Source organism: Balaenoptera borealis (genome assembly GCF_965194805.1).
Source record: "Balaenoptera borealis genome assembly, chromosome: 9".
In the NCBI taxonomy this organism is placed as follows: domain Eukaryota; kingdom Metazoa; phylum Chordata; class Mammalia; order Artiodactyla; family Balaenopteridae; genus Balaenoptera; species Balaenoptera borealis.
Window position 1 is genome coordinate 58,301,913 of NC_138873.1, and position 246,100 is coordinate 58,548,012.

The 246,100-nt window shown below is 40.0% G+C and overlaps 1 protein-coding gene and 3 long non-coding RNA genes across 10 annotated transcripts in view; 2 read left to right on the forward strand and 2 right to left on the reverse strand.

The window, feature by feature from the left end:
- The window catches only part of SIM1 (SIM bHLH transcription factor 1), a 95,462-nt gene extending 3,725 nt beyond the window's left edge, over nucleotides 1-91,737 (forward strand). Inside the window, exons 1-13 of one of the 7 annotated variants that reach the window (XM_082405228.1) lie at nucleotides 15,104-15,162; nucleotides 15,587-15,737; nucleotides 18,831-19,450; nucleotides 28,775-28,857; nucleotides 32,273-32,362; nucleotides 32,884-32,992; nucleotides 33,127-33,212; nucleotides 33,934-34,133; nucleotides 34,350-34,456; nucleotides 35,082-35,229; nucleotides 59,070-59,238; nucleotides 81,130-81,532; nucleotides 83,600-85,276. In XM_082405228.1, the coding sequence (XP_082261354.1) occupies nucleotides 19,276-19,450; nucleotides 28,775-28,857; nucleotides 32,273-32,362; nucleotides 32,884-32,992; nucleotides 33,127-33,212; nucleotides 33,934-34,133; nucleotides 34,350-34,456; nucleotides 35,082-35,229; nucleotides 59,070-59,238; nucleotides 81,130-81,532; nucleotides 83,600-84,330 (2,301 nt within the window). In that variant the 5' untranslated portion in view covers nucleotides 15,104-15,162; nucleotides 15,587-15,737; nucleotides 18,831-19,275 and the 3' untranslated portion in view covers nucleotides 84,331-85,276. The other 6 variants (XM_082405229.1, XM_082405226.1, XM_082405227.1 and 3 more) reach the window with 6 other exon arrangements.
- LOC309634824 lies at nucleotides 6,738-14,700 on the reverse strand. Its single transcript, XR_014248446.1, has 2 exons — nucleotides 11,338-14,700; nucleotides 6,738-10,453 (listed from the first exon to the last, which is right to left on the reverse strand). It is a non-coding gene; the product is annotated as an uncharacterized lncRNA (long non-coding RNA).
- On the reverse strand, nucleotides 25,264-26,595 carry LOC309634840. The gene is made up of 2 exons (XR_014248464.1): nucleotides 26,187-26,595; nucleotides 25,264-25,536 (listed from the first exon to the last, which is right to left on the reverse strand). It is a non-coding gene; the product is annotated as an uncharacterized lncRNA (long non-coding RNA).
- Nucleotides 91,738-117,255: 25,518 nt separating the features above from the next.
- Nucleotides 117,256-242,848, forward strand: LOC309634825. Its single transcript, XR_014248447.1, has 2 exons — nucleotides 117,256-118,702; nucleotides 232,330-242,848. It is a non-coding gene; the product is annotated as an uncharacterized lncRNA (long non-coding RNA).
- Nucleotides 242,849-246,100: the final 3,252 nt, after the last annotated feature.

Below are 246,100 nucleotides of genomic sequence, written 5' to 3' on the forward strand. Positions count from 1 at the left end.
AATCGATCAGGGCAGTCTTTACAACGCGTTTCCCAGTCCTGAAATGCGGTGGGTGAGAGCCAGGGAAAAGACAAGGGAGAAAGTCCACGACGGCAGGGCCTTCCCCATGGCTCCTGCTCTGCCTGAGCATTTTCCAGGGCAAGTTCTGCTCCTGCCACGAAGAAAGAGGGGAAGATGAAGGCAAAGTAAAGCCAGAGGAAAGGGAACACAGGGCAAAGTATGCTTCAGCTAAGAAAGTCTCATTTAAACCCAATCTCAAATTTGTGATGGGAAAGTCGACCACCATAGGATGGCATCTTTGGCAAGGCGCAGACAGTTCTAGGCACTGACAGAGATGCCTAATTCTCCAGCCTGCCTTGATCAAGCCACTTCACAAGTGTTCTGTGAACGTTTCCTATCCCCTAGGCCTTATGGCAACTCAATGGTGAACCCACCACGGATCCTGCCCAGATGAAAATGTACGTTATCAATTACCCTTAACAACCCCTAAAAGAGATCAGAAGACAAAACTCAGAACCATAGGTCTGTTTTTGCTGAATAAAATATTCCAAAGTCTCATTTTGGAAACAATTCCTTGGCCAATTCAACAGCATGAACAGCGGATGGGGGCCTTTATTTACCAACATGCCACTTATTGTGTACACCGCAGATCCAGAATTATGCGAAGGACAAAGAGCTGTAGAGGCAGCTGGGGTAAGAAAGCCAGCCTTGCCCTCCTCCTGGGAGGGCTGTGACGTCTTGACAAGGGTGCATCTAGCTCCACCAGCTTCCTCCTATGGTTCCCCTTTCCCTCCCACAAGCCACTCACTTCAAAGCCACTTCTTCCCCCACCTGCCACAGACACGGGCTCTGCCACAGCCTAGAGTTCATGGCCCTTCACTCTCATCCATACCGACACCAGCCAGCCCCTCAACTCAGAGCATCAGCAGGGTACACAGACTCTCGGCTGGGCACTGGGGAACCAAGGCTGAACCCAGGTGGTTTGTCCCTGCCCTCAAAGTCAACACCGTCAGTCCTAAATTGGGGTGTCTGTGAAGTGCTATGGGAACCTAGAGGGTCTGCATTGGATTTTGCCAAGAGAGAAACAAAGGCTTCTGTAGTCCCGATTAAATCCAGCATCAACTGCAACCAGACCTGAGGCAGGGCTCAAGCAGGCAAAGCAGGATTAGGGCTTCTATGGTGCTATGGTTGCTCATCAGATGCTCAGTTCCCCGGATTTATCTTTCGATTCCCCAGACAGGCATCTAAAAGCGGCATTTGGCTTTCAAAGCACGCAATGAACACGCGTGTCATCTCCACAGTGTATCCAGGAGCAGAGGTAGGCACTCTGCACAGCAAAAGAAAGGGTGTTTCCAACTGCATTCCTTCCCACCCTTGCGTCACTGCCCCTTCTATCCCAGGCCCTCATCTACCCCTTCTCTCCAGATGAATCCCATCCATCTATCCACCTTGAGGGCCACTGCCAGACTGTTCTTCCCCAAAGGCCGTGTGCACCTTGTCCTGGCAGATTCTAATAGAAACAGACAGGCACACTGACAAGGTGGAAGTGAGAAAAGTTTAATGAAGGGATTGTGCAGAGTGGTACAGGGTTTTGGGTGCCACCAAAGGATGATGGAGCACCTAGAAACTAGCAAGAGTAAGAAGCCCTTACCGCCTCCGGGTCTAAGAGGGCGAGGAGAGAGAGAGCTGCAGCTGTACAGGAGGGGCTGTCCACCAGGGCTGGAGCCTAGAGTAGTATGACCACCGCCAAGGTTATGGCAGGAAGAGGACAGAACAGTAAACAGTCCAGCCTTTCCGTCTCCCATTCTCCAATGGCTTCCCACTGGTGGAATTCAATCAGAAGCTGAAGGGAGCCCAGCTTCCCCTTGGGATCCTCTGAAGAGGTTCGGTGTTGGGGAGCAGAGAGCAGGGTCAAAAGGGCAGAGAATGGATCTGTCGGGGGAGGGGCAAATAGAAAATAACCAGCACACAGCTACTATGAGATTGTTCAGAAACCTTCAATCTAATGGACATTTATTGACTCCCAAGGATACTCATTGCCATGATATTACTTCTGATTCACACCAGACCCCTGAACCCTGTGGGCTTCAAGCCATGAGCTGCAATGGGACAGACAAGCCTCTGAAGTAAGCAGCTGCTGGGTGGGTGTGTCAGCACACAATGTGGATGCAAATCTGGAAAGCATCTGGAGGTCTCAAAGCCAAGAAGAAACACTGATAGCCATGGGAATGGGGTGATGGCTGACACCTTCGGGTAAAAAACACTTGGGGAGCTTGCTGGGCAAAGATGAGACAAGGACCGAGGCAGGGCCTTCCAAGACCCCTGCACTGAGCAGTTCCTCCTGACTTGAAGAGAATTTCGTATTGCCTAGCACAGCACACAAGGCCTTCCTCCCCTGGGCTCCACACACTTCAACATTCATTCTCGCTGATTCCAGAGACAAACCCTCATCTCTGGTCCAACCTGCCTCCACTTTTCTACCCCTTCCTCCTTTCCCATGCTCTGTGCCTTGTCTCGTTCACACCCTGCTCCTCCTTCACAAACGCTTTGGCCTGGCCGATGGCTCCCTTTCTTGACCCTCGGTAGTTCCCACATCTCCACCACACAGCACATGCTGTCTTATAGGGCCTGGGTCTTTTGTCTCCACCCCATATGGAGAATTAGGCGCTCCATGTGTGTTGGATGTAGATGGATCCAAAAACAGTTGATTCAATCACTTGCTTATTTTGGAGGTAGCCAAACATCTTTGCAGCCAAAGGCCAACTTTCTTGTTTGTGTCACATTAGCCCAACAGTGTAGACTAATTTGTTATTCCTAAAACAGCACTCCAAAAATAGTAGTGGTAGTATCACTGGACTATATGGGTAGACTTCCAAAGGGACTATGCAAAAAGGACAGTACTTATTTGGAAATATATTACAGTGGCTAAAGGCATGGTAGGCTCAGGAATCAGAAATCCATGTTCAAATTTTGCCCCTAGCACTCAATTCCTTGCAATCTGGGGAAAGTTACTTAATCCTTCTGTTTTCTTATTTGTAATAGTGGTACTTATTTCATAGGTTTGTCAGGCAGATCAAATAAGAGAGTGCTTGGCCCAGGTCCTGACAGGTAGTAAGGCCTTAACAAATGTTAGAGATCACTGTTATAATTACTTTTAGCCCCTAGAGTGTAGTTCATTAAAGCTAGAAGGAGCCACACAGAAATTCTAGTCCAATCACTTCATTCACAGATGTGGAAATGGATGCTCCCAGCTCAGGCCATGATGAGGCAGAGCTCAGCTATCATAAAACAAGGCCCGTGTTCTTTCCTTACTGACCAGCATTATTCAAGGGAATGCATGATGGTTCAGACCTGTACGGGTCCACGCTTTCACTCATATTACAAGCAGTGGGGTAGAGTGATCTGGATCTGCTTTTTGTTTTTAATTTTCCCTGAAGATTGCTGGTGATCCTTATAGGAACACTGAAAGCAAACGTGGAGAGTATAGCTGGAGTAGAAGTCATGGGGGTGTTTTGTACACGACACTTTTTTTTTTTTTAAACATCTTTATTGGAGTATAATTGCTTTACAATGGTGTGTTAGTTTCTGCTTTATAACAAAGTGAATCAGTTATACATATACATATGTTCCCATATCTCTTCCCTCTTGCGTCTCCCTCCCTCCCACCCTCCCTATCCCACCCCTCTAGGTGGTCACAAAGCACCGAGCTGATCTCCCTGTGCTATGCGGTTGCTTCCCACTAGCTATCTATTTTACATTTGGGAGTGTATATATGTCCATGCCACTCTCTCACCCTGTCACATCTCACCCCTCCCCCTCCCCATATCCTCAAGTCCATTCTCTAGTAGTTCTGTGTCTTTATTCCCGTCTTGCCACTAGGTTCTTCATGACCTTTATTTTCCCTTAGATTCCATATATATGTGTTAGCATACTGTATTTGTTTTTCTCTTTCTGACACTTTTTTGTTTTTGTTTTAGACTAGTATCTCGGTCACAGGCAAACACTTGTTATGAAAATATCCACCTATAGGTGGCAAACTCACACTGCTGGCATTCTGTCCTTGGGTGCCCTTGCAAACAAATGCCACTGGGGATGGAGATGAAAGTGAAATTTAAAGAAAGAAAACAAGAAACCTAAATGCATCCAGAAATAACATTCTCACACAGATGTACAATGAAAAAACACCCACATAATTTCACAAAATACTTAGTCTGATTCGTCGGCAAAAACACCTCGTGGAATTGCACCAAATGCATTTATTTGAAATATATTTCCAGAGGCCCTACAACATAGCACTCCCTGGCTTGCAGTGAAAAAGACATATTTCACTGCCTTCCGAGCCCTGACAGTCCAGTGGGTGGCCTTCCACACACAAAGCACTTCCAGCAACAGCTCTCACTTGGTCACAGCCGTTGTTCCCGATTTCCCAGACGAGGAAACAGAAGCTCAGAGACACCGAGGGCAGTAGCAGCGGAGACTAGAGCCCAGCCCTTTGGACTGCAAGTCCTGTCTCTGTCTGCCACTGTCTGCTGCCTCCAACACAAGGCAGAAAGGGACGAAATGATCCAGGATTGGGAATAGGACTAATTCTGTTGGGGTTTATCACTCACAAAGGAGCCCCAGCTGGTTCTTCCAGAGTTTTTCTGAATAGAGTGTCCTCAGCTGCCCCAGCTAACCCAGACTCGCTCCCTAACCATGGGGGGTAGGGCTGTTTCCCAGAGTACAGGTCTGGACCTCCTGGGACCTCTAAGGAAGGTAATGAAGAATCTAATTTATCAACAAGAAAAAAATCCTTCCACACTACTTAAAAAAAATCTTTGGATATAATTCAGGTTTTTTTTAATGTCTTTAATTAGAACAATATTAAATGACTGTTTAAACACAGAGAGTAAACTCCCTCCTTGCTCCTTTCATGAGTTTCCTACGTATTATCCCAGACCTATGGCTGTGTATTTACAGAGATGGGGGTACGTAAGTGTGCAGATAGAGTTTTCTTTACCCACTTCATGCATCATTCTGCCACTTGCTTTTTTCATTTAACGGTGTATCTTGGAGAGCTTCCTGTAGATATATGTCACTCGGTTTAATGTGGCATGGTGATTTATAGTTTGGATGTACCATAGTACATAAAACATTCCCCTACTGGTGGGTATTTAGGTTGTTTCTGCTTTTCACTATTACAAACAGTTCTGTAGTGAAATCCTTTTACACATAACTGTACACATGGGCAAGTAGCCCTGAAGGATAAATCCTAAAAAGGAAAAATTGTTGGAACAAAGCACATATACATTTTAATAAATACTGTTAAATTGCCCCCGAAGAAGGCTGAACTCACATTTCTGTTGACTCTTTCCATCTTTTTTTTTTCTTTCTCTCTTACTGACTTTCTATTCTCATCCAATTCTCTGGGTCACTTTTATCCCATGTTCTAACTTTAACCTCCAAGTCTGCCTTCTCCCTCCTTCTCCCACATCCAGTTCATCAGAAAGCCCTGTTGTATATACCTTCAAATATGTCCAAAGTCCAAGCCCTTCTCACCATCTCCACTGCTAGCACCTGGTGGAAGCCACTGTCATCTCTGTCCTGGATCCGGTGTGGCCTCCTACACATCTCCCTGCTTCTGCTCTTGGCCTCCTTCAAACTGTCATCAACACAGCAGCCAGAGTGACCCTGCTAACACCAAGTCAGATGGTGTGGCTCCCGCCTTCACTCAGTGACGTCCTCACGATGGCCTCCGCGGCCCCCGTGATCTGCCCCTCTTGCTGCTTATCCCCTATTCTCCCCTCTGCACCCCATTCTGCTCCAGACACCGACCTCCTGCTATTCCACGAGCATGCCCCCCACTTTGGGTCTTCGCTCCAGCAGTCCCCTCCCTCCAGACATCGCTGGACTTACTCCTTCACCCCCCTTCAAGTCAGCTCAGGTTGCGCCCTGACACTCTTACTTGATCCTGCAAACTCTCCCTCTGGATCCCTGTCCTCTTTGCTCCTTTTTCTTTTCCCTCAGCACTTAAAACCTCTTATCTGCGATGTGACTTTTTATCATGTTCATTGTCTATCTCCCCTCATCTGAATGGAACTGCCCCATAGGTGGGAATCTTTGCTATTTTGTTCACTGAAAAATCCCGAGTACACAGAGCAGTAGCTGCTACACAAGAGATGCTTAATAAATATCTGTGGAATTGGAATTGCCATTCATCCCCCTGTTGCAATTATGAAACAGCTTCACAGAGGTGTGGTTTTGACACTGAGGCATTCCCTAATGGATGATGTTGTGCTGTGGATTTAAAAATAAGTTTCAAAAAGAAAAGGTGGAAACATTGGACATCATCAAAATCTAAAACTTTTGCTATGTGAAAGACCCTAGAAAGGGGAGGAAAAGACAATTTGGGGAGAAAATATTTGCAAATCACATATCCAACAAAGGGTTTATATACATAGAATACATACAGAAACTCTCAAAACTAACAGTAAGACAGCATAGAATCCAAGTAGAAAATGCACAAAGGACATCAACAGACATTTCATCAGAAGGGGGATAAAGATAGCAAACAAGCACATGATAAAATGCTCAACATCATTAACCATTAGGGAGATGCAAATTAACAGCATAATGATATCAGACCTATCACAATGACTAAAATAAAAAATAATGATAGCACCAAATGATGGCAAGGAGATGGAGAAACTGGATCACTCATACATTGTTGGTGGGAATGTAAAATGGTACACTCTCTCTGGAAATTAGTTTGGCAGTTTATTTTAAAACTTAAAAATGGACTTCCCACACAACCCGGAAGTTGTACTCTTGGGCATCTATCCCAGAGAAATGAAAACACATGTTTACATAAAAATTTGTATCCAAATGTTCATAGTGGCTTTGTACATAACATTCAAAAACTGGAAACCACTGGAATGCCCTTCAGTGGGTGAATGGTTAAACAATCTATGGTAGCTTCATAGCATGGAATATTATTCAGCAATAAAAAGGAATGAACTATCGGTGCATGTGACCACTTGGATCAACCTCAAGGGAGTTATGCTGAGCAAAAGCGCCAATCTCAAAATTTACATATTATAGGGTTCCATTTTTATAACATTCTTGAAATAACAAAATTATAGAGATAGAAAACAGATTATTGGTTGCCAGGGTTTAAGAATGGGAGCAGGGGAAAGGGACAGGTGTGGCTGTAAAGGGCAGTGTGAGGGAACCTTGCAGCGATGTTATAGCTCTGTGTCTTGATGTTATACTAAGCTACACATGTGACAAAACTGCATATGACTACAGACACACACACACACACACACACACACACACACACACACACACGCAAGTGCATACATAACTGGAGAAACTTGAATAAGCTGTGTTAACATTGGGGCAGGCTGGGTGAGAGTGAGAGAGGTGCGCTGAACTTCCCTGTACATTTCTTTGAAACTTCCTATAAGTCTATAATTAGTTCAAAATGAACAGTTAAGAAAAATTTCAAGAAGAAATCCAGGCCAGCTAGTAAGCTCCTCTTCTTTCAGCCCAGAGATGCTTCTGCTTCCTTGACTTCGTGGGGATATTTGTCCCTTGGGTTACTCTCTTTATCTTTAATACACATCACCCCTTTTTACTTGATCGTGTTCTAAAAGTTTCAATCACTTTTCGAAAGAAAATCTGGAAATACTTACTCCGGTGAACATTATTCCTGTGGGGTTCTGGGGAAGTTACTCAGATTTCTGTTCTTCAGCCTTCCCTTTGGAAACTTGGAGAGATGTCACCTGTCCCCTTCCTCACAGGAATGCTGAGGATTACAAATTCACAGAAGTTCCAGTGAAGTCCTGAAATCATGGAGTGAATGAGAATCCCCTCCACCGAGCGCCCTTCACATTCTCCTCACTGCACAGGTGCTTCCTTTGCACTGTCTCCTTGGTCAGGTGTCAGCTCATTCTAGAAAGATGTGAAGGTTCCGTATGAGCTATGGCACTGCTGACCATTGGATAACTGGTGGTGAATAACACTATTAAACATTCTGGGCCTGTGGTGATTTATACCCTTCCTCAAATTTCAAATTACTCAAAACGAGTGTGATTTTTCAAAAGTTACCTTAAAATGCGTAAACGTATTGTTGAGTAAATAGAGTTTTTAAAATAAACACATTCAGTTACTTTAAAGCATTTTCCCCCTGAATTTGGCCAATAGATTTTCAAAATTTTTCGTGCATGTCGATGTCAACACTTTTGACAAACTCTCCCCACAATGCTTCCCACCTGCACAAGTTCCCCTCTTTCTCTTCATCACAGTAACCTTTCTTTTTCCCTCCCCTACTTTGCCTGGAACATGCCCTCACTAAACAAATTTGCTGTGTCACTTCTATTCTTATACTCCCCTGGAGTAAACCATTATTTGCTGGTTGCTCTGACCAGCACTGGCAACTGGGGTTAACCACTGAAACCCCTGCATGATGATTTGCAAGGGTCGTAATAAACATTCCTTGACATGTGTCACACAGCCTAGAATCACCAAGGAGGGTAGTGTTAGCCCAAGCGAGAGCTACTCCACATAGCGCCTTTGTGCAACTTAGAAAAAGGTATCCTCCCTGGGTAGGACATAGGACTGAGTCCTGGCTGAGTTTCAATCTTGACCTGCCCAGGTGGGGCACAAGCTTTGCGACTGGACTCAGAAGCTCTAGACCAAGCTCAGGTACACAAGCTCAGCTCCTTCTGACCTTTGCAATGACTCCATCATTGACTTGCAGTGTTTCTAAGAGCAATCACCTGACCCATTTGTGACACAATTTTTTTCCTGGGTCACAGTAAAAATTATAAAACACTTAGGCACAAGGTATTACAAACCCATCCTGTTACAAGTTTCTTTTTTTTGTCACTGTGACAGTGGTGCCAGTACTCATTGGGAGATCAGCGGGTCACTCAGCTCTAGGACAAGCTCAGACCATTTTGGTTTCCTTCAACGAGGAGGGGGAAACTCTGGCTATTTTTGTCCTTGTTTAGTTTTCCTTTTTCAGTGCAGTGGTCTGTGACGCACAGTCCAACATTCATGACTTGCTGTCGGGGGCCTGAGGCACACATTCTCTCAAGCTGAATGAGAACATTTGACCCTCTCCGTCAATTTGCAGTAGAACACACCTCCCAGATTCTCCACACTATGGGATACCAGCTCTGGACATTTCTCATTCAGTGTTCATCTCTGTCAGCTAGTCTGAAAATTGGAACCAGAAACACTTGACAAATCACTGGCCACGTTATGGTTACAGGTGGTGACATGTTGCCGCTGCTTATTCATGAAACTGGAGGTTAAGACCCCATTTCTGAGATGTAGAGTAGGGAAAACCCCACATAAAACACCAGCGTTGGACACAATATCACATAGGCAGTTTCCAACTGAAATGCCGGTTATTAGAAGTCGTGTGGAGTCAGGAGTTGCCATGGAATCCATTTGTTTCTAAACCAGCTCCTCCTGCTGGAATAGTTTTTCATTATCATGTCTTGCTTACGGGGGGAGGGGGGAAGAGGGGCAGAGAGAGACAGACAGACACACAGACAGATGGATGGGGGGGTGTAATTTGATATAAAACTATGTTATAATTCTTATATACCCAAGCCCTAAAATTAATCAGAAATTTACAAACTGAAGGAGGATTAATATCAGCTTTAACACACATTCATATTGCTGTCTGGTTTGGAGGAAAACAGTCACATTGCCATCACGTGACTTCTGATTATTCAGGGAGAATATACAGTGGCTTATCATATGACATTTATCTTCACAAACAAGTTATCTGATCTCTGGGAGTGAAAATAAACATCCAAGCAGATCTAAACTACGGTAGGCTGCACACTTGCAGCACACTGGTTTTTCCTGTTTCTCCTATGTATCATTTTTATTTAGATTCTTAACCAGATCATTACAAGTTTTTCCTCTGAATCTACTGCCAGGATCCGTCTATCCCCTTGTTCCTCCAAGTTATTTGCTTAAACCTTGAGGTGTGATTGGCTGGCATGCTTGAGTTGTTTTTGTGGTAAAGTCTCCATGTGTTTGTAGGTAAAATACAAAAACAGTTGGTTCAAATATCAACTTGGGACCACTGAATTTCAAAACATACAGAATCCATAAATTAACCACTATTTTAACATATGTACAACACAATTGAAGGTAACTAGTCAGGAGATCAGTTGGATGAAGACACATTAACATTATATTTGCATATTTATCTTCTGTGTTTTGTACTAAAGAATATTTCATATGGGGGTGGGGGGAAGTGTCGGTAGATGACTCCGGAACCTTGAATCTGTATTTCTGACTGTCTCCACTTCCCAGAGTTCTGGTGAGCTCTCTCCCAGGGGTTCAAGAAACCCTCACCTCCATTAAAAGCCAGGTCCCAGCTTTTCCTTCAGCCCAGGGCCCTTAACCCTGTCCAGAGCCAAGAGGGCCCCATCCTCACATGTTTCTGGAAAGACAATTCAAGAGGAGAGAAACTTGAAAAGCCCTTAGGCATATGAAAATATATTCAACCTCTATAATTAAAGAAAAAGAAATTAAAAGTAGACTGATTTTTTCCCACCTATCAGATTGGCCAAAAAAAAAAGTTATAATGCCCTTCATTGCAAGGCTGTGGAGAAACAGCCCCTCTCGTGCACTGCTGGTGGGAGTGTCAATGGGCACAACTGCTGTGGAGGGCAAGGTGGCAATATCTATTAGGAGGACAAATGCACATACCCTTGATCTAGCAAGGGAAGTCTAGGGGAGTCTGTCCGGTGGTTACATGGGTACACAGGTAACCGACATGTATACAGTGTTCATTGCTGCACTGCTTGTAATAGCAATGATGGGGAACAACCTAAATGCCCTCAGTGGGTGACAGGTTAAATAAATTATACTGATATCGTCTTAAAATAGAACGCTTACAGATGTTTAGGAAAGAAAGGATGAGGAAGTTGTCATGGAAAAAAATCAAGGTGCAAGACAGTGTGTAAAAGTATCAATCCTAACATCTGCTTGAATACACATAAAACAACTCTAGAAATATTATAAGAAATTAAATATTGTTGCATAGTAGTGGACACCGATTGGCAACCAAACGATGCATTTGCTTGGTTTGCAAAGCATTTTAAAATTGGATTTCACTTAATAATCTGATATCCAGGTGAGGAAAAAACGTGAAGCAGGCCAGGTGTTAAGATAAGAAAGGGTGCTGGTAACCTAATCTGTTTGGATTTTCCACCCAGCTTTAGGGTCATACCTCAGACACAACTAAAGCAGGGTGGTGGGACTCTGCAGTGTGAGCACGGAGGAGTTGACCCGTTTTACACCAGGAGTGGGGCTGTGACTCACGGATTAATATCCTGGTCCCAAACCTCTCTCCAGGTTTCCAGGCTTAGGAGCCGCAGCCAGGAGAAGGCACACCTAGTATCCCCATCCTCCCAGGTGTGCCAGGAGCAGCATTTGTCACAACAGGTACAGGGCCTAGGGCCCATGATAGTTTCAGGAGCCCACAGAATGTTTTTATTTTAATCTATTTTACAAAAAAGAAGAAAAAAAATAAATATAAGATTAATGAATATATGATGATGAATTCAGCCAGAATTACACTAGTCTTTGCAGCAACCCAATTGTAAAATATAATCTTTAGTATTTTTTATGGAGGAAGGGGCCCATAAAAACATGACAAAAGCATCCAAAGACTGACAAAGTCATACTGTCCCAACGTGGCCCTGTACAAGAGGGAGCACGTGCCACTGAAGAGGAGGCTATGGGGCCCAGCCAGGGCCTCTTCCTCCAGGGGCAGTTCCCCTGCACCAACACCACACGCATCTTGGGTCCTTCATGCTCAAGGACTCTGGCAAAATTAGGGAATGATTTCAAGGCCAAAAGGAGAACCAATAGCTTATCTGCTATTTTTCCAACGTGTCCTACCCGAGGTGGATTGGCCCAAGCCCTCTGGACTTCTTCTCCAGCGAGAACCGTGGAACTCTGGAACCTTCTGGGGGTGCTCTGAGCACTTCCCTGCCCTTTGGAGGCCAACCCCCCCCCCCAAAGGCTGGCCTGGCTGAGTTCCCCCGCCTCCTCTCCCTCATTGTGAGGCCACCATCCTCTTTCTTAAGGAGGTAGGAAGGACCCATCTTCACAGCCATGAGTCTCACCCCTGGACCTCAACTAGACAGTCATATTATTTTATGCCATATGCCCAAGCTCCTACAGTAGGACTCTCACTTTAAATCTTTTCCCTCCTGACTGTCTTCTCCAAAGGCAAGCTGAGAGAAGGCAGGCTGAAGCAACGGTTCTCAAAGTGTGGTTCCCTCACTGGCAGCATCAGTATCTTCTGGGAACTTGGCAGAAAGGCATATTATTGGGTCCCATTCCAGATCTGCTGAATCATAAACTCTGGGAGTAAGAACCAGCAATCTATGTTTTCACAGGCCTCTCCAGGCAATTCCCATTCAGGCTCAACTTCCAAAACCACCAGCTAGGAGCAAGGATGCCCAGACTTTCAAGGGCAGATTCCCAAGTCCTAGGACGCAGAGGTGATGAGGCTAGCTAGAGAGGGACTCCGGTGTGCCCCAGACGCCAGAGGCACTTGGTCCCCGTCCCAGAACACAGAGGTACAATACTTCGCCGGGATCCTGCGGTGACGCCGGAGGGCAGGAACGGGCGTCAGCTCTTCCAAATTTCAGTCTGGCGGCGCCCCAGCCGAGTTAGGACGCAGAGTCGGGGGAGGGGGAGGGCGGGGAGGGAGGTCCGGGCGGCCTTCACCGCGCAGTGGGAGGCGGCGCCCGCACCCCTCTCTCAGAGCTTGTCCTCACCCCTGCTTCTGCGGCTCGCGGAGCTGCCTGGCGCTCGGACCACCCCCGCCCCTCCCATACCTTACGAATGCCAACTCCAGAGTTCAACAGGGATTTCCGATTCCTAAATCAGAATGGAGCCCGAGGTCCATATTTTAAAGCTGCGCTTCGCTGAAAACTGCACCCTAAGGGACCCCGGCGCTCAGCCAGGTCTGGAAGCCCCGTCATCTGTTTACGGATTAGAAGCATTCCCGAGAATGCCTTACCCACTCCGCCTAGAGAATGCAGGGCTAGGGGGTCCTTTTCAGGCACTCGCGGCACAGTCCCGGGGCACACTGATCCCAGGAGCTAGACTCAAAGTTGGGGCTCAGGGAAGGGGAAACTCTCCAGAAACCTAATCCAAAGGCTCTCAAAGCAGGCCAGTGAAGCACAAGCCCTCTGGATCCACCCAGTTCTGACGCCCCTCACCCGTTTCGAGGCCGCGGACGCCTCTCCGCCCCCTTCCGGCCACCTCGCCTCCTCACCCCCGCCCCCCGTGCGTCCCGGCCACCCACTCGCGCGCCCGGGCCTGGCGTGCGCTCCAGCAGCGCACCGAGAGCATGATTTGGCCTGAAGATCGGAAACCGATTTCGGAATCAAAGTGTCTTTCAACCCCAAGTCGCAAACCAACGTTCATCTTCAGTTTTTTGCACACCCCGATTTGTGCTCCTGGGCCCTGCTTTGCTGAATTATACACACACACACCATCCACAGCTCTATTTCTAGAAAGGAAAAGTGTAAAATGTGCCGGCGGTCTGAGCCGCAGGCACCCACCCGCTCCTGTCCTCAGAATGCGCAGGGTCAGAGTTTTTCAGCTACTGTTAATGTTTGAATCATTCAGTTCTTTAAAAGTGTGCACAGTTTAAGAAGCACTGTTGTTTTTCAGCGACCAATTCAAGGTTATATTAGACTACAATTTCAAAATCTGGGTGGAAAATATTATCCAGAATATTTAGAGAAACTATATAAAATCTTTACTTGCCTTTCTTTGCCACTCTCATTTTTCAAGTTGGTACATTTTCCTTTCCTTCCTTCCTTCTTCCTTCTCTCTCTCTCTTTCTTCCTTTCTGCCTCCCTCCCTTTCTTTTTTCAGTGTGTAACCACTGAAGCTAATTTTTTGGACATGTTAATGGTCAATTCAGACAGGCACCTGAGAAGTAGTACCTCAGAAGAGAGCTGTTTTGTTTTGTCATAAAATAATGTATACTTTCCCAAACCTCCTAATCAAACAAGTAATATTTACAGTAATTTAAAAAATATTAAATACGCCCCTAGCCTTTGTTTTCTAGCAGACTCGCCCGGGTTAAAGTTATAAGGGACCCTTGTTTCTGCCTCAACATCACAACGTCTAAATGTGGTAATAAAATGGGGCTAGAACAGGATTCACTTACATGGAAGAAGAAAAATGTTAGTATTTCCCTAGACATTAATGTTTCCCTAGGTAAATTCTCCTTTCCACTGGCAGAGAGTGAACATCTGGATATAACACACAGAGATATTTAAGTGACCACCTTCAGATTTTGCATCTTGAATATAAATACATCCGTCATCCTGACATTGGCCATTGAATAAAATCTGTGCCTGTGTGCTTTGTACAATTGTGTATATGTGATATGCAAGAGTGTAAAAGTGCATGTGTGCGTCCCTAGCAGTCTGTTTTTGTTTTTGTTTTTTTAAGTGTTACGGGTCGGGGGCGACGTGGGAGACAGATCACTCTAGTTTTAAAGCAGCAGGGCTCAGGGAGGAGTTACCAGAGGCAGGATAGAGGTCTGTGCCCGAAGCAGGGGTCGGGGCCTCTGTGCTGAAACCGGCTCGCTGATTTGCACCGGAATTCCGCTGGGCGTTCACTCGTTCTTTTACAACCCAACTCAGCTTCTCTAGACTGCGACGTTGGGAGCGGACGGGCGGCCCTCAGAGGACCCTCCTTTTCGTTCTGGGCGCTCACAGCGCGCGGGACTCCGCACGCACAGGCGTGTAGGTTCTCGGCTCCGCCACGGTGGGCACGCCTTGCCCCCCCCGCGAGCTTGAGCCCTGGACCTCTGCACGTCTTGGCGCCCAGGCCCGCGGAGGGCGGGATCCATGCGGGCAGCACCCAGGGTCGTCTCGGAGGAGGAAGAGACTCCCAAGTGCGCGATGTCGCGGCCTCTCTGGGCTGTTTACTCTCCTGGGGAAGGGGGTGTGTGGCGGAGGAAGGAAGATGTTTGTTTATAGATCGGCTCCGGTTTCTTCCCGCGTTAGGACCGCGTAGACAGTGCCCGATCGCCAGAGGGCTGCAGTTTGAGGCACCCGCGCAAGGAGGCGACGGCCTAGCTTCTCCTAGGGTTCCTGTTTGGTGTTGGTGGGTCGCGTGTGCCCGTCTTTTTCCTTTCTGGGGCTTTTCCCCTTACATTGGCAAAGAGGTGGGAAGGATTAGCCTAATAAAGCCTCAAGAAACTGGTTTAAAATTTCTCCTGCTAGAGGCAAAAGGCGATTCTTGGAGCACGTGGGAGGCTCCCGAGGTCCCGGGTCCAGCCCCTGCAGGCGTGGTGCGCGCGGGGCCGCGGGCGGGGTCGCCGGGAGGGTGCGAGGCCGGGGCCGGCACCGGGCGGGGGAGTGCCGGAGCCGCGTTCCCGCTCCAGCCGGGGTTCAAAGATTAGAAAAACAGGTGTTACGTCGCCATGCTAATTCACTCTCTCGGTAAACGCGGCTCAGACAGTTGTGTGCGGAGGACTTAGTGAGGGGGCCGTCACCACTTGGCCGTGCATTCACTTTGTTTATTAAAGGACACATTCTCAGTTCATCGACTACTGAGCTTCACTGGGACACTGGAGCAGCCCTCCTGGCCCCCAACCCCAGGACGTCGTCTTTGGTGTGAAGACTTCCATACTCATCTTGCTGCTGAAGGCAAAATACTACATTTCTTCGGCGCAAAAGGTACCCTGTAATGGGAGGCGTGCACTGCCTGATCCCCCAGAGTCCCTGCGACGGCCAAGGGTTTCAGCCCGCAGCAAAGTGCCAACACACCTGCACGTTGTTTGAAGTAGAGATAGGGTTTACAGTAACCGCCGACTTAAGTGACATCCTTTCTAGAACAGTCGGAATAGAAAACTGCTTCTTACCCATGAAGTGTCATTGCTTCGCCTGGCCGCTCCATATTACCCCTAAGTTCTGTCCAGGTTGGGGGCGGGGAAAGTGGGGAGAAAGAAGGATCTCAAGGAAGGTTCTTTCAACCTTTCCAAACAACCGACCCCACTCTTTTCTTGTAGGGGTCAACTTTATCTTATCTGGTCTTTCTGCAATCTTGTGTATAAGGGAGCCACAGTACATCTCCCTCTCTATTCCTACTCATCTCTTGTTAAGGGTGAGTTACTTGGTGGTGGAACCGCCCAGAGCCAGGTCTCTAAGTGGCTACGGCCTCTGGGGAAATGACTCCTCCTTCTAGATTAGAGCCCATTTGCTGGATTCCAGTTTTGGAACACCTATCACATCTCTATATTTAGTTCTTTTTCAAAAAAGTTTTTTTTTCTGTCCAGAATGTTCACCACCTCCTCCTGCCAGGTGTTTTCCAGATGTGTAAATACCCCGAGGACGCTCCCATTGTCGTTCTTCGAGCGTACTGCCATCGGGCGGCAAGGAGGTGGCAGATGTGTGTATTTTTGAACAAACACTCTTAAAGTTGTTCCGAATATCAGCAAGATGGCACACACCCCTCTTCAGAGTATATGTTTTCTTGGAGGCAGTCAGCGCCACCAAACGAGAAGACGAGTGCAACGTGACTGGTGTTCTCACTCTTTTACCGCTGATGAAACAACTGCCTCCGAGTCGACCTCCAAGAGCAGAATCGTAGTCACCAGCAGCACCAAAACCGAGCAGGGAATCGCATCTGTAGGGAGTGATTCGCAAGCAGCAATAATTGTCTTCCGGGACGAGTGAACTTCTTCCCGTCGCTATCTGTTTTCTATCCTCAGATGACAGGGAAGGCGATTCAAATGAGAGGTTCTCTTAAATATAACTTGTCAGCAATAGTACTTACAAGCGTTTGTTTAAACGGCTCCTGTAAGGGATCGTAAATGCTGTAGATTAATTCGTGCAGACTGTATCCCTTCTGTAAGGAATATTCATGTTGGACTTTTGTTTCCTGAAACAAAACCCAACAAAAACTCTTCGCTCACGTTTAAGATAACGGATTATTGTGAGATACTTTATATCAACGACTCTAACTCTATTTTGGCCTGAAATGTAACCTCTTTTCCCCTAGTGTCCCCTGTCTGCTCCCCATAGAAAACTCCATGACTGAGCTTTCTACCGTGAACAAATCAGCCCCTAGATTCGACCCATTTCGAAAAAGACGCTCCTCTTTGGGATTAATTTAAAGACGGGTGTATTTATCCTCTCTGGCGATGAATTCGGTGTCGCCGTGGTTTCAGAGAAATGCGAAAAAGAAAATATAACCCACCGGCCCCGTGCACGCTGTGTGGGCCCCGCGACTTGCCCGCGGGAAGGGAGCGGCCTCCCGGTCGGCCTTTGGGCGAACATCGCCCGCAGCCTGGGCTACTCCTGCCTCGCCTGCCGGGCGACCCAGCCCCCGGGCCCGACCTTTGCGGCCAGGGGCCGCTGCCCACCGCTTTGGGGCGCCCCTAGCGCTGCGGGGCCGGCGCTCGGGGCTGAGTGCACAGACACTCAACCCCCGGGGTCGCGGGGAGCGCGGGTCCTGCACGTCGCCCTCAAGGCCCGGGAGGCCGAAAGCAGGAGCTGCTAGCCGGGCAGCGCAGACACCGGTGCCCCCGGCTCGTGAGGAGCGCTGCGGCCGCGCGGGTAGCAAGGCAGCGAGCCGGGAGCCGGGGTGCGCGCCGGGGGGAGGCGCGGGGCGTGCACGCGTCATTCAGCTCGGTCGGCCAATGAGCGCCGCGGCCCGGGACGCGCCGGGCCAATCGGAAGCGAGGAGGTTTGTGAGTGGCATTAGGGGAGGGCGGGAGAGAGGGAACCCGGGAGTGAAGTTGAAGCTAAACCCCGTAAGCCATTAAGAAGTTAGGGGGGCGTTTTCGGCTTCCAGTCAGGAATAATACTGGCTTCGTAGCAACTACCGAGGAGGAGGATTCTAAAACCACCTCACCCGTCCCAAAGCCCGCATCCCCCTCCTTCTGCCACGCACCCCTCCCCCAATTCATGACCAAGAAAAGAAGAGAGAGCCAGGGCACGCTCTGCTCCTCTCTGCGGGTGGGAAGCAGAGAGGCCCGCGGAGAGGCTTAGTTGGACGGTAGGCATGAGTACAATTAAGAGGTGGGCGCCTCCGCACGCTTTGCTGCCAGCGGGGACTGAAGGTAGGTGAAGCGGAACACGCCCTGCGCCCGCCCATCGGCGCCCGCAGCTCTACGGCGGAGGGGGAGAGGCCGGGCGCCTCCCGCCCCCCGGTGCCTGCGAGGGGCTGTCGCGAATGTGCCACCTGTTAACCTGGCGCAGCCGTGCCCGGCGTGTTGCCGCCCCTGCTGGGCAGGGAGAGCGCTGGGTCGCCTCCTCGGCAGTCCTGAGGGACTTGATGTGTAAGTGCTACATTTTGAGGAATCCCCGAGACTTGAGACCCAAGTTAGAGAGCCAAGTTGCGGACCTGCCAAAGTGGGGGGACGGAAAGGTGCCCGAGCGCTGTGGAGGAATTCTGATTTGCGGAAACCTGCCTTCCTGGGACTTGCGCCTGGCCTGGGCGGGGGCGCGGGGACCGGCGGCTGAGGGGCTCCTAAGGGTCTTGCAAAATCTGCCTTTCGTTGTTTGGGCAACTTCCCAGGGGGCTGGAGAATGTGTCTGACGGGGGTGAGAGAATGGGAGCGTTATTTGCAGGGGACTCAGTCTCGCTGCTGATTTCTCCAAATCTTAACCAACCAACCAACCAACCAACCAACCAAAACACTGAGCCCGGCGAGGAAAGCTGAGGCGCGCTGAGGCCCTTCCCGGCCATTTTTCAGAATTGGGGCGAGCGCGCGAGTGATTGTGGAGCCGCAGACCTCTTACGCTCTGATGCTGTTGTCTTCACAGTGGCCTGAAAGAGTTGCCCGGCATTCCTGTTCTTCCCAAAGCGGCTCGGAGCCACCCCAAGGGCCGCGGGACTGAAAGCAAACGTCGGGGATTATTATGTCGATTTCCCGAGAACCGGGGTTCGCAGCGCGGAACCGAAGGAAAGGCTAGCTCCTCGGAGGGCCCGCCGGCACTTGATACCCAGCGACGCCTAGGATTGCCCAGATCGCCTGCGGTGGATCAGCAACTTTCCTCTACTCGCATCCCATATTTTTAAAGAAAAAATTTTCTGTTCGCCGCGTTGGTCTTTTACTGCCATCAAAACACTGAAGCAAAGACTTCAGGCTCGTCATTCAAAGTATGCTTTATATTTTTGCCAAATATGATCTCTAATTGAAAGTTTATTTTTGGTTTTGGATGAATCTGTGGAACTTATGTTATAAGAAGAAAGGGGGAACGAGACACGATGAAAGAGAAGTCCAAAAATGCTGCCCGGACTAGGAGGGAGAAGGAAAACAGTGAATTTTATGAACTGGCTAAATTACTGCCTTTGCCCTCGGCTATCACCTCGCAGCTGGACAAAGCATCCATAATCAGGCTCACCACCAGCTATCTCAAGATGAGAGTAGTGTTCCCAGAAGGTAAGTGACTTTGCCCAGATGGAATTTCAAAGGCAGAAGGGGCACGGGATCTGCCAGTGAATGAGCCTACGCCACTGGGCAGAGAAGTACATTCATACTTACACACACACTCTCTGCAAAGGGAAGTTTAGCATGGCTGCTTAACTAAGGACCTCTCTGCATTTAGAATTTCTGTTGCCTTTCCGTGGCTCTTTCTACTTCCCCATTAATACTTTCTCTTCAGTCCATCAGATATGTTTGATTGGGAAGCACCTCAACAGTGCTTTTGTCAACACTTAGATACTGAGCTCAGTTGAAAGTACTACTAATCCAAACATGACTTTCTTTTTTTATTCCTCTTGTTAGAATTGTATCTAGCAGAGAGCAGGAACATCTCTAACTTCCTGTAATTTTGTTATGTCTAGATAGACCCATGTACATGGAGCTAGCTAAGGCAGATAATAACTTCTCTATGTCAGTAATCCTGCAGATGAGGAGCAGACATATTCATGAACAAATATGTCCTGAATTTACCCAGTCTCTTGACTGCTTCTAGCAAATTTATTCTGAGTTGTTGAGATGTTCACAGATTCTGAAACTAACTCTGGGACTTGGTGATTTGCAACTCTGGGCTTGATATTTTCTCTAAGATATAAGATTGAATTAAGATCGCTAGTCCGCTTAGAAAGTATCTTCTAGGTGGTAGGTTGGCAAATGGATCCCTGGGAAAATTGTCTCATAAGGCCTAGAAGTTAGAATAGCTGAGCTTTTGACATGGTTTAAAATGTGTATTTAGATGATCAAGATTCATTGTGTGAGGACAGAGTAGCCTTGATAGAACACTGTCCTGTATAAAACCATTTATACTCCCTAGTGGAAGTATATTTCTCTTCTATTTCCCCATCCTTTCCTTTACCCACATTCAAATAACACATTAACAGATTTTTAAAAATATTTTAGATATGTCTTTGCTGGGAGAGGAGGATTTGGAAATGTAGAGAATACTAAACAAACAAAAATTCAAGAGAAGGAACCCTGTGTACTTACAAACCGGAAACTCTTATGTGACAAAGAGAGGTTTATGTTATTGTTGATTTTGGATGTTTGGAGTTTGTTGTTTTCTTTGAAGGAAATGGGGGGGGGGAATCATCATTATTGGGCTTTGAGTTTCACTTTGCTTCATCTTGACTAAAAGTTATTATCTGAATCAAAATCTTGCAAAACATGCCCCCAAATTAGTCAGGGGCACTAAAGGAAAACTTTCAAATTATAGCTTGGTTTTACCCCAAAACTATAAATAGTAGTATGGTCATTTTGTCTTAAAGCAGTTCCTTGAACAATCTCATCTGAGCCTTGAAACCACAGGAAGAGAGGAATCAAAACTTAACATACCTGAAAAGTTTTAAAAAAGAGAAAGAAAAAAAGGAGGGGGAACATATATTAAAAACCGTATTTCCCATTCAAACTGTGCTGAGAATTGCTGGTGGGAAAATTACTATTATGCTACATTGCCTTCTGTTTAAAAAAGAGATCTCGTTGTCTTTATACTGTCAGCGCCTACTTTATAAAAATAAAGCTATTGCGAACTCCGCTGGCCGCTCTGTTCCTAACAGGATTATTAGCAGTGATTTGTCAGCCCCTGCGGTCTCAGTGGGCTCCCTTTCTGCGTGATTTCTAACGGGTCTCGTCAATTATCGGTGCCGATGTCGCTCGCTGTTTGATCAGAAGAAGCATATGGTGCTGCTTGTGAGGCTGCGAGTAATCGCGGAGGAAGAGAATAGAGGGTCGGCTTGCCCGGCGGGCGCAGAGAGGGACAGAGCGCCCGGGGAGTCGCCAGGCCAGGGGCTCGTTTGTGTCGTGCAGACCCCGGGCAGGCGCGGCCAGAGGGAATAGGGCTGCTTCTTGTTGTTTTGGTTTTGTTTTAAAGAGAGCAAGATTTCTTGTTTAATTAAGTGCTAACCCCACAAATTATAAATTGCGTGATAAATAAATAGGAAAAGTAAACTCTCTTAGCCAACTTCTCGTTATTTTTAAAAAAAGCGCCGGTGAAGACTCCGGCTGGAGTCCCCTTGGTGGCCAGGCCGGTCCCCTGTGGCTACTTTAAAGGCGACTGTGCTTTCTGCAGCCCCACTCACCTTCTTTCGGAGCTCTGGGCCCGGGGCCCCTCCTTCCTCTCCCTTCTTCTGTGGATGCGTGTGGGTTTATGGGGAGGAGGGGATGGACGATGTGTGAACTCTGGGCACATCATTTATTTCCCCAGCTACTGTTGAGCTCATAACTCACCCGTAGACTCCACCGGGTGAGTTAGACAGGGTCATCCGGACAGCTGGTTCCTAGGGATGAGGTTTTAATTTTGAGGACAGATTAGCTTCAAAAGTCCAAAACCCCAGACACAGCCCTTTAAAATATTAAAGGACAGCAACAAACAGTAAAACCAACAGCTTGCAAAAGGAGTGAAATAATCACAAGCCCGCAGAACCAAGCACAACCTGCAGAGGGTGTGAAATCTGGGTTCAGCTGTTGACTGCCAGCAGAAGGGGGGACAAGAGTGGGTCCATGGCAGTGGGGGAAACTGAGCACTTTATATGGGGGTAAACTTTTTTAGTGCTGAGAAATGGGAAAGAAGTTGTTTGAAATGAAGTTCATTTTCATATCTGTCTTAATACCATCTTAGCACATAGTAGGTCTTCAGTAAAATTTTAAGGGTGGGATGAAAGTAGCTATTTCATCATGGTAAGCCTGCTATCACATGTAACATGGACTATGCAAGGTATATAATCTAAAATACTTCTAAATCTGGTGACATCTTAGTTATAGGCATAAAAATGACTGTAAAACTCCACTGTTTTTGCTCATATTACATTTTATTTTTAAAACCCTGTAATTCTAAAAGACTTAAAACAGAAATCTTTCCATATTTATATGTGAAAAAATTTAAAAATCCTTAATTCTCTCCCCCCTCATTTGCTGAATACAGTTTTCCCCCCTCCCCAAGATAGCAGATTCCTTGTCTGGGAGCAAACTTCAGCTTTTATTTATCTGAGTAGATAAAATTGAGCTGTTGAGGGAAAAATGAGAGAGAGAGAGAGAGAGGGAACAGATGAATGGGCTATGGGTGCTCGGAATAATTAAGAATAAAGCATTAGATTGGAGATTTCATAGTAAAAACAAAAACAAAAACTCTGGTACAATTACTGTCATTAGAAATCATTAGAACTGCATATCTCCCAAGTGGTAACATATTCTATTCTAAAACAGCCTTGCAAGGAAAACATTGGCACATCTAGATATGTATGTCTTTGGTGTTATCAAAACCAAAAAGGCAGGATAAAAAAAGAGATGATGTGACTTTATTTGTGTGCAAAAAAGGATAAATTCAACTAAAAATATATATTTGTTGTTTAGATATAATATAGTTTTGACTGGGGGCATAGTGGCTTGCAGAATAACCTTTGAAACGATCAGATGTTTTCAAATCTATGGCCATTCAGAATCTTGGTAACATCACTACTATTTCATTGTCAAGGTGTCTTGGGAAGATTAAAATAATGACAGAGTTGAAATTAGTAGCTGTGTAGGAAAGAGAGTTTCTACAAAGGCTGGAAGGACAAGGATGGTTAAACAAACCTCCACAGACACTTTCTGTAATAGTCACCTCAAGACTGAAATCCTTAATCGCCTTATATTTTTTTGAGGCCAAGAACTGAAAGAGAAAAAGAGGTCCCATTTCCCACGTGGATGGGTGATTTAAAGCTGTTTTTCTTGCTGCTTGGGGAAATGATTGAGCATTAGGTTTCCATGTTTATTTTCTTACAGAAGTTTTTCTCATTTAAACGCCTTCAAGCACAGTTTACGCTCCACGCTGGTTTTCTCTCTTTAATTCCAGTTTTGATGTTGACTTAAAATGTAGAGTGCAGAACTAAACTCCGTGCAGAGTATTTGCAAGGCAGATTTATGGGCTAGAAATTATAGATCAGATCAATGAAAAAAGTACTTTTTTTTGAAAAGGGACTGATCACTAATAAAACCAATAACAACAACAACAGCAACGAAACTACAAAAACAGGGTATGATAAGATATGGCAGGGTACAATCACCCGTCTGAAGCTAAAATCAGGTTAAATTTCCAGAGGACAAATCCGATTTCTAGGGGAGTTATTTTTCAATCCTCGGGAAATCTTGGCAGCTTCCAGCTTTTGCAGATACAAACGTGGACACAGAATTCGAACCTATGGATTCTCGCCTCATTTCTCTATCTGTCGGCTCAGGTATTTCTCAAGAGAATGAGGTTCAGACCCAACTAAAACCTTATGATTTTAGCTGTTCACCCAGTGCCAGTCTCTGATCCACGAATTTTAAATTTTTCGTGCGGACGGGGAATCCTCAATTATTTCGCGGTGGGCCTGCGAATCAGAAAACACTAAAACAGTGTCTGAGAATTGAGGAGCAAAGCTTCTTCCCAGGGTAGCGCCCTCGGGCAGGCGGCTCCTGCGCGGAGTCCCTCGGCCTCGGTGGCTCGGACCAGCCCAGGGACAGCGACCTCGTCGAAGCCCCCGCCGCGCCTCCCGCAGGGCCCGCCGCGGCCGGCCGGCCAGGTCGGCGCCGTGCGGCCCATTCTCTCCCCGCGGTGGTGGCCCGCGACCCGCCCGCCTTCCCCCGCGTGGCCGCAGCCGAGGGTGAGCCTGCTCGCGGCCTCCTCACGGTGTCTCGTCATTCCCCGCGCGCGCCCAGGTCTCTGCCCTCCCCGGGCTCGAGGGCTTCTGCGCCCGTGCGCCCGCCGTCCCTCGTGCTGCGCGGGCCACTGCCCCGAGGCCCGGTCGTCGTCTAAAACTTAAGCCAAGATCCCGCCCGAGGGGCCGCCGTGCGTCTGTCGAGTCCCGACCGCCGAGTGGAACAAAAGCGGGATAGGCCCACGCCGCGGGGCAGACCCGTCCGCCTCGCCCGCGCCGGCCTTCGGACGCCCCGCCAGGCTACCCTCGAAGGCCCGGAGTCTTGAGTAGACACCGCCGGACGCTCTCAGCCGCCTCGCAGCACTACCGTCAACCCCTCAGGCGTGTTCGTCCCACGGGTTAGTTGGGACCTGGCCGAACCTTGCCTGTCCCTCGTTCCTGCATTTCGTGTTCTCTCGGGGCTAGGCCCCGCCCGGGAAGCCCTAGCTTCGGGGCCGGAGCACGACGAGGGCGCAGAGAGAGAGAGTCAGCGCTGCGACCGTCGGTCTCCACCCCAAATTCATACTAACTTCAGCGGATCCCGCGCCGCCCCCCCGGCGCGGCTGGGGGTCTCAGAGGCAGGCAGGGGAGGGCAGGGTACACACGCGTGGTGGGGGCCAGGCCGCTGCACGGAATAAAGCCCCGCCCCGCGCGGCCACCGACGCCCTCGGAAGGTCGGCCACACCCGCCAGGTGGCCCAGAAGGCCGCGCCGGGCGTCCGAGGTAGGGGTGGGTGCGCCTCGGTGCGCGAAGCGGCCTCCTGCCCAGGGACCGCTCCAGGCGCTCGGCCTCGGCTAAGCGCGCCCGACCTTCCCCAAGGAGCCCAGCCGCCGAGGCTCCCGGACCCCTACCACGAAGGCCGCTTGCTTGTGGGCTGGGAGGTTTGGACAGTGCGCTCTCAGTGAGGACGCGCAGGCCCTGTGGAAAAACCAGGTGGCTGAGACAAGTTCCCCCCGCCCCCGGGACCAGAAGTTAGGAGCGCGGTCTCGGAGGGCTTTGCGCGTCTCAGTCACCAAGTTGTGGCCAGGTCATGGGACAGCTCCCCCAGCAACCCCATACTGGCTAAAGGGCACATCGCGATCCATCCAAGAGAAGGTTCCCAGGAACGACAGCAAGGAGGAAGCCTTTCTATTCACGTATAGTGTTTATTTATTAAAGGAAAAACAAAAAACAAAACAGTAGAACAAGCCCTCCTCCTCCTCCTCTTGCTGTCTGGGTGAAGGAGGCGATGATGCCAGGTCTGTAATCTACATTTTGTCAAGGGTATGAAATTCATTCCGAAGGAAAAGCTCGATCAATTTATTTTTGCTGCTTGCAATAACACAGCTGGATGATGCTTTGAGCTCACGCTAGACTGGGGCTCATCATTCATTCGCCAAGAACGGGCCTAAATTGTGCCTGTGGGATTAGGTCAATTTTAGTGGATCTACTTCGCCTCATTTGGTTACTAATTGGTTTCTTGTTTTATAAATCGAAATCTCATTTTCAGGAAATTACAAAACCCGTGCAGTCAGTCCATTGAGGTAATCCTTGGGTCAGGGGGTATTTAAATGGAAATGGCTCAACCGAGCACTGAGGGTAAAGCAACAGTGAAACTTCGCCCGGGGTTTCACGTGAAATGTGAGCTAGCCCTTTAGATCCATGATAGATACATCCGTTCTGATACTACTTATGTAAATATGATAAACCAGACTTTAAGGGAAGAGGGGGGCGGGGAGAAGCAAAATTTATCTGCTAAGGTTAATGTGGCATATCTTGGAAATCTTCCAAAATAGATTATGTTTTCTTTTGTCTTTGGCCACTTTAGCTGGGGAAAATCCTTTCGTCTAAAACCCGATTTAGTTATCGCCTCCCTCCCAGAGCTCCTTTTCTCCTTTGCAAAACCCCGTTCTCTCAGCCTCACGGAATTACAAGAGAATCTTTAGATCTTGTTCCCACTGTAATCCTGCCGCAAAGGGAGTTGGTTTCCTCCTCATTTTAAACAGACAATCAAAGGATTTGCGAGTTTTCTGCGGTAGGTCAAGTGCAGAAATGAAATCTCAGCTTACCCCCCTCGCCAACTGAAATGGGGTGCGGGAGCGCGTCACTGCAGGCAGAAGGTGAGGGGGTCCAGGGAGAGGGGTCTCTGGCCCATTCCGGGCTTTTCGGGAGGTGAAACCCATGAGCAGGGCTTCAAAGGTGTCCTGGGCAGGCTGACGGGAGAGCTCAGGCCTGATATTAGGTCAGGAAAGCTCGGCAAGTAGACGAGGGCAGCCAGTCCCTTATAAAACATTAACCCAGGCATAACCAACCGTGTGACGGAGCTTTCAACCGGGAACAGAAGAGAAGGCGATGCTCGGTGAAAGCAAAAAGTTCCTTAAAAGGTGGGGGGGGGGGTGTGTGTGTGTGTGAGGGCGGGGTACAGGAAAGGGCGACGGAGGCCCCTGTCACCCTGCGCCCGGCCCGGCTGCTTATTAACCTGCCGGTAAGTCTTATTTTTCCCTTGTAGGCGCGTACTAATGAGGCCGCAGCCCGAGACCGCAACCAGCCAAGGCTGGCGCCGGGAGTTCGGAACCAGTACTTAACCCCGAGCCCAGCTCGGGGGATTTTCAGATGATTCGGGTCGGGAGGCGGCTCCGCGGCGTCCCCAGCCGCTTTGGGGGGACCTTCATAATTTTAGAATAAAGACCTGTGTTGGCTGCAGGCGCAGGCTTCGCACTCTTCCGGGAGCGGAGGAAGACGGGATTCCATACGCAAGGCGGCCGCGACCAGCTCCCTGCACGCCCGAGCGTCCAGCCCCTCGCCCCAGCGAAGCGTTGGGCTTTCAGGCCTCGGCTGGGCCCGCGGTGTCCAAGGGTCAGCGCCATGCTGGTCCCGGGCTCTCCCGGCAAGATCCTTTCCCCTTTCCCCGTGCGGCCTCCCCGGCTAACCCCTCCCCCCCACTTCTTCTGGGTGTGTAGGTGTGATCCGGGATGAAAACATGAACAGGTCGTGCCAGAAACCAAGGAGGATAGCTTGACTGAGACGGGAGGAGCGAAGGGAAGGTGACAAGGCGAAGGGGTGTGTACAGGCGGCTGTGGCGGAGGACCTCCCGCACGGTCCAGGAGGGCCACAGGGATCAGGGCAGTGGAGTCACTCTGGGGAGGAAAACTGGGGCGGGCTAAAGAATCAGGAGGGGTTGCCGAGACGCGAGGGAGGGAGAGGAGTCCGGGCGAGGGGGGGCGGGGAACCTCAGTGTTTGCAGAGCGGTGGGGAGATCGTTAGATTTATTTAAATGTGCAAACACCCAGAAAGACCCGATTCGAGCTTAAGGGGCGCTCACGGTTACTCGTTACCAGGGTTTTGATCGCTAGCTTCGGAAGCAGCTCCTGGCCAACACATTTCAGGAGTCCAACTCCGTGTTTTATTCTGAAAGATCCGCCTCCACCCCCATATTACAATGCGAGTGTTTGTCATTGGGTACTTCATAGTGATTTGTCCCGTAATGCAGTAAATCATCCCCCCCCCATTTTTTGTCATGTTTAACCTTGTTTAATCGTGTAAGCACAAAAAAATTTAACTACCTAGTTACACTAATTTCAGCAGCAACATTGTTGAAAGATATTTCCCATAAGTAGTGTAACCTCGGTCTTGGCAAGTTTCTTCTGCCTTATTTTTCATTTTCTTCCTGAAAACAGGTACTATAGCAGACTCCATATTAATTTTTAAAAAATCAGCCACGGGCATACAGGGAGTTTTATTTTTTAGGCATCACCGGAGAAATGATTTGTGGCAAAGCCTGGAAAGATCTTAACGTGGTAGCATCAAGGAGAGGAAGGGGCAGTCTTTGTTAATAGATGATACCTGGGAAGTAGAGAAGAGGAATGATTCTCTACGTCCAAAAGGGAACGAAAATATTGTAAGACGGTGTTAGCACCTGAAAATAAGTGACTTTCACAGAGATTTTTCTTGGAGTGGGGAGGGAGCTGAGGTTAGGACGTGGAAAGGAAAGGCAGAGGCAGGACTGCGGAGTGTAGCTGGTACTGGAAGCCATCCGCAAGCAAACGGATTTTTCCGAAGGGGATTAAAGTCAGAGGCCAGGGAAGGAAAATGGCTGGAGAGCCCCGCAGCCAATCAGAAAGCCCACCAGGACGAGCTGGACTTGGTTCCGCAGTCTCAGGTCGTTCCCGGCGGGCAGCGGTATGGTATTCGCTGGATGTGTGGACACCCTCGGCCTCTTGATAAGGGTGATGAAACTTGGGGTGGGAAATACTGTCCCTAGCCCTTCTAAGCACACCAGTGAACCTACGCCAAAGTTATCGCTCTGGTGCGGTGTCCGGGCCCCTTCTGGGCACAGACTGTCCCCAAACTCGGCCACTTGTGGTCCTCCCCGGGGCGGGGTGGGTAGGGGCGCTCAGCCAGGACCCTGCCCTTCCTGAGAAGCCCGGGCTGGTCGAGCAGAGGGAAAGGGAGCCTCACTTCTGTTAAACCCGTTAGAAGCTGAGCGGGCAGAGCCGTCATTTACCCTCTCGCGTCCCTGCGGTCTAGGTGGGGAGGGAGCCCGGGTGGTATCAGGTCGTGCGTGCAAGCCTGCCTGGGTGACAAAACCGCGAAGCTAGTCTCACACCGCCAGCCTGGTCGGAGTGCGTCTTTTAAGGGTGTCTCTGTGTCTCCACAGGGCTCGGCGAAGCGTGGGGCCACTCGAGCAGGACCAGTCCCCTGGACAACGTAGGCCGCGAACTGGGCTCCCACTTGCTCCAGGTACTGACTTGGGCCTCCCGGCGGCGCACGTGCTTCGAGGGCCCGGGTGCCGGTCCCCGAGCCAGGATTCTTGTTTTTCGGAAAATGGGATCCCGTCCGGAGGTGGCCGTTTCGCAGCCCCTACGACTCCTTGTAGAGTTAAAATGTTTAGCTCTTAACCTCGCTGGGTGTGGAAGGCGCCTCTCGAGGTGACGATCGGCGCGTTGGGTTTGGAAGGGAGCCCGGTAAGGCCCGAATCAGGACGGCTGAACGGAGGGAGGGGGCGCCATCTGACGCCATTCAGCGGAGGGAACCGGAGGCCAAGCTGCCGAGGCCGGGCTGCAAAACCGTCCCAAATGAAGAATTTAACCAGGAAATAACGGGAATCTGGTAGAAATGCCCGTCAGGGCTTTAAGTCCACACGTCCCGGATCCAGCTGCGTACGCAACTCGTTTCACCTCCTCCCTGTAGCCCCCGGGATCCCTCCTGTCTCTCCACCCGCCCTCACCCCAGGCCTGCCCTGGCCGTGTGCGGACCCTCGCGCGTACACACATACACCTCCCTGAGTAATGAGTTTATCCAGTGTGGAGGCGCCCATTACCGCGCTGTTTGCAGTGTACACCGTTTTAAATTGCCCGTTGCCCGCGTAAGTCGCCTAGCAAATATTTAAAATAGTAAAACTCCCGGGGGCATTTTTAGGCTTGACACTTTTATCCCACCCTGCACCCCCTTATTCTTATTATTCAAGTCCACCACGGGCTCCTCCCGTGGGAGCCTCCAACCCGAGCAGCATCGGATTGGGGGCTCTGTGCCGGTTCGCCCTCCTGGACCAGACATGAGCAGCATCTCATGGCAGGAGTGCCGTGGCCTTTCCTGTCCCATCACTACCCTGTGCCTCCTTCATTCCCAGAGGCCAAAAGAGATTTCAGTTTCGTAGAGCAAAGAGAGGCCCTGTGTGAGCATTTCCTCCCAGGCCTGGCCTCCACGCCTCCGAATTTAACTAAAAAGATTCTGTCTCTCCCCTTTCTCAGGAGAGAGAAAGTTGTCTTTCATCAGTTATCTCTCAACAACTGACCCCCCACCCAAAGCTCTCCATATTCCCAGCTAACTTTCCTCATCAACATAAACAAGAGAGCAAAACCCAAACAGTCCCTCACCCCTTCTAGTTCTTGCCCAGTCTTTTTCCTAGTGTTCATCCCAAACTCCTTGTAGGACTTAATGATCCTCCCAATTTCCATTGCTTACTCTGCCCCCCCCACTCCCACACCGCTTGCACTCTGGCATCTCTCACAGCTGGTGTGCTCTGCACAGGCTTCACTATATTTTGATATCCAGCATAAGATGCTCAACTCTTATCACACCTGACCTTGTTCATTCCACAAACATAGGAGGCCCAACTGTATGCCAGACAGAAAGCCCTGTCCTCATGGAGCGGACATTCTAAGGAGAGCAGCCTTGCAAACCCACACAGGTGCACAGCATGGTATGACAGGTGGTGTAGGTGCCATGTAGAGAAAGAAGAAGGTGAAGGAGGCGAGCTGTGTTTGAGTGGTGCCATTTTAAATGGGGACGGTTGCAGAGGGCCTCACTGGGAAGGTGACATTTGGGCAAAGACTGGATGGAGGTGACACTGCTTACTTGACATTCTGCCTCTCCCTGGGTCTCTAAAGTAGCACAGTTTCCTGGATTCTTCTCCCTCTCTGCCTGCTCTTCTAGGTTTTCCCACTACTGACTGGTTGTAAATGCTGGCATTCCCCCCAAGGTTCCAGCTCTGTTTCTCCTCTCACAGCTTCAGGGCTTCCTGGGGTATCTCAACCAACACCACCACTTCAACTCCTTTCCTCACATTTGCATGACCCCACTGGTTTCTTGTCTAGACACCCCTCCTGAGAGCCAGACCTTTATTTCCTACTGCCGTCTGGACACATCCAAATGGAAATCTGCATATACCTGAAGTTTAGCATACCTAAGACAAGAATTCATTATCTCCTTCTTCCAGAATTCCACTCATACAAAAACCCACCAGGCCTCCCTAAATTTTCAATGATCTTGAAGTCAGTCTCAGCTTCTCTTTCTGCCACCACAAATTCCACAATAGCCAGAACCACCTTTGACTTAGACTCTTCCCCCACCTCATCTTCCTTGTGACCACCCAATTTCAGCTTTGACCGTCTCTGATCTCCTCATTTCCACTCTGTCCTCCTATAGATCACTGTTCACATTCTGCCAGGAGAAAAAAAAAAAACAAAAATAAAGAAAACACATCTAAGCATTCTACTTCCCTGCTTAGAAACCTCTGTTGGAATCTGATGCCTGCAGGAGCATCTCCCAATTCCACAGACTGACATCTCAAACTCTGCAAAAATCCAGCACCAGTGTAGTTCCTCAGCCTCATCTCTGGTACACCAAACTCATCAAACCTGAATACACCAGATCCAACCTCCACCCACAGTCCCTGCTTTCCCTACGCCATTCCTTCTGCCTAGGGTACCCTTCTTCCCTTCTCATGTTCAAGCTTCCTTTTCAAGGCTCTGCTCAAACAGCTCTCCTAAAGCCACTCTGGTTCTCCCCCAGGCCTCTGGCCACTCAGTCTCCAGGCCCTCACAGCACTGTCTATTCAGCTGTATGTTCATTATATCTGTCTTTAGGCCAGTTGTCCCTTTTGGACTTCCAGATCCTTGAGAGCAGGATCTGACTCATCCTTATGCTTCACTGCCTGGACTGAAGCCTCATTCACAGAGATAAAGGAACAGTGAAAATCGAAGACTTTTCTTCATGGAGAGCCTGCCAGTTTGATGCATCAATGTAAACACACACATACACACTGTAGCACCACTCTATGGGCTTGCTGCCAGGAAAGCCTCCCATCTCCTAAATCCCCCTCTCCTGGACTCTTTCCAGAGCCACTGGCCAGCTGCCTTCTATCTACAAACTTTTCAAACTGCCAGCCCTTCCACATCTCCCAGTGCCTACTATTTCCCAAACCCTGGTAGCACTCTTTCCATTATAGAATGTCCCACTATGAAACTCTCCCAGACTGACACAGGAAACTTCTGGTTTGCTCGGTGACCATCACCCCTAGAACCTAACCCACCTCTTATCACAGGCTGTGATGTTTTTCCCCCCAGAATGTTTGTGTATGTTCCAGATATGTCTGCTTTGTCCATTTTGGTGAATCCTCAGTCTTGGAGGGCAGTAGCCTTGTCCAACACTTCCTAGAGTCTCTCCTAGGGTGTCGCATGTCCCATGCTTACAAATTTGGAATGAACAAAAGAGAGACTCTTGTGGCTGGTTTTCTTTGCCCTATTTCCTGCCAGGCCCTGTCTACTCCATCACTCTGCACTTCTGGCAGAACATCTCTAACTTCTGTACCGCCACCCCCAATTTCTCTCGATGGCCCAGAGGGCTCTCCATTCAATGGTTTCTGTCTCCCCAGACCTTGGATGGCTTCATCTTTGTGGTGGCCCCAGATGGGAAGATCATGTACATCTCGGAGACAGCCTCAGTCCACCTGGGTCTTTCTCAGGTAGGTGAGTGGTCCACACCTCCAGCCTTCAATGTTTACAGCCAGGGCTGGAGGCTGGGGGTAGGGTCGGGGTGGGGCTTTCCCAAAGCTTTTATACGTGTTTCTGGGACTGGAAACATCTCAGCTGGCAGGAGGTCTGGATCTCCCTCTTCCTCTACTTATCCTTTAGCATCCGCCCCAAGCCCAAACAATGGCTACCTTTTTGAGCTGCTACCATAAGCCAAAGACCATGGGAGGTGGTTACATACTCATGTCGTGATGTCTTCACCAGAACATTGCCAGGAAGCTACTACTATTACTACTTCAATTACTATTATTATTCTTTCCTCTCATAGATAAGGAAACTGAGGCTTAGATGGGTTGCAATAAGTAGCAGGCAGCAGAACTGGAATTAGAACTCAGGACCGACTCTAGAGCTGTGGCTCCTGTCCTCATAGCCCTGCGGACCCCCGGCTCAATCTTCCAGCCCCTCCGTGGGGCATCCCACCTCCTCGGAGACGGTGATACCCCCCTCTTTACAGGTAGAGCTGACCGGGAACAGCATTTACGAATACATCCACCCTGCAGACCACGACGAGATGACGGCGGTGCTCACGGCTCACCAGCCCTACCACTCTCACTTCGTCCAGGGTAAGGCGGACGCGCGCCGGCGGCACTCCGGCCCATCGCAGTCCCTGGTAGCTCTTCCTCCGTTAGCCGTGGCAGGGACATGGCGCCGCGCCGCCGGCCTCACGCCCTGCGCCTCCCTCCGCTCCTCTCTCCAGAGTACGAGATCGAGCGCTCCTTCTTCCTGAGGATGAAGTGCGTCTTGGCCAAGAGGAACGCGGGCCTCACCTGCGGCGGCTACAAGGTGCGTGGCTGAGAGGGGAGATCCACGCCCCGTGACGGCCGCGGCCACCGAGCCTGGTGCAGGTGAACGGGGCAGGACCACAGGCGCGTGCGGCGGCCTGGGAGGGAGGTTCCGGCCGCCGGGACCACAGTGCCCCGCACGTGTCACAGCGCCGGGCGCACCGCCAGGGCCATTAAACTTCGCGAACACCTGGGGACTACGTTTTAAGATTGCGTACGTCTCACTGGGTCCGGGTACTGCCTGGCCGCTGGGGGTCTTAACCTGGGGCACGCAATGGGCCTCAGGGATGTGTAAAGCGTCTGAAACGGTCGGTAACTCCGGTAGATTCTTAGAGTTTACTCACAGCGTCAGATGTTGCCCCCTCCCCTGCCAGAGGTTAAGAACCAGCGCTTTAGCTGGCATCCAAGTTTTTCTTGTTTAACAGCACGAAACATGATCAGAATGCAGGTTCCAGGGCCCCACTTCGCGATCCGGATGCATTAGGGTTGGCCGGGCTCAGGCCTCTGCATTTTCCTCAGCTCCCAAGTGAGCTCACTGGGGCAGTACAGTCGTACAACTTGAGACACGTTGGAGCCCCAATAACTTTGGACACTTCAATGCGCGGGCCTGGCCCACAGGCGTTTGTGGCCGAGGAGAGTCTCCAAATGTTTCAGTCCCTTCGCCCCCTTTTTGGATGTTTCCTGGCTGTGGCTGAGTCTCCCGCCCTCACCGTCCGCCTCAGGTCATTCACTGCAGCGGATACCTGAAGATCCGCCAGTACAGCCTGGACATGTCCCCCTTCGACGGCTGCTACCAGAACGTGGGCCTGGTGGCCGTGGGCCACTCGCTGCCTCCCAGCGCCGTCACGGAGATCAAGCTGCACAGCAACATGTTCATGTTCCGCGCCAGCCTGGACATGAAGCTCATCTTCCTGGACTCCAGGTGGGCGGTCAGGGCGGGAAGGGGTCACCCCTAGCGGAAGGGCGGCCCCCGCTCAGTCACTGAGAGCTCCTCGTCTACCTTATGAGCCCATTTTGCAGATGAGGCGAACTGACGGGGCCCTGCGAAGTGAGGGTGGGCACCCAGCGCTGAGGCGGCTGTCGAGGGTGGGGGCGGCCCAGCAGCCCGCGCTCATCCCGCTGGGGTTGCTCTCCGCAGAGTGGCGGAGCTGACGGGGTACGAGCCTCAGGACCTGATTGAGAAGACCCTGTACCACCACGTGCACGGCTGCGACACCTTCCACCTGCGCTGCGCCCACCACCTGCGTAAGGCGCCACGCTGCCCGGCCCGGGGCGGAGGACGGTGGGGGGAGGGGAGGGGGGGTGGTAGGAGAGGCCCTACGGGCGCCTGTCCCAGCACCGGCCCCACCTCATTTCCCTCCTCATCCGCGGGCCCTCACACAGGCCGAGGGAGAGCCTCTGAGTTTCTGGGTGAAGTTCTCCCAGGATGGGTCTTGTTCTCCTATTGATAGCCGCTCCCCTCCCCCACCAAGATGGAAACGGAAACCGAGGCTCGGCCACTTGGCTCACGCGCGTTGACTTGCTTCAGCTTTGGATACAGCTTTGCTTTGAGTTTAATCTCCGAGAAAGGGAACGTGAGCATCGGAGTCGAGCGGCCCAGACCCTCCCTTCCGTAGGTAGAACGTCGAGTGCCGGGAATCCCCCAACTTTAAGTGTTGCCCTCTTTGCTAACCGTGAGGGACCGGAGCACTCGCTGCAAAGGAACAGGACAGTCGGTTCATTTGGGAACGTTCTGGTTGTCTCTCCCTCCTGCCCTGGGAGCAGTTATTAGGGCTCACGGGGGACCCGCCCTCCCACCGCCAGGGATTACATTTGGACCGGTTCAGGAGCGGGTCCGTTCCCCATCAGCTGCCTTGTGTCTCTCCATCAGTGCTGGTAAAGGGGCAGGTGACCACCAAATACTACCGGTTCCTGGCGAAGCACGGCGGCTGGGTGTGGGTGCAGAGCTATGCGACCATCGTGCACAACAGCCGCTCGTCCAGGCCGCACTGTATCGTCAGCGTCAACTATGTCCTCACGTGAGTGCAAGTCTGGGACCCCTTTGCCCACTGCAGGCGACCCTGGTTTCCACGAGGGTGCAGGTGGTGGGCACGGCCGGGTTAGGCGAGACTGGGGTCCGCGGGGGACGCCGGTGTTGACCCTGAGCGCTGGCTGAGGGGCAGCTCCAGCACTTTCGCCGTTATGAAGAGACTCTCTTACGTTCTAGAGAAAGATTTAGGACTTTTCCCATCCACAGTCCATATTTGCTTTCTACTCTCTCTCTTTTAACCTTTTAATCTAACTCTGCATTAAATAAAACAATGCGGCAGGAAAGAGAGAGAGAGAGGAGGGTCCCACGTACGGAGCCGTTTATAGTTAATAAACAGGACATCTGTTTCACTTTTTCAAAGCTGGGTTTGAAGTTCTTAATTTTAACCAGAGTCTCCAATCAAAGTTAAGAGTTCTGAGAGAGTGATTCCTTCCCTGAACCACAAAGGGGGTTTAAGTGACCAGGAGGGTCTAACTTTAACCTCCAGAAAGCAAAGGGACCCGACCTGAGCTAAGACTGCAAGTCTTGGCGGGCGCCCAGGCCCGGCTTGTCCTGCAGTATCCTCGCTGCGTGAGGAGCCGGCCTCGCGGGGCCACCTGCGGGCGCGGCTGGTTGGGCGGCCTCGGTGGCTGCATTGGAGCCTTACTCTTTCCAGAAACAATAATCATTTCCGGTTAGCGGTGTGGCCCTGCAGGCTGATCACGTGTCCTGGTGTGCCCCTCTTGAAGAAAGCACGTTCTGCATAATGTTTGTGAAAATAGAATTGCTTGGGGTTGAAGCCTTTATGAAGAACCCTTTTGTGTGCAGAGTTACCTTTTTTTTTTTTTTTTTCCTTTTTTCTTTTTGGTAGAGGTTGAAATTCTTGTGATTTTAGGTTACCTCAGCAGTTATTTACTTTGGAAGCGCTGACACACCAGGGCACTTAGTAGAAATGCTATTTTGACATTAGGAAGTTGGTTAAAGGGTGTTATTTGGAATCAGACTGTACTATTGGCCATGAGGAGTAGATTCATTTCACGTTCTTTTAAATTAACAAATTAAAAATGTAGTAGTTGGAAATATTATGCTTGGCAATAAGATTATTTACTCTGTGCCCTGTTTAATAAGAAAATTTAATTCAGTAGGCTTGGAAAATGAATTTGGTTTAAATGAGGATTCAGTATTCAAGAATAATAGCTGGTTATTAAGAAGAACCTTTTTATTTCTTTCCTTTTAGTAAATGGTATTAAAACAAATACTGTTAGGTTCTTGTAATAGCAAGAGAGCTGTGGATTTTAACAGAGAGCAGAAAACATACCAGTATTTGGGGTACCATGAAACAAAACCATCTATTTTATGAATGCAGTTTTTCATATTGTTTAAATAAACGTAAGAGAAAATGGCAAAACATAATTCATAAAATAAGCCACTTTGTGGAGTAGAAGTATTAAAGAGTGAAAAATTATGTCTGCTCACCATGGAAAGGAAACGGACATTCTTTAAGAAGGTGCTTTGTATGTCTGAGACACCACGAGTGTTATACATACACTCTGTTCTGTGGTTATAATCCTTTTTTATCAAACAGCGGGTATATAGTCACACAACCCCATATAAATGATCAGAATGCAAGTTAGACCTCCCAATGGGTAAACTTAATTTATGTTTAGAGTCATTTTGAAATATTCTGTTCTGTTTTCCAGGGGATAAGTGTACTTTCTTTCTTCTGTTGACTCTGTCATTCTTCACTCTACACACTTCTTCAGAGCTGCAGGATTAGGCTCCCAACTCTACATCAGATTAAAAAGATGTAATGAGGATAAATGATTTACAGAGGGAAAAATAACATCGCACACATTTTTCTGAATGTTTTATACCTCTGAATGAAAGTAGAAATAAACACACAGAAGCACACAAGATGAAAAGCTGAAATTGATTACCCTTTTATGAGGCTCAGCTCCAATTCTTTGTATAAAAATTCTTAGGACAATTTTTATAGCTGCAAATGTGGAAACTGCCTTAGATGGAATGTCATCAAGTGGCTCTGTGTGTGTTGACAAGATTTTCATAATGAACAGGTTGCAGTTTGTTTGATGTGTATATCACACATCTGGCTGGAAGTTACTAATTTACATTGTCTTAGCAAATTAAATAGATGGCTATTGATTCTCTATGGTAGCAGTGAACTACCACATACATTTGTTTTCAGGGCTAGTTCTCTATGAAGCCTGAGAATGATAAGTGAATTCTTTCCAAATACACCACCTCAAACAATATACTTAAAACCACAAGCCCCCCAAATAACTTGACAGGCCAGATGTTTTCCAAATTTAGACAGTTTAATAGCATACTTTGTGAAGAGGTTTTCATATCATGAAAGTAGAGAGAATTTTAAGTAGTCATTGGTCGAATGAAGGTGTGGCATTTTGGTGGAAGCTACATTCATCAGAAACTCATTTTTTTTTTAATTGGGCAAATCTGGGAATTTATTTGAAGTATTTTTTTAAAAATTCATTTTGAAATAATTTTATACTTTTGGAAAAGATGTAAGAAAGTATAAAGCACCCCTGTATAGCCTTCACCCAGATTTTTACCAGTGGTTAGCATTCTGCCACTATGCTTTGTCATTCCCAATCTCTCCCTTCCTTCCCTTCCCCCTCCAAATATATACACGTGTACATATACGTGCACAAATATTTCTATCTTTTTATGAACTATTTGAGAGTAAGTACAGCCATCATGCTCTTTTACCCCTAAAAGCTGAAGTGTGTGCTTCCTAAGAACAAGGACATTCACTCATATAACCACAGTAGAATTATGAAAAGCAAGAACTTTAACACAAATACAATACTATTATCCAATATACAGACCTTATTCAAATTTCTCCAGTTGTCTCAATAATGTCCTTTGTAGAAAAACTTCTATTATTTTGTTAAGGTCCAGGATCCAATCCAGGATCACACATTGCATTCAGCTTTCTGTTTCTCGAAGTCTCTTTTAGCTAGAACATTTCCTCATGCCATTTTTGTTTTTCATGAAAGTGACCATTTTAAAGGGCACAGGCCCACTATTCTATACACAGTCCCAGAAACTCATTTGTCTAATTTCCTGGTGGCAAATTTATTGTTGAAGTTAAAATATGCCTAGAAAAATTAGTCATTATTATCTAACAAAAGCAGTGATGAATAGAAATGTTCAGTAACCTTGTTTTAATAAGCGGCTGCGACAGTGACTGTAGGAATTTTAGAGGCAGGTGGTGTTTTTACTGGCTTTTGTCTGACCAGTGTACAAAATGTTGGTGTTCTGGAAATCTGGAGAAGAAAGGGAGAAGACATTATGATTAAATTTAAATTTTTTTCTTAGTTTTTCTCTGGGTCCTTGAGGTTCCCTGAAGCTTGTATAGCTCTTCATTAAAACTCGCCCCACCCCCAAAAAAACCCCAAAACAGGAAAAAAAAAAGCTGACCAGCTCGTGACTTTCTATAAGACACACATACCCTGTTAGCTTAAAAAAAAAATCTTTCTTATAAACTTTGAGTGCCCACAGGGTTTGAAATAAGTGTTAAGTATGACAGGCCCTGCTCCCTGATTATTTTCAAGAGGAGAGGTAAATGCAGCTAGTGTCTAGTAACAGTGAATGTGGGGAAAGTCCAGACAGAAAGTATGGAGAGTGAAAAAGAGCATACTGTGTGAAACCAACGTAATTTTCTTGAATTTGTATTTCCTCGAGTTTGTTTAATTAGTAGTGTTAGTTATTCATAACCAGTTCAGATGGAAAACATTAGTACTTAATGTGAAGAAAATAGAAAATGTGGAACACCCAATAAACTGTGAAAAGTAATTTCTAGAAAAATGAACAGTCTTGATTCTCTTTATGTTTTAAAAATTAAACTTTTTAAATCTACTTTTAAGGATCAACCAGTAAGGTGTAACCATCTCATTTTAAAATATTTTAAAATGTAAATTTTGCAAACATACAAAAAAGTTGAAAGAATAGTACAATGAATATCCACATACACATCATCTATAATACAAGCCATATTTGCTTTCTGTCTCTCTCTTCCTATATGTATGTCTATTTGTATATACATTTATTTCTCCACTGAATCATCTTAAAGTAAGCTACAGACATCATGATGCATCATCCTTAAATAACATTCTCCTACATAGCCACTGTACATTTATTATGGCACATTTGAAGTGTTCAAATTACTGTGTGTAGAAGGTTGCAAAAATATACATGAGATCTAGTTTACCAATGCCATTAAAGACAATCCGCCACTGAAATTCATCAAGTACTCACTGATGTGTGACCTCATTTAGGATGACTGATAGACAATATTTTGTGAGGCAACTTCTGTAGGATATAGTAGTAAATGTTAGTGTATTTTAAACTAGACTTCTAATGAGACTTGTAAGCTAATACAATTCTGATATTTTGCTTGGAAAGTAAGAGAGAAGATTTTCAGAGTAATTTGGTAATTTTGGAATCAGATACATTTCATATCTTCAACCATTTTTTTGTTGTTATTGTTGTTGGTAAAGAAGCCTTCTCTGTTTATTTCCTAAGTTTAGAATAGAACAGTGTTTCAGTGGAAAATCTCACGTGCTGTTTTAGAGTGATTCACTGAACATATAGAAGAAAGTAATTTTCTGTCTTACACTTTCTATCTCAGTGTTACAGAAAGCAGAACAAATAGAGACAATTTACATTAGTGGTCTATATAACACTTGCTATCTACTGAATAATCCTTTGAATTTGTAGAAAAGTTAGGGCAAATGCCAAAGGAGACATACTTTCTTCATAGAAAAGAAAAAAAAAAGACGGTGTCTACACTGTAATTATTGCAGGTCCCATAATTTTTGTTCTTCTTTGCATAAAACCACCGTAGTTCTCACAATTAAAAAGGGTTTTTAAGTGTTAACATATTCTGTGACTATAAACCCTTACGTATCCTTACCATAAAGCAGCAGACACTAAAATATGCTCATATTAGTTTGCCTTTCAAGTGTGTTAATAGTACTGAGCTAATTTGAGCACTTAAATTTAAAAATTTTTTTAATTAATTTAAAGGCCCAGTGATATTATTGCTATTACTAGTAGGAAATTTTAGAAAATGCTTTTTAAAAACTTGACCAATAATTTGAGTAGTTATAAAAATGGACTTTATTTTTCTGGCTTTTGTAGCAAAACCACCCTTTTCTATTACAAGTAGTGTCGAATGAAGCACCTTTTGACTTAGCAATCTACACCAAAATACGAAATAATTTATTCTCGTGCCTCAGATCGATGGAGCACTCATTGCATAGGTTTAATGTTTTTGATCATGAAAAATAATAATCATGTACCAATGTATACCCATAAATTAGGTTTGATCCCTAATTGTGTTGAATTATTATTAGGATAATATTGAACATCAAAGCCCCTTTTGTCCTTTTCAAATGATCTTTTATGTAACTGAATGGTCATAGAAGCAAATTGAAAACACATTTGTATAGATAGTAATTTATAACAACCAAAGCTATTAATAGTAATTAATAATAATTTTATAACTACCAAAACAAACTACCTTTTATTAAAGGAAAGGGCTCGGACATTTAGTCTGTTTTACAGTACCTAATACCAGTACTCACTTAAATAACCTTATCTTTCATACACTTTTCACTAATTGTAATTGTTTTAATCAAAATGATCTGTATTTAGTTTTGAATTTCTCATTTATACTCAACATTTTCCCCCCATGCTGAATACATATTTCTTTTAAAGCGCTGCCACATTCATTACTTAATTTGCTCTTTTGACATCTCTGTACAGTGGTTGGGGCCGGGATCAGACTCCCCATTTTCTAGTTGAGGAAGCTGAGGTCAGACCTGCTGAGTAAGTAGTGAGCCAGGGTTAAAGCCTGGAATGTCACCTGTATCCCCCAGTTCTCTGTACGGTGATGGTGGGGGAGAAAATGTCTGGGAGAGAGGAATGGCTTTAAATGAGTAAGGGCTGTAGTGTCAGGCCACCCAACTTCTGGATAGGCTTTCATCTGGTCTCATGATGGAACATGAAAGTTCTGCCTCTGTGTTGCTGCTTCACAAGTATGTACAGGTATTGACAATTGAGGGGGTTAAATTAGCAGTGCTACCTTCTCAACGACATTCAGTTAAGAATGTATCTTTTTTTTTTCCTTTAAGGGCATTTTCACTGTGTAAGAAAAAATGTGGCCTGCAAACATTTTAGTTTTTTATTGAATTGCTTGCCTTTAGATTACACAGATACAATATTGCTATTACTAATTATTTCTTTTCTGCAATCAGATTTAACATTTTATGTTCTTTTTTTTTTTTTTTAATTAATTTATTTATTTATTTTTGGGTGTGTTGGGTCTTCGTTTCTGTGCAAGGGCTTTCTCCAGTTCTGGCGAGCGGGGGCCACTCTTCATCGCGGTGCGCGGGCCTCTCACTATCATGGCCTCTCTTGTTGCGGAGCACAGGCTCCAGACGCGCAGGCTCAGTAGTCGTGGCTCACGGGCCTAGCCGCTCCGCGGCATGTGGGATCCTCCCAGACCAGGGCTCAAACCCGTGTCCCCTGCATTGGCAGGCAGATTCTCAACCACTGCACCACCAGGGAAGCCCCATATTTTATGTTCTTGTTAAACAAAAGTCAGTGAATTGGCAAACCAAGTCATCCTTTTTTTATCACATGAGACACCAAATTACCTCCTGTGGTGGCAGGCTATTTCCAAGAGAGAGAGACAGAGAGAGAGAGTGTTTCCGGGCGTCAGCCCTGGCCCTTTTCTGTTTTTGAAGGATAATGGCAGAAAAGGTCGTCCCCTGGGGACTCTGTTCAGGGGCTGGGGATGGAGAGCTTCCCAGCATGCTCTGGGCAGGTGCGTCATCCTCTGGCCCTTTGGCAGTGCCACTGCCTGGCCGCTTCCCCTTCCGCAGGCCCCTCTGGCTTCCACTCCTTCCTTTGCTGTTACCCTGACCTGGATGGCACTGACTCACAGGACCTCCCCTTTACTTCCTGGGTGGAGGACGCTTGGTGCTTACTAAATGACCAGCCTGACCACTCTTCTCTGGCTGTTGGGAGGAGAAGGGTTCTGATCTTTGAGTCACATCGTGGAAAAACATGGATCATTACATTTGAAGGCAGGGATTCATCCATGTTATTATGAATGGATGGACAAATTCAAATAAGGCTTGACTGGAACTCCAGAGAAACATGTTTTTGTCTTTTGACTTCGTGTAGTCATGAGGCAAACGCTGTTATGTTTGGTACAAGATGTGAGTGTGAGGAGGTGGGTGGATTATGCATACCTTTTTTTTTTTTAATTGAAGGATAGTTGATTTACTTTTTTTGGATTATGCATATCTTGATAATTTAGTAAAAGGCTGCTACTTCCTTCCCCTTATCCAGTGCTTTCCTCTCTGTTTTCCGTTCTCATTGGCTTGTGACATCTTTCCAGATGAGCAGGCGGTGATAGAAAACTCATTTGGGTTGAAGTGCTGGTGTCTGTGTTTAAGCCATCATGCCAAAAGGATAGGTTGGAGTTTAGATGGAACCTGGAAATACCCGAGTGCCTATGAGTGGAGGGATTTAACATTCTGCCTTGTCTGAAGGAGTAACTTCCCATCTCCTTTCCCCCTGCTGCAGGCATCCCAAGGTCCAGAGAGCTGGCAGTGGGCAGAGGTGGTCCATGGTGAGGGCAGGGCTAAGGGCCGTGAGAGAGGAACTAGCTTTTGTTGGGCACTGACAACGTTTGGGGTCTGGCTGAGTCTGGGCCATCTGTTTACCATCTGTGACTTTTACTCTGGGAAGTTATATTGCACTAGGATCGTGATTTTGTTTTTTTAAAAGCACAGTATCATTCGAAGCAACCTGCAAGGGAAAGGCGTGGGCTTTGGTGTCAGATGGATCCAGGTTCGAATATGCGTTGCTGCATAATAGCTGTGAGACTTTGAGCACAGCTCTACTCCTTTGACCCTCTGTTTTCCCATCTGTGAAATGGAGACATTTGCACACACTTTTTAAGGACCGAGGGGGATTAAATGAGATAATGTACGTATAGCACAGTACCTGGCAGAAAGCAGATGCTCAAAATATCTTAACTGTTGTTATTAGCTCTTGCCAATTATGTGAGGTCAACTGAAATACTTTGGAAGGAGATGAATAATTTCCTCTTTAACTTGGATTTCAAAATCCTCGAATCCACAAATTTAAGTGTTTATTTTCTTTCCCCTCCCCAGTCCTTCCATTCACACCCCTCCAAGCATTGTGCTCTTTGTGTGTGGTGGCTTCTATAGTTTGATTAAGCTCACCCTGTTTTTCACTGGTGTCACTGTATGCTCTAGAGGGAGCTGAGATTTCTGCTTGGATGGAGGTAAGCCAGCCTTTACCAAGTGCCTTATTTGTGCCAGGCAAGGTAGAAGGTGCCTTACATGGTGAAATGGTGTTTACAAGGAAAAAGAGGGTTCTAAGAAACTAAGCTTTTATCAAATTTCTGAGGTTAATTTAGTTGGAACCAGTGTTTTGTCAATTTTACCAAGTCAGCAATTATAATTTAAAGTGAATAAAACCTGCGACAGTGGCATTTTTGATGATCAGTGGAGGCTTTTGTATGTTCCCTATCTCTCTACATGGACTGGGTATGGCTATCTCACCAGTGTTTTACAGAGGATGGCAGATTGCAATGATTTATTGCGTATATACATGAAGCAGAAGTCTTGGCTTCTCTTGAGTAGTTTACAACTTAGTTGACAAAATAAAAGAGTTTCATTTAAATATTTAAGAACTCAGATTAGTCTAGTTTGAAATGATATGGTACACTTGCACTATTTGCTAAGGGCACAGAATTCAAAGGAGCTTGAAATGAAGGTGGAGGTGTCAGGGAAGGAGTAGAATTTTAAGGGTTGGACAGAAGTGGGATCTTTTGAGATGAAACAATGACTTCCACACATTTGTCCCATTGTTCTTTTTCCATAACGATTTCTGTAACAGTTAGTCACTCTTCAAATTCGATTCAGCTGTGCTTGTCTCACTGCTCTTGTCTAAGCTGGGTTTCTTTCTGTCTCTACCTTTTTACCTGAACTTTTTTTGTTGGAACTGAGCGTGTTCCATCAGGATTGGAAACTGTTTTCCCCAAAGCTCTTACCTTTCCCAAATGAGTACTAGTATATCTTCAACATGTTCATCTGACTTTAATAATAAATATATATACTTCTAGCATCCAGGCATAGGACATAGTTTTTAAAGTTTTAAGGGATGTCAGTATTCTGAATTGAACTTAAAATCTTATTGAAATGAATACACAGTGGCACCACAGTGGTATAATGGTTGTATTTTAAAAATTATTTGTAGGAAGTAAATGTGAGATATACATTAGGACAACAAACAGAAGCAGAATGGAGGAGAGGGAGGTGTAAAGAAGCTACGTGGCCAGCTCCAGATTTGCAGAACCGGAAGGCCTCCCCAGTGCTGCGTTTGACATTGTAATCCTACTATTAGAATATGATGCAGCCTAACCCCTAGGCTTCTTACTGAGATGTTTCAAACTCTGATAACCACAGGGATGTTTTACAAGATATTTGAAAAATGTGTTATGAAATGAGCTATCACTACATTTTATTATGCAATATAGCATATTAGTTAAGGGTTTGGGCTCTGGGTCTGTTGCCTATTTAAATCCCAGCGCTGCCACTAACTCTGTGATTGTGGGCAAATTGCCTAACTTCACTGTCTTTTTTATAATCTGTAAAATGTGGGTAATAATTATATCTACCTCATAGAGTCGTTGTGAACATTAAATGGATAATGTGTAAGGTTCTTGGCACTGTGCCTGATTACAAAGTAACATGGGATAAGTGTGAATTATTAGGGCGATTATTTCAGTGAAATTAAATAGAATAATTTTTGGCCTGCCAGTAAATGCAGAATAAATGTCTGTGAGTCTTTGGGCTGAAGGAGGGAAAGCACAAGTCTTCAGAAGGCCAAGGGTTGCCCAAGAATGAGAAGTCACCAAACATTCTGATGTATCTGGAAAGGACTGTGAGACCATCCTTCAGTTGGTTAGTGCTAATAGGTCCTTAAGCATTTATAAATGATTTATTGAGCACCTATTATGTGTCAGGCACAGTGCTAGGTTCTGAGGACATCAAAATGAACAAGACAATATCTGCAGGAAAAAGAAATAAGCGCAAGTCCAAGCTATAGCCTACCTTGATTTCTCCATAGGTTTGCTGATGACTGAGATTCCTTCCTGGAGGGAAGTGCTTCCATCCACAATTAGAAGGAAGAGGGCCCAAAGTACCTTGGGACTGTTAGGGCGCCCCTGGAGAGAGGTGTGTGTGTGTGTGTATGTGTATGGAGGTCATGATTGGCAGCAAGGTAACTGATTGCAGGCTAAGAAGTCCAATTTTAATTCTCACAAGGACATTACCCAGGGCAGGTCCTGTGTATCTCATTACCTGAGCCAGAGAAAGAGAGCAGTTGTGCCCAGGTTGACTTTTGTCCTTTTGGAATGATGTTGAGTAGATATTTGTTCTGCTTTGAATGTGATTTTTGAATATTTTGTGGGGCTGACTTCTAATAGGATTATGCATCTCAGCAAATTTTAAATTGAAGAATCTCTCTAGAGTCAAAATAGTCTTTGCCGATTGATTACATTTTTAGGAAGTGTTGCTAATTATTTTAGGTTAATATAATTAAACTTTTCTTTTATAAAAGGAAATTCCCAGGCATTGCTGCTGCCTTGCCCTGGAGAGACTGGAAGATGATTATCAGCTCCAAGCTGAAGGAGGGGTGGGAAGGTGCTCTTGTTTGTTGCCAAGCTTAGAAAGGTTGGGGAATAAGAAGGACTCGCATTTGAGGGGCGGTTATTTTGTGCCAGAGGCTCAGAGAGACCAAGTGACTTAGCCAATATAACACAGCTCAAGAGTGAGCATACCAACCCAGGGTCCAGACTCCAGAGCCCATGCAATTTCCTCTTTGATATGCCGTTTTTAAGCTGGTAACATTGTACTAGGGTGAACCATATGAAATTGCCATTTCTGTATATTGAAATAGTCCAAAATTGGCAATTTTATATGATTCCACCTATTGCTCAGGAGGTAATAGGATGTTTCGCAGAGATTTTGCCAAGGTCTATGGATAGTTCACTCTCTTGTTCAATATGGGGTCTCCACTGCTTGCCAGAACCAGCCAGCTGCCATACAGTATGCTGACTTCCAGGCCCCAGCCCATCTCCCCTCCACCAGTTTAAGCACCAACAGTCATGGCATGTTCACAAAACAGCAGTCCAGAAGCATCACCTGTAGACCATTATTTTATTTAGAACATCTAATATTTTACCAGGATTCAAATGCAAGCTGCTGTCTTTACTAGAAGGATATCTTTCCTTTGATTGATTGCTAAATAGATAGAGCTTGTGAAAGGATCTCTTTTTTTTTTTCCCTGGGATTTCTTGTTCAAACAGAATTTGTTGTATCCACATCAGTAAAGCCGTGCTAATGTGGGCTGCTGGCCAGATCGTGGAAATAGCCTCATTATGTTGAACTGGATGTCATAATGGTACCCATTAAAGTGGGATTCTCTCTGTGTTTGTACTTTTAAATCCAAGTCCCCTGCCACTTTTTACATCTCTCTGAGAATAGCAACATTCTCTAGTAATGCAATCTGAGAATGTGCTGGCTCTCTCCTCCTCCTACTGAAAACCACGATAAAAATAGAATCCTGGTTTCAGAGCATTTTTAGGGGTTTGTGGCTTGCTTCTGCTCCTCGGTCATTCATTTCACTCTCTGCGCTTGTGATGACTGTAATGTGTTCTGGTGGCTGAAGGTAAGGACCCACGAGATTTACTTCTTTCAACACTCCCATTAATTGATATCGGTGTCCAAATATATGACAGGAAAAGAGCAGCATATTTTTTCCTCCAGAACTAACCAAATGCAACACAAGAGTTTTCATTTTAATTTTTAAAAAGCCGTTAAGAGACTAGTAACGTCACAGCATTTCTGTTAGCTGTTGAAATCTTGCTACAGTCCTGGCAAAGTGAAGTATTTGTTGTGCTGGATTTGGGTAATGGACCCCTGCAGGGTTACAGCTCAGAGATGCTGGAAGGATGAAGCCCACAAAAGGGAGGGCAGAGTGGGTGTCAATCTCATTCCTGCAATTAAAGCAGTTAAAGAAATAGCAAAGTGCAGGGTGGTATTTATTGTGAGGGTTAATTGAAAACCAGGGGAAAATATTTAGAGATGCTACATGGCATTTCACATTGTAATCTCTTTTCTATTTGTGTCTCATCTTGTTGACTCAGTAGGACCTTCATTATAAACAAATTTCTATCCTTAGAATCAGCTTAATTTCTGTGACTGTAATTAAGAGGATGGTAAGAAATGCTGTAGAGCATAGTCCTCTCTACTGAAAACTAGGCATGTTTCTTGCATTCACTCTGCAAGTATTTCCCCAGTGTCTACCACATGCCAAGCTCTGTGGTAGGACTCTGGTATGACCAAGTCAGACAAGGTTCCTACCCTCATGGAGCATAAACTTTAGTGGGAAGAAATAGATAGTACTTATAAACAAGTAAATATGTTTTATAATGTCAGGAAATGAGGGGGAAAAAAATTAAGGGACAAAGAGATGGAAGTGGTCAGGTAAGTCCTCTCTGAGGACTCTTAAATGAAGGGAGGGAGGCAGCCATACCAAGACCCGCAGGGAGAACATTTCCAGCAGTGGGAAGCAAGTGCAAAGGTCCTGAGGTGGCAATCAGCTTGACAAGTTGACAAATGGTGGAGGACACTATGGCTGGAGCAGAGAGAGAGAGAGGGGAAGAGCAGAAAAAGAGGATGCTACAATAGGCAGAGTCAGATCATATTGGGTCTCAAAGGCTTTGGGAAGCCAGTGGAGAGTTTTGAGCCAAAGGCATGGCATGAAGTAATTTCAGCTTTGAAAGGATCATCTGGCTGATGTGGAGAATAGGCCTTGGGGTGGGTGATGGGAAGAGGCAGGGAGACCAGTTAGGAAATGATTGTAATTGCCTAGATGAGGGAAGATGATGGCTTGAAAGAGGGAGGTTGTGGTGAAGGATCAGATTCAGGATATTTTGAAGGTAGACCAATGGGGTTTGCAGATGGACTGGACATGAGTTGTGAATAAAATAGGAGTCAAGAGCAGCATGTAGGTTTTTAGTCTGAGCAACTTGAGTGAATCATGGGAAGAAGCAGATTTGTAGGAAAGGGCAGCCATCAAGGGTTGTGTGTGGACATGTTTAGTTTGAGATGCCTGTCGTTCATCAGAGTGGAAACACCAGGTAGGCAGTTGGATCTGGGTGTCTTGGAGTGGAGAGGTCTGAGCTGAAGATGAGGGTCATCAGCATATGGAATTTAAAGCCAGTGGAGGGGCTGAGATCACTAGGCAGTGGGTGTTACTAGAGAAGCAGCCTGAAGACCAAGCCCTACAGCTCTGAGTGGTTTAGAGTCTGCAGGAATAGGAAGTGCCCAAGAGGAGGCTGAAAGGAAGCAAACAGTCAGGGATGGGAGTAGTTTGGTGAAATATATGCAGTCAGGGCAGGCCCTGGGGAAAGTGTGAATTTTGTCTTTGGAATGTTCCCTCCCTTTTCAGTGGTTTTCCATCTTCTCTGTGGTGCCCTTTCTTTCAACTGATTCTTTTAGTTTCTCTCATCCCTGATAACAACTGCTCTAGTTCTCAAAGTGTGGTCCCCTGACTGGCAGCATCAGCACCATCCAGGAGCTTGTTAAAAATGCAAATTGTGGGCTCTACCCTAGACCTACAAATGAGAAACTCTGAAGAGTGGAGCCCAGCAAGCTGTGTTTTAATACATTTTTCATGTGCTTCTGATGCATGCTGAAATTTGAGAATCACTGCTCTAGAGAAAGAAGCTGATAAACTGAATCAATGAAAGATAATAGATGAGGCTTACCCTATTATCCTTTTCTGAGCCATCTGTCTAAAGCCAAAGAAATAAATGTCTAACAACAGATATTGAGCATCAACCTCTAGACCATTCTTGAGACATCTTCATGGGAGCCAAGGAAACATCTCCAGCCCTAAAGATAATAAAAGCAGGCAGCTGCCTATCCTGTCTTTAGTAGTGGGCTCTATTTATAACTATATATTCTGTATAGTATTATACAAGCTCTCTGACTCCAAATATGGCGACAATGAAAAATTTGGCATTTCAGTGGGCAATTCAAAATCTCTAGCAACAATTCAGAACTTATTTTGTTAAAACACAACTTATTTACCAGGCAATTTAAAATATCTGAATACCAAGGCACATAATAATAATAATGATAATGATAATAAAACATTTGTTGAATTGTGAATTCTTATTCATAAAATACATCTCAAATTTATTTTAGCTGTTTAAATAATAGAGTTTAATGTATATTTAGTTAAGCATTACAGTAGTAAGGACTTAAGGAGATTAGAAATAAATGAATCCAATTAAAGAACACGCCTGTGAGATTTGATATGTCCTAGGTATGAATGAACTGTTTGCACAGCAACTGTAAAGAGACCGTTAAATGATTAACTATCTAGAAGAGGTTTAATCAAGAATAAATGCTATAGGACATATTTTAAAATATTTAAGTTAAACAGATGAAGACTTTGTGCATTTGAAAACATCACATCATGCCATCATTTTTTGCTGCATCTTTTCCCAGGGAGTTCGAAGACTGAGGTTCAACTTTTCTGTGATCTGCAGACATGCCAGGGCCTTGTGTTGTGTAGAAAAGGGCAGAGCTTCCAACAGTGCCATGAGGTTTGACCTGTGGGGCCTCCTCACACACTGGGGGAACTGGGGGACCCTGAGATCTTGAGGATAGGATTCAAATTTCCCAGTGTTGGGGAAAGATTATTTCTTCGCGATTACGGGTATCTTTTCTGTTCCTGGAGTTTGTGTGGGGTGAAAACAGGAAGTGTGCTCTTTCACCCTCTCTGCCAGAGGATTTTAGGGTTTAGGAATCAGCTTTGTAAGGGTCAGAAGAACTAGGTGAGAAAGCTATTCCTGTGAGAATAGAACCTCAGCCAAATATAAGGTGTTAGGTGATGGATTCCCCCATTACCTATCTATCTTAGCTATTGGAAGAATTCTAAAGAGAACATATATTTGAAAAACATCAGCTTAATAATTGACAGCGAAGGTGAGAGGGAAGGACAGAGAGGGTGGGGAGGTGAGACAGAATGCAAAGAGATGGAAAAGAGGGGACCAGAATAATATGTGTGCATTTTATTTTCTATTTGTGAAAATTTTTAAATGTAAGAAAAACTTGGTTGATATTAATATCATTTTTTTTTTTATATTTGGCTTTTTTTTCCCTCCAGAAGTGGGCTAAAATTAGGGATTCTCCTGGGAAAGGAGACCGACCATTTTTAATTTACGCCTTTGATGAAAGAGGCAGCACATTTTGCATTTAATTTATTCGAATCTAACTTTTAAAGTCCACCTCAAGAAAATAAGAAACAGCACAGCTATAAGATCAATAGGATTTGGAACTTAGACCAGGAAGATTCACAAACATACCTAAAACTTTAGTAGCTAGATATAGAATGAATTCTGAACGTAAAAAATTAAGTTCCTCAGAACAAGAAATGTGGCCCCAAAGTAGGGTTTATGCCATTTAAACAATGACAAATATGTCATCTATAACTCATATGAAACTAAATTGTTTTAAGAAACTCCATGACAAGACTTTCTTTTTCTCAGTCATAAGTAATATTTTAAGTTATAGTCTCCAAAGAAGGAAACATAAAGTCCTATAGTACACTTGAAAGCCTTCAGAGACAGATAATTCTGTAAGGTAGGAAGGGTGGAAAATAGATCAGAAAGTGAGTGAAATATATAGGCACCAAGAGAGCATAAGGTCATTTGGACATTTAAAAATTATTAAAGGTGTGCATGAGAAGTTGAACCTATGGGAAAATAAGTTTAGTAGTGCTTTCTCTCTTTTGTAATTTAACATTCACAAAGAAGAAACCCTGGATATGTAAGGAAAAGAAATTGGGGAACCATTTCACCGTGAGGTAGGGGTGCCTGAAATTTGCCTCAATTAGTGTTTCTTTTTCAATAAATTTTTTTCTGATTATAAAAGTCATTCATGTTTATTATAGAAAAAACTAAGATAATGTGGAATGGTATAAAGAGAACGTAAAGAACATCGTTAATCTATTTTCCAGATCTCCTCTGTTAACATTTTAGTTTTTTGCCTCCCACTATGGTACATGCATATACATGCCTATACAGTACATGTTGATTTAAAAAGAGAAAAATTTTCACATTATCAATAGTATTTTTCACATTATTAGAGTAAAAAAAAATGAATGACTGCATAATATTTTATCACATTGGTAGGCCATAATTAAGTAATGCTTCTATTGTTGGTTCTTCCTATTTGTTTATTTATAATTAAATACAAGAAATTATGCTGATAAACACCCTTGTATATAGACTTTTGATACTCATCTCTGATTATTTTCATAAGATATATTTCTAGAGGTGGAATTACTGGATTTAAGGTATGAACACTCCTAAGACTCTTGATAAACATTGCTAGTTCACTGTCTTACCAGTAGTATATAGAAATACCCATTTATTTCACCTTGCCTTCGTTGAGATTTATTGTCATTTTAAAAATCTTTGCCAATTTGAAAGGCAAGAATGACATCTGGTAGCTACCTTAATTCACACAGGTTAGTAGTAGTGAGGCAAAACCTTTAAAAAATTATTTCTCAGCAATTTGTGCACTGCTTACATCCTTTTCATATTTTTCTATTGCAGAGATATTGTATTCATTAGTGATTTTTAGAAGTGTTTCTCTGGATGTTTAAAGCACTATTCCTACTCACCCCTTCATTATAACTGTAATGCTTCCAAAGACATGGTTGAGGATGAAATTAATTTAGTATTCTAGTTTGCCTAAATATCACATATGCCATGCCTGAATTATAACTTGATAAAAAATAAGTGCATTTAATTAATATACATACCACTAAAACGGTAGCATATGATTTGTTTCTTTGACTTAAGATCTCACAGAATTTCAGAATGATCATTATTAATTATAATATGGGAATTTAAGAATCCCTCACATAAACTTGCTTACTTAGCAGATATTTCTTTCTTATTTATGTAGAAAAGTTTGCCAGTTTTTTGAATTTTTGGTCATTCGGATTGGAGAAGAATAACAGTTTATTGCCATGAGAATTATTTTGTTAATCACTTGCAAGTGAGCGTCTGTTCTCTGTAAGATATTTGTGCTAGACAGTAAACAGAGACTATTAGAAGAGAAGGAATTTAAGATATGCCATTCACTGTGAGACAGATTTACAAGTGCCAAATGAGCGGTGGGACAGTGGTAGAGGAGCTCAGAGGAGGGAGCAGGGAGAGATCACTGTGGCCAATGGAGAGAAGGAAACAAAGTCAGATGCAGTATGGTGACAGGTCTGGATTTAACTATATTTCAACTTGTGTCGTGGGTTTGTATGAAGGTGTTACACTATCCCTGTTGTGAGGATGGTTGGTCTTGCCATATCTTACATTATAGTTTTTGACTTACTTTTTGGTGGTTGTTGTTTGTTTACAGCCCTGTCTTTCCTTCTTGAAATCACAAAGTGATAGCAAACCTCATTCACCCTCATGTAATACTTACTCTCACATACGAGAAGGGTAAGTCATCCCTTACCCTTGTGAGGCCATCCACTCCCTAGCATGTTGGATGAAACCTACAGAATGGAGGAGAAAGAGGTTTCTAGGCAATGTTTATGGAAGACCCAAGACTTTTGGGGAACTACTAAAATCACCAAATCAAATGGAGAAAACCACAAGGAGCAAACACAGATCCACTTATTAGTATGAGACTATTACATTTCCGAGGGTGCCTTAGCCTAATTTCCCAGCAGATTGTCTAAGTCTGTGAGCCCCTCACAGTATGGAATCATCCTTATCAGCTGTCTCTGCTGGGCTCCGTGGGAGCCTGAAAATGAAACAGAAAGTAGGTCTCTCTGCTGCAGAGGCTTACCCAGTGGCCAGGCAGTAACTCTGCCAGGATATAAAGAAGGTCATGCACTTCGTGTAACAGTGACTCTAGAATCCAATTAAAAAGTTTCGCATAAGGCACAGTCATTCCTACTTAATCCGATCACGGTTTAATGCAATCCTTTTCTTATTTCAGTCAGCGCCTTTGGAGCCAAATCAATTGTATGTCTTTGTTTCCACGTTTTCCTCGGTAATTTGATCACCTTCAACCGTTAAAAAAAAAAAAAAAAAAAAAAGCTCAATTGGGAAATCTGGCAACATCTTTTACGAATTGCCACATAACATAAAGTCAACAAACTCCAGAACCGCCAGCTCCAAAACTGACATGACAGAAACAAAAATTCAGTGGAAACAAAAGCAGAAAAGGGTAAGGCAGAGTTGAAGAGGGAAATTCTTGCAAAGAACCTTGACTCAGCATGAGCTGATCAAATTCTGTTGATTACTTCTCTGTATACTCATTCCCACTCACTTGAAGGTCGTACATATGTTGGTGCTGCTGTTGGCATCATGGATGCCAGTCTCCCAGTCGAGATGATAGACATAATATTGATGCATTTCTCTGAAGCTGACAGTACCTTTCAGCAGCGAAGACACCTTTCATTTGCTTTGCAAGGGCATCACAGTGAGCTTCCCATATGGCAATTTGGCATTTACCTTGTGAGTGGTCGTGGAATATTGCTTAAGGAAAGGCTGAGAAGGCCAATGATGCAAAAATAGCCCCTTTTATTCTATTGGAATTTGAGTAATTCCAAATATGTACATGACTATTATAAAGTTTAGCGTAGACTCAGATGGTTAATTCTGCAAATTGAATGATTTCTGACTGTCCATAATGGAATAAGAGGATTACTTTGGTCTGTGTAAATACGGGTGAGATTGACAAGCTGCAAGTCCTAGTGATTGCAAATTACCCATTTCACATTGCTTTCAGAGCCTAGGTACCTGAGGATGTCTATGGCGCTGGTACAAGTCGTTAAAAAGAGAACAAAAAAAAAGTAAATTGAAAAATACGCCAAGTGGCATATGTCACAGTTCCTCTTTCAATATGCCAATCATATCTGGGAGAACAGCATGAGCTGCCCTTGAGAGGGTTACCTATGGGGTCCTTAACATGGTCTATGAGGCACTTCTCAAGAAAGCTTGAGCAGGGCTGAGTCCTTCCTTTATTAAAGTCAGCTAAGTCAAGCTCCTCACCATACTCATTTCAGAGTCTAAGTTCTGTGCACCCACGTATTTTATTTTGTCCCACTCCACAGGGGAGCACTGAACGGCTTTACTAGGCATACACCTAACTCTGAGGATGTGTGTGTATACCAGAATACACCTCACTAGGGGAAGGGGGCGAGGTAGAGCCAGACTCTTCTTTGTGTCTGAGTTTGGAGGAGGGAAATGGAACTCAGTAATGTGATTCCCATCAGCATCTAGACCTTTAATCTATACAAATGAAATACTCTATTTAATAGAATTCTAAAAGTAAAACAAATGCTTTGTTCTCAGTGAATCTGCCATGCAGAGTTGCTCTTGGCAGTACATCAACCGTACTTGAAATGTCTTTAAGTGGGTATTTTTTTATTGTGCTTTTCATCCTAACACATCTTTTGAGCTGTTAGAGTCTCGAACAGAGAAACAGGAAGGCCGAGCTCCTCTCTGAATGCCAGGTCTGTCTTGCTCTATGGTCTTCATTTGCTGACTTAGCAATAAAGAACTTAATGAACTTAATAAATATGTTGGCCACACTACAATAGAGTTTAGAAGCTAAAAAGGAACAGAGCAAACAAAAATGAGTTTGGGATAGAAAGGAAAGAAATACAGCATAGGGAAGTGTTTGTAATGAAATGTATTACAGTTGCTACCAAAGTGGAACTATCGCTTTGGGGAAATCAGGTGCCAAAAAGTGCCATCGAGGGTGGAAGTGAAGAAATAATACTATTTATTGAGCATTTACTATGTTCTAGGTACTGTGCTATAAGCTTTCCACATAATATTTCATCTGAACCTCAGCACATCCCTGTGAATTTCAAAGAGGAAATTAAAGTCTACACAGGTTGTTACACAGTAAGAGGCTCAAACTGTGATCTATCTGACTTCATGATCTTCTGCTTAATTTTGGAGGATTTGTTTTTGTATTTTTTGGTGCACCAGAACATTACTATTTTAACTGGTGTATCCAAAGTATAACTCTTTTTTGTATTTATTAGCTTTTTCATGTGTATATGTAGAATTTAAAAGCATTTACTGGCTTTCAAATTTTATTTAAGCCTCTTTAATTTGGAGTATTTTCTTCATTGGAAACTATGCAAAAATTTTGGAGAGACTTTTTCAGTAGTTGAGATGCATACTCTGGGGTCTGATAGTGTGCAAGAGAAAAGTGAATCCTTGTTTACTCTCTGCTTGTAGCCATGAAGTCTCTGTGCTGAAATGTTGCATTAAGAATGAGTTGACAAAAATGATTTGGCCAGTTTTCAGGGGTGCATGATTTTTGCTGTCAGTCGTAGGGACTGAATGGATACTCTGCTGCCCAGCAGACAGAAGTACATTTGACACAGAAGATGGTCAAGGATGGGGGCTCTACCTCCTGTCAGAGCCTAGCTTGCTCACTGGCACATGCATGTGACCTCAGGGTCAGGTGGGTCTGGGGACTCACAGCCCACAGGGGTCTTTTTCCACAAAGAAAGGCTGTTGGGTTCCAAGTTATTAGTAGTCATTGAAGAAAACAGTCCTATTTTAGTTGCATCCTTACCTTCTTCCTCTTCCATCTGTGTGAACTATTGTGCAAAATGCCATTGGAATAGACAGAGTAGGTCTTGACTCTAATCTTCTAGGAACTTAGAATCCACTGGGAAAGATAGGACATAATCTCTTGAAAAATAAGATTAGAGGAGGAAAGAGATAAGCTTCTGGTTCCTTCCCCACTTCCCTCAGGAACTGGCCCTGGTGCCTTGGTCATGAGGGTAGTGACTTATTCCTTCTGTTCATTGCTGTGTCCCCACGACCACCACAAAGATGCTTAGTAAACACATACTGAAGGAATGGATGGGCTTAGCAGCTGGGAAGGGCTTCCTAGAGGTGAGTGGGATCTAAGATAGTTCTTTATAAGAGGGGTTTTATAAGTATGTTTTGGAGCAGAGAGAAAATCAGGAAAGTATAAGGTCAGTTTGGGGAGAACTATTTTGGATGAAGTGAGGGGCTAATGAAGGAAAATTCTGAGATATTGTCAGAAAAATAGGTGGGCACCACATTTTGGCGGGCATTGAGGTTCTGACCAGGGAATGCTCAGAGCCTGTGCCATGTGTTGTCCTTGGGAGTCGATTAGAGCTTAGAGTGTATAGCAAACCAGTGATGTGATCAGACTCCCCAAGCCCAGGAGACAAATCCCATGCCCACCTTCTAAATTTTTTTTTTTTTTTGGCCGCATGGCATGTGGTATCTTAGTTCCCCGACCACGGATCAAACCCATGCCCCCTGCCATAGAGCGTGGAGTCTTAACCACTGGGCCGCCAGGGAAGTCCCTACTTTCTAAATTTTTGTTACTCACATAGGAGAATTTTTTTTTTTTTTTTTACTTTCACTGAGTAGATGGACTGTTTGATAAGAAGCCATTGCAATTTGATGACATCTATCACTACACTCCAGTTAGTTGCAGTGATATTATTGGACCTGTTTTAGCTGGTTTCTATTCCTGGTCACTTGAGGAGGAACTCCTTGCCTGAATTATACTTTTGCTTTTGCCGGATCTCTCTGTAGAAGAATAGGTAGGGAAAAGGAAAAGAAGGTTAATGAATATTCGCTGAACCATGGACACCTGCCAGTCACTTTTACATATATAATTTTATCAATTTGTTACACTGAATATAGCTATCTTAATCTGAAGAGCATTGAAAATGCACGGAAAATGTTTGAAAAGGTGAACCCATTAGAGAAAGGAAAAGTAAGATAAGAAAAAAATAAAGGAAGCCGTGGAGTTTGTTGCACAAAATGCCTGACCTGAGGACTTGTATACTTGCTAGAGGTGGTGACACATCAGACTTGGGCTCAGGGCTTTTTGACTTCATTGCAAAGAGGGAAACATGATGAATGATATGATTCACAGTGCTTGTGAGATAAAAAGAAATCAATTACTCAGGAGCAGCTCAGCTAGTTCTGGAACCTGAGAGAAAATGCTCCCACGAGTCCTCATAAAGAAGACTCTGAAACATTTTAGTCTGGCTGCCAGTGGGAAGGGGTGAGGAGTGAGCTGAGACTCCCCGCTACCTGGGAGCAGGCTGAGGTGGTAGCTGGGGGCAGGGCCAAGCTGTCATCTGTAGTCCCTCAATTCCTCAGCAATACCTTTGTAACGAACTTTGTGAGATACACTCTTTATCCCGGTCATATCACAGTCTGCAGTTATTATGTTTATTTGTTTATTATTTCTTCTCCCCAATAGATTGTAATCTGCACAAGGGCAGGGACTCTAAATGCCTTATCTATCCTTGCATCTCCATATAGCACAAAGTCTGGTATATATTAGGAGCCTAATAAATATTTACTGAATGAAGGAGTAGGAAGAACTGGTGGGAAAGTGTACCCTAAGGTAATTGAATTAGTTAGCCTGTTGAAAGGGATTTTTTTTTTTTTTTTTTTTTTAAATTTATGGCTGTGTTGGGTCTTCGTTTCTGTGCGAGGGCTTTCTCTAGTTGTGGCAAGCGGGGGCCACTCTTCATCGCGGTGCGCGGGCCTCTCACTATCGCAGCCCCTCTTGTTGCGGAGCACAGGCTCCAGACGCGCAGGCTCAGTAATTGTGGCTCACGGGCCTAGTTGCTCCGCGGCATGTGGGATCTTCCCAGACCTGGGCTCGAACCCGTGTCCCGTGCATTGGCAGGCAGATTCTCAACCATTGTGCCACCAGGGAAGCCCTGAAAGGGATTTTTTAAAAAAATATAATTTAATTAATTAATTTGTTTATTTATTTTTGGCTGCTTTGGGTCTTCATTGCTGCACGCAGGCTTTCTCTAGTTGCAGCGAGCGGGGGCTACTCTTCATTGTGGTGCACAGGCTTCTTATTGTGGTGGCTTTTCTTGTTGCGGAGCACGGGCTCTAGGCGAGCGCAGGCTTCAGTAGTTGTGGCACGTGGGCTCGGTAGTTGTGGGTTGCGGGCTCTAGAGCACAGGCTCAGTAGTTGTGGCGCACAGGCTTAGTTGCTCTGTGGCATATGGGATCTTCCTGGACCAGGGCTCGAACCCATGTCCTCTGCATTGGCAGGCGGATTCTTAACCACTGCGCCACCAGGGAAGTCCCAAAAGGGATTTTTAACTAATAGACTAGATACACTAGTTTGCTAGCCATACGAATATCTGGAATGTTTACCCAGAATGACTGATCTAGGAGCAGCTGATAGAAGACATTCTTCTTGCCAGTGATTAGATAGCATCAGATGGTCAGTTGTCTATGGCGCTCACCCCACACAGAAAATTTTTAGAGTAGATTTTATAATCCATATCTTACCAGTGAGGACACAAAAGCTCAGAGAATTTGAATTATAAATTTATTTTCTACTTATATAAAAATAATGAAAAATGTATTTTTTAATCAAGACATCTTCATGAGCATATCATATAATTTAGCTGTGGTACCTGGGGCAGCTACATTCACAGGCATCAGTTAAATGTTAGGCACTTCTAAAATAATCAAGGTGTTTGTGGAAACCAGTTACATGGCTAACTTTTTCTTGCTTCCTTTTTGAATATGAATGGCTGTCATTTCTGATAAGAGAACATGTGTATCCATTTCCTGTGGCGGCCGATTAAGGGCTGTGTCTTCCCACCCTGCAGAGACACGGAATACAAAGGGCTGCAGCTCTCCCTGGATCAGATCTCAGCCTCCAAACCAGCCTTCTCCTATGCAGGCAGCTCCACTCCTGCCATGACTGACAGCAGAAAGGGGGCCAAGTCCAGGCTTTCCAGCTCAAAGTCTAAGTCCAGGACTTCCCCATACCCTCAGGTAGGTGCACGGCCATTTGGCAACTTCCTGTTTTTGTGACTTGGTTTGGTCTCACAGTAGAGGAAGTATTAAAGCTGTTTGGAATTAATTATCTGGCTTTAGTACATTTAAAACTTCTATAAATCTGGAAAGCTTTCTAAAAATATCTTCTTCCTTTAAAATAACTGTGCTAGTAAAAATTTGAAGTGATCTTGTGGTTTACTGCTTTTATATGAAGGTTGTGAGAGGCTTAGTGGCAGTCAGAACCATAACTTTATTTCAAGGAGATTGGTCCTAAATTTTTTCCTCTACACTGATTAACCAGAAAGAAGTAGCCAGCATAGAAGAATATGGAAAACAAGAGCCTGATGTAGAAAAATTGAATCTTAGGACAGGAACTGAAGTCAAAGGATAAGTTAAGAGGTGGAGGCAAAAGATCAAGGATACATTTCACCATGAGATTTGAGCACAGATGGACTATTTATGGGGAGGAATGAAACAAAGAGCGTCTTCCAGATGGCAGGAGTGGTAGAAAAAGCAACCCTCTTCTCATCTTTGCAAGGTGGTGAGCTGATGAGACCCAGAGGAGGTATTCCAGAGACACTGCAAGGTACAAAGATGAGTCCTGATGCTCAGAAGGAAAAAAAGAATGTCTTTCTTCATTAGCCACTGAGATATAGAAACTTGTCTGTGTCAAGGTGTAGGGACAACTCTCTCCTGGCCTGAAGGAAGTGGGACAGAACTGAGGATTTCCCACTCTCCATACCCCATGACCACCTCCACCTTTAAGGGTGCCACATCCAAATTCCTGCAGTTCATTAGAGTAACTCAGGAGATGATTCCTGGGCTAGTATTAAACCAAACTGAATTCGGAGGCATTTCATCAAGGTGGTCTTTATCATTTATGTTTCTAAATATATTTTTTAAAGTAAAAATGGCAAACCAGTGGGTCCAGAAACTATTATTTTCTTACTTATTAGAGCTATACTATTCTGTTGACTTCTACAAGTGGGTACTGCTTGAGGAAATGTCATTCATTGAACTAATGGTCACTAAAAAGCTACTATTTGCTAGATTATTTTAGCAGCTTGCTGTGCAAAGGTGAGAAGATCATGGGCCCCAAGGGACTGATGTCTGGTGCCACAGAGACCAAATTTCTTTACCCTGACAAAAGGGAGGGGAGTAGATGTGTGATGCCTGGACATTTTTCAGTGTACACCTTCTGTTATGAGGACTGAGCACGTTACTTATAAAGTGCATTTTAGTTCAAGTCACTGTGGAGGAGGAGTTGCTTCTTTTTATTGAGTATCTGAGCAGCTTTTCTTATTACTATCTTGTACCTTGGGAAAAGAGTTTTACTGTGTCTTTTTATTACTTGGAAGGATGAATTACTCCTTTGGGTAATTCTATCCTTATATGGATAAGAGTGCTGGACACTTAGATGAAAGGAGAATTTAAATTAGGAAATACTAAGATAAGAAGGAGTTTATCCATTGTTATATAGAAATTAAGCCACAAAAACAAAATCTCCCCACTGGACTTCCAAAACCTCATTGCCTATGTTTTCTTTCATGCTCAGCTCTTAAGTCTAAAATTTCTTTAGTTTACTCTAATTGTAGACTACCTACACATTTAAAAAAAAATGTTTTAACTGCCATTAGACTGCTCCTTGGGTTTATGTGGGGAGGAGTTAATTTGAAAGTTGTACATGTTTCATAGTTTTAAAAAAAAGCAATACAGAAGAGTGGAAAGTAGAAAATCACCCACTGTTTCCTCCTTTTCCCTCTCCAAAATGGTGGTTTCTTCTAGAAATATTCTATGATGTATCTATAAAAATCAGTCACATGCACACACATATATCAACATAGGGTTTCTCTTGACTTTTTTGTGTTCATTTTTGTGATTAATACTTATATAAATGTAATCCTTAGAATTTTGGCCCTATGTCTCATTTGAAATCTCAGTCATGAATTAAGTTCACTTAACATTTATGTGCCTAGTAAAGGTTATTCTTTAATTATGTTTGCTTTAGATAATCATGGTGCTAGGTCAATCATTGACTGAGTTTCTAGTACATGGGCTACTAATATGTAGAAATCAGAAATGGAACACAGTCTTTGCTTTCAAGGAGCCACTTGTGTAGACAGAAAAAGGAACAGTCTTTGCAGTGAATTGTCATGGGGTGAGCAGAGGGTCCTCTGGGGACACAGTGGAAAAGCCTGACATCCAGGGCAAACTCATCTGTTTCTGCTGGAAGAAAACAACTCAGTACCATCTTGGATTCTAAATCCTCAGAAATTTTAAAGAAAAAAAATAATTTACCTTCTCAAAAGTCTTATTTGGTCCAAATTGCCCTTATATTATTAAGGAGTACTTATTCTTCAGTTTTCTTGCATCATTGCTCTTATGTGTCTTAGACTCAGTAAATGCTAGCTGAGTGCCTACATCAGAAAGATGCTACACTGGCCATTGTGATGAATGAGGGTAGAGGGTAGGTGTTGGGTAGAAGGTGATAGAATATAAAGAAGTGGTATAAGAAATGCCCTTAAGTGTTGCAGTACAGTTGGAATGATAAGTTATATACTAGGATAAGGAGTGTATAGAAGATGATGTATACAAAAGGCTTTAGGAGTGGTGTCAGCCTGGATGACCGGGGAGGGTGTTGACCTGGGTTTGAGGGTAGAATTCAGGTATATGCACATAAGGGAAAGGAGAGGACACTTCAGAAAGACCAAGATTCTGAAGAGATGCAGGAACACACTGTTAGTGTGACTGGGCCTGCGGGTGAAGTGGGGTAGGGTAGGTCCCTGTGGATAAGGCCAAGGGGTTATATGTTTGGAAGCATTCATTGATTAGTGCCAATATCTACTAGGCTAAGGAGTTTAGATTTTGCTGTGTGGAAAACCAGTAAAGGTTTTGAACAGGAAATGAGAGCATTAAGGTGGCGGAAGCAAGGCAGACTACTCGGGATACTCATTTTAGTAGTCTTGATGTGAGTCTAGGAAGGTCTGAGCTGAAGTTCTCAGCTGAAGTAAAAAGCATTGTAAAGGAAGGATGAATAAAATTATTTTTATCCTTGGTTGCTTGTTCTTCTCATCGTAGATGTATTTTGATCATTATAGATTTATTTTGAAATTATATTTTAAAGCTTATATTTTTTAGTTAATGACACACTTACACTGAATTTCCCTTTATATTTTAACAGACCCATAATAAATACATTTCTATTCACTGAATGGTCAAGCTTTGCATGGTATTTAATTTTAAATGCTTTTGCCTCTTCTCAAAAATAAAAGAGAAAATCTTTTATTTTTTGTTATTTCCATGTTTACATGTTTTTACCATGCAAATTCTCCTCAGATTTTTCAAGAGGCCATTTCCAGAGCAAAATTGAGCTTGTAGGGTAACATCTTGTGCCTTTTATTAGTTATGAAATGGTGATTTAATGATTCTATCAATATTACTTATTAGGCTCTTTGCTCTATTATGTATTAGGCATATCTAGAAATTTCTAACAGACGTTCAAAGCATGGCAAACAGCAACATTGCTTTTTGGAATTATCTAGGTACCCTTATTTGAAGACGTGAGACATGCACAGATTGTAATGCACTGCCACCACCAAGTTTGTCTGCAGTAGTAGATGAACTTTCAGGTCCCCTCCTGGTATGAGATGCCCTTGGGAATAACTTGACTATATTATAGTCACTTAATGAAAGACTGAATCACCTTTGTACCTCTATGTATTACTCGGGACAAGAGAGGTCAAAATAGAATTGTTTTGAATGGTTTTGGAAAAATTGTTGTAAGAAATATTATAGATAACTTCCAAAGATTCTGCAGCTAGCTACTGTGCTGCTGTAGAGCTATCTTACCACTATGACAGTTGTATTTTATTGTTATTGGGTTTATATTCATGAAAATAGCAACTTATTTTTTCACAGTTCTGTTGAATTAGAAATATTGAGCTTATAGAATTTATTTTTCAGATCTTATCTCTAGCAATTGTTAGCAGCAATTGCTAGAGTCTCTTTCACCTGTTTTTATGGAACTAGTCATGGCTACTCTAATACAGTTGGAAGTTATTTTGCCATAGTTTAGCCATGTCAATCATGAATAAATTGCCTCCTGATTCCAGTTTCCTTTTAAACTTCTCCTCTTGGCATGTTTATAGTTGTTACGTTTATTAGAGACAGTGCGTGCCCTCCGGTTTTATTGCATCATTCTGCCCTCCTCTTGCTTTTTCCCTAGTCAGTAATAAGCAATACACTATATAATTCTGTAATAACAGTGCATGCATAAAACTGTGTATGCTTCTGCAATCTGAAAATATTTAATCTCTTGTTACAGATACACTGTAACACTTGCAGGTTTAACTTCACATCTGTTACCTTAAATAATCCCACAGAACCCTCTTAATTTTCACTGCCAGCAATCTGGTTTCCTTTTGGTGAAGGTAGAAACTCTCTCCCTGCAAAGGGTCTTTCTGACCTCAAAAAAATACATCAGTGACTGCTATGCTGACTTTTTAGGCTACAGAGAAAAGAAGGACCAAGAATTTCTTAAGTGTAGTTTTCCCTTACACATAGTAATTTTATCTCTACCAGGATAGATGTCCCTTCATTTCATGTTTTATATGTTACATGAAAACATGTAATCCTTAACCATTAACAACGACAAAAACTTTAATGCATCATGCAAAAAAAAAAAAAAAAAAAAGAGGTTATCTTCTCTGAACTTCTTACACTACAGGCTTGTTTATATTTTCTGGCCATGTCTAAACTTCAGATATCTTCTCTTCTATAGAAATATCAGGAGATTATTAAAGTGGACCGTTATGGTCTTTTTAGATTGTCTTCATAAATAAACCTCTAAGTATTATTTTAGAAGGCACTTCACTCAGCAAGGTGAGACCTCTGTGTTACAGATTTGTACTTTGATTTTTACCAACTCTTGCATTTAGTTAAATATTTATTATGTGCACTAAAATGCTAAAGGTGGGCCCTTAAGGAACCATGTCCATGGTCTCACTGGGGAGGCAAGACCAACATTTTAGACAGGAATTGTAAGATGTGGTTGGTCATGGGACCTCCAGGCCCCTGCGTCTGCCTTTTCATTCCCTTGGCACATGGTTGGGGGAGGGGCAGACTCCCCATTAATCAGCTGCCTTATACCCCCAAATTTACCTTCCACTACCCTGCTTCTCTCTCTTCACTCAGCCACATGGGTTTCAGGAGGAACCTGGGGCCTTGTTTGAAATAGGCCAGTGAAGTCTGCTAAAAAGCACACACAAATTTGCTGAGGGGATGTGCAAGGTAAAGGAATGGTCTGATTAAGGGAGTCTGCAGAGAAAGGTGACATTTTAGGAGGTGTGATGGATAGAAAGGGTGATGAGATGGAAGGAAATAACAATGGGACCGGGCAAAAGTGATTGTTTCTAGGACAGCCTACCTGCCATTACAGGGAACTTCTTTGTCCTTCACCTTGCTTGGGAGCACAATAGTGCTCCAATATTGGTAAAGGTAAGGTAACTATTTATGGTAGATAACTAGGTATATAGGATTTGAAATAGGACCAAAAGATGATATACTTTCTTGCTAAATAGTTTACTCAAGGAGGCAGATATCGCAAACAACAGTTTCATTGGTGTTTACTGAAACATACAATATATAATGATACGTGTTGTGTAAAATGCATTCCCAATAGTGAGAATCCAATGATGACAAATCTCACACAAATTTAAATGAACAGATGCCTGTATTTAGTCATATTAGATTTATATGTTAGGCAGCAGGACTTCATTGAATAAGAAAAGACCAATGAGAAGAAAAAAATGAAAAAAAGTGGAATGAATGAGACTTTGCAAAAATTAGAAGATGAAAGGAAGAAAATTTGGAGGCAGTAAATGGAGACTTTAAGATCCTTGAGGACAGGAGATGTTGCCCTTGATAACAAGATTGCCTTGGGCACCCAAAAGCCCTTAGGACATATTGAGTGAGTGGGTAAATGAACTGACAGATGAGCCCACCAAGGTGAAGTTGATAAGATAGGTGGATAAAGAAACAGAGGAGAGATGAGATGACCTGGGTATACAGCCCTTTCCACAGAGGCTTACAGATTCAGTGGGGGAGATAAAAATGTAAACGGATAATTTAAACACAGCATAGTATGTATGTGATAAAGGTGTGTGATGGCAGTGGCGTAGCTATGGTGGTGTGTGTTGGGGGCTCACCAGTCCTTCCAGCAGTGAACTGGAGGAGGGAGTTGGGGGGCTGACAGTGAGAGAACCAATAGCCTCTAAGCTTAGAGACCTTCATGCCATGGGGAGTTTCCAGCAGGTTCAAATTTATTCCTATTTGCAAGGTTTGCAGTGAGCTGCAGGTTGAGAGTTAATAAAGCCCTGAATCCCTTGGGTGCCCCCTCAAGGACCAGACTCATGCTCCAGCTCTAGCTGTGCTTTCCCCCCCTCACCCATTTACCCTTCTTCTCCCATTGCCTGTGTCCCAGGAGCTCCCTCACTCTGGAGGAGTGCAGCACATCTTAATTTTCTCTCCACTTTGGGAAATTTTCCTCTCCAGTCTTCCCTGCTTCTCAGATTGACCATAAAAGACCACACTGATCAGTGTTTGGAGACTTGCCACAGTCCTAGCTGTCACTCAAGGTCACCTATAGTTGGATCCTAAATTACCTGCACCCTCTGATCTGGCCAGACTTCTCTGCTCACTAGTTGCTGAACACCTTTTCCTTTCCTGCTTCCATGCTTGTGCTTATGCATTTATTTCTGCCTGCATGGCCTCTATTTTTTCAAAATTCTGACTATCTTCTAAGGCCTGGATTGAATGCTGCCTCTTTCATGAAATATAACTGAGTTATATTTCTCCTTTGTGCCTCCATTTATAACAATCTATCTTCTACTGCGTTCTAGATATGTCAGATCTCCTCTCTTGGACTATAATATCTTTGAAAGTAGTTAACCATGTCCACTTCATACCCACCCCCAACCTTGCCCCAGCATCTAGTACGGTGTCCTCCACATATTCACTCGCTAAATGTTAATGAAATGAATGAATGGATAAGTAAATACATTAAAAAATTATGCAGATACTTAGCTGGTTGCCTATAGAGACATAAAAACCCCAAGTAGGGAAAATATTCTGCTACTATGGAATTTATAACCTATGTAAAGAGGCAAAAGATACACATGAAAAACAACCTAAGAATGGTTTCACAAATGCAAAATCTTGCAGTACAAATCAAACACCTACCAGCTGAGGGGGAATTACATGTGGTAGAATCTAGAGGCTCTTTCAAGAGTAAAACTTTGAATGAGCACTCTTTGGCTCACATTCTAGGGAAGAGAACCATCCACATCCTGTCCTGAAGTGGGCTTTCTAGTCTCCATGTCTCCACTGTGATCTCCATTGCAACAATGGAGAGAGGTGACAACTGATATTACCTCTGTGTGTGTATGTGTGTGTTTTGGTTACAAAATAATTGCCCTGAGGTGAGTGTCTATACAGGAAATGCCATTTGGCTCTGTCTTCCATCTCAAGAACCTGTCTTTGTTTATGGGCTCAGCCCTAGTTCCAGGGCCCACTTCCATGATCAGTAGACACTTTCTAGATCACTCTCTTATTCTTTTAATAATGTATGTGCATTTTCAGTGCTACACCTTTATATCTAGGAGGGATAGATTTCTTCCATAAGAAAGGGAAAAGTCTTAAATTTTTGGTTTCTTTGTTTAGTTGGTTTGGTTTTTGACCTTTGAACACAAAAGACCTTGTGGGGGTCATGTTCCTTCATGGTGTGTCTTGACCCTTAGCTCCTCCTCTACCCAATCCCCACTGTCTTTGTCCCGTCCCAGGCTCTTCCGAACAGGACATCACATTTAGACTACTTCATCCCTCCTTATTGTCCTTTCAGTCTCTGAGCATTCCTGCCAGAGTAAGCTTCCTGAAATATCATTTCCATCGTGTACCCCCCACCTCCCACCCCAAGCCCTACTTAAAAACCTACAGAGGCTCAGTGTTGGTTATAGTATGGAGTCTGATCTCCACAATCGGCCCAGGCTACGTCTTTGCCTCTTCCAGCCACCTCTAGCCCCACCACATCAATTCTCCATTCTAGCTGTGTACTCGCCCTAAGGACACCTTTCCTGTTGAGCTTCTTAAATCCTACCCACCCACCAAAGCACAGCTGCAGCCCACCTCTCATCCCCCCAGATCCCTGGCTATAAGGCGTAATTCATGTTAAACACATCTCCGTTTCATAATGTAGGATGGTTTGGATCTAGGGGAGAGTTAGTGTCCAAAACGACATTGAGCAATGGGCGAAGCAGCTGTGCTAAATCAAATGGAACGCCTCTGCTTCTGGCTTAATGGCAATGAAGGCTGGAATTTGTGATTCTGCTCCGCAGCTGAACAGAGGAGAAGGGGGGAATGGCTGAATCCACCATCAAAATGTGCCTGGGGAAATTTACTTTAACAAAACCTATAAAATCAAATTTTATTAAAACTGAATAGTGAAATTAAAGAGAGCAATGCCTTATTTGACAGTGCTTGGTGGGATCTAACCCACTCATAATGGGAACTTTGTAGAGTTAAGGAAGTTGGATTTGGATATCTTTGTCTAAGAAATTGAGATTTCTTTAATTCTTCCATCTTTCACAGATTTTTAGGAAACTTCTTTAAGCATATTGTAGTGCACTGAATTGCAGTGTTTTCCTGGAAGGTCAAGGTCTGGATGTATATTATTTAATAGATAGTTTATGCTCTTTTAGTTTTCCTTATTATCTTACTGTGCTTGGCTTAGAAGATGAGAAGGTAGATCCATCCTTCCATTTACAGACACCAGTTTGAAATTGATTAACTCGGTAGAGGGCCTTTGAGCTTCAATTTCTTTTTACAAAATTACAAATCTGATAGATCTCCTCTTTCAGTACGCAGAAGGCCGGTGATACGCATGCCAATCTGTTGGCCCAGTTCTAGGACACTGCCAAGAGCAGCTTGGGCAGCCGTCCTTTGTCCAAACTCAGAATAAACCAATGGAAGGCCAAATAAAGCAGCAGTAAGGGGTTGGAGCAGGTGGCACCACCTGCATCCATCTAATTCAAGCCCATCTAATCTGCCACTTATATGTGAAAAATCAGAGAGTGAGTCAGAGTATCAGTGAAAAGATGGATGTGGTTCTGGCTTATGCTCAAAGCCCATCATGGAAGATTACCATTAAAACTAGTGCTACTGGTCCTGGAAACCCAGGATTTATCCAATGGGCTAGAGCCATTTCTGTATTACCTATGCAAGTTGGGATATTCTTGATCATTTACAGCTGTGTGTGCCAGGACAAAAAGGGCCTAATTAAATGTTTATTACCTGTTTAAAATCTTCAGGGCAATGAAGATGCCTGCCAGCCTTTAGGACTTTACCTTCGGATTTATAAGAGGATGTGGATTGTGGATTTCATGGTTGGGAACAGCTCTCTCCATATGGAACCCTATAGGAGAGTCCTTATAGAGTTACACTGGAGGAAAACTGGCCTCTGGTTCCGAGTGCTGATTCCCTTCCAGCTGCATGTCACCCTGACAGCCAATGAGATGTCGACTATGCTTACTTTTCTGTGAGAAAAATGAGTGAACCAAATCCCAGGAACATTTTTGTAACTGTGGGGGGGTGGATTAAGAGAAGCCCTAAGACATTTCAAACCACACTTGAGGCATATTAAAAAACTTCTCATGTTTCTACTTCATGAAATATATCAGGAACTTACAGGTATGAAAGATTTCTCACCAGAATATTCTTTGAGCTAAAAATAACTAAAATGTGGATTAAAGGTAAAAACAACATCACAATAAATCACAGATTATACTATAAGTGGAGCAAATCATAACAATAATGAGTGAAAATCTTGTGAACCATTCTTAAAAATTGATTTTGAGAAGATGACAATTTATACCATTTTCTAAAATGAGGGAAGAAATGGCCAAAATATTTAAAATTTTTAATAATTGAATTTTGAATCAGTATTTGCTTTCTAATTATTTATAGTGTAAATGGAAGTATTTATTGCTCCGTTCCTCTAGTGAAGCCATCCTTGACTCTGGAATGTGACTCAAGATTGATATTTTTTTCTTTTAAAATGCATTCTCTAATTTTTCTTGAAGGTTTCCTTCCTTACAATTTCTAGGTAGTAAAATTTTTCAAGTTAGAAATGGAATCTATTATCTGACTGCTGTTGAGTTACAGTATCACAGGCAAATGTTTTCAGTCAGCCTCCCAGATTAGCAAAATAATTTGCATAACTGTCATTTTAAAATGCATTTGATTTTGACCTTAGTTTTTCTCTTACCCTTATGTTTATTGTCGAGAAGACCCCCGGCAATTTCCAGTGTGTGTAAGCCAAAGCTGTTCTTTACAGTAAACACGACTCCTGTTCAAGGGAAGCATCCCCAGCAGTGGGGGTTATTTTAATGGACATGCTGTATTACTTTAATCTAACCCTTTTACCATCTGTTCTTCCCGTAACAGTGAATGGAAAAAAAAAAAAAAAAAAGGACATATTTTATGTTTCAGGGTTACATTAGTAAAAAGTAAGATAAAAGTGATTTAAAAGCATGCATATGTTCTTAGTACAATGCAGTCTGCATCTGTGATGTTTTTTCTCATGGTTCAGATACAAATCAAGAGGGAAGCTGCTCATGCCTGATAGAGTGAAAGTTTTTCATGGAAAACAGGACTTTACCACAAGAGGGTCTCTCTCTATATTTTACAGCTAAAAATGATAAAAATAAAAAACTCAGTGAGCTGCCAGAATAAAAATAGATAACTGTAGCATCTATTGTTGGAACATCTGGCATTTTTCCTCAGTTGGCTTGCTGCTGCCACATCCAGATGAATGCAGAGCACCTGTCTGTAACATGCTCTTGAGGCAGGAACGAATCTCATGACTGTTTTCAAAAGGGGAATATCGGTGCTGTAATTGTGGTGGAAGAACGCTTCAGTGCTATGAGGACGTAACCGAGGCTGTGTGGTGTTGGCCTACTGGAGTGTAGAGGTTGGAGAGAACCCACTTCGTAAGAACATGCTTGGGGACCTGGGATCCATTCCTGCATAGAGGGTAGGACACTGCTGTCTTTGTTATCTAGGTACCTAAGTCTAGATGAGTCCAGGATTCTGGAAGGAGTAAGGGTTCTGGAATTGCATCTCTCCTCTTAAACTTCCTAATCATGTGAACTTGGGCAGTTCTGTTTTTTGGTGTGTTTTTTTTGAGCTTCATTTGCTGCATCAGTAAAGGGATTAATGATACTTTTAAAATGTTGTGAGCATTTAATAAGATAATGTCTGTGGGATCTCAGTATAGTGACCAGAGCATAGCAAGTATTTGATAAGGGTGGCTATTGTTATTGTCATGGGCATTAGTTAGCATAGGCAAATCATATGGTAAATTACCTCTTAGTCATAGTTCATTTTCCCTTCCCAAGCAGCTACAGCGTTAAAAGAGAGTAATAACTCCCTTCTTTGAACTCCTAAACGGTACTGTCTTTTCCTTCGTTCAGGCCCTTGCCATTTTTTAACTTGTATTAACGTTATGTTCTGTGGGTTATTTATACCCCTCCTAATATGAACACCTTGAAGGTGGGGCTGTATTTCTCACATCATTTGGCACACTGCCTTGCAAATACTAGGTACTCAGTAAATATTAGAATGAATCATAGAATGAATTATTATAAATAGTTCCCATTGAATGCATATAAAACCCCAGCTGATGGCTCAGACCTTTAACCGGATGAGGTATCAGTCTCTTCTAGAAAGAATGATTCTTTCATGAGCCCTGAATCTCAGAGAGGAGCTGGGGGATGCGGCTGGCATCTGACATCCATTTCTGGCAGGCATCCAAGCTCTTTGCCGGTCAGCGTTAGCCCACCTTTGGTGGGTGGCATTTGGTTTCATAGTTATTAGAACCAGGGCATCCTTCATCTAACTCTTTTTTTTTTTTTTTCGGCCGTGCGTCACGTGGGATCTTAGTTCCCTGACCAGGGATGGAAGCCGCGGCCCCCGCAGTGGAAGTGCGGAGTCTTAACCACTGGACTGCTAGGGAAGTCCCCTGACTCATTTTTAAATTTACCAACATGAAAGCCTGTTTTGAAAATTAAATTTTAAATAAGAAATAAGGGTAAATTAAGGTGCAGAGTATTCATAATAGTAACAACTTTTCTAAGAAAGAGAAACAGAGGTTTCCGCAAAATTAACCAGAAATTAGTTTCAGTGAACTTTCTTTGTTGATGTAACCTAATTAAAATAGGGAATCAAATCATTCAGTTTTTTAGCTTTAAACAGAGGAGGAAGTGTTGTTACCTTTTCAAAAGAAGAAGAGCAGATATTCTATAGCTCCTAAAATGTGATTTTGTTTTACCTGAAAGTAGTCTAGATATCAACAATTGCTAGGAGAACCAACCACAGGTTCCAGCTAGCTGATCGATCATGAGTGTCACTCTCTCTCCACCCTTAAAACAGATCTGTGGGCTTTTAGTCAAAGTTTAAGTGATAAGAATCGTTGGTACCAAAGAGCAGTTCAACTTTGAAAATCAGAGCATTTGGAAGAAAAGGCCCTAATGTTTAAGTGATTGGCCAGTGGCCTGATTTCTTTTTGCAGCTGGGATGTTGATTTCCTTTTTAAAATTTTTATATTTAAGTATAGTTGATTCACAATATTGTGTTGGTTTCAGATGTACAACAATTGTGATTCAGTTATATGTGTATATAATATATTTCAGATTATTTCCATTATAGTTTATTATAAGATTCTGAATATAGTTCCCTGTGCTATACAGTAAATCCTTGTTGCTTATCTATTTTATGTATAGTAGTTTGTATCTGTTAATCCCATACTCCTAATTTATCCCCCCCCCACCGCCTTTTCCCTTTGGTAACCATAAATTTGTTTTTTATGTCTGTGAGTTTGTTTCTGTTTTGTATATAGATTCATTTGCATTATTTTTTAGATTCCACATATAGGTGATATCATATAATATTTGTCTTTGTCTGAGTTACTTCACTTAGTATGATATTTTCTCGGTCCATCCATGTTGCTGTAAATGTCAATATTTCATTCTTTCTTATGACTGAGTAATATTCCATTGTAAATATACACCACATTTTCTTAAACAGATCATCTGTTGATGGGCATTTGGGTTGTTTCCATGTCTTGGCCTATTGTAAATAATGCTGCCATGAACATTGGGGTGCAAGTATCTTTTCAAATTAGAGTTTCTATTTTTCCCAGATGTATACTCAGGAATGGCATTGCTGGATCATATGGTAGTTCTATTTTTCATTTTTTAAGGGACCTCCACACTGTTTTCCATAGTAGCTGCACCAATTTACATTCCCACCAACAGTGTACAAGGGTTCCCTTTTCTTCAGAAGAGATGTGGATTTCTTTATCCTTTAACATATATGTTTTATCTCTGGCGTGCCTGTAGGATGGGACTGAAAATATGGCCTCTAGATCAGCGGCCCCCAACCTCTTTGGCACCAGGGACCGGTTTCGTGGAAGACAGTTTTTCTGCGGATGGAGGGTGCCTGGGGCGGGGGATGGTTCAGATGGTAATGCTAGCGGTGGGGAGCAGAGGTGAAGCTTCACTCGCTCGCCCGCTGCTCACCTCCTGCTGTGCGGCCGGTTCCTAACAGGCCTTGGACTGGTACCGGTCCGCGGCCTGGGGGTTGGGGAGCCCTGCTCTAGATAATACAGTCTAGGGAAAAAAATCATTTTTACAAGATGGTGATATAACTATTCCTGTCTACCAAAGTGAAAGTCGTTAATCAAGCACCTTAACATGATACACACATATCTGTAACATTTGCATTTTTAAGAGTACTTTTTTAAAAAAATTAATTAATTTATTTATTTATGTCTGTGTTGGGTCTTCATTTCTGTGCAAGGGCTTTCTCTAGTTGTGGCAAGCGGAGGCCACTCTTCATCGCGGTGCGCAGGCCTCTCACTATCGCGGCCTCTCTTGTTGCGGAGCACAGGCTCCAGATACGCAGGCTCAGTAGTTGTGGCTCACGGGCCCAGTCGCTCCGCGGCATGTGGGATCTTCCCAGACCAGGGCTTGAACCCGTGTCCCCTGCATTGACAGGCAGATTCTCAACCACTGCACCACCAGGGAAGCCCTAAGAGTACTTTGATACATATTATTTATTTGATCTTCCCTGTAATCATATAATGCAGGTAGTCTGTTCCTATTCTGCAGATGGAAAAATCAAAGCCCACAGGAGGTGATCTTTTGTACAAGTCATGTTGGATGTAATAGATCAGGGTCCTCCCATATTTGAGTTCAGTGCTGTTTCTACTGGAATCCCTAGTTGATAACTTAAAATTACATTTTTTATGCACAAAATATTAATCATCAGTAATGAAAACAAAGATATGTAATTAAATTATAGCTTTATCAGAGCATGTCTCTATTTCTTCAGAAAAAAATGTTTTTACAAAAATAGCCTTTTCCCTAATCATTTCTATAAAAATAAGATATGTTTGCTATGTAGGATTTTTTATTTTAAAACATGTACTTTGAGGGAATTCCCTGGCATTCCAGTGGTTGGGACTTGGTGCTTTCACTGCCAGGGCCCGGGTTCCATCCCTGGTTGGGGAACTAAGATCCTGCAAGCCATGTGGCACGGCCAAGAAAAAAAAAAAGATTTTATACATAAAGAAAAGTTGCAAGAACAATAAAGTATTTTTGCCTACTAAACCTAGGTTCATCAGGGCTTAACATTTTGCCGTATTTGCTTTATCATATTCTCTGTGTCTTTTCCCATCTGCCCTCATTATTTATTTCTTCTGAACCATCTTATAATAGGTTCCATGTATGATGCCTCTTTAACGACACCTTACTACTTCCATGTATATTGCCTGGTGTAATGGTTTCTTAGAAGCGGGAAACTGCCGTTTTTGTTAGCTGTTGCCAAATTCCCCTCCATAGCGGCTGTATCAGTTTTCATTTCCACCACCGATGCATGGGAGGGAGTACCTCGTTCTCCACACTCTGCCAAACAACATGTTGTCGAGCTTTTGAACGTGTGCTAATCTGATGGTTAAGAAATAGTATCTCAGTGTTTTAATTTGCATTTATCTTATTCAAAAGTTAAACATCTTTTCATATGTTTAAGGCTATTTTAATATTTTTTGTGAATAGTCTGTTTATGTCTTTTGACCATTTTTCCTTGTGCTTTCTTTTAGTTTCTTTTGCTATTTTTCTAGCTTTTGAATGAGAATTGAATTTAGTTTTATTCTTTCATTTTTATTGATTTAGGTATCTAAAGCTATATATCCCATAAATCCAGATATATAGTATTTTCATTATCCTTTTCCTGGAAATTCTGTAGTTTATGGTTTATTTGCCTATTTTCCCCAGAAGTTAATAGTTTTGTTTTTTTCAGGTGGAAGGGTTTTTTGGGTTTTTTTGTTTATTTAATTGTTCTTAATTTCTATTTGTTATTCATTGTGGTCAGAGAGTGTTGTTTATAATATTTCTACTTGGTGAAATTTACTGAAATTTTCTTTGTAACCTAATATTTGATCAATTTTGATGATTAGTCATGTATGCTGAGGTTTATTCTTTATTATTATTCTTTATTATATTTATATATCAAGTTTGATATATAGCCATAACATTTATGATTTTGTTTTTTAAGTCTTCTGTAGCTTTTTTTGTTTTCTGTTTTTTGTTTTTTTAACCTGCTTTATTTGTCTTATACTGAGACTGGTGTCTTAGTCTCTTATTATTAGGATATTTCTCCTTGTATCTCCTATAGTTTCAGCTTTATGTAGGTGGTATCACCATGCTATTTGATGCATAGACAGAAAGACAGAAAAAAAGAAGAAAGTTTTTAAGCAAGAGAATGACATGATTAGATGAGAGCTTCAGAAAGATCTCTGAGGTGGTTAGGTTCTGGGAACCCCCAACACCAAGCCAGGTTGGAGGTTCGTGGGGCTCGTTTGTTTTTCCTCTGTCAGGAAGACATCAGCATCAGAAGGACAGAAAGCAGCTTGGTGGTTTCTAGGTGCTGGAGAAAATGGGGAGTTATTGTTTAACGAGTAGAGACTCAGTTTTGCAAGATAGTTTTGGAGATGGGTGGTGGTGATGGTTGCACAGGAATGTGGATATACTTAATGCCACAAAAATGGGTAAGATTGAAAGTTTTATGTTATGTGTATTTTACCACAATTAAAAATAATTTTGGGCTTCCCTGGTGGTGCAATGGTTAAGAACCCGCCTGCCAATGCAGGGGACACAGGTTCGAGCCCTTGTCCGGGAAGATCCCACGTGCCGTGGAGCAACTAAGCCTGTGCGCCACAACTACTGAGCCTGTGCTCTAGAGCCCACAAGCCACAACTACTGAGCCAGTGTGCCACAACTACTGAAACCCGTGCACCTAGAGTCACGCTCCACAGCAAGAGAAGCCACTGTAATAAGAAGCCCGCGCACCACAACGAAGAGTAGCCCCCGCTCGCCACAACTAGAGAAAGCCCACGCTCAGCACAAGACCCAATGCAACCAAAAATAAATAATAAATAAATAAATAATAATAATAATAATAATTTTAAAAAGAAAGGGAACAGTTAAAGAGGACCTGGAAGTGGGAATACATGTTGTTATAGACATTCATGTATAGGTTTTTGTTTTTTTTAAATAAATTTATTTATTTATTTATTTTTGGCTGTGTTGTGTCTTCGTTGCTGCACGTGGGTTTTCTCTAGTTGTAGCGAGCAGGGGCTACTCTTCATTGCCGTGCGTGAGCTCCTCACTGCGGTGGCTTCTCTTGTTGCAGAGCACAGGCTCTAGGTGCACAGGCTTCAGTAGTTGTGGCTCGCGGGCTCTAGAGCGCAGGCTCAGTAGTTGTGGCACACGGGCTTCATTGCTCCACGGCATGTGGGATGTTCCCAGACCAAGGCTCAAACCCGTGTCCCCTGCACTGGCAGGCAGATTCTTAACCACTGCGCCACCAGGGAAGTCCCTATAGGTTTTTATATGAGTATAATTTTCATTTCTCTGGAAAAAGTTTCCAGGATTGCATACAGTAGTTGCACATTTAGGTTTTTTAGAAAGTGCTAAGCTGTTTTCCAGAGGGGCTATGCCATTTTACGTTCCTACCAGCAACGCATGAGTGAGCCAGTTTTCCTTCATCATTGTCAGTACTTGGTATTGTCACTATTTTTTATTTTAGCCAGTTTAATAGGTATGTGGTGATATTTCATTGTGGTTTGAATTTTCCATTTCCCTAATTGCTAATGATGTTGAGCATCTTTTCATGTGGCTATTTGTCATCTCTTTACCTATTGGGTGAAATGTGTCTTCATGTCTTGTGCACATTTTAGTTTTTTATTGTTGAGTTTGGGAAGTTCTTTATACATTCTAGATGCTAGTCTTCTTTTATGGAAATGACACTTGTCTGAGGCTGCCACTTTGGATTTTGCTTGGTTTTGAGTCCCTTTCCTGTGGCCAGTACTATGAGCCAGTAAATATTGACTTGTCTTCATATTTTGGCATTCACTTGTGCTTTTTCTTTCTGAGGATGACTGTCTTCATTTTGCCTATGTCCTAATCTCTCTCTCTCTTTTTCACATAGTCTCTTAAACATCTCGGTACCCTACTCTCTGTACCCACAGGCTCATAGAAGCTGCTGTTGGACTTTCTTTTTTCTTTTTTTTTTTTTTTTTAAATTTTTTTTTTTTTTTTTTTTTTTTTTAAAGAGCTCCTGACTTATTTATTTATTTATTTATTTTGCAGTGTTAGGTCTTCTTTTCTATGCGAGGGCCTTCTCCAGTTGTGGCAAGTGGGGGCCACTCTTCATCATGGTGCGCGGGCCTTTCACTGTCGCGGCCTCTCTTGTTGCGGAGCACAGGCTCCAGACGCGCAGGCTCAGCAGTTGTGGCTCACGGGCCTAGTCGCTCCGCGGTATGTGGGATCTTCCCAGACCAGGGCTCGAACCCGTGTCCCCTGCATTGGCAGGCAGACTCTCAACCACTGCGCCACCAGGGAAGCCCCTTTTTTTTTAACTTATAAGTAATTTAAACTTTGGCATATTCCCTGCCTCCTAGTAATGCTGATAACATGAGTCACGTGTGATTTAATCAGTGCTCCGTGATGAATTTAGTGTTTCTTGGGGGAAGATGTGTGAAGAGATTCAGATTCAAATGGATGCCATTATCCTTCCTGCTCAGAAGCCTCTAGAATGGAATGATTTATTGACCAAAAGACCTCATAATCCCTATAAAACTTGTGCCATAATGGGATACTTGGGGGAAAATTGACATTATAGTAAAATTATAACTGACATCATAACCTTTCTCTTATAATCATGACAATAAAAATTCTTGGTCTTGGATTATAGTTCTAACTAATTATCTACTTTAAATAAGTGCAATATAGGGACAGGCATAGGGATCATATGTTTCAACACTAGAAAGGAAACAATTATTATATCATATAGAATATCAGAGCTGAAAGAAAAGTTCAAGAAGGACTAATCTAACCCTCTATGTCATTCTACAGCTGAGGCTAAGAAAGGTAAAGCAATTTTCCTGAGGTTTCCCTGAGAGTTACTAGCAAGGATGGCCCTGGAACCAAGTCCTCTTGGCTCCCTGTCCCTTGTGCCTCTTCCATTAAATGGTCCCAACTCTGGTTCAGGCTTTGGTAGGTTAAGTATCATCATGACCATTTTCCTGTTGGGACAAAAGAAATTAAATCACTGGCCCACGACTGTACATGTCGTTAAGTAGCAAACGCAGGTGCAAGGGAGACCGGGAGGCTTCGCATGCAGCATTCATTCACACGCTGCATATATCGCCTGGCTGCCTTCCTCCCTTTCTGCCCTCTCTCATTTCTCAAATACTTAATGAACACTTGAACTATTTCAGGTCAAATTATGAGGTGGTAGTGTTAACAGAGTGTGATCTGTTTTAAAGGGTGGACGTGGCTCATAGGTTTGTTTTTTGTTTTTTTGTTTTGGCTGTGCCATGTGGCATGTAGGACCTTAGTTCCCCGACCAAGGATCAAACCCATGCCCCCTGCAATGGAAACACGGAGTCTTAACCACTGGACCGCCGGGGAAGTCCGCAGCTCACAGTTTTGATGGTGCACACAGGTTCAGGTTTACAGGCCTTCTCTTAAAAAACAAAGGTTTACGGCTAGGCTTTTCCTCCGTACCTCTAAAGCAGTGGGAGGGCTTGGTCTAACTGAACCACCCAACTTCTGCCCGCTTGAAGGGCAGTGCCCTTGCTGCTGTGGTTTCCTGATTATCGACAAGAGGCTTATCTGTCAGATTCTTCTTTGGGTGCTCTTGAAATGTGTACCTCAGGTACGCCAGGGTTGCCTCATGTTGAATTTTCTTTGTCAGCGAAGGACAGAATGTTCTTCTCTGCTGCGCCAATAGCACTTTCCCATGTACACTCAGGGAAGGCTTTTCCCACTCTCAACAGGGCTCAAAAGTCTTGACTGGAGTACTTCAGAAATAGGTCTGGTTTATACTTTTATAAAAACAAGCAGAGTCTGGGCAATTCCTAGCGTGGAATAGCACTGATGATCTGAATTTTTCCTAGGCAAGCACATGGATGGTGCTACCAAAAGGGGAAATGGATAGCACTTTGGTCCCCACTCAATAAGGAGAGAGGGTGGCAACCCCCGCTTGGTGAAAGTGAAGGTGGCATCTTATGAAAAGAGAGGCTGGTGTTCACGGAGAAAAAAGGCAGATGGCAGGTGGAGGTGTGAGGTGGAGAAATGGAGCTTGGGGTGCCTCGATGTGTCCATCCTACAGGCCTGCGGGAAAGAAGTTATATTTTCTGGGTTTTTTTCTTGATGCAATATGCTGATAGTCCATACGTACATTTGGAAAATAATTAAAGCAATATTAGAAATGGTCATGGGAAAGTCTTGAACCTGGAATTGGCTGGAACTCTGTCCTGAGCATGCTGTATTTATCAGTGTACTTTGGAGTTGCCCCAGAGGAACCTTGTACCTCATCTCCCTGGCTGCAAGCGACCCTCGGAGGAGCTGCCTGTTTGCACTGAGTTGGGCAGAGCTGGGGATTCTTCCTCCTGTTCAGGGTGGGGCTAGTAGGAAGGGGAGAGTTTGCCTTGTCCTGTGAAGGTCTCATCATGGGTCAAATTTGCTCAACTAGTGTGTGACAGGTGAAGAACAATGGAGCCTGGGAATTTCTCCTCTCCCTCCTCCCTTTCTCACCACCACATGTGCCTGTCCCTCTTTCTTCTTGGGGGTAAGAAAGAGAATGTAGAATGGATTTGGATTTATATTTTGGTTCCTGAGACTGTAAAGCAGTTCCTGCCACTTTTCTGGAAATCTCTCTAATGTTGACACTTTTTTTTCTCCTCTCTTCCTTACCAGTATTTTCTCTCAAGTGTAAAACTGTGGTTTAGAGTGCAGGCTTTGAGACCAGATAGACTGTGGGATGGCTGTGGCATCTTATTAAAACTCAGTGATGCAGTGTCCTCATCTATAAAATGGAGCTATGTTACTGTCCAGATGGTTATAAGGATTCATTGATATAATATACAGTGAGTAGTTGGCATATTGCTGGGCACACAGTAAGTTCCCAATAAATGACATCTATTATTATTATAGCAGGTAAACTCTCTATGGTACCTAGAATTGTGTTTGGCATTGGGTAACCAAAAACTGGTAGAAATGATTATATTACTGATTTTAGTGGCTCTTGAGGAACTTCAAACTGAGCGTACCTCCTAGGGAGGTCCTCAGAGCCTTTTATGTTTTCTTTCAAGCACCTGACCAAATACTCTGGCAACAGGTGAGCAGCGTGATTCCAACAACAGCCTGCAGCTGTGTTGTCCTGACAAACCTGTGCATATTTGAAGTTTCACTTTAGAAAGCGAGAAACACATCCTAGTGAACATGCCTAGCTTATATGGGGCAAGACTTTTCCAAAGTCACACTGAGACTGAATTAAGTTAAGCATTTATTCACTACCTTGCCATGTATCCAGCATGGCCCTCAGAGAGCTAACGGTCCAGTGTGAAGCCTTAAATCTTATTTTTGTATTGCTTTTTAAGTAAGAAAAAATGTGAAAAGTCAGTAGGAATAAAATATGGTGCTCTCTTGGACTCTCCCTTTGGCAGTACCATTTGTGTAGTGATGGAGAACTTGGGTTTGAATCGTTGCTCTGCCACCTGCTCACCCTGTGGTCTTGGGCAAATCATCTCTGCTCTTAGGGCCTTAGCTTGCCTATCCATATAATGGGTTACTAATATCTCCACTTAAGCGCTTGTAAGAATTATGCGGAGTAATTCACGGGAAGTACCTCCAACAGCGCCTGGCATTTAGTTCAGTGCATGTTTGTTATTATTAGTTTTATCTCCTCCTTCCAGCAGCCACAAGGACTGTCTTTTGCAGTACCATGACTGACTAGGTGATCCAAGTCAGGGGTGTCCAGCGTGGTGCTAGAGTCTTATTTTGGTGCCTTAAGCCCAATATGACCTTAAGGGTGCTTTCAGACCTTGGGGCCTTTTTTTTTTTCTTTCTTTCTTTCTTTTTTTTTTAGAAATTCACGTTCTTTTATTTATTTATTTATTTATGACTGCGTTGAGTCCTTGTTTCTGTGCGAGGGCTTTCTCTAGTTGCGGCAAGTGGGGACCACTCTTCATCGCGGTGCGCGGGCCTCTCACCGTCGCGGCCTCTCTTGATGCGGAGCACAGGCTCCAGACGCGCAGGCTCAGTAGTTGTGGCTCACGGGCCCAGCCGCTCCGTGGCATGTGGGATCTTCCCAGACCAGGGCCCGAACCCGTGTCCCCTGCATTGGCAGGCAGACTCTCAACCGCTGCGCCACCAGGGAAGCCCTCTTTCTTTCTTTTGAAATGTACTTTTCTCACCCTCTCGGTTTCAGTACTCGGGATTTCCCGCGGAAAGATCTGAATCTGATCACGACAGCCAGTGGGGCGGCAGTCCGCTGACAGACGCGGCCTCCCCGCAGCTGCTGGACCCCGCGGACCGGCCGGGCTCTCAGCACGACGCGTCGTGCGCCTACAGGCAGTTCTCGGAACGCGGCTCTCTCTGCTACGGCTTCGCGCTCGACCCCTCCAGGCTGGTGGAGGAGAGGCATTTCCACACCCAGGCCTGCGAGGGCGGCCGGTGTGAGGCAGGCAGGTACTTCCTGGGAGCGCCGCAGGCGGGGAGGGAGCCCTGGTGGGGCTCTCGCGCAGCCTTGCCCCTGACCAAGGCCTCCCCGGACAGCAGAGGAGCCTATGAGAGCAGCATGCCTCACATCGCCTCGGTCCACAGCATCCACGGTAAGGGCGGCTCCAGCGACCCCAGCGTTGCGCCCCCGGGCACGTTTATCATAGTCTAGCTTTGACCCTGGAGTGATCCCCACCCAATGGTTTTCTCCTTGAATTTGCAAATCAGAAACCCTAACCAATGGGATTTAAAAAAACCAAATCCACTCTTTTGAAGTGTATTAATGTTGCTAAATACATTTGTTTTGGACAGGCGAGTAAACATGATTCCCATTTTAACATCAAGAAAAAAGAAAGTAAAGAAATTAAAGGGAATTGTTAAGTCTATTGAACTTGTAGTATGTATGCATTTAAATTGCTTGTGTATTATTTTCTTCTGCATTCTCACCCTTCAAATGTGGACCGGAGTAGTTTGGGGCTCATCTAGCAGGGTTTCTCAATGAGGGCACTATTGGCGTGTTGGGGAGGCCTGCCTTTGTTTCATGGCCGATCACTCATGTCACAGGTGTTTTAACCTCCCTGGTCCTCTGGGCATTAAATGCCAGTAACTGTCCCCTTCTCCCATCATATGGCAACCCACAGTATCCTCTGTGAGTTGAGGATGGAGTGAGGTGTGGGACCCATGGGGATTTTCACCTTAGGATTATCACACGGCTCTACAAACACACAGAAATGGGCGCTGCAGTTAAAGCCTCTAGTGTTATTAATGCTCTTCTTTGTCCATTTCAATGTAAACTGGTCAAGAAGAGCTCATTCTGTCCATTCCAAGCTTAGGTCCAGGCAGGTCTTGAAAACCCTTCCCATTTTCTTAAAAGTCAGTGACACTAAGATTGATCCAATGGCTGTGCTATTACTCTTCTTGCTGTGTCTCTAGGATAAGAAATGTGCTAGACACTGTTGTTCTCACACGTAGAAGTCTCCTGCACATGCCACCAAGGCACCTACTGTTTTCTGTGAATGGTTTTGCTTTGTTTCCATTTTTGCTTTCTATTTTTCTGCTTTTATTTTGAATTTCTCTAGTTTGGTAGCCTGGGAATGAAAACCCAGGGCAAAGGGCAATTGCTTACCCAAGAATGGAGTGAAGTGAAAATCCTGCCTTAACCCACATGGTCAGGAGGAAGATATTAGAAATAAAATGAGAAGAAAAGGGAAAAGGAAAGCAATGACTAGTGTGATCCCGGGCTTCTCTGTTGCATTAAGCAGTTTACAGCTTTCATATGTCCCTTTCTGTTTCTCTTCTCTCTTTTTATATTGACTTCAGACTGTTTTGAGAATAACGTAATTTATGGAATAATATTTTAGATGCACTTTTCCTCCATATTAGATCTCTCTCCTTGGTTCAGAACAAGTTGTTATTAACATTTAAAATATTTATTCTTATTTCAGAAGCAATATCAGGGTTACTGTATGATTATGTGTGAAACAGATTTTTTTTACCACTGGATTTGAGAAGGCAATATTTATATTTTTAATTGGAACTATATATATATATATATGCACACATATACACACACACACATATATGATATGTATACATATTTTAAACCTTCAAATAGTTTAATAACTTCAAATAGTTTAATAATTAATGTTAGAGCTTTATTATAACTCTACTTAAGAAACATGTAGCAATTTTAACATTTTAGGTGATTTAGTTGGAATTGAGAAACTAGTCCAGCCTATATCATCATCTTCCTCAAACCCAATGGAAAGCATTATCTAAGCATCACTTCAACATTAACACTTCTCTAGACAATAACATAAACCAAATCCTATGTATTTTTCTTTTATTATTTACAGTCAGACACATCCAGGGATGTGCATCTGTGGACAAGTATAAACATACTTTACTGTCTTGCTAATTGGCATTCACAACCCACGAACAAGGTTTACCTTCTAGAACACTTGTTATAAACTTCATCTGCACTTAAAAGCCACTGAGAACTAAGAATTCCAGGACACTATGTTGACACTCTGTCATGTTAGCCTGTGTCTGTTTCAAATATCGGTGCATATATTAAAATTGAAAAATATAAGGTTTCTTTTAATAGGAAAAAGAAATACACTTACAATACTGGGGGTGATTTTTGAGACCACTTACTTTTTACTTTTTCTAATTTCTAGGGCGAGGTCATTGGGATGAAGATAGTGTGGTCAGTTCTCCAGACCCTGGGTCTGCCAGCGAATCAGGTGACCGATATCGCACTGAGCAGTATCAAAGTAGCCCACATGAACCTAGCAAAATCGAAACTCTGATCAGAGCCACCCAGCAAATGATTAAAGAAGAAGAGAACAGGTTGCAGCTGAGGAAAGCCCCCCCAGACCAACTGGCTTCCATTAATGGAGCTGGGAAAAAACACTCCCTCTGTTTTGCAAACTACCAGCAGCCCCCAACGACAGGCGAAGTCTGCCACAGCTCTGCTCTTGCCAACACTTCACCATGTGACCACATCCAGCAGAGAGAGGGAAAGATGCTGAGTCCCCGCGAAAATGACTACGACAACAGTCCCACAGCACTGTCGCGGATAAGTAGTCCTAATTCGGATCGCATTTCCAAATCCAGTTTGATCCTAGCTAAAGACTATCTACATTCGGATATGTCTCCTCATCAGACGGCAGGAGACCATCCTGCCATCTCTCCAAACTGCTTTGGCTCTCACCGGCAGTATTTTGATAAGCATGCTTACACATTAACTGGATACGCCCTGGAGCACTTATATGATAGCGAAACCATTAGAAACTATTCCTTGGGCTGTAATGGCTCACACTTTGATGTAACTTCCCATCTAAGGATGCAGCCGGATCCAGCACAAGGACACAAGGGAACATCTGTTATAATAACCAATGGAAGCTGATGTTTTTTCTAAAATATTTTGTTCTTTAAGGATCTCTGAAACATATTTATCATTTAATGCCCCATTACCAACATTTACAATGCCACAGATTGTTAGAGTGGATAATTTAAGTTACTGGGTATTTGACATGTGTTCTTGTGAAATCAAAGATAACAGCACTGGCATTCAGGGTTATACACAGATAATGGAGCTAAAGTGAATACACAAATTGCCCCTCTATTTATATGGGAACCAGAATAGATAAATTTTGAATTGAAAAATACTTGTGTAGATTACATGAGCATATATATCACATGAAAGGGCCGATGGATGACAACAATCATTATGATGATACAGTGAACTTCATACAGACCACTATCCACAAACTGCTATATATACTTTACATATGGAAATATAGACTATATACCATAAATATACCCCAAATGAGTAAGTTTCCTTAACCCTAGCACATTAAGCATCTTAAAGAAATTTCCATTCCCAAAATAACTAAGAAAGAGATATATCTTGTAAACTGGTTTCTTCTTTGTGGTTTCAACCATCCAGCTCATTTGGTTCAGGCATAAATTAGGGAAATGGTTCTGGATATGATACAAGAATGAGTTTTCACATGGCATCCATTATAAGAAATCAGGAAGTGGTGATTTTTCACCTTACTTTTGAGTTAGACAAAGAACAGGATCACACTGACATAGCAGTAAGGGTTTTTCTAAGTAAAAACACTGGGATATTGGGACACACATCAAAAGCCTGGTGTGCCCAACTGGAAATAGATTAGTAGAGATGGAAAGGCCAGAGGCAGAGAAAAATGAAATGATATCTCAAAACAAATAATTTCAGGGTCAGCATATGTAATCAACATACTTGGGGCTTGTAAAACTAACCAAATAAAAATTCAAACTAATTCACCAGGAAAAAAAGGCTGATAAGTGCAAAAAAAAAAACCACACACACAAAAAAAAACTAAGGGAAACCAGTGAAGTGCTACATGACAGCAGTGTAAGTGTTTGAACACATTTCAAAGCACAGATGTGCAAATGTGGCATGTGGAAAGCCTCAGGAGAGAGTCTAAGATAAAAGCCTAGGCTGACAGACAAGTGGTTAGAAGGGTACGAGTAGTACTCCGACTGAAGGAACAGGCAAAGCATTCATTTTTCCATATCGTTTGTAAACAGCAAAAACAAACTTGGTCTTAAGTTCATGTGATACAGTAGAAAGACCAGCAGACTAGATGCCGAGATCTCTGAGTTCCAGTTTGACCCTGCCTGTAACTTATTTTGGGAGCACAGATGTATCACTGACCACACCTGGGCCCCAATTTCTTTATCCGTATGGCAGCTCTAAAGTTCCAAGGTTCTGTGGTTCGTTCATGCAGCAGTACTGAACTTGTTAACCAGTTATCTCTCTGCTGTGAGTTGTCAAGGCTCATCATTTCTGGCTTACCTGCACTCATACAGAGGTCTAGATGCTTTGAAACTTAAGCAGGTGCATGGGCTCTTTTAGGCATATTATAGTTACAATCAACTTTCTAGTTCAGCCGAGATATAGATGGTAGAAACTGATGAGGGAGAAGAAAAATATGTAATATGTATTTAATGCATCATTCTCCAGTAATCAAAGCAAAGTGACATAAGTGATTAGAGAAATTTTATAGAAAATATTTCCTAGGAGTCCCATGCCTGAAACTCTTGCCATATGGAAGCGGGGAGGGAGGTATTAGAACTTACATTTTGAAGACAGAACATGACATTGAACACTCAGGGATTGGCACTATATTTTCATCATTTAACACAGTTATTTGGCAGTCCAGAGGCAGGTGACAATCTGAATGATGGTAATCTGAGAGATGAATACTGGGTTGTTTGTGAGAAAGGAGGCTACGTAAAATTAAGTAAATAGCTCTTGGGTATGACAGCAACATTTGTGCTGTAAATGAAAAAGGTGCACGTGAGTGAGAAAGTTAGTGGTTATCATATATACTTTCAAAAATGTTAAAAGAACAATAAAAACTAAAATTTGAACTATACAAGCAAAAGTATTTATGGAAAACCCTGGAACACTTAAAATGGATTTTTGATCAATTTGCAACATGAAGTAAGGTTTTAGGAATGCTAAAGTTTTTGCAGAATTCTGTAGATGGACAAATGGTTCAAAGGCACAGATATCTCAAGAATATGGTGCATTTTGGAAAGGAAATCTACACAGATGGGTTTTACTAATGGATACACATTCTACCAAAAATGTCAAGGACAGATGGTATAAAAGAAATGGAATCTTAAGAATCAAGAAAATGAATTGATATGAAAGAAAACACTGTCAAAGTAATTTCAGTGGGATTTTTCTATGGAAGATAGTTAACTGATGAAAGAAATAAATTATGAACTCTACAATTAGGGAGTAGTCAGAAGGAATAATGCTCTTTAAAATGGTATGACCAATACTTTTAAGTGAAGACAGAATTAACTGAATTAATTGATTCATCTTGATTAAATTTTTGGTAGATTGATCCAGTTTCAAACACAACCTATTTAATTTATGTGTCAATAATTTTATGGTAGCAGCTTTATTACATTACATATAATGCCTATATATGTATATGTATGTTCCCATTTAAAATTAAACTTAAATTGGCTTTAGTTTTAATACTTGATTTCCATAACTTTGCTAAATGCTGAGAATTGACTGAAATAGAGAAGTATGATTTTTATATCACTTTGGGGATTCATAAAAATGTGTTATATCCAATTATTAGAACAATGTGTAACCATTCATTAGATGATGCAAACCTCATGCTTTCTAGTAATAGTAGGAGTATCTTTGTTTCCCATTTTACCTGTCTGCCCTACCTAATTTAAAAATTTGGATGACCAAAGAAATAAATGAATATTTCCCCATCTTCCTTGGGAAAATTTAGTTAAAACTATTATTGAGAATATACAGATTTGATGTATTATTTTTGGATGCATAATATTAATGTCACAATCACTACAGTTTGGACATTTAGGTGTGTCACACAGGTTTTTTGACATACTGTGCTGAATATAATAGGCTAGCTTTTTCTAAACTGTAATTGCCTGATTTAGGATAATACAACACAGGGCTGGTGTGACATTCAATATGAGACAGGATGCAATAAATGATTTGCCTTCAGTATTATACAGAAAACCCATTTATTCTTTTCTGATTATATTTTATAGGACTAGAATATTTCCACGGGGTGCTATTCTTAATTCTCTCTACACCCTGCTGCCACATGCTGCTTCTGGGCAGAGAATCCCACTTAAACTAGGCTTTAATGGGCTATTCTAAAAAAAGGATAATATGCTTCATTTTCTTGTCTTTTGAATGGGGGATGAGGATCAATTCAATAAAAGATCATTTGGAAAATATGCATAGACATTTTAAAATGAAACGAAAAGATTTTTTTCCCAAGACCTAGACCAAATAAGTTTGATAGAAGACACTACAGCTAAAGAGACCTTCTGAATACAGATATATTTTATAGCTCTCTTGCTTTCTTTTAAGAGCTGGTTGTTACTAAACTACTCAGTGCAATTCTAATTAGTATTAGTAGTATTTGGAAATGACAGAGTCAATGCTGATTGGAAAACTGAGGATTTGGCCATTTTGGGGTCACTTACCTTGCCCAGCAGAATAGCTTATGCTTCAAATGTACTCTGATTTAAAAAGTTTGAGTGCCCAGATTTGGTTCCTTCAGTCACTCAAACTACAGGACAGAAGGACACATCTTGTTTTCTGAATGACTTAATAATGAATGTGAATCCTCTGGTTCTCCAAATAAGTGATTCAACTTTCATGTCAGTGTCAGCTTTTGTGAATAGGAATTTGACTATAAGACAGCAAAATCAATTGGTTAGTCCTTCCTGGGAAATGCATTGTGGATAAAACATTCATTTTCATTCTAGACCTCAGATGAATGACAGAACAGCTATGGACACATGCCTAGAAAATATTCTTGGGAGAAATTTCTGTGTGGGGCTCATTTCTTGTGCACAAGAGTGGTACGGGTGATGCTGAACTCAAAAAGTGAGATTGTGCTCATATCCAAATAGGGTTTGCTTAGAGTTCCTTTTCTAGGACGGTATGCAGAAAGGCTGTGTGTATGTATAGTATACACACACACACACATGCACACACACACAAGCAATTGTAAAACAAGTAACAAAGTTCTATTCTGCTGTGCTCCTTAAAAACTGATGGTTCACATAAGAAATCCTAATTGATAATTTAAACCAAACATTTATCATTTTATTTATTACAGTTTTGCTGCATGGGAATTTGCTTTCATAAGCCTGTATAGTTTGTCCTAATTTACTCATCCGGAGCACATTTAATCACAGTTGCATTTGCACCCAACAACCCTGGTGTGTTTACATTTCAAAAGAAATGAAATTGGCATGGAAAAATTTTAGAAGTACTGTAACTTTTCTCCAATATTTTTCCCCAAAGGGAAATATTTCAAAAAACGAAACATACGAGTAGGCACTTCAAAAAAAGATAAAATATTTTATGTTTGTTTTTTGACTGACATGCTATAAAAGGATTATATTTGTGAAAGAAGATACTGATTGCCAATATTTCAAATACCATCTTGCAATGTATAGTTTTTAGTGATATCATAGTATAAATCTGTAATTTGAACTTTTACTTTGGAATGTAAAGTAGAAAATATTAGCTATGTCAATGATATCTTGCAAAGTGTTCCCATTTATAATTATTTATATTGTAAATAGCTTTCTGAAGTAAATTCGAAGTTAATGTGCATAAAATGTATTTATTATGTGAGGAATTTTTTGGTTTAAAATATAGTTACCAATATGCAGTTTGAGTCTGAATTATTCATTGAAAGGAAAATTTCTATAGGACAAAGACTGTCAACTAGAAGACTAGCAATGTAAAGAAATAAGGGTTGTTTTAGCTCTAGATTCTCTTGAAATGGGTAACACACACACACACACACACACACACACACACACACACATTTTAAGAGACCTAGTAATAGAAGCTTACACATATGCACAGTAAGTATTAGGTAACGGATCTGATTTTCATTAGACACTGGAGAATGGTTTCTCACTTTTTTATTAGAACATCTTAAGCAGAACTTCTTTGGTCTCCACTTTGCTAAAATAAAGTGAGAAATTTGAAAGTATAGATTACATGTTTAATGTCCAAGGGGGGAAAATAAAACCTATAATATTGAGATTACCTAATTTGAATATCTAAAACTAGTTTTAGATAGTCTAAATTGTCTCATTTATATGGATAGGGCCAAATCCATATAAATTGTCTAATTTAGACTATCTAAATTAGACAGTCTATTGATTATCTACTTTCAAATATCTAAAAACATATTAAAAACATAGCTTGAATAATTTTTATTTTGGAATCCAAGGTATTTTTAAAATTTAGAAATTAGGAATTAAGGTCAAACAAAAAATAGATTGCCAGGTGGTTCTCTCTTTTTTCATTTTCATAGCCCCCAACATGGTTTTTTCTGCCTCCAGGGATTTCTGATTTACCTCGATGTATTCCAGAAATTGTCAACCATTAGCCAATTCAACAAGCCTACACAATATAGTTTTAATTCATTGGAAATGTTATTTGTATTTCATTAAGATTTTTGACAAAGCCGCACAAAATATTGTCATTAATATTACAGCATTTATCAGATATTTTCCTACATGATTCTTTAAATACTTGTTTTAGTGCTTTCATTTCTGAAAATAAAATTGTTTTCACCTACTTTACACTTCAAAATAACTGCACTTCCAAATTAATTCACAACATTTATGGAATTCATATTATATGCCCCACATGGGATAGACACCAGAATCTTTCTCATTGTAGGACATTATAGGAAAGCACATACAGAGGGTCTTTGATTTTCCTGATGTGCTTTGAAAGTGCAAATTCTTTAGATAATCATAAAAATGACAAGCATTTATTGAATCATCATGTGCCAGGCATTGAACCAAGCTCAGATTATCATTGAAATCTGGATAGAGACCATCACAGAGGGAAATACCAATATGCTCTATTTCATCGATGAGGAAAGGGAGACGGAGTGATTAAGTAACTTAGCGACACAGCTAAGTGGTGGAGATGAAAGATGAACCCAGGCAGGTTTACTCCAAAACACTACCTTACCTAATTCTGCTTTCTTTATATAAATAAATAAACAAACAAACAAACAAACAAATAAATCAAGGAAGTGAAAGAAAATATTGTCTAAATGGTTGCAGAAAACAAGTCTCTCGATCCAGTCAGTGGTGGTTCCAGTAGCCCGATGCATGGACTTTGGGCTGGGCTAGCTCATTCTCCATTATCACACTGACACATGATGACCGGTCCAAAGAAGACAGAGGCTGAGACTGCTGCTTCCTTGCACGATAGCTTGCCTTCCTGCTGAATGAGTGTTCTGATGTTTCTCTTAAATGTGATCCCAAGAAAAGTCTAGGGCTTAAATAAGCTACAGGCAAATTATCCTCACAGGAGCCCCGTGATATTTGAAAAAAAAATTTTTGAGTCTTTCTCAATTAACAAAATACAAGTGGGTTAAATAGTAAGTAAAAACTATACATTTTTTTCATCCAATATTTTCAGGATGTGAGCCGAAAAAAAAGTAGTACTTTTTCATGATTGTCATTAAATACTGTTTTGTTTCACGGAAAATTTTCCTTCCTCTTTGGATAAAGACCAACCAAAGCCCACTCTACCAAGAACCAATGTGTGTCAGTATTACCTGTAGTATTTCAGGGCCTGGTTTCAAGGGTACTCTGCAGGGAGAGCTTTAGAGGGCTGTTACAACTACCACCTTATATATTTTCTTCACATGAAGGGAAACTGCCCAAAAGTTATCTGACAGAAAGACTGCCCCTCAGAACACAGACGATTCCTGTAAGGTGTCCTTAAGCAATGGTATGAGCTTGCAGGCACTGGTCTCTCTCTGGCTCCCTCTGTGATGGTTGTAACTCCTGGGTGCCAGCAACCCAGGCAGAGCCTGTCCAGCCATCCCTGGTCCCTGGCCTCCGCCTCACAGTATCAGGAGGGTCGGTCCTCTGTAGCACTTTTTGGCCTTTTCATAATTATGCTTTATAACTTAATATGTGCTGTATTTACCAATGGAATTAGATCCAGGGTGGGAGAAATGTAAAACAGCCCCTGCTTTGGGGGTTTGTAAATAATCTCCTCTTTGTTCAGCTTCCCCCAGGTCAGGCTCCTGTGTGGGGAGTAATTCCATATGGGAATCTGACTTGAGTGCCATCTAAGTAAAGCTTAAAGGGAATCTTGGCAGCATCTCCCAAGCCATAAGGAAATCATTCTCAGTAACTGGTGAGGATTTTCTGATAGCTTTGTATTTTATATATATATATAAATATATGTATTTTTTAAAAAATTGAACCTGAAGACTCTTTCTGTGGTTAAGATCTCCAGAGTTCACTTAGGAACGGGGAATTGAGATCTAATGTGAGAAGACTCATCCAGAAAATAACTGAGGTTCATTATTCAGTGAATTTCTACATTTCTAATTTCAAATTTCAGCCCTTGTGTTAGTCACATGCCCTGTTAATTTGGCAAGATGGGGTTTGTCCATGGTGCCATGCTAAACCTATTTTTAAATTTAAAAGTTCAGAGACACCTTTTTAATAAACATTTACAATTCTGTTACAAAATTAAAGGTTATCAATAGCTAAGAAATTTTTTTTTTTCCGCAGGGTGGAGAGGAGATGTGGTGGGAAGGTTAGCAAGTCTTCATACTACTTAAATATGTCTTTCAGTTACCTGTGAACCTTGTTAATACCCACATCTGCTATGTAATTACTCCTGATGTTTTTTCTGCATAAAGGTAAAATATGTAGAAAGTGTCTTTTAATGTAAGAGATAGAATGTTTTATTTTTGAAATGCATTTTTCTTTCATGGACACTGCTGTTACTCCATTTAAAGTCCCCAAAAGGAAATAAGACAGAGAATTCTATCCCTTTTTCGTATCCCCTTTGGTTGGTTTACAGCCAGGTCTCCTTTTTTAGAGACTGTATGTCATACTGTATTGCTCCAAATTTTTATTCTTTTCTCAAGTTCCCCTCATCCTGCAGACGTCATGTCATTTTACTTCAGTGACCATGACTAAATGAGGACTTAAAAAATATGTATATATAACTCTCGCACCTACAACAATTCACAGTAACTTCTTGCCACTCAGTATGTGGCATTTTGTAAAAGGAAGAGATTGAGGTCGGGCATGAAAATTTGTCCTTGTGTCTCAAAGTCCTGAGGCCTCTCTTTGGACACTCCCAGCCTTCAGCCCTTCCATAGCTCTCTTCATCACCTTGCCCTCATCTTTTTCCTCTCTCTTTTGACTCCTCTCAGCACCTCCTGGGGATGTTTAAGTGTGCTAGTGTTCATCTGACACATACTTAGGTACATATCTACACACACATGCACACACGGTCTCCCAGATGAGGCCAGCCTTCAGTTCATCAGGCCTCTTTACTGCTCAGCTACTCTTAACCCTCACAGCTGCTGCTTTAAATCCTGAGAGTGGCTTAAATCCCACTCTGAGTTGAAGACTAGGTGCTCTGTAGTCCTTGCTTTCCTGAAACATCTCAGTATCTCTTCCCAATATCTCAAAATAGATCTGTGTCTTTGCCTTTTTATCTCATGAACCAGGTGACTTTCCTGTGTCATATGAGAATGCTGGGGCTCCGTATCTCACAAAGCTGTGGTGGACATTCAATGAAGCAATGACCGCGGAGCCCTCCATGGACAGCAAGTGCACGATAGAAGTCGGCGTATACTGTTATGGCCTCTGGGAATACGATCATGCAGTTTTCCACTTCCTTCATTTGTCATCCAGTCAGCTTCCAACTAACATGTGCCCAGTGCCTCCACGGATGATATTAACTCGCTACCGGCAATACAGACAAAACACGTGTGGCCCCAGAGTCAAGAGGTCCGCAGTCAGGGGAAGAGGTGAGGGACAGCCCAGATGCCCTTCTACTCCTCCTCCACTTCCCCCTGTGCTGCCCCTCCTCGGATGCCCACCTCTCGTGGCCTCCCCTTGACTGACCCATCCCCCGATGGATCGGGACTCGCTTTTCTCCTGAACTCCCCGTGTTGATGTTCTCAGCCAGCTTGGCAGCTGCTCCCTCACGTTCTCTAGTGTGTTTATCTGGGCTCTTTCATTAGCAGCAAAGACCCTCATCGCAGGGACCGTTCCCTATCCTTCTGTGCCCTGAAGCCACGCCCCCAGCACAGTACCTGCACATGATAGAAACAAGATGAGTTTCTGTTGGATGAGTGACTACACGCTCCCTCACCAATGATGGTGATGTATTTCAGGTTATTGCGTCTTGTTCTACAGTCAATATTATAAAACTTCCTGTGGCTTGTGCTACCCATAATAACATTCTGGATTCTATAAACATTATAGTTGCTTCATGATTTATTTTTTTTAATATTTTATTTACTTATTTATCTATCTATCTATCTATCTATATTTATCATTTTGGCTGCGCCGGGTCTTAGTTGCGGCAGGTGGGATCTTCCTTGCGGCGTGCAGCCTTATTAGTTGTGGCATGCAGGATCTAGTTTCCCCAACCAGGGCTCGAACCCAGGCCCCCTGCATTGGGAGTCTGGAGTCTAACCCACTGGACCACCAGGGAAGTCCCGCTTCATGTTTTCTTTATGGGGGAAGGGTTGCAACTTGCTGTCAATCTTCTGATTTTGAGACCTGAAGTCTCATCTGTGTAAATGATGTTCCCCTGTTGCTTGAATACTGAAGGAGATGATGTGTATGTGACACGCTGGGGGCAGTTTCTGGCTTCTGTGGGTAAGAGCACCATGCCTCCCACCTCTGCTCCCCTCTCAAATCCACCTTGCCTCCTAATTTGCCCAGGGCCTCTTTCTGCACTTCTGATGTATATTCCATATTTCTAAGTTATATTACATGACTTAGACCCATTTTAAGAATACTTTTGCCAAATCTTACCCTGTCATTGTGTGAGATACTACCACAAATTCAACTTTCGTCTTTTCTTCCCCAAATCCCCCTCTTTCCCCTCAAACTTTCCTCCGTCATTCTATACATCTCCCCCGCTCTTGACAGGGTCTTCTTCCAGAATTTATGCTGTTCATGTACTTAAAAAGGCCCTTTGTGTCTTATTGAGGCTGAGGGAAATGTAAATTCCTGAGCTTGTTACATTAGCTGCTTCATAACTGAGCCCCAAACTACCTTCTTGGTCTTTTCTCCATCTGTCCCCCCAGACACCCTAGGTTTCTGCTGCACTGGGTTTTTCAGTCTTCCTGGAATGCACCATGCCTTTCGCTCTCCTAGTCTTGGCATGGGCTGTTCTCTGTGTGGAATGCTCCACAGCCATTCTTTATTAAGAAAGTTCCTCTTCATCCTTCATGGCACAGAGTTCTCAAGTGATGCCTGAAGTCCAACTCCCTTTGGGAACGTTTTACACTTCCTTTCTGGGCTCTCACTGTACTTGGTTCATACTTCTCTTATCGTGTTTATCAAGTGTTCAGTGAGTTGTAGTCATGTTTTTTTAATTACAAAAGCAATAGGTGAGTTAAGAAAATGGACACAATACAGAAATGTGTACAGTAAGAAAGAGAATGCACACAATTTTTCGATCTTTCTTTTTCATTTAACAATGTATCATGGGCATTCTTCTACGTCAGTTTCTATATATCTCTTGCTCTCTTTAATGTATACTATATTTTATAGTATGGATGTGCCATGGTTTACTTACCTATTCCCCTTTTGATAGATATCTATTTCTTTCCAATTTTTATTTATTATTTTACATTACATACATACATACATACATACAATAAACATCTTTGCAAATAGATCCTTTTGCATCTGTGACTGAATTTCAGTAGAATAGTTTCCTAGAAGTAAAATTGCTGGGTCGAAGAGTATCTTCAGTTTTGAGAAGGACTACCCAGCTGCCTTCCAAAGACACTGTAAAAGTGGACTCTTCCCCCAGTAGTATATGAGACTATATCCTTGTCCTTTAACAGTTTCCTACCTTGTTTCATGTAGTCTTGTATATTTCTTGACTTTATTCCCAGGTACTCAATAATTTTGTGAACTATTAACATGTGGACCTTTTTCTATAACTTTTTTTTTCTAATTTGGAATTGATAGTGTATAGGAAAGTGCTAATTTTTGTGTATATATCTTGTACCACTTATCTTTTATTTACTCGTATGTCTAATAGTATTTAGTTGACCCCTTTGGATTTTCTGTATAAACAATAATATTTCTTTTCTAATATTTGCAATTCTTTCTTTTTATTTCTATATTAATACATTTTTAAACATCAATAACAGATATTTAATTTTATCAAGTGCCTTTTTGGCACTCAAGGTGATAGTACATTTCTTTCTAATTTCCTAATTTGAAATATTCTTTCCAAATGTTGAAACATCCTCGCATTCCTGGCCCAAACCTGCTTTAGCGAATTATTCTTTTAATATACTTCTGTTTTCAGTATGCTAATGTTTAACCTTAGACCTTTTCCTCTATTTTTTCAGTTGTAGTCATTTTCTTGTATTTGCCTCTATTTGAATATGGGCTCTTTGAGGACAGGAACCATATATTGTTCAACTGTAAATGCCCCTCATCTCACATAACACCTGGTACATCGTAGATGCTAAAACTATGCCTGTATTTGTGTTCTGAAGTCCTGGATTCAAATCCCAATTCTGCCTCTTACTAATGATGTGGACCAATTACTTAATATCAGTCTGTTTCACCATTTGCAAAATGTGGTATTACTTCCTTAAAGGGCCTATGTAAAGATTAAACGAAAGAAAGTGTGTAAAGTATATATTACAGTGTTTAGAGAATAAAAAGTAATTAGGTTTCTCTCTTTTTGTTTTCCCCCTGCTATAGAAAAACAATCTGAATTTATTTGTCATGGGAGGGTTATCAGGGCAATCCAAGAATTTTTAACCGATAAGATTATGGGTGACTCTGAACCTCCACATTCTCACTACAAAATGAATGGATGGGTGTCAGCCTTTTTCTGATCCCTGTCATCAAATAAACACTCGTTAGGCAGCTCATAATTACAGCTTGAGAAAAACTGAATATCATATAGATGGCAGGAGCCAATTAGTAAAAAAGTTACATTGGAATTATAGTTCATCATTTCATGTTTTCTACTTTAACAACATGTGTGCACACTTGCCACACATCTTTTTTTTTGCATCTTTATTGGAGTATAATTGCTTTACAATGTTGTGTTAGTTTCTACTGTATAACAAAGTGAATCAGCTTTATGTATACATATATCCCCATATCCCCTCCCTCTTGAGCCTCCCTCCCACCCTCCCTATCCCACCCCTCTAAGTGGTCACAAAGCACCGAGCTGATCTCCCTGTGCTATGCGGCTGCTTCCCACTAGCTATCTATTTTACATTTGGTAGTGTATATATGTCAGTGCTACTCCCTCACTTCGTCCCAGCCTCCCCTTCCCCCCACCCCGTGTCCTCAAGTCTGTTCTCTATGTCTGCGTCTTTATTCCTGCCCTGCCATTAAGTCTATCAGTACCACTTTTCTAGATTCCATATATATGCGTTAGCATACAGTATTTGTTTTTCTCTTTCTGACTTACTTCACTCTGTATGACAGACTCTAGGTCCATCCACCACACTACAAATAACTCAATTTCGTTCCTTTTTGCCACACATCTTTAAAAATTTTTTTTTTTTTAGTCTATCCCTGTTAGAACCTGAAAGGATAGAATTGATGCTGACTGATTTAAGTCACCAGTTCAGCAGCAAGCATGGAATTTTGTGATGAGATTGGTCTAATTTGAGGTTTTTATTTCTTCAAAAAGAGAAAAAAAAGTAACTAGACTGTATAAACCTGAAACCTCCTTCCCCCACACTGAAGTATCAATGTTTTCTCATATACAGGAGAATAAATTCGATTGCCTATGCATGAAGTTGAATCAATGCCTCTGGTGTCATTTCGCTGAATGGTTTTAAATAGGAATACAAAGCCCAAATGAAACGAAGACGAGATAGTAGAAATTGTGACAGGGCTATTTTTGCAATGATGCTCTTAGGAAAAGCTGCTGATTGAAATCGATACCTCAAGACCTGGAATTTGAAAAGACCATTTCTGAGACCTGAGAGGGTCACTGAAGAGAAGTGTCAGTTGATGGTATTCAGACCATGCAATTGCTTTCACCAAGGTGCCTCTGTGTTTACTTAAGTGACTTGTGGTAGCTGATGGCTGAGCATACATTGAGAGAGTATCCCTCCATTCAGGCTCAGGGGACGAGGAGACTAGAGAGGACATTGTCTGGGGTCTAAATGGGTAAGTCCTAGTGTGCTATATTGGAAGAAATGAATCGAACTGCATTTTCCTTTTCATTTATCCCCTGGAAAGAAGATTCTGTGAAGGATATGAAGAATATAAACCTTTTAAATATTAAAAAAAAATCAGTGCACCCCAAACATTGCAATATTTATTTCAGACCAAATCCTATTTAATAAATTATAATTGATCAGAAAAAATCATTTGTACAGATCTCTGCTAAGAGTCATTTCCTTTTTGTTAAGTGTGAGATTTGTGTGTGTGTGGTGATGGCCTGGGGTGTGGCGTAACACAGAGGCTGTTCACACAATTCAAATTGCTTTATATAGATGTTACCAGATTGCTTAATTACACTAAGATTTGAGATGATGGTGTGGGGAGAAATGTAGTTTAATGAAGCTATTAACCTTTTAGGTTTTTTTATTTTTATTTTTTTTAATAGCATTAACTTTTAAAATTTAAATTACAGGGAAATCTGATTTGCCATTTTTTGTATGTCAAAGTGAGTAAATCACATTTTAGTGTCTCTAGCACATGGGGTGTATCTTAATTATTAATTTTGTTCACTAAATTGGAGATTGTTCGTTTGAATGAAACTGAACATTTCAAGTACTCTGAACCCAGCTCTCCACTTTCCCATCAACTCATGGGACTGTCCCAGATTCATGTGCGCATCACAGGTGCAGGTGACCATCACAGGCATGGGAGTAACAATCCTCACCCCCCCAGCCAGACTCTGTCATACAGCTGCAGAGCTGGACACACTCTTCAGAACCATAAACATGGCCAAACTGGATGTAAATTAAGCTTTGGAATCTGAATCAATGTTTTAAAATGTCAGAAGGACAGTTTGGAATGCCACACTGCCCCATCAGCTGCCTTGGTTTTGTAAGAACATGTTTAAAAGGGGGAGCCTATTGTTGCCGCCCCTGTTCTGAGAAACTCTCCCAGTGGACAAGCTCTGAACACCGTGGCAGGATGTGAGGTAAGGTGGGGCTGGCTGGCTGGGAGCATTAGGAGGAAAACCAGCCTCAGAGGTTGTAGGTGTCCAACTGTGTCCTGGGGACTAACACATCTGACCTGGAATCAGAGCCTGATTCTTGGACATTTACATTACATGGTTACTATAGCTACTGAAACTCTGCCTACAAGACCCACCAATGTAAGTTTGTCTACTAGGTCCTTTTGAAGAAAAAAAAAAAAAAAAAGAGTTGATGAGATAGGTTAAGCCTAACTGGAGAAATTTTCTGCCATTTCTGGCAGAAAACTCATAAAACCAAGCGTTTTAAGAACTCATAAAACCAAGCGTTTTAAATGTGACCTCAAAGCCAAAATCTTGCTAATCTGCATTCTATTATACCAGCAATATGACCTTGAGCAAAGAACTTGATCTCTCTAGGTCTCAGTATCTTTGACCATAAAATGGGGATAAGAAGAGTCCCTATTTTATAGGATTGATGGAAGGATTAAAAGAGTAATGTCTTCAAAGCATAGACGCATCATACCTAGGACGTAACTAGCTCAGAACTCAAATATTATTTCTTATGATTAGTACTATGATTATTATAATCATTATTGTTTTGATATTGTTCTTTGAGCTAAATTCTGTAATTTTTGTTTCTAGGATTAAACGGAAATCAGAATTAATATTTATGGATTTTTTTATTCAGGGATTCTTTTCCAAAGGATGTTGCATCTCATCAAAAGCATTCTTCATAAAAAGAAAAAAAAAAACTGCTGGAATGTATGTGATAGTTTTATGTTTACTGCAGTTATTTAGTGGAATTCCAATATTATTCAGCATGTTTTATGCTTACAGAATTATTTAGGGTATAATCAAGAATACCATAATACTGTCTTCATACATGGGCACTGTTTTAAAAACTAGGTATAATTAGCAGGAAGATATTCATAGTGTAGGTCTGACATTATTATGACTTCAATATAAATTCCACGAGGTGGAGAAGACCCAAGAAAGAAGGCTACAGATTTATCATGGTATGACGCATTTGCAATACGGATTGTACTTATCTTTTTATTTGCCACAGACAATGTAAATTAGGAACATCTGAACGAAGATTCAAATAACTTAGCATCTGTAGCCCACTATAAAATATGCTGTTCCGATGCCTAGAGCAGAAACAGAAATTTACTGTTTTCTTACTCTACTGATATGATGATTTGGTTTTGGGTCCCAGAGGTAGCCTCCTACCAGTGATGAACAGGGAGCCATCCTGAAGGAAAGGTAGGGAAATGGCAGTGGATCACTTATCATTATTTCCTCCTCTTCTCTCTTTAGTGTTTTAAAGAAATTTTGCTCTTTGGTCAAGATGTTATAGATGAATAAAACCCTTTGAGGGGGTGAAGTTTGGGGTAACAATGTCTTTAACCCATTTTCCATCTCAATGCTATTTATTCTATTGGTAAAATTATAAGATTTAAGAAAGGTAAATGAGCTATTGAACATTTAAGTTTATATAAATATGTGCGAATTTGGGGGTGGTCTTAATGGCTCTAAATATTTCTGGTTGGATAACTTTCCCAGCATGTATGAAGAACTCCATGGTGTTCAGGGCATGAAATTAATCACGAGGGCAATAGACAAAGGGCAGAGGGCCTGCCACAAGCTGGGACCTCATCATGGGATTTTCATGTTTGCTCTTCTCCCAAACCTTATTATCCTCATTTAACAGATGAGGAACCTGAGGCTCCGAGATTTCTCTATGAATACGCTAGGTCACTTGAGTCACAAGTCAGACTTTACAAAGCTTTCGTTTTGTAAAAAATAAAATATCATAATTTGGTTGAGGGTAAAGCTGTGGACATATAGCAGAGTAGTGGGCCTTGGCCCCTTGAATGCACTGGGAAATCCTAGACTGCTGTGAGCCTGGGAGCAAATCTTAGCTGTGAAACTGCCATGATGAGGACACGGGTGGCCAGAGTTTTGAGGGAGAGAGTAGAGGCAGGAGAGAGAACAAGAAGGGGTTGTGTCTCATCGTGGTGCTTAACTCTGCTCAGCTTTCGGGCATGACAATGAGGAAGAGCAAGGGAAGATGTGTGTCCTTCATTCACTCTGAATGGCTGGGTGCATTTTTTTTTAAATTGATTTTTATTGGAGTATAGTTGCTTTACAATGTTGTGTTAGTTTCTGCTGTACAGCAAAGTGAACCAGCTATACGTATACATATATCCCCTCTTATTTGGGTTTCCTTCCCATTTAGGTCACCACAGAGAATGGAGTAGAGCTCCCTGTGCTATACAGTAGGTTCTCATTAGTTATTTGTTTTATACATAGTAGTGTATATATGTCAATCCCAATCTCCCAATTCATACCACCTTCCCTTCCCCGCCTTGGCATCCATATGTTGTTCTCTACCCCTGTGTCTCTATTTCTGCTTTGCAAATAAGTTCATCTGTATCATTTTTCTGGATTCCACATATAAGCAATATCATACTATAGTTGTTTTTCTCTTTCTGACTTACTTCACTCTGTATGACAGTCTCTAAGTCCATCCACGTACCTGCAAATGGCACAATTTCATTACTTTTTATGGCTGAGTAATATTCCATTGTATATAGTTGCCACATCTTCTTTATCCATTGATCTGTTGGTGGACATTTAGGTTGCTTCCGTGTCCTGGCTATTGTAAATAGTGCTGCAATGAACATTGGGATGCATGTATCTTTTTGAATTATGGCTGGGTGCATTTTTGAAGGGTTCTCAAGTTTTCTCATTAGACAATAATTTGGAAAGTTTGTGTAAAAGTGGCAGACTCTCTGAGAGGGCTCCTCAGTCTTGTCTAACCTGCAGTCTAACTGAGGCGTTTTTCCCACTGGGGATAAGAGGGGCTTCTCTGTGTGGTACCCATCTAGCAACAAACAACAGCTGGGTAGTTTTGATCCAGTTATAGCTACTAATTTGCAAGTTGTTCTAAGCAGATCTGAGCTATCCCACAACTTTCTCTGAGCTGTGTGCCTTGAGTTCAGAAAGTGGAAACATGATGTGCCTCTGCCTCCCAGGCTACCATGAGAGCCTCAGCTTAATGCGGAACTGATTTCATTCTTTGAGCAGTAATAGCACAGCGAGCACTTCAAAAAGACCAATCCATCTCCTCTCCATAAAACGTTAATACCCTTCACTGTACCAAAAAAAAAACTCCCAAAACAAAACAAAACAAAAAACCCAACAGGCTTTCACCCTTTGCATGGCAAACACCAACTGAAAAAAGCAAACAGGATCAAGAACATTTGAGTATCTTCTTTTGCAATCCATCCGTTATCCATTATCCCATATTGTAAAAATTGGAGAAAATACATCCTCTCTGTGGCTTGCTGTAAGCTTGAGCTTTGCTTATTCATGGGGAGGGGAGAGGGACAGCATTCTCCGTGGAATAGCCCCCAGCCCTCTCCAGGAGGCTGGCTGTGTGGGGCTCCTGCTCCTAGGTGTTGGCTTGTGCGACTTCACATCAAAGCCACCTTCCTCAATTGGAATTGGGACCAGGGATCTGGGCAAGGAAATTCAGTCCTCAAGATGCACAGGAACATGAACTACTGAAGAACCTGTGGCTCTGTCATCCTGGCCCACCTAAACCCCGTTGGGAGATAACACCATGGAGTTCTTGGTTTCTCTTTGCCCTCATCAAATTTCCATACTGTCCAGAGTCAGTCTGATGCTTGGAGCACACAGTCACTTTCAGGGAGAGGTATTTTTGGTGGAGAGTGGGGACAGGAGGAAACTAGTAAACAGTTTCTTTAGTTGCATCACGTTTCCACCTATATTCAGGACTAGTGATCAGCCATTGGCTTGGAATACCAAGTAGTTATTTTTCTACACAGAAATGACATGAGAAATATTTAACACATTGCATCGAGTATCAGTTTTAGAGAGTTTGTCACCCCTAAGTTTTTAATGACTGGTTGTGGTTAAGAACTTGGACTCTGGAACAAGATTCTCTATTCAAATTCTAGCTTTGCCCCAAACCAGCACCATCACCTTAGACAAGTTACTTCACTTCTCCGGGTCTCCATTTTCCCATCTGTAAAATGGGGTTAGTAATAGAAACTACCTCAAAGTATCCAGACCACCATCTGGTAAATACTCAGAATATGTTAGTTGGTGTTGTCTTATCACAGGTATTAGGAAGGTAATTCAGTTTTATTTTGTGATTCCATTTTGTCAACATTATATAGGTAGCTTATTCTTCTTGCTGGAAAGTGATTGAAACAAACTCTCCTAGACTCAAAAGGTAAAATTTTTACAAAAACCAACTAGTGCTTTTTGAAGGGATTTTTTTCCCCATTGATAACGATAGCATCTATAAAATAAACATAATTCCTGACACATTTCTGAGTTAACTCTTATAGGGTATCATCATGGAAGAAATAAATATGCTGGTGTATTTCAATGGCTTGACAGATAAAAGTCACATTTAGATTTGAATCACATAATATTTTCTTTCTATTTAACAGGTCTATGTTTGTGAAGGTTGGTTGGTATATTACTCTTTGAAATGATACTCTCTATTTAATTGGTTTTCTAGGACCTTCTGCAAAAGAAAGTGGAATTCTAGATCATTTTAAAATGAGAGCTATGAGACAGAGAAACTGAGGAAGATCATGTTCTTGATGGATAATACAACCGTGTTATCAGGTCACATAAGATACCTTCGCACTATTACTCATTTCCACTCTGAGGACTCTCAGAAAAATAACTAAGAGAAGCTGAGATGAGGACTAGGAGAAATAAGGAGCAGGATTATTACAAAATATGGAATTTAATGTTGCTTTAGGGCTTTGGTTTTATCCTTTTATTGCAAAGGATATTCTGTTTTTCTCTTAGTCAAGTAAAGGGACAGCACGAAACATATACATAGGTTTTGAAAGGTCTGTGGAAAGGATGTTGTACGGTCTCACACAGGCTATTTGGTGTACCATGTGCCTAAGATTTGTAAATTCATATACAACAATTAATGAAATAACTAAAAATTTTTGAGCACCTACTATGGGCCAAGCCATTTAGTGCTCGTAAAATATCACATCATAAATATGCCATTGTTTTGATAGACTGTAAAGACATTGCTTTCTCTTTTCATCTTTACATCTCAAGTAACCTGCCTATGAATGCCCTTTGTGCCAAGGATGACTAGTAAGAAGGAGGATGTCTTCTCAGAAGCTTGCTCCCCTCTCTTCTGGGCATGCTGCTAGATTACATCCTCCAGTCTCTTTGCATCTAGGTGGGGCCATAAGATTAAATGCTGGCCAAGAAAAAGTGGTGGAAGTGATGCAGGCTACTTCTGCACTCTCTTGAGCTTCCTTTCTGTAGGCTGGATGGAGAAGATCCAGGGATGGATTCCAAGGCCATAGAATATGGAGAATGTACTAGACAGGAGGAGTCTGGGTCCCACACTGGTGAGCAGAACTACCCTTACATTGGTCAGTTAGAGGCAGCTGTGGGCGGAATTGGAACCTCTGACTTCGGTGTGGTCATGTTTTTCCAGTGTTAACTCAAAGAGCAGGGGGACCAGGTCTATAAGGTGAAGAAACTTGACCCTATGGGACAACAGACCTGCTCCACCCATCCCGTTCACTTCTCCCCAGATGACAAATATTCTCGACACCAAATCACCATCAATAAACGCTTCAAGGTGCTCATGACCCAGCAACCGCGCCCCATTCTCTGAGGATGTCTTAAAATTTCATGTCTCTTCTGCTGCCTGCTAGCCCTTAAGAGACTTTCTGAAACCAAGCTCTTCAATCTGTGAGCCCTGAAGCCTTCCTATGACCCTTGCTCTTTGGAATCCGGTCTCATCATTGCCTTTGATCATGCTTGTTGTGAGGCAATCGTAATAGCATCCTTTTTAAAGGGAAGAAGTTTAAATCTTCTTTTCATACTTTGAATCACTGCCAGGTTATTAAAATGATTTGAAAGAATAAAAGTACTACCCTTACACCTCATCCTGTAACGTGAACAGAAAACACTTGTTGAACTAAGCTCACTGAAATTTTGGAGTTGTTTGTTATACAAGCTAACATTGCTTACCCTGACTAAAACAGTATGAATGCTTCTTTACTAACATAGAAATGACTCAAAATAGTAAGAGTAGCTAACATCTGTTCAATATTAACTAAATGCAAGGACTGAAGCTTAGAGAGGATAAGTTACTAGACCAAGGTCATGAGCTAATGAGTGACAGAACCAGCATTGAAAGCAGGGCAGAATGACCTTGAAGTCATGCACTTAACCATTTTGTTTTGATATTTTCCTATGAAATATAACATTTATTATAACTGTTTTTGTATTATAGAAGTAAATCATGGGGTGAAGTTTGCTTCAACTGTTTTTGCTCTAATCATCATAAAATAATCTTGTGATAAGTAGCTATAAGTAACTATAATTTTCATAGCTGAAAATCTCTGTCCTTAGGTCACTGGGTACTCATTTCAGCACTTGAAACAATGTAAATAGATAGGTATCATCTTTACGGTTTTCTTCCCCAGCTGGGCCAGGATACTTCAACTGTCCCATAACACAACAGGTCCACCCACTTTTCTGTTTTTGATTTGGCAGGATTACTTTTTATTCCCATTAGTCCACATCACCCATGTTACTCTGTGCATTCCAACGGTCAAAGGAGTATGGCCTCTAAGTCCCAATGGCCACAATCCTAGTGGTGATGGTGGAGGTGGTCTGTGTGAGTTTGGGTGGGCGGGGGCTAGGAGAAATGCCAGATAAGTGGCAAGATGGGTCTGGTAACCCACTACATTTTTGTTCCATGGGAATCCATTCTTTGTATTTCTTGTTTGTTGGAGCCTCCTGAAGAACATTATTTTTCTATCTCCTAAGTAAAATGTACACACTCAAACTTCATTGGCCTTAAGGAATTTTAAGTATGACTATATGGGTTCCTTGTAGAAGAACCACTTTTAATGTGTAAAAAAAAAAAAAAAAAAAAAAAGGTTTTTTTTAAACCTAAATTAGAAACAAAATGATCTGAAAACTCTGGAACCTATACATATAGAAATAGTTTTTTGGGGGCCATATGTTCCTCTTTGTAATACAAATGTGTCGAAAGAGCAAATATCTGCAAAAATCAACTACAAAGAATACCATGCGAGTTAATGCATATCAAGCCATTCAGTCACGAAAAAAATTTGGAGTAACCAGCAGTGGGTCCGTCCAGACTCACTCTCTGCAGTGGTGATAAAATCCCAGATGCTGTGCCAGCCGCGTGTGGAGGCTCCAGGTCGGAGGCACCCCTGGGATGTGTGTGCCTGGGGAGAGAGCAAGACCAGCTCAGCCTCTTCATTTGAAAGCTTTGAACAGTCTGTTTGGAATGCTAATGGGTTGTGCTTTCTGCTGGTAGAGAAGGATGATTTTTTTCTGCAAAGCATTAAATCATCCCCCACCCCCAGGTCTTTCCAGTAGTAGTGCTATCAAATTCTATCAAACAACTCTCTCTGAACTGATTTTTACATTCAACTTTGGAGAAGATACGCCGCAATGCAGAGGGACATAAGAAAGGCGGAATAAGGAAAGCAGGCCAAGTGAAAGAGGGGTAAAATGGGAAGGTCCTCAAAGGGTTCCTGGAGAAGAGGAAGGGGGAGAGAGGGGTGAGCGGGGGAGGGAATGTGGACCTAGTTACTGTGCACGTTGTCTGTGCAAGGCTGAAACCCAGAGCTCCTGAACACGTAATGGACCTTTGCCTAATCATACGGCAATGTCAACATTAGATGTGGTTTTGACTCCAGTTATAAAATATTAATTTACAGAGAGGACACATCGCAGACAGGGAGGACTGGTTTGTTTATTTTTTTTTTAGCTTTTTTTTTTTTTAACAGCTTTATTGGAGTATAATTGCTTAGAGTCTGTCATACAGAGTGAAGTAAGTCAGAAAGAGAAAAACAAATACAGTATGCTAACACATATATATGGAATCTAAGGAAAAAAAAAAAAGGTCATGAAGAACCTAGTGGTAAGACGGGAATAAAGACACAGACCTACTGGAGAATGGAGAGCTGGTTTTTAATCTGACAGACCGTCGAAGGGAATTGTGTTAACTAGCAATTTCACACATCTTTAGCTGAATGATAAATGGTGGTAAATGATGTTGTGCCTGAAGCAGAATGAGATCCTCCAGGGCCTCCCACACCACGGAGGGGCAGATCAGTTTATTCCATGTAACGCAGTGAGCGTAACGTTTTGCGTTCCTATCTTTGGAAACTAATGACCCATATGTATAACGTCTATATGGTAACTGGACTTAATTTTATTAACCAGGACATTTCATTTCTAATAAGGATGTGAATAGTTTATACTCAATGAACTCTGAGTTTCTCTAATTCATATTCCTTCTCGTCTTGAAGTGGAGCTTTTCAGGGTACTTAGCTGTGGTCTCTGGGGTTGAAGCTGAGGCTCATTTGCTGGGGACCAGAGAGGAAAATTGCATTTAAGGCTTCCCACGGTGCATTGTGCATTCTCATATTCCAGTCAGGCTCTTTCTTTAGGAAGCCTGTGGTAATCATATTCAGGTTTCTGCTCTTACCTGATGTGCTCCTGTTCAGTCCTACGGAACTCGCCTTGAATTTGTTTCCAACTTTAGTTTCTCTTAATCGTGCAACTTTTTTTTCCCCGCCCCAGCCGTTGAAACTTTCGTTGCCTTCATGGTTCCATCAACAGGACTGTCGAGTTAAAAGCAAACTCACCTCTTTGAAAATTATTGTATTGATTGACAACATCAGCCTTGCTTGTGAACAACATAAGGCCAACCGTAAGCGAGCACACCCAGGTCACCTGGCAGTGTGTCCAGAGGTTGCAACCATGACTACGAAAAACAGGGAGAACTTTCCTCGTACGCCTCTCTCCTTTCCAACTGAAGCTAGAAGAAAACTGACAATCGAGTATCTCCTAACTGCTGATTCCTAAAAGGCGGGTACCATACCAGACCTGACTGGTGTACAGAACAATTCTCAACCATATGCCCCTGGTTTGGAAAATCTCTGGCTCCTACAGTGTCTATCAGACTTGGCACCAAGCTGCTATCACACAACTGAAACATTTTATTTTTCATGACAATTTTATATCACTTCCAGACTTTAAAACTTTTTCCATTTTATTGAAAATTCTTGGTTTACTTGTTGGCAGATCAAACGCTGTTCTTAAGTGCACATATTTAAAAATTAACTGTCCTTTATCTCCAGCGAACAAACCTGGTTAGAAAGCTTTTTTACCCCAACACGAACTCCTTTAATTTCTTCCTCAGTTCCTATGAACTAAGGAAATAATTTAATTCCCGGGACCTGTGGATTGAGTGTCTCTCTACATATGGTATACAGGATGTGTGCCTGACTGCCTTCTGAGGCAATAATTTTTAGTCTTGGTTGCTAGTAAATTTTGTGTGATCCCTAGCCTTTGTTAGCACACTGATTTAAATTGCATTTTTAAATTGGAATATATTTATTTTATCTCATGAGAAAGGTGGGTCATATCTAGACTACCGTCGAGGTGGTGCTGGGTCACTTGGGTCCGGGCACACCAGTTTCCCTCTCTCCTGGACTCTGGATTGGACAGACTGACTACTCTGAGGGTGCACCGTGACGCCTTTGGTTGAAAAGCTGGCTCTGCCATTTATTAGCTCTGTGACCTTTGAAAATTTACTTAACCTTTCTGAGCCTCAGTTTCATATCATAGTTTGTAAAGTGGGGATGAAACTAGTACCCAATTGTAGGGTTGTCCAGACTATTAATTGAATTATTTCACTTAAAAAACCTGGAATAGTGTCTCAGAAAATGTTAACAATTATTAAGTGGGACCATATCTAAAAGATCGTCTTCAAGGTGTTGTCCTTATTAAAAAATTAGTTCTTGTAGTCAGACAAGAGGGGAAAAGGACTCTCATTACATCGCCTCCTCTGAAGTGAGATTCTGATATTCTATAAACCACTGCAGTTCTGCTCTATTAATTTGCTCCTTGGGCCTTTCCATTATTAGTGTTAGTTTTGGCATTTTCCAATCTTCCTATATCTGTGGGACTGTAAAGCCTGTCTGTTTTCTCAGGACACAAATTGCTACACCATAGTCACAGTATCAGCAGTGGATACTTTTGAAGAGTCCTCTTAACCCCTGTGCTATCTATGGCTCCCTCGGAACTGCCTCTCAGCTCCACAAGGTGGGTGCTTGGCAGTCCCATATTTATATGCTGTTACCTGTCTCTTTAGTCACGGCTGTCAGGATACCTGTCCTGAAATGAACCAATCACATTCTTTCTCCCAATAATTTGGCTTTGGGACTGAGACCTCTAGTTGCTGCATGTGGCTGGTACTCTCATATGGAAATCTGGAAGCTGTAGGGCTGTCATGTTGGGCCATTGGTGCAGAGAAGTACAGAAAGCCTGTCTGCAGCCAGAGAAAAGAATGGAGCAGATGAGAGAAGCCAAGATATGATTCAGAGAGATTTACAGGGAGCTGACCTATAGGATTCCTGGGGGCTTGGCAGACCCAGCTGCATTCTTGCCCTTCAATTTCATGAAGAATTCTCTGCCTACATAATTCTCTGTTTTTACTTAAGGTACCTGAGTAGCAACCTTAAAGACTCTTGGTTCCGTGATGATTTGACATGAAGTTCATAAGTCCATTGCCATCCACCCGCGGGCCCCCATCACTCACCTATGACCTCTGTCGTTCTATTGCTATTTGTTTTTTGTGCAGCAGAACTTGGTATCCATGTGTTTTTCAAACAGTTAATTTTTTTTAAGCTCTTGGAACACAGAACATTTCTGGTTTAGTTATGTAAATTTGGAACAGTCTAATTTTATAATTGTGCTGAAAGTTTGACATGATTGCTAATTAAATCCATTTATTTCTAACCCAGTTTTAATTTTAAAGGTGCCTAAAGAATATTTGTAATAGTTAATGCTAACTCGTGTTTAAGAAAGAAACTGTGTAATGCTTCCGGTATCAGTGGAAGTTGATTCTCAGAGCAGAAACATCCCCATTTTGGTCCAGCCCAGGACTTGGTGCCGGAGGGTGGCCCTCAGCAGAGCTTCCCAAAGTGTATTCCTTGTTTTCAGTTATGTTAACGAGAGTAATGAATTAAGGGGTTCCACGTACACATATGCTGTGAAATACTGAAATTTAAACACAGTTCAGTTCCTTATTAAAGGTTTATGAAAAGATTTTATACAATGCTACCCATTGTGATTCTCCAATTGGTGTATAGTTGCAGTCATTCTTAAAGTATTTGACCATGGAATCCTTCTTCTGTAGAGAACATCTTTTGAGACAAGTGTTCCATGGAACATATTTTGGATGTATTGTCCTCAGGGAAGTATTTGGGGAAAGTTGGTGTTGCCTGGCATGGTGTGGCTTGCCCTGCTTTCTTATTGCTTACATACAGTTCTTTCATTTATAAACGATGCCCAAATCCCTTTGGAAATATAGGGTTGTTGTTTTTTTTTAACAATACCAGATTTTAGGTGACATTGGCACAAATGAAAAAACAGTACGAATGGCACATAGACTATCCCGACTATATTACAAAACCCTTGAAGTCAAGTGTCTTATTCATCTTGGGATCTCTCTGACAGGGCCAGTTCATGCCAATCATATTGGTTGAATTGAATTATTAATTTGCTGAAGAGATAGAATTAAATGTTATTTTTTCAACAGTTAGGAAACTGCACATCTCTTTTTCCACAATAGCCTCCTTTAAAACATTTATTTTAATGTATCAATGTTATAACTGAACTGGCTACCTCACGTGGCACCATTTTAACTCTTGGGGATAAATTGCCAGCAAGTGCTTTACTCTTTTACAAGTTTCTTTCAAATTTAGTGAAATATCTGTTGTACTTTTGCTAAAGGAAAGAATGGTAAATCTTTATTAGTTGGGGAAATCAAAATTTTGTTCAGGCCTTAAGTAACAGATCATCAGTATGATAATTTAATAAAAGTATAAGAGAATGTGATGGAGAACAGTTCACTGTAAGATTCTGTTGTTCTTATATCATTAATGGAATTGACTCTGGCAGTATGAAAACAAGCTGGGCAAAGTTAAGATGCTTTAGATTACATGACTATTCATACTTATAATGCATATAACATACGCACTGCATTTTAATTTATGAGCTTAAGGGAACAGTGATTAAGTAGGAGAGAGAAGAGCTTTTTAAACACCTCCTGGGGAGTGATTTCTATTCTTTGCTGTCACATCTCCAATTATTCTTTCTCTTCAAATACTTATTCTCTTTCTTTGAGTTTTCCTGGTACAGGTGGCTGCCATTTGTAGAGCTATCAATTTTGCTGCCCCCTTTTAAGGCCCCTTTTAAGGCTGCCCCCTTTTATTATTTATGCCAGTTCCTGCTTATCCTTCTTTTGATTCGTTTAGACAAGAACAGCTACAAAACATTTTAAACAGCTTGAGAAAAAGGTTAACTTTAGGGATCACATGTTATCATGCATAGCCTGCAAATAAAATGTTTAATCTGCTCCAGCACAACTCTCAGGGACTGTGACTTTAACATGCTTTTAATTTGAGCCACTCTTTTAGACGCCAGAAATGTGGGGATCAACGCCATCCTAGCAGTGTAATGCCAGCAAAGCTATTCCGTGTAGTGGCCGAAAACATAAGCTCTGTTGGAGAAAAGTTTTTTTGCCTTTGAAAGACTGTGAAACTCGTGTCATCCGGAAGAGTTGCTTTCCTTCTGTTAATTGCTGCTGTATATTTCACTCTTCCAAATCATTTGGTTTAAAGTTTGTTATGTTAGAATTAATGGCAGGTTTTGTAGTCTGTTAAACCATAAATTACCACTCCTTGTCTTGGTACTGAAAGAGATTACTTAGCCATTCACAATTTTCCATGGGATGTTCTCCAGATGTGTGCCATCTGAAGTCTCCTGACGCCTCACTCCAGTGGACTAAGCTGGCCTCTTGTTGAGGAAACAAAGAACTGGAAAATATATACATCAATGTTAAAACATGCAGGTCCTCAGACAATGTTAAGATGCCTTCACACTTTCACTGAGTCCATTTGCGTTTCCTAACAATGCCCCTACTGTGGTGGGCAAGTGCCACGGCTGTACTTACTCTCCTTTATGTATAATTTTATGCTAATCCCTGAATTGTTCAAGGAGCCTTTAACAGTCAGCTGCCTTTCGCTGTCTTTTGAGGTATCAAATGATGTTACAACTTGGAAATCCCATAGACGTGGGCAATTGTGTCTTTAAACAATTCTGGCCCATTGGGTTTTCTAATATATTATGTGTTAAGGGCATGGTTCTCTCCAGTCCATCCTGAAATGCTGCGGGGGATTCTCTATTTCAAAGTGGCCCAAAGGAGATAGCCATTAAGACAACGTTACCTCTAATCCAATTTCCCATAATCTCAAACGCTATGCAAAAGCAAATGTTGAACCTGTCGCTGAGCCCAGTATTTTGAATACCAAACCAAGACCCATAATGTATTATCTTAACTATTTTGGGGAGAAGCTGACTGTTTGCAAAATATCTTTGGGTTGCCATTAGTTAGCGTTTAATCCTTTAGAAATATTCAGCACGCAGGCCTATTCAAGCCAGGGAGTCTGGGCTCCTCCAGCCCTTCGGTGCGGCTTGTGCGATTGCTTGTGTACTTAGCCCCCACTTATTTTGTTCAGGTTCACGATCAGGCGAGACAGCGCTGTCAATTCAAAAAGACATTCTTTTTTCAAACTATTGATCTCCGTTGCTCTTGCAAATCCTTTAGTATTGGCTCTCAGGATTACTATAATGCTATAATCATTCTGTTAAGGATTCAGATTTGTGGTGGGCTAAAAGATGGGAACATCAAAAGGACTGAAATGCCCTTGAAGCAATCAATTTTTGTTCATCAAATACAAATGCTGAGAGGCTGCTTTTGGCTAATAATTTATAACTGAATTAATGACACATGGCTTCCTTCGGTCTTTTTTCCTTGAATTGTTCCCTACACCCCCCTACCTCTTAAATGATCTGATTTTATATTCTGGCAAGTGAATTTGAATTGCATCGTGTTCTAAACAAGAAGAATGCTTTGGGAAGTAAAAAGCTTGCTTCACTTGCTTTCAAACTGCTAAGGCAGTAGAAATTTTTTCTCTTTCTTTGGGCTGTAAAAGAATGTAAATCCGAACACGGTATCTATTCTACTTCCTCTGGTAGATAAACATGCATGTGTGGTTTATGTGTGGGTAACATCCTGGCAGAAGCCTCGATCAGCAAAATAATTTCTGTTAAAATCACAAATGGCCTGCTGTGTCTCAATCACTTTTATACAAAACAGTTCCAACAAACAAAAGTTTATTAATAATAAGATAATGATGTTATAGGACAGGATTTTTCTTTTGTATTGATAAATATGTTACAGATCTCTGTTAACATAATGATTAAAACCACTAAACATTTTTAAACTTCTGAAGGCATTAAGTTATTTTCAATTGCATTCCTCACTTTTTTATTTTTCAAAGTGAGAATGCTGATGTTTGTATTTTGGACAGTGAGGAGATCTTGCGATGGGAGCCCTGGATGTCTGTACACTTCTCATGTGTCCAGTGAGCTTCACAATGAATCATGAAGACACCTAAGAAGAAAGTTCTAAATGTGATGTGAGCCCAGTTGAACAGCAGAATGTAGAAGAGCCGCAGAAACCCAACAAAACTTTTGAATTTGGTCTCCACCCAGGTAGAAATTTTGATTACTTAGCTAGAAACAGTTGAAAATTTCCTTTACTCAGTCACCTATAAGACAGTAAAAGTTAATAGTGTGGAAAAAATGGGGGAGGAGTAAAATGGTTGAGAAAAAACATGTTTCTTGAATATATTAGAAGCATTTATGTACCCGTAAAAGCAGAGTCCCTAATCATGTGCAATATCTGTCTAATTTTGTTAACAGTTCATTTTGTAAGCTCAGTTTGAGTTACTATCACATTCGAAAATAATGCAACCTTTTTTTTTTGTCTGCAATGAAGACGTTTACTAACTCACAACACCTCTTACCCCATTTCATTCCCATTTTGGTTCAAATAACTGGCAACAAATACATCATGAATGCCTCCTCTACCATCTCTGAGGGGCCAGTGCCCAGCATCGAGCCTGGCATATGGTACACACTCAGAAAACATGTGTTGAAAGAATGAAAGCCATATTTTGTGTATGTTTTTGGTGTAAATTAAAACATTGCAAGATTTTGAGTCAAATTAATATTTTAGACTTCTTGGTCAATACAGATTCAAGAAGAGAATCATCTCTAAATGTTCTGAAAATGTTGTTCTTATAAGAGGAGGTGAAAATGCATAGAAATACAGTTATATCACCTTGTCTTTGGGCGAGAAGGAAAGTGAAAGCTGGGGAGCGTCCTCTGGAACACTGTGTATATGTGTGGGACCCCAAGTAATGCTTTTCAGACCTTAATAAAAATCATTTTGCATGTGGATAGCATTTTTAACTTTCCAAAGTTTGTGACCCTGTGTTAACTTCTATTCTCACAGCAACCTGTGAGGGAGATAGGGCAGATTTGACATATGAACGCCTCCCCCCTCCTTTTTTTTTAAACAGAGGAGAGGATTCTGTTCCAGAGACGTCAGAAACCTTGACTGTAGTCACATAGTCAGTTGAGGCAAAGCTGGAGCTGAAACCCAGGGGCCCTGACTCCCAACATTGGAATTTTCCCCCTTATGCCGTACTCAGTCTTCGGGCTCCAGCAAAAGTATTCTTCTCATCTTTTTTTCACTTCATTATGCATTTACATTCCATTAAATATTATACATGTGGTAACAGAAATTGTGGATGTACATCTGGTATAAAAGGAAATTTTGGTGAAAATGGGTTTCCACAGTTATACTTTGATGGTTACTTTGGGGATTCCAACATAAAAATAGATGTATTTTTACTTAAAGAATAGCTCTTAAGATCTCCTGTTCTCTTCCATATTCCAGTTGAAAGCTATCCTGAGGAAATAACAATATAATTTTCACCAAAGTGTAAATAATGTTTTCCTCGGGGACATAGGCCTTTTGATGAGAGACAAACCATAACCCACAGAAATAAAGCTGCAACGGAGGAACTTATCAACAAGGGAGGTCCTTTTAGGCAGCAATGTCCCTGAAATCTTACCAGTCTTTATTGTTAATCTTACGTGCTCCTGCCAATTTCACATCCTTTTAAAGACTGATCTCAGTGGTACAGTGTCGAAATACACATCTCATTGTCTGAGTCAAAATCCACTTCCAGAGATGTCTAATTTAACACTGATAGTTGTACTAGGATTCTCTACAAGTTATTTTTGCAAAACTTTTGACATTTGCTTTTTTTTTTTTTTAAATTTCCCACTGTTTTTCACACTGTTGGGAGGAAGTCACATGTTAAGTTAGTTGCTTGCCCGAGTTTCTCAGTGTTGTCTACCTTAATCTCTGTAAACTCATATCTATCGGAGGTCACGGCAGAATGTTTGTTATCCCTCACGTCATGTGATATTTATCTAGCTGCAGTAGTAATACTATTGGTATTTGGAAATAAATACCAGCCCACTTGTTTTAAAAAACCCTGGCATTTATGCAGGTGTTGAGGGTAATGGAGAGCCTCCTATCTTGGTATAACTGAGTTATCATCTTTTAAACAGAGATTGTGTTTTCTACTAATGGCACTTAGGACCTTACTACACGCAGGTGTGAGCATGGGGGGTGAGGAAAAGAGATACTCTGCCTGCTGTTGTGGGATCAGACAGAAAACTAAGTGGCAACAACATTTATAGATTAATCAGGAGAGATGTTTTTTCTTCCTTTAAAGCAAGAACCATTGCTTCCCAATTTGTCATTCACACAGTCCAAATACACGTGCAACCAGCCGGAACAGAAGAAAAATATACACAAGGGTCATAGAACTTTTAGCCACAAGAAGGAGTCTATTCTCTTTATATTTGTTTGTTTATATATTTTTAATATATTTCCCTGCAGTGGCAGCAGAGCACTGAGGGTGACTTTAAAGTGAAACATGGATTCACAAAATAGGGGCTGATGCTCTCATCCTAACACAATTCCAGAGAGTGGGTTGTGTTGGGAAAGAAACATTCACCCTGTAAACCACTGGATATCAAGCCCCGTGTTCCAGGTCTGCTGGAACCTTGTGACTGGCCCCAGCATGCTACAAGCACCCTCTAGACTTAGTAATTTTAGCAGCACTGTAGTGTACATATAAATAGTAAATAAAATGTGATATGTTTTAAATGAAAATCTAAAGTGACCTAAATGGACCTGAACAATCTGTTAAACGCACAGACCTCGTGTACTTGGTTCATTTATGGCCAACGCCGTGTTGCTCTGTTGGCTGCGAGTATTTTGATTTAACGAGGGTGGGGAGGAGAGAGGAAGCAGAAAGCACTTTCTCTTTCCAAGTTTGAAGGCTTTTCTTTCCTTCCATAGTTGAAAACAGAATTCTGTTCAGGACAATAAAACCTTTTCTTCCCAGTATTGAAGCATTTGATATTGATTATTTTTTGCTGTCTCTTTCTCAATGATAAGAGATTGGATTTTTCTGATTAATCCAGAGAGAGTTTAATAGCATTTCACTTCATGGAATCAGTGTGTTGGCTCTCTCAGGAGGGGAGAAACAGGAGTGTGTTCTGGACCTCAAGTCGTGGAATCAGCTCTAAGTGTCCATGGGAAAGTGAAGAGGCCCGGAAGCTGTCCAGGATTGAAGAGCCTGACCTCAGCGAGGACTGGGGCATTTTCTAGGATAAGATGGCAACTCTGTCAGTTGAACTTGCCCGTGACTCCACCTTTGCCCTTTACTTTTCTAGCTGCTCTCTTTCCTGCTTCACCAATAACTCCTCTCACAATATATCTCTTGGGATCTTCATCAGTTGGCGAGGTACCATCCAGTGTGGTGCACATCTGGGGGTGTTTTTCCCTCTGCCAGAGGATTTGGTGGGCTCCAGGGCTCCGGATCTAACAAGGGCTGCCCAGGGTGGCAGGGTCACAGTGGATAAAGCAAGCATGGCAGCTTCCACCAGGAAGAGTGGATGTGAAAGTGCGTCCTAACGTATAAATCTCTATAAGTGTATTATGTACTATATACCTACTTGTTATATACTATATAATATACATCCTATATAACTACATCTTATATAATATATCTTATATGTTCTTTTTTTTTTTAATTATTTGTTTTTACTTTATTGATTTTTTATTTCCTTTCAGTTTTCTTCTGCATTTATTCAATGGTTAATTTTCTAACTTCTTTTTTTTTTTTTTTTAAACGTGCTGATCCATTTATTTATTTATTTATTTATTTATTTATGGCTGTGTTGGGTCTTCGTTTCTGTGCGAGGGCTTTCTCTAGTTGCGGCAAGCGGGGGCCACTCTTCATCGCGGTGCGCGGGCCTCTCACTATCACGTCCTCTCTTGTTGCGGAGCACGGGCTCCGGACGCGCAGGCTCAGTAATTATGGCTCACGGGCTTAGTCGCTCCGCGGCATGTGGGATCTTCCCAGACCAGGGCTCGAACCCGTGTCCCCTGCATTGGCAGGCAGACTCTCAACCACTGCGCCACCAGGGAAGCCCCTTATATGTTCTTGAATGTAATCATTTAATTGTGCCTGGCACATAAAAGCTTTCAATACATGTTGCTGAAATTTGCAGAGGAGTCTATAGTAGGTCTATGAGTTTATCATGCTCATGGCCCTGTAAGAGCAAAGAGTACCTCACAGTAATTGGGGTGATAATACACACTTTCCCAGCTCTGTAGAATTGTCATAAGGCTCAGATCAGTTACTGTATGTGAAAGCGAGAATTAGCACTACACACATCTAAGGAATTATTATTAGCTATGTGTTCAAAGCCAGATTTAGGAAAATTGTAAAAGAGGAAAAATCATACTTTGGGAAATGTGTGTCCGTGTTATTGGACATTTGTGTTTATGTTTTGGAAAACTTGTGTTTTGTAGGTGCCTGGACAGTATGAGTAGCACCATCTTCTCAATGTATTCCAATATATAAGCATATATCTCAGACTTAGTAATTTTAAGTCAATAACTCAGAATAACTAATGTATTGGTTCCTTTAGAGTGAAATCCTTTATCCAGGCCAGAATAGAAAAAGACTAAATCCTGTGTCCACTGGAAAGAGTGAGGACTTCATAAAGATAAAAGGGTGGGCAAGATGGAGAGGAATAAAAAGAGGGCAGGGACACAGATAGCAGTTTTGAAGGAATCAGAGAGGGTTTGGGGGTAGCAGGTGGCTTCCTGTGTGGAGTCCATGGAGAGGAGCAGAAATGGGGAGAGAGGATTGTTAAGATGTTCTATTGTGTAATATTATCCCTTCTCCACCTCCCACCTGATCCATATATCTTCTGTAGATATTAAATGAAAATTATATTTTAAAAAAATCAACACATCAGAGGATGGGCTCCAGGGCGACCCATATTATTTGAACTGTACCTTTAAAACGCTTACTCTCCGAATAAAAAATATTTATTGAGCACCTACTGTATTCTAGGAACTATGTTTGATCCTTTCACATTATCTTGCAGGATTCAAACAGCAACACAGCAGAAGTGGGTATTATCTCCATTTTATAAATGAGGAAACTGAGGCTCAGAAAGAAAAACTGCCCACACTTGGTGTTCTCAAACTTCAGTCCTTCAAAATCACCTGGAGGACTCGTTAAAACTCAGATTGCTGGGCCCTGACCCCAGAAGTTTCTGATTCAGTAGGTCTAGGGTGGAGCTGAAGAATTTGCAATTCTAATATGTTCCCAGGGGATGCTGGGCTACCATACCTTAACAATCATTGACTTAAGATCATTTCTTTTTAAAGCACAGCAGCCAGGATTTGAACAAGTTTGACCACAGAACTGGTTTCCTCCCCTTCAACGCCCATGCCTCTCCAGGCTAAGGTGGTGACTCTCAACCTCAACTGTGAGTTAGAAGCACCTCGGGATGCCCAGGCCACAGCTCAGGACTAAAACCTCTCAGGTATTTTCAATGGGCTGCTAAGGATAATACTCACTGTTATAAGGTAAGAAAGCGTGGAATACGGCTTAAATGTTCCTGGGGTCCCAGAGCCTCTGTGTGTGTGTGTGTCTGTGTGTGTGCGCATATGTGTGCACACACGCGTGCGTGTGTGCACGTGTGTGTTTACACATGCATGTGAGGATCTACATGCATCCTCTCTAGAGAACCAAAGCCTGAAGAAGTTATGTCCTTACCTTATTTGCATTTTCTCCAGTGATCCAAACATGGAATAAGCACAGGCATTGGAACCTGACCACCTGGGGCTAAATCCTCTTTAGGCCGCTTTGTAGCTGTGTAATCCAAGGCAAGTTCCTTTATTGGTGCTGATATGTTGTTTATGTGGAATGAATGTGATATAGTCCATAAAATACAAGCAGGGAGGACCCCCTTCCCTTATTGTGTTCCTTTAGAGAGAGATTGGTTTCGTGGCTTTATTTATTTATATTATTATTGTTTTAAGCCACTACGTTTTTTTTTTTTAAATTTATTTATTTTCATTTGACTGCATCGGGTCTCTGTTATGATGCGCGGGCTTCTCTCTAGTTGTGGCGTGTGGGTTTTCTCTCTCTAGTTGTGGCGCGTGGGCTCCAGAACACGTGGGCTCTGTAGTTGTGGCACGTGCGCTTAGTTGCCCCGCAGCATGTGGGATCTTAGTTCCCCGACCAGGGATCGAACCCACGTCCCCTGCATTGGAAGGCGTATTCTTTACCACTGGACCACCAGGGAAGTCCCTTGGTTTGGCAGCTTTATATCTAAAACCAGCATTTCCCAAAGTGTGGGAGTCTTACTGCTGGTGGCACGAGAGATGTTGTTTGTGCCCCAACATGGATGAAATAAAACTGAATCATATTATGAGACGATTTTTTCTTTTCAAATTTTTTCAATTCTTCTGATTATATCAAAGGAAAGTTTCAGTGCTGTGCTAGCATGCCTTTACAGCGCCTCAAAACTTGCTTCCTAATAATCCATATTATATATGAGTTTCATGTATATGTTTATAAGTTATATAGAAGTTTCAGGTGTACGGCATTATCATTTGACATTTGCATACACTATAAAGTAATCACCACCACAAGTCTAGTTGCCATCCATCACCATATTGTTGATGCTCTTCACCCATTTTGCCCACCCCCACATCCCCTTCCCCTCTGGTAACCACTAATTTGTTCTCTGAATCTATGAGTTTGTTTTTGTTTTATTTTGTTTCTACATTTGTTTTGCTTTTTTTTTCATTTCCACATCTGAGTGAAATCATATGGTATTTGTCTTTCACCATCTGACTTATTTCACTTAGCATAATACCTCCAAGGTCCATCCATGTTGTTGCAAATGGTAGTATTTCATCCTTTTTCATGGCTGAGTAGCATTCCAATAGATGTATATACCACATCTTCACATACCACATCTTCTTTATCAATTCATCCATCATTGGACGCTTAGGATGTTACCATATCTTGGCTATTGTAAATAGTGCTACAATGAACATAGGGGTGCATACATCTTTTTGAATTAGTGTTTTCATGTCCTTTGAATATATACCCAGATGTGGAATAGCTGGATCACATGGTAGTTCTAGTCTTAATTTTTTGAGGAATCTCTGTACTGTTTTCCATAGTGGCTGCACCAATTTACATTCCCACCAACAATGTATGAGGGTTCCCTTTCCTCTACATCTTCTCCAACATTTGTTATTTTTTGTCTTTTTGATAATAACCATTCTAACAGGTGTAAGGTGGTATCTCATTGTGGTTTTGATTTGCATTTCCCTAATAACTAGTGATGTTGAACATCTTTTCATGTGCCCGTTGGCAACATACACCACTAAATACAATGTTAGCAGTGAGTTTGTCATATATGGTCTTTATTACATTGAGATACATTCCCTCTATAGCCACTTTGTTGAGATTTTATCATAAATGGATGTTGAATTTTGTCAAATGCTTTTTTTGCATCTATTGAGATGATCATAGGATTTTTATCCTTCATTTTGTTAATGTGATATATCACATGGATTGACTTACAGATGTTGAACCATCCTTGCATCCCTGGAATAAATCCCACTTGAGTGTGGTGCATGATCTTTTAATGTATGGTTGGATTTTGTTTGCTAATATTTTGTTGAGGATTTTTGCATCTACGTTTATCAAAGATATTGGCCTGTAAGTTTCTTTTTTGTGGTGTCATTGTCTGGTTTTTGTGTCAGGGTAATGCTGGCTTTGTAAAATGTGTTTGGAAGGCTTCCCTCGTCTTCAGTTTTTTGGAAGGGTTTGAGAAGGATAGGTATTAAATCTTCTTTGAATGTTTTATTGAATTTGTCAGTGAAGCCATCTGGTCCTGGGCTTTTGTTTGTTGGGAGATTTTTGATTACTCTTTCAATCCCCTTACTAGTAATTGGTCTAATCAGATATTCTACATCTTCACGATTCAGTCTTGGAAGACTGTTGAATTTATCTATTTATTCTAGATTGTCCAATTTGTTGGTGTATTGTTGAGAGTAGTCTCTTATGATCCTTCACATTGCTGTGGTATCAGTTGTAACTTCTTTTTCATCTATGATTTTATTTGAGTCTTCTCTCTTTTTTTTTGCGGTTAGTCTAGCTAAAGGTTTTTTGATTTTGTTTATTTTTTTCAAAGAACCAGTTTAGTTTCTGATCTTTTCTATTTTTCATTTATTTCCACTCTGATCTTAATTATTTCCTTCCTTCTACTAATTTTGGGTTTCATTTGTTCTTCTTTTTCTAGTCCCTTCACATGTAAATTTAGGTTGTTTATTTGGAATTGTCCTGGTTTCTTGAGGTAGGCCAATAGTGCTGTGAACTTACCTCTTAGAACTGCTTTTGCTTCCACCCACAGATTTTGGTATGTCATATTTCTGTTTTCATTTGTCTCTAGGTACTTTTTAATTTCTACTTTGATTTCCTTGATGGCCCATTGGTTGTTCAGTAACATGTTGTTTAATCTCCACATTTTTGTGGTTTTTCCCATTCTTTCTTGTGACTGATTGATTTCTAGTTTCATATCATTGTGGTTGCAGAAGATGCTTGGTATGATTTTAATCTTCTTGAATTTGTTGAGACTTGCTTTGTGGTCTAACATATGATCTATCCTAGAGAATGTTCCATGTACACTTGAGAAGAATGGGTATTCTTTTGGATGGATGAATATATCTATTAAGTCCTCTAGTATATTGTGTGTTTAAGTCTCCTTTGCTAATAATCGTTTTCAATAAAATGAAGATTGGGCCTTAGGCTCAGAGCCTTGACAGATCATGTTATCTAGCTAGAATTCAATGACATTAAACACTTTTATGAATACTTTCTCTTTATTGTACTGATTTTTATTTTTACAGTGTTACATAGTGTTTTATTAAAATATTTATTTATTTTTAAATAAATAGTTTCTTTGAAAATGTATCAAGTTTTCTTTAAAACAAGTATATTTAACTTTTAGATAGTGAGTTTCATACTATTATGAAAAACAATAACTTGTGTTGTCTGTGGTATTCTGAGTTTTGAAAAAGGCATCTTGAACCATGGAGTGTAAGGTATCTGATAGATTGTTTTCCACAGACTGCATAATTTCAGAAGTCAAAGTTCCCAGCATCACTGGCAGTATATATATCTGTTATACCCCTACATGTTGTTTTTCATCCCAGCTCTCATATTGCTCTCCGGCTTCTCAATCTCATCTCTGGTGGTGGTGATGACGGTACCGGTGGCACCTATCTTGAACCTGGCCAGCATCACACTTTTCCCATTCCAGGCTTGTAGTCCACTGAGGGGGAATGGAGGGGTCCCAGGGTAAAGTAGATTTGAATCACACCCATCCCCAGGGGACTCATTTTGCAATCCAGCATGTGGTTTCATCTCAAATATAGACTTTCAACAGAAGAATTAAGGGGCAAAAGACATCCTGGACAGAGAAGAGCCTTTTCAGAATCCCTGTGCCAGGCCCAGGGACAGACTCTGGTGTTGGTGGAGTTGGGGTGTGATAGGCTGAATAATGGTCCCCCAAAGATGTCTACATTGCAGTCACTGGGACCTGTGAATATGTTACCTTACATGGCAAAAGAAACTTTTTTTCTAATGTGATTAAGTTAAAGATCTTGAGATGGGAAGATTACCCTGGATTAGCTGAGTGGGCCCAAAGGTCCTTATAAGAGGGAGGCAGGAGGATGAAAGACAAAGAAGACAATGTAAAGATGGAATCACAAGCTGTGCTTTGAAGATGGAGGAGGGACCATAAGTCAAGGAATGCAGGGAGCCTGTAGAAAAAGCAAGGGACTGGATTCTCTCATGAAGCCTCTGTCAACGCATTATAGACTTATCTCCAGAGCTGTAAGTTAATAAATTTGTGTTGTTTTGAGCCACTAAGCTTGTGGTAATTTGTTATGGCATCAATAGGAAACTAATACATGGCTCATGGAGGGGCCCCATGACAGACAGGCATCTCAGGCTCCAGGAGGAGCCATTGTTGAAATACAGGAAGAACAGCCAGGGTGTCTGGGCCCTTTATCAAATCTGCTTGGTGCTGCTATACCATGTTGTGTGGTTCACCGTGCCTGTGATTGGTGGGTCCAAGATCCAGCCAGGCCCAACTAAAGAGGAGGTCCTATAAGCCTTGGGGAGGGAGGTTAGGTTTGGGTGTGGTCAGAAGGTACAACCAAAGCAGACAGCTTTGGTTACCAATCTGATTTCTGTTTTCTCGTTTCCCCACCTAAACAGAAACTTAATTTTATTCTGATTCCTCCTATCCCCACTCAGTGATGTTCTCCTGGGGAAACTGACCCCATCTACAAGTTCCATTTTAGTACATCTCTCATCTTAGTACTGGTTACTAAGCCATTCAGCACATGGCATTTCCTGATGACTGTTATCTGTCCAGAGATGGACACATGACCCTACAAGCCCAACAGGCCTGAAACAAAGCTTCACTCTACACATGGAGAAGAATTTTACTCTCTCTTGTGAACAGGGAGGCATAGCCCTGACTATCACTGGCAGCCATCTTTTGACCATAAAGGGAAACCAGTTTTAGGAAGAAGTTGTCACTGAGGACAGAAGAGCAGATGGATAGAAAGAAACTGAGTACTCGATAACATAACTGACATAACATAGCTGATCTAACATCCTGGACTTCTATGTGAGGAACTTTATTATTTAAAGTCAGTTTATGTATGCTGTTACTTGCAGCCTGAATGATTATATTAAAGTGCTTTCTCGTGTCTGAGTCCTTCTTGATCCACATCTTTCTTGGGAGATAGTAAATGTGGTTTTAACTAGAATGAACTGACTGATATCTGCTGCTAACACTCTCATCTTGGGCAAGAGATGTGGTCACCTATATGACCTTGATTTTCCCAATTTAAAGGGAAGATTATAATAATGTCTATATTACAGCATTAGTTTAAGAATTTATTAAGGCCATGCTCATAAACTCATTTTGGAAATTCTGAACTGGTGAAGAGGTAAAGGATAAGAAATTAAAAAGCTGTCTTCCTGTTGCTATTTCTCAAATATGGAGCCTATAGAGTAGCTTATGATGCTTTTAGGACACATAGCAGACTCTCCTGGGTCATCTAGCATTTATTTGTAACTTGTTCTAAAAACATCATGGTAACATGAACAGAAATAAGTAAACAGCCTCCCATGATATTAGTACCTCTACAAATACAACTATTTATTTTCCCATGTTTCCCTTTGATTCTTATCCACACTATGAACAAAATAGTTTAGATATGTATTGCACAAACACAATTTTGTATTCTTTAATATTACATGATAAACACGTTTTTCATGTAACTACATGGTCTTCACAGTTATTTTTAATCATTGAATAATATCTTATTGAGCTGTGTTAAAATTTCCATAATCATTTTTCCTATTGGTTGGGCATTTAGGTGATTCTTTTTAAAAGTTTTTACTTCTGCTGCTAAAAATAACATTTTTGCTAACAAATTTAACATTTTCCTACATATGAATTTTTTGAATGATTGCATGATGTTCTTAGGATGTGTTGCCAGAAGTAGAATAATTGCCTCAAAGACATAAACATTTCTTTGGGTCTAATTGCTTCCCTCAAATTTTGCCAATGTACATCCCCTCCATCAGTGTGAGTTGATGTTTATGTATTTATTTCAGAGTCCTCTTGCCAGATTTAAAAATTCTTTTAAAATATTTAAATATTTATTTTTTTAGGAATCAGCTTTATGAAGGTATAGTTACATCTGGTGAAATGCAACCATGTGAATTCAATAGATCTTGGTAATTGTATACATCTATGTAACCACCACTACAATCAAGCTATAAAACATTTACATTGCTCCTCAGAATTTTCCTGTACCCCTTAGCAGTCAACCCACCTCCTATTCTGGCTCCATGCAACCATTGATCTACTTTCAGGAATTAGCTTTGCCAGGCTTACTAGAATTTTGTATAAATGGAATCATGCAGTCTATACTTTTTTATGTCTGCCTGATTTTGTTCAGCATAATATTTTTGAGATTTACCCATGTTGTATATATCAGTAGTTTGATTTTTTTATTACTGAGTAGGATTTCACTGTATGAATATACCACAATTTGTTTAATAATTGACTTATCTGTTGTTGAATGTGTGGGTTAATTCTAGTGTTGGAGTGTTATGAATTAAGCTGATTTAAACATTTGCATACAGTCTTTGTGTGGACATACGTTTTCATTTCTCTTGGGTAAACACCTAGGAGTAGGATTGTTGGGTCATAACAAAAAGCACATATTTAACTTTGTAGAAAACTACCAAATTATTTTTCAAAATGGTTTTACCAGTTTACATTCTCACTAGACATGATGGGAGTTCCAATTGCTCCATATCTCTGACAACACTTGATATGGTCAGTCTTTTTAATATTAGTTATACTAGTAGGCATGAACTGGTATCTCATTGTCATTGGTCATTTAATTTTCATATGATCTTTACCTACAGTTTTTGGGTAAAAATGAGGTCATAATGTTTAATTTCTACTATTATATTGAAAATAAGGGAAATGGAATAAAGGTATAATAAAAGTTTAATTTCTGGAATTGTAATGAAAATAAGGGGAAATGAAAGAAGCTGGAAAAAAACATAATATGTAGAGGAAATAAAAAGACATTAAATAGATTTTATCACATAAGATGATTTCACAAAGTACGGATATTTGGATTTGTTTAAAGTGAACAGACCCCCAATACATCATCAGAAGGGGCAATGGAGGCAGAGACAGCATTGTGAGCTGCTGGAGAAGGCTTGAGACAGGCAGATGCCTGCAGTTCGCCTGTAGAAGCAGGCAAACATTCCTGAGAAAGTGCCCTGAGGCTGAATGAGTCCTTCTCTCATGGTCCTGATAGAGGTTGCGTTAATAAGAAGTGTAAAATGCCACTTTCCAGTTGACCCACTCTTTTACCTCCTAAACCGAAGAAAAATGAGGATGAAGTTGAATATTTGCCATTGTTGGGCAATGATCTCCCCTTCAATTTCTGCCCAGGCTTTGGTGTACTGGGAAACCATTTGGACTCAGTCTGTGGGAATAGAAAGGACAAAACCAGTCTATTGGTTAACCTGAGCAGGCTTAACGGACCTTAAGGAAAAAGTCGATACTCCTGAGTCAGCAGTGATCATGCTCAAAGCCCTCAGTCTCCAGTGTGTTTGTTTCATGGACGTCAGAGGCTTTTTCCCCAGTCTAACGGCTTTGTGAAGTTAATCTCCGATACCCTAGAAATTAAACGTATTGCTTATGCAGAACTTGGTAAAATGTGTAGAGACATATGCGGGATATAATTTCAATCCAGTGATCTTTTAAAAGATAAGCACAAGATGATAAAAATGACAACATTCAATTTAGAAATTCTCACAAAGCCAGTAATACTCCCATTCTCTGAAATACCACTGATGCTTATGTGTGTACTGGCACATTTTGTCCTAATGGGATATCAGAAAGCTCACAATCTGAGAGAGATTCTCAAAGAAGAGTGATTTTGAGCAATTCATCATTTGTGATGGGGAACCAGTGACAGCCAGAGTGGATGAAATTGCTGCTCAGAATTATTTGGAACAACATTGTCATCACTACCCACTAATATATTTTTTTCATTGACATTTGTTTATATCTTTACCAAAAAGGAATTTGGGGGGGACAAACTTGAGGGGTCTTGGTCTATGTGAGGGTTATAATCAAAGCACACAGATTTAATACTGATCCATCCTCTGTTGCTATTGGGACCAGATTTTCAAAATTCAATCCAATGAATAATGCACTGTACTATTATTTTCCGTTTTTTGAGACATGTCCTTTTCCAAGTCATGTAAATAAAGACTTACAAGGCCACTTTATCTTTTTTTGCCCAAAGTATGGTTTTTAAATTTCAATGCTGGGCATGTAATACTATAAACTAATTAATTGTCTTAAAAATATGCAAAGTGTGAAGTCATTGTGAGGTTACTGTTGCCACCAAACATATAACTTGAAACTTATGCCTCCAAGCGATGAGTACTTCAGAGAAGACTCCAGAGAGAATTAGACCCAGAATTCTGTTATGGAGCTTTGATACATTTCAAACACTACTAATGAAAAGGAATAGCATATTGAAAATGGAGATCATATGTATGGTGTAGCCTTTCTCAGGAATTCCTTAAAACAGAAAAAAAATTGGCAATAAAGTACTATTCCTTCAAGCTGAGAAATGGTGCCATGATGCATCAATAGGGACCTGGGTTAAATCCAATATGGTCCATCCTTAGTAAAGAATACTACTCAGCTATTGAAAAGAAAGAGGTAGGTTTACACATATTGACTTGGCAAGATCTCTAAAACATATTTTTAAGTGAAAAATGCAAGAACAATAATATTGTATAATCCCATTTATAGAAAAAAGAGATGAAGTATAATTGAGATATGAACACACATGTATATAAAGGCATGACATGCATACCAAGCTATTGACAGCTATTCCTACTGACAGCACAATTGAAGACAGTTCTGGAATTGGTTCTATAATGCCAAAACAATTAATTGAAGATGGAAATAAATACAGACACAATCCAAGGATAAGTGGTAAGGGTCTATAGATGTTCTTGTTCTCCATTCTATCCCTCATACCTAACCCAGATCCCAGCAGAAAGCAAAGGGTGCAGTAAATATTAGTTGGATGAGTGTTTTCAGTCTGTTGGAAGCATATATTTTTATGACATAAAATGCAAATATGGAACAGATGATAGTATTTAGCATATTAGAGACAGTATGAATTTTACTACCTGGATTAATTCAGTTTCCTTAGCAAAGACCGTCACATCAAGAACATTAGCTGCTAGTGTTTTGTGAAAACAGAAGACTGCAAGAAACCAACATGGCATCCAGCTCCATACCAGATGGACGTTCTCCAGATGATGGTAATGTCCAGCCTTCCCTAGATGTCACATCCGGCTTCTTGAGCCATTCCTTCAGCAGCATCCACCAGCAGTACATAACATGAAACAAGAAGCAGGATCACCCACAGCACGCTACTGGATCTCAGCCAGGCTGCCTACCCTGTGGTAAAGCTGTCTGCCACACAAGGTCTTTGGGAAGGACATATGTGGAGAATGGATGGCAGTGCGGGCTCTGCACCGGGCTGAAACGGGATTGCCACGAGCAGGGTGGGCAGAAGAAACACCGCGAATATCAAATGATAGGCTGCGGAGGTGGACTTCTGGGAAATCATATGCAACGGAAAAATTCCTTTCAGGCCAAGAGGCCCGCTGGGGAAGGAGAAGAGAATAAAGAATGAAAGAAAAATTTTTTGAAGTTTTAGCTTTGACTGAAGGGATATTATTAGTGGACGGGTGGAATATAAAATAGTCTGCCTACCAATGGCTGTCTTCAGTATGGTCATAACAGTGTTATTAGTTTTAAGCACAAGCGATTTTGTACAGTTAATCCAGGATATGTCTATAAGTGTTACATTTATGTGGAAAAAGTGTTTTCACATAGTCATGGTGTTTACCTAGGTTTGAGATTTGCAACCGTGTCACATTTTAAAACTTTGGAAAAATAATTCTATGTTCATAATTTCCAATGTAAAATGAAAACACAGACCATCTGGAAATTATCAAAATGCTGTGTAAAGGCAATGATGCCATTTACTGTATAGAATCAATTTAGCACACCAATAAAAACACACACACGTTTAAACCTCGAAAAAGCAGGCTATTTTTTTTCCATAGAACTTTTCATTTAAATTCTGTAGCCATTGTTGTGCAGTAAATTTCGTTGTCACACAGCTATAGCTAAAGAGCTTTTTATTTGATGTAATCCTACAGCATCATTAAAATATCAGTATTTTTTATGTTTTGTAAATATTTGTGGACACCATTAAGAAACACGAAACCTAGTGCAGTAACAAATGTCCATTTTATGGCCACTGTCAGACTATATATTGTACAATGCCCCAATATTATCAGCAATCTAGACCTAAATTATCACAACCCTAAGTCCATGAAACACAAGACACATATATAATCTCCCTTAGTCCATGTATTGAAATGTTAGAATTGAAAGCTTGGGCTATCAATTCAGACAGAAAATGTTGTTTTCCAGAGGAATTTTTCACTCAGGACAAAAAAAGAGAAAAGGCAAAGGAATGAAGCTAAGGACTGATTTTTGAGAATGGCTCTAAACCCGAGAGAAGATTTTTTTAAAAAATAAATTTATTTATTTATTTATTTATTTTTGGCTGTGTTGGGTCTTCGTTGCTGTGCACGGGCTTTCTCTAGTTGTGGTGAGCGGAGGCTACTCTTCATTGCCGTGCACGGGCTTCTCATTGTGGTGGTTTCTCTCGTTGTGGAGCACGGATTCTAGGCACACGGGCTTCAGTAGTTGTGGCTCACAGGCTCTGGAGCGCAGGCTCAGTTGTTGTGGTGCACGGGCTTAGTTGCTCCGCAGCATGTGGAATCTTCCCGGACCAGGGATCGATCCCGTGTCCCTTGCATTGGCAAGTGGATTCTCCACCACTGTGCCACCAGGGAAGCCCCTTGGAGAGAAGATTTTTACGTCCCCAGAGAAGAAACAGAGGTGAGAGGGGAAGTAAATGGAAAAGTGGGAAAGTTTTTTTTTTTTTAAATCACTGTGCCTTATTACTATTAATTAACAAAGACATTCAGATTATCAGTAAACAATGTTGGTTTATGGGGTTAGAGATTTCCTCTCAACTCACAATTCTTCTTGAGAGAAACCAAGGAGATTGATGTTTTAAACTATGATGACAAATTACCCGTAACATGGTTCATGGCAAATACAAAGCAAATAGTCTCTAAGTTGCTCAGGAATGCAACCAGTTAAGGTGCAGCAGGGAATCTGTACAAGACTGGGTCAAAACTGCAAATACTATGTCATGTAATTAGGCAGAATTAGTGTGGGACTTAACACCTGGTGATTCAATTTGCCCTGTGACAGAAGCCCCCTAACTTACTGATAAATATTTCCTTTCTTCTGCTCAATTTCTTTATCACTTCTGTAAATCATAAAAGACAAATCACCCCTCACTTCCCACACATCCTATGGTCTTCTTTTTTTGTAGAGCTTTGAAGGTGGTGAAAGAATCGATTTCATTGACTACAAATGACAGTATTAATCAAAAGAGGCTGCCGGGACTCATAACGGTGAATTTGTCAAGAAGGGTCGAACTGGTAGACTACCTTGGCCTCTTGCATTTCCCTTCTTCAGTGTGGTCCTCCATGGCAGCACTTGGAGGAAGCTGCTGGATCTGGCTGCCAGAGAGACAAGGCAACGGAGAGGAAAAGTTATCAGTTTGAAAAACAAGTGTTCTGACTTTCAACCGGGCTTGTATTCAATCCTCAAGGGCATTTTGACAGAAGGCAAGCCATTACTAATCATGAGAGAGATTTCAAAATCTTTTTCTGAACTATGCAGGCCAAATGCACATAATCTGCTTCCCGAAACTATTCTGCAACACGGGGCTTTTATTTTTAATTGTCTGTTTATTATGAATTTCACAGTATCTCTTCCAACTGAAGAGTTGTATCTTCCTCTGACAGAAGTTATCTCATTCATCAGATGATCAGTTTGAATGGTAACTTCCTCCCCAAGCGTTTCTTAATATGAGAGCCAATATAGAAGTTGGATTTTCACTCCATCGTGAGTCGTTACTGATATTGACAAGATTTGCAACAGGGTTATCAGATGGCTTGATCAATAATTCTGAGTTAATTTAAAAATTACAGCTTTACTTGGAAAGTGTTTTTCTCATATGAGATAAATTATGTTGTAGAAGAACTAGAAGGGAATTGTATTTTTTATATCTCTAATTAAAAAGGAAGTTTTTAATAGATAATTCTATTTCAGGTCAGAATATGCTGAGGTGAAGAAATAGTTCCTTATTCGTGTCAATGAACAAAATTGGGATTTAAAAAAATTTTTTTTAATTTTTAATTTATTTTTATTTTTTACAGTACGTCCTTGTTGATTATCTATTTTAAATATAGCAGTGTGTACATGTCAATCCCAAACGCCCCTCCCCCTCCCCCTCCCCCTTGCTAACCATAAATTCATTCTCTAAGTCTGTGAGTCTGTTTCTGTTTTGTAAATAAGCTCATTTATAATTTTTTTTAAGATTCCACATATACGCGATATCATATGATATTTGTCTTTCTCAAAATTGGGATTTTTTTGAGGACTTAAAAATAAAGAACTGAACTGAATTACTTTAATTAAAATATTCAAAATATGTTCAAATATAGTAGACAAGCGTTAAAGTTACAATTTGATGAGATTTCAAAACAAATTGTAAAATTGAGACATTTTTCTAATTTTAGCTGCCTTTTAAAAGATCTAAATGTAACTTTTTGGAGTGTTTTACTTATTTTCATACACTTACGATATAAGATAGGTGTGAATGTTAGAATATACATTTTTAAAAATATCTGCATCTCTTACCTAAATTTCTGTATTTTTTTATGTTCAATCTAAGCAATGGCAGATGAAGTTAGGCTTTTTTAGATTGCTTTAAGTAGCAGTTTACAAAAGAAATTTTATATCCTACAAATTAGCTTAGGTTTTTTCCTGACTTGTTTCTCTTTTAGGGTTTTTGATTTTTTAAAATGTGAGTATTTGAAAGTTTTCTGTTTATTTGTTTTTTGATTTCATTTTCTTTTGAGACTACATAGAATTGTGTGGATAATTCTCCCTATCACTTGTAGTGTAGGTTTGGATGTATTGTATATGATGAGTCATTAGAACTAGTTACAGGGACTAGAAACAACATGAAACAAACCACATACAATTGATGAATTTATGTTAAAATCATGTTTCTTACAAAATATAGTGGAGTATGTAAAAAGATAGTGTTTATGCTTTTCTACACCAGTATTTTAATGATTAAGGCAGAATAGTTTTCCCATTTGTGTTTTAAAATGGAAGAACATTATAAAAATATTTGTACAATGGTAGGTGAGTATATGTAAATGTGGGTACAAATATAAACATACATTTCTGGATGGATATATTAAAAAGTTTTAAACAATTTTAGAAAGAGACAGGGGTAGGTGGTTGTGAGAGAAGTGGGGAGATTTTTACTTTCCATTTTATGCCCTTCTGAACAGTTGGAATTTTCTAACTCTGTGTGTTTTACTTTTATTTTTTAAAGTCAATGATTACAATAAATATGCTAAATGGAATTACGTGCTATTTCTTTTTTCTTTATATTTTCCTGTGTAAAAATTTTTTGGCTAATAATTTTTTTTAAATAAGCAGGATTTAAGTATATTTTTTAAAAAGATGAAGCAGCTTTATTACTTTGCTTTTAGGAATAGGCTAAATAGGCTCACCCCCTGGGTTGGGCTCTGTCCCCACTCAGGCGGGTTGGCAATGTTGTCAGTTCAGTGTTGGAAGGATTTCTTTTCAAATTATCATAATTCCTCCTGTGGTTGTTCTGAAAGAACCCTGCCTCACCTAGTGTGTTTTCTAATAAATCCTAATAGGTTATTTTGATGGAAAAAAATACACATGGTCAAAAATATCTTTTAAATTAATTTTGTTGTTTGCTTTTGTTCCACTTCTTGCTACAAAGTTTCACATCTGAATATTCCGATGATCATAGCTTTGCTTGATTTGGAGTTAGTTGCTTTTCTGTTGATTTTCTATAGCAAAAAAATCAATACTGAGATCTTTCTGTGTGACATTGCCTAGTTGCCACTCACAGGTTTGGGAACCATTGCCAGGCGGAAGTGGAATGTCCTGTATAAATCTGTAGGGATTGCCTGTAATCAGTGTTCTTTAAAGTGATAGGATTTTCTCTATCAACCTTTGGAATTTTATGTTTGCTTGGCATATCATTCTGGTCTGACTTTGCATGCAATATGATAGGTCTTCAGTGGACAGTAGAGTGTCTTTCAGTTCTAAACATCCATTTGGGTGTAATTAAATAATGTCTACTATTATTCCTTGTCTTCTCCATTTCATAGTTATAGTTTTAGTATCTGGAAGAAATAATTAATTTTGCCCTACACGGAAATAGGATTTTTAAAAAAAATATTTTATTTATTTATTTATTTTTGGTTGCATTGGGTCTTCATTGCTGCGTGCAGGCTTTCTCTAGTTGCAGCAAGCAGGGGTTACTCTTCGTTGCAGTGCGCGGGCTTCTCATTGTGGTGACTTCTTTTGCTGTGGAGCACGGGCTCTAGGCACGCTGGCTTCAGTAGTTGTGCACATGGGCTCAATAGTTGTGGCTCGCAGTCTCTAGAGCGCAGGTTCAGTAGTTGTGGCACATGGGCTTAGTTGCTCTGGGGCATGTAGGATCTCCCCGGACCAGGGATCGAACCCGTGTCCCCTGTATTGGCAGGCGGATTCTTAACCACTGCACCACCAGGGAAGTCCCTGAAATAGGATTTTTAAGATTAAAAGCAATGTCAACTTTCAAAGATAATACTCATCTACTCCTATAATTAGAACTATATACATGTGAGGTAATAATTCATTCAGTTCCAAGATATATTCTGCTGTTGGCAAAAAAAGGACAGAATTATGTAGTTCTAGCTTATGTCTAAAAGATGTCAAAACAGTAAGTTTAGTAACAAAATCATTTGAAACAAGTGTCAGAAAATTTTTAGCAAAAACAACTGGCCAGTTGAATATTTCAGTTTTTAAGGAGTGTTTCTGATATCACATCGAAGCAAAAATAAAACAAAAAATAATGACATGTTTCTATATTAAATCTATACTACAAAATAAATTAAAATAATATTATTATTTCTGTCTCAAAATGAAGAAAATAATTAGTGAAAAAATTTCACATCATATAGATAACGAGGATGTGGTAAAAATTGTTACCTGGATTTAAATGCAGAAGATTTGTTTTTAAGTTTATAGATATCATGTGGACTTCCAAGATTAAATATATATCTTTTACTCAATTTTTTGTATTGTCATAAAAGGACCTGCTGGAAATGGTAATGAGATTATTGGCCTTTGAAATTTTTATTCAGTGTGGAGACACAGTGTTTAGTACTAAGTACAGGAAGAAAAGGTATCTATGATTCAGGATTTAGAAAGTTATTTTATTTGTAGATCATTTTAATTAAGCACCATATAAATTAATTTTTAAAATAAAATAATGGTTTATTCTTAAAAAAGAGTCAAACTCTTGAAGCAGCATTTTCATCATCATCTTACTTTCAAATCAATATGGATTTCATACTTTCTAAGACTTTGATGATATTGAGAAAGCAACTTAGTGACTTAAAATATGTTATTCAAAGATCCATAGTGTCAATTTATCTTCATCTTTTTAAAAAACATAAGTTAGTATTTTTGAGCTATGTGTAGTTTGCTTTGCATAATTTCTATGACAGTGATTCAATACTTTTTACGCAAATATCTAAGTTATGGTTTGGTTGATGGTTTTTTTTGTTGTTTTTTTTTTTGCCTTATAGCCACAAATTTCTGTCATATAATTTTTTAGAATATTTCCATTTTATAAAAAGACATTTGCCTAAATTACTGCCACTTCTGTTACTATTATTACTTCCAATAGATAGTATCAAACACTTAAATTTTTCCAGGCACTATGCTTAATGCATTACATGTATCACCCCATTTAATCCTTAAAACACTGCATGAGACAGAGACACTTACTTTACAGATGGAGAAACTGAGGCACAGAGAGGTTAAGTAACTTGGTCATTGTTTTGTAACTAGCTAATGACGGCCCTGGGATTTGGAACCCAGGCAGTCTGATGCCAGAGTCCATGCCTTAAATTCCATAGACATGGGATTTGAATCAATTCGAAAGTTTGAATTTCCATTTTATGTTTCGGTCATATAATAACACAATTTTATGAGCAAAAAAATGTAAAATGGTTTGTTGTTGTTAAATATATTTTCTGTCTATGGGTGTTGGACAGAGCAGCTTGACTCTTCACGTATCCACGTTCTTACCTACCCACCTGTGAGTTTCTTTTCCCCTGTTCTAGCTGACTCTCCATGTCCATAAGTGTTTAAGTATGGTGGTAAATGTTCTAATCTCAGAACCATTTGCGAGTTGCGTAATGTGGTAGAATTAAAGGCGAACATGAGCCTGCTTCTGTTACCTCCAAGCAGTAATGGGACTGCTGCTGAAGTATCACCAGGTCCTTTCAGTCTTCACAATGGAGAACTCTTGACCAAAGGTTTTTGGGGGGAGGGGGAGGAAGTCAGCTGTCTGCTTAAAGTTAATACCAGATGGTGCCCCTCATCAGTGTCCTTTTAAAAAATATATACTATAGTTCAGTAAGATAGCAACTGTACAAAATGGCTAAAATAGATTTTAGAATCATACCGTGTGTATCTTGGTTCATCTTCAAAATCAGACTGATCTTTGAAACTAGTGGGTTTTAATCAAAGCTGGCTTTTTAGGAGGAGTATAATGTATGCACTACTGTTTTAAAACAATTAGTGTGAGTGTGTGCGTGTGTGTTTTTGTACAATTGAGCCCATTCATCGTAAGTCTAAACTCGTTAGAAATAATGTACCCATGTAGACTAACAAAATAGTATGTAGATGTGATCTCAGTTGTAAATAGAAAAATCTAATTCAATAAACTCTGTATCACCCCTTCAAAAAAATATATAATATAATAACACAATTTTATGAGCAAAAAAATGAAAAATGGTTTGTTGTTGTTAAATTTTTTGTGTCTATGTGTAGGCTTTAGATTTACAGAAAAATTAAATTGTGTGGCCTCTTCAGATTCAAGAAAGAAGCTGCAGATAACTAATTGGGGCATGACTGAGCAAATGGAGAAGAATAATTTTTTTTTTAATTGCTGGCTTTATGTTGTCTATTGATATCTAGAAGTAAGGGCACGACTCCTGCTCTCAATTCCTTACAGTTTGGTTGGGGAATCAGTTGAGTAAATAGATAATCAGATGCAGTATGAGCAGGGCTAGATCAGAGGCAAATCTAAGTTCACAGAAAAGGATCACCTACCTTCCTTAGTTTGAGGGAGAGTGGGAAGGCTTCCTGGAGGATGTGATCCTTGAGCTGCATACGTTAGAAGGATGTGTAAAAGTTTTTGAGGCAGAGAAGGAGTGGAGTTGGAGGGCCTTGAAAGCAGAGAAACACCAAACTTAAAGGTACAGAGACATATAGCAGGGCTTGATTTGGAAACTTCATGGCTAGAGCATGGAGCGTAGGAAATGAAGCTGGAGAAATAAAGTCTGTAAAATAAACTGCTTTGTATACTGTTCTAAGGACCTAGGATTTTATCTTGAAGGTCATGGAGAACCATTTAAAGATTTAAGTAGGGGAGGAAACATAATTAGGTTTGTGTTTTAGAAAGATTGCTTCAGACACATAATGAAGGTTTTAATGCAGTGGGGCAAGACCAAAGTTAGGAGATGATTGTAAATGATTCTAGTAATCCTGGTGAGATATAATTAGAACTTGAATTAAAGCAATGGAAATGGAAACGGAGAAGAGCGGATAAGTTTAAAAGCTACTTAGGAGATGACTAAATGATCAGTTAGATATCTTCCAAAGGTAACAACTATTCTGATTTCTGTTACTAGAGGTTAGTTTTGGTTGTTTTTGAATTTTATATAAAATCATACAGTATTCTTTTTTTGGTCTGGCTTCTTTTCCTCAACATTTATGTTGTTGCACATAGCAGTAGATTATTCTTTATTCACTGTTATAATTGTATTCCTTTGTGTGAATATATCACAATGTATTTCGCCTATCAGTTGTTGAGTGACCCCTGGGTTGTCTTTATTTTTGTGTTAATTTAATTAGTGATGCATAAATATTCTTCTACATGTTATTTTGGTGCACATATATATATACATTTTTATTAAAATTGTATAGATACAGAGAACAAACTAGTTATTGCAAGAGGGAAGAAGATGGGGGATGGGCGAAATAAGTGAAGGAGATTAAGAGATACAAATAATTAGTTATAAAAAAAATAAGTCACTGAGATGGAATGTACAACACAGGGAAAATAGTCAATAATATTGTAATAACTTTGTATGGTGTGTAATGTATAAAAATATCAAATCACTAAATTTTATACCTGAAACTAACAACTAGTATAATATTGTAAGTCAACTACACTTCAATAAAAAAACACAAAAAAGAAATTCTGGTTAATGGGTTGTATGTTCAACCTTAGTAGATATATCAAATACTGATAGTTTCCCAAAGTGATTGTACCAAGTTCACACTCTTCTAATCAAGGGATTCAGGTACGCTATACTCTCACCAGTAGTTGGCATTTTCAGATTAAAAAATTTCACAATCTGAGGGTTGTGTTGTGGGATGCTGTAGTTCTATTTCACATTTTCTGATGACTAATGATGCTCACCAACTTTTCATATGCTTGCTGGTCATTTGGATATCAAACCTTACCGGCCATTTGTAAAATACGTTATATCTCTTGCCCATTAAAAAAATGTGTTATCTGTCTTTTGCTTATTGATTGCTGAGAATTGATTTTATATGCTAGATATAAGTCCCTTGTTGGAAAATACTTTTTTTTTAATTGATTAATTAATTTTTTGGCTGTGTTGGGTCTTCGTTGCTGTGCGCGTGCTTTCTCTAGTTGTGGCGAGCGGGGGCTACTCTTTGTTGCTGAGCGCGGGCTTCTCATTGCAGTGGCTTCTCTTGTTGTGGAGCACAGGCACTAGAGCACGTGGGCTTCAGTAGTTGTGGTGCGTGGGCTCGGTAGTTGTAGCTCGTGGGCTCTAGAGCGCAGGGTTGGTAGTTGCGGAGCATGGGCTTAGTTGCTCAGCGGCATGTGGGATCTTCCCAGACCAGGGCTCGAACCCCTGTCCCCTGCATTGGCAGGCAGATTCTTAACCACTGCACCACCAGGGAAGTCCCCAAAATACTTTTTTTGACCTATTTGGGAATATCTTCTCCTGATCTGTGGCTTGCCTTTCATTCTCTTAATGTCTTTTGAATAACAGAAGTTTTAAATTTAGTAAAATCTACTTTATTAATCTTTTCCTTTGTGGTTAGTGCTTTTCGTGTTCTGTTTAAAAAATACTTGCCTCTCTCAAGCAAGAAGACATTTTTCCATCTTTCTTTTATAAACTTCATCTATGATAATCTGGAATTGATTTTTCTCTATATTGTAAGGTAGGGGTCAAACTGCATTTTAAAAATTCACATATGTCTAACCAGTGGACCCGGCAGCATTTACTGAAAATACTATCCCTTCCCCATCGCACTGCAGTGGCACTTCTATAATAGATCAAATAACCGTACATGTGTAGGTCTGTTTTCTTGACCATTTTGTTCCACTAGTCTATTCATATATCTTTGTTCTAATACCACACTATTTTATTATTGTAGACTTATGATGTCTTTATATTTAATTGTGTATGTCCTCCAAATTTTCTTCTTCTTGATTGTTATCTCTGTATTTGCATTTCCAAATAAAATTTGTCATCATTTGTAAGTTTTCCCAAACCTACTATTACTAATATAATATGTTGCCTATTCATAATGGAAATAACTATTCTTTTTCAGTTTGGGATTAATAGAAATAAAGTTGTATGTTTTCCCTTTCCATTTTTTGGATCTCCTGAATTTTAGTCCTTGATTAAGAATGCCTTATATCTAAAGGCACAGCTTTAGCTGCTTTCTTCAAGTTTCTTATAATAGAATGCATTTTCATTATATTCAGGTTAAAGTATTTTCTAACTTTTATTGTGATTTCTCCTTTAATCATTATTATTTAGAAGAATACTGTTTAAGTTCTAAACATGTATTATTGTTAGTCTGATAGCATATTCTGTGTATTTCAATACTATTTATTTATTTACTTATTGAGGTATAGTTGATTTACAATATTATATTAGTTTCAAGTATACAATATAGTGATACAATTTTTTATAGATTATACTTCATTTAGAGTTATTATAAAATATTGGCTATATTCCCTGTGCTGTACATTACATCTTTGCATCTTTTTTATTTTATACCTGGTAGTTTGTACCTCTTAATCCCCTTCCCCTGTCTTGCCCCTTCCTCCACCCTTCTCCCCACTGGTAACCACTAGTTTGTTCTTTGTATCTGTGAGTTTTGTTTCTGTTTTTTTATATTCATTTGTTTGTTTTATTTTTTAGATTCCACGTATAAGTGAGAAAATGTTTTAATTTCATTCTTATGCATGTAGCTGTCCAGTTTTTCCAGTACATTTACTGAAGAGACTGTCTTTTCCACATTGTATTTTCTTGCCTCCTTTGTCATAGATTAATTGAGTATATGTGCATGGGTTTATTTCTGGACTCTCTATTCTGTTCCATTGAACTATGTGTCTGTTTTTTGTGCCATTATGGTTTTGATTACTGTAGCTTTGTAGTATAGTCTGAAGTCAAGGAGCATGATACCTCCAGCTTTGTTCTTTTTTCTCAAGACTGCTTTGGTTGTATTTCAGTGCTTGGAAATTCACTGGACTTTATGGCCTAGTATATGCTCTATTCTGGTAAATACTTCCTGTGCACTTTACAAGTCAATGAGGTCTATTTGGTTAATCATATTTTTCAAATCTTCTACAGCTTTAGTGATTTTTTTTTTCTGTTTCTTCTATAAATCACTGAAAGCCATGTTAAATATCTCATGTTGGTCATGGGTTTATTTTTTCCTTTAGTGTTAATTTTTACTTTACATGTTTTGATGTCATTAGGCATATATAAATTTTGGATTGCTATGTCTTCTTGTTAAATTGACCCTTTTGTCATTATAAAATATCCTTCTTTATCTCTAGTAATACTTAATAATACTTGTTGCCCTAGAGCTCATTTGTTTTATATTATTATAGTATGGAAGCTTTATTTTGATTGATACTTGCATGGTATGTCATTTTTAATCTATACACTGAAAGTTTTTGTGTCATTGTATTTAAAGTATGACTCTTGTGAGTATAATATATATATATTTTATATATTTGTGTGCATGTAAACACACACACAATTATTGCCTTTTAATTAGGGTATTTATTTGATTTACTGTTAATGTAATTACTAGCATATATTGGTTTAAATCTTCCATTTTTATATACATTTTCCATTTTTCTCCTCTGTTACTTTTTTCTCTTTTTTTGCATAAGGTCAGTTATGTTAATTATGAGATTAACATAAGTTAATCTTATAAATTCAAGATAAGTTTGTATAGCAGAAATAAAGTGGAGATGAAGGAAGAACCAGAACATTAACAGAACTGGGAAGACTGGGTCTTCAACACATCATCTAAATTGCCATTATATTCGTCTACAATTTCCATTATATTCATCCAGGATAATAGTGGGGCTTCACCCCCAGATGATGTCACACATTTTGAAGGGTCTTTTTCTGCCAGGTGGCAGATGGGATGCAGACTTTGAAAGCTCAGTACAGTAGCATGAGATCTTTGCTGAGAGAAGTTGGGAGCAGTCTTTTATTTATTTATTTATTTATTTTGGCAGAGAGAAGGCTTGGGAATCAGGAGTGCTTGGAATTAAGACGAAGGTGTTAAAGATACAATGGTTACTGCATATGCTCAGTCTGATGGTGGTCAGCGCTGAGCTGGAGCAGATGGCAAGGAAAAAGGGACTGCAAATAACAATTCATGTCACACTTTTCTCTAGAATTTGATGTCTTGGGATCAGTTGGGATCAGTTGCTCTGCTGGGATCTCCATGACACATCTCTATACTTGTAAAAGCATCCCACCTGAAGCTGCTGATGCTACTAGTAGAGAAAGAAGCAGAAGAAGATGGGAAGTGGACAACTTTGTTAGGATAGGATCCCAAATCTGCTTTATTCCATTGAGTAATCCACACATAAAGTTACTTCCCAGCCTGGGGTAGTGGTAAAGGCAATATGCCATACAGTGTACCTTGGTATTTGAAAATTGAATTTACCAGGCAGTTTGGCAAACCAAACAGCTCAAGTTTGTCATTATGATTACAAAGCAACATAGGAACAACAGGGCCGGCAATCCTGAAGAAGGTTTATTCCAGGCAGATACCGTGGAATCCCGCAGAGTTACAGCTCTTTCACTCCTGCCGGTTTTATGTTGCTCTTGAATCTTTCTTCTCTCAGTTCAGGCAAGTTACATTACAAGTTGGATATTTTAAGTCTCTAGAGTGGCAATTTTCTTGACTATACACCAATGAATCCATGATTTCTTCCTGACTGAAAATAAAGCAAAATAAAAACAGTTGTGTGCCCCCATTTAGAGAATTTGGACATGTTCTATTAATTCATTTTCCCAGTGAACAGAGCCGTTTCTCATCTGGTTGCTTGGCTAGAATCTAAATTTTATAGTTTGGTGAAAGCTGTTTTGCTTAAACTCTTTGAAATAATCTTTGTCTCTGGGTATCTCTCTTTTCAAGAAAAGAAATCTGAAGTTTTGCTACCATAATAGATAGAGGATTACATGTATATTTAGTCTTACTACTGTCTTAGATTATAGGTGTGATTTTTTTTTTATGCAACCAGTACATCTTTCTCACACTTTTTGGGGTGGCTGTGCCTTTTACTTCTTTGCTAGAAATATCCTCGTATAATGCATTGGGATGGAATTTCCAAAAGCACAGTTAAAGCTCTTAATATTTTCCTTCTTAACACATAAGATTTCCCCCAACATCCCTTAGAGACAAAAAGCCAAAATCGTCTTTAGAAGATTGTTTTTTTCCTCCCCTCACTGCTCTGTCAACGCATCTGACTGTGGTGACCCCCACCCATCTTCCTCAAAGAACCAGGCTTCTGTCTTCACAAGCGGTTTTTAACGTAGCACAGTAGATAATTTTCTCTCTGGACATTATCTTAATCCTTAATTTGTACTTAATGTTTTTAGTTAATGTCGGTTTGCAAGGCAGAAATAGAGACACAGATGTAGAGAACAAACGTATGGACGCCAAGGGGGGAAAGTGGTGGAGGGAAGGGAGGGTGGGATGAACTGGGATATTGGGATTGACATGTATACACTAATATGTGTAAAATAGATAACTAATAAGAACCTGCTGTATAAAAAAATAAATTAAATTAAAAAAAGGAAAATAATTTTTTAGTTAATGTCTTTATCAACATTACAAGTAGTATCTAGAGGTTAAATTGTAATATATATGAATATATCTAATTTGACAAATAATCTTTTATTTATAAACTTCACCTACAGCAATCCATACTCATTAAAACATTTCCACAGCAAATCTATCAGGTACATAGTCATTACCAAGTCGTGTGGCTAAAGAAAAAGTGTGTGTCTGTGTGTGGAGGAGCATCTAGGAAGTTAGAATTTCCTACCCAGTTCTCTACTTAATGTATCTTCCTCTTTTACTTGTTTTTTGGCATGCCTTTAACTAAAAGCTAGGAAACGCTATGAGTGGCTGGTACCATGCATTAATGAGTAATTTCGTGAGGAAGGATTTGTGAATTGTTTAAGTGAATAAGTCATGTGGCTGCAAGTAAAACATGCGCAGAAAAGGTTTGCACTGGGTAATAACCAGGGAAGTTCCAGATTTCTTCCATCTTTGGAAGGTAGCCAAATGAAGTCAATGGAAGATAAAGTATTCCATGGTAAGAAGGGTTTGATCCCAGTCTGAACACTCAAGACTTGGCTGAGGAAGGTGGGCTGGGCAGTGGAAGAAGTGATTGGAGGAACACGAGTTCGAAAGCGTGGAGAACACTTTAGCGGTGATTTTCTGACAAGATCCCTCTCTCTAGGGGTCTAAGGTGGTTGTAGAGGTTCCTTGTTGGTTAAAGGCAGTGGTTAAGGCTTTGGGGCCAAGGGCATGTATCACATGGCCTCCTGGGCTCTTCTCATTGCTATGATCACCTTTTTAGACTTTACTGTGAAGAGGGCATTTAATTAGAAACCACAGACACATCCTACATGCTGTCCATAGCTCTGGGACTTTGTAGTGGGGCAGTCTCATTCTGCTTATCTTCAGCTTCAGGAGAGTTTGCTGTTGGGTGAGCTAGAGGGTAAAGTTCCTAAGGACAGGAATGCAAACACAACCCTCACTGAATTGCTTTATAAAGAACAGAGCACAGGGCTCTGTACCTCACTGATGACATTCACTGAGCCTCCATAAACTCCCTGTGACGTAGGTACCCTTCTTCTCTCCATTTTACAGATGAAAAGCTGAGGCCTAGAGGCAATAACTTACCTGAGTTAGCAAATGGCAGGGCTGGAGTTCAAACCTGGAAGTCTCCCTCCAGAGACCATATGCCTAACTACTGTGAGATTTGTTGAATTAATTTTAAATGTTTTGATAAAAGAGGAAGCTGTTGCTGGGGGCAGAGGAAATGCTGTCTCTAGGATTGTCCTTAGAGTTCTAAGTATAGCCAGAAAACCTAGGGTTTCTCCCAGTGGAGGTGCATACTTGAGATAATTTTATTATCTATTTATTTTTAATTTTTAAAAACATTTTTATTGTGAAATGTAACACACTTACAGAAAAGTAAAACTGCTATGTAGTCACCATGCCTACGTAGGTAACACCATAGAACACTGCCAACCCCCAGAAGAACTTGCATTCACCTTCCTGATAAACACTCCCTAGGAAACCACTCTCCCGGCACCTACAGGAATCATTTCTTCACTTTTATTCATAGCTCTATCAACTACATACTTGAGATAATTTTTATGATCCTTATGAGGATGATTGGAAGTGTGGCTAAAATTTGAAACAATAAGCAGGAAAAGTTAAATAATTTGTTATTGATTCAAATGGTAAATTTGAAAAGTTTCTGATGAAAGCACCCCTCCTCCTGCAAGCTCAAAAAACAAGCAAATGAAAAACCATAGAGTTTCTGAATTCCTTTTATTTTCCCTTTCCCACAATGCAACCAACAATTTGAATTCTTCTAAAGATTTTGAGTTAATTAATAGACATTGATATGTAGCCTTCAGGCACAGAGTACATGCTACTTGCTGGAGACTAAAAAGTAAAGATGAAATAAAGTCCTGGCACTGAGGGGCTGCCGTTCTGGTAGGACGAGAATAGGAGACAAGGCCAGTCCTTCATGGGACTGGTGTGGGAGTGCAGAGAACATGATGGAAATGGATACAAAGAGGAATCAGAGAGCATTTCCTGGAGGAGTAGGCCTTGAGTGCCAATTTAAAGCAGGGATTAATTGTGACTTGGCAGAACCAAACCTAATTTTGTTATTCTGGAACCCAATGGAGATGGGAAAAGGTATACAGAATATTGACCTAACAGAACAAATAATATCAAATTAGGAAGGAAAAAGAGCAGTGGTGCATGAGCCAATGGTTCTTTTAGAGTTACATGTGGAATCTATTAAAAGAAAAATAAATGCTTTTTTTAGGGTATAGTTTTAACATAAGAATTATTTTGGTAGCAAGTGATAACTTAATTCAAAATGGCTTAAATAAATCAGAAAAAAAAGTGGGGAGGGAAAGAGGAATTTATTGATTCACTTAACTGAAGTTTGACGTATCTAGAGTTGGGAGCTCAGATGACTTGGTCTCTCTCCATAGCTCACTCTGCTTGTCTTTGTATGGGCTTGTTTAGGCAGACTCTGTCTAGAAGGTGGGAACGTGGCCCCAGAAACCCCATACTAACCCCATGAGCCTCTCAGCAGCCCTGGGTGACTCAGGTTCACTTGTATGAGTCACAATCCTATCACTGAGCATTCTGGAGGGATGGGACACTCTGATGGGCCAGATCTTGACCCAGTGAAGGAGGGTGTGGTACATGCAGACCCACCAAGCTATGGGGACTGAAGTAGGGGAGGTACCTTAAAGGAAAAATACGGTCCTATTATGACAAGGCAGGGCCAAAAACAACAGATGTTCACAGCAATAGTGCCTTTACTTTCTGGAATGTTCCCATATGGTATTATATTCTAACACAATATAATAAGTACAGTTGTGTGTGTATGTGTGTGTGTGTGTGTGTGTCCTTAAAATAGTTTTAAAGACCCCCGAGCCCTTCACATATGCTCTTTCTCCTGCCTGTAATGTCCCTTCTATGTTGACCTCCCGCTATAAGCTGGTTGATGTTCATTCATCCTTTGTGTCACTTTTTCAGGAAAGTTGACCTAGCAAACAGGTTAGTGCCTCTTTTAAATGCAGCCCTCAGTGCTTTGTTTTTGTGCACTTACTGTAAGTCTCGTTAGTTAATTTTCCACTAACAATTAGTTAACTTTTTGTCTCCCTGATCGTTTTCAAGCTCCATGAGGACAGGAAAGTAACTATGTCATTTATTGTTCATTGCCAGTGCTTAGCACCGTGCCTGGCAAAAGTGGGCACAAAAATATTTGTTGAATGAATAATAACCCAAATTAAACCTTAAAAATCTGAAGTATTTGGCTAAAATTTAGAATAAAATTCACTAAGTTTTCTCCTTTATTATTATTATTACTATTTTTGTCAAAAGCATATCTGTCTAACAAATGAGCACCCCAAGGTTCTGGTACCCAAAAGACCTGAACTTCTGTTGAGAGTTACAGTAGTTCACTTTTACTTATGGATATTCCACATTTTATAACTAATCACACTTTTCTTATTTACTGGATTTCTAGGAAGGTAAAGAGCCAAATTTTCTGAGTTCTTTTAAAGATTTTATCCTCTACTTTGGTAAACTTAACTCAAATACCCTTCAAGCACAAGTGAGGTATATGTAAATAAACAATAAGAAGTGATAGTTTTCACTCTGAAATTAAATTTAAAATTAGAACAGATAATTTGTTCCCCACAATTATCTTTGTTAAACCCACGGTAGACATTTGAGAAAAGCTGAGAGTTAAATTCTTTCATATGACCTCTTCCTACACTGGAACTTGAGAAATTATAAAGCTATATAGTTCTAATTACCAGAAGCAAAGCTGAGTTCATTTATGGTGGATTAACCTCTGTTGAGATCACCTCCCCTTTGCTTTCAGAATATTTGCTACTAGGAGATTTATTTCGCTTAATTTGGCTCACATCTGCCTCACATCGAAGTCTTGGATGCTGATAAAGCCATGAGGAATCTAAGAAAGGGGTTCTCCAAGAAAGTGTGAATAACAGCACAGCTGGCTGACCATCTCCTCTTTCCCCTAGGGCCCCCTTAGTTAGCCACATTTCCAGAACACTTATGTGAAATGGAGGTAAAGAAGGTGTGTCTCATGGATGTACATACCAAAATTTCCCCCACTGTAGGGTGATGCGGTAGCAATGCACTTCTTCAACAGCTGGGGTCCCATACATATATTATCAGAATCAAGCATGATTGATTCTAATAATCACTAAATTTCTCTAAATCTGCCCCAGAACTTTGAGGAGTAAGAGCAGGGAAAGTGTGTTTCTGGAAGATTCTGACTAATCATGAAGTCTTTCATGAAAGCATCATATTGAAACAATGTGCTTCTTGCTCTGTGTTTATGGAGAAGCCTTATACACAAAATTTTTCTAATTCTATTTCTGTACTATTTTTTTTTTTTTTTTTGGAAATCTTAAATTTTTTTTTTAAATTAATTAATTAATTAATTAATTTATTTATTTATTTTTGGCTGTGTTGGGTCTTCGTTTCTGTGCGAGGACTTTCTCTAGTTGCGGCAAGTGGGGGCCACTCTTCATCGCAGTGCGCGGGCCTCTCACTATCGCGCCCTCTCTTGTTGCGGAGCACAGGCTCCAGACGCGCAGGCTCAGCAATTGTGGCTCATGGGCCTAGTCGCTCCGCGACATGTGGGATCTTCCAGACCAGGGCTCGAACCCGTGTCCCCTGCATTGGCAGGCAGATTCTCAACCACTGCGCCACCAGGGAAGCCCCAATTTCTGTACTATTTTTAAATTATAATGTTAAATTAAGTCAATCAGTTTTATTGAGATACTTTTTGCCTTGATGATTATTCTGGCTAGCAAACCAGTTTGTTTAGTTTTGTGAAGAATAAAATAGTTCTGTACAGAGTAGATGGACAGTAGTGTTCAGGGTTAGTTAAGGAAGAAAGAGGTTTTTCTCCCTACCACACCTCTTTTTAATCCATGGTGTAAAAGTTGAATACATTTAAAAGACTCAAGCGAGACTTGACCTCAAATAATCTTTACAATGTCTTTAATAAGATAAGTATAAGTGAATGGAAACATGTAGAATAAATTTTCAAGAAAATAGATCTTGATTCTAAATTAAGAGCGGAGTATTTGAAAAAATACATCCTAGATTTCAACAGGTTTAAAATGGCTGGGAACAAGTACAAGATGTTTCCTGAACTAGAATCCCCTTCCTACTTTTGATTATACCAAGTATGCCTTCTCTCACCCTCCTTGTCTATTGCCCAAATTTCAAAGGAAAGAATGGACAATATGATGGGGCAAGACTGTGTCAACATAGTATCTAAGCAATGGGATGAAACTAGTGAGAAATTTGTAAAAGCTTTTCTGGCATTTTAAAGAGATAAAACAAATTAAAGAAGCTGGTGGTGGTGGTTTAGTACTGGGATGGGATTTCTAAGTGCTTGTCTGTTTCTTGGGTTCTGAGTCTGCTGCTTAACTTCTCTTTGTTTCATGGAAGCCAAAGGGCTTTTTTAATTTGGATAAATTCCATGGGAAGAGAAGATGATAATTGGCTTTCCCTGTTGTTTGACTTCAGAGAAAATAGTAATAGAAGCTTTACAGATGGGAACCATAACCCAAGAAATTTTAAAACAATAAAAAACCCTTATTAATGGTAAGCTTCTTTATAGAATATAGCAGGCTGTACTCCTTACTACTTTCTAAAATATTGTCATTGATTATCCCCATCTGCCACAGTTGCTGCTCCTAGTCAATTTACCAAATTGTCTTTATAATTTCTCCTCTTTCCTAGATGGTTTCTTATTTGATGTAAGATGTGAAGAAATACTACAGTTAGCCGCAAATTCTGATAACAACTTGGGAAATTATTTATTTATTTATTTATTATTATTTTTAACATCTTTATTGGAGTATAATTGCTTTACAATGGTGTATTAGTTTCTGCTGTATAACAAGGTGAATCACCTATACATATACATATATCCCCATATCTCCTCCCTCTTGCATCTCCCTCCCACCCTCCCTATCCCACCCCTCTAGGTGGACACAAAGTACCGAGCTGATCTCCCTGTGCTATGCGGCTGCTTGCCACTAGCTATCTGTTTTACATTTGGTAGTGTATATATGTCCATGCCACTCTCTCATCCCAGCTTACCTTTCTCCCTCCCCATGTCCTCAAGTCCATTCTCTACATCTGCGTCTTTATTCCTGTCCTGCCCCTAGTTTCTTCATAACCATTTTACTTTTTAGATTCCATATATATATGTGTTAGCATACAGTATTTGTTTTTCTCTTTCTGACTTACTTCACTCTGTATGACAGTCTCTAGGTCCATCCACGTCACTACAAATAACTCAATTTCATTTCTTTTTATGGCTGAGTAATATTCCATTCTAAATGTGTGTCACATCTTCTTTATCCATTCATCTATCGATGGACACTTAGGTCCTGGCTATTGTAAATAGTGCTGCAATGAACATTGTGGTACCTGACTCTTTTTGAGTTATGGTTTTCTCAGAGTATATGCCCAGTAGTGGGATTGCTAGGGCATATGGTAGTTCTATTTTTAGTTTTTTAAGGAACCTCCATACTGTTCTCCATAGTGGCTGTATCAATTTACATTCCCACCAACAGTGAAAGAGGGTTCCCTTTTCTCCACACTCTCTCCAGCATTTATTGTTTGTAGATTTTTTGATGATGGCCATTCAGACCGGTGTGAGGTGATACCTCACTGTAGTTTTGATTTGCATTTCCCTGATGATTAGTGATGTTGAGCATCCTTTCATGAGTTTGTTGGCAATCTGTATATCTTCTTTGGAGAGATGTCTGTTTAGATCTTCTGCCCATTTTTGGATTGGGTTGTTTGTTTTTTTGATATTGAGCTGCATGAGCTGCTTGTATATTTTGGAGATTAATCCTTTGTCAGTTGCTTCATTTGCAAATATTTTCTCCCATTCTGAGGGTTGTCTTTTCATCTTGTTTATGGTTTCCTTTGCTGTGCAAAAGCTTTTAAGTTTCATTAGGTCCCATTTGTTTATTTTTGTTTTTATTTCCATTTCTCTAGGAGGTGGGTCAAAAAGGATCTTGCTGTGATTTATGTCATATAGTGTTCTGCCTATGTTTCCCTCTAAGAGTTTTATAGTGTCTGGCCTTACATTAAGGTCTTGAATCCATTTTGAGTTTATTTTTGTGTATGGTATTAGGGAGTGTTCTAATTTCATTCTTTTACATGTAGCTGTCCAGTTTTCCCAGCACCAATTAATGAAGAGGCTGTCTTTTCTCCATTGTATATTTTTGCCTCCTTTATCAAAGATAAGGTGACCATATGTGTGTGGGTTTATCTCTGGCTTTCTATCCTGTTCCATATATTTCTGTTTTTGTGCCAATACCATACTGTCTTGATTACCATAACTTTGTAGTATAGTCTGAAGTCAGGGAGCCTGATTCCTCCAGCTCCGTTTTTCTTTCTCAAGATTGCTTTGGCTATTTGGGGTCTTTTTTGTTTCCATACAAATTGTGAAATTTTTTGTTCTAGTTCTGTGAAAAATGCCATTGGTAGTTTGATAGGGATTGCATTGCATCTGTAGATTGCTTTGGGTAGTATAGTCATTTTCACAATGTTGCTTCTTCTAATCCAAGAACATGGTATCTCTCTCCATCTGTTTGTATCATCTTTCGTGTCTTTCATCAGTGTCTTATAGTTTTCTGCATACAGGTCTTTTGTCTCCTTAGGTAGGTTTATTCCTAGGTATTTTATTCTTTTCGTTGCAGTGGTAAATGGGAGTGTTTCCTTAAATTCTCTTTCAGATTTTTCATCATTAGTGTATAGGAATGCAAGAGATTTCTGTGCATTAATTTTGTATCCTGCTACTTTACCAAATTCATTGATTATTTCTAGTAGTTTTCTGGTAGCATCTTTAGGCTTCTCTATGTATAGCATCATGTCATCTGCAAACAGTGACAGTTTTACTTCTTTTCCGATTTGGATTCCTTTTATTTCTTTTTCTTCTCTGATTGCTGTGGCTAAAACTTCCAAAACTATGTTGAATAACAGTGGTGAGAGTGGGCAACCTTGTCTTGTTCCTGATCTTAGTGGAAATGGTTTCAGTTTTTCACCATTGAGAATGATGTGGGCTGTGGGTTTGTCATATGGCCTTTATTATGTTGAGGTAAGTTCCCTCTATGCTTACTTTCTGGAAGGATTTTATCATAAATCGGTGTTGAATTTTGTCAAAAGTTTTTTCTGCATCTATTGAGATGATCATATGGTTTTTATCCTTCAATTTGTTAATATGGTTTATCACATTTATTGATTTGCGTATATTGAAGAATCCTTGCATTCCTGGGATAAACCCCATCTTGGTCATGGTGTATGATCCTTTTAATGTGCTGTTGGATTCTTTTTGCTAGTATTTTGTTGAGGATTTTTTCATCTATGTTCATCAGAGATATTGGCCTGTAGTTTTCTTTTTTTGTGACATCTTTGTCTGTATTTAGTATCAGGGTGATGGTGGCCTCGTAGAATGAGTATGCAAATATTCCTCCCTCTGCTATATTTTGGAAGAGTTTAAGAAGGATAGCTGTTAGCTCTCCTCTAAATGTTTGATAGAATTCACCTGTGAAGACATCTGGTCCTGGGCTTTTGTTTGTTGGAAGATTTTTAACCACAGTTTCAATTTCAGTGCTTGTGATTGGTCTGTATATATTTTCTATTTCTTCCTGGTTCACTCTCAGAAGGTTGTGCTTTTCTAAGAATTTGTCCATTTTATTGGCATAGAGTTGCTTGTAGTTATCTCTCATGATCCTTTGTATTGCTGCAGTGTCAGTTGCTACTTCTTTTTCATTTCTAGTTCTATTGATTTGAGTCTTCTCCTTTTTTTTCTTGATGAGTCTGGCTAATGGTTTATCAATTTTGTTTATCTTCTCAAAGAACCAGCTTTTAGTTTTATTGATCTTTGCTATAGTTTCCTTCATTTCTTTTTCATTTATTTCTGATCTGATCTTTATGATTTCTTTCCTTCTGCTCACTTTGGGGTTTTTTTGTTCCTCTTTCTCTAATTGCTTTAGGTGTAAGTTTAGGTTGTTTATTTGAGACGTTTCTTGTTTCTTGAGGTAGGATTGTATTGCTGTAAACTTCCCTCTTAGAACTGCTTTTGCTGCATCCCATAGGTTTTGAGTCGTCTTGCTTTCATTGTCATTTGTTTCTAGGTATTTTTTTATTTCCTCTTTGATTTATTCAGTGATCTCTTGGTTATTTAGTAGTGTATTGTTTAGCCTTCATTTGTTTTTATTTTTTACGGATTTTTTTCCTGTAACTGATATCTAGTCTCATAGCGTTGTGGTCAGAAGAGATACTTGATACAATTTCAATTTTCTTAAATTTACCAAAGCTTGATTTGTGACCCAAGATATGAGCTATCCTGGAGAACGTTCCATGAGCACTTGAGAAGACAGTGTATTCTGTTGTTTTTGGATGAAATGTCCTATAAATATCAATTAAATCCATCCTGTTTAATGTATCATTCAAAACTTGTGTTTCCTTATTTATTTTCATTTTGGATGATCTGTTCATTGGTGAAAATGGGGTGTTAAAGTTCCCTACTATTATTGTGTTACTGTCGATTTCCCCTTTTATGGCTGTTAGCATTTGCCTTATGTATTGAGGTGCTCCTATGTTGGGTGCATAAATATTTACAATCGTTATATCTTCTTCTGGGATTGATCCCTTGATCATGATGTAGTGTCCTTCTTTGTCTCTTGTGATAGTCTTTATTTTAAAGTCTATTTTGTCTGATATGAGAATTGCTACTCCAGCTTTCTTTTGATTTCCATTTGCATGGAGTAACTTTTTCCATCCCCTCACTTTCAGTCTGTATGTATCCCTAGGCCTGAAGTGGGTCTCTTGTACACAGTATATATACAGGTCTTGTTTTTCTATCCGTTCAGCCAGTCTATGTCTTTTGGTGGGAGCATTTAATCCATTTACATTTAAGGTAATTATCAATATGTATGTTCCTATTATAATTTTCTTAATTGTTTTTGGTTTGTTATTGTAGGTCTTTTCCTTCTCTTGTTTTTCCTGCCTAGAGAAGTTCCTTTTAGCATTTGTTATAAAGCTGGTTGGGTGGTGAATTCTCTTAGCTTTAGCTTGTCTGTAAAGGTTTTATTTTCTCCATAGAATCTGAATGAGATCCTTGCTGGGTAGAGTAATCTTGGTTGTAGGTTTTTCCCTTTCATCACTTTAAATATGTCTTGCCACTCCCTTCTGGCTTGCAGAGTTTCTGCTGAAAGATCAGCTTTTAACCTTATGGAGATTCCCTTGAAAGTTATTTGTTGCTTTTCCCTTGCTGTTTTTAATATTTTTTCATGTATTTAATTTTTGATAGTCTGATTAATATGTGCCTTGGCATGTTTCTCCTTGCATTTCTCCTGTATGGGACTCTCTGCACTTCCTGGACTTGATTGACTATTTCCTTTCCCATATGAGAGAAGTTTTCCAGTATAATCTCTTCAAATATTTTCTCAGCTCCTTTTTTTTTTCTCTTCTACTTCTGGGACCCCTATAATTTGAATATTGGTGCATTTAATGTTGTCCCAGAAGTCTCTGAGACGCCATTCTTTTTTCTTTATTCTGGTCTGCAGAAGTTATTTCCACTATTTTATCTTCCAGGTCACTTATCCGTTCTTCTGCCTCAGTTATTCTGCTATTGATTCCTTCTAGAGAATTTTAAATTTCATTTATTGTGTTGTTCATCATTGTTTGTTTGCTCTTTAGTTCTTCTAGGTCCTTGTTAAATGTTTCTTGTATTTTATTCATTCTATTTCCAAGATTTTGGATCATCTTTACTATCATTACTCTGAATTCTTTTTCAGGTAGACTGCCTATTTCCTCTTCATTTGTTTGGTCTGGTGGGTTTTTACCTTGTTCCTTCATCTGCTGTGTATTTCTCTGTCCTCTCATTTTGCTTAACTTATTGTGTTTGGGGTCTCCTTTTTGCAGGCTGCAGGTTCGTAATTTCTGTTGTTTTGGTGTCTGCTCCCCGTGGGTAAGGTTGGTTCAGTGGGTTGTGTAGGCTTCCTGGTGGAGGGGACTGGTGCCTGTGATCTGTTGAATGAGGCTGATCTTGTCTTTCTGGTGGGCAGGACCATGTACAGTGGTGTGTTTTGGGGTGTCTGTGAACTTATTATGATTTTAGGCAGCCTCTCTGCTACTGGGTGGGGTTGTATTCCTGTCTTGCTAGTTGTTTGGCATAGGGTGTCCAGCACTGTAGCTTGCTGGTTGTTGAGGGAGCTGGGTCTTAGCATTGAGATGGGGATTTCTGGGAGAGATTTCGCTGTTTGATATTACATGGGGCAAGGAGGTCTCTGGTGGACCAATGTCCTGAACTCGGCTCTCCCTCAGAGGGAGAGCCTGACACCCAGCTGGAGCACCAAGACCCTGTCTGCCACACAGCTCAGAAGAAAAGAGAAAGAAAGAAAGAAAGAAAGAAAGAAAGAAAGAAAGAAAGAAAGAAAGAAAGAAAAGAAAGGAAAGAAAGAAAGGAAAGGAAAGAAAAGAAATAGTTATTAAAATAAAAAATTTAAAAATATTATTAAAAATAAAAAAATAAAAGAAAGAAAGAAGGAAGAGAACAACCAAACCAAAAAACAAATCCATCAATGATAACAAGTGCTAAAAACTATACTAAAAACAACAACAACAACAAAAACAGACTGACAAAACCCTAGGACAAATGTTAAAAGCAAAGCTATACAGACAAGATCACACAAAGAAGCATACACATACACACTCACAAAAAAAGAAAAAGGAAAATATATATATAAATAAAAATAAAAAGGAAGAGAGCATCCAAATCAATAAACAAATCTACCACTGGTAATAAGCTCTAAATACTAAACTAAGATAAACATAAAACCAGAAACAAATTAGATGCAGGAAGCAAACCCCAAGTCTACAGTTGCTCCCAAAGTCCACCGCCTCAATTTTGGGATGATTCGTTGTCTATTCAGGTATTCCAGAGATGCAGGGTACATCAAGTTGATTGTGGAGATTTAATCCACTGGTCCTGAGGCTGCATGGAGAAATTTCCCTTTCTTTTCTTTGTTCGCATAGCTCCTTGGGTTCAGCTTTCGATTTGGCCATGCCTCTGCATGTAGCTCACCCTCTTGCATCTGTTCTTCACCCAGACAGGACAGGGTTAAAGTAGCAGCTGATTAGGGGGCTCTGGCTCACTCAGTCTGGGGGGAGGGAGGGGTACAGAATGTGGTGTGAGCCTGTGGTGGCAGAGGCTGGCGTGACGTTGCAACAGCACACCATGTGTTCTCCCAGGGAAGTTGTCCCTGGATCACGGGACCCTGGCAGTGGCGGGCTGCACAAGCTCCCAGGAGGGGAGGTGTGGATAGTGACCTGTGCTTGCACACAGGCTTCTTGGTGGCTGCAGCAGCAGCGTTAGCATTTCATGTCCCGTCTCTTGTGTCTGCGCTGATAGCCGTGGCTCGCACCCATTACTGGAGCTCATTTAGGCGCTGTTCTGAATCCCCTCTCCTCGCGCACCCCAAAACAATGGTTTCTTGCCTCCTAGGCAGGTCCAGACTTTTTCCCGGACCCCCTCCCAGCTAGCTGTGGCACACTAGCCCCCTTCAGGCTGTGTTCACGCAGCCAACCCTAGTCCTCTCCCTGGGATCTGACCTCCGAAGCCCGAGCCTCAGGTCCCAGCCCCCATCTGCCCTGGCAGGTGAGGAGACAAGCCTCTCAGGCTGGTGAGTGCTGGTTGGCACCAATCCTCTGTGCAGGAATCTCTCTGCTTTGCCCTCTACACCCCTGTTGCTGCGCTCTCCTCTGTGACTCTGAAGCTTCCCCCCCGCCCACCCCCTCTCTCCACCAGTGAAGGGGCTTCCTAGTGTGTGGAAACTTTTCCTCCTTCACAGCTCCTTCCCAGAGGTGCAGGTCCTGTACCTATTCTTTTGTCTGTTTTTCCTTTGCCCTACCCAGGTACATGGGGGTTTTCTTGCCTTTTGGGAAGTCTGAGGTCTTCTGCCAGCGTTCAGTAGGTGTTCTGTAGGAGCTGTTCCACATGTAGATGTATTTTTGATGTATTTGTGGAGAGGAAGGTGATTTCCACATCTCACTCCTCCACCAGCTTGAAGGTCCCCATGAACTTGGGAATTTTAAAACTGAAATTTAAATTAACTATAATGATCAATTGTCAATGACTATAAGCACATTCTTCACCGGAGGATTTTGTATATTCAGCTTGAAAATTTGGGCATCAGGTGAAATTAGGTAGCTGTAGCAGACATACCCTAAGGTGACCCCCATTGAGGTCACAATGACCTCCTTGTATAACATAATCCCCTCCCACTGAATGCAGAGGGAACTTGTTATTTGCAAGAAAATGAATTATGCCAACAATCTGAGTGGGCTTGAAGGTGGAATCTTCCCAAGTTGAGCCTCCAGATGAGAACACAGCCCAACATTGAATTGACGCCTTGTGAGATTCTGAGCAGTGGAGCCAGTGAAGCTGTGCTTGGAATCCTGCCCACAGCAACTGTGATATAAGTGTCTGTTGTTCAAAGCCACTATGTTGATGGAAATTTGTTATGCAGGATAGAAACTAATATCGCAGTTGACTTGCTCTAGCTACTCCTTCCCAGGGTAGGCTGTTCTACTCTCTCTCCCTTAATGGTCCCAGATGATCTCACCACCTCCTTGGAAAGGTGCAAAAAATAGAGAGGTAGCAAAAGAGAAATGAATAACTCAGCAAATTAGCTTGCCACAAATAGAAGTAATACTGTTAGCAGGATTTTCTTGAAAGTGGAACAGACATTTAATAAGAGAAATTCCTTAAGAAGCTGTGAAATAACTAAGGTATATTGACTTTAGGTAATGAAGTTTGGGATAAATGCTAGAAGTCAGTTGCCTGAGAAATTAAGATTTGGAAAGTTAAAACATTTTTGGAAAATCAGTATATACTCTATGTGGGGGAAGTTATAAGCCCAATTAAATATACTAACACCCAGTACATGATGGTTCTCAGTGATGAGGACTATTTTTCTTTCATAAATCACCTTCTTAATCTTCTAACCACAGAGTATTTATTTCATGGGTATCCATGGAGCACAGGTGACTGCTGATTACATTTTAAAATCTGTTGAGTTTGACTTTGGTTCCCTTGGAGTCAGCTTTCTGTATTCTACTTTATTTTAATCAAACTTTGAAAGCCTTTTTACATTCTCCTTTCCCTTCCCACCAAACTCAGCTCTGATAATGTTTTCTGGTATCAGTCATCCAGGTCTTTAAGTCAATGTTTATATTTCTCAGGACAATTTGCACTTTAAGCTTTCTCTAATTCATTCATTCAATCATCTGAAGCGTATTTTATTGAATAATTTCTACATGTCAATCAATATATTAGATGCTTGAAACACATAATGGTGGCAAAACAGACTTTGTTCTTGTTTTGTTTACCACCTAGTAAGGAATAGGGACATTAATCAAACAATCCCAGGAAATCTAGCCACAAACTAGCCGGGGTTAGTGTATTTTTGAGGTTAGTCTTGTCTGCAACATTGATATTCTAACATCCCTTGGCCAAGAGATACCTACTCTTGCTCCAAAGAGACCTACTTTTGGAAAGATACACATATATTGCAATGACTTCATGATTAGTGGGTACTTAAAAAGAGACTATTTTTCTTTCTAGAACCCTTGCATCTACTTTCTGAGCATTTCAGAAATATTAGCAATGAAAACATGCTTTATCTGTTACAGGGAGCAGGAGAAAATGGGAGCTAACTTGATAGCTCTATGTAAGAGAGTGAGCAGCGACCCCTTTGGTATCGACATGAGCCCAGTTCTATTGGAAGGAAATGTTCTTGGGGGCAGGCTAGGTTGCTCATTGGTTAATGATGTCTGAAATCGGTTTTGAAAAGAGTAAAGGAATCTGACAACGACCAGAGCTTGGGGCACAGTGATGATGAGAAGAAGAAGGGAAATGAAAATAGTATCTATAGCTTATCTACAGAGCCCAAGATGTGTAAGAAAATTATTGAGAGGCTGAGGGTCTGACATGTCCCATATTTCTCTTCATATTTTTTATTTTCTTTTAACATCTTTCCATTTCCATTCCCACTCTCTCACAAATGCCTTCATTATATCTCTATATGTTTTTGCTCTTTTTTGTTCCTTACTTCCCCTTTTAATACCTTTGGGATAGTCTGTTCACAAACTGAAGTTAGTGGGTAATTGAACAACTAACTACTGAATCCAGGGCTCTTTGGTGTGTAAAAAGTGTGGGAAATTCTGAAGATGCATCATCAGACACTTTTTTGACATGCTTTTAAAAGAACACATAAGAAGTAAAAGTGAAATAATTACCCTACACATAACTCATTCTCTATCCCATACTGTTTATGTTTGACCTATTTGTCCAACTTGTATTTCTATGCCACTGGAAAAGAGCACAACACAATGTTTAATACACAGAAACACATTTAATACAGAGGAATTCAAGTTTTTTGAATATTTACTGTGTGAAAGGTGATAGGTACCTTTCTCATAAGTAAAATCAATTATTATAAGTTTCAAAATCTTCTTAGGAGAAAATTCTTAGAGGAAAAGTAGTCTATTTTTAAATTCAAATGACACATATAACTGTGGAAATGTTAGAGGTAGAAAGTGATATTATATTTCAAGGTGCTCCCTTTTAAAGTTCATTGGAATCTTGAATCTGAGAAACACAATAGAATTTTTTAAATCTATAACTTAGATTCAGTCAACCAGTATTTATATGCTTTGCAACAAGAAAGTCACAGACACACACTCTGTGGTGGGTAGGGTGAGAAGGCACCATTTGTGCTCCCTTGGAAGTCACAATTCACTAGAGCTGATGGGACTGACGTATGGAAAAGTAAACTGCAAGGCAGAATATGATAAACGTTACAAGAAAGGTACAAATTGAGTGCTGGAAGTCCCAACAAAAGAGAACTTCCTTCTACTTTTAGTGTCTGAACAGAGGAAGCATCTGAGCCTGGACTTGAATAGTGAATAGGCAGAGATGTGTATGCAGAGAGCCTACCAGCAGTCATGGAGAACGTGAGTGTGGATCTCTTTGGGGAAGAGAGAATATTCCAAGCTTCCATGAGAGGCTGAGGCCAGGTCACTGAAGACCTCCTTGAATGCCAGGGTACAGAGGTTGGGTTTTGTTTGCTACACCGTACAGATTCAACGCAGGTCATCAGAGGAATGGTAGGGCAAGAGCTGTGACTGAGAAACGTGATCGTGGAAGCCACATTGATGACAGGAACAGGGAAGAAACGTGCGGATAGGAGGCCAGTTAGGAGGCAACTACCAGAGTCAGGGAGAGAGTTGACATGGTGACAGCAATGATGGAGAGAGTGGATGCAACACAAATGAACTTATTTGCAAAACAGAAACAGACTCACAGCCGCAGAAAACAAATTTAAGTTTACCAAAGGGGGAGAAGAGGGGGAAGGGATAAATTAGGAGTTTGGGATTAACATATACACAGTTCTATATATAAAATAGACAACAAACAAGGACCTACTATATAGCACAGGGAACTGTATCAATCTCTTGTTATAATCTACAGTGAAAAAGAATCTGAAAAAGAATATATATATGTATATATACATATATATATAAAACTGAATTATTTGCTCTGCACATGAAACTAACACAATATTGTAAATCAACTATGGTTAAAAAAAAGAGAGCTCTGGGAAAAGAGATCCACAGGACTTGGCACCTGAGGGGATTGAGGAAGAAGACTGAAGAAGTTGAGGGTGGTCAATAAAAGAAGTGTATCTATAGGGTATGTGATTTCAGTTTTGGTTAATAAAATAATTGGATTTTATTTTTTTTAGGAAAATATATATTTTTATTATGATTAAAAAAGAGATAGGATAACATTACATCCCTAATGTTTCACTTACAGAAGAAAGTGCCAAAGTAGAATTCCACAATAAGCACTGTGGGTGATGTCATGATATGTTTATTTATGAGACACCTAGAAATCAAGCAGAATGCCATTTTTTGGGGGTCCCCTCCCTGAACCAGCTGGCTCCCCTCCATCCTTTAGATCTCAGTTCAAAGGGCTCGTCCTCAGAGACTGCTTCATCCAAGTGGATCTGACTGTTTTTGAGGTGTAGCTTCATTCCTGCACCTGTAATTTCTTTTATGGAACTTGTCATGCTTTGTATTATATGTATACATAGTTATATGCTTATTATCTAACTTTCTACTAAATGCTTTAGAGCAAGAACTTTAATTATTCTTTAATTAAGTATTTTTAAAAGTATCACCAATATATGCTCAAAACATATCTTATGCTAGCACAGAGTAGAATAAATGAATACTAAGTAGGTGTGGTCATACTAACCAAGGAAACATTTGCAGCTTATTGAAAGTTTCATACAACAGGGGGAATCAGGTGGGTATTGCCAGATAACTAGAGAGGGAACATGAAGAAGAGTGTTTCATGTTCATGAGAGTGTTGACCAAAATATTTTTTTCTGGCATCTGCTCCCGTTCGACCTCACTGCATATAGATTGTTCTTTTATTGAGTCAAATGAAATTCTTCTAGTGAGTGAATGATCTCTCACTCTTTTTCCTTCCCTGCCCTTCAAAGAGAGTAGGGAAACCATGACATTGCTCAGTATCAGTTCTTGCCAAGGTTGGGACAAAGAAGAGTTCTTCACCGGTGGGCAGAAGACTCTGAGGAACTGTGGAGCTATTGAAAGAGGCTGCGACCCACATACACCCTCAGGATTGTCTGCACACCATATGCATTCAATAATATGTACCCATTAGCAGATGTTGTGGTTAATAAATTAAAACACATGTAAAATATCTTCTCAATCAAGAGGTATTTTAAAAGACTGGCCCAGGCACTGCATCATACCACTTAGGGTGAATTTTGACTGTGTGACTTTGGGCAGTTATTTAAAATTCAGCTTTATGAGAAAATGCCAAATTATTCTCCAAAGTGGTTGCACCTGTTTACCTCCCCCCAGCAGTGAATGAGAACTCCCCTTGCTCCTCATCTATTCAGTCTTTTTAAATTTTTGCTAAACCTGTGTGTGCAAAATGGTATCTTACTGTGGCTTTAATTCTAATGAATTTGTAATATATTTCATTATGTATTTTTATATATTTTGTATATTTATTAGACATCTAGATTTTCTCACCTGTGAAATGCCTGTTTGTGACTTGGGCCTATTTTCAACTGAGTTATTTATTTCTTACTGATTTTTATGCATTTGAAAATATTTTTGGCATGTATCTTTCTCTCTTCTGCTTGGTTGTACGTGTTGTACAACACATTGAGAAAACTTTTCTCAATTTGCTGCTGTTTTTTTTTTTCCACTCTATTTGTGGTGTCTTTTGATGAAAAAAGGTTGTTAATTTTTCCTTGGCCCAATTCATCAAACTTTTCCTCTACATATTTTGAGTGTTAAGAAATCTTTTCTCTCCCCAGGTCATAAATGTATTCTCCTTTTTTTTTTTTTTCCTTCTAAAAATTTGAAACCTTTGCCTTCCATATTTAACTTTTAATGATTCTAACAGAATAAGTTTTGTATACTTACCTTTATCATCACAGTGTTTTGATGCTTATGCAGCAGGCACCCTGTAGCTCCCAATTGCCATCGTTTAAGTTGAGGTACATTACAACAGATCTGCCCAAATATGGTAACTGTACAAGTCAGAACTACCAACTTTTCGTCCTGGAATAGACTTGCAAGCTCAGTCCCAAAATGCAACTGTGTGACTTCTTAGAAAGCGCCAACTCAGTTTTTCAAGTATTTTAAAAGTTGCATGCTAATTTTGTATTTCAAACTACAGTCTCAAAATTGTGAGTGTTTTCAGTCCCTAGGTAGCTAACTTGATCTTCTCTGAGCTGGAAAAAAATGCTTTGTGACCATGTGGGATAAAGGGACTGACTAGGGGCAATGCCATGAAAAACATCATTTGGAAACGTTAGACATCAGTAAAAGTAGCCAATGTTGCTGATGAGCAGTAGCTTCTGTTTAAAAGATTTACTGTTAGGTTGTTCTTAGTGACTTTAAAAATTTTTAGCAAATCCAACTTCTAGAGGTCTCATTTTATATATTAAAAATCTCTGTGTACATAACGTAAGAAGAAATATATTCATAAAAAATATCTGAAATTTTATGTCTTTCTTCTCCCCAAAATGCCTAGCTAAGAAATTCTCAATCCTTTCTCCCTCAAAGATATCAGGACAATTTTTTAGAAATGTCTAGTCTCAATGGAAAACTCTGGAAAATGGCTTTAATTTTTTTCCAATATAATTTTTCTGTAAGGAACAGTTAAATATCTGATTTTTTTCTGTCATTTTCTTAGGGAATAAAAGAAGATCTAAATCATATTGACCAATACTAGTACCCCTTGGATTAAATTGGAATGAAATTATTCAAATCATGTATAGGTGTTGGTCTCTCATGTCATACCTGTGTAAAATTAAATGATAAAATTGCATCACAGCAGAAACCTGCCCCTATGAAGATCTAGGACAATCTCATGGAGAATTAATGATTCGATTTCCAGAAGTGGATTTCAGGTAGACTGGATATTAAAGCAGTTTGAGAGAGTGCCTTTGTTATTTTCTTAGGCATTTAGAACTATGGTTTGGAGATAGCAATAGAGTCTGGTTGAATCAATAAGGGATAGTAAATATTTAAGTATGTCAGAATAAAAAGAGGTAAAGTAGTTAAGCTTAATCCTGGGTAATAACCATCGGGACCACTGCCCTGCTTTTGAACTGAGAACACACCTGCTTCCCTTTGCATCCTTTGCCAGAATGTGTGTAACACTTCGAGCTGGGATTTCAAGGACAGTCAATACAGATTACTGAAGAATCTCATTTATACGACACCCTGGGTGTTCTGAGAAGAACCTGGGAAACCTATGCTATAGTTTATGGACCAACAGGACTTCCATATTAGGCTTTGCCTTGGCTCCAGCCATGACATGAGCCCCTGTTGCATAATCCCTTTTGATGGAGGGGTACCTCTTGCAATGAAAGTCAAATGTATTATTTTGGCTGTTCAGTCTTCCCAGCTGCCACATATTTTATGTCAAATAGGCAGCTGGTTACAGCTGCCTGGAGATGGTTTTATCCATTAGAGTCTTTTGGTGAAGGCTGGTGCTTCTCGAAACGTAGATCATGTGTGGTAGGTGTCCCCACAATGATGCTGATGAGAGAGCCTAAGCAGCTTTGGGGCTTAGAGAGGATTCCTCTGATGCAGGGGGATTCTGAAGCCTCAGGTTCCAATCCTCACCCCAAATACTGTGTTTTGTGGACTATTCATCCTCTTCTGAACTGTATTTTTCCTTTTCACATTGCTTTTGGTCATCCTGCCTCCACCTCTGAATCCTTAAAAATGGATAGAAATATTGATATGGGGGAAAGACACAGGATGGTCTCTCAGGGTGTCCTTTCTGCTGAAGGAGCAGTATTTTAGGGCTACTAAGAGAGTCTGAACTCTTGAAAGATATTGTTACAACTTTTGTTGCAAACTTGTGCAGGAGCTCCAGTAACCATCTGGGACCAGAAGCTGGAAGATGCTTTGTGTATGTCAGAGCAACAGGAGAGAAGGAGCAAGCAAAGCAGGTCTGGATGCCTCTGTGTGTGTGTGTGTGTGTGTGTGTGTGTGTGTGTGTGTGTGTGTGTGTGTGTGTGTGTGTGTGTGCTGTGTTTGTTAGAGAAGTCACATCAAATCTGCATGCGAATTCATTTTTGTGCTCTCTTTCCTTTATGAGGAACCTGCACTTACTGATATCTGGAGTGTTTTGTGGTCTAGATATGCAGAGATGCTGATTGGTCATGAAACCTTAGAATAGAACGCAGAACGGATCTACCGACGAATGGAGAAATTTCTTTTACAACCGTTGTTGTAAAATGCTGGGAGACTTCCATCACACTGCTTGGGAGACATTCCATTCCATAGGTGGACAACATGAATTATAGTTGGAAATGTAAAGACACATCCTATTCTTTTATTCACATATTTACTTTCAAACTTTATTGAGTTCTTCCTTCTCTTGAATTTACCTCTGTCTCTTTGTAAACCCCTTTATTGGTCCTAGTTTTGCCTTTTGTAGGTACATAGCAGATTCCACACCCCCTTCCACAGAATACATGAAGAAAGAGTGTGTTCTCTTAATAATAAGGAATATTAATTGAAGACCAACTACATGCCAGGCTCCATTCTTTACTTACATCTATGGCCGCATCCAATCACTGTAATCTTATTAGACAAGTCCTATTAGTGCCCTCAGTAATTGTGTCTTAGAATGATTGGGTGACTTGTCCATGGCCACACAGCTAGTAGGAGGCTGAGTCGGGGTTTGAACTCAGGCAGTTCCAGGAGAGAGCCTAAACTGTAACCACTTCTCTTACTTTACTCTTTTTCTTTTTTTTCCCCTCTCAGTCCAATATCCCCTCCTGCCAGTGATTACCCCATAACAGAGCTTTCATCACTTCTTCCCAGCTCTTCTCTGTCATCTATGGTCATTGTTGTTTGGCTTGAAGCCCTTCCCCTCCATGTTGGTCACATTGGTGACACACTCAGTCAGGTTGTGGATGAACGGGCTGAGCAGGACAAAGTCAAGCCTATGCCTCCTGCTGCTGTGCACAACGTAAAAAAGCCACGAGTTAGGGGCTTCCCTGGTGGCGCAGTGGTTGAGAATCTGCCTGCCAATGCAGGGAACACGGGTTAGAGCCCTGGTCTGGGAAGATCCCACATGCCGCGGAGTGACTGGGCCCGTGAGCCACAAGTACTGAGCCTGCGCGTTTGGAGCCTGTGCTCCGCAGCAAGAGAGGCCCGCGCACCGCGATGAAGAGTGGCCCCCACTTGCCGCAACTAGAGAAAGCCCTCGCATGAAACGAAGACCCAACACAGCCAAAAATAAATAAATTAAAAAAAAAAAATCCTTCCCTCTACTTTAAAAAAAAAAAAAAAAAAAAAAAAGCCACGAGTTAGCCTTTTTGGACGCTCCCCTCTCTATCTCCCTCACTGAGCACACCTTTGTCAAATGCTCTTCTGATTCAGAGGTATAGCTTTCTTCTCCCTCCGTAATCAGGGAAAGTAGATTACATTTTAGAACAAGTTCTAGATACTATTTCCCCTAATCTATCACACATGTTTTAGCATACATGCTTTGAGAGAAAGCCCTTGGGTCTGTTAAGGGCTTTAAGGAGGGAAACATCCTAGGAATTGTTATGATGTGTTAAACCTAGAAAGGACAACAAACTGCAAACTCTAGAAAACGAATAATTATTCTAAGCAGCTTTAATAACTGGAATAATAATGGTACATTTGAATGCTTTCATGGGTTTTTTTTCTCCATTCCATTTATATTGTAAACTCATAGGCAGTGTACTAGATACACATATTAAGACGATTTCATCAAAAGTGAAACTAGGAATATTAAGACTAGTCCATCAAAAGTGGAACTAGGGAAAGCACATCTGATTTGACTCATAAGCTGACTATTCTCACATTATGTGTGATATTCATTCTTGGATTAGATCTCTGCTTCTGCTCTACATCACTGTAACTAGATTTCCATTTCAATTCACAGAGATAAAGGAAGCATTACTCAATGCTGGTAAAAGTTCAAATGTCGTGTGGACCAAATCAGGTTGAAATTAGCCAGTGGAACTAAAATATTCTATTTTTCCTATGTTCACGTTGGACTTTGCATTTTGTAGGAACTCTAGAATTCAGAAATAAAATAATGATTTGGTTGTTGGTCTCACTGATTAGATTCCAGGTGTACCCTAGGCAAGGTAGTACATGTTGGATATTACGGCACCTGCTGTATGAAGTTGCAATGCCCTTTTATATCACGTGACTCATTGCATAAGGGAAGGAGAAAGAGAAAGAGAGGTATGGGGAGAGAGGAGGGGTGTTAGATGGGCCACTCCTCCTCCATCTTACATTGAGGTCCCAATCATGTTTAGAACCAATAAGACTTTAGAACCTCTGGAAGGGAAATAAACGCCAACAAATAAAATAATGCGGCTACTCTTAGTTTTCTTATCAGCACCTGATGTTTGGACTATTCACGGCTTAGAAAAATTTTTTTCTTCACTGTAATTCTGATAGGCAGGAAAAATTGTTCTAAGGAAGCTTCTTTCCAATGTCTCTGTGGCATTAGTGTTGAAAGATACCTTGTACAGAAGCATTCAGAAGGCAATCCTGGTTTAAACAAAATTAAGCAGTTTTCTTTACTTTGGAATTTCTCAAAGCCTTTCTATGCCAATGTGCACTGAAAATTTGCAGGGGAAGAGGGGGCAGAGGTATAGTCGTCAGCAGTTCCCCAAACTTATTTGACCGTGGAATTTTTTTTCCACAGAATGCCACTCAGATATTAGTATTGCTCTACTGAAGACTTGTTGGATAGTTGGAATATTAAAATCAAATTATAGTGAAGTAAGTTCAAATTGGGAGTTGAAAATAGGATTAGGACCCACTCACATTAATAATGACATAAGCTGTCAATCCTTGCTGAATATTTTATAAATGATGTTAAAAACTCTTGAGTGTCAACCGTAAGTCTGAGGGACTCTCCTGGTGGCTTATAATTTCACTGTGATAGCATCTACTAATAATAACATTTTAAACATCCTTTTGCTTATAAGAAAATATGTTTGGTTGACAGGCCATAAACCTTCCCTCCCTTTCTGGTCCTTCATATATTTCATGTCCTCTGAAAACCTTTTTAGTTTCTATTGAGTTTTTAAAAGTAATGTGTCAGGTTCTAATGTTCCTGCTGGTTTATGGAAAAATGCTCTCACTAATAAATTATAATGAATTGTCAGTCTCAACAGGCCTGTGACCTTCAGTCGGTGGTGGGGTTGGAGCTAAACTCCACTTGCCCCTCTTCTTGCTGGAGCCACTTTTCTTGTTCTAGCCTGTCCTCTTAATTGATGGGTGGGCTTCCCACAGGACAACTCACCTGCAAAAATAGTTCCTGCTGTGGTGTTTATTATACTAAGTAGGTTTCTTGCTGACTGAGAGTTTTTACAAGGGGATGGAGTTGCTGTCAAGATCTTCCATCATCTGAGCAAAGCTGGCCCTCAAATTCTCTCATATTTCAGCGTATTAAATTTAGTGGGGTGGGAGTAGGATGGATGGGAGTGAGATGGGACACAGTGGTGTGAAACTGGCTTAAATGCCTTGCTCCAGGACCTCTGTAAGTCTGACTTCAGTAAAATGTGTCAGTAGGACAGCAAAATAAAAAGACGTGTTAGAAACAGTAAAATGGTGCTCTACTAGCAAAAGGTAATGAAAAATCTCTGTGGTCTACGTGAAGGAATGCTAAGATAAATAGCTTTAAGCTGATTTTTTTTGGTGAGTTGAGTGAACACTCACTGGATATATTTTCTTTATTCTCTAATTATTAGTAAGTATTCCTGGCTTATTCAACAAATATGTTCTCCTTATAGAGAATTTGGAAAGAATAAAATACAATAACAAAAAAAGAGGAAAAAATCCTGCCACTCTCTCTTAGGGGCAATTTTTTTTTTTTTTTTAACAATATACAGTTTTATTCCCAGTCTCTACCCTTTCCCAAATGATGTTAGTTCTATATCCACCAGGATTCTTTTTCTTTTTTTTTTTTTAAATTATCATTTATTTATTTATTTATTTTTGGCTGTGTTGGGTCTTCGTTTCTGTGCGAGGGCTTTCTCCAGTTGCGGCAAGCGGGGGCCACTCTTCATCGCGGTGCGCAGGCCTCTCACCATCGTGGCCTCTCTTGTTGCGGAGCACAGGCTCCAACCGCGCAGGCTCAGTAGTTGTGGCTCACGGGCCTAGTTGCTCCGCGGCATGTGGGATCTTCCCAGACCAGGGCTCGAACCTGTGTCCCCTGCATTAGCAGGCAGATTCTCAACCACTGCGCCACAACTCTGTGCCTTCTGTTTTGCCTAACATTGTATCATAAGCATTTCCCATATTACTAAAAACACTTTGCAAATGTACATCATTTCTAATGCTAAACAATGTGTTACAGCAGGCGTGTATTATTTAGTCATTCTCCTACTGTGGAATCACCTTAACATGGATGGGTCACGTGGACTTTTCTTCTTTCTTTTCTTTCTTTCTCTCTCCTCCCTTTCTTCCTCCCTGTCTTTCTTTCTTTCTTTTTTTTTTTTTTTTTTTTGCAATTATTCAAGTTCCTTCCTGGAACTCAGGGCCTTTACACTGCCTTCTCCGTGAATCAGTTGGTGCTTCTTTATCTTGAAACATTTTTGAAGTAACATATACAAATTTAACTATTGTTATTATTGAAGTTAAAATGATTTAAATGTCTTCATAAGTTTTTAAAAATATGTGACTTAGTCCTCCTAAAACATGAACAAATTAATTTTGGTGTTTTACTGACTGCTGATTAGCATATGAGAGTACATCTTGGAATATTAGTGAAGGCCTTGCAAAAATTTTTTAAACAAGTTTTAATATTAAAATTAAAAAGCTACAAACTACTATATATAAAATAGATAAGCAACAGGGATTTACTGTATAGCACAGGGAATTATATTCAATATCTTTTAATAACCTATAATGGAATATAATCAGAAAAAATATAACTGAATCACTTTGCTGTACACCTGAAACTAACACAATATCGTAAATCAACTATCCTTCAATTAAAAAAGAAAAAGAAATGACACTCTAAAAAAAAAAAAAAAACTTTGGTATAAGGAAAATGCCAAAGTTAAAAAAACAAGATTGAGAGAAAATATAATGATGTATAATACAAAGATTTAATATCCAGAATATAGGAAGTACTTTTATGAATCAATAAAAAAGACAAATAGTCAAACAAGAAAAGAGGCAAAAGTTAGGAATAGGCAATTCATAGAAGAAAAAATGAAAATGACTAATGAAAAAATGAAATATGCTCAGTTATAAATAATTAAGGAAATGCAATTTAAGACAGAAATATATTTTACCTTCATCAGTTTAACAAGGATTAAAAAAATTTTTTAACTGTGAATTTGGACAGCTATTTTTGGAAAGCACTTTTTGTAATCCTTCTATGTGAATTAAAAATTAATATATATTTCACACTAACAATTTTATTTTATTTCTAGATTTTTAGATTGTAAAACTACTTAGATATGTAACCAAAGAGACATTTTAAATATCTTTTAAAGGATGTTTAAAGATTTATTTATAACTCTGAACTATTTGGTTGCAACCTAAATTTCCATCAATGAGGAAGCAGCTAAACAAGTGTGATGAGACTATCTTATGAAATACCACTCAGCAGTTAAAAAGAATGAGATAATGGCATCCTGGCATGGAGAGAATGTCAAGACATCGTTAAGTAAGAAAGTTGTGGATTAGCTACACAGTATAAACTCATTCACATCTACACTCTAGTCACAATACAGTGCTCTATGGTTCTGGATTCTACCTATCGTCTGTCTATCACCTATCTATCTATCATCTATCTATCTACCTATCATCAATCAGTTAAAAAGCATGTAAGTATACAGGGAAAAAGTGTGGAATGACAGATACCATAGCAATGATAATAGACTTCATAGGAGGAGAGAATGGGGGTTGGGTGAAGGCAAAGGCAGATTTCTGCTTTTTTCTTTTGTTTTCAAATGCAGATTTTAGATAGGGGTGGCCTTTAGTTAGTTATGTACATATATATGTACTGTTTGTATTCATATATATATGTATGTATTGGGTTGATTTCTAATTTAGGCTATTACAAATCAATGCTGCAATAAAAAGTCTTGAAAATACATTGTATTGTTCAATCATTCATTTATATAAGTAACTTCAAACATACTTTCATTAAAAAGTCAAATTATATCAAAGCATGTGGAGGGAAAAAATCAGTTATGGATTTAAGGTGTGTCAAAAACACATGGTATAATCTCCTCTGCCTGCACCAAATTCATATAAATGATAGTAAACATAAAAGACATGAAAACAGAATAGGAATGAATGTATAATTGAATGAAAGACTAGGTAGCAACATTAGAAAACTAGAAGAAGAATGGTGTGTGTGTATGTGTGTGTTTGTGTGTGTGTGTTTGACACCAAACGCATGCTGTTTTTCCACACCAAGAATAACCAATTCTCTAAGACCAACTGAGTGTCCAACAATTCAATTCAATTCTGACATTAACTAACTGGAGTTAGCACAGACTCCACAGGTTAGGGTCCCAGTCCCATATGACCAGCTCCACTTCAGATGCCAGCTGCCAATGGGATGCCCAAGTTACCCACACTACCCCCCAGCTGACTATAAATCTGACCCCACAATCCACTCCTTGGATAATTCCCTAGAACAACTCACAGGACCCAGAAAAACATTTTACTTACGTTTACTGGTTTATTTTAAAGGATGCACTCAGGAACAATCAAATGGAAGAGATTTAAATGCAATGAAATAAATTTATTGAATTAACTCTTTTTAAACTCAATTTTTAAAAACGTCATTTCAAACACCCTGAAACAAATTTCTCCCTGCGTTTAAGGTAATTATTTTTGACCGTACACATGCAGGTTTTGTTTTGTTTTAATACAGATTTTAAACAATGCACTAAGGTTGCCAGATGTTTTTGTGGAGCTTCTCAATGAAGTGGAGTGCGGGGGGGGGGGATATTTTGAAAATTTAACATATTGAAAAATTATTTTAAATACACTCACATGGAGCAGTGGTTCCATCATAGAAATATGATAGACCTGTTTTAACCTGCTATCGCCATGTTAATATTTGTTTATTGTATTTTGACTACTAAGATGATATGACAAGTAAAATAACATTCTATCTTAAGTTGAACATTGTATATTGAGCACAGGCTATATCTGTGACTTTGTAGAGGTCAGATGCTATGGATGTGAAATATTCTATGAATGTGACATAGCTAATGCTTTCACAACAAAATACTATGGCCTTGCATTTTCTCTCACACTTTTAATATTTTATATTAATAAAATAGTTTACCAGAAACATACATTGGCTTTATATATCAGCAAAGGCAAAATGACAAATACATTTTGTAACTTATAATTAGTATTCCAAATCCTGAGGCAATACAGAAAATATTTATCCCTGAGAAGAGTATTTCTCACCAAGTTAATTTATTCAGATTAAAGTAACCCCTTTTCCTAATTTCCTTGACTTGGCTGAATTTCTGTTTACAGACAAGATATCAGGGGCATTACCAGGGGCCCAATGTCTCAACTTTCCAGATGGAAAGTGTATTTCCTTTCTGTTGGGACAAGGGACCTCAGGACTCAGTGATTGGTTTTATCCTAAGTATGATTTCATCTGGATCTCATGGCTAGTATTTTTTGATTGCTGATATGATAATGCAGAAAATCTTTTCCACCAATTTTCATGTTTATTTTTCTCAGGTTAATGTATCTGAGTAGTAGAAAATCTGTAGAGAAGGCAATTCCAGTGTTTAAGAATTTTAATAAGAACTCTAGAGTTTTATATCCAACTATATACTCAACACTGCCACTTGGAAGTCTAATAGGCATTGTAGATTTAACATACCCAAAAGAGACCTGATTCTCCGCCAACCCCAGTACCACCTGCAACAAATGTTTTGACACTCATCAAAAACTGAACATTTCTACTCTCCCTATGCTTCCTGAGCGTAAACGGCATCTTTGGCCACCTAATTCTCAATCCCAAGTCCCAGTAAACATCTCTGATTCCTCTCTTTCTCTCCTCATTCATATCCAATCCATTAGCAAGGCAGTGGATAATTTTCTGCACTATTTCATGATCTAGACTCTGACTTTCCTCCTCTGACTTTCCATTGTATGACTCCTTGTTCCTCGTACCCTAGCCACACTCACCTTCAGTCTGTTCCTGGAATTTGATAAGCCCCTTCTTGCCTTAAGGACTTTGTACCACTGTTTCCTTGACTTGGATGATTGTCATATCATCAACTATTTGACTCCTTCTTGCTATTTAGATCTCAGCTCAAATTTCACATCCTCAACCACCCAATCTAAAATAGCTGGTTTGGTCACTAAACATTCTGTTTTGTTTTATCTCTCTCTCTCTCTTTTTTAATTGAAGTATAGTTGATTTACAATGTTGTGTTTGTTTCAGGTATTCAACAAAGTGATTCAATTATATATATATATATATATTCTTTTTCTGACTCTTTTTCCATTACAGGTTATTACAAGATATTGAGTATAGTTCCCTGTGTTGTACTGTAGGTCCTTGTTGTTTATGTTTTGTTTTATCTTAATAGAATGTAACAGATATTTTCTTGTGTATTCACAAGTTTCAAAAGAAAGATACTTTATTTTGTTTGATACAGTGTAACTCATGCCTGGAAGAGGGCCTGATACATAGTAGGTGTTCACTGAGTGAGTGATTGAATGCATGATGATAACATTCTGGAATCTATGGTCCTAGCGGATTGAAGCTTGTAACTTATACTTCACAACCTACTGAAACTATCTGTCTTCTCTCTCCCCTAGTGACTACTTTACTTTTTGCTTCTCCTTTTCCCTTTGTCTTTCTTCCTCCGTCTGCATTTTACTTTCCTCTTTATGTAGCTTCTTCCCCCTTCTAACGTTATTCTCTACTATCACTTCCCCCCTTACTCTTTGATCCAAACGACATAAAATGGACCTGAGAGATTTTTAAAAAATATTTGTTTTACTTGTTGAATAAATCTTGTTCCTCTGTCCTTAATTTAAAAAGCAGACGAGCTGAATCTTTTATATTTTTCTAAGAAAAAGATATATAAATTAATTTTTAAAAATATTTCTATATGTCAGTGACTCTGGAGAGGTGGGGCAAATCTTCCCTGCTCCTGCTCCTGTTTTAATGGTCCAAAGACTGTTGAACATCAGTCTGGATGCTTAATCTGGAAAAGTCTGGAGCTTAACTGGAAGAGTCATTCCCAGAGAAAGAGAGGAATTGATGCGCATTAAAAGTAATCTAGAAATCAAGAAAAAGAAAACTTGGAGTCCTCTACCTGAGAAGCTGGAAAACATTCAGGAGACACCTACATGACAGAGAACTGTACCCCATTGACTCAAATCCCACATGGTCGCACCACCTGTGACCAAGTGCCAAACACCTCACTGACAAGGCAGGCTCCTTTGTATTACTACAGTATAGTTTTGATGATTTGCCACTGACACGGAGATGATTCTTCTAGTTTGAAAACAGTGTTGCTAATGATCTCACCAGGAAGAGTGTATATCCTGGGTTGCTTTGTCTGGGTATGGAGTTCTGAGGGAATAGTGGCTCTGTAGACATGAGAAGCTACTTAATGAGGATATGTTTTGAGTATTCAACAATTAGTTCAAGAGAACAAAGAATTAAAATTAAAGGAACAGTGGATAGCTATAAAATAGCCAGAATGTATGTGTGTGTGTGTGTATGAGAGAGAGAGAGAGAGAGAGAGAGATCAAATGAGTAGAGAAGAGAGCTTCAAGTTTTCACCTTGTATACTTTTAAAAATAGTGAAGGTATAAGTGAGTTTTACTTTCTTATGGTTTTTTTCCCTCCTGTTTTCCTTAGTAGTTTTCAAACAAAATATTGCTCACCTCCCCTAAAAACATCTACAGTGAGTCGTGGATCACCACAGTGGTATTGGGTGAGAGAGTGACCTGGGAAGTCAGTTCATTACAAAGCATTTCCTTAAGCCTACTGGAACTTAGAACCCATTTTTCTTGTTGTATCACACAGGATTGGACATTTTTGGAAACTTTATTCTAAACCAGTAAAGCTCATTTGGTTATTATACCTATCAAGTAATAAATCTTCAAGAAATAAGCTGTTTTAACTGAATGTGGAATTCATAGTGGAGCAATATGGAAGGTCACTTAGAAGTATTTACTAAAGACCTATACAAGTAATTTAACTTATTCACTTAGTCAATACCTGCTTGCTTGGTTCTGTTAAGCCTCATCATTCATAAAATGCTTGCTCTCATCTCAACTTTTGCATTGGCCTCATCCAATTCTCCTTATCTCTTCTAACCACTCTTTTGGAAGATTCAAGCTTCTCCATTCAGCTAAGAAATGTGCTCATATATTAATTAGTGGTCTCCCTCATTGCCTCCTTGCTTCTTTTACTTCAAAACATTCAAACTAGTCTATATAATACATGCAAGAAAAAAAATAGAGAGAGAAAGTGAAAGAGAGGGAGGGAAAGAGAGAGAGAGGGAAGGGTCATAGAGAAAGAGCAACCAAATTAAACCAAATAATTTCTTTGGTTATGGTCTCAAAATATAGTAACAGTAGTATCAGAATATAAGAACACCAAACTCAATGTTTTCTTGTATTTATAAAGTGGGTAAGAGGGCTTGAAAATTATTTAACATCCATTGTATTTTTAAATTCTTCATTAAAATGTGAAATGTGTTGGAATATTAGGAGTGCCTAAACAGATTACAAAAGATACTATTAAGCCTGCATTGAAATTGCTAAGATAAATCAATTTGTTTAATGAAGAAAATATTTCAGTTAAAGGGGAGGCATCATTATGAATGCTCATAGCTCTCCAGTTTAAACACAGATGTGAATTCTAAGATGTTTTGACAATAAAAAAAATTATGACATGTAAAAACTAAGAAAAGTTGTTTATTTATCTGAGATGGGAGAAAGAAAATTCCTCAAGTGGTTTGCATTCTTTCATGCCAATCAGGGTATTCACATTCAAACAGCCTAGGTCTTGGGAGGGAAGGGGAAGAAGAAGAAAAGACAAGACAAGAAAATATTTTAAAATTTGGGTGCATCAAGGGTAAAAACCTGAGAATATATTTGCTTCCACCCAGACTGTCACAAATCTGAAAAGCAAGATTGAGGCCCAATTAAGAATTTGGCCCAAGATGTAATGTTATCTAATACTTGCAGACGATGTGTAACTTACAGATTTTAGCTGTACAGCTGTGAAGACACCTGCCATTGTCCTCCCTCCTCAGATTTCTTGCCTCTGCATTATTGAAAGATCCTATCTGATTTCCATGAGGGTATTTCTCCCTGTAGGTTTAGGATATGGTGACTGCAAATGTATTATTTGGGTCTCATGTGCCTTCATTTTAATGCTTTTTTTGTTAGAGGAATAAATTACTAAGCACTCATTCAGATATTTGAAACACAAAGCCACTTACAATAACATTATCTAGGTAGTTCATCAGCCCCTTCATTTATGATTATTCATTTATGATTATTATGTATGATGATCAGAATACAATGTGCTTTTAAATTGAGAGGACCTGTGTTATACCCTTCATCAATGTGGCTTTCCTTCAGAACAAGGGAATTCTCTCTGAAGTTACCTGAAAAAAGGTATTACATGCAAATAGAAACAAAAAGAAAGAGAAGGCTGGAGTAGTAATACTTTTATCAGACAAATTAGACTTTAAAACAAAGACTGTAATGAGAGACAAAGAAGGACATTACATAATGATAAAGGGATTGATCCAACAAGAAGATATAATAATTGTAAATATAAATGCATGCAAAATAGAAGCACCTAATACCTAAAGCAAATATCAATAAACATAACTAGACTGTAACAAAATAATAGTAAGGGATTTTAACACCCTACTTATATATGTTCTATATATAGAACATTTTATCCCAAAGCAGCTGAATACATGTTCTTTTTAAGTGCACATGGAGCATTCCCCAGAATAGATCACATGCTAGACCACAAAACAAGTCTCAGTAAATTTAAGATTGAAATCACGTCAAAAATCTTTTCTGATCACAATGCTATGAGACTAGAAATCTACTATAAAGAAATATTGCAAGAAACACAAACATGTGGAGGCTAAAAAATATGCTACTAAACAACCAATGAGTCACTGAAGAAATGAAAGAGAAATCAAAAACTACCTAGAGAAACATGAAAATGGAAACAATGATCCAAAATCTATGGGACACAACAAAAGCAGTATAAGTGGGAAGTGGGAAGTATATAGAGATAAAATCTACCTTAGGAAATAAGAAAAATCTCAAATAAACAACCTAACCTTACATCTAAAGGAACTAGAAAAAGAAGAACAAACAAAATCCAAAGTTAGTAGGAAAAAAAAAAGAAATAATACAGATTTGAGCAGAAATAAATGAAAAAGAGACCAAAAAAATAGAAAAGATCAATAAAACTGAGAGCTAGTTCTTTGAAAAGATAAACAAAGTCAAGAAACATTTATCCAGACTCATCAAGATAAAAAGAGATGACCCAAATAAATAAAATCAGGAATGAAAAAGGAGATGTTACAAGTGACACCCCAGAAATACAAAGTATCATAAGAGATGACTACAAACAGTTAAACATCAATAAATTGAACAACCTAGAAGACATGGACAAATTCCCAGAAATGTACAATCTCCCAAGACTAAATCAGGAAGAAATAGAAAATATGAACAGACCAATTACCAGTAACAAAATTGAATCAGTAATTTAAAAACTCCCAACAAACAGAAGTCCAGGACCAGACAGCTTCACAGGTGAATTCTACCAAGCATTTAAAGAAGAATTAATGCCTATCTTTCTCAAGCTATTCCAAAAAAACTGAAGAGGAAGAAACACTTCTAAACTCATTCCACCAGAATGGCATCACATCATAAAAAAGAAAACTATGGGCCAATATCACTGATGAACATAGATGCAAAAATCCTCAACAAAATACTAGCAAACCAAATTCAATGATACATTAAAAGAATCATACACCATGGTCAAGTAGGATTTATCCCAGGGATGCATGAGTGGTTCAACGTCCACAAATCAATCGATGTGATACACCACCTTAACAAAGGAAGAATTTTAAAAAATCATATGATCATCTCAATAGAAGCAGAAAAAACTTTTGACAAAATTCAGCATTCATTTATTGACCAGAATCCCATTCTAGTCCCATCCCAAACATGACCATGGCAAGTCAGACCACTCTGCTTCACTTGTGAAATGGGAGAAGGACCCCTACACAGGTCCCTTGTGGAGCTGCTCTAAGGTGATGATCCCAAGACAGAGGCAGTGCTTGGAGATGGAAGCAGCATAAACAAAATAGAAGACTGTGTCATGGGGGCAGACTAAATGTTTTGCATTCTCTATGTAACAATAAAATCATCATTTCATTTATAAAACTCTCAACAAAGTGGATACATAGAGAACATACCTCAACATAATAAGGGCTGTATATGACAAACCTACAGCTAACATCATACTCAATGGTGAAAACCTGAAAACATTTCCTCTAAGATCAAGAACAAGACAAGGATGTGTACTCTTGCCACTTTTATTCAACACAGTATTGGAAGTCCTAGCCACAGCAATAAAACAGTAAAGAAATAAAAGGAATCCAAATTGGAATAAAAACTGTAACTGCTGATGACATGATACTATATACAGAAAATCCTAATGACACCACCAAAAAACTATTGGAACAAATAAATGAATTTAGTAAATTTGCAGGATACAAAATTAATACACGGAAACCTATACACTAACAATGAACTATCAGAAAGAGAAATTTAGAAAACAATCCCATTTACAATTGGATGAAAAAGAATAAAATATCTAGGAATGTATCTAAATAAGGAGGTAAAAGACCTGTATTTGAAAAACTGTAAGACATTGTTGAAAGAAATTGAAGACAACAGAAATACATGGAAAGATACACTATACTCATGTACTGGAAGAATTAACATTGGTAAAAAGACCATACTATCCAAGGCAATCTACAGATTCAATGAAATCCCTATAAAAATTCCAATGGCATTTTTCACAGAAATAAAACAAATAATTCTAAAATTTGTATGGGCCCCCAAAGGACCTTGAATAACCAAAATAATCTTGAGAAAGCAGAACGAAACTGGAAATATAATGCTCCCTGATTTCAAACAATACTACAAAGTTACAGTCATCAAAACAGTATAGTACTGGCACAAAAACCAAAAGATCAATGGAACAGATTAGACAGCCCAGAAATGACATCACTTATATGGTCAATTAATCTATGACAAAACAGGCAAGAATTTACAATGAGGGAAAAAGCAGCCTCTTCAATAAATGGTACTGGGAAAACTGGACAGCCACATGCAAAAGAATCTAACTGAACTACTTTCCCATACCATATGCAAAAATAAAACCAAAATGGATTAGTCTTAAATGTAAGACCTGAAACCATAAAACCCCTGGAATAAAACACAGGCAGTACAATCTTTAACACTGGCCTTAATAATATTTTATAATATGTCTCCTGAGGCAAAGCAGACAAAAGCAAAAATAAACAAATGAAATTACATCAAACTAAAATATTTTTGCATAGCAAAAGAAACCGTCAACAAAACAAAAAGGTCTCTTACTGAATGGGAGAATATATCTGCAAAGGGTATATCTGACATGGGGTTAATGTCCAAAATATACAAAGAACTCATACGACTCAATATAAAAAAAAAAAAAGACATACAGATGACCAACAGACACATGAAAAGATGCTCAACATCACTAAGCATCAGGAAAATGCAAATCAAAACCACAATGAGGTATTACCTCACATCTGTCAGAGTAGCTATTATAAAAATGACAACAAATAACAAGTGTTGGTGAGGATGTGGCGAAAAGGAACACTTGTGCATTCTTGGTAGAAATGTAAAATGGTGCAGTAACTGTGGGAAACAGTATGGAGGTTCCTCACAAATTTAAAATAGAACTACCATACGATCCAGCAATTTCACTGTTGGGTATTTTTCCAAAGAAAACAAAAACACTAATTTGAAAAGATATATGCACCTCTAAGTTCACTGAAGTATTATTCACAATAGCCAATATATGGAAGCAAACTAAGTGCCCATCTATAGATATATATTACTCAGCCATAAAAAAAGAATGAAAGCTTGCCATTTGTGACAACATGGATGGACTCAAGGGCATTATGCTAAGTGAAATAATTCACAGAAAGACAAACACCGTATGATTTCACTTATATCTGGCATCGAGAAAACAAAGCAAATGAACAAATAGAACAAAACAAAAAAGAGTCATAGATACAGAGAACCAACAGGTGGTTGCCAGAGAGGAAGTGGGTGGGAATATGAGTGAAATAGGTGAGGGAAATTAAGAGGTACAATTTCCAGTTACAAGATAAATACTTCACAGCGATGAAATGTACAAGAGTGGGGAATATAGACAGTAATAGTGTAATATCTTTGTATGGCGGCAATGGTAAGTAGACTTACTGTGGTGGTCATTTTGTAATGTATAGAAATACTGAATCACTATGTTGTGCACCAAGAACTATCACAGGGTTGTAAGTCAATTATACTTTAAAAAACAAACAAACAAATTCATAAGAAAAGAGATCAGATTTGTGGTTATGAGAGGCAAGGGGTGGGGGGAGGGGGAATGGCTTGAAGGTGGTCAAAAGGTACAAACTTCTAGTTATAAGATAAATCGGCACTAAGGGACTTCCCTAGTGGCGCAGTGGTTAAGAATCCGCCTGCCAATGCAGGGAATACAGCTTCGAGCCCTGGTCCGGGAAGATCCCACATGCCACGGAGCAGCTAAGCCCATGCGCCACAACTACTGAGCCTGCTTTCTAGAGCCCGCAAGCCACAACTACTGAGCCCACGTGTCACAACTACTGAAGCCCGTGTGCCTAGAGTCCGTGCTCCGCAACGAGGGAAGCCACCACAACGAGAAGCCCGTGCACCACAATGAAGACCCAACACGGCCAAAAATAAAAGCAATTAAAATAATAATAATGCTAATAATAAAAGATAAATAAGCCCTAGGGATGTCATGACAACGTGATAAACAGAATGAACATGGCTGTATGTTCTATATGACAGTTGTTGAGAGAGTGAATCGTAAGGGTTGTCATAACAAGGAAAAATATTTTTTTCTTTTTCTTTTATTTGTGTCTATACGAGATGATGAATGATCACTAAACTTACTGTGGTAATCATTTCATGATGTATGTAAGTGAAATCACTGTGCTGTACACCTTAAATTTATAGAGTGGTGTCTGTCAATTACATCTCAATAAAACTGGGAGGAAAAAAATAAGTAAAAGGGAAACCCAATACTCAGCATCATCAGATTTGTTACCCGGTTGTTGTAATGCTGGGCCGTTGTTGCCAGATCTTCCCATTTTTTATCTGGATAAGCCTGAAATTTTAATGTATTTTAGTGTCAAATCTCTGAGTTTTAGAACGTTGGTAAGCAAGTCAAATTAAACAAAAACACCGTGCATGACAAGCAAACCACATCTGTAGTTCATAGTCAGCTGGGAAGTTTCCCATTTAGGCTTCTGACGTTGATAGGAGATTTAAAGATGCTCACATCTTCACACAATTACAGTTTGGAACCTGAGCTATCTACTTTTTATACAACCCTGCGCATAAATATCACCACTTCCTTGAGAAATTTGTGCGTATATGTTTGCCCCCCTAGAGAGCAAATGCCTTTGAAGAGAAGAATTGGGTTGTCTTGATCTCTGTATCCCTCAAGTACCTATCCTAAAGGTTTACACGTGTGAGGCACAGATACATGTTTGTTCAATGAAAAGAACAATAAATACCACAGGATTGTCATCCACTGGTCCTGTTTTAAGCATTCTGGGTTACAATATTATGGTAAAAATGAAGCAAATTAAGTGTAAAAATTAGTCTCTGTGGGAGAGTTATTTGATTAAGTTGGTGCCAAAGGGCTTTTTAATAAAACACTCTTACTCTGATTTAAACCTGGAAATCAGAACTGGTTTTCTACTACTGTTACTTAAAGTATGGTTATACTTTGGTAATATAAAGGCCTAAAGAGTAAGGCTGTGGAGCCTCTGCCTGTGTTTGCCATTTATAAATTTTCACCTGCAGTATCTCATTTGCTAGAGGTATCATGTGATATAAAGCTAGTGAGATTATTTGCAAAAAATAATTTTTATTTACAACATTAGGTTCTATATTGCACGTAGTTGATTAGATTATACAATCAGGTACTTAGTAAAATTCTTAGCAAATCAATTAAGGACCAAAAGGTTAAAAAATACCCTCTGAATACTATTAGAAAAAGCAGAGTAGAATATTTAGAATCCAAAAGAAGAATCTTTAGACTCCAAAAGAAGAATCTTAGTGGGGAGGATATTTCTCAGCAAGACATGAGACCCAGAAATCATAAAAGAAAAGAGTGGTGGTTTTGATAATTTAAAAATTAAAAACATCTGTATGGGAAAGGGACAAATAAATACATCTTATAAAAGTGATCGTGAGAAAATGTTCTCTCTTTTTTTCTACCTATATCATCCATATATCTATGTATCTATGCCTCTATGTCTATCTATGCATTTCTCTATGTCTATCTATCTAATCTATATTTCAGAGTGTTAGCAACAATAATAAGCTAAGAGGTGCTAGCAGTCAATAAGAAAGAATTAAGCCACTCAGAAAATGGGAGAGAATTCCCTGGCGGTTCAGTGGTTAGGACTCCACACTTTCACTGCCGAAGGTGCAGTTTCAATCCCTGGTTGGGGAACTAAGAGCCCTCATGTCACAGGGCGCGGCCAAAATAAATAAAAATATTTAAAAGAAAATGGGAAAGGAGATGAGTTGGCAATTCACCGAATAATACTAAATAAGCTTCAAACAATTAAAAAGATGTTTAATCTCAATAGTGATCATGCAAATTAAAATGATAATGCAGTTTTGTTTTATTTATCAAATTAACAAAAGTTAAAAATCTTGATGATACTGAGTATTGGCTTATATTTAGGCAAACAAGAATTCATACATTGTTTCAAGGAATATAAATTGGTACAAAACTTTTTACGTGGCAATTTGAGGGTACTGGTAAAAATAAAAACATATACACCCTTTGATATGCAGTTGTAAATATAGAAATTTGTCATACAAAATGATGCTTGTAAGTGTTCAGAGATGTCCACACATGGATGCAGCATTCTTTGTAGCAGCAAGACATTAAAAGTACCTACATGTCTGTCAGTGGCAGATTGTTTAGGTACACTCTGATTCTGCTATCCTACAAATAATGGAGATCTATCTACCTCTCTACATGCACCAATATGAAGAGACATCTACAACATGGTGAATGAAGACATGTAAGGTACAGGAAAAAAAAATGTTCAAATTTTGTAAAGTTATAATGTATGTTTTATATACATTAACATTTAAAAGATTTTAAAAGCATAGGAAACATTCAGAAAGAGAAATATCCTAATAGTGGTGAACTCTAGAAAATGAGATAGAGAGGAGAAATTTTTTATTTTATACTCTTCCATAATTTTTATTATTTTTAACAACAAATACTCTGCTTTTTCATTGTATGCGCCTAGTAAAAATGCTGCTTTATGAAACAAATCCTTAGCATGTAAATTCATTTTCCATTATGACTTTCATGTCACAGACATCGAGTTTTTTTTTTTTAATTAAAGGTGTCAAAGATTTAAGAGCTCAATATAGGTATAATTTGTTCAATAGATACCTCATCTGAAATGATCTGCTTTAATGGAATTAATATAGAACATATGATAATATCTTAGTGCCCACCTTAGTACAATACATTATCCCCACTTGATATAGGTAGAGGCCTCTGGCCCAAGATGTGGTCAGTGCCCTGTGTCTGAGATTTATGTGTTAGTTTGCTTATGGAGGATATGGCTGAAGCATTTTAGAATATGGTCCATTGTTGCATGAATTTATCTCCACTAAGGATTCAATTATTACTCTTCAAATCTCACTATGTACAATAAAGCCTAGATGAGCTCTGTCATGCATTTTAGCACTGAAATATTTTATAAAGGACAATAAACACTATTGTGTTAGGATTTCCCTGGTTTCAACAAAACTTTGAGGGATTGGTATTATTTTTGGTTCATTTACAAATGAGAAAATTGTATGCTATTTAAGGCTATGCAAGCAGTAATGAATAGAGTCAGGATTTGAATCTAATATTTTAGTGAGGCAATGTGGTACAGCAGAAAGGGCCTAGACTTTCAGGTAAAAAGCAATGAAAATTCTGCCTGATGATAACACAATAAACTATGAAACTAAGGAAGTATCACCTAGGATGTTGTGGGTTAGGAGATCAGGTAACAAAATGTGGCTATATTAGTGCCTCTTCCTTCTGCAAGTGTGAACTGGTCAGGTCATAAACACTGTACTTTATGGACAAACCCAATAATAACAAACTTAATACAGCAGTGGAATTTACTGATGTACTCTGCCACTAAGGCTGTCCTGACCCAGGAACATATGCAGAGATGATAAATTCGTGAGTGCGTCTGGTAGAAGAGCTGAAACAGATGTGCAGAGTGAGAGACATCAAAGTTAAAACAATTACCATCTCAACAAATGGGTAATTCTCCCAGATACAAGCTTAGCATTTTTAAAAGACCTGGGCTATCGGCAAATCAGAGGTGGTATATTCAGATGTGAAGCATATGTAAATCATTAAAATAAAGCAAAACAAGAATGAATGGCCACTAGTTGCTTTAAAAGATACTGCCTTTTGGCAGCAAATGTTGCGGCATACATTTGAATCATCTGGAGGAACAGCCTTATTTTTCTCCTGCCACCACCCGCCCCCCCGCCGCCCTCGCCAGAGGCTTCCCCAATATGGACACATCTGTCTTTGATGCCTTCACAAGCCTGCGAGTTGGGACCAGAAAGGAGACCAGCTACCTTCTATTGCCAGGTGATACTGACAAGGGGGAACACGGTGAGTAAAGGCTGTGGAAATAGAGATAGACATGGATGAATGCAGAGTAGGGGTCTTCTCTGGACAGTAATGCTGAAGTCATCACCATGTGGATATTTCATTCAGATGCTGAGGGTTACAAATTGTTTGAAAAGAACAATCATTCAGTGTGCTGTTTTGCCTACATCACATGTAAAGGAATTTTAGAAGATTTTTCTATTAAGTGATTATTATATGTTTTACTCTATTTGTTATAATAAGTAAGACCCAGATTTAACAAATTAATAAGTAAATGAACTATGGTCTTTTTGACTTTATGTATAGATATTTTTTATTTTGAATAGAAATGGGCCAAAACATAATTTTAAAAAAAAAATTACATTTTCATTATCTGTGGCTTCATTATCTTACCTTGAAAACATCAATAACTGAAAAGGCTTGCCCCTGTGGATATTTCAAAGGGTGCTTTGCCTGAAAATGGTATTTATTTGATAATTTAGTAGCTTTTATATTCTCATGCTCCTGTTTAATAGTCTCTAAGAAAATGTAAACCACTTGTCTGTATTTCTGACAAATGATAAATTACCTAGATAGAAAAATAGCATTATGATGAATTAATGGCTGATGACTGTTCAATATCAGATCTGAAGACTCTGCTTTCTCATCGTACGCCCCTAGTGAAAATGCTGTTTTATGAAAATGACACCTCAGCATGCAAACTCATACTCCATTAGACTTCCATGTCATAGTTTACCAGTTCAAAAAAAAAAAAAAACAACTGTTGCTATGCACTATGTTACTGGAATTGAATTAAATTATTAAACACAAGCTGCCAAAGAAATAACAGTGCAGCTGAATATTTCTGTGGATTTGTTGGTGAGTCTGTGTGTTCTTTAGTGTTTAGTTGTAATTATAGGACTTCTCCAAGAGGGATGACTGCAGTTTTTAATTGCTGCCTCCAAGAATAGAGAAGATGTTGTGTAGCAAGGGGAATAAATAACATTTGACTCTCATTTCTAAAAATAGACACAAATACAATTTAGTAGGTATATTTAGAAATTGTTCCTTTAATTTAAAAGGATTCTGGGAGTATATAATTAAGTGGTTTTGGTGCCATATGGAATAAAACCACAGTGGCAGAGTTTCTGACCTAAGTGGTCATGTACTGGACTGAAGCAATCGCCAGTTTGCCAGTTACACTTACCTTGCCAGTGCTTTCTTATATCTGACAAATTCCAAGTGTGAATCATCCATCTGAAAACAGACCAGCATACTGTAGCTGTGCTCTCTAAATTCCTCTTTTATGTATGCCTTACAAATAAGCTAAGATACTTAAATCATTGATTAAAAGGCATACAGAATTGTGTTGAGATCATGGACAAATAAAAGAGTGGAGTTAGAATCTGTAGCCCCACCCACCATTGTTCTGAACTTGAAATATTTTATCCAAAGCAGGCTGTGTAGAGTCCTGAGGGACCAACCTAGGACACAAATTTAGCATGCACTTTAAACTTTGGTTGTTCTATCTTCCAAGCTAAATTTAAATCTCATTAATTTTTAGTGAAAGAACAATAGTTAAATATCTTGCAGATGTAGCTTGTGTATTTAAAATTCCTTAGAAGGTTTCCACTTAGGGTTTTTACTACATTAGTTTGATCTACTGTGCATGACAATATGGCATGTGCATTTCTCTCAGGATGTGCAATTTGATTTCATACTGTGGAAAAATCCAGAGCGTAAAATATTAGCATGAACAGTGTCAAGTGTCGATGCTAATTCTTTTATTACTGTGACATTATTTAAGGACAACAATCATTCAACCATTTTAAATGATAGATATCAGAGCTTGAAAAATAGCTATGTGATCAGCTAAGACATGTCCTTGGAGAGGAGAAAGTTCTAGAAAGTGCTAGGAAGACATATATATCCAATCATAGATTTCTCCTTCTTGTATAAGATTACAGAGGATGCAGCTGTTAACACCAGTGAATAAAATTAGAATGTAACATTTTAGTATTGTTGCATGTATGTCACCGAATTTGGTCACTTTGGTGATCACAGGCTAAGGACATTTATTTCCAAAGAAACATAGTTACCTTCGTTCTTTAGCAGAAGCATATATTTTAGCACAAATGGTGATACCTTGCAAGGTGAGCAAAAAAAATTTTCAATATTAATTTTGGGGACTTCTAAGAAATTAGTGTTGAATTCTTCGGTTAAAAATGAAAATTATTTAAAATAAAAATATCCTGATTTGCATTGCTTATCTTTAGAAGCTATGTTAAATTAAAACTTCACAGAGAAAATTCAGTTTGAATAGAAGAAAATTCCCTACAACTGGTTTTCTCTTGGATTTGCCTTTCTTATCCTGAATTTTGGAATAGAACCACAGGTCTCTTCTCCAAGTAGTTGTGGAAAAGCTATACTGTATTCGGTGGAGGGATACACTAGTAATATCTTACTTTATTTTAGTGCTCTCATAGTTGACAGAGTACTATCACCTATATTATTTATATTTCTAATATGCATTCATTATGAAGGTGTTTTATCAGAGAGGGGGGAGTTTGGTGTATGCAGGGAGGCTTCAAGGAGGAGACTGATGGTGAGCAGAGACCCGAAGGACTTGGAAGCATTGATTAGCAGGCAGGCAAGGGGATGGCAGGTTAGACAGGGAATCTAAGGGAAGACAAAGGCAGAGCTGTGAGCAAAGGTGGCATGCTGGGCACTGCACAAGGGGCATTATGGCTGGAGCACAGAGTTTGATGTGAGGGGAGACTATGGTTGAAGCTGGGATGAAATCATGCAGAATCTTGTATGCTTTGCAAGGAGATTAGATTAAATCTTCCAGGTAAGTGAGAGCACTGGATTTTGAGCAGGGGAGTAACATTCTCAGATTTGAATGTTTCATTAGGGCACCTGTTTGGGGAATGCCTGGGAAGAAAACATCTTGGATAGCTCTTGGGTTCTGGATCAGGTTGATTCTGGTGCCATTCCCTGAGTTTAGGAAGGGAGCAGCGTCAAAGAGTGGGGATGGGGAAGATTGAAGGAGACAGTGAGGTCAATTTGAATGTGCTGAGACTGACAGGAGTTAGAAGGGTCAGGTTTCTAGTAGGCAATTATATGTAGTGGTCAGTACTCAGTATGGAGCTAGACTGAAATGCTAATGAATATAAATGGGTGAGTCATGAAGCTCACCATGACTGGAGAAGCTGTAGGCCACCATGACATCTCAGTCATTCTGAGCAGGGAGTTGGACCATGAGGAGAGAGGCAGCAAAGTGTGTGTGTTGAGACTCTGGAACCAGGCTGTCTGGATTTGGATCCTAGCTCTCCAATTTAACAGCTCTACGACCTAAAGCAGCTCCATGACCTTGGCAGATTAGTTTCTGTGCCTCAGTTTCTTCAACTGTGAAATGTAAGAATAGGATTATTGTGAGGATTAAATAAGTTTCCAAAACTTTCATGTTTTATTTATATGTAAAGTATATGGGACATATAAGTGATATTATTATCGTTATTATTAATTATCTTTATTATTCCTCTCACGAGCTTTCATGCTGGAATGGCTCTGTGGTCTACTGGGTTAGAATGTGGCGGTTCAGTTTTATTCTGGTTGGACCTGAGGGATCTGATAAGAGAAATGGTTAGCCATGGTGATGGAGGTCCCAGTAGAAGAATGGAATACTCTAGTCTTCAACTCAAAACTCTTTCATTTTCTTTGAAAACATGGGCTAGCAGCCAGGTCAGCTTGAGGGAAACTTGTAGGTGCCTTTGGGAATGTAGAATCAGCTTGGTGGAGCCCTTCTGATTGGAAGGACCGGAGTTTCCCTACAGAATTGGCTGAAAAGAAAATGGGGGAGATGGGGGTGACACAGAGACTTGTGACAGTTCCAGCAGAGGCTATTGGAAGCTGAGTGAATGGTAACTCAGCTTGTGCTTTAGAGCCTTTGGCGCCCTTTGGTGAGAAATGGCCAGAACTTTGAGTGTCCCCAGGGTGTTCCACCTTGATGACCCACCATTCTAGGCACATTTTGTGGGAATCTGAATTACAGTCATGATTTAATATTTTATTTATTTGAATGTCACCTACCCTTCAAGAGTCAGTTCAAACCCCACTTCCTCTATAAATCCTTCCTTGGAGATCCCAAACTAACATAATCTCTCCCTTCTAGCAAATATTATCATTGTGCAAAATGTTGCAACAATGAATGGGACAAAAACTAAGATTTACTTAAAGCTTGCTATGTACCAGGCACAATTTAAGCACTTTGCATTCATAATTTCGTTTAATTCAGACCATAGTATAGTCTTACAAGTAATCACTTATTGCTTGTGATTTTTTTTGCTATCTTCCATCATTTCTTTTATAGTTTATATCTTATTTATGTAACAAATTTTGCATTTTTTATTCATATATTTTCCATGAGCTTATTCCTAGAGTATAACAACCAGAGAGCAGGGAGCTCATGTTTTCTCTTTCATAACTTAGTTGTATGTTGATTTGATCTAATAGGATTAGGACCGCCGTGTTGCACAACTCAAGGGTATCTATTCAACTGGTGGTCAGTGTGAATGGCGCCCCCTGCAGCTGTGCAGTGCACAGATAAGTTGTCCATACACATTGGCCCTGGATAGGCGCAGCTGGATATATTATTGAACTGGAAAACAACCTTACACAAAAACTGATGAATTACTTTCCTATTGGTCTGTTTCCCTCTGGCAGATTCCGAGCTCTTGGCAAGCAGGGCCCAGGTGACTCTGTTCCTGCCCTGTCTTCCATACCACCTAACACAAGGCTTTGCAGAAAAAGTATGTGCAAATGGTAATTATTTGAGAATAGGACAGGGGATTAGGGCAAGGTGATTCGGCCACCCCATCTGTACTCTTCTTTTCTTCTGCTCTTAATAGTAGAATTAATGGCTTTCTTGCACCACAAAGTGAAAGAAATATCACTAAACACATTTACGAGAAGGTAAATTAGAAAATGGACTTCATGGATGTTACAGCGTGCCTGTCGCTCACGTATTATGGATAAGGCTAGGCAGGCCAGAGAGGTTAAGTGACTTGCCCAAGGTTACACAGGTCTCTGGCAGTGGAGCCAGGTCTAGCTCCTTGGTCTCTGACTCCCAGTTCAGTGCTTCTCCCATTACACACTTTCAGAAAGAATGTCATGTAATGATTTGTTTTAAAGGAAAGGAAATCCCAATTGGAATTGGCAGACTTTCCAAATAAATAGATTTAAAATTTCTGAAATTAACCTACTGTCTATTTAACAAAAGCCCTCCCAACTCCAACTGTGTCCTAACACCTACTGAGTTGTGTCTCTGTGTATCTACATATGGATATATATTTCTCAGCCCTTATATTTCTGATCAAAAGTTACCCTAACACATTATGCTGAACCGATTTAGAATACTTGCCTTTGTTGAAACAAAAGCAGTTCCTTTCATTCACATCAATAACATGTAATTGTATGTATAGTGAGCCGCGCTCACCCGGGCTAATGAATATTCAACCAGTAGTGAGCGAAGGGCGCCCTTGGAATGATTACGAGGGTCCCTTTCAGATTTAGCATCGCACCCAAGTGTCAGACAAGGACAACATCGCTTTCTCTCCCCCGTTCGATCGCCGGGGTCTGTGGCTCCGCCCACCCTGACGCAGAGGCCCGCCTGTCTGATTTGGGGGCTCTGGCAAAAAGCCTGAGCCCATTGATTACAGATCGCTGTTAATAAAGAGCATTTGTAATGCAGCAGCGGCGAGGCGGTCTCCGCACGCCGGTTCATGATGGCCCTTCAGGCTCCACAATTAAGTCGTCCAGCAGGCATGCCCCCTGTTGCAGCTGCTCTGTCAATCTCATTTTGAAGCACAAATGATCTTAGACCCAGTGTTTGACATGGGGTTTTAACACCAAAGAAGGCAATTCTGCAACTTCAAATGAGCCTAATTGGCTGAGCGCTCGGGCGTTCACTCAAGCTGCTTCAGTCCATCAGAGAGAGATTTCCCGCTAATTGAACTGCTCAGAAGGAAAAGGACCACGAGGAATCACGAGGTGCCGAACCATTGGAGAGGGTGGTATATATATTTTTCATGATAGCAAACTTAAAGATACATCCCTACTCTTTAATCAGCCACCTGTCAACATAAAAAAGGTAGCTATCGTTGCAGATGCTCACCGAGTTGCAATCTAAAATTTTGTTCCTCTTCGGAGTGTAAATGTGCGTATGTTGCTAACAAAGGACATTTCAAAACACTTGGTCCGGACAGCATTTTTCTGCATCACTCTGAAGGCTGCCCGAAATAAAGACATGCAAATCCAGGCTGTGTGGAGAAGGAGGAGGAAACTAGAGGTGCCTCAGATGGAGTCACTGTGTATTCATCCATCACTTTATCCATCCACCAAGGCACGTCCATCACCTGTGCCTTGGTTCTCCCTCTGTTAAAGGGCGATCATATAAGAAGATGTGTGATATCGATATCTGTATCTATATCCATATCTGTATCCCTATCTTTATCTATATAGCTGATATATCCATATCCACATCCATATCTATATATCTGATATTCCTTACGTGACCCAGAATAAAATATTTTATGGAAAATAACAATCTATACAGCAATATTAAAGAGTATTTAATTGAGAAATTGATATAGTCATGTATCAGACAGCATCTTGGAACTAAGGGAGCTGATTTGATGTGAGTTTTTCTAAACCAAAGCACTGCTTAAAAATTATGACTTAACTTGTTTTTTGGTGTCAAATTCTCCACACATGTATCTAATTTACACAAAAGTGGTTTTACATGACATGGTGATTGAAAAATAATTAAGGGGAAGGATAAAGAAGTGAGAAGAAGATACATACAAAGATTTAGGACTGGCTCAATTTTATTTAGATATTTTATTTTAGATATGGAGAGGATCCAGAAAACATTCCACTACATATTTTAAGATATGCAGGAAGTGAGTGAAATATGCTCGGCATCAGCTACTTTTCAGCCTGGGAGCACGTGGTGTACATTTTACGGTGCCCAAGCTTGAGGAGGGTAGTTGCATTCAGGGAGCTGTATTTTAACATCTTCAGAGTTGTTCGTCTGAGCTCTGCCTCTGCTTTACTTTGTGACCTTAGGTAAACTGTTCACCTTCCCTAGGCCCCAGTTTTTCATCTTCAAAGACAGCAGACCAAGGATGATCCACCAGCAGCAACATCCTGAGATCCTTAATGAAAAGGAGGAAACAATTTTTTCACATATTTAATCTCTTTATTGGCTGGACCTGCTTGGTTTTGTACCTTGAATCGTTGTAACATTTCTATTCAAAATCCAAAAGAGATCAGATCTTCCTCAATTCCCCACTCAAGGCAGATTTAGCAAATAATCTTGGTTTGGAATTCGCCTCCCTGGGCTGAGTCAGTTTTGGAATCAGCACTGTGACACCTGCATGCTGAGAGTCTTGGGCCAGCATTGAGTGATATTGTTGCTTCTCTCCCAGGTGAAGGCTCCAGCCAGGGTGATTCATTACAGGCTGAACTGGCAGTAAAAACCAAACTTATCTTAGATATAGTTTTTATTTTTATTAAAGTAATAAATGCACATGGTTAAAAGAGCAGAAGATAGCACTAAGAAGTCTGTACTAACAGTTACAACTTCTACCCCATCCCATCCTCTCATAATTCCTGCTTTCCAGAGGAAACCACTTGCTATTCTTAGAGCTTCTTCAGCATAGTTACCTTCAATTTCTAACTAATATGCTTATTTCTCTAATATTTCTTGATTTGTCCACTTTAGGTCCAATCTATTATTAATTTCTTGTTACAGAAGATGAGGAACTATCTTCTACCTCTCCTAACTTCCCCATCCCAACCCTCCATTCTGCTAGTATATCAACATTTTTGGTTAAATCAATAATATACATTATGGCAGCTATGCAAATTCATCCATGTCATGTGATACAATTATTTTTGCTCTCATGAACACCTTCCTTTCCTTGGCATCAGGATTTGCCTGATTTTCCCATTTATTTATTTGTTTTTAATAGGGTTATTGAAATGTAACACAAAGTCCACAAAGTTAAGTGTATAATTTAATGGAATTTAATGGTTTTTAGTATATTTACAGCATTTTGCAATCATGTCCCTAATCTAATGTTACAATATTTTCATTACCCCCAAAAAGAGACCTAGAACTCACTAGCAGTCACTCATCATTCTCCCTTCTCACCCTCCTCCAGCCCTAGGCTAACACTAATCTGTATCTATCTCTACAGATTTGCCTATTCTGGACATATCATAAAAAAGGAATCATACAATATGTGGCCTTTTGTGTCTGACTGCTTTCACTTGATATTTTCAAGGCTCATTCAGGTTGTAGCATGTATCAGTACCTCATTCCTTTCTATTGTCCAGTAATATTTCATTGTATGGATAGACATAGATATCCATTCATCAGCTGATAGACATTTAGATTATCTCCACGTTTTGGCTATTATAGATAATGCTGCTATGAACATTCATGCATCCTCCATTTATTTTTATTTGTACAGTTTGCTCTTTGACCATCCTTAGTAATTTTTTTTTCCTATCTGTTCCTTCAGATCCAATACACACTATTAGGGATTTTTTTCTCCAGTGCACTAATATATCAGATCAAGTTTTTCCCCTTTCTTCAGGAAAACTCCCTTCTGAGCTTTCTTTCCCCCTGCTCTAATCTGGATGGTTACCCTCAAATCTAAAGCATAGCTTTTTTACTAGAACATTCCTTCAGTGTACCCCTGTGTCAGAACCCCTATTTCCTGAATCCTGTGCCATTCTCTTTCTCAGTTGATTCCCCTGTTTGGCTGAAGCTTTGTAAGGCGTGGGAGGGCACCGGGGGTCCAACCGTCGGTGTACGTCAGACTTTCAATTGACGTATCTCATCCCACCTCCACCCCCAGAACATCCTGAGGTGCCCGGGTGAATTAGCTCACTTCTTATTAGTATCCCCTCTGCTCTGCTCCAAATATGTGTGAAATCCCTTGTGTACAGAAAACTCCTTGTGTACAGAAGTTCTCTTTGTCCTTAAGAGTTTATACTGTCCTTGTCTCTTTAGATCATTGAAGAAATGTCTCTGGAGAGAGAATGGAGGTAAATGTGGGGAATGAATGTTTGGGGGGTGGGAGCTCAGGTCTTGATTTCAATGATTTGGAGTGGTTCCTCAAAACCACTCTTTCCCATATGGCTTTCTCCTTCCTCTGGGATTGAAATTTTAAATTCCTTTTAAGAAAAAATAATTGTCAATCTTATTTTATCTTACCTATTTATACTTGCAAAACCTACATGTTGCAAAAATTATGAAAACAAAAATGAACTACCAATGGTTGATAAATGGCTCAGTATGGACCAAGCCCAAGAGGTGCTGGAATCAATTAGAATGGGAAGGGAGATTAAGGCCATGAGGCCTAACTCAGTCCCATAGGAATGAGGAAACAGGCTCAGTGAGGCCACCTGTCGTGCTCCGGGTCCCACAGCTAGTAGGCGGGAGAGTCACAAGGAGGACCCAGGTCTCTGGACTCAGTCCAGGAGCATATTCTCTCCAACCACCGCCTCCCTTATTGCTGTTTGACTTTTGCTAGCCTGTGAAGCCCTCAAGGAGGGATCCTTCAGCCTCTGCAGAGGCATTTTCCAGTACCCAGGGATCCCCACAGAAATTTGTTTATATCTATGATAGGACCAACCCCCTCTGGATCACAACTGAAGACTTTTTTTTTTTTTTTTTTTTTAACCATGTTTCCTTAGTAGGGATGTAGAGTCTCTGCTTAATTAGTTTTGATAAGTATGAAGTCTTTCTTCATTTTCTCTTTCTTCATGACTGTATAGTACCCACCTCTCAAGGCTGTGAGGATGAAATAGAGTAACATGTGAGAGTGCCTGAAATAAAGTCAGGCACCCTATAAATGCCAGGGCCCATGCTTTATTTTTCTTTAAAGTAAAACTGTCATATGAAACATTGCATTGATATGAGGCGGGTGTCTGATATATCTATGATCATTATTTGCTTACTATAGGAATTGTTATGGAATTATTCAATACTTTGAATAACTCTAACGTACAGACATTTTGTCAGTTAGCTTTCAAGTCAAGTTCACCTCTAAGAGTCTGGTTAGAATAGGATATGAGAGGTGAATTTCAATGGGGCCTCTCAGGGTGTGCTCAGTGCCACTTCCCCAAACCCTGCACTGATTCATACCTTCCTCCACCATGTTTGTGATATTTCCCATCATCATGAATTGCTATAATAACCAACTGCCTCTGTATGACATCTCATTCTTCCAAGGAAACTCTTGTTTGGGAAAACTGTGTTCTAAGATTGTCATCTCCTCTTTATTCTTGAGTAACTTGTCCTTGATCTTTTGCAATTCTTTTTGTAGTTTTTATCCCTTTTGTGATATATGCTTAAGTAAATTATACTATACCAGTTTGGAGATCCATAAAACTAAAAACAACTACCGACATCAGTTAGCCTGTAGTTTACAGACAAGGGAACTAAGGCCCAGAGATGGGGAGTAATTTGCCCCAAATTCCACAGCTTATTTATGGCCCAGGGCTCCTGATCTCCAGTCTTCCCACTTCTTCTTAACTGCCTCTTGCTCAGCTATACTCCATTTGTTCCAAACTATTATTCTTGCATATCTAGGCCACTTAAAATTCTGTCTTCAAGATTCACATAGATTATTAATAAAGTGAGCATTTTTTTCATTCTTAAAAGCTCATTTCAAATTCATTGTATTAGAGTCATACAAGCTTGCATGTCAGGGTGACTGGTGGGCCTGTGGGTCATGATCTCTCTCCTCTGTTCTGAGAAGGCACCACAGACAGTAGCAGGGTCTGTCTTTGCAGTGGATCATGTGTGCGATAGCTAAGAGCTTTCTTGCAAATAGTCCAAGTTCCAATGCTTTAACCTCTCAGAAGAGACTATTAAAAGTAGAGATAAATGCTCTTAAAACTTCCCACAAAATATAGAGAAATCTTTACAGGAAAAAGAATTTGAAAATTACACGGTCCCTTCCAATACCACACTTTGGCGAAGATAAGCAGGAATAATGGTGGTGGTGAATCACAGTTATAAGTGCTAAGTCAGAGATCAGATAGAAAGTCTACATTGAAATGTACTCTAGGATGATATCATGCCCTTACAAAGTACTTACGGTGCTCCCTCTGTGTCTCAGTCTGACCCAGCCCCGCCCAGACCCCATCCTGGCCCGGTCCTGGCTTGCTCATCTTTGTCTCCCTGTGGTTCCTTCAAAGAACACAAGGAGCGCTTTCACGATGGTCTTTGTCTTCTCTGGTTTTTTTGAACCCTGTATTGTCTTGCCCCAGATATCCACATCCACAAAGCCAACTCCCTCAACATCCTCAAGTCTTTGTTCAGATATCTCCTTAATGAGCCTACGCTGACCATCTTACTTCAAATTTCAGCAGCACCAACTAACCCCCATCCACCATGTCCTGCATTCCGGATCTCCTTGTCCTGTTCTTTATTTTTTTTTTTCCATAGAACTTATTACTTTCTCCCATATCTATAATTTGCTTTTCTTATTGTGTTTATTTATTTATTTATTTATTTTATTATTTATTTTTGGCTGTATTGGGTCATCGTTTCTGTGCGAGGACTTTCTCTAGTTGCGACGAGCGGGGGCCACTCTTCATCGCGGTGCGTGGGCCTCTCACTACGGCGGCCTCCCTTGTTGCGGAGCACAGGCTCCAGACGCGCAGGCTCAGTAGTTGTGGCTCACAGGCCCAGTTGTTCCGTGGCATGTGGGATCTTCCCAGACCAGGGCTCGAACCCGTGTCCCCTGCATTGGCAGGCGGATTCTCAACAACTGTGCCCCCAGGGAAGCCGTGTTCATTTTTTATTTTTGCTTTTGCACTAGAATGTAAACTTCAAGAGAGCTTGTGTCCATTTTGCTCCTTGATGCTTCAATACAGTTTGTTGATTGGATGAATGGCTGTGAGCATGCATCCTTAGGCCTGACTAAAGTAGTACCTTCACATTAAAAGCTTTAAAATTTGTTTGATTGGTATTTCTTATTGTGAAAGTAACATATGCTTATAGTAGCAAGATCAAACAAAACAGAAGTGTATAAAATAAGAAGAGAACGTCTGTCTCTCCCCCTCACACATCCCTGGAGATAGTCACTGGAAATAGTTTGATATGCCTTCCTCCTGATGTTTCTATTTGATTACTCAGATATATATTTGAATATCTGTATAAGTATATGAATATCACTTAACATAGCTTGTTCATCTTTCCAAGTCAGCATATTGGTTTTTCTTCTTAGTAAATGCATATTTTTGATTCTGTGTGCTATCGTCTGTTGACGGGCACTTATGATATTTCAAAATTTTCTCCTACTGTGATGCAATGAATACCTTGTACGTAGGAATGTGGGTATTCACGCTAGTATTTCTATAGATACATTAGAGCTCTTTAAAGATATGTACATTTAAATTTTTTAAATCATCTGCCAACATGTCCTCCAAAAAGTTGTACCCATTTCCACTACTTCTAACATTCAGACCCTGCCTGTTTCTCCATACCTTTGCAAGTACTAGATGGTTCACTCTTTGCCAATTTTATCAGGAAAAATAGTTTTTCTCTTTACTTAGCATTCCCTGATTGGTAGTTAAATTGAGTACTTTTACACATGATTACAGTTATATATATTTATTCTACAAAATGTTTATTTGAGAATTTTCCCATTTTTTCTAATGGGTTTTTTTCTTTTTCTTGAGTTTTTATGTATTGGATAGCATTCCTTTGCTGGTTAAATGGGTTGCAAAATTTTTCTATCATTTGTCTTTTAGCTTGTTTATAGTACTTTTCACTATACAGTGGCTTAAAATAGTTATGTTATTAAATCTGTCAGTCTTTTCCTTAATGACTTCTAGGACTTGGGTCTTTTCTAACTCCAAACAGTATCAAAATCTGTTAAAGTTTTATCTTTTAGAGCATTCTTAGATATATTTTTTTGACAATTTAACTAGAATTTATTTTGTGTATCTTTTTGAGGGAGGGATTTACATTTATCTATTTCTTTTCAGTAAACAACCATAATTCTAACTCAAATAATTAAATAAATTAATATATTCCCATATTTTAAAATGTCACTTTTATATTTATAAGTTCACATATATTCAAGAGTCTTTTTCTCGGCTCCCAATACTGGTCCATTGATATATTTGTCTTTCTGTGCCAGTATCACACTTCTAATTATAGTAATTTTATAGTATATTTTGATACCAAGTAGAGCAAGTTCAGAAGAAAAAAAATTTTGAATATTTTTATTTTTCTTTCTTCTTACATTGCCCTTTTCCAACCTAACTGCAGCCTCTCCAGTTTGCTATGGCTGCACTGATTTCTGTGTTTATCTTGGCTCTTCAAGATCTCATACTTTGCATTCTTATGTACTACAGCCATTTTCCTCCTCCGTTGAGGCTACACCCCCATTTGGGAAGGGCAGTGTTGTGATTAAGATTCAGAAGATTTTAAACTGCATCTTTACATGCCAAGTGAGGTAGATTTTGAAGGACAAATCTGGGTAATTTGATAATTTCCAGCTCATTTGGCCAAAAGGTAAAACAACTCCCAGGCTCCTCCAACCTCATTCTCCCAAATTATCCCATTTCTATTTACCCACTTGGACATGTCAAATTCTCAGTCTATGCTGAAAACAAAGAAAACTTATAATCTGACAGCTGTTCCACTCATTTTCACTATTTAAAAGAATTGCTTGGTATAACTATATGATCATTTGGCCAGGTTAAAATCAGTGATATGTTCATGGAGAACAAGAATTAAATTGCACATTGTAATACTGTCAGCTTTCTTGATAATAATAATAACAATAATAATAAATAATTATATTTGTAATGCACTTTAAAATTTCCAAAGTGCTTCCATTCGTAATGTTAGCCCAACTGACCCTTCAAAACAGAATTTCATGTGACATAGAATGGATGTCTAAATATAGGGATTTTAAGTGAACTATACCATTGAACATCGAATATGAATTAAAACCTTGGAATGCTGAATACTAATTAAAATTAAATTTAATTAAATTTTATAATGAAACGTTAGAAGAAAATAATTTTTTATTTTATTTCCAAAGTTAAGGTGGAGTTTTGATTTCTTTTTTTTTTCCTTTTTTTATTTTTATTGGAGTCTTGATTTCTGAATTTTGCTGAAATAACATGATGGTTTGGGCTATAATTCTTCCATTTTTCATATAATGTTTTAAATCTAACATGGAATGTCTCCCCTCGTCCAATCCTATATCCAAGAGTGATCGGTGGATGCTGGCTCCCTTAACAGTGGGGCTGGCTGTGAACTCTAGGCTCCCCTGCTGTTGAACATAACAAACAAGCTGACCATGAGATTCCAGATGTTTCTACTTCTTTTTGTTTAAGACTATTGGACCTCCCAGGAGCAAATGTCAGCATAGTTGAGTGGGAGACCCTGTCCCCTTCAGGTTGGGAACAAATGTTAACCTTGTGGCACTGCCAAAAATTTAAACTTGGGTCCCTCAGAGCAGGAAGGTCTCACAGACCCAGAGCGTCAACTTGCACCACTAGCAACACCAGTCAGAAATATAAGTCCATTTAGAAAACATAGCCTAGGTTGAATGACAGCTGTCCTGATTTGATGCTGTAATTGGGTCACACGAATTTTTACACTGACCTCTGACTGATGAACACACAGGGAGTATTCTAGCTGTGGTTTTAAAAATCGTTTGGGGAGGAGAAGGAGGTTATGGAGAGACTGAAGTAGAAAATTGATGCCACCTAATTGGGTTAAAGAGGACTCATAATAGAGCCTCTGCCGGGAGAGAAGGGGGAAGGCTGGTAGAAAGAGTCATCAGGTGTTGGGTTTGATGAATCTCATTGTTTATCTCATTCACTCTGCTTATCATTCCAAATGTGCATTTGTGCATCAGTCAGCAAAAGCTGGTTTTAAAATGAGAAAACCTACTTAAAAACCCATTGACAGAATCAGAACTTTTGAAAAACAATCCTTTCACAGACTCATCACATTTTAGTGGTATGTGGGCCTCGAGGTCAATGCCATGGAATGAATTAATCTCCTCAAGTACACACTGGCTTACATCTGAGCTTAATGTGGTTGTTTTAGACTGATGGCTTATTAATCCACGACTGTTTTCATAATTTTATTTTTTTGGTCTTGAAACGAACAGTCATTTCTAACAAGCCCTCTAAACTTCTACTTAAGATTCCACAAAAACCACACTGAAGCAATTAGTGAGAGGAATTGAGAATTATAAATGTTCCTCACAGTGGTTGTTTGGCATTGGGGCTTTTAAGGGATGGAAGGTGTGCTGCTTGGGTTATTTTTGGGGTTGCAACTGGAAAGACACACAGAACCATTCACGATGCTAATTTTAAAAGCCAGTCAGTAAGATGAATTAAACTGAGCAGTAAAATAAAGCTCAAGTGGGTTTCGCACAGAGAAGCGTACACCAAACAATGGGAAAGGGCAAGAAGAAAGAAGTAAAACACTCCTTCATTGTTAGAATATTTCCAGGCCAAAGGCAAATTTTCCCTAGTGTGCAACTGTGGTGCTTTTGATTTTCTGAAGAAGTGATATCCTGTACCTCCACCCCTGCCTCCCCCTAGCCTGCCTGCTCACTATTAAAGTTGAGTTTCCACTGGGCTGAAAACTGCTTGTACGTTGGCCATTTGACTTGCCAGCATTCTGCTCTCCTGTGGAAAACGTAGATCTTCAGTCACATAATGTCTTTCCATTAGCGATGGCGGCTCTCCAAAGTAGGGCTGTGGTTTAAACACAAATGGGCAGTGTGGGCCAGAATGAATGCAATTGTGAGTCTACTATCTTTAAAAGGTGGATCTGGAGGCAATTTAGTGAGTGTAAATTACAATTGACTTTGGAAGAAATAACTCATACACTTGAACCTCCTCAGATGTGTAGCCAATAGGGGGTAGCCAGGCTAACATGAAGTTTTACACATCCATCAGCTAAAGAAGAGATCCAAATGTAAAAATCTAGCTATCATATGGATTCGTAACACCCCCTGGAGGACTCGCGGCCCACAAATCAATGAATGGTTTATGCTGAGCCAAAAATTTACTTTCACAGCGCTTCTCATTTTCCTTAACCATTTCAGAACACCATATGGGAGAGGCCCAGCAGCCCAGGAATTGCTTGTGCAGAAGGCAGAGCTTGGCAGTGAGAGGGGTACCCTTCGAGGTAGCCAGGGACAGGTTGTTGGCCAGCTCCTTGGCTCTGACAAGAAATGGTATTGAGTTACCCTTAAAACTCAAGCCCGAGGGGCATTTTCTGCCCTACAGGTGTTTTGGTCTTTGGTATTCTAGAAGCCATCCATCGTGCTACTTACTACCACTGACTCTTCACGGTAACGCTACTCATCAGTGATGGATTAAAACAATCTGATTTTGGTTACTGTCTTGCTCTCTTCTCTTGTGTTTGTTGAGACCTGTTCATCTTTACTTGACGTCCACAGCCAGAAATGTGGACGCATACACAGGGTTTTCTCTCTCTTTGTGCCTTCCCGATTTAAGGTTACGGAATAGAAATGTATTTAATGGTAGTTCTGCCTATGGGTAAAAAGGACATTTTTTGGTAGTTAAATTTTTAAAGCATTAGTAACAATTACAAACAGTGAGAACTGTTTATTAACGATTAAGTGAATAAAATGCAGGTCATTTCTTTTGGGATAATGCTGTGGTGATATAACAGATAAATACTTTTGCATTCTTTGAAAAAGAGGACTGATGTTTATGTTTCATGAGTACCAACATTTTTCCATTTAGCACACTTTAATGACAACATCTTACTTCTCTGCCTGCATTAAAAAATTGTCAACTAGGACTTCCCTGGTGGTGTAGTGGTTAAGAATCTGCCTGCCAATGCAGGGGACACGTGTTTGAGCCCTGGTCTGGGAAGATCCCACATGTCGCGGAGCAACTAAGCCTGTGCGCCACAACTACTGAGCCGGCGCTCTAGAGCCCGTGAGCCACAACTGCTTATCCCGTGTGCCACAACTACTGAAGCCCGCGCCTAGAGCCTGCACTCTGCAACAAGAGAAGCCACCTCAATGAGAAGCCCGCTCACCGCAACAAAGAGTAGCCCCCGCTCGCCGCAACTAGAGGAAGCCCACGCTCAGCAACAAAGACCCAATGCAGCCAAAAATAAATAAATGAATAAATAAATTAAAAAAAAATTTGTCAACTAAAATGTTCAAAACAAAGGCTTATGTAGATTCTATATATGTGGATGATTCTAAACAAGTAGGTATGGAAGAAAATGTTTTTCATTTACTGTAATATGTGACTTGGAATTCCAAGTTTTCACTGCATTTTATGTTTGCTTTTATTAAATATATATTGTTGTCATTGTTACCTAGCATTTCAGTTAGGTATTGCATCCAGCCACTTGTACAGAGATCTGAACAAAACAGTGGCTTAAGCAAATTCGGACTTTCTTTTTCTGTCGTGTAAAAGAATTCCTGAGGTTGGAAGTTCAGGGCTAGCATGATGGCCCCACGGTGTCACCAATGATCCAGAATCCTTCTAGCTTTCTGTTCTGCCATCCTTAGGGTAGGGAGTGTGACCCTTTCCCCATATGCTCAGAATGGCTGCCAGTGTTCCAGCCTCACAGTTGAGTTTCAGGCGTGAATATAGTGGTCAAGAAAAGGAGCTTTCCCACTGAGTCAGCCCCTTTAAAGTGCTTTCCCAGCAGCCTCACCCAGAGACATCCACTTAGATCTCATTGACAAGAACTTTGTGATAGGACCTTCTGCAGAGGAGACTGGGAAAAATAGATTTTGAGCTGGACACATTGAAGCCCCAAATAAAATCAGTGCAGAAGGGAAATGTATATTGAATAAACAAGTAGTACTATTTGCCACAGATGTGGTTTGCAAGGCAGAAATGACAGGTATAGTGCCAAACCCACAGGGCAATGTATTATGCAAATAGAGATGTCTTTAAGGTAATTTAAACTTCTCATGAGGACGCACTAGGAAACATAATGACTACCCAATGCACACCTTCCCAGAGACCACTGCTCTTTCTGTTCCCTTTGCCTAGAAAACTTTTCCGAGGGACTTGCAGAGCTTTATGCTTTATTCAGGTCTCTGCTTAAATTTTATCTCCTCAAGGAAGTCTTCCCTGATGCCTGGAAATTAATCCAGGTTTTTCAGGGTCTGAAGCTTACACAATTTGGGAGGCCCCTTTAAGAAACAGAAAAAAAACCCAATAATATCAAATTGGATACTTACATATGAAAGTGAGTATTGATTTAGAATGAGAAACCAAAAGTTATACAATTAAGAAACTTCTAACTACTACAAATATCACAAAATCTAGAAGAATAATATAAGTTTTATTAACTGGGTAGACACAACTCTTTAATGCTTCCTCACTCTCCACCATTTTTTAATTGTATATCCTTTGATCCTCTCTACATGTGATAACAATTTTATAATATTTTCTATAAAGAGAATAGAAAAATATCCTCTAGTATGGTTTATAAAAACTTTTTTTTTTGTTATCATTGAGAGTTTAGGAAAGTTCCTTTCAGCTTCTAAAAACCTGTGATTGGTAATATCATGTAAAATTTTAAGATTATTGTCAAATTTGGGAAAACCTCTATCAAGTTTTTTGGTATATGAACTTTAAGATTTTAGGGAATATTACATTTTCTTAAGCATTGACTAATCTTAAATATCCTTTGATTGCAACATTCATTAACTTGCTTGTCATTGATGGCTTCTCTGTAGTGGCATATTATGTATAGTTTATATTATCTTTGTTGATATCAGTTTTTTGTGTCCAGTTATCAAGTAGATAATAATGGCAAGACCATTTTAGATTGAGAGAAAATCATGGGAAGAGGTGGGGTCCAGTAAAAGCAGGAAGTCCAATTTGGGGGAGGGCAGTGTACAGGCAGAGCCACACAGGTGATAAGACTGGAAACGTGTATTGGAACCAGTGGGACAATCGTCAAATACTGGTATGTGACTGGGGAATATTTTAAGTTATGATTCCTTTAAGTGAAGAAATGGAAGGCTTCTTAATAGAAAATTAAGCATATGAAAAGTGATAAAGCATTATGCTGAAGTTGGTATGAGGGTTGGACAAATCCTCAATTCAAATCCTAGCTCTGGTGCTTACTGGTCTGTGAGAACTCTTCCTACCTAGTAGCACAGCAAGCAGAAGAGACAGTGAACTGCATAACTAGATCTCGCTAAACCCAAACCCGATGCATCTCTAGCTCAGCTTCCCCTTAGCTGTGTCCTAAGCAGGCCCAAGTCCTCCCCAGCACCACTACACAAGAAAAAGTATGATGGAGGGGAAGTTGGAATGGGAAAAAATAGCAGCATAACCGGTTTCAGTTAAAGCCTCATACGTTTGCAAATTTTACAAAAGTATATTGGGAAAGGGGCATAGAGTGGGGGGCCCTGACACTTCAGCAACATTGGCTTCACAGTAAATCCAGCTCGATGATCACCCCTTTCAAAGCTACTGACCTCTCCCCTACTACCCATGGCTCTCCCAATTTTCCTTGCCTTTCTTAAGTTTCTCCACAGCACTTGTTACATATTATATAATTGTAATATTGTCTATTGACTTGTTTACTGTTTGTTGTTTAATTCACCTCACTAGGATATAAATTTCCAATGTGAGGACTCTTTTGCTGTGAGTGTCTCCCCAGCGTGAGAAAAGTATATGGCACGTAAAAATTTGTTGAATGAATAAATGATTCACTGGTTTCACTGTTTTGCGTTGTATTTTTTGCATCTAAATCATATTTGGTTTATTCCGTGGAAGTAAACAAACTGGTCAAATGATTGTTTCTATACTGTAGTTTTGACTTTCAGAAAGCAAAATGGGAAAACCTGGGGAGGTGGAGAGTGATGGAGGTGAGGGTGAAGAGCCTCGAAGGACAAGGAGAAAATTCAGTCATAATTAAAGAGTGAGCAAATGAAGTCCCGTAAGAGTTAGGCCATCTCAAAGATCCCACAGGTTACCCAGGCTACGTTTCTGACTTTCCAAGTCACTTTAAAAACTGGTTTTGATAAATGTGTCCTTTGAATCCTAAGGTGAATTTATTTATGTTGCAATTGAATATTTCAGACCTCCTGCTTCTACTTGGTTCTCCCATCCAACATCTATCTGCTAACCGCTGCTCCACAGCCCGGGGGAGACGCGGTGTTATATATGAGTCCCATAAGGTCTCAGCAAAGACTGAAATCTGATATTAGTATTGATGTTGTCTTGAGACTGAGAAGCCTGACGCCATGTGTAGATACTAATCATACACTTTGGTCCCCTACCCAATAGAATTACTAAATAAAAAGTCGAAAGGGACTTAAATGTTGCTTTTCCATCTTTTCTATACATTAATACAGCGTTGAGGGAGGTAGAGTGGTCTGCACAAACCAGAACTAGAATTCTGCTGTTCTACTTTTTAGCCCACATTCTTTTAACTGTAATGCAGGGATAGTTTAAAACATAGCTTTCGGGTAAGAATGTAAAATGGTGCAGCCACTATGGAAAAGAGTGTGGAAAGTTTTCAAAAAACAAGTAAAAATAGGACTACCATATGGTCCAGCAATCCTACTTCCGGGTATGTATCCAAAGGTGATGAAAACAGGACATGGAAAAGGTATCTGCATTCCCATGGTCATCGCAATAGTATTCATGACTGCCAAAAGGTGGAAGCCTATCAGTGGATGAATGATAGAGAAAATGTGCTATATACATACAATGGACTATTATTTAGCCTTTACAAAGAAGGCAATCCTGTGACATGCTACAGCATGGCTGAACCTTGAGGACATTATGTTAAGTGAAATAAGCCAGACATGAAAAGACAGATGCTGCACTCTTCCACCTATGTGAGGTATCTAGAGTAGTCAGAGCCATGGAGACAGAAAGGAGAATGGTGGTTGCCAGGGGCTGAGGTAAAGGGGAATTGTTGTTTAAAGGGTATAGGGTTTCAGTTCTGCAAAATGGAAAAGGTCTAGACATCGTTGCACAATAATGTGCATAGGGTTCACACTATTGTGCTACGCATTAAAGATGGTTAAGATGGTAAATTTTTTGTTATCTCTTTTTATCCACAATTTTAAAAATTCAGGATGACATTTCCTTCTTTTAAGCAGGGATGGGGTACAATGTATGACATTGGAGCGCTCAGACCTTCCTCTCCTTGGTCTCGGGCTCAGTCTCTTTCCATTCTCTTACCCTCCCAAGAGGGAGGGTAGCCTTGGATCTTGGGATTTTTCCCTGAAGAATCAGAAGGAAGAGGGGAGGTGAGTAAGGCAACAAGGAGCCTAAGAGATGAAGGATGGAGTTGCTTCTCAAGGGTTTCTGGAGAGAGAAGAAAGAGGAAAGAAAGAAACTGGTGTGGCAAAATCAGGGCCAGCGCTAGCCTATCCAGAGTCTTTGCATGGATGAGAAAAAAGGGCCACTCTCAGTGAATAAAGCCCACCTGCTCCGTGGCTGGCACCTTTGTTTGAAGATACAGAGCCCCTTCCTCCAACAAGTGGAGTCCCATCAGAGCCATCTCTAGACGTGTGAGTGTAGGCTAGATTCTGCTTCCCTTGGCCTTTGTGCACCAAACTATTCAGACACTCTCTGGGAAAGGCAATGTATGGGAGAGGAAAAGAGGTTTTTAAAAAATATATAAGTAAACCTGGAAATTGTGTCCCCTTCATAAGTTTAATAAGTTTTTTTAAAAAGGACTTAAGATTTTTTTTAAATTTTATTAATTTAATTAGTTATTTTTGGCTCTGTTGGGTCTTCGTTGCTGCGCGCAGGCTTTCTCTAGTTGTGGCGAGCGGGGCCTACTCTCCGTTGTGGTGCGCGGGCTTCTCTTTGTTGCAGAGCACAGGCTCTAGGTGCACGGGCTTCAGTAGTTGTGGCATGCAGTCTCAGTGGTTGTGGCTCACGGGCTCTAGAGCGCAGGCTCAGTAGTTGTGGCGCACGGGCTTAGTTGCTCCACGGCATGTGGGATCTTCCCAGACCAGGGCTCGAACCCGTGTCCCCTGCATTGGCAGGCAGATTCTCAACCACTGCGCCATCAGGGAAGCCCGAGGACTTAAGATTTTAAATAAATTGTGAAATAGTTAAAAACATAAATCAATATAAACAATAATATAACGGACCCTATGCATAGCACCACGATTGAACATGGATAAACATATTGTTGCCTTATTTTCTTCAGATACAGTAATTGCAGATACGTTCTTGCTAATGCTCCAGGCACAGTTAAAATCCACTTTGGCTACTTCTCATTCCTTTTCCTACCTCCCTAGAAGTAAGCTTCATGCTGAAGTTGATATTTATCTTTCCTGTGTTTATACTGTTACCACATTTGCTTGCATATGTAAATAACATATAGTCATCATTGGGCATATTTGAAAAATAATTAAATATTATATATATTAAATAAATAATAAATATTATATATAATTATATAAATACATATATATATACACAAAGAAAGAGAGAGAGAGGCAATAGAGAGAATCCTTTTGAAACTTGCTTTTTGCATTCAATATTATATTTTTGAGCTATTTTCATCTTATCATATACAGATCTAGCTCTATCATTTTAACTGCTCTATAGTATTCCCTTGTGTGACTATACCATTATTTCCTTAACTGTCTTGCTATTGAAGGACGGGTGGGATGTTTGCACTGAAAACAATGCAGTTCCTGTGTGCACGTTCTTAGGAGCCCACACAGATCCCACCCATTCTGTTACTTCCCTTATGCAGAGAACTATTGATGGACTGCCCTGAAACCCCAACATTCTTGGGGTGAACATGCATATTAGGTCCCTGTTGTCAAAGTTGGTGCAAGCAGGAAAAAAAAAACCATTCTTAGACACTTTCTGCCGCCGCCCACCCCCCCCTTCTCCTCGTCGCCCTCCCCACTTGCTCTCTGTCTGCCATCAAGGTCCTCAAATGCTTTGAATCTTTTTTTATTTTTAACATCTTTAATGGATTATAATTGCTTTACAGCTTTACAGTGGTGTGTTAGTTTCTGCTGTGTAACAAAGTGAATCAGCTATACATATATATATACCCCATATCTCCTCCCTCTTGCGTCTCCCTCCCACCCTCCCTATGATTCTTCCATTTTGCAGAAAGATTGTTCAGAAGGAAATGATGTCCTTGAGTTTGAGTCCAGACTGAAATTTAGCCTGAAGATCTTTGAAATCTTGATGACAAGGGTAAAAAGAGAAGAAAAAATTATTTAAAAGCTTCAGTTTTCTCTCTTCCGAGGAGTGAAATGAAGACTTGAATAGAGGTGGGACTGGACTCACTCTTTATCTGGGACAAGATTTGGAATGAGACCTTTAGTTTTGCAAACTTAAAGTAGAGGCTACAACCAGACCTGATGCTTGCATCAGTGGCACCAAGGAGCTCCAGATAAAAATATAGCCTATTGTCTAAGAGGTAAGCAAAGTCGCATCTCTGCGAATATTGCTTCTGGGGCAGATTATATTTTCTAAGGAGGACAGAGACTATTTTGTCCCTGAATACTGTGGTTACTACTTGTGGAAATGGATAATTAAACAAACAAACAAACAAAAACGGGTACTGCTGGAGCTTAGGTATAGACACTGAACCCTGGCCAGTGCAGGGCTACTTTGGGGCATGGTTGCCAAAAAATTATTTGTTGAATAAATGAAAGCAGGCTAGGAGTTGGGATGCAGGACATTCTTTCCACCTCCTCATGGACTCTGGGGTCCTGTGGAGAGATCCATTAACAGGAGCAATAGTAAGGAGTCCTTGTGGCTTGTGAACAGGAGAACAGGGGGACCCAGAAAAACAGAAAAAGAGGGCAGAGGGGAACCTTTGGGTAGCTCATGTGATCACCTCTTTGGGGACTTCCAGAAAAAAACTGGGAGACATTTTATGGGGGCACAGAAATCAATCAGGTGAAGAGACATAGGAATTTGAACAACTGAGCATGAATACAACCTCATTGATATTCACAGGCTGCTGAAGAACTCATGCTGGTGAAGGATGGAGGCTGTACAGTTGTTTTCTTTTGGAGGAGCAGTGCTAAGAAGAAATGGCTGTGTTTCTTTCTGTCTATATGCACAGAAATCCTTTGGAAAGTGGCAAATTTTGCAGGGAGTATATTAGGCTTGAAAACGAGGCAATTACAGAATAGAAAAGTGAAAAGATTTTTAGCTAGCAATCCCTGACAATTTGACTTATAAATGTACTTCCTATATATTTTGGATTTAATTCCCTACCTTTTTGTCTAACCTGAATGTTAAGAGTTAGGGGGAAAAAATGGTCAAATTCAAACAACCTTTCCACCATCTGAGACTGAGGTTTCACACTGATTTTTATGACATTTTAATCTACGTATATACTTTAAAAGAATTCCTGGGATAATTTTCTTCTCTGATACCTAATTATTAATTGGACTGAGATGGTACATTTTCCTTTTGACTAAGTTTCTCAAATACATTTGGCATGTATAGGTAATGAATGTTCAGTATTTCTACCCTTGAGGGCTAGGAGACACCTCATTACTTGTCTGGATCACTTAGGACTTTAAAGCCCTAATTTTTAAAGATATTGGTTTGTTGTTGCTTTTAATTTCATTTTGAATTATAAAGCTCTCTGAGACCTCACCGAAGAGGGCTGTATGAATCTATTATACTTTTCTTATTACTGGTCATACATTATCCACGCAGTATTAATGGAAAAACCAGGAGAGATAAGGTAAGGTTTTAAAGCAAAAGACTCATTTATAAGAACCAAACCTTAGAGCTTTTTCTCTTTCCTTTTTTTTTTTTTTTCAGTTTCATCGTTTTTCTGCCTCTGCCTTGTTCGGTTAGCTTGTTAACGGTATAGTTTCTATAGCAACACCTATTGGTTGTTGTGATAATGAAAGCCACAGCAAGATCGCCTGCAGAGAAATCCTTGATGCTGACAAGATCAGCTCATATTTTCTTTGTCCGATGTTTTCTATTTCTTCTTGGAATGACCCTTTCAGCAGAATATAAAAGATCTCTACTAACTACTTGTGAAATAAACAGCTGAAGTCAGGTAGCCCTGACAACACATCAGTTATTAGCTTTATTCCAGCGATGGTGAGATACTGCCTGAAGGAACAAGCCAATTTCTCTAGCTATAAATTTTACTAGCCAGCACTGTTAACATGACGTAAAATGAAGGTCAGTCGACTTCTTCCAATTTGAGTTTAAAGGTTTTATTTAGAGAAAATTTCCCATGTACTCAGGTTTTAGCACTTCATCAAAATAGCAAAAGTAAATGTCTGATGTTATTTGGATGTATGATTTACAGCAATCAATTACAAATAAAAGTTAATTCTGATAAGATAACCATTTAGACAACCACTAGACTAAATCCTCTGCTTTGCCTCTATTTTGGGAGCTCTAAGGTGCAAATTTTTCTATCGAATATTCCTTTCCTGAATCATTCAGATACTGCACTGCTTCTCCATTTTGCTTTATGTGACATAATCATAATTGTTAACTTGAAATGGGAGGAATTAAGAAGTTACGGTTTTTCTTTACTGCAAATTTACCCACTGTGCCTCATTAACCAAAAATAAGTAGGGACTTCCCTGGTGGCGCAGTGGTTATGAATCCGCCTGCCAATGCAGGGGACACGGGTTTGAGCCCTGGTCCGGGAAGATCCCACATGACGCGGAGCAACTAAGTCCATGCGCCACAACTACTGAGCCTGCGCTCTAGAGCCCACGAGCCACAACTACTGAGCCCGTGTGCCACAGCTACGGAAGCCTGTGTGCCTAGAGCCTGTGCTCTGCAACAGGAGAAGCCACCACAATGAGAAGCCCATGCACCGCGCTGCAATGAAGAGTAGCCCCTGCTCACCACAACTAGAGAAAGCCCGCGCACAGCAACGAAGACCCGACACAGCCAAAGATAAATAAATAAATAAAAATAAAAATAAATTTAAAAAATAAAATATTATTGTTTTACATACTGCTTAATGCTTAATTCCAAGTCCTTGATCTGTTGAGGGTCTCTGGCTTTATTTCCTATCTGTTCTAGTTTCCTTGTGGGGTCATTCTGATTTCCATGTGAACTCATCAATTTACTTTTGTTTTAATGGTATCTTCCTTTTCTTCTCATGAACAACAACAAAACATTAGCATTAATTTGGACTCTTGACAATCTACTTTAATTCTTTCTGGTCACTAGCCATCTATTCCATAAATTTAAATAATTTTCTAAGGATTTTAAACAGTTTATCCATCTTCCAATAGTTTAAACAGTAAATATTATTAAAAGTCTTAATGCTTAGGAATCAAAAGCAATACTGGGATACCGAGTCTTTTGATTTCCATTCGGGATGTCTACTATTTATGCAAAGGATTTAATTAAATTAAAACCCAGAAATTGACAAACCAAGAGAAATATCTTGTAATAACTATAATGGAAGAGAATGTAAAAAAAGAATATATATATATGTATAACTAAATCACTTTACTGTACAACTGAAACTGACACAACATTGCAAATCAACTATATTTCAACAAAAATTTTTAAAAAAGAGAGAACAAGGTCTGAAATTCTTGTTTCCCTTTCCAATTTCTTTCATATCTTTGTATTTAGAGGAGGTTCTCATGTCTACCAAGGAAACTGCCACAACTTTCCAACACTGTCATCTCTTTAAAATATGTAAACACACATACACACATACATATACAGCAAAATATGAGTAATGTTGAGTGGGCTTTTTGCGATGGATTTAAAGAAGAGGTTTTTTTCTTCTTAATGCATTTCTGTATTTTTTTTCCAAAATTTATTCATCGAGAGTACCTTATTTTTATAATTAGAAAAAGTTAAGGAAAAACTTCTTGGTAAAGTTAATTATGGTTAAATGCCTTCCTACTAGGTTTCATAAATTCTGGTCAGCCTCTGGGTGTTATTTCATCCTGAAAAATCTGTAAATCTCATCTCTAGCAGAAGAAGTGGTTAATGCCAGAGATAATAAGAAAAAAGTGTTAAGGGCTTTGCCACCTGAATCTCAATGAAAACTATCTTGAACCCTACAGATCCCTTACTTAAGGTACAAAGGTACCCAGATTCAAAATCCCGTACATCGTCTAGCATGTGTCTGAAAAGTACTTCACCGCACACTCTTTGTAAGAGTGGTCTCAGATGTAACCTTAGGCTATGTCTGCTATTCTGATTCATCAGGGTCTCTCTAGAGCACTTGTTTATTATTCCCTTCCTTAATCACAGCCTTCAAATGCAGGTGTTTCTTAGGGTTTGGAATCCCAACTGGCCGGATCATCAGCTGATGATGGCTCCAACTCCATAATCTTGAATGAATGTTTCCATGACCACAACCTGCATGTTCTCAACTTTCATAGCTATTAAACCTTCTCTCCATCTGCAACAAGCCTCCAGTTATTTGATTCCTCCAACTTTACTCAACCAGTCACCACTGTCTCCCTTGGAGGCTACTTTTGTCTACAAGCCACAGTCAGGGACTTCAATGCTTTTGCCTTCTCCTTCCTTGACTTTCTCATCCACTGACCAGCTGGCATGGCGTAGCACTAACCTAGGTCATTGCTGGCATGTTTTATGCATAGCTCCTTCCCCTTTCTTTATAGTATACATGTGCCTTCACATCTTTAAAAAAAAATCAAAGTCAATAAACAAAACAAAACAAAACAAATTTCCTGTGCACCGTTATATGTTTAATCAGTATCCAATTGACTTCTTCAATTTTGTGTCAAGCTCTCTAGTGAGTGATCCAAACCCTCTGCCTTCCACTTTGGTACCATTTCATCCACTCCCTAATTCCATGTAGAAGCAAGCTTCTCCCTCCGTTATTCTTTTAAAACTAGTTTCTCAAAAATCACCAGTGAGCTCCTGGACAAACATAGAGTCTCTCTTTCAGTCCCCATTCTCCTGGGGTTTTCTGTAGTGTCCGTCAGGGTTGACACTCCTCTTTCTAAATGCCCATCTCCCTTGGTTATCATGAATACCGTTGTTTCCTGGTTTTACGTGTCTTTTTTTTTTTTAACTTAAACCTCAAACTACTCACTGGCTCTCCTCTTATTTTCCCTTTCCTTACCTGGGGGCATCACCCAAACCCCAGAGCCAGGCTTATGCCTTTGTCTCCTTATACTTTCTCCCTTGAAGAAACACCAATTTTTGAAACTACGATCCCCACAGCGATCACCTTTTTACATTCTAGCCCTTACTCTTTGCCCCAATATCGTATGCCAACTCACTCCAGGCACAGAAACTAGGAAATAACCTATGATTTCTCAAGGTCCCTCATTTGGATATTTTACTCTCTGAAGCCATGTCACATATTGGTTCCCAGTAGGATTTACTTGAGGTAGGGTGAAGCCTGGTGGTGGTGGTGAGCAGGGAGCTTTACCGAATTTTGTTGGCCAGATCCTATCCCCAGGGGCTGACCAAGTGCAGAGTGGGTGGGAGTGGTGCCTGGGGACAGGCAGGCAGTAAGAGCGTGCGTTTTCCGTGTAGAATTTAAAAACAATAAAACTGACTAGAAGTTGATCTGCCTTTTATTATCACCATGTGCCAGCAATTCTAAAAAGTCAGTGAGAAATTCCTCCTCCTCCAAAAATTTCCTTTGTTGATCTCCATTCTAAACAACTGCTGTGATTACCGTTGCTATGTAACTATATATACAATCTTTAAATTAGGACATTTTAATTACTTGTCCTTTAATAAACATTGTAGTCTACATGAAAGCTGATTTGAAGAACGTCCCTTATATACAGTCAACCCAACACATGGGAACTCAGCTACTATACATGTTCCTTTCAAGAATAAGTTCAAAATTGTTCCGGTTCTTTTGAGCTCATCTCAGGAGCAGTTCTTGTCACCAATCCCTGTTGTGCTACACATTCCACATATTCTTGCATTTAAATGGAAGAGTCAAAATTAGCCAGTGATTGTAAGACAGAACTTGAGTTACTTCAATTCTGTCATGCTAAATGATCACTTGGAGTTTTTATTTGAGTTTAAAACTTAAAAGAGTACAATGTTGTGTGAAAATTTTAGCTCATGCAATATTTTACCAAATTTTAAAATATATTTAAATTTTAAATTTATTCTTTTAAAAGTATTTGTTGGCTTTAAAATCAAAGAACAACTCAAAAACTAATGATTACATAATAATAAATGATTACATAAATACATTACATAAATAATGATTACTGATTATTACATAATTATTACTCAAAATAATTTTGTTTTATAGATGAGGTGGTTAGCAGATCACAACAAATGTGTACTCCATAGTTTCTTGGATTTTTATTTATTATTTATTCAGCACTTTTATAGGCATCAATGCTTGGTGTTTCCTGGTACTCTACATAATACAATATTCATATCACATATTTTAAAACTTCCACACTCATAAAGATTAAATGACAACAGTACAAGAAGCTGACTCCCAAGCAGTATCTTTATTTTCCTTTGTCTATGAATGAAATTTTCTGTGCTCATCTTCTCAGTTTATTTTCTAACATCTGGAAGGTCATTTGGTTCCAAGACATTTTAATGGAACAATGGAGATATGCATGTGTGTGTGTGTGTGTGTGTCTTAGTCCATTCAGGCTACTATAACAAAATACCACAGACTTGGTGGCTTATAAGCAACAGAAAGTTATTTCTCACTTCTGGAGGCTGAGAAGTCCAAGATCAAGATGCCGGAAAATTCAGTGTCTGGTGAGGGCCCACTTCCTACTTCCTAGATGGCTGTCTTTTCACTGAGTCCTCACATGACAGAGAGCAGGAAGAGGAAGCAAGCTCTCTTGTGACTCTTATATGGGCACTAATCCCATTCATGATGGCTCCACCCTCATGACGTCATCTAATCCTAATTACCTTCTTAAAGCTTTACCTCCTAATACCATCAGAGTAGGTATGCTTTCAACATAGGTATTTGTGGAGGGACACAAACATTCAGTCCATAACTGTGTGTACATATATCTCTATGTTAATAATATCTACTTATCTCTGTATATATGCATGCACAGTCATACACTTTCTTTCTTGACATCTCTGTGACATTTGAAATATTGACCACTCTTTTTTTCTCTCTTTCATTAACTTCTCTGATATCCTTTTCTTGACTTTTACTGACCTTCCTTAACTTGCCCTTTGAATGCAGGATTCCCTAAAGCTGAGTTCTGGGTCTTTTCGTTTTTCATCCTCTTCCAGGGCTTTTAACTACCACTCATGAGCCCAGGACTCCAAAACAGATTTCTACCTTAGGACACTTGCCTTTGCTTCAGGTCCATATTTCCAAGTGGATATGCCACAGGACTTCAATCTTAGCATATGCAAAGCATATTATCTTCTTCCCTCAAACCAGCTCCTACTCACTTTGGTTAATGGCACCAGAAATCTTGGAATCACTGAAAGGTTAAACCTAAAAATCATCCTAGACATCCTTCATCACCCCCATTTCCAAATCCTGTCCTTTCTACCTCCTACATGACTCTCTAATCTATTCCCTCCTCTCTATTCTCATTCCCAGCATCTTAATTTGGGTCTTCCTAAAGATTTAGTAAACTAAATTCCTCAAATTAGGCTCCTTTCCTCTCTTTTTATCCCCCGCTTCCTCATCCTTATCCTGTTTTTAGAGGGTTTGTTCTAAAACATTCATCAAACTGTGTCACGTCCTTGTCTAAAATCCTTTATTGGGATTCCTAATACCTTCATGACAAAGTTCAGACTCTTTAGAATGTGAAATACAGTCTGTAATAATCTGATGCTTCTTTATCTTCCCCAGAATATCTCTAGTATCTCCTCAAATGTTCCTTTTTCTTCAGCCCTGCTGGCCTAGTTTGAGTTGGCAAATCTTCCCAAGCCCTCTCATTCATATCTCTCATCTCTACCTGAAGTTTTCTTCCTCCTTCCCTACTCCTCACCAGACCAATACTTCTAAGTGAAGCCAATCGTTTCCATTTTATTTTGGTGTGGAATCTGCCAGAATGATGTTTTCAAATGTGAAATGATATTTCTTTCCTAAAGTGATTGGTCTGTGAGGCAAATATCTTTCCTAGATCTGATTCTGTTCAATCTTCTGTTTCATGTGAGACAGTGTTATAAAGAATAAAGGCATAAAGATCAGACTAACGTCAGACACATAAGTAAATTGATAATTCACATCTAGCTGTGGGATGTGTGGAATACTATGTTTACCTTTTTTTTCTTCCTCTCATTTTAGTAAGTTTTATTCTAATCACTGATTTTGAACTATAAATTTATTATCTGTGAGAATTGAGTTGAATTCCTTTGCTATTTCTAGCTCCAAATTAAAACCTAGAGCCTCTCTCCTATCACCCCAGCCCCTGAAAGTATGACTTACATGATGTTTTTAAAATGTAACAACTCATTTTTATAATCCCCACACCATGCTTTGCTAGGGCAATTGAGGACTCTATAATAATTCAAACATGATTTTTTTGATAAGGTTATCAGTACCAATACCTCTTCAATACTCATATGAATTGTGTAAGCTTGGCAATTTCTGTAGAAGGGGCCAACTCAAAGCTTGTTCTCTGGTGTCCAGATCTTTCCTAAAGCGGCCCCACTCACTGCTCTCACCCTGTGTGACAAGGTGTGCTCTGCCTGCTAACACCCTCCTTCAGGAAACAAGCCTGAAGGGGAGGACAGAGGGAAAAGCAATTTAAGGATGTAATAAACTTTTAGATAATTTAGAAACCATCCAATATGGTCACAAGCAGATTTCTGTAAGCAGTTTTAAAACAAAACTTTTGCAGTTTTTCTAAGAAAAATATGCCCATCTCTTTCTATTTCTAAAAAAAAAAAAAAGAAGCAGTAGCATGAAGGGAGTTACTGAATCAAGAATAAAAAAGGAAAAATAGATTTGAGACTTTTAGTTAATTAATGAAATGTTTAATCCCAGTATAGAAATGATCCCATGCTGTGCATTCCACAAAATCCAGACTTGTGTGCTATTTGGGCTCGATTACGTATTCAAATTCATTCAGATTTAACTGAGAAATCACTTACTCACGCATGAAAACATGGACCACCCTTTTAACATTTTCAAGTGAGGTTGTCAACTCCATTTTACCCTATGTGAAATGTATGCGCTCAGATGATTTGGTTTGTAAATCATCTATATTCCTGTAATTGATTGGAGCCAAGTAAAATGGAACTGACTGTGAGCGGTCATCTGAGCTCAGTAGAATCTGGCGACAGCTTTATGAAATGGAAAATTGTAAGGTGGAGATAATAGCACAGATGTGAAGGAACTAAACATAAAACAATAATTGGTCTCTCTTTCAAAGTTCTAAAATTCATTTGAAGGAAATATTGGAGTTTTATTGTCACAGTCGAAATAAAAGGACTATGCGGCCTAAGAAAAAAATTCAAAAAGGGACAAGAGTTGTTTGCTTGAGATGTTCTTTGTAGTTTTATCTATAAGAATAAAAAAAAAAAATTGAAGGCATCCTAATTGGTAAGTTTAGAGGGGATTTGAATAGTATATTATGGTACATAAATGAGACAGAATGTTATTGAGCTACCAAAAAAGGATGAAACATAATGATATTAAATAATATTTAGTAATGGAAAAAACCAGAATGCAAATTGAAGCTGTGTTTTGATTTCAGTTGTGTTGAATTATGTGGGTTTGTAATTATGTGTATTTGGATGATGGGAATGTGGAATTTCCCCTTTTATTTCCTTTATTGCAGTAAAAAAAAATGATTTGTGCATTAAATAAAAATTAGGCAATAAAGATAACAGCGCCATTCCTAATATAAAAATATTACGCAACTGTTTTCCATTTTTTCTGGTTCTGCTTCTGTTGAACTTGATTCTTATAAAGACAGTGAGCTTGACTTCAGTGATTTTGTTGTTCACCAGACAGTCCCAGGATAACTGCATTTTACTGCTGAAACACCATCTGGACTTTGTTCAAAATCCTCCTTAGCATGAATTGTGGTTGGTTAATGTCTCTCCCTGTATAAACACCATAAATTATCTACTCTCAATAGGGACCTCTATCACTTTATAATTCAGGTTATTTCAACCTTTCAAGACACAGCTACAAGAACTTCTCAATATCTCACACTATTTTTTGGTTACACTTAGTATGTTTTTTAAAGAAGCTTTATATTGAGAGGTTGTTTTTTTTTTTTTTTTTTTTTACATGCTCAGATTCAGGTATTATATATTTATATATTAGGTACTTCCCATCTTCAAAAGTTGGAAATTATTTTAAAAAACAATCAGACAAACCCAAAATATGTGGGACACACTTAGAATAAGAGTAGCAAGGAACCATTTCAGCATTTTCTCTTACTTTAGCTGACAGAAGTGTGGAAGTCATTTTAATTTTCTCATCCAACCGTCTCACATTCCTTCCTGTGATCATCTTGTTCCTTGTCATCCGGGGAGATTCCTGCTCCTCAAGCAGCCAGCAGCTGTTGGAGGTGATAAGGATGTGATAATAATCACCTCGAGGTGATTCTTTGTGTTGACAAAAGGCAAACACTCCAGCCCCAAGAGATAGGGAAGAGAGATTGACCTCCTGTCCCTTAACTGGAGAAACTAGAAAGAAGACTTCACGTTGAATCTTCAGAAACACAGTGGCTGCCTTTTCATCTCTTTTGGGCTGATAGGCCTGCCTTTGCCTTTCTCCACCTACCACATTTTTTTTTGTCCCACAGATACAATGAATCACCTTGTGGGTGCTCAGTAGGGACATTGTCATTCTGACCCCGGAAGAGCATTAAACCCATCTCCACTGCCCTGCTTTCTGGGTGCGGTAGTGACCTAACAGCCTATTTGATTCAGGCATTAGGTTCACTTTGGAAGAACTGAGAGACTATTCTAGCAGTCATGGAACAGCCCACCTAAATCTGAGATAAAATACAGACAGGAAGGTTTTGAAGTGACTGTGCTCTTCTTAAGTAATTATGCCAGAACTGGAGCACACAAGTGGGCCTGATGGAATTCCGGTCTTTGCAATTGGCCTCCTATAACACCCCAGTGAGTAACCCATGGGGTTACTCACAGACAACGTCACAGACAGAGAGCAGTGGATTGCTAAAAGGGATACAATGAAGCACCAAGATGTGCCATCCTTATCTACCCACTGAAGTGACCCATTCAGTTGTATTCTCTCCAAAATAGGGTGTCCCAGGGTGAGCCCTTCAGGAGCCAAGTAACCCAACTATGAAGACCAAGTAAGGGAAGGTGGGAGTAGAGAAAAGGAATATTGTGCGCCTGCTCTGTACCATGCACTGGGCTAGGTGTTTTGCATATGCTCATCCTCAGAGGAGCCCCGTGAGTGACACTATCACCCTTGTTTTCCAGATGAGGAAACCACAGCTCATAATGGTAAATTGTGGAGATTATATTTGAACTTCATCTGAATCCATGGCCATCCTTCTACCACATGCTGTCTCTCAAAGAATGTCTAACCCTAAAATAAATTCTTGGGTTTTGGGGTTACTATATGGAGACTTGACTGTAAACAGGCAGAGTGGGAGAGAAACCGATGGGGGTGGCAGCCAGAGGATTTCAGGGTGACAATAGGAAAGAGCAGCCACTGTGCTGTTTTCAGGTATTGGATGTTTACTAGAGAAATGGTGATCACTAACAGTATGCCTTTATATTTAAAACCTCCAAAGAGCTTTCCCCTCCATTTTATCTGCCAAACTTCACCATTTACACTGAGGCCACAGCTGGCCAAACTAGACATCTGTTGAACTGCAAGGGTGAGGACGTGCATGCAGGAGGGCTGAACTTGAGTAGAGAATTTTATACTCAGGGTAGAATAAGACCCCGAGAGTAGGGAATACAAGTCAAGTCAAAGTCCATAGGAAGAGGTCAAAGGTCACATCCAGGGAGACCACGTATAAACATCAAGTCCACAGTGCCAAAGGTAGGATTGAGGGCAGGGTCAGAGATCAAGAGTTTGAGACCAGATGGGGATGAGATTGGAGCAAAGGCAGGCCAAGGGCAAGCGGGTTAAGACTGAGGGCTGGAGGCGAGGCTTAGGATGAGTCCTTAGAACTGTAGCGGAGGTCTGCACTTGTGTCCTGGAGGTGGGCTCATAGTGTGTGGATGGGTTAGGGCCGGCTTAAAGCTGGAAACACTGTTAACACTGGCATTCCATTCTCAGGATGATTCGATATATAATGCTATCTATAGTGGTCAAATAAGAAAACTGAGACCAAGTGAGACTGCCTGAAGCTAGTCACACATCATGGGAGTGATGGAGCAGGGGGTTGGACTTATACGAAAGACAAAGAAGAAGTGAACACACCAGCACTCTTCATGGGAATGGCACAGAAACAGGCAGAACCCGGGCACACCAACTGCAGCTGTCCGGCTGACAGTCCAGCAGGTTAACACAGGGGTGGAGAGACAAAACTCAGTCCACAAACTCAAATGTCCATGAAAGGCTACCTTTATTATTTTAAAGAATACGAGTATTTTAAAATTTTCTGTGATGATCTTCTGCCCCATGACCAAACATCTCAGTCAATTCAGGGACAACACCTTTCCTCCCAGAGTTGTATCAAATTGCAGGTGGTGTGATAGTACCTGGGCCCATGGAAGGAGAAGGGTGGGGCCGGGAATCTGGGGCGGGTCTGTCTGTCTACAATGGCACCTACTGACTTATCCTCAGTCTGGTCTCTTCTCCAGAGTTGGTCCCTTGATTTCTGCAGGGCTATTTCTTATTCCCAAGTACAAGGTTCCTGCAGCTGCCACCCATGTCTTCAGAGGGCATGGACTCATTTGCTGTTATACTGGGGTGAATCTTGGGGGTGGTGTTGGTGGGGATCTCTGGTCTCAGGTACAAAAGAATTGTCCTCTTGTTGGAAAACTCACCCTTGCGCCTTTCATTATTTCCACAAATCTCGGTCCCCCACTCCATCCCACCACTGATACGGACAATTGGCACTTCCTCAATCTAATGTGAATTGCGCGCAATGTTGCCCCTAAGTCCTCTTGCATGGAAATTCTGGAGCTGCCCTTGCTGGCTCCCCTAATAAAGCAACAAGACTTCATGGGGTGCTGGGCAAGATGCAGAATGCAGTGAGTTTCTCTGGATCATCCTGCCCAGTGTTTATCTAGCTGCCTTCACTTTCCTTAGCGACCAAAAAAGATTGCCAAGTATCTAAATGACAAGGTATGATTCTGGCTCCTTCACCAGAAATTATAGCTAAGGCCAGGTCAGTCTGACACGAAGAGAAGTCAATTGCTGGCGGCTGACCTCATCTCTGGCTGATATTCTTTTGTAAAACATGAATAACCTTACACGTTTTAGGAACATTTGATGAATGCTGATAGAATATTCTGCTAATATTCATCTATTAAAGATACTCTTCTTTTTATTATAATAACTACATGAATATTTTTACAGTTGATTGATGAGAATAGTTTTTCTCTAATTCGCACTGTTTTTTTTTTGTTTATGTCCTAGTGTCATATTCCAATGTAGTGGTGTGAGGGGTGAATGTTATAGAATTTCTGGCGTGAGACTGTGAATCATTTAAGCTAATTGTGTTGCTATAAAATTTAACTTATTCCAGAGATAATTCTATCACATAGGTAAGTGGAGCCTTTATAGGCTGTTGCATTTTTCTTTCTTTTTTTAAAAAAATTTTTAATTTAATTTATTTTTTATACAGCAGGTTCTTGTTAGTTATCTAGTTTATGCATATTAGTGTATATATGCTGCCTTTTTCTTCATCCACAAATAGAGAGGCTGTGGGTACCATGAAATGGAATTGGATCAGACAGATTGGGTTTGAATCCTGGCTCTGCAGTAATAAGTGTCATTTTGAGTCAGTCACTTAAATTCTCTGAGTCTTGGTTTCTTCCTCTGCAAAATGGGTCAAAGTACCTGCTTTGTGAGGACTGTCCCTAACGCTGCACACCTGTTCCAATGTATCCCGCCACAGCCTCTTCAGCTACTTAGCAGTTATTTATCTTAATAAAAATTGAAAATACAATAATAAGTCAAGAGATGTTATTAAAGCAGAAAGACCTTGTCATTACTTCAGCTGAGGCTAGAGGGGTAGCAGAAAGAGTGCAGGTGTCAGAAGACCTGGTTTCAAATCTTGCCTCTGTTATTTCTGAGCTATTGGCAAATAATTTCTCTGAGCCTCGGTTGTAAAAAAAAGAAAAAAAGAAATAGTAACTCAAATTCAAAGAGTTGTAGGAGGGCTTCCCTGGTGGCGCAGTGGTTGAGAATCTGCCTGCCAATGCAGGGGACCATGGGTTCGAGCTCTGGTCTGGGAAGATCCCACATGCCGCGGAGCAACTAGGCCGGTGAGCCACAACTACTGAGCCTGTGCGTCTGGAGCCTGTGCTCCGCAACAAGAGAGGCCGCGATAATGAGTGGCCCGCGCACCGCGATGAAGAGTGGCCCCCACTTGCCGCAACTAGAGAAAGCCCTCTCACAGAAACGAAGACCCACCACAGCCATAAATAAATAAATAAATAAATAAATAAATTTAAAAAAAAAAGAGTTGTAGGATCCTAAATGAGATAACACACGTGAACAATTAGAATGATGCTTGACCTTTATTAAGTGTGCAATAAATGTTTGTTGTTGAATCAAAACACTAAGCTTTTTGAGAGTTAATTATTTGAATTGAACTTCCATAGAGATAGCTTTGTAGTATGGAACATCCCATAGTTTATTCTAAGTAAATATATCCAAAAATATGACACTAGAAAATAACCTTTCATAGACTAGCTTTTTCTCCCACAAAAATTAATGCTGATAACAATTTCATTTACATACAGAGAATCCCTATGATAATGTATCCCGTGTTAGTACACATTTGGCTTTGACACAACTGGTAATGGGGTCTTATTCTCCACAGCAGCCTTATCCTGATCAGTTCTTTGATCTTGCAATAATGACACTAAAGTTTAAATGATTGGATTTTTTTCAGACCCCATTTATAGTATTATGGCGAAGTTAACAACAATTCTATCCCTGTAGCACCACTATTATGTTTGCTTAAATACATTCGTGGACTGTATTAGTTGTTACTATATTGCAGAAGAGGAAATTGAGCAGATAGATGGTCATCAACTGGTGCAAGAAGGGACGAGAGCAGAAGTGGATAGGGCCTAATCCAGGAAAATTTTGAGACAGTTTGTCTTCAGTGCTCTCCTACTTACCCTCCTTCATTGCTAACAGCATTGTTTCTTTGTTTCAATTCCCAACTGTTCATGGTTAATGTATAGAAATACAATTGATTTTTACATTGACCCCGGGGGAACTTACTAAATTTCATTTATTAGTTTTAATACATTTTTGGCAATTTCTTTAGCATTTTCTACCTAGACAACCAAGTCATCTGCAAATGCAGAAAAAGAAATAAAGTTTTAATGATTTTCAGACATAAAAGAAACATCGGGAAGGCGCCTCACAGGTATGACTTGCGAAAGTAGATACTATAATCTGTGCATGAGCCTGACTTCAGACCTTGTGGGAAAAAACAAAAACAAAAGCAAAACCCTTAAATCCCCTTCCACAGATGTGTGTCCTAAATCTTAATTGTAGGGCTTCTCTGGACTTACCCTTAAAGTTAATCAGCATAATTTGTGCTAAAGGTTAGATTAAATGCAGCCATTTAGTGACTTCTCAAGGGGGCTGAAATAATTAGGATTTGAATTAAACTTTTAAGCAAAGGGACTACAATCACATCCTAAAGAGGTGCAGGAAAATCATGTTACCGTCATTCTTGCAAGTCAATCGGATTAAGCCTGAACAACTGTAATTAAGAAGCAGATACAAATATATTACTTATCAATTATATTCTCCTCTTTCAAGGTTAAAATAAAAATAACTTTATGGTTAAATATTTGTTGATAAAGGGTCACAATATTTTATTCATTTAATTTTGAATATCATCCAGCTCTCTCTCATTCTTGCCAGCTCTGGCCATTTCATCATGTTTGTGGTTAATTTATATTCTACTGAAGGAATAACTTCCAGAAGAATATGCTTGTCTGGTTAAAAGCTATGGAGTATTAAAGACCATAAGTCTTTTCAAAATTTCAGAAGGTTGCTGAACCTTTTTAATCAGAGAATATACTCATAATGCTTTTATAGATAGTTCATTTTTAAATAATGCTAATCTTACATTATATTGATGTTGACTTCTCTCAAATGCATATAGAGCTTTAAAATGTGCATCGCTTTTTTAAATGGTCAGTTTTATTCTCCCTAAAGGTTGATGTACTTAGAATAGATTTTTCCCCCTCTGAGACTGCATTCCAGTCTATATGTAAATTGAAACACACTCAGATTAAATTAAAATAGCTGTGAATTATTGGACAGTTTCCTCACATGAAGTCTTTTCTTACTTAACCTTTCTACATGAAAGAGAGAATCTGTATTTGGTGTCTACTGAACCTGTTTGACATTCCAGGGATGTCAGAATCCTGAAGAATACATCTTAGCTGGTCTGGGTAATGCTTTTGTTGCATAAAAGAACTAAGCTGGAGAGGGATTTGTGATTTTTCAATTCTAGAAATAGTATGATGAAAAAACTAATGATCCCACACAGAGTTCAGTGTTTGTGCAATGTTTATTCAGCCAAACAGAGAGCTGTTTTTCTCTGCTATTAATCTTCAGCTTTTCTTAGACTCTGTCATAAAGTATTGGTGGAAAGCAATGTTTTAGTAGCCTGTTACATTTCATTAAATAAATGTGAGCATATGAGTGAATCACACAACTCTTTTTGAAGTCAAGCACATTTCTAAACCTAAGAATTTAACTCTTTAATTTGTATTCATTTTTACTTTATAGAAAATTATATACTTTCACCCCTTCTCCCTTTACGTTGCAAATTAGTGAGAATAATTTAATGTGAAATCCAAAAATCTTTTCATAGGATCATTTAAAATGTCCCAAAGTAAAAAAAGATTTTTGTGTGTGTGAATGACACATATTATGCATTCCCTTAAATTTGTCTTCACTTTTTCTCCAAGTCACTCTGAACGTATCTTATGAACACATTCGGAATGACTTGATCCAATAAGAATTCAAATTCCACTGCATGTTTTCCTTAAATCTCTTTATTCTTTGCATTTTCCCAATAACATGCCAAACCTGATGAGATTACCATGTTAGCCTCCTAGAATCACTTATGCATCCTTTTGTGAAGTAGTTTTGGATCAGTTGTTGTAAAAGCCTAAGTATGGTGGCAAAGAATAGAGCTGAAGTAGGTGAGAGAGACAGAGAGGGTAGGGAGGGAGAGGATCATCTGGAATCTTAATGAAGTTCAACCAAATTGCAAATCTTACTTGGCATTTATTGAACACTTACTACATAGTAGGCACTGCAAAAATTGTCTCCCATAATTTGTCTCACTTAATAATGAATTCCTGTGAAGTAAGCAGTCTCTTAATGCCCTCTGTAAGGTGGAGAAATCAAGGAATACAGAAATTAAGTGGCTTTCTCAAGGTTACACAACTAATAAATAGCAGAAATGTGACATGAACTAAGGTTTGCCTGGCTCCGATGTGTATGGCAAATCCATATTGCCACCACCTCGGTTAGGAGCATAAATTTTCGAAAGGGCTTGTTTTCTTCTGAAATTACTCAGAATGAGGCCAAGCCTGGTGTTTTGGGTTTTATGTTCCTTTGACAACTTGCAGCCAGACCCTCACTTCCCCCCAAAACAACTTTGAAATCTTATTCTAAGTTTTTTGTGTAAATTTCTCTGTAAATAAAAAAATGCAATGGAAACTGAGAGGTATTAAGTTCAAGCCAGCATGAAATCTGCCCTCTGTTAGTCCGCCAAACCCTGCTGATGGCCCCAGAGGGGCTTGCTTGAGTCAGGGCAGCATTGTGAGAAGGATCTGGAAACTGTGCTGGGCTCTCCCAGCCGAGCCCCACCCCGGTGCCTGCAGACACCCTGCTTTGACCGTGGCTGCATCTCATTACCGAGCAAGGATCAACTTCCCAGCACTTTGTCTTTTACAAACTGGATTAGCTGTGGTTAAAGATGTAGAAATTTTATTTAAAATAGGAAAATCTATGATAGTGTGATCTCACTCTTGTTCTCCCATCCCTCCTTCTTATCCCTATCCCCAGATTTATGGCCATCCCTGATCTTCTGTTTCAGAAAGGACAAAATGTTTTGGGCCCTGATTTCAACTGCATTTGGTTTAATAAATAATGACTTCTATGTAACAGAAGGTATCAGAAGGGGCTGCCCAGTGCCCCCTCTTTCTAAACCTGGCTTATAACTGAAGTCCCAGTAAAGCACTGAAGGAAAGGATGCCAGCAGTATTTTCTTCCTCCCAGAGTTAGCAGCACTTGTATAATATTTACAAAGCATTTTGTCCTTTTATGTAGGCGGATGCTATATGGCAGTTAAATTTTCGCTAAGATAATTATACTCCAGCTGCTGCAACTTTTCACTTCTCTTAAAGTATTCCAGTTGCGGTAAGTATTCTTTCTTCTAATATCGTTCTATTGAGCTCTAAAGCCACCAAGTCTTGTTTAGAAGGGATGGTTGAGGAAGAGGGCCTTCTGGTTGAGCCAATATCCTGATTAATTTAGATTTAATGCGAAAGTCCTTTTGGTTAAGTCTTAGAACAACATTTAAAAAATGATTTGTAAACGTAGCAAATGGAATGTTACCCGATCGTTGATGGCTGACACGTACTCAGGATCTGAGTTCATTATCTGAATGCAGATCCTGGACAGAACTCGGCAAAGCGGCCGCTGGTGGACCCTCCACTCATCCTCTCTGAGCCCTTTCTTACTTGGGTTCAAATCCCAGTTTCTTTAGGTACTATTTGATCTTGGGCAAGTTCTTTATTTTCTCTGCGCCTCAGTCTTATCATCTATATAAAGAATAGTAACTACCTCAAAGGGAGGCTGTGAAGACTAAATAAGTTAATTCATATCAATGTCTTAGCACAACGCCTGGCCTGGTGGGTGCAAGTGCTAAGTCTTAGCCGTCATTAACACACCTTCTTTAACTTTTAGTGTTTTCTGATCTCAACACCTACTTTGAAAATTGCTTTCCTTTAGGTAAATACCACATAAATAGTTTTCTTGCCATTTGCCTCTTTCTTTTGAAAAGAGAATTTAGTTGTAGCGGAGGGAAAACTACTGTAGCCGACTGGCTCTGGGTTGGGGGGGCACATAAAATGTTTTGTGTAACTTAACAGATGTAATAGTTATTTTACGAGAGTAAAAATAACTTGGTGAAGTTTGATGAATGCATATGTAAACATAAGACTGGTTGGTTGACTCAAGAAGACGAATTTCAAATTCCTATTTTTTGGATTAACAAAAATCTTTAGTAATCTGCATTGTTACTTTGATGGCTTTCCACAATGAAGTGGCTGATGACCAAAGTTTGCCACTAATTAGACCCCCTGTTTGTCCCTCTTTTCCTTCTTTCCCGCTCTTCCTTCCCCTAGATGGGCATGACAAAGGGAAATAGGAAAAAGCTTGTTTGTTCACTCTCTCATCCCTCTCTTTGACTATACTCTCCATGGTGGAAGGCCGGTGAACAAAGGTCACCATCCAGGGCCCCTACATTAAACACTCTGACCTCACTGCCAAATCACTTTTCCAGAAAGTGTCACCAGATCAAGTGTCACTTTTATGAACTTTTGGTCTGGCAAACCTGATGTTGTGTGTCACCTCCTTCTTGGTTAAAATGTGTGCTCTTTAAAAGCAAACACAATGGATGGATACAAGTTTGTTTCCAGCCTCATTTCAAGAACTTTCTTTACTTCTTTCTTAAAAATTGAAAGTATATTTGAAATATAGTATCACAGCAGGAACCTAGAATTTACAGGTTAATGCCTTATTAGCATATTATATCTAAATAAGGCACTAAAACAAGGTTACAATTAATGAAACATTCATTGTAATGAACTCATTTAGGAAGTGTGTTTGAATTTCATTGATTGGAAGACGTCTGCAATTTGATCAAAGAGTTGATTCGTATAAACATCAAGTGTATGTTTTGCTCATTTAAACCAGCTTTCATTGCTTTGAAAGTGTTTGCTTTAATCTTATTAAATACACAATGGTATATTGCTTACAATTTTGGCTTCACTAAAATGAATAAATATATTTTACATTTAACTTTTGAAACATTTATTTCTTTCGAATGTTTATTTCTTTATGTTTTAATTAATAGTTTAAAATACTCTTCCATCCTTTAACCTCCAAAGCTAATTCATTAATAATAAAACAAAACAAATCACCTCCTCTCCCTGCCCCGCCCAAAATCAAACCAGGCATTAAAGCATTTTTTAGTTGTTAATATACACATAGATCTCATGATTTACTTTTCATTTGTATTTATGGAGGAGAAAGACATTCACACTCTTAATTTTTTTAAATGATTAGAGTTATCATGTGAAAACTGGTATCTATGTGCATTTTATACATTCCTATAATAATTATTTTGTTCAATGCTACAATTATCCTTAAGTAGACTGAATATATATGCTTCACATCTGCTAATTATATCATTCTAAAAGAAATATTTACACAAAATGTAATAATTTTTGACATTGGGATTACAACTACTTATTAATATTTTTTAAATGTACACTCTCGTCAAGTCTATTGATTTCTCTTGAGTGCATTTAAGTGATTGCCTACACTTAAAACTAACCAAATTAATTAAAAATTTTCAGTAGTTATATTCCAAAACAACTAACTCCAATTTAGAAACGGTAACAAAAATCCTGTGTATTTATTTTATGTTTAAAACAACAGTTGAGAACTCACAATATATTTGGTGATTTCAAATCAGAAAAACAGATTTTCATGATCCTGCTAGCTCTGATAGGTTCACTAAAGTTTGTTGATATTTTTACACATACCTGGCAGTTCTTATATTCTAGAAGATTACGGCCAATGGGAATGTTATTTACATGTGAGGGAAATAATGTATAGTTTACCAAAGGATCAGCAACTATTTCCAGCGGTAGACAGGTTATGATTATTTTACAAGATGAGACACCCTTATAAATTTACTTATTGCTAGTGCTGGGTGATTAAATGTTGTAAATAGTAGTAAGAGATAGTGTGTTTTCTTTCTTTCTTTTTTTTTTTTTTTTTTCCTAGCTTGAATTCACCAGTGCAGTGAATGAAAAACTGGAAAAATAAAACTTGAAATGACAGAACCACAGACTTACAGCAGAGGGGGAAACTCTCTAGAAACAAATCTTTCAGGCACATTGTAGCTATGCAAGTACCCAAAGGTAGTGCTCTGTCCTATTTTTACAGCTTCCCACAGAAGGATATTACATAATTTAATCTTTTTAGTTACACTGATTAAGTGTTAAGAAGACATAATTATATATGACTTGCTTATGTCCATTTTCATTTCAGTGTGGGAGAAACTAGGTACAAAACCATCCCTGGCTCATTTAAAGAGCAACACCTCAGATGCAAGCTCACAAGACTGTCTTTTCCACCTGGTTGTCCCAGTCTGGGCAAAGTACAGCAATCTGCCCATAAGAGTACTTTTGGAGGAGTGAAAATCCATCACTTTCTTCCATCTATTACCTTTCTCTTCACTCCCAACAAAATCTCCAGTAGTTGGCCATCTTTCATGGGGGCACAGCATTAAGACGAGCAAGGCAATCCAGTCTGCTAAGTTCACTCAGTAGCTGTCTCCAACTAGCTCCCCATGTCCCCACCTAGTACACTGATGTCAAATTTGACCCGCTGACAATGCTCAGGTTTGAGATCAGACGTTGAATAGTTGAATCCACAGAGTTAAATTTGGAAATGTGAGGGGACTTTACTCTTGCCTCTGAGCAACTTATTTTTAAATACAAATAACCCTGGATGGGATGACAAGTTGAACTGTTGTAGGTCATCTTTTCTTTACCTGCAAAGGTATGTATTAGATTTCTTTCTTCCGCGTCCTACTGCTTAAGGTGGAGTTTCTGAGAAAAACTGTCAGATAATTTGAAACCTGTGGGTGGTACTGGATGGGGATGATCTGTCTTGAGGGGGTCCTGAGCTGGGTAACATGAGGGGTTGGAGAAATAGCAGGAGGGGATCATAGTGGACAGAAGAACCAGAGTTTCTAGAGTGCTTACCAGGTGCCAGGTACGGTCCTAAGGCCTTTTATATATACTGATTCATTTAATTCTCATAAAAGTATTATGAAGTAGATTCTACAATTATCCCCCTTCTGCAGACAATAAAACTGAGGTAAAGAGAAGTTAAATAATCCCAAGGTCCCAGTAAATGACACAGTAAATGACAGCATGGGAATTTGAACCCAGCTAGCCTAGCTCTAGAGCTTAAGCAATACTGTCTATTCACCTGGTTCCATATGGAGAATGGTAAAGACCTGGGGGTGAGAACCTATGAGGGGAAAAGAGCCCAGAAAAGGAGTGTAGGAGCCCCACCAGCTACCTCACAAACTTCAGTTTTGCTTCAGATCAGTTTTACAATCTGTTCGGGGAAGGAGATAGTTTTGATCCCATGATCTCTCCCAGAGGTAGAATCTGTGTTTTATCTCAGCTCTGCTAAGTCATGCTACTTTGGATAAATTTATCTTTTCTCTACATCTCAGATTAATTTACAAATAAATAAATTGGTTCTACAAAAGAAAATAAATGAGCATAGGTATTTTTAAATGTGAAATCATCATTCTATATGGTGGTACATGTCATTGGTTTTGATAACTTTTTTATTTAACATGGAAACAAACAAAAAAGCAAGTAGCCCAAATAAAACAACTCTAAATAAAAAGCACTTGGAGAATAAAATTTTTAAAAGCCTTTAAAAACAAGTAAACTTTAATTTTTATTGTAGACATAGATCTTATCTCCAATGCAAGGGTGAAAAGTTGGTGAAATTGTCTAGGTGATTCCTAAGGAAAGATTACTTGTGTCCATATGTCCTAACAAGGAGAAGAACAGTTAGTCTTCCCTACCACGTATGTAGGTTTCTCTGACTGATTGATTGATTGATTGATTTTTGTCCTTAAATCCATTGTTCTCCTAAATCCATAGGAAAATTTGTCATGAGTATATAAGTCAACTGTGGTATCTGGAAAATTGCTTTTCTTTTTTACATTGAGAGACATTTGGTAAATTCTCTGTTCTAAAATTGGCAGTTTGGGCAGGAACATTCTGGGATTGACTTCGGAATCATGCTTCAGTTGTATCTACCTTCACTTTGCCAGTAGACATTGGTCACTCTCCACCAGCCTGGTGCTGTGTTTTGGAACTTGGAACTTCCCATCATTGGGGGTCATTATCACACACTGCTCAGGAAAATTAATTGTGTAGCTGTTGGTAGTTTCCAGGAAAGCCATTCTTCTCACTTTCCTGCTCTGAATCAATAAACAGGTCTGTTATTACGCAGACCCCTGGGCAAATATCTCTATGATGAGGTCCAGCCTGGGGGGTAAGGAAATTGGGAAGTAGGGTTCGGCCCAGGGGAGTGGATAGTTTTTAGAGTCATGTGAAAGGATCAGCCAAATCATCTCAAATATTGCTTTCATTTTAAAGTTTAAGGTAGCATAAATTGTTTTAGAAGGGTCAGGGTTTTTTGATGCAACTGGAAAGTTGTTATTTAGTCCAGCTTCCCTTGAAGGAATTGGTCCTCTGAATGATGGCATGGAGGCACATGATCAAGTTAATAGTAGCAGGGTGAATAGCAGGAAGCTGAATTCAGCCCATTCGGATGAGTAAAGATCTAATCAAGTGCCGTATCAGCAGAGTAAAGCGAAAGAGCATTTGGAAAGAACCACCAATGCCAAGGTTTCCTTGCATGAAATATAGCACAAGTTCAGGCTTCTAAACTCTACATACCTCCGACCTTTGGCTCTTTTATGTCTCTATTTTTCTGGCCTGACAGACCACATGCCAATGTGCAACCCAGAATCCCTCACCCTCGTGATTTATGGCTTACAGCTGCTTCAGTGTCTCAGCCATGGCAGCTGCTTTTCAGATGTCTTCAAACCGGAGGGAGAGTGTTAATGTGAACTTGAGTGGCTGCAGAAGAGAAGAAGAAAAGTTGATGAAAAAATCATCTGAATTCAGCCCCAAAGCTTTCCATTGATCTTTGCCTTCGGGGCCAAGCAAAATGTTTGGTTTATTTCATAAGCTAATTAGGTGTGTGAAAGGCTACTTGGCATCTGCTATTGACTGAACCCAACAAAAGTGATCACCAGGCTGGGTAATCAATAGGGGATCAATAACAAGCGTGTGATTGGATTAGCCATTTGATCAATGCTGTGTGCTAATATATTAACAAGCAAATTACAGAGCAGCCCTTAAGAGCAGAATGCTGACGCTGATTGCATTACAAACTAGTGAGATCTAATGATCCGCCAAGTGCAAGGGGTTAGTTATACAAATCAAGATCTGAAGGTATTTTTTTTCCTTGAAGATTTCTTCCCCCGCCAAAGAAAATGCTTTCTTAAGTGAGATTCAAATTAAATTACAATTAGCAAGTAGTTGCACTGGGACACCCAATTTCCAAGCAAGTATCATTCATGAGGAAGAGGGCTTGGGAAGTCCAGAAAAAATAGCCTGGAGAACTTTTAGGAAAACCCAGGTAAATATCAGAAAGGGCAAACACGAAGAATGCCAGAATAGTCACTAATATTTCTCCAATAAAAGTTTGGTAAATGGATTCCTAGTTTGGATATATAGAGCTCTTTCATGACAGAACCTAAGGGTGCTTGATCTTTATCAGAACCATAGATGTCTTCCCAACTTACATTTTTGTTTTAAGGTAAGCTACTATCTTAACTAATTCAGCCTCAAAATGGGTCAGTAATAAGAGACATCTGTGTGCGTGTGTGCATGTGTGCATGTACTAAATGCACAGCGTGAAGGATTGTGGCCAACAGCAGAAGTGCACTTTCAAAAAAGAAAGAGAGAAAATTACATGACATAGGACGTGGAGGAATGAAGGAAATGACTTCCACTTCCTAACCCTTCAGAACTTATTTCTATTACATGATTCTATAAGTGACCTCACAAGAGTAAAAAGCCACAAAGCAGAGCTTTTCTCCTCCCTGCTTTCCCCATGATTAGGTGAACCATTTATTCAATTGACTGTGCTCTTTCTGATTCCCTAAGTGGAGACCCGGCAAGGCTTTGCTCACTTTCTCTGAATCCTTTTCCTTTTAAGAAATCTTTTTTTTCCCTTTGCCTGAGGGAAGCTGAACCGATTAGTCTGAATTCTCCAGTGTTATTTGCAGACTCGAAAGGTCTCCCAGGGCCCGTATGCAGAGTGGCAGCGGAGCCTTGGTGAGGTGAGGTGAGGCAGGCGGCAGCTGACAAAACAGGCGGCCTGGCCCAGGGAGCTGGGGGCCGGGAGGGGAGAGGCTGTCAATCAGCATAAAAGAAGCACAGGCAGGGGCTGTAATATCTGATGGAGCCCTGTCAGTGCCAAGGTGAACCAAGGTTGATTTGCCTGAGGCTGAAACGCTAGGACCTCAGGAGTGCTGCAGGCAGATTTTCCCACTTGCCCTGCATTTGGTGAGTTCCAATGTTTATACCTTCCTATGTTCGTTTTTGTACCCAAGTTCAATGCCATCAAGAATACCTAATGATGTTTCTATGAGAACTATTGTTCCTTTTGAATAAATCTGCTGATAGTCAATGATCACAGGGATGACAGTCCTCTCAGACCCATTCCTCTGTGGTGGTGCCTTGTGTGACAAGCCCTGTCTGTGTTTTTAAATACCTTTTTTCTGTGCCTACCAAAGCGTAACGTACAGGAAGCTAGCAATATACAGTGGAAGAGCTTAACTCCATTTAAATATGGCAGTACATGAAACTACGAAGTCATCACATTTATTGTTGGTAGAATCTACCCACCACTTTACCATTGGTGAGATTTTGTAAATAAATGACAGATCTTTGGGATCTCATGCAGCCTAAACTACAGTGGCACATGGTGTAATGATATAATAGTCTATGCTACAAGATTAATTCTTTCAGTCATCGGTGATTACATTCATGATAAGAAGCAACGTACTTTGAACCCGCAGTAAAAGCCACTCTAATTAATCACATGTTCACCAAAAACCTTAAACAGAGTTAAAGAATATTCTGCATCTCATAAATGTAAGACAGGTGACTATAGTGCTATAAAACCCTTATTGCGATGTTACTGGTTAACGCCTCTGACATGATTCTACTCTCCTTCTGTAGTGTTATTAATTTGAAGCTTTAAGTAATGTCATAAATATTTCTCTAAGAAGAACCAGCTGCGTGGCTCTGGGTGATAATGATTATAATTATTTAAGATAGAAAGCATCGGAGGACAAGGTCCTTGCTTGTCACTGTGTCTGATTCTGTAATATGTTCTTTTGCAGGAAGGACTGAGAATGAAGGGAGAATGACAACAGGCAAAAAAGAAATTCGCCAATGGTCAATAATTCGTTTGGGAATTTGTGATTGTTTTGCTTGGGGAAGAAAACAACATCTTAAGTGACTTGATAAATGTAATCATTAGAATCTATTACAGCCTGCACATCATCTAAAGTATATATATCTTCTAAGTAATACTTTTCTTTAAAATAAAAATAACTGTTTGTTTTCTAAACTGTCTCACTTTACCTCTTGCTTGTTAGGTTGAATGACAGTGAACACTGAAGATTTAATGTGATACTTCTCATCAGTTTGAAGATAGTTGTGTTTCAGAATCTGTTTCCTTTGCCTTTAGCTAAACCTTATACAGCCTGATGTGGCCCACATCAGTATGAGCATGAAAGCCATGCTCCTTTGTCTGCTTTCATCTTCATGAGAAGATTCATCTTCCCCAAAGTGCTTACATTCGAAAGCTCCAGTGGGCTGGATTATGACTTGGTTCCAGTAGATAGCTCAAGTGTTATCCTGTGCAGGACTGATGATTAATCAAGACAAAAAGGTAGGGATGAGTGGTTAGCTGAAGCACGTATGCGTGACGTGGCTTACAGGAAGGGAAGTGGCTCTGATAAAAAAAACACTACAAAATATCAATACTAGGTGGGGGTCTTCACATCCATTAGGATGGCTACTATTAAAAATATAGAAAAATAAGAGTTGGCAAGTATGTGGAGAAACTGGAACCCTTGTACACTGCTGGTGGGAGTGTAAAATGGTATAGTCACTATGGAATATAGGATGATGGTTCTTCAAAAATTAAAAATAGGATTAACACATGATCCAGCAATCCCACTTCTGGGTATAGATCCAAAAGAATTGAAAGCAGAGACTTGAGCAGGTATTTGTACACCCATACTCACAGCAGCGTTATTCACAATAGCCGAAAGGTATAAGCAACTCAAGTATCCATCGATGAATGAATGGATAAACAAAATATGGTATATAATACAATGGGATATTATTCAGTCTTAAGAAAGGAACTCTGAGGCAGGCTGCAACATGGGTGAACCTTGAGGACATTATGCTAAGTGAAATAAGCCAATCACAAAGGACAAACATTGTATGATTCTAAATACTTATATGAGGTGTCCGGAGCAAATTCATAGATACAGAAAGTAAAATGGTGGTGCCTGAGGTTGGGTGAAGGGGGAAATGGGGAATTATTGTCTAATGGGTACAGAGTTTCCACTTGGGAATATGAAAAAAAGTTCTAGAGATGGATGGTGGTGATGGTTGCACAACAGTGTGAATGTTCTTACTGTCACTGAACTGTACGCTTAAAAATGGTTAAAATGGTAAATTTTATGTTATCCAGAGTTTACCACAATTTTAAAAAGTAAGGAATAACCCACAGAGATATCTCTGACCTTCGTACGTCTCCTTCAGGCTTTTTGAGCAGAGGAAGGAAGCAGTCACCGGCCAAAGTGCATGTTGCATTTTTCCTCCTTCTTTTGGGGGTCAGGCTGGAGGAAATTATTTTTCATTCCCATGCTTCCCATGGCTGCCTGGGAGTGAGGTTTGAAGGGAATGCTGAATAAGAACTTGAACTAGTCATGCTGACCTCAGTCGGCTTTCCTGAGTTCACAGAGATGTACTCTGCCTACTAGAAACTTCTCCTACTGCATTGGGAGGCCACAGTAAGAGGAATTACAACTTTCACTTTTTAACCTTAATTCAGTAAATATTTACTGAGTAATTATGTGCCCGGCTCTATGATTGGTCTCATTTTACTCAAAACCAAGCCTCACATCCTCAGTAGAAGTTGTGGTTATTTCAGCCCTTGATCAATGACTATCTACATAGGCTGCCATGATAATGGTTAATGTCTGTCTCAGGGGTTAGGGCTGTAATCCCAACAAACCAGTGTCCTTTAAAGACATGCCATTGGTCAGTTAGTTCCGAGTTTTCTAATGTTTTTGAATCCCATTTATACTTTTTGCCATGGCCTTTTAGGGGAGCAAGAGTTTCATGAATATATGAATATTATTGAATGATTGTGATAAATACCGTTTCTTTGAAGCAGATAGCACCTGCAGTTTATATAGCAGTTTTACTTACTACCCTAAACTGACCATCCTGTCGTCTTACATTTTAAGATTTATTTTTCTTATTTGTATATTTTAACCAAGACACTGAAAGCTTAAGTGTCTGTCAAAAGTCACATTCTTAAATAAACCTGGGGAAAAACTTTGTGATGTTTTCCCTCTCGGGCTAGTAGCAGTGCTTTTTTCCACACTACATTTCACTATGTACTGCATCCCTAATCTGTCTTGGACATGTCTCTGTAGAATCAGACAGAACCTGGGGATGACCCACTGAATCAATTTTTTTTTCTGTAGTCTTTCCAGAATTTGGTCTAGCCCCAGATTGAATTGGCTAAAATAAATGTTGGATCCATTCAACTTGGTTTTATGGAATCGAAAAAACCTTTAAGATATCACTTTTTTTTTTTTTTTTGACACAACAGCATGAAATCCGGTAGGGTTATATAGTTTGAAAACCAGGGAAGAGAAATTACAAAAATATTCTCATTATCCGAAAAAGTGAATAGTAATTACTGTGTCACTTTCAAATAAATAATTTATAATGTTATTCATAGTAATACATGGTTGGTAATTACAGTTTCTTAGTAAGTACAAACTTTGGTGAAACATTATATTTGAAGTATAGAATAGTAATACCTATAAAAAAGTTAAATAAAAAACTCAAGTGATGCCCCAAAAAACAACTTGCATTTTGTTTTACTTAATTAGAGTTAAGTAGGGAGAGCTATAAATTTCTTTTATAGCTTTCATGAACTATTAAGAATCTTTGATAATATGCCAGGAAAAAGAATATGTACTTCATATAGAAGGTGTTATCTATCTATAAAACTTTACGTTATCCTAGCTGAGTTATGGAATTTTATATTGAAAATGTTATAAATATTACTGCTTTCCTGCTTTCCCTTCCTTCCTTCCTCACTCCCTCCCTTCCTTCCTTCCTTGCCGTACCATGCAGCTTGCAGGATCTCAGATCCCTGACCAGGGATTGAACCCAGGCCACGGCAGTGAAAGCCCAGAATCCTAACCACTAGGCCATCAGGGAACTCTTACTGCTTACTATTTCTATGCATTAGAAGGAATAAATGATTTTTTACGCATGCATTTACGTATGCATTTAGTGTTGATAGTGCAAAATGTACCCTTGGATGTACCTTCAAGCAACCTAAAACCAGCCTCTTCAGAAAAGTTAGGGATGCTTAGCTTTCACCCCTAACTGCAGTCGACATGCCATCATGCACTCTGGCCATGACATTGCAAATCAGCCGTTGCCAAGGGAGAGCATCAAAAATGGGCACATTGTGGAGGGCAGAGATCCAAAGGCATCTGAGTGGTGTTGTCCTCTGTAGCTGGATTCTGTTTTCACACCAAAAGGATTTTTAGTGAAATCTGGCCACCAGTGGCTTCATCCAGGCATAAAAATACAAAACTATTCATAAGGAAATGTTTGTATGCATAAAGTATATATTAACTCATGGAAACAAAAGATATAGATAAAGGGTAAGATTAATAGCCATCAAGAGATAAAACCTATTAATATTAGTAAATACATATTTTTGCTCAAATGTATTCACCTTTAATAATTGTTTCAATGTAATTTCAATAGCTCAGCTCACTATATACTCCAGTCAATATGAAAGACCGAGCGCTCTACCAACAACCCATTTTTTTCTTTGATTTAGCTTTTATTTGTCTTCCTTTTTTAGTATATAAAATATATACATTTTAACATTTCTATAATGTCATCAATAAAATACCGGTTTTATCTTCATTCCTGGGTATGAATACTCCTTGACTCATTTAAGGATATGAATCATACAAGCCACGGACTCTTTCTTCCCTATTACATAGGATGCTGGCTTGCCTTTCGTATTTGCAATCTGTATGCTGAATAAATTGGTGTGTTTCTTTCCCTCCAAGAGGCTACATATTTCATACATATGTGGCAGTTGTAGGTGCACATGTCTGCTGTAGGTACAGCTTACACTCATTGCAAGTAATTACATAGAAAGGGTTATAGTGAGCAAAGTGAGCTGATAAAAATGATAATGCGAGACTCTATATTTATTCATTTGCAATGGTTTCCACATCAGCTTCACTCAGTTTATAAATCTAAACATTAGTTCTCTCGCTGTCAGCACTTCAGACTCCACCTGGGATCAGTCAGCCAAGCTGTGCTTTCTGCCTCCTAGAATCATCATGCAAAATAAAGATTCTGCGTTTGGAATGTAGCTGACAGGTTAGTTGATGATGCACCAGACAGAAAGGAATGCAGTTTTCCTCCTCAGCTGCATAAGCTCCCTTGTTCCACGGGCTTATTTCTTTAGTAAGAAAAGCAGATGTGACTTAAGTAGCAGGGACGAGGAGGTGGTAGGGAAAGAGCTATCCTTTCATAAGCACATCTGAAATTGCAACACATTTTTTTGTCTTATAAAGCAGCGGTCCCCAACCTTTTTGGCACCAGGCACCTTTTCTGTGGAAGACAATTTTTTCCACAGACCGGGGGTGCGGCGGGGTGGAGGGATGGTTCAGGCAGTAATGCGAGCGTAGATGGGGAGTGATGAGGAGTGGTACCAGTCTGTGGTCCCGGGGGTTGGAGACCCCTGTTATAAAGTACGTAAGTACGTAAAATTTCCTGGCGCTCAATAGCTAATTATGTCTGCTATCTTTATTCCTGAAAGAAAAAATTATATGGAAGTTTTGCATATTTAAATGAAGGATGCCATAACAGATTTGCCAAAGAATCAATTTTGTCCAGCTTATAATTCTTTTGCTTCGGAATTTCACTTCTTTTTACATTAGAATTTTTTTCCTGTAACACTAATTGTGGTGGAATTTATCAAGCTGCTTCTCTTAAACAGGCTAGTCATGTGTTATCTATCTCTGGGGGATAGAATATTAAATTCACAGATTCTTTTCTACCTGACGCTTTGACTACCATTCATTCATACATTTCTTCTTTTCTATCATATGTTTATATTTCACAAAAATAATTATTATTAAAACGTGGCATTTCTCTTGTACTAGTAAAACCTGATATCTTGAAAAAAATAACTTCAGAAGTCAAGAAATACTCAGAATTAGATTGCTAATCACTTCTATGCCAAAGTGGCAGACTTTGTTAAACAGAAATCCAGCCTAAAGTGGATTTTGTTGGGTATCTGTAATTGTTGTGACGGATATCACGTCAGTAAGTTGATTACATACACAGCAGCTAGAAACTTACCATATTGAATTTTAGTATTTTTGCACATGAGCTTTAGCAAAGCTATGAATAGAAATGTTTTCATAAAGGAACTATCCCATTTGTATGTTTGAAGCTTACTTTTGAATCATTCTCTCTGCTTTTTCTCCATCTCCTCTTCTCTCAAGTACGAGTTAATCTGTTTATTTAGATTAGACAGCAGATCAGATAAAGTGCCAAATAAGAGTCTGAGTAGCTGAGAGCTGAAAGTTACTCTGCTGTCCAAGATGGGAAAATAGACTAATAAGAGTGATACCTCAGCAAGATGTAATTATATTTCCTTTGGTACTTTACTTACTGTACCAAACATAAAATCATCCTGGATACTTCATATTATTCTTTAACTTAGTAAATTTATTATTAAAGTAGTATTTACCTATGTAATTTTTACCTGGCTAATGAGAATATGTTTATAAAATTTTGTTAAATCTAAAAGAATTCTTTTTCAAGCTTTCTTCCCCTTACTCAAGAAAGATGTCTTCATTTCAAAGTGGAATGAAATGTATGTCTCTAAATGTCTTACAGGGCCTCCTGCACTTGTACTGACCCTTTGAAAAGTCAGTTCATTAAACAATTATTCTGGGCTATGTTCTGAGCTTCTAATGGAGCAAATTTAAAGAATCCAAAGCAAAGATAATACTCTGACACAGAGTCAATGGCTTGTGCACTGGGAGGGGTCCATTGGCTGGGAGTTGTCATGGGTTATCTCCACTGCTGGTTTCTCATGCCATCTGGGTTCATATGACAGCACCATGGGGAGACTTTTTCATTCTTTATTTCTTTCCTTTCAAACAGCTAAGATTAGGGATACGTTTGTGGCTGCTTCTGACAAATGCACGCTGACAGAATCCAAAAACTGATCTTTCCTTGGAAACCCAGCATTAACGAAAAGCAAAACAAAATAAAAACAAATCCTGACTGCTTTGCTGAAACAATTAGGGATTGGTGATGGATGGGGTGGCTTGGAACAATGCCTGGTACAAAATTTGTACTCAATAAATAAGTGTTGAATTAAGTGGAGGAAGAAATACTTAACTACCAATAACTTAAGCAACTTTTAGGAGTGGCCCCGTGATTCATATTTTATCCCCAAAGGGGCTATTTAGTCATTCAACAATTATTTACTAGGCACCCATCCCATGTAAAGCTGTAATAGCCACTCCAGGGGATACTAAAGTGGATAAATCATAATATAAAACATACTGATAACTGAATTATCATAATATTTGCGTAATTACTAATGCTAAGTGGAATGAAAATACTATGAAAGAGATCCAGATAAAGTAAGTGCGAAGATAATTGTTAGTTATTCCCTGTTGTGGCTAATGCACGTCTCCCACAGATACATTAAGGTCCATACACCCTCTTAATAAAAGCTACTACTTATTTACTACCATCACGAAGTGCCTTGTAGATGCCAGGTACTTGGCTTCTATTATTTCTAATTTACTCAACAATCCAGCGAGGATTGTTAACATCATTGTTCTTATTTTATAGTTGAGGAAATGAATGTTCAGAGAGAATAAGAAGGAAATTTTCCCAAAGCCACATAGCTAACCAACTCCAGATCCACAGTCTCACATTGCTGCAAGAGAAAGACCTACCAAATTCTTGCCTGTGCCTCTGCCTCTGTCCTCTTTCTACAACCCAGGCCTCTTCCTTCTTAAAGGTTCAGCCTGGCCCCTCCAACCCTACCCAATCCCTCTCTCTAGAAAGAGGAGATTTAAGATACTCTAGAATGGCACTCTGAAACTTGGCTCCCAGTTACCTCCAATGCTTGTCTGGGAGAACGAGAGACTTCTGGGTTTCTCCCTTGTGCCTAAAACCAGTGCCCTTGTGATAATTTTCACCCTCTTGTTCCCAGGGCCCAAGTTCTGCCTGGATTGTCTAGCAATCTAGTCCTTCTAGGACTGGGGCCCTGGCTTGTCCTGGTCATCCCTTTCTCTGGACTGGAATCCTTCCCTTGAACTCCAGCCAGAAGTCCAAGGCATAGCCACCCAAGGATAGAGTTCACAGTGGATCTCCTGGCAGTGTCTGCTTGGATGCGTCCGTGCTGAAGATTCCCTGACATGGTATATGAGGCCTTTGAGGATGGGGTTCCCGCTCCCCTCTCCAGCCTCATCCTCATACCCCAAACCTCGGTCATACTGAACTACTTGCAAATCTCTGAATTTGGCCTGTCCTTTTTTCCCCAGAGGACCTGGCATAAATTGTTCCCTCTACTTTTCTTCACTCTTCTCCTGTTTTCTAGGTCTGCCCTTATTTAGATAACACCTCCTCCAGGAAGCTGTCCTTTGCCTTCCCGAGTCACTCTGGGTTTACTCCTCAGTCTCCTTACTGGGCTAAGAGCAATTTGAGGACATCATTATTTTATCTCCAGAAACTAAGCCAGGACCTAGCACATTGCAGACACTTAACAAATGTTTTTTCATTGGTATAAAATTACTTACAAGGCAATTTACAAGGACCATAAAAATCAAACAAGCAGTACTTGGATGACACTGATCTCCAGTTCCCTGATACAGTAATTTCCCCCTTGATGCAATATTCTAATGTACTAGCTGACTCTCATGAATCTTGTAGGCAACCATGAGAGTTTGAGTTCCAGCATGTGAGAATCCCAAGTCCCTCCTGCTGGGAAAATTATTTTAACTCATTGTTATTGCAGGGACTTACAGGGCACATTATTGTGATTTGCAGATGAGGAAACTGGGACCGACACAAGTGTCAGACGATGTTATGGTGAGCCTTGGTTAATGGAAGATTTGAATTTATGTTTGGTTCACATTTCTACTGAGATAGAATGCCAACATTTGGGATATGTTGCCAATTAAGATGATTCTGTCTGTAAATCTTACGAATGACAAAGCATTTTTTAGAAATTTAAAAGATTATTTACATAGATTTGTTCCTAGGAAAACATTTGTCTTCTGCAAATGGAAATAATAAAAATCACTAAATTACACTAATGCAAAATCTGGAAGGTGGCAGATTTATAGCTACTACTGTCGACAGGTCACCTGCCACCCTTCCTTGTCCACCTTGTGGGCTATCAGTTTGCCATGTCTCTGAGCAATGCCATTTTGAGAAAGGAGAGAATCTTCATCTGCGGGTGTTGTGGCTAACCCAGAAGATGCAGTTAGTAGTATCTCATGTGGAACGGAGGCATTGCAAAAGGCCTAGAACACTGCCTGAAATGTGGCAGGAGTTTTCTGGCCACATTCTCAAATGATTAGGAACATGCTGTCCTTTTATGCTTTGTGGAAGTCTACTGTGTAGTTATCATTCTTTAAATAAAATTGTCTCTCTCAGTGAAAGGAAAGGATTTCACTGTTTATTGAATTTGTGTTCCTTGAGGCTGAATTTGCATACACAGAGAGGTGTTTTAAATAAACAATTCCTGACAGTATTATTGGAAGAAAACAAAAGGAGAGCAAGGTCAAGCTTTCTGGCACACATAAATTGGCACTAATGTTCATTCATTCAGCAAAGTTTTAGAAACCTAGATTATGCCAGGCACTGTGCTGGGAATGGAAGTACTGGAGATACCGGAGTAAGTAGTGAGCAAGGCACCATCGCTGCTTCCAAAGGGCCTTCGAGCTCTGGGAGAGGGGGCTGGAAGGGATTGGATGCCATTAACCAGGGTGAGATATTCCTTTTGACCCAAGTCTTCCTTTCTGGGTTCAGAGGCAAAATGGCCCATAAACAACAATGCAAGGAACAAAATCCTTTCTTTCACCTAGCTCTCTAATTTTCTTAAGAAAACTGATAACTCTCAGCTGGAATCTGCAGCTTCCTGACCGTTAGTGAGAGGAGATTAATAAATTGCCACCCTGCCAGGGAAACTTGGGCAGGTGTGAATACTTCCCACTCTGTTTGCATTCCCCGCGAGAGCTCTGTGCTTGTATGAATTCACGCATAGAGCAGAGAGACATTTCATTCTTGGATGAACTCAGGAGAGGTGAATTAGCCTCCACATTTTAGACAGTTGAATTATTCTTTCGTCTTCTTTAAACTGCAAAGGGAAATACATTTCATCCCATGCAAATACATATTCAACCTCTTTTATATAATTGAGTTCATGAGTCAGTCTCCTATTCTATTTTTATTTACTTATTTGGTAGTTTTGAGGAAATTTCTCCATTTTACTAACCACTTTAAAATCCTTCTCCAGATTAAGATCAACATCTGAGGCTAGAATTTAAACCCCAGAAAGGTAGTAAGTAAAGAAATCTTTAATTTATGAAAGTGAACAAGTTGACTTATCCAAACATCTCTAGGGCTTTAATGGGGGATATCTATAATTCTCTGAATTGTATTCCTTTCACAGTGATATTTTGTAATTCCATTCTATTACCCTTGCTTAACATTAATGAGATAAAAAGATCACATTATGGCGATTGATGTTCTTCAAATTGAATGCACATTTCCATGTACAAAGCTGTCTGCTAATTTAAAAAACATAGCATGTAACATAGAATCATGACCATGGTCATCACTCAGCTGGGACCAGATAGCATTTTTTATCTATTCATTGGATTTAACAAGGCATGAGATGGAAGCAGAATACAAAGTGTGGGTAGATTATCCCATATCCCTCCTTTTGGCCAGTTCTTGGCAGTCTCAGCAAGGAAACTGAGGCTTCATGTTTCCATGGAAATAAACCTCAAGGTCAAAGGGGCATATGGAAGGTCAGACAATGACAAAGGAACATCTGAGAGGCCATCTGGATGAGTGACCTGACATAATTAGTCATTAATCCCACTCTGGGGAACAATAGAGCTGGCAGAGAGTGTGTTTGGGCTTTGATCGTGGTCTGGGTGATCTCATGGGGAAGAGGGAAAAAAGCCCCACTTGGTAACTAAGCAGATTACCCCGGCATGCTGTTAACTAAAGACGGGGTGGCCGAGGAGGCCAGTGGGATACGCATTTTACATATTAGACTACATTTCCCTTAACTTACCCCAGGCCCCTCTAGGGCCATGTGGCTTTCGGATTAGCTTCTGGGTAGCATTTTTTACAGTTTACAATGGAAGGAGAGCAAGAGTCCCAAAATACGTTGCTTAAAATTCTCAGGCAACAGATGGGAAGATAGCTGGAGAGCCAAAGGCATTAGCCAGCTTGGTTTACAGGTGTCAATATTTACTAAGCAAAGTTTGCCAGGGTGTCTTTTGGGAAAAAGCAGAGAGAATAGTTCATCAGTAAAACAACAGCAGTGAGTCCACTGTCTGTTTTTAGCAGAATGGTTAGAATTCTAAGTTGTCTAAAATGGTAAGAAGTACTCATCAGCATCTGTCTTTCTCTTGGGCTCTTCTTATTCATGTTTATTAGTCTTAGCTGACTTTGATTAGCTACCCCTCACACGTAGCTAGAATCCTTCTATTTGAAGGGCTGGTGTTGTTCCGAGATTGACTGTGTGCACTTTTGTAGGGTGTGAACGTGCTAGCAGTCTTTATAAATGCATGTATTTCGCCAACTGCTGAAATCATCATCTGCCCCCCAGGGATAACTGATTATACTTGCTGTGTAAAGAATGGTGGCCAGCTGAGGTAGTAAATATATTGGACCAAAGTCTCTTTGTTAGAATAGCTTTCTGAATAATGACATTTAAAAGTCATTGTGAGCTCTTAAATTTTGAAACCAGAATCTGATTAGTCATTTGGGTGGCATATTCTGGCAAACTACAGGTGGAGCTGTAGAAAGAGCACTGGCTGAGAGTGGGCAGGTGAGACATACTGTTGCCCTAACTCTGCCACAAATTTGCTGTACAATCCCTTTGTGAGCATTTCTTTATCTGTAAAAAGATAGGTTGTGCTCATCCCAAATCGCAAATATACTTCTTCTTATAATGACAACTATGAGAGATTGATAGTGGATGCCTACACATCTACTGAAAATTGAGAAAGACTCTGAGGGGAATCTATGCTTAGTAAGAAGGATTGATTAGTAATGTCTGCCTTTGGTGTGGGAAGAGAAATGGCAGCATGAGTGTTAAATGTGTATATCTCCAGATTTGGTTATCTTATATATCACTTCCAGTTCTATTTTGGAGAATTGAGGGGGGCGGGGGAGATTATTTACATACATACTTTAAAAACTAAAGTTGTGACATACATTAAATGTTAGTACTAGTAGTAGCAGCAGCAACAACACAGGACTCTTGCATCAGACATGGTCTAGAAGTTATGGTGATGGGAAAACCAAAGTAGCTCGGTTACCAATATTTAACTACATTACCTCAAGTAGAATGTGGACACCTAAGTCACAGGGTCTACTGAAAAATTAAGATGTCAAATCCTCCACGGAGGATTTTGTCCCCCCTCCTTTTCCCTTCAATCTGTTATATCAGGAGTCTGCTTCTCTGCCGTGACATGTTAATTCACACGAGTGATTTACTCAAGCATTCTCGCTGATGCAAAAAATTTCTGAAATCCCTTCTATGGTTAAAAAGTACCTAAAATCAGTGTGAAATATTCCTTGTGTTATATTATCATAATAACTTGAGTTACTCAAGGGGGTATCCTTAGCATCTTTTATTTATGAAATGTCTACATGTGAGAATTTTACAAAGGGAGTTTCAGGTGTTTTGAAAAACTTTGATACTAATTTCTGCTAAAACTTTGTTTATTCTTATGAGCTCAACAAATCGTCTCACTTTTGGGGTCTATGAGTTCCGGGAAGCTAAGAAGTTGTCTGAAAACATCCACATTTAGAGAAGTGCTGAATTTTGCTTCTTTGGCCCACAGTTCCTGGTGTGCAGCTGCTTCAACAATTTACTAGAGAAGTTTGCAAGTAGGTAGCAACATGCCTCACATTCTTCTTTTTTTTTCAGCTTTATTGAGGTATAATTGTAAGATATTTAAAGTGTACATCTTGGTGATTTGATATAACTATACATCGTGACAGGATTTCTGCCATCTAGTTAATTCACACATCCATAACCTCACATAGTTATTTATTTATTTTTTTGGTTATTTATTTATTTATTTTTTGGCTTAAGAACACTTAAGTTCTACTCTATTAGCAAATTTCAATTGTATAATACAGTGTTATCAACTATAGTCACCATATTTTACTTTAGATCCTCAGACCTTATTCACCTTATAGCTGAAAGTTTGTACTCATTTACCAACCTCTGCTTATTTCCACCATCCCCCAGCCTCTAGCAATCACTTTGCTACTCTTTTTTCCATGAGGCTGATTTTTTTCTTTTAATTCCCCATTGAAGTGATACCATGCAGTATTGTCTTTCTTGGTCTGGCTTATTACACTTAGCATAATGTCTTCAAGGTTCATTCATGTAGTTGCAAAGGGTAGAATTTCCTTTTTTCTCATGGCTGAGTAATATTCCATTTTATATATATGGATACCCATATTAAACACATACTGTGTATATATCTCACATCTGCTTTATCCATTCATCCATTAATGGACACCTAGGTTGTTTCCATAACTTGGCTCTTGTGAATAATGCTGCAGTGGACATAACAGTGCAGATATTTTGTTGATATCCTGTTTTTATTTCCTTTGAATACATTCTCAGAAGTGGAATTGCTGGATCATATGGTAATTCTATTTTTAATTTTTTGAGAAACCCCCATACTGTTTTCCATAGCAGCTGTACCAAGTTGCATTCCCACCAACAATGCACAGGTATTCCCCCTTTTTCCACATCCTTGTCAACACTTGTTATTTCTTGTCTTTTTTATGATAGCCATCTTAACAGATGTGAGGTGGTATCTCATGGTGGTTTTGATTTGCTTTTCCATAATGACTAGTGGTGTTGAGGACTTTTCAAGTAACTGTTGGCCATTTATATGTCTTCTTTGCAAAAATGTCTATTCAGTTCCTTTGCCCATTTTTAGTTTGGTGTAGTCCCACCTGATTATTTTTGTTTTTGTTGTGTTGCTTTTGATGTCAAATCCAAAAATTCATTGTTAAAACCAATGTCAAGGAGCTTACCACCTATCTTTTCTTCTAGGAATTTTATGGTTTCAGGTCTTACATTCAGGTCTTTAATGCATTTTGAGTTGATTTTTGTATATGGCATAAGATAGGGGTCCAGTTTCATACTTTTGCATGTGGTTGCCCAGTTTTCCCAACACCATTTATTAAAGAAACTATCCCTTCCTTATTGCATATTCTTGGCTCCTTTGTCATGAATTAATTGAACATATATGCATGGGTCTATATCTGGGCTCTCTATTCTGTTCCATTGCTCTATGTGCATGTGTTTATGTAAATACCGTACTGTTTTTATTACTATAGCTTTGCAATATAGTTTGAAATACTGACGAGTGATGCCTCCAGCTTTGTTCTTCTTTCTCAAGATTGCTTTGACTATTCAGGGATTTTTTGGTGGAGAATTGTTGGTGCCACCCTGTTCTTTGTGCCATACTGTCCATTACCACTACCTTTCTCATGGCATTTTTA